Raw genomic sequence first — 288,358 nt, 5'->3', positions numbered from 1 at the left:
TTAGGCTATCATGGGTCAAGAATCGAGACGTGGTACTGAGTAGCTTGCTAGATATGGACAAACTAGGCCTTCCACGTAATGAGGAGGATTTGGTCTCAGTGTAGAAACAATTTCTACACTCCACTTAACATCAAACTACAGGTATGTGATTTATTGTATGTCATATGATGAAATATTGTATTGCTTAAATACCCAACCTGTGTATGGTGTGTGTATTTATGGATTCCATTGCATATCTCCGATGTGCAAGGGCAGATTTGAGGGGGCAAGCATGGGTTGCAACCCGTGCTAGCCTCAGCCCTCTCCCAAATCTGCCCCTAGATCTAGCCTGCGAATCTAGTCCATTTGGGGGGAGGGCAGCTGGCACGACCTGCGAATCTAGGGGCCAGCCCTCCCCTAGATTCGCCCTTGCTAATGTGCAAAATTTTTAAAATTTACCTATACCGTCATATGTGTATTCCAACATAAATACCCCCTACCCTTCATTTATAGCGGGATGAACAAATCACGACTAAAACACTCGAAACAACTATACTAAACCACTAGAAAAACACACCAACCTCTCATACTTAAGCTTAAGCACATCATTAAGCTGCTTATTTATCTGAAGGAGCAAGCATTTCTTCTCTTGAACTACTTCTAACTTTCTTCTTCATCACTACCATGACCTGTATTGACTTCGGTATCGAAGGCCCGCGCGGGAGGAATCCTTGCATTCCTTCTGATTGTGTTCTTCCTTGTAGTTGCTTGTTTGAGTCCACAGCTACTGCTTCAAGGGACATAAGCTTGTCAAGTTCTCTCCCGGACAATGGTGCGAGTTCTCTCCCGAATAGCAACATTTCCCATTCTCCCACACTAGTGGTCAGCTTGTGCCTTGCTCTACCTTGGTCTAATATTTTTGTACTATAAATTTCAATTGTTGTATTTTTGTCAACACTAGCGTAGCTATCTCCATCCCTACATTTGGGTCAGCATAATCATCATTTCACCCAACATTATTACTTTTACTATGGCCACTACCACTTACCCATTCTATATATTTTTATGATCATTATCACCAATATATTCTACTTAATCGACGTTCTCTTAAATGGAGCAAATTGCATATTTTCAGAATTGAGCAAATTCATAACTTCCGTTGCATAAACAAAGTAATTAAAATTTAATTTAATTAATGGTACTGTAACAATATGTGAAAAAAATGGGCGAAAAAGTGGTGGTTTTACCAGTTCGGGGGAACGGGTGGAGGAGCAGCGGTGGGTGGTGACAGGCGGCCGACGGCGGCGGGCCTCGACGAAGGGGACGGCGACCGTGGACGACGCAGGTGGCGCCAGCAAGAGCAGAAGACGCAGGAGGCGACGGCGAGAAGCGGCACAATAGAGAAGGACGATCGGCGGCGATTCGAATAAGGACGACCAGCGGCGATTTGGAGGACGAAGAACAGCTGGTGGGAGAGAAAATGGGAGGGAAAAGGCCAGGGATTCTAACAAACATGAATTCTTTCCATGTTGTCCTTGTACAGATTGTAGCCTTACCAAACTCACTATTAATTGTTTAGATGTTAATATTAATAAAAATATTAGAAACGTACTTTGTAAAATATATTAATAATAAATATTTTTTATAAATAAAATTAATCGAAAATTATTAATTTATTATACTATATAGTATCATAATTTTAAAATTAACTAATAAATAAAAATATTAATAATATCAAAATTATTATTATCTAAATACAACACTAAAATTTTATTTGCTTAGAATTCATTTTCAAGTCGTTAAGACTGCGTTTTTTTTATTATTTTTAAATTATTTTTAGTTTTTAATTTTTTAAAATAATGAAAACGTGTTCTTTTTACTATTTTTAAAAATATATTTTCAAAAATAAAAAAAATTATAAAGAAAACTCAAAACAATAAAAAATTGTTTTGAGTGTTTTCAACCAAAACAAAATTAAAACTCAAAACACATTTATTTATTTATTTATTCATATTTTATTATTGTAATGAAAAAAATATTATAAAATTCATTAATTTTAAAATATATATATATTTTTAATAATATATTAACATTAAATATTTTTAATTTATTGAATAATCAAATTTATTGAATAAAATATAATTAAAAACTTATTTTCAAAATTTCAAAGAGAACACGGTTTCTAATTTTCTATTTTGAGAAATAGTTTTTTAAAATAACAAAGAGAATGCGTTTTCAATTCTCTAAAAACAGACTACTAAAATAAAAAATTGAAAATGAATTCAAAACTCAAAATTGAAAATTGAAAAACAAAGAGAACGCAGCCTAAGTCTCTACAAAACACAAAACGAGACATAGAATAATATCCTATGTAAATACTTTCATACTTAAATTAGATTTTTGTAATTAAAAAAATTAGTAAAACTTTTTCATAAGTTTCAAAGGTTTCCCCTTTTTAAGGAATGAACAAAATGGATATGTTGCGTGATTATGACTAGCAACAGATTAATTGGGTCCCACCTCATAATTAAGGCCTACACCCCCAATTATTTGTTGTAAAGTCAGCATCAACACATGGGAAACAAATCAAGGCTTGATGAATGAAAGCTCACATATTTATATAAGAGCTTCAAGGAATTTGTGATAATCATAATATTTCAATATTGACTTAGATTTAGCTCATCCTCATTCGTTACATAATTTTCGAATAGAATTTTAGAGTTATTTGTTTGCACTTTTATTATTTTAGGAATATTCCACAAGAAATGTCTCCAAGAGATTGCTAAGTTTCTTGGACTTTTCTTTCATCAAAGTCTGATAAAAGGGTATTATTTTTAATTTTTGGACTTATCCTTTATGAGCTTCGTGATTGGGTCATGCATATTCATTGGATAGATTATTTTGACCCCAAGTCAATTTTTTGTTATCTCTCTATGAGCTTTCCTCATAATTTTCTTTTGAGCTCACATTAGATCCATTTAACAAGGTCTTGGTCCATATTGTAACACTCCATCTCTTCATGGCATTAGATCATACGCTAGGATTTTTTTTCTTTTTTTAACACAAATCACACTAAAATCCTCAACATACCCATATAAGAATAGGATTCCTAAAATATAACTAAGGAACAGTAAACTTAATCATAAACCAAAGCAGAATCAGAGTCTAATGATCTCGTAAATTAATATATAAAAGATTCATATCACTTCATCCAACAAAATATTACAATATCAATTAAAAATCAAATATAAAACCAACTGAAATACTAGTCCTAGCCCTAGCATAGGACACACAAAAACTTCCATCATTCTCGTGCCTCAATCAATCCCTTGCCCTTTCGATCGCTCATCTCTCTTGGAACGTAGAATATTCTAGGAACAAATGTCTTACATTAGAAAATGAATCTTCTAAGAGAGAGTTAAAATAACATAAATGCATAATTCAAAGACATGAATAAACATATACCCTAGTGTAACTTTTTTGGCCATCCAGCCCAGCACGGAACCATAGGCAGTCATCCCAACATGCACACAAGGCATGGGAGACCCTTGTATGTTATTTCGACAATACCCTTAGGGAATTACGATTACACTATCAGGGCAACATTCCATCCCGGCACAAGTATTGATATTATGCCAACAATATCATGCCAAGTGAAAAATCACGATTATCAATACAATAATACGTGTACAGATATGTCAATATGCATATAAATTATATATAATTTAGCAACCCTCGAGAATAACATACATATATAGGGAAAATTCATCATGCATAAGCTTTTAGGGTGAAATCACTCACATTTTACACAAAATTCAGTACACCTCGAAAAATGTACATAACTTCAATTTTCGTGTCAATCTCGAAATTCGCATAATCACTCAATCTTGAGTCCCAAAGCACCCTATCCATCATATTTATTCAAATAAACAGCAACACCCATTTTTCCATATTTTCTTTTGATTTTTCTCTATTTTTTCTTATTTTTATCTTGAAAATTCCAAAATAAATACCTACTCAAATATTTTTTCAAATATTCTTATACCAAAATTCATAAAATAATTTTCTCGAAATTCTAAAATAAAATTCAAAAAATACCTATTGGTCACGCTCCCTCACGCGCTCTATGTGTGGACTGAGAGCAAGAGCTAACACGTGTGTTTCACGCGTCGGTGGTCTTCTCGAGCTCCGATACATAGGCATTGTTGGTTTTTGCTCCTAACTTATCGTGCCTTGAGGTTGAATTGCGTAGTCTTAATGTTTAATATGTTATTTTTGGTGGTTATTAATTAAGTGTTGTGTATATGTTGGAATATTTGAAGAAATTTAATTTGTATTTGAATAGGATCTTGGAATATTCGGATGCAAGAAGTCAAAATTGAAATTGACCAAGTGTTTGTGTGTGTGCTTCGAAGCCTTCATAGTGGATTCAAAAAGCTTGTGGGAATTTAGTGAATTTTGTGAGTGAGATTCGAATAGGATAATAGTGATTCGAATCATTGTGAAATTGGATGAGATTTGGTGAGTGTGATTCGAATTAAGCGTGATTGATTCGAATTGGGGGTGATTGATTTGAATTAGGAAAGATTGATTGGAATTAGGTGTGTGTGATTCGGATTGCCCATATTTCTAGTGTGTGAAATTTTCATTGCAACCTGATTTTGACCTTGATGCAGCCCGAATCTCTCAAAACCTAAAACATAAAAGTTGTATATCTTTCTCTTAGATTTCCATATCATCTTGAATCACTAAAATTGGAGCTCATATGATAGAGTTATGTCCAAATTATTGAGATATGTCAAAGCTGTCCAAAATTTCGTAAATGCTGCATTCCAGCATTCTGTCTCCTCTTTGAAGCCAAATTTTGACTGTGATTAAGCTTGATTATCTCAAAATGTTAAACATAAAAGTTGTATATCTATCTCTTTTCTTTCCATACCATTTTTAATCATCTCAATCGAAGCTCAGACGAGTGAGTTATGCCCAAAATTTGAAAGCGTGTCGAATCTGTCCAGAAACATCAGTTTTTCATTAAACCCTCTCAAATCTGGATTCGGGTCAGGCCATTCGGGTATTTTCTTAGATTTGACAGAATGCATTTCTGGAAGCGAGTTTCAGAGGCCATTATCTTGATTTTGATATGGTGGTAGAGAATTTTGATGTGGTCGGGGCATGCGTCTAGGCCATTAATTAGTGTCTCTTGCCTTGCCTATATACATTTGGAGAGATATAGAGAGAAGAGAGGATTTTTGCAGAACTTGCAAAGGCTCAGCAATGAGCAAAGGTAGAAGAAGAAATAGAAGAAGAAGAAGAAGTTGTTTGGCAGCTAGCTTCTAGGGAGATTTTCTTCTTCCATTAGGCAAGTATCTCTTTCCCTTTGTAAGCTTCTCTTCTCCTTTTCTTTGCAAACTCATTCTCCTTGCAAGCTTCCTGTTCATTTTCCTTTGCTTATGGAAGTTCCTTCCTCTTCTTTTTCACTAAGATTTAATGGTTAGTTTCCTTAATGTTGTGCTTTGTCGAGGCATAGAGATTAAATGGGTGGGCAATAGCTTGGAAATGGAAGAGTTGTGTAATATTTTTGGAGAAAATCTTGCTGGAAATTTGGAGACGACGATGAACAGTACCGAGTGTGAACAGTAACCAAGTTATGAACAATACTGAGTCGATGAACAGTACCAAGTCATGAATAGTAATTGTTATTATTTTGCTTCTTTTAATCCTCAATAAATGCCGATAAATTTTTCTTGTCCTTGTTTAGTTAAAACCACGTTCAGTTGGGATAAGTTTCAATGTGAATAGTAATCGGGTCGTGAATAGTCAATTGGGTTCGTTTGAGATTGTGAGCCTATTCTTGAGAATGGTTTATTTTACTTACTGCGGTGTTGATTTGGAAGTTGTAGTTGGAGTTTTAGATAAGCTTGTATATGAGGATTTATTAAGGATATTTTCACTATAAGTTTGTTATTGATGGATATATTGAGGGTCTCCTCACTGTGAGTCATAGATAATTTTATTTGGAGGATTTAATTGATGACTTATTGAGGACCACTATAAGCTTGTTATTAAGGATGTATGTGAGGATTTACTCATTGCGAGTTATTGATGGTTTTTATTATAAGCTTGTCTATTGCTAGTTTCTCCACTTTTCTTATTGGGAGATTGTAGATGGTATACTTCGAGTATTTTAAGTTTACTATTGGAGGATTACAATTGCCGGTTACTTTCTTTCTGTATGTAGATTTATTGGAAGTTATAGTTAGAATTTTCAGATAATCTTGATATTTGAGGATTTACTCTCTGTTGAGTGCAGATGCTTTCATTCGAGGATTATAGGCTTGTTTCTGCTTAGTTCTCCATCTTTGTTAGATCCTTACCAGATGGTGGGTCTTTTCTTGTGAGCTTTGAAGGGCTCGGTTCTCCTTTCTATTTTGTTGTTGGAATGAAGCTAGGAATCTATGGGTAGGTTCTTGTTAGAGGTTGTTGTGGCCGAGAGTATTTGCATGTGTTTCTTTTATTACCAGTATCTTATTAGTTCATATGCATGCATGGGCTTGGGATATGCATATAGGGGTTTCATGTGATTGGAGTGCTTGGCCATGGGCATATTGTTGCATATTTATCTTCCCTTCGAGGCGAGCAGGGCATGATGCATGGCTTATGGGGACTATGTATCATCGTTTGTGCTCATTATGCCTCTACATTACATGAGCACTGCATTGTATGTGATTTCTTATATGGGCGAGCAAGGCTTGATGCATGGCTTATGGGGGCTTTGTATCATCGTTTATGCTTATTATGTCACTGCATTATATTTGTGTATTACATGGTTACTGGCGTCGTGTGGGTGTGTTGTGATGGGTTTACAGATGCGGATTGATGATTTGGATTACAGGGTTTGCAGTTTTGGCTGGTGTATCGAATTTAAGGACACAGCTTGCATATCATATTTGTACGTGTTAATCTGGGTTCCAGTCGCGCCGGCCTGAGTGAGCTATGGCTTGATATGTTACTTATACATTGGCTTTCAGGGTAATGACAAGTTTGTGATAGGGACTTGGATGCCAAGTGTCTTATGTGGGCCCTAATAACCAGTATGTACATATTTTATTATGCTACCTTTTTGTATATCTGTCATGTGATTCATGAGCATATGATGTATGGTTATAGCACGTGGGGTGCAAATTACTCTTTAGTTCTCATACTCTTATCAGCCTTTCATTTCTTATATGCTTGCTGAGTCTTGTGACTCACTCTTGCTTCTCTTCATTCCAGGTAAAGGCAAGGCTAAGTTTGGGGGCGAGGTGACTGCAATACTCACTCAACAATTAGTACACTATTTATTGAAAATAAGAGTGAGGTATTTATACTCGTGAGTGTACAAGTGAACGTGTAGCGCAAATTTAATTTCTAGATGAGTCCAGGTCGATTCACTGGGAGATTATCTATGGACGGAAATAATTTTACCAGAAATTTCTTTTAAATTTGAACAACAGTGTGTTTAATTAAGGTAAGAGTTACATGAAATAAATGCTAATTAAATGTAGAGACCCTTGAGTCACAGCAAATTCAATACCAATCCCATGATTTCCCAATAGTTAGATAACTGAAACACAAATCTGGGCACGTTTGCAAGGTGATGATAGCCCTAGATTTAATAATTTACATAAATTATATGAAAAAGTCCAAATCAAATAACTACCATAAATTAAGATACATTCAACATGCAGAAAAATAATTCACTTGAATCTAAGAATGACGCCATCTCCAATTTTAGCAACCTCCATACATGATATGGAGACTCTAGGCTAGGCTCATGCTTATAATTTAAATCCAAAAATTCAATGCACACACAACACCTAAGCTAATCAAATTTCTATTTATGCATATGAGGTTTGGTTATTCTAGACAATATATAACACTGAATTACTCAGCCTCAAATTTCTATTATAATATGCAAAGGATTACAAAGTATGGAAGAAAAATAAAATTACAGAATGTAAGCCTTCAATGTGTAATTTGCAGTGTTTAAAGTGTCAAGAACTTAACTCTGAAAATCAAGGGTGCGGATGAACTTGTATAACTGAAAATGTTTAAGATGAAGTTTCTTGAACAAAGACAAGACAAATCTGCTTAATCAAAATTGGAAGAGAAGAACATTGCAAGGAAATAAAGAAAATAAAACAAAATAACCAGGCAAATTGATAATAGTTGAGTCTCTGCTTCAAGGTAACTGGCAAGGAGATTTTGATGATAGTCACGATCTGCAGAACGAACTTTCAAAAAAATCCCAAAAAATATCTCTTTTTTTTTTTTTCTTTTTTGGTTCTGCATTAGCCCTCATTTTTATTTCTTTCCATCTTTTCCCTTTTTTCTTTTCTAATAGAACTCCCCATTTTCAAATCTCTCCACAGCTCTTTTTTTTTTCATTTCTCATTATTCCTCATCATTCCTTTGCCCATGCTCTGTAAAAGACTTTCCACTCATGCTCACTTTTAAGATGTAAAGCATTTATGTACTCAATTTGTTCCCATCGTGCGAAGGTGTGCTTTGTGCAATTATTCCTTATGTATCCGGATATGTAATGTAATATCCAGATATGGTTTGGCTAATATCCGAATACGTTGTGGAGTATCCGGATGTCAATCTTTGCCTCTTCTCTCTGATATCCAGATACGTTGTGGGGTATTCGAATGTGTTGGGCGAGTCTTGTGTCTTGTATCCGGATACTTCATTGACGCATCCGGATGAGACTTCATTAATATTCGGATATGTTGTATGACATCCGGATGTATCTTCTTTGGAATTTTTCTCTTGTATCCGGATGTGCTGAGGGACATCCGAATATATACTCTTCATATCTGGATACGTTGTGAGGTATCCGAATATCTCTCTTGGCAGCTTCTTCATTTTTATCCGGATGTGCTGAGAGACATCCAGATGCAGCATCTTCATATCCGGATGGCCTTGGATGGTCATCTGGATGTGCGGGGTAACATCCGGATGGTCTCTCTCCACACACCCAGATATGACTTTGATCATTTGCGTAATTTACATAGCTTAGTCAAAATTTCGAGAAGCCCCTGCAAAAATAAATAAACATGCCAAATTATCATTTTTATTAGATAGAAAATGGAAGGAAATATGATAATCTTTGACATATTTAACCTCTAATCACACCCTCCAACTTGAATATTGCTAGACCCTTAGCAATTTAAATTCTTTCCTGGGCTATGCTTAACCACAAACTCAACTTGGGTGATGAATTTTCCACTGTGGGGCACAAAAGTGATATGATAAGTAATTTCACCCACACAACAAAACTTACTCATTGGGCAGTTGCTATGTAATTTAAAAATTCTATTGGTTCAATCATTTTTTTTTTTTTTTGAATGGAGACAACCATACATGAGCTAATGATGTAATTAACACACAAAAGTGAGCACAAAAATTCCTGCTGTAATGAACAAAAATGCGTCAAAGTTGTAAACAAGTCAGACTTAATCCATTACAAAATAGGATTAAATGATCCAAAAGAATTAACAGCCCAGAATCATGAGGTACTGGGCACTGGAGCTAGGAAAATGAGAGAGAAAACGGCTAGTTCTTGCAATAGAATGACACGAAGTTGTCGGATTAATCATTGGCCCAGCTGTTAACCAATTCACGTAGTCTCTTTTGTTCTTCTTTGACTTCTTGCAGCTCTGAAACTATCCTGTCCTACCCCTGTAGTAGATGCAAATACATTTCTTCTTGCGTGCTCTGCATTTCTTGCATTAGTTTGCATAACCCCTCAATAGACTGTCAATTTCTCTTACTCGTGGCTGCCTGAGGATCAGTTTCTAATCCTTCTGATGGGTTACCCTCTTTTTGCATTGGATTTTCACTCCTTTTTAACTGTCCCACACTCCTATGTGCTGAGGCTAAACAGATCCGTGCCATCGGATTAATTATTTCAACCCCTCTCTTTTCCTTAACTCTGTTCTTTACTAAGAACCATGTGATAAGCCCACCGAAGGGTGACCCACCGCTCCCAGCTGGGGTTCGACCAGCTGAATCAATGATATCAAAAATATGTTCGGCCAAATCCACATGCACTCCCTTCAAAAGCTTCCCAATAAACATAGCATGATCAACAAATACTGATGACACATATGCCTGAGGTAAAAAATGAGAGCAGACTAGCCTATGCAAAACATTACATTTAGGAGACAAGCGAGCCTTAGGGAATCTTGGTCCTAGCCACACTACACCCTCCTTATCAGCCAATAAGTTTGCTAGATCTGTTTTTTCTAACTTAGGATCTTGTTCTTCAGGCATCCGAATAGGCACTTCTCTAGGCAACTCAAACATCTCAGCAATACCATGGGGTGTTAACTGCAACTCAATCTTCCTAACCAGAGTCTTTATACATTTTTGCCCCGAGTCATCATTGTTTGCTATAATGTTGGAATAAAACTCCTTTACTAATGGCACTATAGCCTTATATTCGTAGTCTACCCAAGTCTGCCATCCTCTACTTGTTATCAACGACTGTAACTCATAAGAGGGTTCAGCATAATCAGATAATTTTATCCCTCTTTCACAAAACTGGCCTTTTAGCAAATCCCTCAGTGTATTTCTATTGGGCTTCAAGACTAATGAATCTGGGGTTCGAGTATAGGGGATTGGCATCATCTAAAGGGGTTTCTTCTTCGGGTCTTGGTCTCTTAGAACTTTCCCTTAGATGCTATGAAAAATTGGTCCTAGGTGCCATAGCCGAGAAGCTACAATTTATGGGACTTTTATGTTTGGAAATCAGGCTCGGCTTTTCGTCGAACAGGTAGTGTGCACAGTCCTTCTTCTTCCTAAGCTCATCTGAAACTATCCATTCCACAATATCTCAACAACACTCCTCCATCCTTTAATCAATCTATTCTCCCTTCTCAATCACCAAACCCGAACTTAAAAGAAAGCGAGAGTTTCGGATTACCTCTTTGTGATATCCGAATACTCCCAAGCCCTAATGCTTCGATTAATCGGTGATGCTCGGCTTTCTTGAGTTGGCTTGCTCCTTCGAATGATGCAACGATGCCCCTAGATTGAACACCGATGCTTAATGGTGATTTGGCAATGGATTTGGTGAGATTCTTGAAGGGTTTTGGTTCGGCCAAGAACAAAAATGAGCGCGTTCAAATGAGGTGTTGACTGTTTGGATGGGTTTAAATAGGACTATATGTATCCGAATATGCATAATAGCATCCGGATAGATTCTCGTTGCATCCGAACAAGAGATATTGATATCCGGATATAGGCGTTTCATTCGAATATGCGAGCTTGGCATCCGGATATCCAAATTAAAATAAATAAATTATTATTATATATATATATATTTATTTATTTTTTATTATTATGCACTTAGCAATATCAATAACCATATGACCACTTAAAAATAAAAAACTAACTACAACGCATAAACAGTTTGCATGTTTACACATGAATTATTATTATTATTATATATTTTTTTAAACCATCATTCTTAATTAAAACTCACCCCCCCCAACAGAATTGTGTACTGTTCGCAAACATAATAAATTGTAGATACAAGGTATACTTGAAAACGGCACTGGCTTGATACACAATAAAAAGAGTTGAGATTAGGCGTACCTAGTGATCAACAATGCAGGAAGAAGGCAGGTTTTTCTTTTTCTTTTTTGTAAACTGAATTAGAAGAAAGCATAATCGTGAAATACATAAAGTCATAATAAACAGATATCCAAGGTTACAAAACATGTAAGAAAGCAGTCATAAAATACACACAAGAAATGCACACTTAGTAATCTAATTTTCCAAATGCTCATTGATAATTTCGGCCGAAAACAACAGCTCCCAATTCATCTACAACTTCAAGTTCTCCATCTAGCCAGGGATTGTTGCTGGCATTAACAGGGTCTGGATTATCCATGAAAAACGCTTCATGTCCACCATTTGGAAGATGTCCAAAACTGGTTTCTAGGAGATTCCAATTTGGAACAACTTGCGCGATTGGACACGAGCTAGCAAGCAAAGATTCCTGCATCAACGCAAGCTGGGCTTGCAAATAGATGATCTGTTGTTGGAGGGTAAGTATGTGGGAAACACAGCCATATATGGGGTCATGAATCCTGGCTTGGTCTTCGTACCAGAGTGAAAATACAACCTAAGCACAGTCATCTTCTGGAAGTTGGGCCAAGAGCTTTGAAGCATTACTAGCACCAAACACCTTGTGAATGGCGACAAAATCATCATGTCCTTGATTATATGAGAAGTAAGGGGCAAAGATGCACCCTTGGATACATTGTTTTCTCAAAAACTTGCAAGCACCACATGGGGAGCCGGTTCCTGGCATGTTTTATTATTATTATTATTATTATTATTATTATTATTATTATTATTATTTTGGTATATTTATATTTATATATTTGTCAGGGGCTCGAAGCGGCTGAGGTTGAAGAGGATTGGGAGTTGGGAGTTGGGATTTGGGGTTTGAGGTTTGGAGTTGGTGATGATGATGTTGGTGAGACACACATACAGATGTAAAGTCCAGGTGAAGGAGAGAGAGGTATTAGATTTATGAGAGAAAATGAGAAATAAATAAACAACTACATAAAAATAAAAATGCTAATGATTTAGGGCTCACTGTGAAGTCGACTGAGGGGGATATCAAAGACGTGGACTGACAGATGTGGATCCGATCGGTGAGACAACGAAGAGACAAGATAGCGGCGAGGCAGAGGCGATGCAGAGATTTGAGGGTGAGGGTTTGGTGAAAATCGTGCCAAGAGGGAAGGAGAATAATTGACCCTATCTAGGTCGGCCCCTTTTTTTTTATTTATCGATGTATTATTATTATTATTATTATTATTATTATTATTATTATTATTATTATTATTATTATTATATATCTATATCTATTTGTTGAATTATTCCCCTTTTCTAGATCAATGAGATCCATATCTTCTTCTCCAAATGACATCTCAAGATAAGGTTTTAACCGATGCCCATTGATTTTAAGAATTTGCCCTGACTCGAGATTTTCTATCTCACATACCCCATGGCTTGAGATGGAACGAATTTTGAATGGACCAATCCATCTAGACTTTAATTTTCCTGGAAATATATGGAGCTTAGAATCATAAAGAAGCACACGTTGTTCGATTTGAAGAATTTTTCGATTGATATGCTTGTCATATAGCTCTTTCATGTGGATCTTGGATAGCTTGGCGTTTTCAAATGCTTCATTTCTAATTTCCTCAAGCTCATTTATTTGAAGCCTTCTATTGAGACCTACTTCATTCATATTTTCATCGATTCGACGAATGGCCCAATAAGCTTTATGTTCTGCTTCCACTAGTAGGTGACAAGGCTTCCCAAAGACAATCCAATAGGGAGAAATGCCTAAAATGGTTTTATATGTAGTTCGATACGCCCAAAGAGCATCAATTAACCTGAGGGACCAATCCTTTCGGTTTGAGCTGGCGGTCTTTTCAAGGATCCTCTTAATTTCCCTATTGGCGAGTTCGGCTTGACCATTTGTTTGAGGATGGTATGGGGATGACACCTTATGAATTACCCCATATTTTTTTATTAATGCTGCCATAGGTTTGTTACAAAAATGAGATCCTCCATCACTTATAATTGCTCGCGGCATCCCAAAATGGCTAAAAATATTTTCTTTCAAAAATTTCATTACAATCTTATGATCATTGGTTCTAGTTGGTATGGCCTCCACCCATTTGGACACATAATCAACGGCTAGCAAAATATATTCGTACCCAAAGGAGTTCACAAAAGGTCCCATAAAATCTATACACCAACAATCAAAGATTTCGAGCACACAAATGGGATGCAATGGCATCATGTGTTTTTTTGTAAGGCTTCCTAGCTTTTGACATCTATCACAAGAGGAGCAAACTTGATGCACATCCTTAAACAACGTTGGCTAATAAAGTCCACTTTGTAAATTTTTGCAATTGTTTTCTTGGTGGAAAAAATGCCCTCCACAAGCAAGTGTATGACAAAAGTTTATAATGCTATATTGTTCACAAGCAAGTGTGTGATCAAGAGTTCAGAATCTGGGGGTCTTGGAAAAAAACCTAGAGTTTGTCTTGCTTGTTAACGTAGTGGAAAGTATAGACCATCAAAAAGGAAAGAAGAAATAATAAGAGAATTAAAACGCAAGTACATAGGTTCAAAAAAGTGTGATTGTCCATTTGAATTACTTGGTATGAAATTTGAGCGGTGGGAGTTGAAAGTTGTATGTGGACTGCACAACCATGCACTAGTAGTTCAACTGGAGGGTTATTCATATGCAGGGAGGCTTACAGAAAAAGAGAGAGTAATTTTAAAAACAATGTCTGAGAATCTCGTGAAACCTAGAAATATTTTGATGAGCTTAAAGGCAGAGGATGAGAATAACGTTACTACTATCAAAACTATATATAATACGCGTCAAAGATACAAACTTATTGAGAAAGGTGGTAGATCACAAATGCAACAGTTGATGAAGAAATTAAGAGAATGTAATTATGTGGAGTGGCATAGAAGTGATGGATCAATAAATTGTATTACAGACTTATTTTGGGCTCATCCGATGTCTATAGATTTATTAAAAGTATTTCCACATGTCTTAATAATGGACTGTACATACAAAACTAACAAGTATAGGTATCCACTTCTTGAGGTTGTTGGTGTGACATCCACTGAGTTAACTTTTCTTGTTGCATTTGTATTTATGAACCATGAATACGAGGATAACTACACATGGGCTATGAAGAGATTAAAGAATGTGATGGGATCTAATACATTTCTAGGAGTAGTTGTCACTGATAGAGAATTAGCATTGATGAATGCAATACGATGACCTTATTATGTAGGTGGCATATATAAAAAAAAATGTACTTGCTAAGTGTAAGAAATATTTTTATAGAAATGAGACATGGGAGAAGTTTATGTTACGGTGGAATCTTCTTGTTTTTTCCTTTAATGAGATTGAGTATGAACGTCCTCGTTGTGACTTAATGGTTGAGTATCATGCATATGAAGAAGCACTTGATTATGTGAGAAAGACATGACTGAATGATTATAAAGAAAATTTTATTACAGCGTGGACAAATAAAGTATTACATTTTGGCAATGTTACTACTAACAGGTATTCTTTACTAAACTCAAATGTTGTTGCTATTATTTTTATTATAATATCTCTAATTAATCTCTTATTAATCTAATACTGCTTATGCTTTTATTCAAAGGGCTGAGAGTGCCCATGCGAAGTTGAAGAGATATCTGGGATCATCTCAAGGTGACTTTGAGTCATCATGGAAAATTATCAATTCCCTTATTGAGTTGCAACATACCGAGATCAAGGGGTCTTTTGAGAAGAGTTTAATGTTGGTACAACATAATTTCAAGCCATAAATTTTTAAAGAATTGAGATGTATTATATCAAGAAATGCAATGAATATGGTGTTAAAGCAAACATAGATAGTTCAAAAAATTGGGGTGGATAAGGTTGCATGTGAATGTGTGATAAGAAGCATACATGGTTTACCTTGTGCACATGAAATTGTAGAATTAATGATGGAGGGACAACCAATTCCTTTATCATTTGTGCACCCTTATTGGACAAAATTAGATTTAGTGCAGACTGTTGATGTGTCCTCAGTGTTAACTATTGATCCAGAGTTAGAAAGTATATATAATATATTTTAGTCAGAACCAGTAGGAGGTAAAATCGTATTAAAACAAAAGTTGAGAGAATTAATAGATCCAGCTACGACTTCATTGATCCCACCAAGTGTGAAAGTTCGAACAAAAGGTAAGCCATCATCAAAGAATAAAATTCAGGTTGATACATCCACTCGATGTGATCCATCATATTTTGAAATAGTACAGTCTATTCATGATAGTGCATCTCCAACAACACAGAGCTTAGTTAAAACACTGAATGAAGGTAACTTTATTGTACCAGTGTCAAACACAGATTGTTAGGCTATGATATTTCATTCCCATCAAATATACATCATTTTATACATAATATTGTTAATGTGGAGTCGAATGAACATTGTGGATTTCGTGTTATTGCTGCGTTACTTGGAATGAGTGAGCACAACTTGAGGGATATTCATATAAATTTGATTGGAGAGTTGCATACTTTTCATGATGAGTATATAGAGTTATACGGATCTTCTATGCGTGTAGATGAGTTAATGTACGCACTTTCTTGCTTTGAGTGTGTTGCACCTCCTCAACATTGGATGACTTTACCTGACATGAGTCATTTGATTGCTTCAAAATATAATGTTGTGTTGGTTCATTTATCTTGAATGCAGTGTCTTACCTACCTTCCATTGAGATCATCCGCCCCTTCAGTTATACAACATAGAATTATTTTGGTTTTGTGGATGATTGTCATTTTGTATAGATATTATTATTTAATAATTTATTTATATATTCCTATAATTATGTTAATATAAATTTGGTACTAACAATATTGTCTTATCATTTTGTCAGGTATTTCTTAAATTAGGCTCACCAATTTCTCCCGTTGCACGCAATTAGCATAAATATCGATATGATATTGCACATGAATGGGAAACACCATATATAACTCGAATTCAAGCATTTTTGTCTCTTATTAACAAAAATGTTATTACAAAGGATGTTTTTGATTTAACTGATGAATGATAAATAACCAATGTGTATGTTTTACATTATATATTTTTTATTTAACTGATGAATGACGAATGTGTATGTTTTACATTATATGTTAGTAATATTTCCTTGTTTTGTTAGAAGTGATAAAATTGCACAAAGTTATATTTCTTTGTTTCATTAATTTATTCTTTTAATTTTTGTGTAAATGATATTAAAATTAGATAAATCATAATAAAATTTAACAGTAAATATTAAAATAAAATATTATTACAAGTTATACATAATCCAAAATTATAATTTACGAATTACAACTATAAACAACAACTATAAGCAACTTGGTGCTATAATTAGTCCGAAGTGAACTTGATATTGATTATCTTGGAGGAGATGTAACAGATGTCGACGCTCCAATATTATCAACATTAGGATTGAAGCTATGCTGAGAGCCTAGAATGGTATTCACCCCAAGACATGTCTCTCTCCATGCATCAGCAGATACAGGCTCTGTATTTGATATCGTTTGGTTGAGAGGATATAATGCTAGTCGATTACGCTGAAAAAAAAATAATTATATCAATTTTTTTAATTTAAATAAACTAAATTCAATAATACTTAAATATAATTTAAAAACTTACTGATTCAGCAAGACTGAGCATATCTTCTGCACCTCTATCAAAACTTGATCGATGTATAGGATTTTGTACAATTGGATGTGAAATAGCTCCATACCACGTTAAATATTCAGGTGTAAAATGTCATGAAAATTTAAAATATTTACCACGTCGACGTGGTGGTAATAAATGCATATTCCATCGATTCCAAATATCATCAACAAATGTATAAATTACCTGATATGAAATCGTACCCGGACCCCGCCTAGCTTCAACAGCTGATAATAGGGGTGGAAGAATAGTTTGCACATGCTCAAATTGTCGTAAAACTCTTTCAAGATGATATGGTTTTATAATATTTCCACATTTCAGACAACTTGAGAAAAATGTAATTTCTAGAAATAGGTGGTGCGCCTGAACCCTCCGGTACGGCGTCCAAATCAATTGCAAATATTATTTAGTTTAAAATTTAATTTTATAATATATTAATTAACTTGCAAATCATATATATGATAAATACCTCATCCGATGATAAAGCATCAATCTGCTCCCTAATAGATTATAAAGAATCAGTATCACGAACAGGTATCCAACGGAGAGCTTGTGGCTGATCGTCACTATATAACAAGTTACATCTAATTCTAGTAAAAGGAAAATGCTCGTACACCTATGCCTGTAAATTTAATATAAATAATTATGTTAAATATATATAAATATATGATATAAAATTATGAAATTAAAATAATTACCTCAAGTAAGGTAAGATATCCAACGATACTCTTCACCTCTCGTCTAGTAGCAATGCCGAGCTGTTGATACAAATACGCGAGACAAGCATCTCCCCATACATAATTATCGATCATACTTAAATCATCTAATAATGTTAAATATGCTATTAAAACTAATGTCCCACTCTTATCTACAAATAAAGTATAATCTAATAAAAATAACAGATATGCTCTACTAATATGTTCAATCTCTTCATTCGAAACCTCATTTGGTAGATACAAAAATGTTCTTTTCAACCAATCTAATTTTACAAATGCTCATCGATTCTCTCTAATTTGTTGTGTAGCTACATCTAATGAAACCCCAAGTAACTTACATAATAAATCATTAGCTTCACTAGGTGTCAAATGATGAGGCACAGATACAGATCTTCCGGTTACTGGAATCTTCAAAATAACTGCAACATCATATAATGTTATACTTATCTCTCCAAATGATAAATGAAATGTATTAGTCTCAGGCTACCATCTCTTTGTAAATGCTGAGACTATAGCATGATTTGTATATCGATAAGTACACTCTAGCAATGATGACAAACTAAACCCTATAACAATATCACGAACACGAGGCTGATTATCCAATGGTCATTTAGGAATTTTAAGGCCATGACTTCTACATTTTAATATGTCTCTTTCTTATTAAAAAATTCAAATACCTAATTATTTAAATTATAAAAACTTGCAGTACGTAATTCTTTAAATTACAAAGATAAATATTAAAAAAATTAATATAACTTACCTCTCCTGCCCATATTGCAAATGCAACATAATTTTTAAATTTTTTTAGAATGGATCTATCACTAGGGCCCCCAGGTAGTGGTTCAGAAATATCATCGTGCTAAGAGGAAGATAGTTGATCAGTTGCGTCCCCTTGATTAGGGTTGGGATGCTCCTTAACTGGTATTCCATAATCTGCTATTGGCTCTTCTACTGCCTCTGAAATAGGCGGTTCACTAGAACTCTCGATTCTTCTCCTTCTTCTGGTCGACGCAGTAGGATGCTCTCGAGAAGAAGAAGGCTGGCGAGATGAAGAAGCTTCACCTCTTCTACCACGTACCATACCTACAAAATAACACAAAAATAAAAAATATTAAACAAAACATTGCAATCAAAAAATTATTAAACAAAAATTATTAACATTACAATGACCCATCACGCCTCGAAAACCCAGGGTTCAGGAAAATCCATGTTTCCCGAATCCTAGAGTTCGGGAAATTCCAGCTTCCCCAAACTCTGGAGTTCGGGAAATACCATGGAAATACTAGTATTAAATAAAGTTCGAACAAAATATATATTTATTTTTTAAAAAAATTAAATTATTCGAATCCAATACTTAAATAAAAAATGAAGTATAAAAAAATATGTTAATATAAAATATGTTATATAAAAAATATGTTAATACAATTATATAAAATATAAAATATATGTTTCCCAAACCCATGAGTTAGGGAACTCCATTATTAGATTAAAAAAAATTAAGTAAAAAAATATGTATTTGTTTGTATTAAAAATTAAATTATTCAACTCCAATACTTAAATACAAAATTAAGTATAAAAAAATATTAATTAGCACTATTTAATTAAAAAATTAAGTTTTTTCAAATATTTGTATATAAAATAAAATATAAAATAAATTAAAGGGTTCGGAGGTGGCCCAAGCCTCCGAAACTTGGGTTTCGGAGGCATCCATCGCCTCTGAAACTTGGGTTTTCAGAGGTGTTGGGCATCTCCAAACCCTAGAGTTCGGAGGCGCCACCTCTGACTGCCCGATCAAACCCAAGGTTTGGAGGTGGCCGCCACCACCACCGCCTCCAAACCCAACGGCCATCACCTTGGCCTATCCAATCTCTCCCTTTCTAGCCTCCAAGTTCAAATCTTTCAACCCAAAAAATCAAAACATGTAAGTAAAAATTATCTCACCAAGTGCACAGCAGAAAGATGCGGTTGTAGGGAAGGCGACGGCGGCGAGTATAGCTGTAGGGAAGTGACGGAGACGAGTGGAGGTTGCAGAGAAGCCACAAATGCTGTAGAGAACGACGGCGAGTCGCGGTAGAGATGTATGGATATATGAGGGCAATTTTGGAATATAGCTGGCTGCAACAAGTAATAATTCTAGATGCGAAGCGTAATTATTAAATTTATTTTAATTATAGCTGCAAAAAATAAAAAGCTGGCTGTGAATAGAATTTCCTTGGCATCAATGGAGAAAGTTAGGACTTTTGAATGACTATATAAGGACAAAGGGATAAGTGCAATCTTGTTGTAAAGGTCCAGAGTAATGGAAAAAATAATGTAAAAACACTACTTTATCCCAATTTTTGTCTTTCTATCTTTTCTCTTTCTTTCTTTTCTCCTCTTTTGTATTTGACAAGAATAAAATAACTTTGGTTGGCCATTGTTATGGTTGTCCCAAACATTCATGACCGAACTACTTTGTTGCCACCAATGTTGCGAGAGAAAGTGAATGAAGAGGGTATTTTTTAAAATTCTAAAAAATTTAAGTGCCATTGTTTAATAGGGATAATTACTCATGCAATTTTTAAACCTTAAGTAAGGATGGAAACTAGGTAGCACGAAAATAGATGAAACATTTTCAAAATGAAATGAAAATATTCAAACGACATTTTTCTAAATAGGTAAAAACGAAAACGCGAGATAAACTATAAATTTAAAAAATATATTTTTTTTTGTAAATATAATTTTTAATATAGTACTGTAATATGTACAATTTTGCAAGAACTAGTGTAAATGTAATATGCCCCACTAATTCAAACTTAATAAAATTTGAATCTAGTATGCAATATGCCATATTATTAAAAAACATTAATTAGTTTAAAACAAATTTAGTTTTGATTTAAATAAATTAAAAATAAAATACCAAACAGAAATCAAACAAAGAACATAGAACATAAAGAACACACACACCTCCAAACACAAACAATCTGATGAATAGAGAAAGAGAGAGGTTGATTGACGACGACCAACTAAAGGAATGATTGGCAGCGAAACTTTGGGGTTCGACACCGAGAGAGGTGATTACGGAAAGGGTCTAGAGCACCTTTCCAAGAGGATTATTTTGGCTTTCGGAAAGACGTTGAAGCTTTTTTTAGAAAGGTGTTTGGAAAGACCCGAAGAGGATTAGGATCCTCTCGAGGAGAGGAATAGGCTTTTGAAAAAAGACTGCAATGATGGAACAAAAGGTTAGAGGTTCACGGGTAGGATCACCAGCGAAAATCCTTCGACGCTTAAGTTAGTATCTTAAAGAAAAGTCTCGTGAAGAGAACAAAAAAGGTGTTTCAAAAAGGAAATTAGGGTTAGAGTTACCGATGGTTGAAAAATCCTTCTCTTATCATAGTAGCTTAACTTTTATAGGGGCTCAAATTTCAAGATTTCGCTATAACACGTGTTGAAAGGTCAAGGCAACGACTTCTCTATTGGCTCTCTTGAAATGAATGCCTCCAAAACAATCATTTGGGTGGCATCCCGAAAGAATCCTTTTAGGTGCCCTCTAAAATGTCTCTTTCTAAGAGAAGCAACCCTTAACTTAAGCAAAGTTAAACTTCGATTTAGACGACTTGTTCTTAAGGGATCTCTTTCTGTGACACCTCTCTTTGAGATGGATGGTACAACAAATGGCCACTAAACCAGTGAGATTTCGTCAACCCCAAGAGAGAAAAGGGTAGGTTTGGCCGAGGCCATGGTTTCCGACCAAGAGACAAAAAGGGGAGAGAGAAAAATAAAAAGCCCTTACTATTAAGGATATTTGGGTTATTTTAAAATATTTAACTGAAGATTAATAATAAAGGATAAGTTGTAACATAATGTATATAATTTAAAAATACTCTTTATATGTATATTTTAAAAAAATATGTAAAATACTATCTGTATTTACCTTGGAATGTTTTCTTTTTAAATTTTATTAATGATACCTACAGACTACAAATTTCCACCCGCGGGGGGGGGGGGACGCACACCCTCTCACATAGTTGCCCCCTCGGGAACATAACAATTCTCAGAACTCGGCTTAACGCGTTATAAAGTAAACCACGTGATCAAGTGATCGCCTCTAGATCAGGGAACAAGCTTGACCCTCTCCGCACTGGCACTTGGCGACAATTAGTTAAAATTTACCGAAATGGGGACAAAATAGATCGTTCATCCATACCCAATTCGATACCAAAAAAAAAAAATTGGATTTCAGGCAGTCATTGAACAGGTACAATTGTTCATCGTCTCATTCCCGTATACTCTCCAACACAAGTAATTTGTATATCAATGCAAAAAAAAAAAGAAAAGAAATTGACCCAAAAAATAGGTACAAATCAACGGAAATCATGGAGTTCGTGGAGGAGAGCTTCCTGGAGCAAGGAGGAGGACTGCTCCATCAGCTCGGGGCTCAATCTGAACATCAGAACGCAAAACTCCATCTGGTTGAGGGCGCCGTCGCCGTCGAAGTCGCCTTCTCTCATCATGGTGTGGAGATCGTCGTCCGTCAAGTCGTGCAGGCCCAAGAGGGCGGCGTTTCGCCTGAGGCTGTCGAGGGTGATGAGGCCTTTGTCGGCGTCCATGAGCAGGCGGAAGCCGTTGCAGAGCTCGCCGATGAGGCCGTCCCCTCCTAGCTTCTCGGCCAGGATGGGCAAGAAGTCTTCGAAGGAGGAGGACGCGGCCTGGGGCTTGGAGGCCATGATTGACTCAAAAACAGATTTGAATTTTGAAGATAGAGAAGAGATGGGGGAATGCAATGATGTGGAAGGGAGGGGGAATTGGACGATAAATAGGAGTGGTTTTGGGGGGGGACTTCGAAGAAGGAGAGGGAGACAAGCTCAAGTACAGTTAAGGCCCGGGTCAGGGTGTTTGGTTGCAGTCCAAGCAGTTGCCCCTCGCTTTCGGAGAAGCAGCCAGGGGTATAATCGTCCAATCATGCAGCCTGGGTGCTGCTCCGAGGGGTGTAATCGTCCATTCAAGAGACGGCGCCGGGAGCCTTCGTCACCGCCGCCGCGGATAATTGAGCTGTCTATAGAAAACTTTTTCGTTGTTTACGTAGACGACACAAGATTTCTCTTAGAAATTCTATTCCCAATCACCTTTCTACCCTTCTTAGTCATATTTTAATATATCTAAAATATTTTATTTTAGAAACTTATTTTTATTTTCACATTCACTTTCTCCCTCAATTAATTACCCGTCGTCCATTCCTTTCAAAACGAAGACAATACAACGAAAAAATACCAAAATCGATGTAGTTAAAAATAAAAAAATAAATAAAAATATAATAATAGAATAACACATATACATACACAAATACACATATATATACACACACATACACATATATATATGTATATGTGTGCGTATATATATATATGTTTGTGTGTCTATGTGTATATATATGTATATGTGTCTTTATATATATATATATAGTGTGATTATTTATTTTCATCCATTTTTTTTGTGTTCACCCATTGTGATTTTCTTTTTTTATTTGGACAACTGCGTATGACTGCTGACGAAAGAGAAAGTGGATGAATAGAATATATATATGTATGTCTATATTATATATATATATATGTGTTTGTATATGTATATACAATACAGAAATTGTTGTCTCGTGAAGCTTGTATTTGTGGATCAAAATTATTAAGGTTTGAAGATGCATTATAGAGATGAATGTGTGTGAATGGTTGATTGTGTGGAAGAGGGTATTTTAGAAAAACATTGGCTGCAAAGAGTTATTAAATTGGCTTTAAAAAATAAAAAAATAAAAATAAAATTTTAATAACTGCAAAGAGCAAAAAAAGTGGTTGTGAATAGAAATTTTTCTTTCTCTAATGCAGATAAATTGAGTGTGAGGCCCATGGGAGGTGGGTGGGACCCACACACCCACCTCTTGCAAGTCCCCATCAAGCAATACTACATTGTCCAATGTAAATAATATAACAACTATATATATATATATGTATATAAGCTATGCAAGTAAGGGATTCTATCAAACGTGAACTCTTTCCATGGTGTCCTTGTACAGTTTGTAGCCTTACCAAACTCATTATTTGATGATAGATTTTCTGAAGTGGTAGCCGCACGCTCCCTTCTTGCCTCTTCGAATGTACCTGCAATGGAGACGGGGACTTGCTCCCCCGGTCGATCTCCGATGATTAAGTTAGTCCTTGATCTAGGATTAATTGTCCCTTTTTAAACTATATTCTCAGAAAAGGATAAGAAGAATCTCCCACCTTTTTCTCTTACCTTTTCTCAGGATAGGGATCATGGAGGGATCTTCAGGATCTCCCTTCCGCCTTCTTCGGAACTTTCCCGATAAAGATTTTGCGATAATATCCGTCTCCGAGGAGTTCAGGATAGCTGTTGCCTCCGTGACCTTCGGTGGGTTAGCCTGTTCCTGAGGTCTCGGAGATTTCTTTACTGAGTGCTTATCCGATTGACGTGGCGATGCTTGTCTGCCATGTATCTTTTGACCGCCACTAGGTATCCGTCTTGGCATAATTATGGGACCGAGGGCGTTCTCCTCATCACTTGCCCCCCACTCCTTGAGCTCTTCGGCTTGAAGGGCTCGAGGAGTGGTAAAGCTCCTGAGGCTCTTCCATCTAACTTCTTCTTTTCCTTTCTTTTTTTTTTTTTTTTTTTTTTTTGCGTGTCTGGCGGACGCGAAAATCGATTGGTTTTGATTGCGGTATCCCTTCCCTATGCGTTGTCCGAGGCCTTTTCGTCTTTCGAGCTCTGTCAGTGCGGGGTGATCAATGCTCATTATTGCTTGCCCTTTGGTCTCTTATTCCTGCAGTTTGAACTTTTAAAATGGGAACTCCTCAGTCCCTCTACTTCTCTTTCCGCACGACTTTCCTTCAGTTTTAGCTTTTCTTGTGCCGGCAAGCGTTTTCCACTTCTTCCGCCTCTCTTTCTTCTAGCTCTTTGCCATGCCGATAATTGGTTCTGGGAGGTTTAATCCCGCCGGGGCAGAGCTTATTGAGTGGGAAAAACACCCTGCTGCCTCGATTCCATGCCAATGGATGAGCCAGGCGGAATGCCAACAGTTCAGAGAAAAGTACAACGTCCCCGAAGAGTGGGAGGTAGAGTTCAATAGCCATTTACGAGCATGTCATCCCGTCGCCGGCCGCCTCTGCATTTATAAGTGTGCTTTTGACAGGGGCTTTCGGCTTCCTCCCCGAAGAAGAGTGATGTCCTTACTTCAACATCTCACTATCGCTCCCGCCCAGCTGTCTCCCTTCGGATGGCGATACTTGATGGGGTTCCTCCTTATTTGTCATTCTGGAAAAATTGAGCCAACTGGGGACCTCTTCGACTATTTCTTCATGACCAATCGCGACCCCGGAGGGTGGATCTCCATCTCCCCTCGGATCTTGAAAGATGGCCGTCTCCTCGCCTGCAAGGGATACTCCGAACTTGAGATTTCTGCCTCGACTCTCATGCAATCTGGCGGGTCGAAACATTCTGATGATTGGAAGGAGCGTTTCATCTTCGTCCGCCCCAGGCCATCCGGCTCTTCTCAAGAAATCTGGTCTGTCTGCAACGAGTGGACTCTAGACACTAAGCACAAGCGTCCGAGCATCGAGACCATTGAAGATTTCGCCTGCCGACTTATGAAGAACAGTCAAAACTGGGAAGAATGATGGCTTTCCAATCCCAGCCTTACCCAAGCGGGTTTGGACGGCGAGAACTGTGAGCTCTTCTTCTTTCATCTTTTTCTTTTACCCTCTCTTCTTCCTTTGTATGTACTTGATTTTCGTTGTTATCTCTTTCTTAGTTGAAGAGGTCTGGGAGATATCGTATTCTACTATCACCAGAGGAATGATTTTGGACTTCCCTGGGAGTAAGGGCCCCTCGGCATCTTCCAGCAACCAGAGAGTGTCGGAGAGGGCTGCGCCTCCCAAGCGAGTTCCAAAGAGCAAGAAGAATAATAAGAAAAACTCAATACCGTCCAGGTCGCGAAGAGCGGTGGAGGAAGATCCTGGGACCTTCCAAGAGGCTTCCAAGAGGGGCGTTGCTGGGGGTTCGGGGGACCCGTCTTCCCAGCTCCTCACTTCTCAGACCAGAGACTCTTCGACCGCGCGACGAGAAGCCTCCACCATGCCTGCGCCCTTGCCGATCTCTCACGAAGACGATTCAGCGACCATCGCACAGGTGCTTGCTGTGGCTAGCGCAGAGGCCCATAAAAGGCAAACCTTGGCAGGTACGGAGTCCAGTGCTACGTCTCCCAACATCCCTATCAGTTCGATTTTTAAACGAATTTTAATGCCATTAGCACCAGCGGGGCGTTCGGAGCTGACGGGGGAGGCTTCACTGGAGGAGGCTTTGGCGTTGTCGACGAAGGAGATTTTAGCATGTCGGACGAAGCGTCGTAGGATGGAGGCCACCTCCCCGGTTGTTACTCCCTCCGAGCCTCCGGCTCCTAAAGCCACCAATGTTCCTTCAACAACTTTAGTCCTACCGGGGACCCTACGAACTCCGAACGAAACCGACTATTGCGCCGAGATTCTGAGGGTGCGACTGTACTCCTTTCTCTTTTGACTTTGCCCTTTTTCTATGCGAGTAGGTCTTAATCTATATTCTGTTTTCACTTCCTCAGAACCTTACAGAGTTCCAAGGTCTGGTCTCTCGGCGAGAATCCGAACTTCGAGCCCGGATCATTTCCCTGGAGTCTGAGGTCGAAAGGCTTCGGGGGTTTGAGTCTTTTTCCTCCCAACTGTCGAGTCTCGAGCACCGTGTTCATATTTTAACTAAGTCTGTTGAGCTGGCGCAAGAAGATGCCGGACTTGCCAACGAAGCCGAAGCTCAAGTGCGCGAGGATTTGGAGTTAGTCCAAAAAAACATGCTTGAGGCTAATCAGGCCAATTCCCGACTTGGGGAGGAGCTGGATGCCACTAAGGTTGTTAATCACCAGCTTCAGGAGGATATAAAAAGACTTACTCTAGAGCTGAAGGAAGCCAAGAAGGGACAGGTAGAAGCGTTGGAGTCTTATTCTCGGTGCAAAGAAGACCTTCGCACTGCTCATGTCCAACTCCAATCCGCCCTCAAGGATGCCTAAGTGGCTTTTCAAAATGGTCGCGAGGATTTCCGAAGTTCCGAAGCTTATGCCGCGGAACTAGAAGGAGTTCTTCGGGGCGGGTTCGAGCATATGAGAAAACTCATCAAAGAGCGCTTCCCGAACCTGGATGTAGACTCCATCCCCTTCGACGTTGTCGCCGCCTTGTCCTCTTTAGAGTAGACATTTTTGTATTCAAACCTGTTGTCGTAATAATAAAAGTGTTAGATTTTTCACACAATTTTCTTTCGCTACCGCCTTTTTGTTTTCTTGTTTCCTTTGTTTTTTGTCGAAAACAAGAAAAGGAAGGCCGTTTGGGATCAGGCTTGATCCTTCCTTTTTTACCACCCCTGCTTATCGCAGGACTTGGTCTTCGTCGCTTGCTGTCGCTTGTTCAAAAGGGCTCGGCTCCGGCCCCCCAAGGATCACGCCTGATCCCCGTAATCTTAAGCCTTTCGAGGATCATATCTGATTCCTTGTCTTTGCCGGGGGTTCGGACCCTCTGAGGATCACATCTGATCCTTTGCTTTTGTCAGGGGTTCAGACCCCCCGAGGATCATATCTGATCCTTTGTTTTTGTCGGGGGTTCGGACCCCCCGAGGATCATATCTGATCCTTTGCTTTTGTCGAGGGTTCGGATCCCCCGAGGATCACATCTAATCCTTTGTTATTGTTGAGGGGTCTAGCCCCGTTGAGGGTATGTCAATTCTTTCCCTTTGCTCTGATGTGCCTTCCCAGATCTTTGGAAATGATGAGTTTTTTCGCATAGGAGAAAAAATGAATTTATTCCTGGATAGCATACGCAAAGCAACAAAAAGAAAAAATGCCAAGACATGTAATGGAAAATTATTACTAACAGATCATATGAAGATAATAAAGAGTTATCACTGATAGAACTTCCTCAAGTTCTGCACGTTCCATGCGTTTTTCACCGGTGTACCCTCGAAGGTGTGTAGTTTGTATGCCCCCGGGCTGAGAACTTCTGTTACTTTGTAAGGACCTTCCCAATTTGGTGTTAACTTATCTGTTTCGCGGGCTCCCTGAACATCTGCTCGCCTTAATACCAAATCTCCTGGTAGAAAATTTCGTGCTCTTACTCGTCGATTGTAGTATCTCTCTATGTGCTGATTATAAGCAGCTTGTCGAATCCTCGCTTGATCACGAAATTCATCAAGGAGGTCTAGGTTGTCCCTCAAACTTTGTTCATTGGATTCCGGGTCAAACAGCTCTACTCGTAGCGTAGGTACTCCAATTTCAACTGGGATTAACGCTTCTGAGCCGTAGCATAGACTGAAAGGAGTTTCTCCCGTGGAGACCTTTATTGTGGTTCGGTAGGACCACAGGATGCTCGATAGTTCTTCCACCCAGCTACCCTTCGCCTTATCTACTCGTGTTTTTAAACCGCGCAACAGAGTCCTGTTGGCGAGTTCAATTTGGCCATTAGCCTGTGGATGAGCTACAAAGGTGAATTGTTGCCTGATTCCCAACTCCTGGCACGATTCTCGAACAGACCGATCAGAAAACTGGGTGCCGTTGTCTGAGATCAACACCCGAGGAACTCCGAAGCGACAGACTACATTCTTCCATAGAAATTGTTTCACCCGCCGAGAAGTAATGGAGGCCACTGCTTCAGCTTCGACCCACTTTGTGAAATAATCGATAGCAGCCATGATATATTTGACTTATCCAGCTGCTGGGGGAAAAGGCCCCAGGATGTCTATACCCCATTGAGCGAAGGGGCATGGTGTAGCAAGATGAGTTAGTGCGACTGCCGGCACATGGACCAAATTAGACGTTTTCTGGCATCGATCGCAAGTCCTGACTAGCTGCTCGGAATCTCGTACCATCGTTGGCCAATAATACCCCTACCGCAGGGCCTTTTGACTAAGTGCCCGAGCCCCGATGTGGTTTCCACATATTCCTTCATGAATCTCCCGTAGGATATAATCTGCTTCGCGAGGTCGGATACATTTGAGTAGCGGTTGTGAAAAAGACCTTCTGTATAGTTCCCCACTAACTAATACGAAATTTCGGGCTTTTTGTTTGACCTCCCGTGCCTCCGAGTCATCTTCGGGGAGTTTCTCTTCTCTCAAATATAACAACAGGGGGTCCATCCAGCTAGGCTCGTCATCGACACATAACTGGTCCGCGACTTCTTCGATACTCTTTTGTGGAAGAGATTCGATCCGAATTTCCCGAGAGCTCGTAGGGAAAGAGGAAGAAGCGATTCGGGACAGCAAGTCCGCCTCTGTATTCATAGCCCGAGGGACGTACTCCACCTTTACGTGTTGGAAACGTGCCATCAGCTCTTTGACTATGGTCAAGTATCGCGCCATGTGACTTTCTCGGGCTTCATATTCTCCATTCACCTGCTGCACCACTAAGTTAGAATCTGAACTCACCTCGACGTTTTGAGCTCCCAATTGCTCAGCCAATCTCAGCCCAGCCAATAAGGCCTCATATTCTGCTTCATTGTTAGATGCTCGAAATTCAAAATGTAACGCATAAGGCCATATTTGCCCTTCGGGACTTTTTATCATTAATCCTGCTCCACCACCGCCCGAGGTCGAGCTTCCGTCTACCGCTACCAACCATGGTCTCTGATTTTCTTCGGGGCCTTCGGGAGCTCCTATCCCTTCGGCGATGAAGTCTGCTAACGACTGCGCCTTAATGGCCGGTCGCGACCTATACTCAATGTCGAAGGCGGTGAGCTTCACTGCCCACTTTAACATCCGACCTGAAAGCTCTGGCTTGCTAAGAACCTGCTTCAAAGGTTGATTAGTAAGCACTATAATCGCATGAGCTTGAAAGTAGGGTCGGAGTTTCCTCGCCGATGTTATTAAGGCGAAAGCCAGTTTTTCCATAGGAAGATACTGAATCTCGGCTCCCGATAATCGTTTACTCGCATAATAAACAGGCCTCTGGATCTTATTTTCTTCTCGTATCAATACCGAGCTTACGGCCTCATTGGCCACCGCCAGATATATGTATAATGGTTCTCCGGGCTTCGGCTTGCTAAGAACCGGGGGCGTGGCTAGGTGCTTCAGCTTTTCGAAAGCTCGCTGGCATTCAGAATTCCATTCGAAGTTGTTTGCTTTCGATAAGACCTTGTAGAAAGGAAGGCCTTTTTTTGCCAAACGAGAAAGGAATCTGCCAAGGGCTGTCATCCTGCCCGTAAGGCTCTGTACCTCTTTCACATTCCTCGGGGCCGGCATATCCATGATAGCTTTGACCTTCGCAGGGTTTACCTCGATCCCTCGGTGGTGTACTATGTAGCCTAGGAACTTTCCTGCAGAAACGCCGAAAGCACATTTGACAGAATTAAGTTTCATATGGAACTTACGAAGGGTTTTGAAGCATTCCTCCAGATCCTCCGGATGACATTCGGCTACCAGGCTTTTTACCAGCATGTCGTCGACGTATGCCTCCATATTTCTCCCGAGTTGTTGGTGAAAAAGCTTATTTACCAAGCGTTGGTAAGTGGCTCCTGCGTTCTTTAAACCGAAAGGCATTACGGTGTAGCAGTAGGTTGCTTTGTTGGTGATGAATGCCATCTTCTTCTGGTCCTCCGGGTGCAATGGAATCTAGTGATATCCCTGAAAAGCATCTAGGAAACTCATGAGCGAACATCCAGCAGTTCCATCAATTAGGGCATCAATCCTCGGGAGTGGGTAACTATCATTTGGGCAGGCTTTGTTAAGATTGGTGAAATCGATACAAAGTCTCCACTTGCTCTGCCCTTTGGGAACCAGCACGACATTTGCTAACCAATCTGGATAATCCACCTCCCGAATGTGGCGCGCATCTGCTAACTTTGCGATCTCCTCCTCGATTGCCCGAGCCTTTTCTGGGGCGAAGCTTCGTTTCTTCTGCCTGACAGGCTGAAAACCTGATCGGACCCCTAGCCTGTGTGTCATTACTTCTGGATTTACTCCAGGCATGTCTCGGGCTGTCCATGCGAAGATATTCGCATACTGTCTAAGGAGTGATATTATTTGACTCCTTAGCGGGTCCTTTAACTCCATACTCACTCTTACGCATCGGCTTGGGCAATCCTCTTCCAGAGGTACTTCTTCCAATTCATCCACCGGCTCTGCTGTTTTGGGATCTTCGGGTCCTTCTAGTAGAAAACTGACCTCCTTCGGGGGGTCAGCGTCCTTCTGCGACCCTGCTTCTTTACCCTTCGCAATGCCTATAGAGACCATGTAACATTCACGGGCTAAGCGCAAATCTCCCCGCACTTCGCCCGTCCCCCTATCTGTGGGAAACTTTATCATCATATGATATGTGCTTGGGATGGCTCGAAGGACATTGAGACCAGATCTTCCTAGAATCATGTTGTAAGCCGAAGGCCCGTCTGCTACCAGGATGTCTAGCATAACTCGAGAAGTCCGGGAACCTCTCCCTACCGTCAATAGGAGCTGAATGATCCCTTCTAAGTATACGGCTTCACCATCAAATCCTACCAAAGGGACCCTCGCTGCCCTCAACTGTGTCATTTCATACCCCATGCCTAAGAAGGCTTGCCGATACAAGATTTCTGAAGAGCTTCCTGGATCCACAAGGATCCGCCGAAGGTCCCACTTCCCGAGTTCAGCTGTTATCACCAGTGGGTCATTTCGAGTCGGGTATCCCGGGAGGTCACTATCTAAAAAAGAGATTGGATCCACATTCCTCGATCTTTTCAACCGGACCGCATTACTTTTTTCATCCTTCATGACTGGGACCTCCCCTGCTGCGAGTGTGTGGAATATCGGAGGCTGAGGATGATCATCTTCTCTTCGATGTGATCTCTCCCACTGGGCCCGATTTCGATCCTCCGTGAGGTCCCTCTTGGGGGGGCTTCTCGATCGCGACCGTCAATCCTTTCTCTCCCGAGAATCACCTGTTTTAGCCACGTAGCTCCTCAGGAAACCCCGATTGATAAGTTCCTGAATCTCCTCCTTTAATTGGTGACACTCCTCAGTGTCATGACCATGATCTCGATGAAATCGGCAATATTTACTTCTGTTCCTTTTGTCGGATGGTGCCTTCATCGGCCAAGGCTTTTTTAAATAGTCTTTTCCCTCAATAGTAGCCAGGATTTCTGCCCTCGGGGCATTCAGAGGAGTGAAGCCCCCCGAATCCCACCAAGGGCGATGTTTTTCCCTTCGGTCGTCACTCCTCCTTTCCTCGGGATGCTTCTTTTTATCCTTCTTTTCCACATGCTCCGCCCTCTTAGCCTGCATGACCTCCTCGGCATTTATGTACTTCGTGGCCCGGCCCAATATGTCCGTGAACGTACTCGGAGGCGTTTTGGCTAATGATTGGGCGAAAGGGCCGGGCCTCAGGGCGTTCTGGAATGCCACCATAGCTACGTTGTGGTCAAAGTTCTCAATGCTCAAGGCTTCCATATTAAATCGTGAAACGAAATCCTTCAAGGGCTCTCCTTGGTTCTGCTTCATACTTACCAAGGCCATGGTGGACCTTCGGTGTCTTCTGAGAGGTGCAAAATGCGCCAGAAAGCTGCCTCGGAGTTGCGCAAAATTTACGATTGAATGATGAGCCAGATTTGAATACCAAGCTCGTGCATGCCCCTCCAAGGTGGCCAAGAAAACCCTACACCACATCGCGTCTGAGGCGTCCTGTACCATCATATGTGAGGTAAAGAGATCAAGGTGATCCATCAGAGGTCCCTGCGTAAGGCTTAATGGCTGGGATACGGAGACGCTCCGGTGGTATGGCCGCCATGATCTCTGGGCTAAGGGGCTGATTTATCCTTGGTCCCTGAGTTTCTCCGGTCTTCGGCTTTAGGGCGGCCATCTCCTCCTCTAACTGCTGCAATCTTCTTTCCTGCCGCTGCTGCACAAACGACAAGTCAAGAGACTCGGCCGCCTCGCCATGACCATCATCTTGTCCCGGCCTCTGCGGATTCTCATCCCGTCGATAGGACTCCTCTTCTCTTGGGGGCTCGCGCCTTTCTTCCGCTCGAGAATGCTGGGCTTGCTGATGCTGGCGATCTAGAAAACCCATGAGTAACTCCGTCAATTGCTGTACTTGACCCTCCAGGAGTGCTATCCGATCGGGGGGAGGCGGAGGGCCCTCCGGACTCCGAGCTCTCCCCGGCGGGCTTCGGGGAGGATTCTGCTGACTCGGCTCTAGAACGGGGTTGCTCCCCACGGCCCTAGACGGCTGTCTTCTGGTTGCCATTCAAGGTAGAGAAAAAAGGCAAGGTTATTTACTGCACTGGAGAGATAGAAGAGAAGAATGTCGGCCCCACGGTGGGCGCCAATTGATGATAGATTTTCTGAAGTGGTAGCCGCACGCTCCCTTCTTGCCTCTCCGAAGGTACCTGCAATGGAGACGGGGACTTGCTCCCCCGGTCGATCTCCGATGATTAAGTTAGTCCTTGATCTAGGATTAATTGTCCCTTTTTAAACTATATCTCTCAGAAAAGGATAAGAAGAATCTCCCACCTTTTTCTCTTACCTTTTCTCAGGATAGGGATCATGGAGGGATCTTCGGGATCTCCCTTCCGCCTTCTTCGGAACTTTCCCGATAAAGATTTCGCGATAATATCCGTCTCCGAGGAGTTCGGGATAGCTGTTGCCTCCGTGACCTTCGGTGGGTTAGCCTGTTCCTGAGGTCTCGGAGAATTCTTTACTGAGTGCTTATCTGATTGACGTGGCGATGCTTGTCTGCCATGTATCTTTTAACCGCCACTAGGTATCCGTCTTGGCGTAATTATGGGACCGAGGGCGTTCTCCTCATCACTATTCATTGATTAGATGTTAATATTAAGAAAAATATTTGAAACATACTTTGTAAAATATATTAATAATAAATAATATTATAAATAAAATATAAAGAAAATTAATTAAAAATAAGTAATTTATTATACTATATAGTATCATAATTTTAGAATTAACTAATAAATAAAAATATTAATAGTATCAAAATTATTATTTTTTAAATACAACATTGAAATTTTGTTTACTTAGGATTCATCTTTGAGCCGGTAGGTCTCTACAAGACACAAAATGATAAGGCATAGGGCATTCACCACTTAAATTAGATTATGGATTAAGCTACTTGTACATAAGGGTTCACTTATTTTATTTTTAATTTATTTTTTTAAATTTTATATGCCTGCCCATTTTCTCTTTTTGGCCCATTTTCACTCTCTCTCTTTCCGTCTTTCACTGTCTCTCCTTCAAGCCCACGCATTCTCTCCTTCAAAACCACACCCATAAAGAGAACTGGCCACCGCTGCCCTATTTGCCCGGTCACTACTACGAACACCGTCGTTGTGCCCCCCATTACAGTGAGCACTTTCCGCCATCGCCCCCCACCGCAGCAAGCACCTTTCGCCATCGCCCCCCTGGCCACGGGCACCATCCACCATTACTGTAACTACCCCTTAGGGGGTCTAAACGTTTTCGGGTATTTTATTTTGAATTAAAATTTTTTTGCTTTAATTAATTGAGGGTTGAAAATATTTTTCTTTGCTTATGGAATGAAGAGTAAGTGGAAATGAGAATTGGGTAACCCATCTAAATGGAATCCAAAAATGTGGGGAAAGTCCAAGTAGATTGGGTCATTGAGATGTGTTTTGAATTTTAATTATAATATGAATGGGCTTGGATTATGATAATTTATTTGGGTTAGTGAGTTGGGCCATGGAATAACTCACGGCGTGGGCTGAGCCCAATTGAGAAATGTGATTTGAAATTCTTAAAAGAAAATAATAATAAAATAAATTGGCCATCAAATATCAATAGTGCCCTTGGTCTTCCTTTTGACCATTGTAAAGATGAAGGGCAATTAGGTCATTTCAACCAAGTGGCAGGTGCAGACTGGTAATTTTCCTTCTTCGTGCTACACTTGCACTGGCGACCTTTCTCCTGAGTGTATCCACATTTCCTATTTATGGCTTATTCTTCTTATTTCTTCTCTTCCCTCTTAGCTGCTTGTATTTTTCGTCTGGGATGATAGCAGCTTCAGGAATAGAGGATTCTTCTACGTAGCGAAGTCATCAAGTAAGTTCTCTTGCCCATTTTTATTCTAGTGCAAGTTTCTTTCAGCCATTCCTTCTTCATTTCTGCAAGTTCTTCTTGCATTCCCCTTTGATATCATTGCAAGTTCTCTTATACATCCTCTTATATGCTTATGCAAGCTAGCTGATTCGATTTCCATATTCATTTTGTCTTACTGTGGTGTCTGTGAATGTATATATCTATATATATATATATCTGTTGCTGCGTATAGCTTCTTCTCCTCCAGTTACAACATCATGTTCTTTTGAATCTCCTTACTAAGTATATTAAGGTCCCTTTGATGTTTCAAATGGGGATTGCTGATTAGTGGTTAATTTTATAAAAATTTTGTTATAATTATACCCTTCTTTTGATCTTAAAAATAGTTTAAATTAGATATTAATATATATTTTATGGTTATATGCAAGTTTAAATTGAAAAATGAATGAAATGAAATTTTAAAGTAAAATTTAATAATAATAATAATAATATATAAAATTATATATAATACATATACATCATTATATGCATGCATGTAATATATATATAATATAATATAATATATATATATGTGCCATGTGTAATACATATATATAATATATAATTTATTAATAACATTAAATTATTTTTATTTTTTTAGGCATGAAGAATTCAAGCCCATGAAGACTTAAAGTCCATGAAGAATTCAAGTCCATGAAGAAATCAAACCCATGGAAAAATAAAGCCCATGGAAAAATAAAGTCCATGAAGAAATCAAGCCCATGAAAAATTAAAGTCCATGAAGAATTCAAGCCCATGAAGAATTAAGGCCCAATTTGAGCAACCCATGGAAGATATTATTTGGAGAAGGCCCAAGGATTATTTTTAATCCTAATGAAGGTTAAAAACCAATTTATAGAAATCTATTTTTATTTTTTATGTGAGAGCTTTATTAGGTGTGTTTTTTAGCTAAAATCCACTTAACTATTAGGTGGATATTATAGCTAAAATCCATTTAACTTTATGAATGCTTTATTAGGTATGTATTTTAGCTAAAATCCATTTAATATTAGGTGTGTATTATAGCTAAAATCCATTTAACTTTAAGTGTGTGAGTACCTATTAGATATAATTATGTCTAGTTGAATAATTGAAATTGTGTGGTTTGTATTGCATCTTGTGGCCTATAAATAGATCACTTGATTGCATTTGTAAGTGTGATTATTATTCTTGAATCAAAGTTTAGTTGTTTCCTTATAATTCTCTCTTTGAGAATTGTTCTTGTTCTTTCCCCTTTTCTTTAGTATTCTCTCTTGTGATCTTACTTCCTTCCTTTCTTCTTTTAAATTCTTATGTTATTTATTATTACTTTATTATTCACCGCCTAAATGGCCGGTTAATTTGTGCCTTTAAATTTCTGCAATTTTAATTCTTGTTATTTAATTATTCACCGCCTAAATGGCCGGTTAGTTTATGCCTTTAAAATTTCTTGTCATTTAAATTCTGTTATTTAAATTACGTCGTTTAAATTCATGTCAATTAACTTTTAAATGGAAATGAGTAGCTAAATCTAATCTTGGGTTAAGGCAAGGACAGTGTCCAACGCCAATGATTCCCAAAGAAAGCTGCGCTTTAAATAAGAAACATTAATTTAAATTTCAGTATGAGTGTATCTTAATTATTGAGAAATCACTAGGTTTGGATTGGAGCGTAAGCCTAACTTAGAGCTTTCATGCCATGTATGAGAGTTACTAGAACTGGAAACGCTATCATACCCAAACCCGGATGATTAATTTAGTTGTTTTGTGTATTAATTGCAATTGAATTTATGGTGGTTGCTTAAATTAGAATCCCGCATATCATGTATGGGGATTGCTTAACCTAGAGCTATCATTATCTTTAATTGCATTTAATAACAAATCCTCATATCTGAAATTAAATTAATGTTGCTAATCTTTTATGCTAATATTTGGGAATCAACGGGTTGGCACTGAAATTGTCTTAACTCAAGTACTTTCCAATTTCATATTCTCACGTTTAGTATTTATTTCAACTTCTGTCTTGCTTTATTTTCCAGTATTTGTTATCTAAAAAAATCATAAAAAAATCATGTTATCAATCCATCTAAATGCGTGTGCGTGTGCGTGTGTGTGACATTCTTTTTTTTCTTTTGCCATAAATAAATCTCTCAGTGGACGACCTGGACTCATTCAGAAAATATAAATTTAAATTTGGACTACAACTGCACTCGTACACTGACGAGTATAAACCTCTCACCTAAACAAAGAAAAAAATATAAAATTTTTATTGTGTTTTGTTTTGTGTTTTAATTGCAGGGTGGGAGTGCAGCCAATTGCTTTACCCCAGATTTATTTTCTGTGAATGGCATATGTTTGGTTTCAGTTTAGATACAGAGGTTTTGTTCACCTCTGTATTGAGCTGTAGGTTGTATGCATATGTAGAAATAAAGAAGCTCGTTCAAATAACTCTTATTAAAGGCAGGCAAATCGTGGGTATACTCCCTGGTGTTGAATAAACCCTCACATGTATATATTATATATGAAACAAACAGCTTGGTGTAGACACCTTATGTTTTAAATAGCTGACGTATATCTGGCTATGACTCTTTGAAGCGAGCTCATGTCTATGCCCTCTGACCAGAAGCATAATCGCGAGCTCTTTGTTGCGAGCTCATACCTGTATGCTCTCTGACCATAAGCTTAATCACGAGCTCTTTCCCGCGAGTTAATTTCTCAAGCTTTTATCCGCAAGTTAATTTCTCAAGCTCTTGGCTGCGAGCTCTTGCCACACGCCTGACCTCGAGCTCTTGGCGCGAGCTCTTGCCCAACCCCTTTGACCACGAGCTCGTTCAACGAACTCTTGTGCATCTCCTAACCTCGAGCTCTCTCTCCACAAGCCGTTCATGACCTCAAGCTCGTTCCGAGCTCTTTCCGCAAGCTCTCTCGAGCTCTCTCCGTAAGCGGCGAACTCATGACCTTTAGTTATTCCCGAGCTCGTCCCATAAGCCTTTGAATGGGAGCTATCTGCTCTCACCCTATCTATTTAAATGTTTGTATTTTCTTTAATTTATATTTTACCTTTCATTTACTTTAATACATAAATGTAAATAAGAAAGTACCCCCTATTTGGATTCAATAAAAATATCAAAAAAATCAAAATTCATAACAATAAAAAGATAGAATTTTGGTTTAGTACAAATTCACGAATTTATAATTTTACCACCATCGAAATATATAGTTTACGTTTCTTGAAAAAAATCATTAAAAATCATTTTTACAACAATGAATACTAGTTATCAAAATACCGGGAGTTAGTTTTTCAAAATGAAGACATTTTTAAAATTTGTTCTAATTGGTCCTTCACCTTAGAAAAATTTCAGGTTTATGTTTGGTCAGCAATTTCGCGTGGTATGGTCAGTTGATTGCATGGGAACTAATTATGAATTTGAGCTATGGGCACGAATGCAAGTAAATGCATACTATCATTAGTTAAATGAAATCACAACAATCATATGATGGGAAAAATAGTTATTAAATTTATAATACTTCTCAACTGGTGAATCGAGATTTAATATTAAATAGCATCTCTCAAAAACTATTCATGTGTTATAAATTACATCAAGTATTTTTGTGTCATAAATTACATCTTGAATGTGGTAAACGTTATGAAGTAAGATATGTTGAATTTATTTGATAATGGAAAAATACCCGGTATGGCTAAGTAATGTTGAAAGTATGAATATTGCGGAAACAAAAATTTAAATACATGTGGTTGGTAAATGCATACATGATTCATACATGTACATGTTACATATATATATGTATATATGTTTTGCACACCTATTATTTTGCGCGGAGGGAGAAATGATAGCCTAGAGCACTTGGCACGGGACGAGGTAGCCATAGCCCGGCAGGTTGACTTCATATTTATTGTGAGATTTTATGAACTTATGCACTTTTGCATGCATTGATTTATGGCTTGTGAGCCGAAAAAATTGTTATTGATAATGAAATGATGCACTATTGCATGTATTGATTGATGGCTTGTGAGCCTGTGAGAATTGATAATGATATTGGAATTTTATGCACATTTTCATAGTGATACATGGTGACATGATATATTAAGTTGAATTGATAAGTTCATGAATTATGAATCTTATATATAATTGTGGAGTCCTTGATTACTCTTTTTGGTGTCATCGTATTCTTGGATCCTATATATTGTTTATTGTTTTTTGAACTTGCTGAACCTTGTGGCTCACTTGATCTTCTTTGCCATTCCAGGTAAATGAACGATTGTTATTGAAGGATAAAAAACGAGGATACAAAAGCATGCAACGGAAGCGTTTTAATCAAAAACGATCCTCGTATTGATTAGAATCTAAGAGACTTACTTTTACGGCGGATTACCGGTCGGAATGGGGCGATAGGGGCAGGATGCGCGATAGCTTCTTCGCGAGGTGGAGACGACGGCTGTCCTGCTATCCTTCGGCTCCTTCGCATCAGAACTTCGAGGCTCTCTTTCGATCTTCCGAAATATGACTCGAACTCGTGGCCTTTCTTCGGTGAAGAAGAATGAAAAATCGACTTGGATGAAAAAAAACAAATAATGAGAGAATATATAGGGAGAACCCTAGGGTTAAAACCCTAGTGGGCTAAGATCTTTTAATTAATTTTCTAATTGGGTTAGCCCAATTAATTAATTAAAACCCTAATGAACTATTATTTTATTCTAGCCCAATTAACTATGGACCATTCTGAATAAAATAATTCTCTCTCAATGTAATTCATCCAACAAGCCAAATGTATTAAAAATACATGAGTTACATCGAGCTACCCCGGGGACCAAAAGACAAATTATTCACGGCTACTAAAATGACCAAAATATCCCTGCTACCTAGTAGCTATATTTTGTCATTCTAAGTGTTCCAACTATCACCATATGGTAACACTGACCCCACGAATAATTTTGCATATGCCATGTCTTTGACCTACTAGTGTAATGACGAAAATACCCCTCTGCGTAACACCCATCATTTAGAAAGGAATAATGTACTAACACCTTTCTAAATGATTTCTACCATCCTTAGATCACTAGTCCAATAATCCGTGACTACTCGAATGTACTTGCTTATCACTAGGAGCTACCCAGAAGCACACACTCTTAAGTCACGTTCCCAGGGCCCTGGATTATTCGATTATTCTTGGATAATCACAAGGGGGTGAATCACAGAAACTATCTTGTATTAGTCTGTCTTAGCTAATTAGAAACCATACTCCCAACTCAAAAGGATATTGATCTTTGATAGACCTCACCTACAATGAATCTAAGAATATAGCTCTAGGTTCACTAGACCACCAACTAATACTCAAGTATTAGAGTACTCGTCCACGTAGTAGCAGTGATAGACTAGCTCCATGATAATTAGTACTTTGTCATTAGCTTCTATCACAGGTCCACTCTACGCATTCCAAATGCGCTTGTACAATTAGAGTAAACGGACTGTTTACTGGCTAAGGCAAGCCATCCTCCATTAGGATCTATTGCACAATGATCTTATCATGATAGAATGCCCAGTTCTATCAAAAGATCAAGAGTAATATTTTCCTGCTTATTAAGTACCCATGATTCATGCCTAACTGTGAAGAACGACCCATCACATGAATCACTTACTTAATAGCATGGACACCTTTCCAACAATTAAATGCAAATAATATATGTGTCATAAACTGAATAAAAGAAACATCATTACCATAAATTAAACAAAACGTGTCTTTAGGGCATACATTTCCAACAGTTATTGGGGGCGAGTCCAGTAAGATTGTAGCCAAGGGATAGTAGTGTACGGAGATGCGTTCTAACTTCAAAGATCCTAATTAGTGATTTGGCGAGATTTATAGTGATGAGGAATTGTTATATTTATTGGCATTTGAGCCTCTTATTATTTTGTATGGCCATCGAGCCTAGAGTCATGAGATATTGAAATTGTAATTAAATCTTATTTAAATTTTCGTTGTTAAAAATGAAATGAGTTGTTATTTAGGATCCGTTTGTTCTATATCATCTATGTAATGATATTCTTTCGAGTATCTTATGCTAAACGGGAATATTTGGAAGCGGGCCTTACAGTTGCCCCCTCTTCTGTCACTCGCATCGTCTGGCCACATTCGCCCCTACACCGTCTCTTGGACTACCATCGACCCCCCCAACCTCTAGCATCGTTCGGCCCCACCTACTGTCGCCCCTCCCTCCTTCGCAAGCAACTGTCTTGCCCCTACCCATCGTCGCTGCCCCAGACGTCCCCCCCCCCCCCACTTACCGCCCCCTCTCCCTACCATTCTCACCGCCTACCGTCGCCCCCACCGACCAACCACCTCTGCCCGCAAGTTACCCCCCCTAAGTTGTAAATGATTATGTGTAATGACTTGTGCTTTGAATTATGTTTGTTTTAGGGATATAAAGTTGAAATTTGAGCATTTTTTTTTTAGATGGGTTATGGTTTAATTTGAAATTGGGATAGATTTTAGGTTATGGAGATGGGTGCCTTTAGATAGCACAATCTATAGCCATTAGCGAAGGTCCTCTGTTTACGTTAGAATTTGTTGTTTTACTAATTATGTTACTGACTTTGCTTGAAATGCTATTTGTTTTAGGGGTTTACACTTGAAAGTTAATTTCTTTTTAGTTGGGTTTTGGTTTCCATCTTCAAATTTGGAATGAATTTTATGTTGTGGACACTGTATTTGCCCATCAATATATACTTTGATTAAACTCAGGCTTGCATAGGAATTTGGGTGATTTCATAATTTTTTTTTAATTTTTTGTTACTGATTTGTCAATTGTAAGGAAAGTCTCGACTCACTCATTTATTGGAGAAGAGAAAGGATGGGTAGAGTGATCAAATTTTGTTATTTGGGTATATAAATTTAATACTTAAAAAATTAGAATTCATATAATGTAATTAATTTCATATTGTATAATAAAAATTTTATACGTTGTTTTTGTTATGTGAGTTTATCTGCAGATCCTATACGCTATCGAGTTTGACTATTTGTAACGTTGTTGATAACACCGCAATCACTTACAATATAGATTGTCTCGGTAACCATGGCAGATAAATGTAATAATGTTAGTTTTTTTACATTCCACGCTATTTCTTTTTTCATGGCAAATTAATTTTAACAATAGATTTATTAGATTAACATGTAGATACATTACATAAGAATAAGAACATAAACAAATGTTTAAGATACATTAACAAGAATAGACGGATGAAAGTTAAAAATTTGACTTGGATAAAGCTATTGAATTTGCAATATGTAACAGTTTTACGTAATTAGCAAGATTTCTTCTACTTTGTTTAACAAGTCGCAGAATTGTTTTTAATTTTTTTATATCATCTTATCCAGGAAACGTAGTTCATAGTTCTGAAGACAAATGTTTCGAAATCTGTAACGAATTGCTAGTCACAAAAAATCATGATGTGTGCAATGAAAAAATATTAGTAGAAGATAGTCAGATTGTCTCGAAGATTGGGATGAAGTTTAAAGACACTCATATTGTTTAATCAGCATGTACAATATGTTCAACAGCTATCACCATCACTCTTCAGGCCTATTGTATTTTTCAATATTGTATTTGATTGTTCAGGTATTTCAACACTAATTTCAAAAATATGTTATTTCAATGTTACAGGGAATTGTCTATTATTTTTTTTTTCCTATATGCAGGTAACGCAATACAGTATGTTAATCAATACTTGTAGGGACAATCGGAAGTGTGAGTTTTATAAATCTCACTGTTAAACAAAGTGCAAAGTGAAAGATCTAACATTTTAGACACCTTGGAGATTTTATTATTGTATTATTATTGATTTTTGGAAGTTGTGTACTCAGCAATCAGATTGATTTTCACTAAGAATTTAGTTTTTTAAAACATATTTACTAGACTTTCCAGATTGGTTCAAATTTATTTTAACAATATTTAACTTGCTTGTGCAAAACATTTATTTATGCAAATGATGGTCGGAGCATTTAGGTGTGTGTGGATGTCCATTTTATCTCATTGCATTTTGGAATTGAATTTTGTTCTATTGTCAAGAAATTTCTATCTTTTTTATATGACGGTTGCTCTACTCTAATGCCAAAAATAGGTATTGAGGGAAAACTTCCAAGACATTGAATTGAATAGAGAAAGGAACAAATGCCTCTTAATATCATACGATGGCATAAAGTATTTGCAACTATTTGTGCTTTAATATTTGACTATGATAATTGTCTCTTATTTCTTTTTCTGGGTTATGATTCAAAAAACATTTTAGCTCATTTTGCACTTAACTAATGAAAATAACAGATAATAGATAAAGCACTTGACCAATCAAGCCAGGCTACATGGGAGAAAAAGTTCATACTCGCACAAATCCAGCCATCCTAAACAAACAGTCCCAATAGTTCTAAGAAATTCTCATATGAGAAATAATATAATCAAAAGGAACAAGCAGCAAATGAAGAAAAACAAAGCAAGTCCAATAATTACAATATCTCAATAATAGCTTAAACATCACGAAATCAAGAAAATACAATAATACCTCGACATTTAAAAATTCATAGATTTTGTACAAATACATATGCAACAGCAGCAATACCTAAGTTGCTGTGAAGCAACCTTACTGCTACAAGAGGATCCACCATTAGCTTTCAAACAATACTATCTTACATAACCATCAAAGAAATCACAAGGTCTAAATAATTCTGTCCTCTAGCATCCTTATCGTATTATATTTTGAAATCCCAGGTTGTGAAGCAATGACAGAAGTTGTCACATGTTTTCTTGAATGCTGGCACCCTCTATGCATGTGCCTCTCACAATATTTCCGATTGGAAACAACATCCCTGCTGCATCGCCACTTCTTTCCATTAGTTCTTCTACACCTTCTTGGTTCTGGATCCATCTCACCCTTACAATGAAAGGCTTGAAGATTGAATCCTCTAATTGAAACCAATCAGGGAAAGAAAAAGAAAGAAAGAAAATTTAGGCCAACATTCCCCTTTGAAATTTCTATAGCCAAGTGATAGTTTTGTTGGAGGAGAGTGAGTTGACACAATATAGCCAAGGGTATCAAGGCACAATTCAATGCTAGATTCAGATAATGATGAAACTCAAACCATTGAAGAAGACAAATCTTCTAGATTTCATCAAATAATTCTGTATGGACAAGTAAAATACTCATGATTAAGTTGAACAAACATAAACTCATCTAAAAGGGTCTTCCTATATAAGCCAAGCAATCCAATTAGCATGAAAGCAATTCAAATGTTAAGATTGATAAGCTGAAACAAAAAATGTTCTCAAATAAATCTAGAAACCATAGGAAATTACCTAGAACAACAAAATGTCATCTCAAACAAGATTATGAAAATAAGCCATCTTAAAAACTATAACCTGAACCAGACTTATGAAATATCCAGAAACTAAGAAACACTAACATATTTAATTCACTTGACCGATCTCAAATACTAAAAATAAATTAGTAGATACTTAGTTGTAACGAGTTTCAAGTCTAGTAAACAAGCACCTGTACAAACTAAGATCACAACTTATTAAATGAAATATCTGGAACAGTCAAAAAGCAATAAGTTTAATTCCAATTCATCTACAGTTTCTTAAGCAAATAATGCCATATCTCCAAATGACCTAGTAAATTGTACAAATGAGCGAATACAGTGTCCACAACATAAAATCCATCTCAAATTTCAAGATGGAAACCAAAACCCAACTAAAAAGAAATTAACTTTCAAGTGTGAACCCCTAAAACAAACAGCATTTCAAGCACAAGCAAGCAACATAATTAGTAAAATAACAAATTCCAACGTACAACAGGGGACCTTCGCCAATGGCTATAGATTGTGCTATCTAGAGACACCCATCTCCATAACCTAAAATCTATCCCAATTTCAAGTTAAACCACAACCCATCTAAAAAAAAAAATGCTCAAATTTCAACTCTATACTTCTAAAACAAACATAACTCAAAACACAAGTAATTAACATAACCATTTACAACTTGGGTAACATAAAACCATCTCAACACCGCCTCTCCCCGAGAGCTAAAATTTCAAGTCTACACCTCTAAAACAAGCACAAACAAAGCATAATCACTTGGGGGGGGGGGGGGGGGGGGGGGGCAGTGAAGGGGACAACCTATGGGCGGAGGTGGTTGGTCGGTGGGGGCGATGGCAGACGGTGAGAATGGCGGGGGGCCGGTAGGTGAGGGCAACCGTTTTGGGCGACAACGGCGGGTAGGGACGAGGCGGTTGCTTGTGAAGGAGGGAGGGGTCCTGGCAGGTGGGGCTGAACGATGCGAACTATTGCGGGGGTCGATGGCGGTCCAAGAGACGGTGTGGCGGCGGGCGATGACGGGTGGGGCCGGACGGTGTGAGCGGCAGAGGGAAGGCGACGACGGATGGTGCTCATGGTCGAGGGAGGGGGGTGATAGCAGAAAGTGCCCGCTGCGGTGGGGGGCGATGGAGGAAAATGTCACGGCGGTGGGGGGTGCGACGGCGATGCTCGCGGTAGTGGCCGGGCAAGTAGGGGCGGTGGTGCTCGCGGCAGTGGCTGGTTCTCTTTACCGGTGTGGGTTTGAAGGATAGTGTGTGGGTTTGAGGGAGAGAGAGTGAGAGAGAGAGAGAGAGTGAAAATGGGCTAGAGAGAGAAAATGGGCGGGTATACAAAAGTTTAAAAAATAAATTAAAAATAAAATAAATAGTTTCAATAAGGGTTTCTATAAACCCTTATGTACAAGTAGCTTAATCCTTAAATTATCGTAGTTAAAAAAGTTAGTAAAGCTCTTTCATAAATTTGAATGGTTTTCCTGTTAAGAAATGAAAGCTCATATATTCACATAAGAGTTTGTGGGATTTGTGATAATCATAATATTTTAATATTAACTTAGATTTAGCTCATCCTCATCCGCTATATAATTTTTGAATAGGATTTTAAAGTAATTTGTTTGTGCTTTTATTATTCTAGGAATACTCCACCAGAGATGTCTCCGGGAGATTGTTAGGTGTCCTGGACCTTTCTTTCATCAAAAGTCTGCCGCAAGGATTTCTTAGAGACTTACGTTCGATCTTTAATTTTTGAACTTATCTTTTATGACCCTTATGATTGAGTCAATACATACTCATTGGATAGATCCATTTAACTAGGTCTTTGTCCATATGCACATAAAAAATAATTATAGCATAAATAATAAAATATTAATAAATAAATAATAATATCAATATTAGAAAATGAGTTAAGTTATTGCATGTGAAGCACGAAAACAGCTTAGAGATGTTGTTTCAGTATTCTGAATCGTTTCTCATTTCGGAAACTGAAAAAACAGCCCAAAACCTTTTTCGGGCCATTTATGTAATTTTTAAAAACTTTTGGACCGGTTCAAAATTTAAAAAACTTACTTCAAATGCATTTCCAAGCCCAAAAATGCATTTCAGCGAGTGTTGCCCAACTGGATCCTTCTCCCTTTTTCTTTCTTTTCTTCTTCTTCTTCTTCTAGCCATTTCTTCTCCTTCGATCGCCAATGTCGCGCCATCGTCTGCTTCTAGTCCTTCAATTGCACTCGCCCGCCAGTCCTTCTCAGCCTTCCATCGTTTGCTCTAGTGCTCCGTCGTCTGCTCAGTGTTTTATAGACTATAAGTATCCCCCTCCCCTCTCTCTTTTGATATATATATATACTAGGGATAACTCGTGTTTGAAGACACGGTGCAACTAAAAAAAATCAAACATTGAATTTGAACGCAAAATAATTAAGCACTAAACTCGTCTTATATCACTTGTGTGAAAACAATGTATATAATTTTTAAACACGAAATAATCAAACAAAGAATATAAACATGTATTAAGCTGAAAATTATTTGATCATTTTTAATGTCATGACTTTAGTGAAATAAAAATTGTCAAAATGTGAATACTCTATCCAAAATTTGACAAGGTATCCTCTAAAAATATGATGCAACAAATATATCAACATGTTTACAAAACTTATATATTTCATAATCATAATCAAATCATGTCATATGCACACTGAAATCTAATAATGTACTAATTACCACAACACCATTTTCAATCACAGACTCCTTTAATTACAAACAAAATGACATAAACTATTTATAATTTAATCGCTATCTCAATGAATGAACAAAAACCAAGCAAGAGGTATTGAATTACATTTTGGGTCACTAAAAAATTTGCTTAATTCAAAACCCATGTAATGAGAGAGTATCATTTGAAAATGTAAATTGACATCAATGTAAGAAATTTTTAATTTTTCGACAGAATATCCTTTGAAAATATGATACCACAAATATATCAACCTATCTACAAAACTTATATATTTTATAAACATAACAAAACCACGTCATATGCATGTTGATTACCACAAAACATCATAATATTAACCATCGTCATGCTTAAACATGACTATTTACCAATTGCTTTAGGCATCAAAACAATAATAACCATTGTTATGCCTATTTCGAACTATTTACCATTGCAAAATAAACTCATAATTGTGCCTAAACATAAATAAGATTAAAGAATTATCACAAAACGTAATTATATTAGTACATCTGCAAAATGGGTCATTCTTTAATTTAGTTTATCAAAATAGGTCATTTATCTACACGTTATTGTAAATACTCTCTCTCTATCACAACTTTGAATGTCATTGTATCAATCCAAATCCGCATCTTCCAACGGGGAGAATGTACAACAATCTAGCATTTACAAAAATAGTTAAATTTAGTCATGTCATTGATTTAAGTTTAATCTAGTATCTCATTGATTTCCTTTCCAGACTGAGGCTGAAACATTTTTAAACTAACAAAACAATCTTAACATATACTAAAAAAAAATTGAATATTAAATTTGAACATGTGCCTAAAGGAACGGAGCAACTAAAAAAAATTGAACATTAGTGTTTTCGTCAACACATGTCACTTTCCTTTCATTTCATATAAAAAGTTATCAAAGACCAAGGTGAATTGAAAAGGCATTTAGAAACAGGGGAACGGTATGTCTTCCTCTTGTCATGTGAGGAAACTATTATGAGCAAAGCGTAATACTGTATGAAATATGTAATTAAATCCCTTAAAAACCCTATAAATTCGCCAAAAATCATCTACTTCAAAAGGGAAACTTAAATGAGGAAAACCTTTGCATTTTACATTATTTGTGATGCAAATTCATTAGTACTCGAGAACCACTTCAACTGACAAAACAATATTCATGTAATTATATAATTGCAGTTGTTAAACTGTGTTGGTTATTTCTTCTTCGTAAAGGAATGCCAACTTGGAGTGATTACGGACTTTGAAACTAACTTAACCATAAATAAAAAGGCAAGGGTTTTTCTTTCCTTTTTAACCAAAGCAATATGGTCATGTCATTACCAGGTGATCAACATATACTTTCCTTATTTTTTCCTAATCAGATGTTCACTATCAATAAACAATATGACTACCGTTATTGAGATGCAAGATTAATGGCCTCACCTGCTACCATCCATGTCAAAATACTGAAATGCTTTATATAAATGGTCATCTCTTTCTAGTTTGTTTGTGCATAGTTGCAGTGATAAATTCAATGTAGTCAATTGTTCCATTTCCATCCACACCAGCCTGCATCATATGATAATGTAGTTACTTTAAAAATGATATTACGATGCAAAAAACAAATAAGACCAAGGGATCTAGTTCTAGTCGATTTTGCAACTTACAACATCCATGAGTTGCTTGACCTCAACCTCAAACAACTTTGACCCAAGCTGAGCCAATCCTGACTTCAGTTCCTCATAGGTAATAGTGCCACTATTGTTTGTGTCCATGTTAGTGAACATTGCTTTAAGACATTTGATTTCTTCTTCAGAGAGATTTTTAGCAATGACCTAATAGGTAATCCACCAAGCCAGTCAGTCCATTAAATATAGAATCTTCATCAAGAACATAAAAATGAAAATTCTTGGCAAATTAAGTGGTTACACCCTCTTTGGGTGAGCCTCCAGTCCACGTCTCAATTTACCCTCAATTTATACACGACAATTTACCCTCAATTTACCCTGATAATAATTTCAACACAGCAAGCATCGGATAGTAGCATGAAGTCACAGATCAGACCCTCAATTTATACATAAATCCAACCATATCATTCGTGACAACTTATTGTTTTTTGAACATGCTGATTTCTTTCTTAGGATGGCAAATTAATATTTCTCATATCTAAAGGGTTTCATGCCCACTCCAGAGCTTCATCAATTCTCCCAGCATCACAAAACCCACGAATAAGATTGTTATAAGAAACCCCATTTCTTCGACAGCCCTTTTGCAGCATAACTTTGAACACCCCAAAAGCCTTATCTACATCCTTTCTCCTACAATGACCTAATATCAGTGATGTATACGAATGTCCATCCAAACTCAACCCACCTTGAAAGATTTTACTTAAAGACAACCCAGCCTAGGCCATATTCCCCAGTTTACAGTAGGCATTGATCATTTAACATCTCTGCATAGATCTCGATAATGACATCAAAAGTATATTATAACATTTAACAGTGAGCTTAAATTTAAATTCACCATCACCGTTGTTGCTACTATTCATATTTCTCAACACATCCCAGACGAATTGGACATCAAAGGGCAGTTCACACGATTTTACCATTGAAATACGAATCTTTTCAGCGACACCCAGGAACCGACATCGGACCAGAATGCCGAGTTAGAAAGTTGGAAGGTAGGCCTTTGGGTTAGAAAGTTGAAGAAAGCAAGAGTTGGGTGTTTGCGCACAGGGGGAAGAAGGGTGGGGGGGAATACCTGGCTATAGCGGTGGCAGTGGCGGTAGCTGGCTGTAGCGGTGGCGGTGGCTCTGGCTGCGGCTGGCCATCGTACCTCCCGGGCCACCACCGCAGCCTCCTTCTTTGCCCAGCATCGCTGCAAAAATGGTCACTGATGCAGCCACCTCTCGCCTTCATTTCAGCCGCAAACGGCCACCATCGCTACTCCCTCCGCCGCCGGAACAGCAAGATCTGGGACGACCGCCACCGGCCTTCGCAGTGTTCGCACAATCAGCCGGCCTCCATCTCCCCTTCTCTCGGCCAAGCTTTCTCTCTTCCTCTTTCTCTCTTTCAATCAAAAAACAAAAGTGGTGGCTGTGAATAGCAAAAGTGGGGAGACATGGGCGGGAACTCAAACTCATCTCAGCCACTGATTTACCTTTAAAACTCATCTCAACCATTCAAAAAATGTCTCCCTCACATTTGTGTTGAGACAATTCAAAAACAGTGCTCCCTTATTATATAGAATATATATAAGTTACCAGTATATAAAAGTTAACAGTTATATATATGCAAAAATATATATGTTAACAGTTAACGGTGCATATTTATGTATATACGCGATAATATATATATATATATACTGTCTATGGTTACTGTCTACATTCATTAGTACCAATGGAGAAGGTATGCATAGAGAATTTAATTCTGAGTATCTGGAACTCCTGGAAGACACCAGTGCCCACAATCTGCAAAGCTTGCAGGATTTGACAATTGCTCTTCAGTTAGGGCCACCCATTGCCTTCTGAAGATAGATGGATGGCCATCTTTCCCGTACTCTCAGAGCTGTGTTATGTTAACACTTTAACAGTATGCATATTTATTATTATTATTATATATATATTTATTTGAATATATTATAAAATTTATGTTTATTATTTATATTTGAGCATTTTTATATTAAAAATTATATTTAAAAAAAATTCTTAAATTTTTTTAAATTTACAGTTTATCCTACATTCCCGTTTTCTACTTTTTAGAAAAATATCATTTTCGCATTTTTGTTTCCTATAAAAAAAAGTCTCTCATTTTCATTTCTGTGCAACATAAAAGTTATTGCCTCAAGTAGACCGTGGTTTTAAAACTCCTTGCCTAAATATGGCATAGCACATTTTATCTTTTTGATCAATTAAATAATAAAAAGTATAAAAAAAAACTCTTTACCTAAAAACTACATTTAAATCACTTACTTTTCATATTTTTTTGGTCATTTCAACAATTTTGACAACTTATAATATTTCACTTTACGGAACATATAATTATATAACTCACAATTAACTACACTTTTTATCTAAAGACTGCCTATTAACACTACAACAAATTTTAGATTAAGAGGCATTTAAAAATACCTTAATAGATAGTTTATTGGGGCATTTTAATTATTAGGACATTAATAATAATGCCTCATGTAACTGTGCCCCAAAAACGTATTGAGACACTTACAAATGCCTCAAAAACAACTATTAATTTAAGTTTGTTGCGACACTTAAAAATGTCTCAAAAATCATTATAAATTTAATTTTCATATCCCCCACAAGGCCATCTCTTAACTCTAACTTACTTCTCTCTCAGCTCGAACCCTGAACCTTTCCTTCTTCTTGCACACGCGTGACCACCTAATCTACACATTATCTTATTAATATATGTGCCTATGTTTATTTTATAGTATATCTAAGTTTCATTAGAATTATTTTATTGGGGCACTTAAGATTTGTCTATTAGGGCACTTTGTTAGAGTGTCTTATTATAATTATTTTAATGGGGCATTTCAAAAATTTTGTCCTATTAGATTTATCTATTAAGACACTTATATTTGTCTATTAGGGCATTTCATTGTCGTGCCTCATTAGAGTTATTTTATTGGGGCACTTCTTTAAATTGTGTCTTAAAATGATATTTTATAGGGCACTTAATTGTTGTGCCTCATTAAAGTTATTGTATTGGGGCACTTTTTTAGATTATACCTTAAAATGGTATTTTAGAGGACACTTTTTAAAAAATACCCTAAAAAAAATGCCTTAACAAATCATTTTTGTTGTAGTGTAATAAACAAGCTCTTTATTTTTTCATGTATTAAAAAAAAAAAAAAACACACACACACATGAGCCCTTACAGCTTATAAGCTAAGCCAAATAGGCTTGAAAGAGAAGAAAAGGACAAGAAATAAAAAATAAAATTAAAAACATATCATGATCATTAAATTAGTATGTTATTTTCTTATTAAGAGTAAATTATAAGGAATATCCCTGAAGTTTCATAAAATTGCGAAAAATAATATTTGGCATTCGAAAAATACAAAACTAGCCCTTCGTTTATCTGCCTTCACATTGGGCATCGAAATAACAAATTCTCCTATAACCAAAAATAGGTTATGAGATTTTGAATGCCGGCTAGAATGAATAAATTGCTCCTCCTTTTAATTCTAATTGTCCTGGCCTTTTTTGTCCTATCAATACATGAAAGTTTCTTAAAATATGCAGGGGTACCCCAATGATTTTACTAGGGAGAACCCTTCGAGTGCATAATTACTCCTATGCAACTAGTAATGGTAAGTACACGTGTTCAACGGGGGGACCAATCCAAGGTCGTCATCCAGCTCGAATTTGGGAAGGACACATAACAGAGGCATCTCAACCAACCAGCTAAACCTATTGTTCAACAAAGATTATCCAAATTCCTCGGCATCAATCATCGCTTCGAGAATCATAGAGATAAGGACTATCTCAAACATCTCAAAAACGATTATCATATCTATATCTTCAAGATCATGGCTCCGCAAAGGAAGGGATCGGAATCCCGACGATTCAAAAAGGGAATCCTTATCTTGATAAGAGGATAAAAAAAAGGCAACCAAAACTAGTAAGAGGATTCCTCTATTTTTCCTAAGTTATCTACTATATACTAAAATACTGGGGATAAACTGGTAAACTAACTTGATCGTCTGAGTGATCACGGGGGTGCAAGTCCCTGACTTTATCTTTTGCAAGTACTTAGACTGAGGCAAGAGAAGGTTGTTAGTGTAGGTGCTCTAGACCCAATTAAATTGGGCATGTTATACACTGACAATTGTAATCATGTTTATTATTTGAATAAGGAGTTGTTCAAATTCACAAGAAGTCATTCTATTAGTTTCTTGTTATTATTGTAATAACCGAATGAAACTAGATAGAAGTCCATATGATGTATACTGTGATTAATCTGTAAAGATGTGAGATGATGCATAACAGTTTCTAGACATCATTAAACGTCCCAAGTCATAGCAATGTCAAGAATGGACATTGACAATTGCGATAAGATTTGTATGTGCTATGTTTTTGCTATGTGATAGCAACGGGGGTCTCACACCCATAGGCATGGGGATGCTTAGACAAGTACATAGGTGACCAATGTTGGAGAACGTGTCACTGGACATGACTCGCCATGAGAATCCATTTTGGTTATATGTTGATGGAATTCTCATATGAGATGGGTGTAACTAATCCTTGGATCTGAGGTTGTCACGGTCATCTCATAAGAAGACTGATATGCTTTGACATCGTTTCGATGGGCCTAGATAAAGGCTGCACGTGGGCGATCGTTGGGCATATCGTGAGGCTTATGGAGATGGGTGCATAACCAAGATGGGACTCGTCTATCCCTTGATAGAGGATGATGTATCTAAGGCGCCTTCGGTGGATATTCACTTTAAATCCATGGCCATGGTGAAAGAGATCACTAAGGAGTTATTGATTTACTTTCTAATTAAGTGAAGATATCCGGAAGATCGAAGAAAACTTATGTGATCGTTATCAAGCAACACATTGCCATACTTGAGATCACAAAAGATACATTGACGAGAGGATCGAATTACATGGTAACCATGCTCGTGAAATGTTATTTGCGGATTATGAATCATTTTGAATAATTGGGTAGGCATGATGCCTTGCTAGAGGCCAATCTTGTCTTATGTGTTCGTACCGACACATTGCCAACATATTCGGAAGCCTAATGAGTTATACGCAATAGGCACGGTCACTGGCTTAAATCGGGAGAGTGGACGTATGGTTAAGTGGGACACTTCGGCAAGAAGTTGTGCCGTTGTAGGTTCTCACGGAAAAAGAACAAATAGACGTAATGACGTCGATATGACGATGAGTCGTCATAATGGAAAGAGTTTCCTAAAATGACAATTAATTAAATTAGAAATGAGTTTCTAATTTAATAATTTTCTATTTGTTGGAGTGGCAAATGGGAAATAAAATATATTTGGATTTAAGTTAATATTTGGACTAAATTGGATTTGGGCCAAATATTAAATTAAAAATTATATTTGGACTAAATTAGATTTTGTCAAATATTAAAATAAATATTATATTTGGACCAAATTAGATTTGGGCTAAATATTAAATATTAGATTTGGGCTTGAATTAGATTTGGGCCAAAATATTTTATTTAAACCTATAAAAGGATTTGGGCCATTTAATTATATTTCTAGTTGGACTAGACTAAGCCCACTTAATATTCTAATTAAATTAGAATTAATGGGTTAGCTCAATCCATTAGGGTTTTAGAAACCCTAGGATATTTCACTATAAATATCCCTTTATGGATTACCCAAAGTGTAGTGATTTTTTGTGTCATTTTTCAAGAGTTGAAAAATGTATTGCCGCTCACTCTTCCCTGTTTCTTTTTGGCATCGATTTGAAACGTGAGCGTTCTTTTACCGTCCATACATAAGCCGCGCAAAGGAGAATGAGCTAGCATTCCTATTCCACTCTCCTTGCCAACAGACGCGTGCCGCGTATCACGAGTTAGAGGTCGGACGCTTGGACGGCTCGAATCCGCGAACGACTTGATAATCTAAAGGTTAGATTTATTTATTTGTTTGTGAATAATTTAATTTCGACCTTGATCCAATCGCCGAGATCGGGGTAAGTTCAAAATTTTTGAACTAAGTTGTTTACCTCGTAGCGATCTTGCTTTACTTTCAAAGGTGATCGGTATCCGCATCTTCATTTGGTACCCACCGTGGGGCTGAGGTATTTTTCTTTCTATCTTTTCAGTATGCTTTACCTCGACGTTCAGGTTCTCTCTTTGTCTTAATGGTAACTAGAAGGCACCAATCTCGGGCTGCCGGTGGTAACCTCTATAATACCCGGGAATGATTTGAGAATATAAACAATATTTAATGAAGGGCATAAATGGAATTTACAAAAAAGTGAGACTATAGGGTATACTAACGCAACTTTGGACGACCAAATTAGTCAGAGGGAGTACCCTGGACCCTAGATAGCCAAGGAAAATGGTATAATATCGATGAGTGATTCGAATTATGATTTTTAGTAATGAAAGAAATTGGATCCGTAACAGTTTTCGGTACAGCGTTGACCGGGCTGAGAAAACCAAATCGACGTTAGAGATATCCGAAAAGTCAAGGGAGCGCGTCAAGGACCAATATTTTATGTATAGAACAACCCCTAATTAATTTCGAGTTGAAACGAATGGATTTAGGGTCAAAACGATCAGTCGGGCCTAAGTGCAATTTTCTAATTTTGCCCGAAGGAGCTCAAAACAGTAATTTTTCAAGAGTTTCGAGGGTGAAATGAGAATTACTAATCTTGTGGGCCTTAGTGATGGTGTTGGAATGATCAGGGGTATCATGGTAGGGGCTAAAATAGAATTGGAAGAAAGTAGGGGTGAAAGTGTAAAAAATGGAAAGTTACAATGTGAACACAGCAATGGATACCATGAACACATCAAGCGATAGGATGGTCGAGGATGGCTTAGGGGAGGTGGTATCTGATGGTGTGAGGCTTGGGGACCAAGCCATAGCCAGCAATTGGTCGAAAAGTGACCGATTTTTAGGTATAAATAGTGGCCGAAACTTCAAGGTTTTTGGCATCAAATTGGCAGCATTTTGGTACGATTTTGGGAGCTTTGATAAAGGGCTTTTGGTCGCAAGGCATCAAGGATCACTTTGGGAGCGTTTTGAGGCATTTTTGAGTGAGTTTGGTGGCCATTCGAAGCTTGGCCGTGAGTGGGAGGTAGACCGCCTAGGGTTGCCTGTAAATCAATTTTTGGAGGGCTTTTTGGTGTTGTTTCGGCCTACAAATTGCACCATCATGATCGATTCTTCAAGGGCTTTAAGGGGGTACCACTTTCGTGGCTATCGGAGCAACCGCCGATGACCGGATTTTTGGAGAAGATGGTGACGCATGTAGCCACGCGCCAGCCTTTACTTGCACCCACGCTCCAAGCCCATCAAGGTGCGTGACAAAGGGCTTTTTGGTAATTTCATTTTCAGAATTTTTATTTAATTATTTGAGGATTTATTGTGTTGAAATATTTTGGAAAATGGTTGAGGAAATAATTATTTTGGAATTACCGAGGTGAAACATGGGAGAAAATAGAGAAAATTAAGGAAAATTTGAGGAAAATGGATTTTAATGCTTCTTTAATTAAATATGGTGTTTAGGAAGTGTTATGGTTCGAGGTTGAACTGTAAGTTCGAGTATTTGTATTTTGGCACGCAAAACGAAGTGGTGCACGAGGATCGAGGCGATCCGAATACGTCGAGGTGAGTGTTCTCCACCAAAACTTGTTTACTGTGAGTTGTTCACTACAAAAACTTGGTACTTGTTCTATCTAAACGTGTTGTGATTTCATGCAAAATGGTTTTGTGCATTGAAACGGTAATTGGTGACGGTTGGTTTTATGAGGGAGGTTCGTCCCTAAACGTTTTGAACTTATGCATTGCATTTTATAAATGTTGTTTATATGATGTATTGAATTGTGAAATGTGGCATTGTCTTGCGTTTTATGCGTACGTATGGAATGTCAGCCTAAGATGTTGTCTGGATAGTGTAGCCATAATTCTCCAAGGGTGTGACGGAATAATAGGGGTATCTGATGCTAGGTGTGCATGTCAGGATAGCCGCCTTGATTTTCGTGCCAGACCGTTTGGTCAGGGAAGTTGTACTAGGATGATTAGGTGGTCCATACTGTGTTGTTCATGTGGGATGTCAGCCTACGATGTTGTCTGGATAGTGTAGCCGTAATTCTTCAAGGGCATGACGGAATAATAGGGACATCTGATGCTGGTGTGCATGTCAGGATAGCCCCTTGGTTTCCGTGCCAGGCTGTTTGGCCAGGGAAGTTGCACTAGGATGACTAGGTGATCCATGTGAAATTTTGGAATTGGGACTGTATGGTGGTTCCTGGATGCTTAAGGTGGAAACGTTTTCTGGTGAGATGCGTTGGCAGCCCCATTTAAGCTAGAATCGCGTCGTGTCGTCGAGTCGGTATGATGGCATAGCTTTTAGAGAGATTGCTATTTTTTCCGTGGTAGGGTTAAGCGCGTGGGATTCTCTTGGGCTAGGGCTTACCGGGTGTATTGGTTTATTTCATGTCTTGCATTCATTTATGAAAAATGTGTTTTGAACTCTCACTTAAATGATTCATCATCTAATTTGGACTATATCCTTGGAATATTCAAATGTTCCAGGTGAAGGCAGCGGTGCGAAAGGAAAAGGAATTGCTGAGGAGTGACGGCGATTAGTTGATAGCTTGTAATATGTCGCTTTCAATAATGTTGTTTATTTTGAGGACGTCTTGTAAGTGTTGGTTTGACTTTATATTATAAATAAAGTGATTTCGGTTATGACCTGTTAAAGTTTTGATCTAGCTTCTACATTTGTGTTGGTGAACCTATCTTAGTTTATTGATGATTCATAGTTGATATATTGAGAAGGTGTAACGGGATCTTCAGGGAACGATTTTTGTGATGGTTTTTATTTGGAAAAAAATTTATATCCCCAAAATCTTACGTTACTTAACGCTCCTGGGAATTGGGGTGTTACAACCCCGCCCCAGAGTCGAGTCAGAACAATCCCCTAAGGAGCCAGCAGAGAAGAGAGCGTAGCCTAGACAATCTTCTTCCCCCGCTTGATAGGATTACGCTTTTGGAGAATTAGATCCAACATCTAATGGAGTTACTCACTGGCTTCTTGGACCACTAGCACTAGCAGACCCATTATTCTTAAGCAGGGGGAAGGTAAGAGCCCCCATTAGAGGAAGGATCTTGCCCGCGTGAGACAAACCCTCGAGGAAGGGGGTAAGAAGATAGACAAGGGAGGCCGAAGAATCTTTCAACATGTCGCATGCACAACAGTAAGAAATGAGGCTGCATCAGCTAGAGAAGGAGATTGCGGCTTTAAAATCGAAGCAGGGAGAGTCCTGTGGGATGGTTGTGAACCAACCCCTCAGTCCGGAGATTATGGTCGTGGTGCTGCCCGAGAGTCTTCGCATTCCGGCTATCAAGCCCTATGCAGGGATTACCGACCCAATGGATCACCTGGATCTTTTTACTTCTCACATGATGGTGCAAGACACGTCCGATGCAATGTGGTGTAGAATCTTCTTGGCTACACTGGAGGGGTATGCGAGCGCCTGGTACTCAAATCTGGCCCACCACTCAATAGCCAACTTCGTGCAGCTTCAGAGTAGTTTTCTAGCTCACTTTGTGCCTCTTCGGAGGCATCAGAGGTCCATTATGGCCCTCGTTAGCCTAAAGCAGAACCAGGGGGAATCCTTGAAGGATTTTGTCTCGAGGTTTAATATAAAGGCCTTGAGCATCGAGAACTTCGACCATAGTGTCGCTATGGTGGCATTCCAGAACGCCTTAAGGCCTTGCCTATTCGCTTAGTCATTGGCCAAAACTCCCCCACTCACGTTCATAGATATCCCTGGCTGGGCAACGAAATATATTAATGTTGAAGAAGTTATGCAGGCAAAGAGAGCCGAATACACTAAAAAGAAAGAGAAAGAGAAACATTCCAAAGAAAATAAGAGTGAATGTAGAAGGGAGGATAGGAAGGAGAAGCACCGTCCTTGGTGGGAATCGAGCAGTTTTGCCCCATTGAATGCTCCAAGAGCGAAGATCCTCTCCACTATCGAAGGCAAGGACTATTTGAAAAAGCCCCTGCCAATGAGGGCACCATCTAATAAGAGGAATTGGAATAAATATTGTCACTTCCATCAAGATCACAGAAACGATACGGAGGAATGCCATCAGTTGAAAGAGGAGACTCAGGAGCTCATTAATCAAGGCTTCCACATGAGTTTTGTTTCCAAGGAAGGGGATCCCTGAAAGTGGTGAGAGTGGCGTTCACAGAGTCCTCCCCCCTGGCAGGATCGACCTGAAGAGCGAGAGCATGTTTGGAATTCGCCTTGAAGGGAGATACCATCGCAAGCAGGAGAGGATCATCCACAGCCCCCAGTTTTCCATACCCTTGTTGCGAGGGAAGTCCAGGGAACGAAGGGTGAGGAGGATTCAGGAGTGAGCCTAACCTTGATGGTGAAGAGGTCGAGGAGAGAGGAGACAATCTCATTTTTAGACAGCAACTTCCTAGGGTATCCGAACCAAAATGATCCATTGGTGATAATAGCCGAGCTTGGAAAGTGGGAGCTTCGACGGATCTTAATAGATCTGGGCAGTTCTTCAGAGATCTTGTACAGGCAAGCCTTCTTGGGCATGGGATACCAAATGTAGTAGCTAAGACCGGTTCGTGTCCTCTTGGGTTAGGTTTGATGGGGAGGCAGTGTATTCTAATGGAGTTATTCAGCTTCCGTTGATCTTGGGAAAGGGTTCTTGAAGCTCTCCGGTCATACTGGATATCTTGGTGGCAGACGTACCTGCAGCTTATAACATGATTCTAGGAAGATCGGGCCTCAACGCTATTTAGGCTATTCATAGCACGTATCACATAATGGTGAAGTTCCCCACGGTTAATGGGGTAGGAGAAATGCGAGGGGATTTGCGTTCGACTCAAGAATGTTACGTGGAATCCATTGGCATGGCAAGGGGTGCAGAGACCCCGCGTGGGAAGATGAAGGAGAATCTGTCACAAGGGGTAATTTCTGGTTATAAACAGGACTTGGAAGGAGAAAGAGCGGACGAACCCTCGCCAGCTGTTAGTTTCTTGCTGGAAGGGTCGGGGGATTTGAAAATGGAAGAACCTGTGGATAAGCCAGAGGAGATACCTTTGAGGGAAGACCACCCTGATTGCTGTATAAAGATAAGTGTTAAGTTGAAAGACACTCTGAGGGGTCGAATTTTAGCTCTCCTTCGACAATACGCAAATGTCTTCGCATGGACAGCTTAAGACATGCCGATGGTTGATATGAAGATTATGGAGCATAGGTTGGGAATACATCCGGGTTTCTGACCTATCAAATAAAAGAAGCGAAGTTTTGCCCCGAAAAGAGCCAGAGTGATTGAAGTGGAAGTGGAGAAGCTGATGGAGGTACAATACATTCGGGAGGTTGATTATCCTAATTGGTTAGCAAATGTGGTGTTGGTGCCCAACAGAGAGGGCAAGTGGAGGCTTTGCATCGCTAAATGCCTTGATCGATGGGACAACTGGGTGTTTATTGATGAGTTTTCTAGACACCTTTCAGGGATACCACCAGATTTCGCTGCACTATGAAAATCAAGAAAATATGGCGTTCATCACTAATAAAGCAACCTATTGTTACACAATAATGTCGTTTGGTCTAAAGAATGCTGGGGCCACCCACTAGTGTCTGGTGAATAAGTTTTTTCAATATCAGCTAGGATGAAATATGGAGGCTTATGTAGACGACATGTTGGTGAAAAGCCTCGTTGCTGAGCATTATCTTGTAGATTTGGAAGAATGTTTCCAAACTCTTCGTAAATTTCATGTAAAACTTAATCCTGTTAAATGTGCTTTTAGAGTTTCTGTAGGAAAGTTCCTGGGTTATATAGTCCATCACCGAGGGATTGAGGTGAATCCAGTGAAGGTTAAATCCATTCTGGACATGCTAGCCCGAGGAACATCAAGGAAGTATAGAGCTTAACAGGAAGAATGACAGCTTTAGGGAGATTCCTTTCTCATTTGGCGGAGAAGGGTCTTCCTTTCTATAAAGCCCTGTTGAAGGCGAAGAATTTTTCTTTGGGATGATGAATGTCAAGAAGCTTTCAGCAAGCTGAAGGAACATCTGGCTTTGCCTCCAGTTCTCACCAAGTCTCAACAAGGGGAACTATTGTATCTTTATTTGGAAGTGACCGAAGAGACTGTAAGTTTAGCGCTGGTTTGAGAAAAAGACAAATGGAAGAGGCCTATTTATTATGCCAGTAAACAGTTGATAGGAGCTGAGGTTCGGTATTCTCCTATGAAAAAGTTAGCCTTTGTCTTGATAATCTCGGCAAGAAAATTTCGACCTTACTTTCAAGCTCATACTATTATCGTGCTCATTAACCAACCTTTGAGGCAGGTACTTAGTAAACCAGAGCTCTCAGGAGAATGTTGAAATGGGCGATGGAGCTCACGGCTTTTGATATTGAGTATAGGCCTCGATTGGTTATCAAGGCCCAGGCATTGGCAAATTTTATCGCTGAAGGGGTTGGATTTCAAGAGGCTTTAGAATAGGATCAAAGGCTATGGATGTTGGCCGTGGATGAAAGCTCGACCTCGGGCAACGACAGAGTAGAGCTGATGATTAGAAGCCTTGATGGGCAGACTTACCCCTATACCTTGCACTTCGAGTTTCGAGCATCCAATAATGAAGCTGAATACGAGACTCTGTTGATGGGATTGAGATTGACTGAGCAATTGGGAGCACTACGAATCGAGGTGAGTTTGGACTCCAATTTGGTGGTGCAGCAAGTGAGCGGAGAATATGAGGCTTGGGAAGGCCACATGGAAAAATATTTGGCCATGGTCAGGGAGCTGATGGCGCGCTTCCAGTCAGTAAAGATAGAATATGTTCCTCGGGCCATGAATATGGAAGCAGATCTTTTGTCCCGGATCGCTTTGTCCTCTTTTCCTACGAGGTCTCGAGAGATCCGAATTGAGTTTTTATCGCAAAAGAGCATTGAGGAGTTAGCTAAACAAATGTGTGTTGATACCGAACCCAATTAGGTAGATCCCTTGCTCCTATACTTGAAGGAGGGCAAGCTTCTCGTAGGCGATACAAAAGCTCGGGAGATCAAGAGGAAGGCTCAAAATTTTGTGGTAATTGACGGGGAGCTTTATAAAAGGTCATTTTTGCAACCCTTACTCAAATGTATCTGACCCCGAGAAATAGACTACATTTTGAGGGAGATCCACGAAGGATATGTGGAAGCCATGCTGGGGCATGAACCCTTAGCCAGAGGCTATTCGGCAAGGGTATTATTGGCCAACGATGACGAAGGATTCAGAGTAGCTGGTCTGAACCTGCGATAGATGCCAGCGAACCTCCAACCTAGTCCATGTATTAGGTGCCACTTTAACTCATTTGGCCACACCTTGCCCTTTTGCTCAGTGGGGCATCGACATCTTGGGTCCTTTTCCTCCAGTGGCTAGCCAAGTTAAATATATTATAGCCGCTATAGAATATTTCACGAAATGGATTGAAGTGGAACCAATGGCCTCCATTACTGCTCGGCAAGTAAAGCAATTTCTGTGGAAGAATGTGGTCTGTCAGTTTGGAATCCCTTGAGTCGTAATTTTGAATAATGACACTCAGTTCACTGACCGGTCGGTGAGGGAATGGTGTTAGGAGTTGGGGATAAGGCAACATTTCACTTTGGTGGCTCATCCGCAAGCCAACGGGCAAATTGAGCTCGCCAACCGAACCTTACTGCATGGCCTAAAGGCCCACGTGTATAAAGTGGATGGAAGTTGCGTGGATGAATTACCTATTATATTATGGTCTTACCGAACCACGGTGAAGGTATCTACGGGCGAGACTCCATTTGGCCTATGTTATGGTTCAGAAGCTTTAATCCCAGTCGAGATAGGAGTGCTAACCCTCATAGTGGAGCTTTTCAATCCAATGTCCAATGAGCAGAATCTAAGAAACAACCTAGATCTCTTGGATCAACTTCGTGATCAGGTGAAGATTCGACAAGTAGCGTACAATTGACGTATTGAAAGGTACTACAATCGAAGAGTTAAAGCTCGAAGCTTCCTTCTTAGAGATTGGGTATTGTGGCGAGCAAATGTTTAAAGTGTCTGAGAGGAAAATAAGTTAACACCTAATTGGGAGGGCCCCTTCAGAGTGGTGGAAGCCCTTAGTCTTGGCGCTTATAAGCTCGAGATCGCAGAAAGGGCACTTGTAAAAAATACTTGGAATGTGCAAAATTTGAGGGAATTTTATCAATAATGTTCCTTATAACAAAAATTGACTCTTGAAATAAATCTATTTTTTTCCTCCTAATAGTTAAAGCTCCTCACAACCAAAATCACAGGGGACCACCCCTGACCAAAAATAAGGCTAACCTCGGGGGATTAAAACCCTGAGTAAAGAGAAGGATCAGATGTGATACTCAGGGGGCCTCGAACCCTCAACCAAAAGAAACAGGATCAAATGTGATCCTCGGGGGGCCCTAAACCCTTGATCAAAAGAGAAAGGATCAGATGTGATCCTTGGGGGGCTCCGAACCTTCGATAGAAAATGAAAGCAAATGATCAGATGTGATCCTCGGGGGGCCCCGAACCTCTGATAAGAAGAAAAGAGGAAAGGATTAGATTTGATCCCCAGGAGATCTTGCCCCTGATAAAGAGCGAGGGATATCCTCTAAGCGTAAAAAGGGTTAAATGTAACCCCCCAATTTTATGAACCACCTCTAAAACAGTCTCCTTCGAAGAGTTATGGTCTCTTTTAAAGAGTAATTAACTAATGCGGGTAATGTCCAATCTTCGAGGGGGAAAATGTGGAAATCCTGTAAGTTTTTGGGAAAACAAGCAAGGAAAAAAAAAATGTTAAATTTTGTTGAAATATTGTGTTCAAATACAAAGACATCTATTCTAAAGAAGATAAAGCTGCCGAGACATTGAAGGCGATGGAGTTCACGTCTAGGTTTAGAAAGCGCTCCATCTTGAGTTTCTTCATATGCTCGAATCCACCCCGAAAGACTCCTTCTAACTTCGCAGCGTAAGCCTCAGAGTTTCAAAAATCCTCGCGACCATTCTAGAAGGCCACGTGAGCATCCTTGAGGGCGGATTGAAGCTTTGCATTAGCTGTTCGAAGATCTTCTTTGCATCGAGAGTAGGACTCCGTTGCTTCGACTTGACCTTTTTAGGCTTCTTTCAATTCTGAGGTGAGCTTCTTCACGTTTTCTCGAAGTAGGTTGTTTGCGCCCTTCACAACATCTAGCTCCTCCCCAAGCCTGGAGTTAGCTTGATAAGCCTTCAACATACTATTTTGTGCTAGCTCCAGATCCTCGCGAGCTTGAGCCTCGGCTTCGTTGGCAAGCTTCGCTTCCTCTTGAGCTAATTCAACTGACTTATTGAGGATATGTACACTGTGCTCGAGACCTACTAGCTTAAAAGAGAGGGCCTCAAGCCCTCGAAGCCTTTGGACCTCAGATTCAAAGGTGGCGATTCGGGCCAAGAGTTCTGATTCCCATCGGGTAACTGAATCTTGAAAGGCTGAGAGAGACTGAAGAAGAAGAAGAAGAAGAAGAAGAAGAAGAAGAAGAAGAAGAAGAAGAAGTAGGGAGATTATAGTCAAAGCCTGGCTGTGCGAAATAAAGAAAACCCGAAGGAAAAAACCAAGCGGTTAACGTTACCCTTAGAATCTCGGTGCAATAATCAAGGTCGCTTGCGGTAGGCGGAGCGCTGAAAATTTCTAGGGTCCTGGAAGAAGCCTCGACTGCTTCAGGAGCTGGGGTGGCCTCAGCAGAAGAAAGATAGGGGGCAGGCTCAACCCTTCGTCGTTTCGCCTTTCGAGCCAGAATCTCCTTCGTGGACAATGCAGAAGCCTCTTCTAACGAAGCTTTCCCTGTTAATCCCGAGCACCCCTTCGATGATAGAGACGTTAATATCCTCTTAAAGACAAAAGGAATAGGGATTGTGGGATGCGTTATGGTTGACTTTGTACCTGTAGGCAGTTGACTTCTCTAAGCTTCTGCCCTAGCCGCCTCGAGCAGTTGGGCGATTGTCTCGTCATTCTCTAAGTGGACCTTGTGGTAAGGCGGCGGGTGTCGTTGATGAGGGGGAAAGTTGGTGGTCCTTCTTATTCTTCGGGGGTTTGGGCCCTAGAGGAAGGGCTCTTCAGGCAAGCCTCCGTGCTGTCCTTTAGGGCCTTCTGGAAGCTCTTGAGGTCCCCTTAAACTGTTCTCTTCGATCTGGAGGGAGCAGAAAGTCCTTTACTTTGAGAGTCCTTCGGAGCCTTCTCGGACGGGGCAGGGAGTCTTTTAGCTTGAGAGGTCTTGGGAGCCTTCTTAGCAGCCTTCTTCGACTTGGCCGGAGCAGAAGGTCATTGGCTCTCGAGAAAATCTAAGATCATCCCCTCAGTGATGGGAGAATAGGTTATCTCCCAGAGATTTTCAACTGTGCAAGAACAATAAGGAAAATCAATGTCTAATAAAGATGAAATGAGAGAGGAAGAAAGAAAGACGAGGGCTAACACTTACAAGTCTCATCATCCAAGCCCGCATTGCTAAGTGTTGGATTGGAAAGCCATTCCTTTTTCCAATCCAGGATGATGCCCATAATCTTACTAGCCGAATCTTTGATGTTCTCGATGCTTGGACGCTTGCGTTTGGTATCCGAGGTCCACCCGTTGCACACAAACTAAATCTCTTGTGCAAAATTGGATATTTTTGGGCAGACAAAGATGAAACGCTCTTTCCATTCATCTGAATCTTTGGACCCCCCCAGAAAACATGAGCGATGTGGCCATGATCTCAGGACGGGGACGCTCTTTGGATGGTAAGAGGCGGCCTTCCTTCACGATCATGGGCGAAATGGAAATCCAACCTCCAGAATCGTGGCTGGTAGTAAAGAAGTAATTAAAAAGCTTTCCCGTAGGCTCTACTCGGCCAAAGTGGTAGATGACGATAAAACCCATTAAGTATCTCCATTCGAAGGGAGATAGTTGGGCTGGAACGATGGTAAGATGTTAGAGAAGGGACATGACCCTCCCTTGGGGGTAGACAAAAGCCCCTGTTGAAAGCGCATTTGTAAACGCAAAGACAACCAGTGATAGGATGTCACAACTGCAGATAGGTGTTAAACTCGACCTCCCATTGTTCGGGAATCTTATATCTTTCCCTAAACTGTTGGCACTCCGACTTGCTCATCCATTGGCAAGGAACAGAAGAGGCAGGGTGGTTTTCCCATTTAACAAGCTCCGTGTCGGCCGAGTTAAGCCTTTCGGACCCGGTGATCACCATGAGAGAAAGTTAGAAAAGAGAATAAGGAAGATATGAAAAGAGAAGGGAATGCACGCTAACACGACAACAGGTTAAACAGAAAAAGGATTGGGAGAAGAAGTAAACATAAGGGCGAGAGCTGCTCATTAAAGCCTTATAGGCGGAGAACAAAGAGGTAAGTAATGATGAGTATTAATTGCCCGGGGATTGCGCGTCTCGAGAGGTGAAGAGTTGGGACAGCGTTAGGAAAAACAGATGTCGACATCGAAAAATATCGGTAGCCACTCCATAAATACATATATACTAGAAAAAGAAAACTCCTTAGCACCCCAGCCCTGGTGGATCTCAACCTTTAGAGGAGAAGAGAGCTCAAACCCTCGGAGATAGTAGACACTTGGTGCTTGAAACCTTCGAAGGCTTTGACACTCCTTGAGCCATTTAAGTTAAAGGGCTTGAGGAGTGGGGGGCAAGTGATGAGGGAGAACCTTTTGGATTCATAATTACTCATATGCAACTAGTAATGGCAAGAACACATGTTCGACGGGGGACCAATCCATGGTCGTCATCCAGCCCGAATTTGGGAAGGACACGTAGTAGAGGCATCTCAACCAACCGGTTAAACCTATTGTTCAACAAAGATTCTCTAAATTCCTTGGCATCAATCATCGCTCTGAGAATCATGGAGACAGGGACTATCCCGAACCTCTCGAAAACGATTACCATATCCATATCTTCAAGATCATGGCTTCGCAAGGGAAGGGATCGGAATTCCAGTGATTCGAAAAGGGAATCCTTATCTTGACAAGAGAATAAAAAGAAGGCAACCAAAACTGGTAAGATGATTCCTCTCTTTTTCCTAAGTTCTCTACTATATACTGAAAAACTAGGGATAAACCAGTGAACTGACTTGATCGTCGAAGTGATCACGGGGGAGCAAGTCTTCGACTTCATCTTTTGCAAGTACTTGGACTGAGGCAGGAGAAGGTGATTGGCATCCGCATCATCATTTATTATTTCAACAAATTGGAAATTTTCCAGCTCCAGTCATTTTTCACCATTTATTCCATGTTTCTTCTACTATATTTTGCCTAGTGTCCATATAAATATATTTAAAATCAGGGACAGATGCAGGCATGAGCTGAACTTTAGCTCAGGGCAGCTCACAATTAAATTTTTTTTTTAATATTAAAAATTATTTTTTATTATTAAAAAATAATTTTTAATATAAAAAATTAATTTTTAATGTAAAAAATAATAAATTTTACTAATAATTCAGCCAAAAAAAATTTTAGCCTACCCCAATATTTGTGATGTATAATTTTATACCTTAAAAAAAAGTTTTAGCCTCCCCTACGTAAATTTTTGGATCCGCCCCTGTTTAAAATACAATTAGATCATATTTCTTACATTTTTATCCCTTATTTTGATCAAAAATAGCTAAGCCTAAGATGCATAAGGAACCTACCCTGAGATAGCTCGATTCAAAGGCCCCTAACTACACCTTAGCTCGTCGCTCCTTCATTGTTGAGGGTTAGATTTCATCAAGAAGTCAGATTTCATCAAGAGATGCATGTTTGAACTTGTTATGTGGTTTATAGAGAACATCAGGTTAACTTGGTCATTTAACAAAAGGGTAAAATAGGCATACAAGGTCATAAGGGCATTTTTGGAGTTTCCACATATTTGTGCTGGCATCAATGGAGAAAGTTAGGTCTTTTGAATGACTACGTCAGGACAAAGGGACAAGTGCAATATTGTTGTAAAGGTCAAGAGTAATGGAAAAAATAATGTAAAAACAGTACTTTACCCCAATTTTTCGTCTTTCTATCTTTTTCTTTTCTTGCTTTTTTTTTTTTTTTTTTTCTCCCTCTCCTTTTGTATTTGACAAGAATAAAATAACTCTAGTTGGCCATTGTCATGGTTGTCCCAAGCATTCATGACCGAACTACTTTGTTGCCACCACTGTTGGGAGAGAAAAGTGAATGAAGAGAGTATTTTTTAAAATTCTAAAAAATTTAAGTGCCATTGTTTAATAGGGATAATTACTTATACAACTTTTAAACCTTAAGGATGCCAATTAGGTAGCACATAAATAAAAAATGAAATATTTCCAAAATGAAATGAAAATGTTGAAACAATATTTTTTTAAAAAGGTAAAAAATGGAAATACGAGATAAATTGTAAATTTAAAAAATATAGAATTTTTTTTATAAATATAATTGTCGACGTTCGAAAATGGTTGATCGTGATTCGTTGGCCTGCACTGGTGTAATGAATCCGAGAGAGAGAATGTATTATCTGGTTCAATTTGTTGACTCGCTAGCCAGTTCCTGCAAGGTACTTTGATGCTCAAGTAAGTGAATAAGTAAGAATACAGAGTATTAGCAAGTTGGCAGGAAAAACATACCCTAGCTCTAGCAAGAGCTGGTTGATACATAGGAGGAGGAGATATTCTCCTGCATGTGTCGTACGCCTACAGGTGATGGGACAGAATATCTGACGCCGGCAAAATAGTCCATGTAGCAGTAAGGTGCTGACGGGTCCCTCATTAATGTGGATGGGATCCGTTATTAATGAGAATGGAATCTAAGGTGAACGCGTGGAAATCCAGACGCGACCGTAATGATGTTGTTGCAAGGGGGCAGGATAGGACTAGCATGGGCCGATCAAACGGGTCGAGAGAACGGGGCCAAATTGGGCCTTTTTAGGCCTAGCTGGGATGGCCCCTAGCTCACTCATATTCTCTGGCGTATCATCTTCTTGGTATGTGAGTTGATTGGCTAGGCTGACGAACTGCAAAAGTCGCTGAGAGCTCGCTCGAAGTGTAGTTACGAGCTCGCTAGTGTAGAGCTCGCTTAGTCCTGCGATCTAAGCTTGGGCTCTAGCGATGTGCGATATCGCTTTGACGAATTTAGCTCGAGGTCTACTGGGCCGTATGCGATTGGGTCGGCCTGCTGTGTTGAGTCCAACCCATAAAGAGTAGAGCGAGAAATGCCAATAATAATAATTTTTAATGCAATATGCCATATTATTGTTATGTATAATTTTGCAAGAATCAGTGTAAATGCAATATGCCCCACTTATTCAAACTTAATGAAATTTGAAACTAATATGCAATATGCCATATTATTGAAAAAATTTAATTAGTTTAAAACTAAATTAATTTTGATATAAATAAATTAAAAACAAAATACCAAACATAAATCAAACAAAGAACATAGAACATAAAGAACACATGCACTTCCAAACACAAACAGTCTGGTGAATAGAGAAAGAGAGAGGTTGACCAGTGGCGACCAACTGAAGAAACGGTTGGCTTCTAAGCTTAAGGGTTCGACACCGAGAAAGGTGAGGCTTTAGAGTTTGATAGGTGGTGAGGTTTCGTGGTTTGACAACAAGATGGGTGATCTTCGACAAGGAACGACGACAAGTGACTAGAATTGAAAGAGTGGGATTAGCGGTCGGCGATAAGGGAGTACCTAGAGTAGCAACTTGAATGTGCGTAAGTGAAAGTGGATTTAGAGAAACAACCAGAAAAAAGAAGAAGAAGAAGAAAGGGAAAATGGGGGGTCCGGCCAGCTTTTCGGCCTTTGGGATGCATGGCCACTGTTGTCATAAATGTGGTTCCATCTAATTTTAGTAAATTGCAAAATGACCCCGTAGGTTTCACAATTTTATAAAAATGGCCTGAAAATCGTTTTGGATTGTCCTTGTCTCCAAAATGAAAAATAATTCGAAAATGTCAAAACATCCCAAATACATTTCCATGTAACTTAGGATGACAATGGGTCAAGTCGAGGATGAAAAGTGCCTTCCTTAACTCCAAACTTGGACTCCCAAATTATTTCCATACTTAACCCAAATCTAGGAAACTAAAAATCACCCCAAACCCTATATTCACCGAGTTTGAGGTTTCTCGCAAATAGCTCATCTTCCAAATCACATTGATTTGGCTTAAATCTATCTCAAATTTGTCCTAAACCTTACTTTACATGCATAAGAAGTTGATATGTACTGTAAAGTGAATAATTGTTACCACCTCATCATCCAATTAATTACATATTAATTAAAAATTATTTTCTCTTCTTTCTTTTGGTCTTTTTCTCTCCTCTGCCTAATTAAAGAAAACTAGGAATAATAACAATCGGCCGCCGGATTCCAATATCCAGCCCGGGCATCACAAATTCGCAAAGTTGTTTTCATCTTCTTGTTGCTCAGTAGTGTTGAGTCAAATAAATAGATCAATCATGAATCAAGGGGAGATGCCAAATTCCTGGAGTTAAAGAGTACCAAATACGTACATACTGTTTTCCAACATCAGAATGGTTGGATTCCCAAAATCCATTATTCCACAACCACATCTACCATTGAAGTATATTGAGATATTGAAATTATTAAGTGAAGCTTATTACCTGTATTACCAAAAAAATCCCAAAGTCCATTCAATTGAACCCAATGGCCAGAGTCTAGTCAATTTCACGGGTGGGGTGGAGGGTGGTATTTATTTATTAAATAAAATTTGTAACTACAAGACACTACGACAACCCAAATCCAAATGGTCCATGGACACCTGGAGACAAACGAGGGTTCACAACGAAAAGGGCAAAAACACCTCACCGGTGCCAGTAGATGATGAGAGCAATTTTGTTCGGCCCCTTTTAACGGGGTGATCGTTACTCTTATTATTTTTGTAAGAATAAAAAGTAATGAAATGACATAAGATAATTTTTAATTATTATTTTATTATTTTTTATCCTCACAAAAATAATGAATAAAAACTGTGAGGTTACCGTCACCCCGTTGAAGGGGCGAACAAAATCGCACTCGTAGATGATTGCCTCGGGGAGATCCATTTGAACACCTCGCCCCAGCAACCATGATAAAAAAAATCTTCAGCTCCACAACGCATAGACCAATAGCAAGAGGACAATTTGACACCCAGAGAGAGAGAGAGAGAGAGAGAGAGAGAGAGAGAGAGAGAGTTGAAATGGAGCGTGAGCAAATGGTTAAAAGAAAAACGGAATGGAACTACTTTCTTCCTCGTAAGGAAAACCCCATCCAATCTACCATGGCAGAAAACCCTTTACGGCAGAAGGCGAGGGAACCCGTACAAATCTGAAACCCTTTCAGAAAACCAAGCATGAATTTGGAATCAAACAACCTCAATTGGTTGAAATCAAATAAACGAAACAACAAATCAATAGCTAGAAAATTGGAATCTCAAGGAAACAAATCAATGGCGTTGAAATCAAGCGCCTCTATTTGCTTGAAATTGGAATCTCCTCAAATCAGTTGTGTAATCTCTCGCAATCTCAATGATTGCGACTTGTTCAACAGAAAACTCAGCTTTCACGGACATTGATCTACGCTTTGTTCAGTGACTATGGTGACCGGGGATGCCGAGCAGCAACGGGCGACTGAATCTTCGTTGCCGACAGCAGGGTTCGATGGTTTGATGGCCACTAAACCAGCGAGATTCCGCCAACTCCATGAGAGAGGGGTGTAGGTTCGGCCGGGGCCATGGCTTCCGGCCAATAGACGGAGAGGGGGTAGAGAAAAATAAAAGGCCCTTATTATTAAGAATATTTGGATTATTTTAAAATATTTAACTGAAGATTAATAATAGAGGATAAGTTGTAACATAATTCATATAATTTAAAAATACTCTTTATATATATATTTTAAAAAATACTATCTGTATTTACTTGGAATGTTTTATTTTTAAATTTTATTAATGATAATTTGTTAGTCTCAGCATTTTTTTGAGAGAAATGCTGATATGTTATCCGCGTCCGACGGACGCGGGGGGGGGGGGGGGGACCCTCGGCTAGGCCCAAGCCATCCTCTCCCCGGGGCAACATAACAATTCTCCTTTTGGAATTCACAGAACTCGACTCGGCTTAACGCGTTATAAAGTAAACCAAGCTTGACGCTCTCCGCACTGGCACTGGGCAACAATTAGTTAAAATTTACCAAGATGGGGGACAAAATAGATCGTTCATCCATACCCAATTCGATACAAAAAAACAAAAAAATTGGTTTTCAGGCAGTCATTCAACAGGTACAATTGTTCATCATCTCATTCCCGTATATTCTCCAACAAAAGTAATTTGTATATCAATTGAAAAAAAAATTGACCCAAAAAATAGGTACAAATCAACGGAAATCATGGAGTTCGTGGAGGAGAGCTTCCTGGAGCAAGGAGGAGGACTGCTCCATCAGCTCGGGGCTCAATCTGAACATCAGAACGCAAAACTCCATCTGGTTGAGGGCACCGTCGCCGTCGAAGTCACCTTCTCTCATCATGGTGTGGAGATCGTCGTCTGTCAAGTCGTGCAGGCCCAAGAGGGCGGCGTTTCGCCTGAGGCTGTCGAGGGTGATGAGGCCTTTGTCGGCGTCCATGAGCAGGCGGAAGCCGTTGCAGAGCTCGCCGATCAGGCCGTCCCCTCCGAGCTTCTCGGCCATGATGGGCAAGAAGTCTTCGAAGGAGGAGGACGCGGCCTGGGGCTTGGAGGCCATGATTGACTCAAAAACAGATTTGAATTTTGAAGATAGAGGAGATGGGGGAATGCAATGAAGTGGAAGGGAGGGGGAATTGGACGATAAATAGGAGTGGGTTTTGGGGGGGATTTCGAAGAAGGAGAGGGAGACAGCTCAAGTACAGTTAAGGCCCAGGCCAGGGTGTTTGGTTGCAGTCCAAGCAATTGCCCCTCGCTTTCGGAGAAGCAGCCAGGGGTATAATCGTCCAATCATGCTGCATGGGTGCTGCTCCGAGGGGTGTAATCGTCCATTCGAAAGAAGGCGGTGGGAGACTTCGTGGCCGGCTTGGAGTGGGAGTCGCCACACGCGAAAACTCCACCTACTTCCCTTGCTAAATTTATTCCTTCCTCGTTGTTACATTAATTTCTTCCCCCCTTGGCCCCTTCTACTGAATCACTACACATTTTCCTTTCATTAATTATGTTAACCAATGATCCCTAGACAGCTTTACCCTTAATTTATTTAAAAATATAATTATTTATTTTAAAAATATTATTAAGGGTGATAATAAAAATTTTAACACATCTAAATGTATTCACATAGAACCTAAGTGACATTATTATTTTATACTCTTTTCCAGTTATTTTTTGCTCACCCTTATATTTAAGAATCTCACAGAATTTTTCTTTAATATGTTTACTTTTTAACACCCTATTAAAGTCAAATATTTAAAATAAAAAAATAATTATCAAAATTCATAAAAATACAAGTTATTTTTTTCAAATACAACATGTCTTATGGAAGTCATTTTTTTTTTTTTTCTGTCATGTTAATATTTTCTTGCACTGACTACATATCTCCAAAGTATACAATGGATGAGATTTTCTCAAGATCAGATGTATTTAGTTTTGGTGTATGGGTGCTAAAGATTGTGAGTGGAAAAAGAAACAAGGGTCTCTCTCATTCAAACCACCTTTACGACCTTCATGGACACGTAGTCTTAGTTCTAATTTACTAATTTCTCTTACACATGAACATGTTTGAACTTGTACGTTAGGATCAAATTAAGACCAACTCAAGGTTGGTGGGGCTAGGGGCGACCCTGAGGATAGGTGATTGCCTGCCTAGGGCCCCAACCATAGTTTTTTAAGTTTGAATTTTGAATATATACTTTATATATATATATATATATAATAAATACATGCTAAAATTGTAGAAGAAAAAGAAACGGTATTCCTTATGATTTTATTGATATGAATAAAAATATTTATACAAGAGGTTTCCTAAGAATTCTCATAAAATTTAGAACTCGATTATATCCCTATTATCTAGATTACATTCCTAATCTCTAGGACTAGATTACAACAATATTTAAATGTACAACAAGGATAAATAACAGATAAGATAAGCACTCTAAATTTTATCTAAACTTTATCTCCAGCCCAGCTATCTCTATCTCTTAGTTCTTTTGATCATCAGTTGTTGTTATCATCTTCTTCGTAGCTTGGAATCCTTATCTTCGTATACTTCAACACTCCCCCTTAAGCTGATGAATGGATGTCTACCATTCCTAGCTTGCCTATTAATTCCTCAAATAGTTTAATGGCCAACCATTTAGCAAGAAGATCTACCACTTGTTGATTGGATGAAACATAAAAGGTTTGTAGCAATTTGGATTCCAATTTTTCTTTAATAAAATGCTTGTCAATTTCAATGTGTTTGGTTCGGTCATGTTGTACCGAGTTATGAGCAATATTTATTATTGATTGATTGTCACATAGTAGCTCAATAGGGTGTTGTATTTGAATCTTCAAATCTTTTATAATGATTTGTAGCCATAGGATTTCACACACACAGAGGGCCATAGCCCTAAATTCAGCCTCAACACTTGAGCTTGCTACCACCCCTTGTTTTTTACTCCTCCAAGACACCAAATTACCCCATAAGAACACATAGTATCAAGTTGTGGACCGTCTATCCACTAGAAAGCCTCCATAATCCACATCTTTGTAACCTTGAACTTTCAAGGTTGCTCCTGGTGCAAAAAGAATGCCTTTGCCTAGTGTAGCCTTTAGATACTGTAGAATTCGATCTTCTTACTATTTGCATATGTTCCTCATTGAGGCTATGCATGAATTGACTTACTAGACTAACTCCAAATGTTAGGTCCAGCCTAATATGTGAGAGGTATATTACCTTACCTACCAATTATTGAAATTGCCTTTTATCTATTGCTTCCCCAAAGTCATTTGTCAGTAGCTTGATGTTTGGATCCACTGGAAACTGTGCTCCTTTACCTCATAGCAGGCCAGTCTCAGCTAATAAATTAAGTGTATGCTTACACTGAGATAGAAAGATCCCCTTTTGTGAATAGGCCACTTCAATTTCTAAGAAGTACTTTAATCTCCCATGGTCCTTAATTTTGAATTCCTTAGCAAGATTTTGTTTTAGGCCTTATTGTTCAGTGTCATCATTACCTATCATAACAATATCATCAATATAAACCAATAAAGTGGTTACCTTATCTCTCGTATGTTTGATGAAGAGGGTGTGGTCCCATCGACTTTGATAGTACCCCATAGTATTCATTATTGTAGAAAATCACCTAAACCAGGCTCATGGGGACTACTTGAGTCCATATAATGCTTTCTTCAACTTGCACACTTCTCTTACTTTGTTATGTACAAAAATTGGGAGGCAATTCCATGAACACCTCTTATTTTAAATCCCCATGTAAAAATGCATTTTTAACATCAAGTTGTTGCAACTTCCACTCCAAATTAGCTGCTAATGAAATGAGTACTCGAACGGTTGTCATCTTTGCTATTGGGGAAAAGGTTTCAAGATAATCAATCACATAGGATTGAGTGTAGCCCTTGGCCACTAACCTTACCTTGTATCTTTCAAGGGTACCATTGGCTTTATACTTTAGATTGAAGATCCACCTACAACCTACAGGTCTAACTCCCTTGGGTTGAGATACTAATTCCCAAGTTTGATTCATGTGCAAAGCTCTCATCTTTTCCAACATGGCTTCTTTCCAATTTGGATCCTTTAATGACTCCTTCACTGATTTTGGAACAACAATGGCATCTAGGGATGTTAGGAAGCTTTTGTGGGTAGGAGAAAGGCGATGATAGGATAGGAAATTGGCTAAAGGGTGTTTGGTGCAATTTCTTACTCCTTTTTGAATTGCAATTAGAAGGTCAAGATCAGTAAATTCTGGTTCTGTTGTAGTTGTTTTTTTCAGGTGTGTGTTCTTTCATACTTGAATCTGATAGGAAAGCAAGATCGCTACGGGGTAAACAGCGTAGTTCAAAATTTTGAACTTACCCCGATCCCGACGATTGGATTAACGTCGAAATCAAATCATTCACAAACAAATAAATAAATCTAACCTTTAGATTATCGAGTCATTCGCGGATTCGAGCCGTCCAAGCGTCCGGCCTCTAACTCGTGATACGCGGCACGCGTCCGTTGGCAAGGAGAGCGGAATAGGAGTGCTAGCTCCTTCTCCTTTGCGCGGCTTGTGTATGGACGGTAAAAGAACACCCACGTTTCAAATCGATGCAAAAGGAAACGGGGAAGAGTGAACGGCAATACGTTTTTCAACTCTTGAAAAACGACACCAAAAATCACCATTATTTTGGGCAACCCATAAAGGGATATTTATAAGGAAATATCCTAGGGTTTCTAAAACCCTAATGGATTGGGCTAGCCTATTAATTCTAATTTAATTAGAATCTTAAGTGGGTTTATTCTAGTTCAACTAAAAATATAATTAAATGACCCAATCCTTTTATAGGTTAAATAAAATATTATGACCCAAATCTAATTCAAGCCCAAATATATTTTATTAAATATTTGGCCCAAATCTAATTTGGTCAAAATATAATATTTAATATTTAGCCCAAATCTAATTTAGTCCAAATATAATATTTATTTTAATATTTGGCCCAAATACAATTTAGTCTAAATATAATATTTAATTTAATATTTGGCCCAAATCCAATTTAGTCCAAATATTAACTTAAGCCCAAATATATTTTATTTCCTATTTGCCACTCCAACAAATAGAAAATTATTAAATTAGAAACTCCTTTCTAATTTAATTAATTGCCATTTTAGGAAACTCTTTCCATTATGACGACTCCTCGTCATATCGACGTCATTACGTTTATTTGTTCTTTTTTCGTGAGAACCTACGACGACAAAACTTCTTGCCGAAGTGTCCCACTTAACCATACGTCCACTCTCCTGGTTTAAGCCAGGGACCGTGCCTATTGCGTATGACTCATTAGGCTTTCGAATATGTTAGCAATGTGTCGGTACGAACACATAAGACAAGATTAGCCTCTAGCAAGACATCATGCCTACCCAATTATTCAGAAGGATTCATAATCCGCAAATAACCTTTCACGAGCATGGTTACCGTGTAATTCGATCCTCTCGTCAATATATCTTATGTGATCTCAAGTATAATGATGTGTTGCTTGATAACGATCACATGAGTTTTCTTCGGTCTTCCGGATATCTTCACTTAATTAGAAAGTAAATCAATAACTCTTTATTGATCTCTTTCACCATGGCCATGGATTTAAAGTGAATATCCACCGAAGGCGCCTTAGATACATCATCCTCTATCAAGGGATAGACGAGTTCCATCTTGGTTATACACCCATCTCCATAAGCCTCACAATATACCCAACGATCGCCCATATGCAGCCTTTGTCTAGGCCCATCGAAACGATGTCAAAGCATACCGGTCTTCTTATGAGATGACCGTGATAACCTCAGGTCCAAGGATTAGTTACACCCATCTCGTATGAGAATACCATCAACATATAACCAAAATGGATTCTCATGGCGAGTCATGTCCAGTGACACGTTCTCCAACATTGGTCACCTATGTACTTGTCTAGGCATCCCCATGCCTATGGGTGTGAGACCCCATTGCTATCACATAGCAAAAACATAGCACATACAAGTCTTACCACAATTGTCAATGTCCATTCTTGACATTGCTACGACTTGGGACGTTTAATGATGTCTAGAAACTGTGATGCATCATCTCACTTCTTTATAGATTTATCACAGTATACATCATATGGACTTCTATCTAGTTTCATTCGGTTATTACAATAATAACAAGAAACTAATAGAATGACTTCTTGTGAATTTGAACAACTCCTTATTCAAATAATAACATGATTAGAATTGTCAGTGTACAACATGCCCAATCTGATTGGGTCTAGAGCACTTACACTAACAGAATCAAGGGCTACAATTGGTATAGGTTGTGGACCATCACTAGGCTGCCTTCTCTTGTACACATAGGGGGATCCTTTGTACCTGTCAGAAGGAATCAATTGCTGGTTTGTTGATTTAGGGCATATTGGATGAATATGAGAAGCTTTTGATGGATTGCACTGGTGAAATGGAGGTTGGGACAACTTAGGAAGATGTTGGACAACATCAGTGGTTGGTTCTGGAAAGGGAAAGTAACTGTCTAAATTGGTTTCAAGTTGAGTGTTCTCCCCCTTAAGCTGAGAGTCAAAGAAGGATTGAGACTCAATGAAGGTGGCATCCTCAGAAACATAGATTTTTTGAGAAATAAGGTTGTAGTACTTATAACCCTTTTGGGTTGAAGAATAACCTATGAACACACATCTTTTTGCTTTAGGGTCTAGCTTGTCTCGATGGATCTTAGGTATGTGAACAAAGCATAAACATCCAAAAACTTTAAGAGGCAAAGGAGAATGCAACTTTAGGTTAGGGAAAAATTTGGTTAGGCATTGGAGAGGACTTTGATTATTAAGAACCTTAGATAGGACCTATTAATTACATAAGTGGCTATCAAAACAACCTCTCCCCAAAGATATTTAGGAACATTGTGATAATGAAGAAGGGCTCGGGTGACATTGAGGAAATGTCTCATCTTCCTTTCAGCTACTCCATTTTGTTGTGGAATGTCTATGCATGAAGATTCATAGACTATCCCTTCATTTTGGAAAAAAATGATGCAAGTAAGCATTAAAATAATCTCTTGCATTATCTGTTCTAAATTTTTGAATATGAGTTCCAAATTGAGTGTGGATCATTTTGCAAAAATAAGGTAGAACAGTCCTAATGCTAGCCTTATCTTTTAGTAGAAAAATCTAACACATTCGGGTGCAATCATCTATAAATGAAATAAATCACTTTACGCTTGAATAGTTAGGAATTTTTGAAGGGACCCAAACATTAGAATGAATTAAAGCATATGGATTAGATGAAAGTTTATTACTAATAGGATAAGAAGATCTATAATGTTTGGCCATAACACACACATCACATTGAAAATTGCCAAGATCACGAGTTCTAAACAAAGTAGGGAACATTTCTTTCAATAGACTAAAAGGAGGATGACCTAGATGAAGATGAAAAATGTAACGGCCAGGGTCCACATAGCAACGTATTGTCTGGTTCAGGTCGCAACCAATCCCCGATTTTATCGCTGTGGGATTTAATCCCAAAACACGCGTCACTATGTAGAACACCCTCCACACTTATATGCCCAGTTCCCCCCCTTTGCATGGCCGATGTGGGATTCGCCTAAGGTGCTTACACGCACTCCCTCTAGGGACTCAGCATCCTCGTTGAGGTTTGCCCCACCACCACGCTCAGAGGCTCGGGGGTCGGCTCTGATACCATTACTGTAACGGTCGGGGTTCACATAACAATGTATTGTCCGGTTCAGGTCGCAACCAATCCCCGATTTTATCGCTCTGGGATTTAATCCCAAAACGCGCATCACTATGTAGAACACTCTCCGCACTTATATGCCCAGTTCCCCCCATTTGCATGGCCAATGTGGGATTCACCTAAGGTGCTTACAACAAAGCCAAATGGAAGATTAATTAGATGCTGAATTTTGGGTTGAATAGGCTGCCTGCAATTAGTTGTCTTTAGGTATGGAACTCCTTCCTTGTAAGATGTATAGCCCGTGTTTCTCTTTAGCCACACCAATCATCCTCCCCGTGTTCATGGCCTAAAATTTACACACATATGGAGAGAAAACAACATTGCAATTGAGGTCTTTTGTGAGTTATTTTATGGAGATAAGGCTTAGGGTTAAATCTAGTACATAGAGTATCTGATTTATTGATAAATTAGGGCCAAGACTTAATTTGCCTTTTCCTTTGATGGGAATAGAGGTCCCATTGGAAATAGTAATTTGTTTGATGGTTTCAAAGGGCTCATAGGTATCAAAAACACAAAAATTGGATGTCATATGGTTAGTAGCCCCTGAATCCAAGATCCATGTGTTATTCCTATCAGTATTAGAGGCCAAAAAAAGAGTAAAAATCACTTGTTTACTTTCATGTGCAATGGAACAAGATGCTCTTCCATCTTGGATGGTCTTTAGGAACTCCTTCAGCCTATTTATTTCCTCTTTATTGAGCTAATTCAAATTTGATCCATAACCGGTTACTTCTTCTTTTTCTACTTCTCCCTTTTGTCCCTTGGTTGATAGGTAGCTTTGAGGGTAGTTTTGTTAATGGTCTTAAGTCCTCATATTTCAGGATCTACCAACTCGGTTGAGAATTGCCTCCTTCCCATGCAGTTTGAAGCATGTCTCTCTGGTGTGCTAAGGTTTGTTACAGAAAGTGCACCACTATCCTTCAAGTCCGAAAACCTTGGTTCGGGCTGTAGATGGTTTCCACGTTTTCCCTCTTGCTCCTTCCTTATTATTGGATAGGAGTGTTGATCCTTCCATGTTAGATCCACTAAGCATAGGCCTTTTCCTATTTTCTTCACTCCTCACAATAGCAAATACCTTATTTAAATTAGGAAACTTATCTTTACCAAGAACTTGTACTCGTACCCGATCAAACTCAGGGTTTAAGCCTACTAGGAACTACAGTATTCAGTCTCTTTTAAGGATTCAGTTGAGGGTGGCAGTATCCTCTTAGCACTCCATCTTAATGGCTTGATATTGGTCAAGCTCTAACCATAGGCCTCTCATTAGATTGTAATACTCTGTGCTGGTCAATTGGCCTTGTTTTGTACCATTGATCTTTGTTTTAACATCAAAGATCATAGATGCATCCTTGGCTTTAGAATAGGTTTACTGAATGGTCTCCCAAACCTATCGGGCAGTGTTGAGGAACATAAAATTCTTGCTGATCTTCGGTTGTATGGTACTCCCAAACCTGTCCGACATAAAATTCTTGCTGTCAGGAGCCTTCCACATCCCATGCATTGAAACCTGGATCATTTTGTACTAGAGGATTCTCAGTTAGGTGGTTACCTTTTCCTCACCCTTTGAGAAGCATCTTGATCAACTAAGACCATTGAAGGAAATTCCTACCATCTAACCGGTAGGATTGGTGAACATTCGGTAATTCACCAGCAAGAGGAGGTTGATCCACTGGAATTAATTTTTTAGTGGTGATGGTCAAAGTTGGGGAAGAGTGTGCAGAAGTTTTTGACATGATGATCAAAGAGGACCAGACACAAGAATGGCTTTAATCAGTTGTTGGACTGGAAACAGGGAACAAGTGTAATGAAGGCACGTTGTAACTGGAGGATGTACGATGAATGCACTAGGGTTGCTAGTAGTAGAGGCTTGAATCAATAGGCTCTTATATCATGTAGAAGAAAAGGAAATGGTATTCCTTATGATTTTATTGATATGAATGAAAATATTTATACAAGAGGTTTCCTAAGAATTCTCCTAAAATTTAGAACTAGATTACATCCTTATTATCTAGATTACATTCCTAATAATTAGGACTAGATTACAACAATATTTAAATGTACAACAAGGGTAAATAACATATAAGATAAACACTCTAAACTTTATCTCTAGTCAAGCTGTCTCTATCTCTTAGTTTTTTTGATCATCGGTTGTTATTATCGTCTTCGTCGTAGTTTGGAATCCTTATCTTCGTATACTTCAACAAAAATACATAATTTATACCAATTCTATTTGAGTTTAGTTGGTAGAGTGGTGAGTTGTAAATCAAAAGTTTTTTAGGTCACTGGTTCAAGTCACTCCACCAGCATGTTTGATTTTTTTTACATTTTAATATTTTTTAAACAATAAATACCAATCCCACAAATTTTGTAAGAAAAATTAATGCTTTAGTAAAGTTTTTTACATTTTAACGTATGCTAAATAATAAATACCAATTCCACAAATTTTGTAAGAAAAAATAATGCCTTAGTGAATTTTTCTATATTTTAATATTTTTAAACAATAAATATCATTCTTGTATCAAAATTTTGTAAAAAAAATTAATACTTTAGTCGTTGGATCTTTGAAAGTTTTCAGTTAAATTTTTTAAACTTGAAAGTTAATTGTGTAAACTGTTAATATCAGATTTGATTTAAAGTCTTGAAAGTCTAAGACCCAAATAAAATTTTGGTTTATGGGTTTTCTTAGAGCCTCCAAAATCTTAGGGCCAGCCCTGGGTGGGGCCCTAGGCCTAGGCAATAAGCCACACTGTTACCAAGGGAGAACGAGACTCATACCTCATTATAATTTAGAAAAGTAGAGCAGAAGTAAACAAAAACAGAAGTTACAGAAAGCAAGTAGAAGCTAGCCAAATTACAGCCTCTGTAATTCCAATTTCATGTCCAAAATTGCAACTACCGCCTCACCCCACCATCCTCCCCAATTGGCTTAAACGTGGATAGCACTATTGCTAGCTAGGCATGGTAGTCGACTCCTCAAGCTGGGTAGTCGACTTTCCTATTCTAGCAAGTCAAGCTTTGACCTGCTACCTTTAACAACACTTAATGACATATTTGAGACAGAATAGGTACATAGTGTTGACACTAGATATAACACTATATGGTGTATGACTTTCTAGGTTCACTACTTGCTAGTAAATAAATAACACCAAAACCCATTTAGTATCTGTTAACAACTTGACCCATTACAAGAATCTCTCCATATCTTGGTGATGATATGAGAGGTCTTGAGAAGTGCTTAGTAGCAATTCAGGACAATATAGAAGATAGTGAAGTCTTACTTTAATGAACTTATTATAGTTGATGATTATCGTGTGCTATAATCCTTCCATCACCTAACATCTAGACTAAGCCAGAGTCATGGAATGATAAACTCACAAACTCAATAATTATTTGTCAGATCTTATTATAGTAACTATATGACACTTTAGGAAACACCTTTCATGATAATCATGATATAATTGTATAGCAATGGCACCAAAACCTAAGAGGAGGGAGAATTGGGTTATTTGAAAATTTGATTGAAATTTAAAAAGTTTTTCTTAAAAATAGGGATTTAATGATTTAGAATATGAAGTGTGATATCTAAATGAAAATACTAGAGAAATGATAAAGCAAGAAATGAAAATGACACAAGGATTTATAGTGGTTCAACTTAAACCAAGCCTAATCCACTCCTTTAGCTTCTCACTAAGGAATTTAAAAACAATCTATCAAAATCCTCCTATCACCTTGGATAAGCTCTCTAGCACCAAGTTAGGAAAATACAACATTTTGCTTTAATAAGTAAGCCCTTTAGCAACAGACTAGGTATTGTAACCCCTTGCTTCAATAAGTAAGTTCTCTAGCAAAACTAGGTTGGAATTATACAAAATGATACAAGATAAGAGAGGATCTAAGAGTTAACACTCTTAGTTACAAATTCTCTAAATATAGAAACAAGGGTTGAAAGTAAATTTACAAAGATAAGAGTAAAGCCTTGGAAAGAAATAAATGCAATAATAAAGCACAAATTGGATGACCACCTGGGAGCTTGCAATGTAATCACTTGGTCACATTGAATCTTCCATTCCTTTTCTATTTATAGAGTGTCTTGAGCTTCATTCAAAAATATGACCGTTTGATAGAATAAGAGCATCTTTGCAAGTTGTCAAACTAGTCGTTAGTGGTGTCAGACGAAAGAAGTTGTCGACAGCCTTAGGCAAAATTTCAAAAACAAGTTGATAGATTATGAAAATCTATCCACATTTGCTTAGGAAAACATTCTATCGGTCGACAGATGATCCCCTATCTATCAATAGATGCAAGGTAAGATACACCAAGCATTCTATCAATTAACAGATCCAAAGAGATTGGTCGACAGATCAAGGCTAATCTTCAAACAAGCATTCTGTCTATCGATAGATTGCTTCAAGATAGTTGACATATAGGTTAAATTTACAATGTAGTTAATAAATTAGTTATTTTTCCTTAGAAAAATGTTGCTCCTATTTTTCCAAAGATTTGAAACCATTTTTGTGAAATATAATTTGTAAATGTCCATATGCATATAGATTGGTTGTATTGAAAGCACTTTGACAATGAAATTGATTTTTGTTTGAAGGCCATATAGGATGTAAAATTATTTGATGTTTTTCATCATCAAAACTTAAACATAAGAGTAAAATATCAAATCAATCTTCCCTTGCCAAGGATTGTTGTAATACCCCATATTGCGTAGTATTAAGTAAGTTCAAGGAACCGAAAATCGGTTTGAGAATTTAGTTAAGTAATTGTTGAATCAATGGAAGGGAGTACTCTGAAATGTAAATATCTAAGAAAAAAGGTATGTCATTGATGAGTGTCTTGAGATGAGATTTATGACACTAAAAGCAATCGGAATAAAGATAGTTTTCGATACATCTAATTTCAAGCCTAAAAAATTGAATGATCATAAAGGATGTAATATCTAAGATTTTTAGATTCAAATATTTGTGGAAATACGACATTTTAGGAATTATGAAAGTCTGGAGATAAAAGTTCAGTTTCCAAGCCAGGGGCAAAATCGTAAATATTGAAGTTCAGGTAAAAGTGTAATTTACCTAAAATTTTAGGGTATTAGTGTAATAAATCATTTCTCTATGGGCATAAGTGCAATTAAAAAATGATCCAAGGACCAAGTTGAAAGGGGTCTAAGTGTAATTACCCAAAAAATTTGGGCAAAAGTGTAATTCTTGAAACCTTTTTCCTAGGGGCATTTGGGAGATTCAGGAAAAACCTCATAATGACTTTAGAGATGAGATGAAGTGTCATGATGGCGTTAGAGATAAGATGAAGTCTCATGATGAAGTTAGAGATAAGATAAAATTTGATAAGATTTGATTGGATATGATTTGATTTGGATAAGATTTGGTAAGATTAGAAATGATTATAGAAATTTTAAAAGATTTACAATGATTGCCGAAGATCTGGAATGATTGGAGAAGATCTTAGAAAATTTGGAATGATTATAGAAAATCTTAGAAGATTTAGAATGATTGCAAAATATCTTAGAAGATTTGGAATGATTGGAGAGGATTTTAGGAGATTTGAAATGATTAAGGAATATTGTATTATAATGTGACTTACTTGGTGGCTGATCAGCATATTTTGCACTCTTATTTAGTTATCCAAGCTTAGCATTTAAGTATTCAATGAACATGATTGCTACTCATTTAGGGCTTAATATTGTCAATATAGGTACACATTACATGCAAAGCGGACATGGAACAGAAAGAAACGATTTCGGTGCATGATAGGAGTGGAAATAAAACTTGAAGGCATGGTTAGTTATCAACTTGAAATGAGGTGGAGAAAGTGAAAGTGGAACAAGAGCAAAAAGTGGAAAGCGAAGAAGAAAGAGGCTAAGGAAGAAATCTAGTGGCCTACAGCGGTATGCATTCCGCTGTAGGACCGCTATAAGAATTAGTTTCTGGAGATCACGGTCTTATAGCGGAATGTATACCGTTGTAAGACCGCTTTAGGAATTCCTATCTGGAGCTTACAGGTCTACAACAACAAGCATACTGTAGTAGGACCGCAATAACATTCCGAACTTTAATTGAAAGCGGCCCGTCTCCGTTCAAATCAATGGGAAACCAGAGTTTTCACTATGCACGACTTTAATAACCTAAAAAACACTGTAAAAAGACTTATTCTTGAGGGATTTGGAGAGTTTTTCGATGGAGAAAGAGCCGACAGAAGATTGAAGACTATACTCTTGGGTTGTATTTTTTTTTGCTTTCTCAAATCTTTGTTATGGATTCCAACTCTTTTATTTTTCTTTTGATTGCAAGAATGCATTGCTATGTTTTTATAGCTAGGGTGAATGATGAAACCTCAACTTCTAATGGTTTGATTTAAAGTTACTCGGTTTGTTATTTCCTTATTCATTCAGGTTGATTGTTTGTTATGTTCATAATGCTGTTTTAATGCATTATCACCATTGAAACATATTTGTGATTTGTATTGCATTCGAGAGATTCAATATGGATTAGACATGGTAGCAAGCAACGTAGGGTCCTATAATAGGTAGAGATACCATTATGCCTTATAAAATCATTTTGTGATGATCTCCGTGATTGAATGCATGTTTATATGTTCGAAGGTTGACTAGAGATAGTTAATCTCATGTATATACATAGAACTGAATGACCATCGAGAGAGGCTTTTGGTTGTAATTGGATCATCGATTTTCAACCTAAGAGAAGGAATAACAAGACTCGAGTAATGAATAATTGAATCATAGAAAGCCGATGGTGGATTCACAAACCCTAGTGCCTTAACTTTGAAAGTTTTTGAATCAAAGAAATTGTTTTGTTTGCATCTTTTATTAGTAAATTAGTTTTCATTACAGTTGAAGTCTTTGTTAATGTGTGTGTTAGGTTAAGGTTAAATCAGTTAGAGTAAACGTCAAAAGTTAGTCCTCGTGGGTATGACACTTTATTCATCATTGTATTACTTGTCACGATCCGTCCACTTGCGGGATAGAAATAGGCGGACAGTGGCCAAGTTTCCAAAGCCTATAAATAGGGTGTTCATGGCTAAGATTTTCTCATTCAAAGTTGTGTGATAAATTCGTACTAGATGAGAGTGCTTTAGGTTTAGTGGATAGAGGGCTTTTAAAGCATACGTAAGACATCACACGCGTAGAGCACTTGGGTAGCACATAAGGGGGTGTAAGGAAGTGGTTTGGTCAAAAGACTTGAGGAGTTGCATGAAAATCGAGGTTGGGCACAAGGTTTGAGGCGTTCTGAATACGTTCAAGGTGAGTGTTTACCCCAAAACTTGATTTATTGTGGGTGTTTCTACCCTAAAAACTTGGAATTTGTGCTACCTAAATGTGTTATGATTTCATGCAAAATGGTTTTGTTGCATGTGAACGATAATTGGTGACAGTTGGTTTCAAGAGGGAGGTTTGTTCCTAAATGTTTTGTACATATGTATTGTATTTTATAAAATATTGTTTATATGATGCATTGAGTTGTGATATGTGGCATTGTTATGCGTTTTGTGTTGTTCATATGGGATGTCAGCTTGGAATGTTGTCTAGATAGTGTAGTCATAATTCCCCAAAGGTGTTGCTGGAATAGCTACCTAGGTTTTCGTGCCGGGTCTTATGGCTAAGAAAGTTGCACTACGACCACTGGTGGTCCATATGGGATATGAGTTGGTAATGTGTCCTGAATGCTTTTGAGTGGGAACATAATCCTTGACGTGATTGTGGTGAGCCGGGTTCCTACGTTGATGTGACCCTCCTGGACCGGGAGTGGTAATGAAGTTCTCGAGATGTTGGGGAGATGCGTTGACTTTGCCCCTCTTAAGCTAGGACTGTGTCTTGTTAATGTGTCGATATGGTGATGTTGCCTTTAGAGAGATTGCACTTCCCTGTGGTTGGGTTAAGCGTTGTGAGGGATTTTCTTAGGCTAGGGTTTGTTGGGTTTTGTCAGTTTGTTCATGTCTTGCATACATTCATGACATGTTTTGAATTCTCATTTAGATGATTCATCATCTAATTTGGATTATATCCCTGAAATATTCAAATGTTCAAAGTGAAAGCAGCGGTGCAAAAGGGAAAGGAATTGTTGAGGAGTGACAATGATTAGTGGATAGTTTATAGTATGTCGTTTTCAGTTATGTTGTATATTTTGATGACGCCATGTAAAATGATGGTTTGACTTTAAAGTTATGAATAAGATGATTTGGTTGTATATCATTTGAGGTTTCGATCTAGCTTCTACATTTGAGATGATTTACCTGTCTTAGTTTATTAATGATTCTGAGTTGATATTCTAAGAGGGTGTAACGGGATTGTCGGGGAACGATTTATGTGTCAAGTTTATGATGGCAAAAAATATATCCCCGAATCTTACGTTATCTAACGCCCTGGGAACAGTGGGCTGTTACAATTATCCTATCACACTAATAGTAAACCACATAAGACGTTCACCCCATCAATAACAACGAGGGTGGTGGATCCTATCCCCAGCACCTGCCTCCATATATACCAACAATTCAGAACCACATCGATGAACCTTTCTACCTTGTAATTGGATGGTTCGGTCAATTGACAAATCCCGCACACCAATGTACAAGACAATCGTGCTAGTTCATTTATAAGGATTAGCTACACTACCGTAACTAGACAACATGACCAGTATTCACAATACCATGTTGTCAGTCATTGACGCCACATTCAGTGCATTGTTCTCCAACAACCACTCAGGAGTTTACTAGAGACATCCCTATGTCATATGACATGTGACTCACCACCTTACCATCAGTAACTCATACTGATCGAGGTAGTAAACTCTGTGCTAGTCCATACTCGACTAATCAAAGTCTCCATCCGATTAATCTAAGGATTAAGAATCATTTAAGAAGTCTTGTCACCATAGAATCCCATCACATATTCTTAACACCTTAAGAATAAGACTCTCAAACAGATGATCTCGGGACTCATTCATATAGCAAACTGGAGAGTTTATGAATAAAGATACAACAGATATATTTCTTACAAGCCCGTTAGACGTCATCTAGATCTAGCATTAGGGCATAGTAAACTAACAACCTTTATGACTCTAAATTGGACTAAAGTTTAAGATGTTGAGTTTATATATTAATGATGTTTTGATGATAAATATTAATGCAAAACTTTAATTAATTATGTATCAAATAATTGAGTGAGCCCTTATGTATAATTTCAAAAGAATTCATTACTACTCGAGTAGGAGCTTTATGAGAATTCGAGTGAATTAATGCATTGTGAAAGATTGTTTTTTCCATCTTTCAAGTCACCACTAGAGTAAACTTGTATTAGGTATCAAGTGTAAAATATCGGGGCTTACTTAAATCGAGTATTCAAAACAAGCTTGGTAATGCTCAATCGAGTATTAGCTTGTTAATCTTAAATAACTTCATAAATTATTCAATTGAGTGTTTAAAAAGCTTTAGAGTATTTGAATAATCAGTCAAGTTACTTACATACACCAACCAATAGAAGACAATGTGCTAAAATATCAAGTCTTAATGCTTATATCTCAAATCGACTTGATAATTATTCAATTCGAGTGTTAGACTACTTGTAAGATATAAAGTCTTTGATTTAAGATAACAGTCAAGTAGGTTAGGTTCCTAGTCGAATACTTTGAAAAATAACAGAGAGCAGGTTTCTACATCTCTTTATTAAATTGACTGTTATAGGACTCATATACATGAGTGATAACATGACCAATTAAATACAATAAATTCTCGATCAAGTGTTTTTTTCCAAAGCAAATCAGAAAATTGATTGAAGGCTATTGGGTGTTCGACTGGTGTTATTCATCCAATTGAGTATTTAGTATTACCCAGTTTAGTGAATTAGGTTAGATAGAGATTTGGTCTCTGTAGTTTAAAAATTAATCGACTAAGTATTCATATAATCGAGTAAAGCTTATGCTCAAAATGATTAGTTATTATGCTAACTTGAGTATTTTCCAAATCAATCGATTATCCTTGTTTTTCACTTGATTATTTACTTGCTGAAATTTAAATTTATAGTCATTACTAGCCATTGTTTGTGCATTTAATGCTCGCATAATTACCTTTTCAGATGATTACTAGTTCGTTAAACGTTATCTAAAGATTGTTTGATAAAAATAAAATAAAAAATTGAATTTATGAAGCATTTATGACCATTCAAATGAGAATGCCTTTGGAAAGAATAGATTTATTCTTTTAACCATTGGACAAGAACTAAAGAGCATTCAAGACAGCAAACTATAAAAGAAGGAGAGGCGGGCGAGAAAAGAAAGAGCACTTACATTTTCTATTTATAATCTTATTGTTGTATCATATTTTTTGATATATGAGAAAATGTGTTTGATGAAAAACCTATCTTAGAATGAAAAATCTTTTATGTGAATCTCATATTTTGAAATAAGCTTTTCATATTTCGAAACATGCATTAATAGCACGAATGTTCAAATGTTTGAAAAATCCAAAGTTCATGCATCATGTTTCGAAACTTAGTCTCTATGTTTCGAAACATCATTCTGCCATGTTTCTATACTTGTTTCAAAATACTTTTTGAAAAGGTTTCAATGTTTGCTAAGTCTGTATGTCATATTTCAAAACCTGTTTGAGATTTAAGCATATGTTTCGAAACTTATATGGTATGTTTCGAAACCTCTGACAATTCTGTTCGTAGAGCATTTAAAATCTGAGTTGCATGCGTTTTGAAATATGTTTTTGAAGTATGTTTCGAAACCTTCATAGCATGTTTCAAAACATCTGACTCTGTCAGCAGAATATTTAAAAACCCGAGATGCTTTTGCTTTTCATTCTCTTTATATTCAAAAGTTTTTCAAAAAGTTTACTTTTTATTTGATCTCCATAATTTCAATTTCAAATTTTGTAAGTGGAGAACAAAACAAAATCATGGTAAGCATTTATCTTTGTATCTTACTCATGCTGTCTCCCAGTGCAAAACTAGCTGTAAAGGTTGGATGTTTCGAAACATGAGGAGATGTTTCGAAACCATTGAGTAAAATTGTGTTGCTTCGAAACCAATAAGTTGCGTTTCGAAACCTACTTTAATATCTTGTCTCTAATGGTTATAATCAGTCAAATTTCTGTTTCTTGGTATATATATCAGTTCTTTGAAGACAAGAAGTAGAACTTACAAGCATATACACAAGAATACACATACAAGAGACACAAGATACATACACAAGCACAAGTGAATGAAATCGTTTTGACAAAGCTCTCAAAGAGGATCCATTCACACAATTCTTGATGTGCATTGTGGTGTGATAAGGAGAAACAAGCTGAGTCTCATCCTTTTAGCTCTCCTTACCTCAATCCAAGAGGTTTGTACATCCATTTGGTAAGGCATTTTATTGCATTCAACCTGTTGGGTTGTAAAAGATAAGGTTTATTTATCTGGTTAAGGTTTGTAAGATTCTAGAAACATTAAATCCAAATAACGACCTTCTAGGACTTCTCGAGATTCAAAGTGGTTGAAATACCTTTCTTGTTGACCATCAGAGTTGAACAACTGGATTTGAGGCCTAGGTTGTGACGATGGATGGCTTGAAGAAGCTGGTTCCTTCCCTTTTCCTTTATCCGTACCAGAGTTCTTCGTTCTAGCCGTAGGGTGTACATCGATTGAAGGAAATGTAATTGAGAATGAGAGAGAGAGAGAGAGAGAGAGAGAGAGAGAGAGAGAGCCGAGAGTATGAGAGAGATAAAAAAAAAATGAATGGTCGATTAAGATATATCGGTGCTTTGAGAACATGAAAAACAAATTTTAGGGCTTGAACGTTTGCGCAAAATGATCGAATGTGAGAATAATATATATATATATTTATATAAGGGTTTTGAGAATACTAACGGTCACCCGTGCTTCGCGTATTTCGATTTGTATCTATGAACTCAAGGTTTATGTCCCCTTTTTGAACATGGTCTCTAATAAAATGATGTTTAACTTCAATGTGCTTAGTTCTTGCGTGAAATACATGATTTTCTGTTAGAGTTATAGCACTTGTTATCACATCTAATTGGGATGTTTTGGAGTCTTATGCCATAGTCTTCTAGTTGATACTTCATCCACAATATTTGAGCACAATAACTACCTGCTACAACATACTCAGCCTCAGTAGATGATAGTGCTACTGTATTTTACTTCCTACTTAACCAAGATACTAAACAATGTCCTAAGAATTGACATGAGCCACTTGTAATTTTTCTATCTATTTAATTTACAACCATCATAATCAGCACCAGTATAAGCTATTAGATCAAAGTTGTTTGATTTAGGGTAAAATCGTTCTATGCTTGTAGTTCCTTTTAGATATCTCAAGATTCTCTTAACTGCTTTTAAGTGAGATTCTTTGGGATTCAATTGAAACCTAGCACACAAGCATACACTAAATATAATATCAGGTCTACTAGTTGTTAAATAGAGCAAAGAGCCAATCATCATACTTCTATACAGCCTGTTATCTACAACCTTGCCTAACTCATCTTTATCTAGGATTAGAGAACCACTCATGGGTGTATCCATAGGTTTGCAATCTTGAACATCAAATCTCTTAAGAAGATCTCTTATATATTTTTGTTGAGAAAGAGTGATACCCTCATCTTTTTTTTTTTTTTTATTTGCAATCCTAGAAAGTATTTTAGTTCGCCCATCATGCTTATTTCAAATTCTCCTTGCGTAAGATTTTCAAATTGATCACATAGAGATTTGTTTGTGGATCCAAAGATGATATTGTAATACCCAGGATTTTCTTAATGCTATAAATGAAAATTAATGAGAGGTATAAATGGAATTTTTAGAAAAATGAGGCTTTAGGGTACACTACCGCAGTCTTAAGCGACTGAATCGATTAGAATGAGTACCCCAGACCTTAGATAGCCAAGGAAAATGTAATGGTATCAACAAGTAATACGAATTATGATTTTAGGTGACGAAAGAAGTTGGATCGGGAATAGTTTTCGGTACAGCTGTCGACTAGGCTGAGAAAATCGAATCGACGAACGGAACATCCAGAAAGTCAACAGAGTGTCTTGAGGATTTAGATTTTATGTATGGAATAACCATTGAGCGATTTCAGGCTTGAAATGAAAGGAATTAGTGTCAAAACGATCAACCAAGCCTAAGTGCAATTTTCTAAATTTGCTCGAGGGAGGTCAAAATGATGGATTTTTGGGAATTTCAAGGGTGAAATGAGAAGTACAAAGCTTATGGACCTTAGTGATATTGTTGGATAGTTCAGGGGTGATTTGGAAAAGGCCAAAAAGAGATTGGAAGAAATCAGGGGGTGAAAGTGTAATTAAAGAAACTTTAAGTGTGAACACAGCAACAAGGAAATGGGTCGCCGCTTTCCTTCACACATGGTCACCGATTTCGGCAATGGGACAGTCGAGGAGGAGCTGGGGAAGGTGGTATACCATCGAGGGATGCTTGGGGGCAAGCTCTAACCGGCAATTGGTCGAAAAAACGGTCGGGTTTTAGCTATAAAAGGAGCCAAAAGTTTAAGATATTTTCGCATCAAATTGGTCGCGTTTTGGTGAGAATCGAAGAGGGTTGATAGAGGGCTTTTGTTCCTGGGTGTGAGAGCTTTGTTTCTGGAGCATTTGGAGGTGTTTTAGGTGCATTTGGTGGCCGTTTGAAGCTCGGCCGGAGATGGGTGGCGAACCATTTCCACCGACCTACAACAGCCCATTTGGGGCACTTTCTGGCATCCTTTCAGCCGGCAACTAGTTCCAACTAGATCGACTCTTCAAGGGCTTGAAGGGGGTGCCCTCAGATCTGCCATCGAATATGTCGTCGGCAGCTAGAAAAATAAGAAAGAAAGTGGCGCGTGGGTGCACGCGCCATACACCACGTACAACCACTCGCTAGGCGCGTGAGGGCGCATGAGAAGGGATATTTCGATAATTTTTCTTTCAATATTTTTCTATATTTATTTTAGGAATTATTGTGTTGAAAAATTTGGAAAAATATTTGAGGAGATAATTATTTTGGAATTATTGAGATGAAAATTTGGTGAAAAATTGAGGAAATTATGGAAAAATTGAGGAAAATGGATTTTGATGCTTCCTTAATTAAATGTGATGTTTAGGACGTATCGTGGCTCAAGGTTGAGTATAAGCACGAGTGATTGTGATTTGGCACACGAATCGAGGTAGTGTACGAGGATCGAGGCAATCCAAATATGTTCAGGTTAGTGGTTTGACCCTAGTCTTACCTTCTTTTGAAAGTGTGTTGAAGTGTGTGTAGTGGGTTCAAGTGAGCGATTTTACCCTCCCGAGCTTAGGATTGCATGTGAATGAACCAGTTCAAGTGAGCGGTTATACCCTTCAGAACTCGAGATGTTATGCATATGCGTTTTACTTATGTACATATGGCTTCATTTGCATATTAAACATATGGTATATTGCATCAACTGTTTTTACTTATAAAATAGTCGATGCATGGCGTGTGATTTTCATATCATCGGGGCATTGGTTTTTGTGTCGTTGTTATGTCCTTGGGGGACGGGATGGGGTCTTCTTGAGAATGGGACAAAGTTAATCCAGGTGCACAAGTGACACGGTAGGGCACTTGAGGATTAAGTATGTCGCGGCAAGGTCAACTCCAACGGTGTGTGGAATGGATTTTCCAAAGGAGGTTGAGTATGTCAGGGAGATTTCTCAAGTTAGACATGTTGCATGTTGTTGTGGTCTGTATATGCCATGCTCGTGTGTCTTTCATGCATTTTGTAAATTGTTTCATGCCATCACTTAGATGTTTTATCATCTAACCTGGGTTATGCCCCTACAACATTCAACGTTCCAACTAGGGACTGTTGCGAGGTCGAGAACATGGCCGGTGAGGCCAATGGTGTTTAGTTGATAGTCGTTGTACCATTTTGGAGGTGTTAGTATTTATATTAGTATATGTATGAATGGTTGTATGATAATGTTGTTATCATTTGGTAGTTTGTAATACGTATTTCGGTGTGGGAACACCTTGTAAGGAATTCGTGGTAGGCCATAGTGTTTTGATGTTAATTATTCCGCTGTGTTATATTATGTCTCGTTTAGTTTTAAGTCTATTGATCTTGTTAGGTAAACGAGCAAGATTGGGGTTCTAGGGATTTTTACTTGTATATGAAGATTGTTTTTGAAATCACCGTGGGCGCTGGCCATTGTGTGTGATGGGTGTTTTATCTGCATGTGAAGATTGTACTCATGGCGCCGCGTGTGATAGACTTGGAAAAAAAAAAAAAGATTCCCAAGAATTCCCTTATAGTGGCGCGCCCGTGTAAGGCGGGGTGTTACATATATCATCCCCATAGATTTGAACTAATAGAATATCTTTGTCTAGACTTCTTATAAATAAGATTGTATCTATTTGTCATCTTTTGAATCCTTTTTCTAAGAGAAATTTACTAAGCCTTTCATACCATTCCCTAGGGGCTTGTTTTAGACCATATAAAGCTTTGGACAATTTGAACACATGGTCTTCATACTTATGATTTTCAAAACCAGGGGGTTGTTCTATATAAACTTCTTCATTGATATATCCATTTAAGAAAGCACTCTTAACATCCATTTGATATAGCTTGAAGTTTTTGTAGCAAGAAAAGGCTAATAACATCCTTATGGCTTCTAGTCTAGTAACAGGGGCATAAGTTTCATCATAGTCAATACCCTCTTCTTGACTATATCCTTGAGCCACTAGCCTAGCTTTGTTTCTAATGACTATACCATTTTCATCAATTTTATTTCTAAATACCCATTTTGTGCCTATAGTTGGATAATCTTTTGGTCTTGACACTAGTTTCCAAACTCCACTTCTTTCAAATTGATTTAATTCTTCTTGCATGGCAATAATCCAATTTTCATCATCTAAAGCTTATTTGACATTTTTAGGTTCAACTTGAGATAAGAAAGCGGCATATTGGCATTCATTTCTAATGGATGATCTAGTTCTAATGCCTTTAGATGGATCTCCTATAATTTCATTTTCTTTGACATATTTCCTTTCTCTTGGAAATGCTGGATCTTTTTCTACTTGATACTCTTGTTCTCTATCGAATGGATCATTATCCAGAGAGTTCGATTCATTTTGATCGAATGAAAGTTTTTCAAAAATTTTTCAAACTTTTACTTAGGTTTTGAGATTTCAATATTTATGTCATCAACTATTACTTGAATTGTTTCTTCTATTACTAAGGAACTTTTGTTGAATACTCTATAGTCTTTGCTTTGAGATGAATAACCTAGAAATATATCTTCATCACTTTTAGCATCGAATTTTCCTAGAGACTCCTTTCCATTGTTGAGAATGTAGCAAGCACTACAAAAAACATGAAAGTAACTTATATTAGGTTTTCTTCCTTTGTACAGCTCATAAGGGGTTTTCTTCAACATGGGTCTTATGGAGACTCTATTTAGTATATGACAAGCAGTGTTTACGGCCTCTGCCCAACAGTATTTAGGTAAATTTTTATCACAAAGCATTGTCCTAGCCATTTTTGAAGAGACCTATTCTTTCTTTCTAGTACACCATTTTGTTGAGAGGTCTTAGCACAAGAAAAACTATGATCTATACCATTTTCTTCACAATATAGTTTGAAAGATTCATTTTCAAATTCTCTTCCATGATCACTTCTAATTTTTGAAATGCAAAAATATTTCTCTCTTTGAACTCTTTTACTAAATACTTCAAATGATTTAAAGGTTTCATTTTTAGAAGCAAGGAAAATTACCCATGTGTATCTAGAATAACCATCTACTATGACCAAAACATATTGTTTTCCTCCTAAACTTAAAGTTCCCATAGGACCAAATGAGTCTAAGTGAAGTAACGTCAAGGGTCTAGATGTTGACACTTCATTTGTAGGTTTGAATGATACACTGATTTGTTTACCTTTCATGCATGTGCCACAAATGTGATCTCTTTCAAACTTTAGCTTTGGCAACCCATTAACAAGATCATGTTTTACTAGTTTGTTAATCAAGTTCATACTAGCATGACCTAATCTATTATGCCATAACCAAGTATTTTGAGAAGTATTAGACACTAAACAATTTTCCATCCTAGATAACCCTAGAAGAGTAAGATAAACATTTCCTACTCTATTTCCTTTTAGTTTCATTTCCTTTGTCTTTGGACATATGACTTTACAAGAACTAGCATCAAAATGAAATTCATAATTCATATCACATAATTGACTTATGCTAATCAAATTATGCTTAAGACCATCAACAAGAAACACATTATCCAACACAAGGTGTTCAAAAGAGATAGAACCCATACCTATGATCTTACCTTGAGAGTTATCACCATAGAATACATTACCTCCTTCCTTGAAGATGATGTTGTTGAGAAGATCTTAGTCCCCCATCATGTGCCTTAAGCACCCACTATCAAGGAACCACTTGCTCCTTGAGTCATTAGAAACCAAAGCAACCTACAAAAGGAATCTTTCAAGTTGTTCCCTTTGGTACCGACATCATCTTGGGTCCATTCTTGTTAGAAGATACTGCATCCTTAGGAACCCAAACTTGTTTAAATTTTTGAGGATAATTTCTTATAAAACATTTATTTATTAAATGACCATTTCTTCCACAGTAGTCACATGAAATGCCTTTCTTTGAGAAATTTGGTTTGAAGAATGGTTTTCTTTGAATAAATTTTTTATTCGAAACTTCTACAAAAGCTGTTTTACTAGAACTTACATGGAATGGATCAAATCCAATTCCTTGCTTATATCTAAAATTTCTTTGAGCCCCAAGAATCATTTCTAGTTTCTTCTTCCCTTCAACAAGTTTTTCTAAGTACTCCTTCATGTCTTTATTTTCTTTTAGAAGATTTTCTTTTTCACTAGACAACCTATTTCTTTCATTTTCTAAGGTTCCTTTTTTAGTTTTCAAATCTTTCACTTCACTCTCTTGTGAACTTAATTTCCTTTTTAAATCAATGTTTTTCACATTCATATGCTCACATTCACTTAATAAATCATTAAACGTATCATGGAGTTCTTCTAATGTAAAATCAGAGATTAAATTAGGAGGTTGAGAAATTACCTAATCTTCAAGATTAGCCATAAAGCAGACATTGGAAACTTCATAATCTTGTGATTAATCACTCGATGATAGCTCCTCCTCACCCCATATAGCTAGAGCCTTCTTCTTTACCTTTCTTTCCTTGCGATCCTTCTTTTTCAACTGAGAACAGTCATTTCTCATATGACCTAACTTTTTGCACTCAAAACATTGATTCTCATTAAGGGGGTTTGCTTCATTTTGATCTTTATCCTTTTTAAAACTCCTTCTTTGATTAAATCTTCCCTTTATCATAAATCTCTTAAATCTCCTAGCTAATAGTGCAAACTCATCATCATCACTATCTTGAGAATCTTTTTCCTCGTTGTCAACTTTAAAAGCTACATTCTTATCTTTCTTTGGTTTTACATTATCATTTATTTTCATCATGATTTCATGGGTCATTAGTGAGCCTAACAGATCATCAAATTCAAGTTTGTCTAGATCTTTAGCCTTTGTGATAGCTGTGACCTTTGGATCCCATGACATAGGCAAACTTCTTAATATTTTTCTAACTTTTTCTCCATTAGTATAAGTTTTTCCTAAAGCTTCTAAAGTGGAAACAATATCATTAAATCTAGTATACATATCTTTTATAGATTCATTTTCTTTTATTGAGAATAATTCACATTCATGAACAAGAATATTAATTTTAGTTTCTTTTACTTGATTTGTACCTTCATGAGTTACCTTAAGCTTATCCCATATCTCTTATGTTGTTTTGCATGTAGAGATGCGATTGAACTCTTCATTGGATAACGCACAGATCAGCGTGTTCATCGCCTTGGCATTGATTTCCATATTTTTCCTTTCTTCATCTGTCCATGTCTCCATTTTCTCCATGTTGTCCAGTGTTATTTTCTTTTGGACAACTTGCATTAAGCTTGAATCCTACATAAGATAAATTTCCATTCTAGTCTTCCAATAATTATAGTTAGTACCATCAAAAAATAGAGGACAAATGGTGCTTTGACCCTCGTTATGTGAAGTACATGCAAAGTGTGCCATTTGAACAAGATCTTTTTCCCTAGGTTGTTAAACCAATGAAAACAGAGGGAACCTTGCTCTGATATCAATTAATATAAATGTATAGCAATGGCACCAAAACCCAAGAGGGGGGTGAATTGGGTTAATTAAAAAAATTGTCTTCACTTGATAAAATCTTGATTGATAAAGATGCTTAAAGAAATGAAAATGATAATCAATGGGTAATGCTTAAGGAAAATACAAAAATCAAAAGCAATCATGAGAGACAATGATTTATAGTGGTTCGACTTTGCAAGTCTAATCCACTACCTTAGATTCTCACCAAAGATTTTGAAATCAATCCACTACAAACCCCCTACTAAAGCCGAGTATGTCCTTTAGTCCACGACTAGGAAGATTACAAGCCTCCCACTTCAAATGGGTCCTCTAGCTTACGCTAGGCAAATACAAGGAAATTAATAAGAGAATATAAGAGTGAAACTTTTAGTTACAATTTCTCTCTACAGAAGAATAAGAGGCTTAAAATGAATAGAACAGTTTAGATGCAAAGCCTCAAAAGGATAATAACAGAGAGAGAATGAAAATTAAAAACTCGATAAAGACTTGAATGATCGGTCGTTGAATAATAAATGATCTAAAGAATCACCTTAAATGCTCTTCAATATCATATATATATTGCTGGTGGATACTTCAAAAAAATCAAATTGTTGGGGTAGTTGGGCGAGCATTAAATGCGCCAAAAACTAGCCATTATAACTTTTTGTGAAACAAACTGTCAACAGACTCAAGAGGTTAGTCGACTAATTTTTGAATAAAATTAAGACACAGTTGACAGAGCCAGAAGCATAATCGAGAAAAAACTAACAAACTTCACAGATAGTCAACAACCACCCTTACATAGTCGACAAATCAAAAATATGAAGAAAACTTTTTCTAAGATACACACTGATAGTCGACAGCTTAAATTATTCTGTAGACAGAACCATGAGAATAGTTGACATATCAAAGCATAGTCGACAGATGTTGAGCATAGCCGACAGATCAAACTCATTTAGTCGACTATTCTCTTAAAAAGACTTAACACTTAGATGACAATCATGAAAATGAATACTTGATTGATATAACTGTGATTCCAAACATAAAATTCTTAATCATTGAACTCTCTTAACTTTATTTCAAATAAGTTGAGATTATCAAAATGATATTGATGTTGAATTCAAACACTTAATTGTACTTCTTTAGATTTCAAGATTGATTTTCATATAATGAAGAAAATTGTGTCATTATCAAAACTCTTTTAACACTCAAGAGTAAAATATCAGTAAATATTTGGGTCTGCAAAGTAAATATTTGGGTTTGCCCCTCATTTTTTGGAGGATGGAGGTGGAATACTTTTCAATGCCCTAAAAGTTATGGTTTGGAAACTCATCATTGCATGGAACAAACATACTTCATTGACAAGTGAAAAGGAAATTTGATAAATGATATAATTAGATAAATAATTGTCTCATCATTCACATTAAGGATTTTGAAAAAATGAAATCTCATTAAGAGACCCTATGGAATACATTTATTTATCTTAAATTGTTAATAATTAATTAATTTTCTTATTTTTATTAATTAAAAACATGAAACTTTGCAATTAGTTTCCTTTTTTTTTTTTCCAACGACAATTAAATGTTATTCTTTCCCTTGAAATGCACCTTTGCATTATCCTGTGAAGAAAAAGTATACCACACTACCAATCAAATATGCAAGTTCTCCCATCCCCTGCCCAATAATCAAGTAGTGTTTTTTGCCTTTGATGGAGACAACCACAAGGTTGGAATCGAACCAAGCCAAGCCAAGATTAGTTGAGCTCAGATTCAACTTGGCCAGCCAAATTCTAGGCTCGAGCTCGCCTCAGGCTCGACTCATCAAAAGGTTGATGAGTCGATCTTAGGCTCCGACTTGACACGAGCTTGAGTGTTTACTATAGCGAGCCTAAGCATAAGCTTAGACTCAAGCTTAAATTTGTCAAAATTATTTTTAAAAAACCAAATAATTCGATATGTGAATAATCAACAAATATAATTTTAAATCAAACTTGATAATAAAAAAATATAACACTAACATGATAATCAACTAATAATAACTTCATATTACAATAAACACAATATCATTTACCATGCAATAATAAAATCAAATTATTTGTCTAGTTACTTTCAAAATAGAACATAATCATAATTACAACAAATATGTTTTCAATTTAGGTTCAAACTAGTTGTTCCAAACATCGACCTGCAATTTCAAATTGCAATATTAATCAATAATCACAATTTTATATTTCAAATCACAAATATCAACCTACAATTAAAATACCAACATATATTTCTGATAAATTTGTTAGCTTAAGATGGGGTGAATTAAGGTTTTTTTTTTTTTTTTTACCCTTTTTAAAAAAATGAACTTAAATAAATGAATTTGAAAAAAGAATACAACACACTGGATTTAAAGTAGTTCAGCTATAAAACTTAGTCCACTACATTGGTTCACAACCAAGGATTTTACAAACATACAAAGTGTATACTATTACCTTGTATCTTTTACATAGGATCAGCTACTTAACCTTTACAGTTGGCTTTATCAAACTAGGTTTAGCTACAACCACTACCTTTCAAGGATTAGGCATAACCTTTATAGAGTTTTACAAATATTGTGAAAGAATTTCTTGAGAGAAAAATATAAAATGAAAAAGTAAGCACTTAAACTTTCTCTTGACAACGAGTTACAAGATATGAATGTAAAACACTCTCTTTAAAAAATCTCACTGAAAGATAATATAGATAGGCATGTGATGAAGAAAGCTTTTGAAAAACTTTTTGAATGATTGCTCAAGCTTTTGCAATCTATTCTTGAGTGTGTGTTCAGTTGTGGTAGTCTTCTTCAGTCAACTTATTCTCCTATTTATAGATTTCTTGCATTAAATGTTAGTTGACATAGCAAATGACAATTGGACTATTTCAATTGAGTCACAAATGCCACTTTTTGTCTCTGTGATCATTAAACAACATATATAAATTCACAAAAGTACACCCATGTTGTCTGAAATGAATTTAATGAACTGAAAGATGAAACTAGAAGCATTCAATGCATCCAATGACTATATTTTTCAAAATTTGATAGAAGATATTCGACTAAGTTTTAAACTTACTAGATTAGATATACAATGTAATTGATTGTGTGAAAGGCTTACTCGAGTATGACCAAGTCATCACTCAACTAATATAGAAGCCTCAAAAACTTGCATTATCCACTCGATTACAAGACTAAGTTTACTCGACTATTTTAGATCTTTACTCGAGTACAAATAGTTAACACTTGATTATTTTTAAGTCTAGAGACTTGGCCAAATTCCAAACTATCTTTACTCGATTAAGAAAAATATTCACTCAAGTATACAAAGACATTAGTCGATTATGAAAGAAACTTTAATTGAGTAAAAAGATGCTTAGAAGATTTAATACTCGATTATCAAAAAGATTTAGTCAAGTACAAATGATTAATACTCAATTTTAAGAAACTCCTTACTCGAATGCTTTCGAAATGATAGAAAATTGCATAACACACTTTGATATAATAGTATAGCAATGAATGGCACCACACACCCAAGAAGGGGGTGAATTGGGTAATGGAGAAATTAAAAAAAAAACTTTTAGGAGGTTTTGAAACAAAGTATGAAAACAATGAAATGCAATCAAAATAAAATGCAAGAGGGTCACAAAGATTTATAGTGATTTGGCTCAACCAAGTCTAATCCACTCCTTTATCTTCCCACTAAGGATTTCTAAATCCACTAATCCTTCTTCCAAACCTAGTAGCCCTCTAGCTTAATTGTTAGAAATTACAAACCTCATTCTTAAACAAGTAGGCCCTCCAACTACACAAGTTAGGAAATACAAAAAATATATAATAGTGATGTAGGGGCATGCACCCCTGAAAACTACAGTTACCAGGGGGAGGGGCACACTGATGTTTTACCCTTATACTTAGTTTTGATGATGAAAAAGAATATTTTGTTTTATTCCTAAGTCATGAGGTCAAGCTTATGGTTTTCAACATAAATCAATTTCAATATAAGTATTATTTTGTTCAAATGAAAACTAAATTAATTTCATTCTTATACATATAAAAATTTGCAAAAACAAGTATTAAGATTTAAATGAATCTCCTAAAGTGATTTTCAAAATTAGTCTTGAAATCGTTGGTTAAGATAAAGCTAAAATTGCTCTAAGGAAAAAGACCAACTAGAACATATTTTTGAAAATGTTTTCTTTTTGAAAAACTATCTTCCGGTATTTTAATATATAGTATTTATTGTTGTTAAAATGATTTTTAAGGATTTTTTCAATAAATAGAATGTATGTATTTTGAGAGAGGTAAACTTGCTAAATCCCGAATTTGTACTAAAACCCAAATTCTACTCTCTTATGGTTATGGATTTTGATTTTTTAGATATTTTTATTGAATCCAAATAGGGAGTACTTTCTTATTTACATTTATGTATTAAAGTAAATGGAAGGTAAAATGTAAATTAAAGAAAATGAAACATATTGACTTGGTCGACTAAGTTATAGGCTCTGTCGACCAACAGTGTGCTTGATTTAGTCTTGGTCGACTAACCTTAAGCCTTGGTCAACTAATAGTGTATATGAGATGGCTTGATCGGCTAACTCTTTGAGTCTATCAATAGATAGGTAACCTTGGTCGACTAAGTGCCATGTTATTTTTATCTTAGTCGACTAAGTGTCCTGTTGTCTTTATGACTTGGTTGACCAACCTATTTTGTCTGTCGACCAAGCTTATTATTTTGCCTGATTCTGTCGACTAAACATTTTTATCTATCGACTAACTCTTTTTGTAGAAAGCTTCCAACGGCTAGTTTTTCTAATCTCAACGGTCACAAACGGCTAGTTTCCTCTTAGATCTTGTGGGATGCCTATATATACAAGTCATGGATGAACTTGAGAAGAAAAATGGATGGGAATGAAGTGAAGTGAGCTTAAGGATTATTTCATACTTCTCGATTAGCATTTGTGCTTTAGTTTTTCTCTCTTCAAGGCTTTAATCTTCACTTGTAATTATTTATTTCAAGCCTTGTTTGTATTTTTGAGAGAACGTGTAACTAAGAGTGTCAACTCTTAGCATCTCGTTTACATTTGTATCACTCTTATTTTCCTAGCTTGTTGTGCTAGAGGACTTGCTCGTTGAAGCAAGGGGTGTAATACCTAGCTCGGTGCTAGAGTGCTTGCTTGTATAAGCAAGAGGTTGTAATTCCTAGTCTTGGACTAAAGGACCTACTTGGTTTAAGTAGGGGTTTAGTGGATTGTTTTGAAAATCCTTAGTGAGGAGCTAAGGTAGTGGATTAGGCTTGGGTTAACCTGAACCACTATATATCTTGGTGTTCTTGTGTTCTTTGATCTATTTATCTTTCCAAGTATTTCATTATTCCTCACTTGGTTTACATATTTATCTTTGTTCATTTGTAATTTTATATGCTTTACGATTTAAATCACTAAAACCTCAATTTGTATCAAAAAGTTTTTCAAGTTCAATTAAGTTTTTAAAATAACCAATTCACCCCCCATCTTAGTGTGTGCCATAACATCTTCTACTCCAACACACACCCACATATAAGGCGCCCGTTCGCAGGCTAAATGACCAATGTGGGACGATTCTCGTCCAACATCAGACATTCGTACCCAAAAATTTGTTGACTTGACAGCGGAATCCTTACACCAATCGATTGAAAAACTCCCCCAACCAGCGAAATCATCATACCAAACCGTTTGGTTGGAGTGCCACGAGGAAAACCTTGCTCTAATACCAAATGATGCAGGGGCATGCACCCCTGAAAACTACAATTAGGGTTGAGCAAAACATCGGTTTAACCGATTAAACCGAACCGAACCGACTAGTTCGGTCGGTTCGATTCGGTTATTAGTGGTGGCGGTTCAGGTTCGGTTATTGTTTGGAAAATAAGTCAGGTAATCGGTTCAGTTCGGTTATTTGGGCAAAAATACCTGAACAACCGAACCGACCCGAGCAACATTTTAGGCTCCAAGAAAAACGACCCGTTCGCGCTGCTACCCCATCCATTTCTATCAATTCCTTTCTTATGCCTTGGCGTTCTTGCGCATCACTCACACCCGATACCACTGATAGCCCACCCGAGTCGAGAGAGACCGCCTCACCCGTAGTCGACCACCTCGCCTTCCCCGTCGGAGCCACCGAACACCTTCATCGTCGGTTTCTCCCCCACCCAACACCCAACCAACCCCCCCTCACTGGTCGTTGAAGCATCAACCCTAGCCCTAGGTCATTGACGGTTAACCCTCAGCTCGCCATCGTCGTTAGACCCAAATGCCGTCAAGGCTTCAAGCCCTTCACCGTCGGCTTCTTCAATCTTTCCTACCCGACACCTTCACCTGATAGTCTGAGACCCAGCCCACCCCCCTATCGAACACGACAACAAACCCTAAGCCCATTTCACCCTCTTCAGTCCTCACCTCATTATCGTCAAGGCATCAACAATCTGGTTGGTTTCGGTAACTTAGGAGTGAACAATCTTGCGGGTTATCATCATCCCATCATCGATTTGAGAAGGTAATACGATTTTGGCAACTTAATCATCGTGTGGTTTTGATTGTAATGTCCTATTTGGTTGGTTTCCCTTGCTATTTGTTTACTCTTTTGATGCTTTGACTTTCTTTGCGAATTCGTTGTTTCTCTTTTGTGATTTGGTTCGTTGTTTTTGTTTTTTGTTTTATGTCTTGATTTCATCATTTTAGATTTGGTTCTGTTTTGTGATTTGTTGTTTGTTTAACCTATAGATACATTCCATGTAATGTACCTATTGGTTTTCTTCTATTTTTTGCAATCAGAACAGAAAAATCCAAAAAACTGAAAAAGGGAAAACATGACCGGTATTGCTATTTTTAAGCATTGTTCTTCAGTTGTGATTACGACGCAACGCTGCAATTTGTTTTTCTAATATTATTGATAGTAATGTAAGAGGACACTATGACTTCATTCAAAATGGCATCAATGTCCTCATCTTGATTGGCAAACTAAAGTTTTTAAAATAAAATTAAAAGCTGAAAGAGAATGTTACTTAATTGTTAAGATCTTACCTAGATTATCATATATGTTTCATTTATGATTGTGTTGTGTTTATTGTTTGGATGTGTTTAAATTAGATTTGGATTGAAGATGAATTTGTTAGGTTTAATGACGACTTAGATGCCCTTTCCAACTATGTTTCATCACTCTTTAAATACAAATTAATTACTTACAATTGTATTAAATTTAGATGGCTAGAGAAGAAGACACCGGTGACACCACAAACATCCCTATGAATGATGATGATAGTTCAAGGCCTACACCAATAGTATCATCAAGCCAACCTGAAGATGATAGAGGTGCAACATCATTAGGAAAATCTAAGAGAAAAGAAATAAGATCTAGGTTAGATGTATGGGATCACTTTACCAAATTTGTAAATGATGAGGGTCAGATTAAAGGAAAATGCAACTATTGTTCTAGGGAGTTCAACTGTGATCCCAAAAAAAATGGGACAACAGCTTTAAGGAATCATATGGGAACTTGTAAGAAACACCTGCATGTTATAGAATCTCGTCAAATGGAATTATATTTGCAATCATCTACAATGGGGGGTGAGAGAGAGGGTGGTGACAGTATTGGGGTAGTGGTGAATTGAAAATTTGATCAAGTGCTCGCAAGAAAGGCTTTAGGTCGTATGCTGATAGTAGATGAGCTGCATTTCAAGTTTGTTGAGTGAGGGGTTTTGACACTTCGTGAATGTTATTTGTCCAAAATTTCGGTTTCCTTCACGTTGGACTATGACTCGTGATTGTTTTGAGTTATTCAATGAAGAGAGGTTGAATATGATAAATGAGTTAAAAAATTATTGTCAAAGAGTTTGCTTAACCACTGACACGTGGACCTCCATTCAAAGGATAAATTATATGTGCTTGACGGCACACTATATTGACAATACTTGGACGTTAAAGAAAAAAATCATAAACTTTTATCCAATATGTAGTCATAAGGGTGATGCAATTGCTATGGCAATTGAGAGATGTCTGATGGGATGGAAACTCGATAGAGTTTTTACTTTGACAATGGATAATGCTAGTTCAAATGATGTTGTTGTGGTTAATTTCAAGAAAAAAAATGGCAAAATGGGATGCTAGCATTATGAATGGATAATATTTGCATATGAGGTGTGTGGCTCACATAATAAATCTAGTTGTACAACATGGGTTGAAAGATCTAAATGATTCAATAACAAGAGTTAGGGATGCAGTGAGATATGTTAGACAATCCCCAACAAGATTGAGAAAATTCAAACAATGTACTGAACTGGAAAAAATTGAATATAAGGGCTTATTATCATTGGATGTTACAACTAGATGGAATTCCACCTACTTGATGTTAGAGACTGCTCAAAAGTTTGAGAGGGCTTTTGAGAGATTTGATGAGGAAGATCCTTGTTTTCAGCTTGATCTTAGTACAAGTAATTGGAATAATGATTTGCATCAAGTTATTACTATAAACGGGAGACCCAAGGAAGAAGATTGGACAAAGGTCAGAATGTTTGTCAAAATGTTGAAACATTTTTATGAGCTAACTTTGCGAGTATCGGGTAATAAATATGTCACCTCCAACATATTTTTCCACGAGCTTAGTAAAATGCATTGTCTCTTACAAGGGTGGCTGGAGAGTGACTATTTTGAAATGGTTGTAAAAATGAAAGAAAAATTAGATAAATATTGGGGGGATCCGCACAAAACAAATCACCTAATTTACATTGCTGTGGTGCTTGATCCTAGGTACAAGTTAGAGTATATGGAATATATACTAAAAGAGATGTATCCAGGTGAGAGAGGCGCAGGTGTAGTTTTGTTGTTAGAGAATGCCCTACAAGGTTTGTACGAGGAATATAAGAAAAAGATAAGACCTCAAGGTGATGTTGGAGAGTCATCTGGAGTGTCCACTCCAATTGTTGTGGCGGATGACGAGGACGACTCAGAAAATCCATTGTTTTCTCGCTTCAAAAAGCACAAGTGTAGCAATGGTAGTGGTTCTATAAATGTGCCTTTAGAATTGGATAAATATTTCAGTGAAGTGTGTGAGCCTCCAAGTAAAGACTTTAACATCTTGAAATGGTGGAAAACAAATTGTCATTGGTTTCCTGTTCTATCTTCTATGGCTCGGGATGTATTGGCAATTCTAGTTTCGACTGTTGCGTTCGAGTTTGCATTCAGTACTGGGGGTCAAGTACTTGATCCATTTAGGAGTTCTCTATCTCCTAAAGTGGTTGAAAGTTTGATTTGTACACAAGATTGGCTTCGATCGTCTACCATGCCAATGAGTGTTGAAGAAGATTTGGATCATGTTGAACAACTTGAAGAAGGTAAACTAAGTTGAGTTTTACTCTTTTTTTAAATTTACTTAAATTTTAGTTCAATACTTTGAAATTAACTAATTCATTTTGCATATTGATTTTAGAATTGACAAAGATTACCTTAGACAACAGCAGTAGCACGACTTCCAAATCCAATATGGAAATATAGATTTTTGAAGATCTCATGCATTGGTAAGTATATATATTTTTTACTATCTAGTTTATGTTTTCAAATATCTAATTGTTTATGTTTTCAATTATTGTTTATGTTATTTTGCATTTTGGTCTGAATTATTGGATTGGATACTTGTTTCAGCAGCACTATATCTTGGCGATGGGCTTCCAGTTTCAGGCTTCAGCACTATATTTTCGCATTGTGGTCGGAATTATTGGTTTGGATTCTTATTTGGCACTATATCTTTTATTTTTGTATTGCTTTAACTATGAGTGAATGCATATTGATATTTCAGCTAAATTGTGCAACTGTGCAGTACTGAATTGTTAATTTGTTTTATTGTACTGGATTATTGTGCAGAATGCATATTGATATATAAGTGAATGCACTGTTATGGTGTTGCTTTCTACTCTTAGCCTTCTTTATTCTGTTATGTTGGATTGTGTTTTGGGATAACTATCTATTGATATATCATATATGTTGCTATCAAAGAGATCATAAACATGGTGATGTTTTTGTTTGTGTTACTGTTATCTTTATTTCCTGGAATTTTTGTTCATGAATTGGTGTTAGCCTTTGTTAGCCTTTGTTAGCCTCATGAATCATTATCAAGTGAATGTTTTTCTGGAGTGTTATAATGTGAAACTATCTATTGAATATCTGGAGTGTCTATTGAAAAAACTATCTATCTATTGAATATTTCTAAAGTGTTATTGTTTTTTCTGGAGTGTTATTGAATATTTCTGGAGTAATAACTATAGTCTATATTGAATATCTTTTATTTCTGGAGTATTTTTTCATATTTTGCATTCTAGTTTTGTTGTTTTTTCATGAATAGAACAGCAGCAAACTTTAGAGAGTTTTGTTGTTTTTTCATGAATCCAATTCTGGTTTTCTCGTCCACTGCTTCCATGTCTAAGCAAAAATTCCGGTATCATCTCCCAATCTATTTTATAAGAGAGTTTGTTGTCATGTCTAAGCAAAAACTCTCTTATCAATTCTGGTTTTCTTGTCCTGTCCTGAAGAATTTTTACTTTTCATATTTTGCATTCTGGTCAGTGATGTCTTTGGTTTTCATGAATCCAATTCTAGTGTCATCTCCCAATCTATTGCCAGGTTAGTGTCACATGGACAATAGAAGTTATCCCCCAATCAAGATGTATTCGGTTTGATTTTTGTATTTTTTATTGGTTTAATCACTGGTTCGGTTAGTTTAAGTCCAAATCAATTATTTTCAGTTTGATTTTTATATGTTTTTTTCGGTTCGATTTTCGGTTCAGTTAGTTCGAAGTCTAAATCGGTTATTTTCGGTTCGGTTATTTTTATATGGGCGGTTCAGTTCGGTTAGGCAAAATGGGGCTGTTCGAATGCACACCCCTAACTACAATTACCAAGAAGAGGGGCATACCCACATATAAGGCGTTTGTTCACAGGCTAAACAGTTGATATAGAACAATTCTTGTCTTACATCAAATAAGAGAGAATCTAAGAGATGAATCTCTTAGTTACAAGATCTCTCAAAATAATCACAAGACTTAAAGAAAAGATACAAAATGATTTACAAAGCCTTTTGAGAGAAAATATGAAAGCATAATCAATATTGAGAAGTATGAATACAATAACAAGATTAAATCATTTCATTCTCATCCATGAGTCTTTTCAAGCTCTTCCTTGAATGGTATTTATAGGCATCCCAAGAGCTTCAAAAGAAACTAACCATTTATAGCCTTCGGACCGCAAAACTAGCCATAGAGACAGAAATAGTCGATAGAATATAAGAAATGATCGACATTTGGGGAAAAATGGTCGACAGTTATTGTTGCAAGGCAAACTACCGAGAGCATTCATTCTACCGGTCGACAAATTATAACAAACAATTGACAGTTTGCCAAGGTGAACTTTTTTTTTTTGCTCAAGCTCTTTCAAAAGATTTTTGATTCAACATTTTCTATCCAAATTCCATCAAAAAATTTATCACCAGATTTTTGGCATCGAATTGCATGATGAAATTAATTTTCATTTTGGCGCTTAATATAACTTATAAAAATAATTTGGAGCACCAAGATAATAACCATTAATAAAATAATTTCATAATCAAAATACAATTATTTTTTATCATTAAAACCATATCAAAGGGAAAACATCACACTTGAGTAGGGATTTATGAGAATCGATTATAAAACATTTTTACTTGATTATATTCAAAACATACTCGATTGGATTTTCACAAAATACTTTCAAAAGCTTTACTCGATTGGCTCTCACATGATTTATGAAATACTTGATTAACATGAACATATACTCGACTATTTTGAAAATATACTTGAGTATAAAATCATCACTCTTGAGAGTACTTCAAAATATTTTGGATATCATCAATGAACCAAATTTACTAAAAAATATATATATTTTCTCATTTAATTTTATCAGAAAATATTTTCTCCATAAATCAAAACACAAATTTCTCAACAATCTCCCCATTTTTTATTTATGAGCCTATTTGATTATGGAAAAACATTTTAATCTAAGGAGCTATGATAAGCACACAAATAGTCATCAAGAGAGATAAAGAGAGGCTCCCCCTAAAACTAAGATACTTTTTCTCCCTCTTTTTGTCATTAATCAAAAGAGGCTCCCTAGAGATTTGAATAAGAGGTTTCATGGAATATGCTCCCCTCGACATATTGATCTATTTGATGTTAAAGATGAAGTCTAGGCAAGAAAACATTTTAAACGTACATCACATAGAAGAACCTTTGAAAATACATTAAACCTTTAAGTAGAATTCGTTAAAAAATATTCATCAAAATTCAACATCAAAGAGTATTTGTGAATTACAACAATCTTATTCAAAACATTCTTTAAAGAAAACAATTCCATTTCACAAGATTGTAAAACATGTTAAAAAAGTCCTATTCTATTGAGTTTAGCCTTAAAACTCATTGTAGTGTAAGGTTTGAGTTGAGTTTCAAATCTCAATGTGTTAAGGTTCGAGTTAAGCCATAAAACTCATCGTGCACAAGGTTTTAGGGTGAACCGTGGTAAAACCCTTGTTGTGGTTGATCATTAGTGAAAGTGATTGTGTTTGAAAATCCTTCAAGTGGGTAAGCTTGAAGGTAGTGGATTAGGTGGGGTGCTGAACCACTATAAATCTCGTGTGCACTTGTTTTACTATTTTACTTGCCTATTCTCATTGTTTAAACTTTCAAAAGAAGCTTTTTTCAAAAAGCCAAAAGTTTCAAAATAAGCAAACCAGAGAGGAAGGGTTCGAAACAAATATAGTAGGTTTCAAAACATACTTAACAGAAAGGTTGATTTCGAAACACACTTCTCTATATTTCGAAATATAGTATTCTGCAAGCAATAAATCTTTAAATTATCGAAGAATTTACCCTAATCTCAATTCACCCCCCTTCTTGGGATATAATTGCCATCATTTGGAACTAACACTTATGTAATCTAAGAAAAGCCTATTTGTGTTCAGAGCTTATTGTTAGCTTCTCTTCTTGCTACAAACTTCCATTGTTTTTAAGGAGTTGCTAGTTTTGCATGAGTCAAGAAAAGGTAGTGGTTCTGATTTAGTCTTGAAAAACCATGTAACAGAAGTTATAGCTAATCCTATCAAAATCTATATAGTAAGTTGTTCGGATAAAATTCTTAGTGAAAAGTCAATGTAGTGGAGTAGGCAGTGGAGCTAAACCACTATATATTATCGTATGCTACAATCTTTTAATTCATTTACATTTCAGTTTTAATTAACTTTTAATTTTTATTTTTGGGCTAACTATGTATATCATAAGATTTTTTCTTAAATTTTTAATTGTTGTCAATATAGTGTCCTGTCAAACACATATAATTAATCTTTTGAATGGAGGATCACCTGTTAGTGGTTGAACAAACTCTTCGACATGAATTTTTCAACTCATTAATCAATTCCAACATTATTTTTACTAAATACCTTAAAACAATCACAAAAAATGGTCCAATGAAAGGAATCCAAAATTTAGGATAAATAATTAATATAAAATGCCTAAATCCTTCACGCTTCACAAATTTGAGAGGAATCTCAACAACCATCACCATATGAGTTAAAATTTTTCTAACAAGCACTTAATCAAATTTTTAATTAATAAGTGCACCTATATTTTCACCGTCTCCCTTACCTCCCCTCCTTTGAAGTTGGTTGCAATTGTATTTGCATTTTTTGGGTTTCAGGAGAATAAGGGTGTTTTTTATAAGATCCCATATGATTCATTAAAGAAGTAGTCCCATTTTTATTTTTTTTTTTGGAATGACAATGGAACTCCCTAGAACAATAATTGCATTTCCCTTTCGTCTCACCCTCAAAATTTATAAATTTAGTAAAATGATCCCAAACATTTGACCTTGCTTTCATTGCTTTTCTCTTTGCCTTTCCAAGTGTTGTAGTATTGCTAGTTGATGTTGCACAAGTACCAGCTTGAGCTTTACTTGATGTTGGTGGATGCCTTGAACTGGGTAAGATTGTTTGTGGTATCTTCTTGTCTTGACATCTAAAATAAATACAATTTTAGTTAATATATATTAAAATAACTTATATCAAATCAAACATAATTAAAAATTTAATGAAATTACTCAAAATTCGAAAACATACTATACTTACATTGCAAGACGATGATGTTAAGGTCATTTTGTATCAACTTAAGTATTAAGTTGTTAGAAGAAGTCAAGAACTGTTATAATCTTTAAAAATCATTATCACTAATTCACTATAATCAAACTAAACAAATTAAAACCCCTAACAAGTAAGTTAGGCTAAAACCCACATCATTTTCCCAAACTAAAAGATTTCAAATAATTAAAAATATCTAGCATTATCAACATTATTTGAACACTCATTGTTGAATTGCATTCTTGTTGTGGGTCATTAGAGTTCGTGAAGCATCCTCTTTGGTTTAAGAATCATATCTAATAATTTTATTAACCAAACATGTCTTATTCTTCTTGCATTTCGATCTTCTTTAGGGTTTTTTTTTTTTAATTAAGTTATTGGGATATTTTTTTTTCCAACTATATTATCATGCATCATCTTTTTCTTAACTTGCTTCATTTCATTTGGACAAGTATATGTTTATGGAACATATATTTCCTCTTGGTCAACATTTAACATTTATGGAACTGCAATCCTCTCATTTGGACACTCATTGTTGATTTAATCATAATATATATATATATCATCAAAAATCCATACTAAAATAATTGAAAACCTTAACTTGAATAATTAAAAATTGAAACTACAAGAATTACTAACTCACCTTTTTTGAAAGCTGAAACTAGACGCAGATGAAGAAAACAATTTCTAGATGAGAGTTCGATAGTGTTGAGTTGCAGAGGTGTGGGTCGAGCTGGTCAACGGTTGCAAGTTGTAGAGGAAAGGGAAGAAGAACCAAAAAAGGCGAAAAAGATGACGGTCGAAGATGGTGATAAGCGTCGTAGATGACAATCGGTGTTACGACGAGTTGTGGGATATTATAAATTCCATATGGATGTGTATGTATTTTTAAAATTTTCACATCAAAGATGCGTAACGAAATTCTACACAAATCATATGCAACTTGGATGTTTAAGCAATGCAATTTTACATCACATGTAAATAAATGAAAGTGTACCTAAAAGCCCGATGTAAAGGTAGGTGTAGAAATAATTTCTACACCGGGACCATATCCTCCACAAGTTGTGGTGGGCCTAATTTGTTCACACCAAATAACCTTTCTAAAACCAACTCGTTGTCCTTGTCTTATGCTAGTAAGAGGACTTCAAGTTACCTACACTTGTTTAGTTATCCTTGGTCTATAAAACCCAACTCAACACTTGAGTTAATTGCAACAAATAGGCAAAAGGAAGAAGAAAAGAAGTGGTCGTGCACAAGCAAGAAACCCGAGAGAATCCATAACCATGCATAAGCCTTTTTTCTTCTAATATCTCATCCTAATTTGATAATTTATAGGTCCAATATAGGGGAAACACTTGCCTATCGCATGCCTCACAGATTGCCATGTGGAAAGCATTAACAAGGCAAAGGCGATTTCACCTAAAGCTCCCATGCACATAATCTCCAGTACAAAATCAATCAATTCTTTCTTTAAGTAACCGATCATTTCCCAACTATAGGAAAAATCGGTTGATAGTCCTAACCGAGCAGTCGACCGTTTGCTAGAAGAGTCAATAGTTTTGACTTGCATGTTGCATGGTCCTTTGTTTAGCTACATCCAGTCCATTAACACTTAATTAATTCTTAATGACATCTCAAGACCCACAATTAACTATTAATGGTGTTAATAACATAATAGTTGCATAAATCTGGTTTCAAATGCCATGCTTTCTTATGTATGACATTTTAGGTTCATCACCTAATAGCAATCAAATAAGAACAAACCCCTTTGATGCTAGTCAAACACTTCAAAGTATCTCAAGAATCTATCCATCTTTTCAAGATGTTTTAATGGTCCTGAGTAATGCCTAGCAACGGCTCAGATCAATCTAAAAGGCAATGAAATGTATTCATATGTAAACCTATTACAGTTGACGATTAACATATAATTCAATCTTTCCATTACCTAATGTCCCAACCGAGAGAGAGCCATGAAATGATAAACTCACTAACCCAATAACTATGTATTTGATCTCATCGGTGTGACTAGATGACATGTTAAGAAACTCTTTTCTTAATCAATCATTCGTCCCTAGCCGAGGAATTTCTTGTCACTCTAATAATAAACCAAATAGAACATTCTCCTGAACCTAATGAGGGTGATGGATCATATCTACAAGCATCAGCCTCTATGCACCTACGATACAAGACCGCATAAGATGAACATCCCCATTTTGCAATTGTATGGTTTGGTGCATTAGCAAAACTTGCACACCAACACATAAGAAAATTGTGTCACTTCAAGTCAAATGATCAATTACACAATCACAGTTTGATGACAAGACCATAATCCACTATGCCATGTGATTTGTCATTGGCGTCACGCTTGGTGCATTATTCTCCAACAACCATTCACAAGTTTACTAAAAGCATCACATGGTTTGTAGTATGTGACTCACCACCTTTTACCATTAGTATCTTATACTAATCAAAGTAGTAAATTTATGTGCTAGTCCATAATTGATTAATCAAAGTCCCCATCTAAAAAATCTAAAGACTAGGAATATTTAAGAAATCTAGTTATTAGAGAATCTCATCTCATATTCTTAACAACTTAAGAATAAAATCTCAAACGAGAAATCTAAGAACTCATTCATACAAATTTGGAGAGTAATGGATGATGAACAACTTGCCTTTTATTATATACAAACATACATCAAATGTTTAATAAGCCCGCTAGATGTCATCTAAATCTAATGTTAAAGCACATCATTAACATAGGATGCTGGCAAGGAGTCAAGGCGGAAGGGACGAAATGAAACAAAAATCAAAGAAGACATCAGTAGAGGAAGATGGAGAGACAGACAATGTCGTCGTTGTCCGTCGGTTGGTTTGAATCGGAAAGTAAAAGACCAGAGGCAAAGGTAAAGAGGGAAGGGAATGGTCGAGGTCAATCACTGGTCGAAGCAAAAAGAAAGGGGAAGGGTCGAGGTCGGTCAGAGTAAAGAGGAAAGGCCTAAGGGGTATGGGTGAAAAGGTAAAGAGGGAAGGGAATGGTCGAGGTCAATCACTGGTCGAAGCAAAAAGAAAGGGGAAGGGTCGAGGTCGGTCAGAGTAAAGAGGAAAGGCCTAAGGGGTATGGGTGAAACTATTGAACAACTTTTTCTTTTGTTGTGCCAAATTTGCACTTCTCTTAATCTAATTCTTAATTTGATCAACAACGATATTTTTTGTTTTTTATATTTCAATTGGTTCAGTTATTTCGATTTTTTTAGTAAAGAGACCGAATTGAACTAAAATAACCAAAACACTCAAATTTAAAAATTGAACCCAATCAGTGTATAGATTAAATCGAACTAAACCACCAATTTTGACTGATTCGATTTGATTACTCATTTTGCTCACCCCAGTTCAATAGTTAACTTTTAATATTTAATATTTAAAATTTATTATTAATTAAAATGTGACTTTTAAATTGGCACATGGGTGAATTTAGAAACCCATTATCGCTCTCAATCATTATCCAAAAAGAAACCAGAAAAAAAATAAAATTAGAACTTGTAGTTTCATTCTGATCTTGTTTTCAGACAATTTTTTTAAACTTAAAATGGTTCCATTAGTTTAAGCACTTTTATATTCTTCATTAACAGATATCAGATGGCTAATCATTTAGTAGATCCATTCAAAGTCGATTTTCGTGTAATTTTAATTTTATTTTGAAAACAAACTATTTTTCATTTGAAGCTTCAATCTTCCCGTCACAATAAAATAATCTTAATAATTATTACCATCAAGCCTCACCCTCAACTTGCTGAAATAGAAGAGGAAGTTTTGTTTTCTTCCTTGAAAACTCTTTATGCTAAACATAGCATTAGCATTAGCATTAGCATTAGCATTAGCAGGTTGCATTAATCTGTAACCCAGTAAAAACAATTAAAATGTGTAAATCAGAACACGCAACTTATGTTGCTCTGCCTCAGAAAAAATAGCATCACTACTGATTTACACATTTTATTCTGAACATCGCAATAGCATTAGTACTTCATACAAAGAAAACAGAAGGATTACTATCATTAAAGTAAATCAGCGATGCTCATTTCATCATCAAACCATATACTCCAACTTTCTCACATCTTTTAGTCTAAACATTTATGCATTTACATTTACAGTCGTTTCCCATTTACTAAGAAAAGAAAAAAATAAATTGAGCGACCAGAAAGGCTGACTTTTTCTTTTCTCTTAGTTGTCAAGAGTGCTTCTGCCTCAGAAAAATTGGTCTTTTGACGTTGGTCCCAGGGAAATTGAAAGAGAAACCTGCTCAGTGATATTGAGGCTTCAAGCAATGGCGGTCCTTGGAGGCAATTCCTGAAATAATAATAATAATAATACTAGGGTCTTCCAAAGAATTAGCTGCCCAACAAGACAGTTCCAAAATTCCTTGCCCTCGATAAAAATTTTATATGTCCTGTCGAAATCAGCGTATGGGCAAGTAGATCAGAAGGCCCAAAGGGTAGTAGGTCACTGATAGAGAGGTGTGAAAAGAGTAATAAAAGGTCAAATCTCATGACCTAATGACGAAGAAAATGGAAAATGGGCGTGATTATATCTAACAAAAAACGTGATTTGTCCCCGTTGTCTGCCATATTCATTTCTTTGGAAAGCAGAAAATTTTTAAGCAGCTAGCAGAATGAGGATATCAACTGATAGCTTCTCCATGTTTCTTTCCTTAACCTCTGTTATCGTGATTCTGATAATCTCAGAAGCAGAAGCTACTGACAGGATAACAACAACTCAGTTCCTTAGAGAGAATGAAACAATAGTTTCGTCTGGCGGCAGCTTCGAATTGGGATTCTTCCGACCAGGTAGTTCCCAGAATCTCTACTTGGGAATTTGGTACAAGAAAATAACAGCTCGAACCGTGGTGTGGGTTGCCAACAGAGAAGCTCCCCTTACCAATCAATCAGTCATCTTGAAGATATCCAGCCCTGGAATTCTTAATCTTTATAATGAAACCGGCTTCATCATCTGGTCTTCCAATACCTCTACGCGCGTAGAAGATCCCATCGCGCAGCTTCTGGATTCAGGAAATCTTGTTGTGAGAGAAGCAAATGATGATAACCCAGAGAACTTTCTCTGGCAGAGCTTTGATTATCCAGGCAATACCTTTCTTCCTGGCATGAAGCTTGGGAAGAACTTGATCACCGACCTAGATAGGTACTTGTCATCGTGGAAGAGCAACGATGATCCAGCCCCAGGTGATTATACATACAGGATGGACACTCGTGGATACCCACAATTCGTTTTGAGGAATGGTGCTATTGAGAAGTTCCGGCCTGGACCATGGAACGGCCTTACCTTCTCTGGATCAAGCTTGAAACCGAACATGATTTTCAACTATAGCTTTGTTTTCAGCAAGGAGGAGGTCTATTACACTTATGAGCTTACTAACAGCTCAGTTATTTCAAGAAGGGTGCTGAATCAGAGTGTTGGTGTGATGCAGCGCTGGACATGGGCTGATCATCGCGGTTGGATCCTTTACTCAGAAATACCAATGGATAATTGCGATATCTATGCATCCTGTGGCGAGTATGGAAGCTGCAACATTGGCAACACCCCACAATGTGGGTGTTTGGATAAGTTTGTCCCAAGGCACCAAAACAATTGGGACAGCGGAGATTGGTCTAGTGGGTGCATTAGGAGGGTGCCGTTAGCATGCCGTGGTGGAGAAGGGTTCATGAAATATTCCGGGCTCAAGTTGCCAGACACTCGGAATTCATGGTTTAACACAAGCATGACACTTGAGGAATGTAGGAAAATGTGCTTGGGGAATTGCTCTTGTATGGCCTATGCTAGGTTAGACATCAGGAAAGGAGCAAGCGGTTGCTTGATGTGGTTGGGCAGCCTGGTTGATATCAGAGAGACTGAAGATGGGCAAGATATCTATGTAAAAATGGCATCCTCCGAGTTAGGTATATTTGAATTCACAATTCTCATCACCTCAACTTCCGGCAATTATCTGGCTATCTGACAATAGCAAATTCTGAGCCTTTTCTTTGTTTCCAAAAAAATGATTTCATAGCAGCACTATAATATATAGTACTCAAACAGAGAGAACATAGTATTCAACAAATGAAGAAGTCAAAAAATTATACACTGTATTTGGTGAAACCAAGTTTCCAGCATAGTCTCATTGCTATGTCCTTGGACTGAAGCAGGATCCCAAGGGAAGAGAAGAGAAGCAATTATAGTAAGCCTGACATTGGTCATTGGAGTGTCTCTGCTATGCCTGAGCCTGACGTTGTATTTTTGGAAAAAGAAACACAGGCAACTCGAGAGAACAGGTAACCGATCCATATGAGTAATGAGTCATTCATGATAAACCTGTTCTAGTTTCACCCTGGAAGAAGCATGCTTGCTTATATAAATTTCCAGCAAACACGCAACTTGAAAAAAACATGGTTTCTTTTCCTTTCTTTGCAGGAATAATGAGTCATGGCTCTAGTCACACAGAAACCAGTAAAAGCCACAAGGAAGATTTGCAGTTACCATCATTTGACTTGGCTACAATTGTGGATGCTACTGATAACTTTTCATTGCACAACAAGTTGGGAGAGGGTGGTTTTGGCCCTGTTTACAAGGTAACAATGTATATTTGCTTTGACACGATTCCTCCTATTGTTGCATGCATCATAACACTAGAAGACCATGAATTTTTTTAAGAAAAATAGTCAACAGGCAGCCTAAGCGCAATTGGCCAAAAGAAGCAACATGAATGGAAATTTTACAACCTTTTCAGTAGTCATAACAGAACTTTTTAATGAACATTTTAGAGAGAGAGAGAGAGAGAAACAGCTGTGAAGAGGCTTATATGTTGTTATTTATGGTCAGGGTGTGCTGGAAGGGGGACAAGAAATAGCTGTGAAGAGGCTTTCAAGTAGTTCAAGACAAGGACTAGATGAGTTCAAGAATGAAGTTATATACATTGCCAAGCTCCAGCATCGGAATCTTGTGAAACTTCTAGGATGCTGCATTCAGGGAGAAGAGAAGATGCTTATATATGAATACCTGTCTAATAAAAGCTTGGACTTGTTTATTTTTGGTTTGATTCTCTCAAAACCATTATTTGTTTACATTCAAAAACTGCCTTTAGTTAACAAAGTCAAACTTCTGGACAGATGAGACTCTGAGCAAATTACTAGATTGGCCTAAGCGCTTCCACATTATCGACGGCATATCTCGAGGGCTTCTCTATCTTCATCAAGATTCCAGATTGAGAATAATCCATAGAGATCTCAAAGCTAGCAATATTTTATTGGATATTGACATGACCCCAAAGATATCAGACTTTGGCATGGCCAGGAGTTTTGGAGCCAATGAAACAGAAGCCAATACAAACAGAGTAGTCGGAACATAGTAAAAACCTCTACAACATATCCTATGTAATTCAATTTTTTTTTCTTCTTTTTCTTCTTTTATTGTTTCCTTGCAGTGGCTACATGTCTCCAGAGTATGCAGTGGATGGGATCTTCTCAGTAAAATCAGATGTATTTAGTTTTGGCGTGTTGGTGTTGGAGATTGTCAGTGGAAAGAGAAACAGAGGATTCTCTCATTCAAACCACTTCCACAACCTTCTTGGGCATGTGAGCCCCTCTAGTCTACTAATTTCTCTTACACATGAACGTGTTTGAACTTGTATGTTAGGATCACATCACATCACACACAGAAATCAAGAGAAAGAAAATATGCAAATTTAATTTGGTTGGGTCTCAACAAACCTACGTCATCCATGATCCCACAATAACCCAAAAAATCCACTCAATCAATGAACATTTAGTTTTTGCACAAAGTCGCAATCTTCACAACTCAAGACAATTAATCACTCCCACTGTTAACTTTAGTTACTAAATCTTGACACACACACAAACACACATTTTATCCATTTCTACTGGAGTCTATTTATATAACTACCCCAATGCCCAGTGGCATTAGGCCTTTTGTTGTTACTCGTATTTGATCTGTATTCAAGTAGGATTACTAAGAGACTTCATCTCTATCACACTAAATTTACCGAATGAGTTTGCTCACATCTCTATGTGATTTAAATTTGAGGAGTTATCTAATATTATATGCCCTTTGGGATTATTTCTATTTAGGCATGGAAACTCTACCAAGAGGGTAGGGCACTAGAAGTGGTTGATGCAGCCGTGGTGAACTCGATATATGTATCCGAAATGCTGAGGTCCATCCAAGTGGCTCTATTATGTGTACAACAATCCCCAGAAGATAGGCCAAGCATGTCATCTGTGGTTTTGATGCTGGGCAACGATGGCGCACTACCTCAACCAAAAGAACCTGGCTTTTTCACTGAAAGGACAGTTGTTGAGTTTGAGTACTCGACAAGTAGAGACACACCCAGTTCAGTCAATGAGATCACCATCACGGTTTTAGAAGCTCGATAGAGAGGTACAAAGTTGGCTTTTTGGGTGATAACTGTGCAATTTGGAAATGATCTTGTTTTTAGAATTTTTCATCATTTGAAACGGGCTAATTAATCCATGAACTTTCACCTTTTCCATCGATCAAACTTTTTTTCCTTCACCTTTTCCATCGATCTTACACAGATTTGTAATTTTGACATAGAAGCGGTCACACGCTACAAATGCAACTCCATCTACTTCATTTTGGTTATGTCCACCATTGTTATCTCCATTTAAGGTTAATGTCACAGCTTCCTAAAAGTTCATGTGGATTGTTGAACTCGCCTAACTCTGCTTGCTATTGAGATTGCCAAAAGTCACCTAGCTTTGCTTCGTAGTTGGAAAAGTTGAAGGTTAAGGAATTGCCTCTAGATTAGCATTTTGATACTACCTAAATTACTGCGACTCTAAGTTGCCTTCAAAAGTCTCCTAAATTCCTTTTCAATAATTGCCTTGTTGAATCGTCTAGATCCAATTTAGAAGCCAATGATAGCCTTGCTCTGATACCAAATGTCAGGGTCCTAGGGTTTACCTAGAGGTTTTTTAGGAAAATTCTAAGAATAAGAGAGAAATAGAAGGAGAATTAGATAGAATGAGGGAGATAACAAACAAAATTTGGAAAGGAAATCAAAAGAGCTCGAGAGAGATGACAGAAATTCAGATATCAATTCTATTAAGAAATTTGTATTTTGATTTATGGAGAAAATAATTTTAAAAAAATATATTTTCAATAAATATGGTTTATTGATGATTTCCAAAACATTTTATAAATTCTTTTAATTTGGAGAGCTTCATTCTCATATACTTATATCTTTCAAAATAACCAAGTATGTGTTGTATAAATATAGTATAAAACTTGTGGGAAAAATTATTTGAAAATTAGCTAAGTAAGAAAAAGACTTTTTGATATATTTAATAGAGTATATGTTCATATTAGTCGAGTATTCTATAAAGCTTTTGAAGGCAAGGTAATTGAGTAATCCTTTATGATAATAGAGTAAAGCTTTTTGATAATATTTTCAATCGAAGTAAATTTTGAAATCGAGAATTTGCTCAGTATGCTTTTAAAATAATCGAGTATTGAAGTGATTTCATCAACTGTTGCAAGTTCATACTCGAGTATGTTTTTACAATGCTCTGTTTCTGAAAGCCTAGTCAAGTATGGTACTTTTATAATCGAGTAATGATTCTTCACACTCGAGTAAGCTTTTGAGAAAATCAAGTATTTCTATAGCTATGAAATCTAAACATATTTTCAGTCGAGTAAATGTTTTGTATTCCTTTCAAAATAGTCGATTATGTGCTTTAGAAAAATCATTTTTCAATTGACTATAAATATCCTTACACTCAAGTGCATTCTACAAACTCTCTGTTATCTTATATTTAATCGAGTAAGGGTTCTTTTTAATCGAGTATCAGTATTTTGTACTTGAGTAATTCTTTCTTCTAATTGAGTATTTTTTATATCAAAAGTTTTGAGCATATTTTCAATCAAGTAAAGCTTATTTTCAATCGACTAATGTATTTTGTTAATAGAGTATTTATTTGTGTTAGTCAAGTGAAGAAAGATTGGTCTATGACTAAGTCTCTAATTTTAAATTTAATTGAGTATCAAATGATTGTACTCGAGTAAATGCATCTATTCGTAAACTTAGCCTAGTAATTGAGTGAATTATGCATAGTCTCTGTGGTTTTTGAGTTAATCGAGTAATGACTTAATCATACTCGAGTAAGCTCTATAGATAATCGATTACTTGAAAAGTTCAATCGAGTAAGTGCTATATTAATCGAGTATCCTTAAATGTTAGTCGAGTAACTAGTGTTGGATTTTGAAAAATATAACCATTACTCAAAGAAGTAAAAGATGACAGTTTTGACCGTTTGAGCTTTAATTCATTATTTTTAGAGGTTTAATTATGTTCTCTAATAATGGAATGATTAATGTACTTATATTTGGTATGCAAAATGCTTTATCTTAATAATATGCATATTTCTCTTAACAAATTTGACTATTATCAGTCAAATCAAAAGAAGCTATGAGTATGTGCAGATAGCAAGGCTAAAGTTAAGTCACAAATCCTTTTATAAAAGGCCAAGTGCTATAAGAGATCAAGGTGTTCTTGTGGCTATTGTCCAAGTAATGTCAAACTAACCTAAACCTAAACACAACCAAGTTGAATTCATTTTCAGGCCAATGTTCGTTGCTTGAGTGATAGTCTTTCATGATCATCATTCCTTCACTTCAAGCCATTATCTGGTCAAGCCTCATGTAGATCTTCTTGAACCAGAATTTAGGAACAAGAGAGTGGATTGCTTCATTTTTCATTTTCTTCTCACTTCTTTTGTCTATTCTCTCATGTGCTATACATCTTATTCTTTGACAAAAATTCTTGTTGTGAGCTTAACATTTATTTCATATTCCAACAAGTCTTGTAAGGGTTCTACCTTACCCCATAAAAAGTATGTATTGGTTTATGCTTTATCCATAAAAGCAAAGGTTACGTCTTATCCTATAAAAGCAAAGGTTATAGTTGAGCCTTTTGAAAAAGTTGAGATTACTGCTTAGCCTGCAAAAGTAAATGTTACAACTACTTCTGTAAAAGCTAAGGTTTCTACTTAGCCTATAAAACTAGAGGTTTCAGTTGACTTGTAAAAATTGTGTATTGGTTGTAGTTGAGCCCTTAAAAGCTAAATCCCTTAGTAGATGTTTTCAAAATCTTTAGTGAGGAGCCAAAGTATACTAGGCATGCTAAACGAACCACTCTAAATTACTCTATCTTGTGAATTGTTTCTTATTTTTTTGATGGTATTGTTTTTTACCTACCATGAAATATTTACATATTTGAATTCAACTCATTAGTTTCAAGTGTTAGTTTTCATTGCAAGTATTAAACTTTATTTTAAGATCACTACTTTCATACATACTTCTTTAATGCATATGTTTTCCATGAGATTTGAAGGTTAAAATTTAGAAAAGCAATTAGAATCTTATTGCTACCAACATAACATGTTTTTCATTCTTCTTTTCAAATGCAACCACCTCTCTTTCTCTCTCTCTCTATATATATATTCTATGTCTTAAATATGTTTGGAATAATCTTTATGAAAAATGTATTAATACATATAATCTTGTTTTAAACCGTTGTAACTCATTTTATGTTATAAAAAATATATTTTCAAATCCATCATAATGCACATTTTCATTAATATAGCAAAAATGGTCAAAACACCCATTTCATCCCCTTCTTGGGTGATCTTTCAAATTCACACATAATCCCCTCTTTACATCTTCAGTAACTTTATATATCTTCTTTCATGTAGGTAATTCTATTACAAAGTAAAAAGGAAAATACCAAAACTATCTACTACTACCTACTATATTTATAATTTGATGCAAAAAGGTTAATCTTTATTGTTTAAGGATAATTCTTGTGTTGCTAATCTTGCTAAAAATGATTTTGTAAATGTTTTGATGACAAATATAAGCTTTTCTTTAAATATGAGTTCAATTCCTCATCAAGCATGTAAAAGAAGCAAAGTCATTGAAGATTCTTGGTTGTGGCATAAAAGATTCGGCCATTATAATCTCAAATCTATTCAATATGCTCAAAAGAAAGCATTTATTCTAGATTTACCTCTTGTTAAAGTGTCTTTTGATGCATGTGAGAATTGTTATCTAGAAAAGCAACACAGATTACCATTTCTTAGTTCTAGTGTATGGAGAGTTAAGAAGAAATTAGAGCTTATTCACTCACATGTTTGTGGACTAATGATGACACCCTCATTGAATGGAAACAAGTATTTCATTCTATTCACAGGTGATCTAACTAGAATGACCTAGGTTTATTTTCTAAAATAAAAATCAAAAGTGTTCTCTATCTTCAAGAAATTCAAAGCAACAGTTGAAATTCAAAGTGGTAGTATCTTGAAATCCTTAAGAACTGATAATGAAAAAGAGTACATTTCTAGAAAATTTAATCAATTTTGTGAGGACTTGGGAGTTAATCATCATGTCACGACCCAATTTCTAATAGGTCATGATCAGCACTAATCCCTAGGCCCAGCGGGCCCACCGTAGATTAGTAAGCCTCTCTCTAGTTTGATTTGCTATAAACATTACTACAATTGACAAAATATAGAGATATGAATTAAAATACTATATCAACTTCCCACAAAAATCTCGATATCTCATATATAACAGCTACAAAAAATGAATATCCATCATCCTGTTGTCATAAATACATTTACAGTCCCATATTGCGAGCTTTTGACACACATGAGTACCACAAAAATAAAGTACAAAAGAATAAACTCAACGATAAGTATGCGTCTCCACAGAGCATCCTACATTAAATCAGGAATCAAAAGTGGTCTGACATTATACCAGAAGATCTGCTAGACCAGTATTCAAAAGAAGAATCTCCTGAAAATATTTAAAAAAAAAAAAGGAGTGAGTCTTGTGGACTCGCAAGTATAAGGTATGCCATGCCCACTAGGAAAGTATACAACAAAAATGCTAGGAAGAACATCATAGATACAATAACATAATAGTAAGATGAACAACAAGTATATGTATCATAGATTTACATAATATGAGGTTCAAAAGAAAAATATAGTGCAGGAAAAATAGGTGCCTATAGACAACCCCCATAGGTTGTTCACCTAACCACTTAAGTCTCCTATACTTTTTATATGCGATGCATGCATCGAATCTGAGGACCCACTAGTAGAAACAGGCCTAGCGCCTATACACACATGCACACAAGTATATATACTAGCACATACATCATCATCACACTATAATACCATAATAGCCCACGTGATAGTAGGGCTGAAACATACTATCGTGTCTTCATGGTCTTGGCATGCCAAGCGTCAATACCATGATCTTTTCCTACTGTGAGTCACCAGGGAATCTACCAGTTAGTCCTCTAATAATGCAAATGATACCCTACTTAATGCACAAGTCATAACCATTTATTATTTCATGTGGTGCCTAAAATGTATCATATCATTAAATATTTCTCATACTCAAAGACAAGAAATCAGTTAGGGTATCACTTATAATATTTATGCTTATGTCTCTCTCAGTAGGATGAAAATATTTTATTCATTTTAGAAACATTTAAAAGTATTTTTCTATGATCTGCATATAAAAATCATGTACAAATTATGCATGGAACAATATATACGTGCACAATATAAGGTAAACATAACATATCCAGTCTACTCACCTAGGAAAGAATGACTCAAGTCCGAGCCTGGGGAGAAGATCGACTAAAATCCTGAGAATCCAAGCATACAATGAATAGAACAGGGTGGTCACCTTTGGGTAATAAAAGTAGTAACAGAATAAAAATTATCGAAGATCTTAACCATTGCCTAACACCCCGAATCAGTTATTATATACCTTGACCCGCACAATATCTGAATTTGGCACCATGGAATTCGTCGAGCTTAGCCATCGACTACGTTATCATGCCTCGCCATGCATGCTACACGTAAGTGTATAGTGAGACTACACACCCACTCATAGGCTGCAATAAGAATAATATATATATATCTATATTCACCCATAACTAGATTTCATTTAATTTAGATAATATTTTAAAGTTTTTTTTCAAAAATACATATATATATTTATGATTTAATTGGTAAATTTTTAAAAGCGTAACAATTAATTAATTAGTGATTTAATAGATGGCTTAAAAAAAAAAAGATTTGCAATGTTCTAGCCTCAGAATAAAATGAATCCATCATGAATCAGGATTTGGGGTAAACTCAAGTCATCATCATAGGCTAGCCTAGAACACACTCGGGGTTAGTCTTGCTCGGTCTCGAATCATCTAATAGGGCTTTGTCCTTAGAACTCCGATTAACAAAGTGACTCGCCAGTCACATCACCAATTCCAAGAGACTTAAAAAGAACCCAAATTAGACTGACGTCGATATCTTGAGTAGGACCAACCTAACCAAGTTATTCTAGGTTCAAGGACAAGCGACAAAAAGGGAAAACAAGTCGAGTGGGCCAGTCCAAGGGCTGCCACAACTGGGTCAAACCATGCCCAACACAGTAGGCCATTCTATAACCCAATCGGGCCTCACCATCCTGGGTCAAAAACTTACTCGACCTACCCGAACCCAAAAGCCACTTTTTTTTTTTCTTTCTTTTTTTTTCCCCCACATTCTTCTACTGCCACCGCTGCCCAGCGATGATATGGCCGACCAGCATATTGTTTCGAAGCCCTCACCATGAACATCAATATATCTCAAAATGAGACCCATCAGACCATTAGATATTAGCAAATCTAAAATTAATTTTCGGTTAACATAGGGACGTGTTCTGGTCATCGTAGTTCACCGACCACCAATAACTTTTCCAATGATTGGAGGCTACCATGAGGTGTGCTATACCAAGGGGACCAACATACCCAAAAATGACTAGAATCAGACGGCTAGATTTCGTAGATCTAGGATTTAATTTTCAGCCAAAATGAAGGACTCGCTGCTGGCCATCGCCAACCAAACATGGCCTATAGTTTCCGGCGATCTGAGACCACCATCTGACACCCTCAACTATTTTGACCAACATATCCCAAAACCAACCAAATCCAATGGTTAGATATCCATAGATTTGAGTTTAAATATTCGGCCAAAACCCAAATCGCACCTATATACATACATCTTGTGAAACAATGGAAAAACCATTGAAAATCATACTAAAACACTTACCTCCTTGTAGATCAGGGGCACTTTAATAGTAAAAGTGAAGTCAGATGCAAGATCGGATGGTCAGATTGCGAGAAATCAACAACACCCGAGAGAAAGAGCGAGTGAGTGAGAGAAAGAGAGAGAGAGAGAGAGAGAGAGAGGGAGAGAGAGAGAGAGAACCGATCTGGGGAAGGTGCCTGCTCACCTCCCTCTTTCCCCTTTTATATTTTTATTTTAGTTATTTTGTTTTCTTTTTATTTGTTTATTTTATTATTATTTAATTTTTTTATTATCATTATTTTTTTTTATTTTTTTTATTTTTTTTTCAAATCTTTACACATCACCTCATAATGAGTTATACTCCATAACCAAATCGAGTGGTTGAAATAAAAAAAACAAGATATAGCTTTAAATGGTTAGATGCATGATATTTGAGAAGAAACTACCAAAGTTCTTTTAGGAAAAGCTATGAATACTTTAGTTTATTTGCAAAATAGACCTACAATTAGAACTGCTCATGGAGAGACACCTATTGAAGCTTAGAGTGGGCTTAAGCCAACAACTAAGCATTTGAAAGTGTGTGGATCACTATGCTATACTCATGTACCTAAAGTAAAAAGGAGCAAGTTAGATGAGAAAGTTGAAAAATGTATTTTGGTGAGATACAACTCTCGATCTAAAGGTTACAGAGTATACAATATATAGTCAGGAAAAGTAATCATTAGTAGAGATATTAAGGTGGATGAGTGTTAATGTTAGTGCCCAAATGCTAGATTTACACTACATGAAATATATGTGAGAGGCATTAATGATGCAATCTTGATAATAAATAAAAGGTCATATCTTCATTCATACTCTCCATTTTTCTTTATGAATAAGTCTCTAGATTTCCTAGTAAAGATCTTATTCTTAAGTGTTAAGAATGATGTGACAAACATCTTTAGTTTAAGATTTCTTTAAGGAATTCACAGTCTTTAAATTTATTAGAAGGGAAATATGATCTATCAATTTAGGACCGGCACATGAACTACTTCTATTATTTAGCATGAGATGCTAATGAGTATGGGTGATGAGTCACATGTCACATTGCATGAGATGCAAATAGTAGACAAGTGGGTAGGTGTTAGTTGAACATCTATTGAATGTGATGTTTACAACAGATCACATGGCTTTGAAGATTAATGATCTATTGTTAGTTTTTGATTGTGTATCTAGTCCTTTAACCAGAAGTGACAAAGATGTCTTGTGCACTAGTGTCAGTGATTTTTCGTTGAGTGGAACTATCTAGTGTAAGATCTGGGAATGCTCTCTGTGTGGTCTCTATGCAATGGCATACAAAGGTAGATACTCGTTAATGGGATTCATTGTCCTCCATCAGATGGGGGTGAACATTCTATATGGTCTAAATTGGTTGTGATTGGAAATCTCTTGGCCAGAGTGAGCATGATTGGAAAGAGTTTTCAATGTCGTAAGGGTTCTAAAATGCTATCTAGATCACTCCATACTAGATCTAACATAGTTACCGAGTCCTGTGAATTTAATCAGTCCATGACTCTCACTCGATCGAGATGTTAGTCAGTGGAAGAACTATAGTGAACGGTAATCAAAGAACCTTGGTAGGTTCATCTAAAGTTTAGACTTCATTATTGTTGGAATTGTCCTAAGTCCTAACTAAAGAATACTTAGGATCTTTTAAAGTGATCTAGGGATTTGGAGAGATCCTTTTAATAGGTCGAAGCATTCGACCTACGTCAAGGAGTTGACGTGTCCTAATTGCTACATAGTTGTGAACCTAGAAGGTCATACGCATACCGAGTAATGTGTCGGATTAGTGAACCATTGTTGTTAGTGTGTTCCACATCACTAAGAATTAGTGATGCCGAATGCAGCTAAGAGTTAGCTATGTGGATCTACATGTATGAGAGACTGCTAAGAGTTATTGAGGCACACTATTAAGAGTTAACAGAGGCCTTGGTTCCATTAAGAGTTAATAAAAAAGCTATTAAGAATTAATAGCAAGGCCAAAGTGAAATATGGCAAATGTTGAGTGAGAGTTGGCTATAAAATCAGCTAACTGGTGCATGAGGCAGTTGACCTCTTTAAGCGATCGACCGGGAGTTTCATGTGGTTAACCATTTTATGTTTTTTTACTCCTGCCGCTTTATTACAGTAGAGCATTAAATGCTCTGATACATTATATAATTAAAGAGAGGGATTGGATGAGGTATGCACAGGAAGATTGGCGGATTTGCTTTAGCTGTCTTCTTCTTCTTCCTCTTGATTTGTAGAGAGCTCGCAACTTCTTCTTGCTCCAAGCTGCTTGTTTTGCATTCTCTCGTTCTTTTCTCGTACTTAGATCTGGCTATGAGACAACCTTAAATTTTGAGGGATATCAAACAACTCCAATTCACCTTCATTGAGAAAGTCCTAGCATGGCTTTGGTGAAGGGTTCCGAGGTTGTTCAGGTGTGGACTGACTAGGTCCTCCACATTTGAAGAGGCGGGTTGGTCACTCGAGCTTCACAAGTAAGTAGGAGTAGATTTGGTAGCAAGGAGAAGGAGGTTCATTAGATAATCAGTAGTGGAAAACTTATGTGGATGTATATTGTTAGTCCCCCTATGGATGGTTTTCAGTTTTGATGCATATGGATGACTAAATATCAGGTCTTGCAAGGGTTGTTTTGTTTTCGTTGTGTATGTTTTTGGTTTTTGAAAATGTTTTAAAACCCTATATACCCTTGCATTAATCCACCAAGAGTCGATTTTTGGCTTCTGGCCTCTGTTTCTTTTCAATGAGAATGCATATTGGGATTGGGAGACTTCACAAGTGAAAAAAAAGGTATGCCCAAGTTGTTATTAATTATTCTAAATCAAGTACAACTTTAGATGCAAAAACGGATGAAGATATAACAGTAAGAGGCACGAGACCTCTCCCAAAAATATATTAAAGATGCAACAAATGGAGCTTATCAACTTTAAAGAAGAACATAAGCTAGATGAATGGAAAAAAGAAATGAAGGATGAAATTGTTGATGTTCAAATCAAGTCATTGGATTTATTGAGTAATTAGTTTTGATGATGAAAAAGATGGAACTTGGTTCTTTGTATTCCTTATTGAAAACAATCTATCATTATATGATCAATATATTTATAAAAATTGCTATCATGATCAAATCAATCTTTATACATATAGCTATGAAAATCTTTATTTAAAAGATCTCTTGAATTGTTAGTTAAAATGATTTCATATTGAGCAGAATATTTTTCAAAGAAGTAAGGTCATTTGTCGACTAGTTAAAGTGACCTGTTGACCGTTTTTCAAATTTTGGCCAAACTGTCAACAATTGGTTAGCTTGTCGACTGGCAGAATGTTTGTTTTTGAAACTTGCTTCTTGCTGTCGATAGATTGTCCTTGGGCTATTGACCGATAGTTTGCTTGCTTTTGATTTTTAGTCTATCTATCGACCAGTAGTATGCTCAACCTTATTACCTCTAAAGTTTTTGCAAGCCATCTGTTGACTGATGCTTATGCATCTATCAACCGATAGAATACCTACTCAAGGACTTGTCGATAGATCCATATGAACTGTTGACCCAGGCCTTGCATTTGTCGACCGTTCTTATCATAGGAAACCCAACGACTATTTTTAAAGTGCATTAAATGAGCGTCGAACAACCCCAATGGTCAAATTTTTGAAAGCTAGCACCCGCAACTATAAATGCTCATCCAGAAGATCATTTAAAGCTGTTAGATGATTCAACTACCAATATAGCAAGTGTTTAAGAGAATTTATTATGCTTACATTCTTTTCTCTCATTCATTTTTTATTGTAAAGGCTTGTAATCTATTCATTGTTTAATCTCTTTTAAGCCTTATCTTCCATTAAGAGAACTTGTAACTAAGAGGTTAAACTCTTAAAACTCTCCTTGTACTATTGTATTCATTTTACCAAGCTTGTAGTGCTTGAGGGCCTATCTATTTGATAGGAGGTTGTATTTTCCTAACCTTTGGACTAGAAGATTTACTTGGTTTGTGTAGGTTCTTTAGTAGATTGAGTTTAAAATCCTTAGTGAGGAACTAAGATAGTGGACAAGCTTGGATAAGCCGAACCACTATAAATGTTTGTGTTCTTATATGCTTGAGTTATTTAATTTACTTTTAGCACCTTTACGTTCCTCACTTGTTTCTCATATCAATCTTTCATTGGAAAATATTTTACATTGCTTAAAGTTTTGAAAGTCAATTTTTTTTTTAAATAACCAATTCACCCCTACCTTAGCACTTTATTTCTATCAATTGGTATTAGAGCTTGGTTCCCACTATTTTTCATTAGTCTAACAACCTAGGGATAAAGATTTTTTTCAAATGGTACACTTTGAATCTACATCCCAAACCAAGGGTCAAAGCATCACTCGTCCCCCATATTTTGATGGAACTAAGTACAATTATTGGAAAACAATAATGCAAATCTATCTTATGCAGGATTCAAACTTAATGCAAGCTATCCAAAAACAAATAACATTGGCTGATATGGAGAAAATGGAGAAGTGAACAAATGAAGAAAGGAGAAATATGGAGATAAATGCCAAGGAAATGAACACACTGATATGTGCGTTGTCCCATGAAGAATTCAATTGCATCTCTACATGCAAAACAACAAAAGAGATATGGGATAAGCTTAAGGTAACACATGAAGGCACCAATCAAGTAAAAGAGACCAAAATTAATCTTCTTGTTCATGATCATGAATTATTCTCAATGAAAGAAAATGAATCTATCAAAGATATGTATACTAGATTTAATGATATTGCTTCCACATTAGAGTCTCTAAGAAAAACATATACTAATGGAGAAAAAGTTAGAAAAATCTTAAGAAGTTTACTTAGATCATGAGATCCAAAGGTCACTGCCACAACTGAGGCTAAAGATCTTGAAACTCTTGAATTTGATCATTTCTTAGGCTCATTAATGACCCATGAAATTATAATGAAAAGAAATGATGTAGTTGAATCAAAGAAAGATAAAAATGTGGCATTCAAGGTCGAAAATCAGGATAAAGATTCACAAGATAGTGAAGATGATGAATTTGCTATGTTAGCTAGAATATTTAAGAAGTTCATGAAAAATGGGAGATTCAATCAAAGAATAAACTTTAGGAAAGAAAAAGATCAAAAGGAAGCTAACCCCTTTAATGAGATTCAATGTTTTGAGTGTAAAAAGCTAGGTTATATGAGGAATGAATGTCCTCAATTGAAAAGGAAGGATCGCAAGGAAAAAAAAGGTAAAGAAGAAGGCTCTAGCCATATAGAGTGAATGAGAACTATCATCAAGTGATGAATCACATGATGATGAAGTCGCTAATGTTTGTTTCATGGCTAATCTTGAAGATGAGGTAATTTCTCAACTCTCAAATTCAATTTCAAACTTTACATTTGAAGAACTTCATGATACATTCAATGAATTAAGTGAATGCGAACAAATGAACATGAAAAACAATTACTTGAGAAAAACAATAATCTTAATAGAAAGTGAGATTAACATCTAAAAAACTGAAAAAGAAACTTTAGCAAATGAAAGAAATACTTTGGTCGATGAAAAGGAAAATCTACTTAAGGAAAACAAAGATATGAAAGAATCTTTGGAAAAACTAGTTGAAGGCAAAAAGAAATTAGAAATGATTCTTGGTGCTCGAAGAAAATTTGGTGATAAACAAGGAATTGGATTTGATCCATTCCATGCAAGTTCAAGCAAAACAGTTTCCATAAAGGCTTCAAATCAAAAATTCATTCAAAGAAAGCCATACCACAAACCAAATATTTAAAAAAGAAGCATTTCATGTCATTATTGTGGTAGATTTGGACATTCAATCAACAAGTTCTTCATTAGGAACAATCCTCATAAATTCAAACATATTTGGGTTCCAAAGGATGTAGTGTCTACTAACAAGAATGGCCCCAAGATGATGTGGGTACCAAAGGAAACAACTTGAATTATTTCTTTTGTAGGTGGGTTTGGTTTCAAGTGCTTCAAGGAGCAAGTGGTTCCTTGATAGTGGGTGCTCAAAACACATGATGGGAGATCAAGAGCTTCTCAACAATGTCATCATCAAAGAAGGAGGTAATATATTCTATGGTGATAATTCTCAAGGTAAGATCATAGGTATGTGTTCTATCTCTTTTAAAAATCTTGTACTAGATAATGTGTTTCTTGTTGATGGTCTTAAACACAATTTGATTCGCATTAGCCAATTATGTGATATGAATTATGAAGTTTGTTTTGATGTAAATTCTTGCAAAGTTATATGTTCTAAGACAACAGAAATGAAGCTAAAAGGGAGTAGAGTATGAAACATCTATCTTACATTTTTAGAATCGTCTTGTGATAAAAACCTATCTTAAATAGAGTATGAAACTTATAACTTTGTGATAAAAACCTACCTAAATATATTTGTGATAAAAACCTACCTAAATATATTTGGATAGAAGTCGTAAATACGACTTGTCATGTATTAAATAGAGTCTCTATAATAACCATTTTGAAGAAAACTTCTTATGAAATATACAAAGGAAGAAAACCTAATATAGGCCATTTTCATGTTTTTGGTAGTACTTGTTATATCCTCAAAAATGGAAAAGAATCTCTAGGCAAATTTGAAGACAAAAGTGATGAAAGTATATTTCTAGGATACTCATCCCAAAGTAAGGGCTATAGAGTATTCAATAAAAGGACATTAGATGTAGAAGAAATAATTCAAGTAATAGTTGATGACATAAGTGTTGAGGTTCCAAAACCTAGAGAAGATTGTGAAAATGAAGTAATCCAAAATCTTGACAAACTTTCATTATATCAAAATGAAACAAATACAATATATAATGATCCTTTTGAAGGAGAACATGAACATCAAGAGAAAGAACAATCTTTTCCAAGAGAAAGGAAATATGTCAAAGAAAATGAGATAATAGGAGACCCTACTAAACGCATTAGAACTAGGTCATCTATTAGAAATGAATGTTAATATGCAGCCTTGCTATCTCAAATTGAACCTAAAAACATCAAAGAAGCGTTAGTTGATGAAAATTGGATCATTTCCATGCAAGAAAAGTTGAATCAATTTCAAAGAAGTGGAGTGTGGAATTAGTTCCAAGACCTAAAGAATATCCAACGATTGGAACTAAATGGGTATTTGGAAATAAGATTGATGAAAATGGTGTCGTTGTAAGAAAGAAGGCTAGGCTAGTGGCTCAAGGATATAGATGAGAAGAGGGTATTGATTATGAAGAAACCTATGCTCCAGTTGCTAGACTAGAAGCCATTAGGATGTTATTAATTAGCATTTATATGCTATAAAAATTTTAAATTATATCAAACAGATGTTAAAAGTGCATTCCTAAATGGATATATTAATGAAGAAGTATATGTAGAATAACCTCTAGATTTTGAAAATCCCAAACTTGAAGATCATGTGTTCAAACTCTCCAAAACCTTATATGGTCTAAAACAAGCCCCTAAGGGATGGTATGAAAGGCTTAGCAAATTTCTTCTTGAAAAAGGTTTCAAAAGAGGACAAATAGATACAACCTTATTTATCGAGAATTAGGGCAAGGATATCTTATTACTTCAGATATATGTAGATGATTATCATATTTGGATCTACAAATAAATCCCTATGTGATCAATTTGCAAATTTAATGAAAGAGGAATTTGAAATAAGCATGATGGGAGAACTAAAATACTTCTTAGGATTGCAAATTAGATAAGAAGATGAGGACATTTATATTTCTCAACAAAAATATATAAAAGATTTGCCTAAAAAGTTTAATGTCCAAGATTGCAAACCTATAACTACACCTATGAGTGGCTTATTAAGCCTAGAAAAGGATGAGTTAGGAAAGGCCGTGGACAACAAGCTATATAGAAGTATGATTGGATCATTATTGTTTATAACAGCAAGTAGGCCGAACACAATTATCAGTGTTTGCATATGTGCTAGGTTTCAATCAAATCCTAAAGAGTCCTATCTCAAGGCCTTCAAAAGAATATTTAGGTACCTTAAAGGATCATCAAATTTAGAACTATTCTATCCAAAATCAAATGAGTTTAAGCTCTTAGCATATACTAATGCAGATTATGATGGATATAAAATCGATAGAAAAGGTACTAGTGGTTCATGTCAATTCTTAGGAAATTGTCTTGTATCTTGGTCTAGTAGAAAGCAAAATACTATGGCACTCTCTTCCACTGAAGCTGAATATGTTGCAGCTGGAAGTTGTTGCACTCAAATCTTGATCAACTAGAAGATTATGGCATAAAACTTTGAAGTATTCCAATAAAGTGTGACAACACAAATGCTATTACCTTGACCAAAAATCCTGTGTTTCTTGCGCGAACTAAGCATATTGACGTCAAGCACCATTTCATTGGGGATCGCGTTCAAGGAGAAGACATAAAATTAAAATTTGTTGATACAAACCATCAAGTAGCTGATATATTTACTAAGCCTCTTGATAAAGAAAAATTTGAATATTTTAGAAATGAATTAGGGATGATAATTCATTGAAATAATTTTGTGCGGCAATGTTCATTGCTCTAAATTTTCAGTGCTTTATTTTCATTTTTCTTTTTCCAAAAGCATCAATCTATCGACTAATTCTTCTTAACTGTTGATCGACCATGCAATTTTGTGTAATCTATTGACGGATGGTTTTGCATTTGTTGGTAATTTTAATCAAAGACTTATAAATAATTGTGATGCAAAGGCAAACTGTCGACCAATCCCCCCCCCCCCAAACTGTTGACCGTTTGTGCGGAATTTGCTCATTTGTTGACCGATCAAATGATTTGTTGACCATTCATCTCGGTCTTTAAAAGGAACGAGCGACCACCCAATTTCATTTCATGCCCTAATCCCTCTCAAATTTGCCTCTTTTTCTCTCGATTTCTCTCTTCCAACCGTCTCTCTTTCCAAATCTCTCATTCCTATCATCAATTGAATCCTTAACCATCACTATGATGCACATGAAGAATTCAGAAAAAGGGAAAGAGAAGGCAACATCAAGTCATCCTCCTCGTTCTCACCTCTAGCCTTAACTGTTTGAAAGCAATCGACAAAATGAGAGGTATCTTCAAAGATTCAAGTCTTGAGAGGCACTTCTTGGACGCTATCTAGATTATAGCTTTCCTAAGGCTATTCGCTTTCCCTAAATCTCTACTTTCAAGGATTTTGGGTGATGGGATTTCTTGACGATTCATAGGAATATTCTAGAGGAAGTGATAAGGGCATTTTATTCAAATGCAGATAATTTATTTAATGGTAGAAGATCTGAAGTGCGTTTTAGGACTAACATAGATAGGTAAATCCCATTTTGAAGTAAACCTAGGTCTAGTTCAACATAGATTTGGTATATGTCAAGGAGGAGGAGATTATGTCGCATGGAGACAAAACTTTATTCAAGCTTGTAGAGAGGTGTATGAAGACGATTCCATAACCACTCATATTAATGACACCACAAGAATGAGCCTCACCACTAGGATATTACATCTTATTTGCTATCAAATGTTAATTCCTAAAAGTGGAAACTATTCTAAAGTAACTAAACTTGATCTTTGGTTGATGCAATGTATCATGGCAAGAAGAAGACCAAATTTATCTTTTCTTATTGTAAATCATATGATCGAGTTATTTAGGGGAAACAAGCAATCATTGCCTTATGGAATGTCTTTAAGCAATCTTTCAGAAAAAGAAGTTGGTGGTTTGGAAGGTGCGAAGCGAGTTTATCTAAATCTCGCACAACACATCAATAGTAATACAACCATGAGAATTGGTTTTATTATTCAAGGAAGTCTAGCAAAAAAGGAAAGCCGCTACTATAGCTAAGCCATCTTCTGTTCCTACCTCATCATCTACAATGCTTGAAGATCTGCTTCATGGACTGGTTGAACTTAAGTCTGAATTCTCAAGCTTTAAGGAGGAAGTTTAACACGAGCTTAGAGAACTTCATCATTGTCATGATGAACTCTTCGAGCTTATCTTCTCTCATCTGCCAACAGCTTCATCATCATCTCGTCCTCCTACATCTAGTTCATCATCATGCTCTTCTGAGGATATTTAGTTTATATACTTTCATGTATCACACTTTTTGTGGTTTTAAGTTTTTAGTATTTATATTCCTAAACAATGGTTTCTGCTTTGAATGTTGTCTATGTTCTTAATGGGTTATTCCCTTTGACTCTTATTAATGTGGTTATCTTTTCCTTGGTGCTATCTTAAGGGGGAGTATTTGTGAAATATGGCAAGGTGTCTTGCATGTGTTCTTACATATTTGTCTACTTTTTCCTATTCTTATAATTTTTTTTTTCTTATGACAAAAAAGGGGAGAACTTATGTATGAAAAATTGTTTTTGAAATAAAAACATTAGGTTTTGTCATCATCAAAAAGGGGGAGAATATTAATGATATTCAAATAAAAGCCATCGGATTTATTGAGTAATTAGTTTTGATGATGAAAAAAATGGAACTTGGTTCTCTGTTTTCCTAATCAAAAACAATCTATTGTTATATAATCAATATATTTATAAAAATTGCTATTACGATCAAATCAATCTTTATACATATAGCTATGAAAATCTTTATTTAAAAGATCTCTTGAACTCTTAGTTAAAATGATTTCATATTGAGGCGAATATTTTTCAAAGAAGTAAGGTCATTTGTCGACTGGTCAAAGTGATCCGTCGACCCCTTTCCAAATTTTGGCCAAACTATCTACAGTTGGTTACCCCGTTGATGGATAGTTGGTTAGCTTGTCGAATGACAAAATGTTTGTTTTTGAAACTTTCTTTTTGTTGTTGATAGATTACCCTTGGGCTATCGACCGACAGTTTGCTTGCTTTTGATTTTTAGTCCATTTGTCAACCTACAGTTTGCCCAACCTTATTGCCTCTAAAGTTTTTGCAAGCCATCTGTCGATCGATGCTTATACATATGTTGACCGACAGAATACCCACTCAAGGACCTGTTGACAGTTCCATATGAATTGTTAACCGATATTTGAATTTTAACTAATTTGTCGACCGCTCTTGTAACGCCCCATTTTTCAAGCGCGTTAAAACTTAGGACAATTATGGGATAATAATTTTTTTTTCAATACTACTAAAACTAAATCATATCATTGCTCTTACCCATCCCAAAATTTTCATACATTTATCTCAAAAAAGAATTACATAAACATCAATAGCGGAAGCAAGAATCGAACCTAATATCATAACATTAATCATAAACCAGTTCTTTACATCACGGGAACATAAATTTCTCAGCATCACCTAATACATAACATAAGTTCTCAACTAACATTAACCCTAAATAGGGTTCTATATCATCATTTCTCAAAACATTCAGAATTCGAAGTAGGAGAACTTAAATACATGAGCAACTTAACATACGTTCAACTGATCATACAACTCATCATGCACTTTGCTAAGTGCCATTACATGCCTCATTCATCCTCGTTTCTGCTACAATCTTCATCTAGAATGTTTGAATATTCCAGGGGCAAAGCCCAGGTTAGATGATGAATCATCTAAGTAAGGGTACAAAACATTTAATACTCATGCATGTATGCAATGCACATAACATCATAACTCTCATGTTTGGGTCGACTGCACCTTAAGATTACCTGCCATTTTTCCAGTCTCCCTGCCAGACCGAGGTGTATGGGTGCACCCTTGGCAAAGTAACGGAGCCAGTACCTAATTCCAAACCCATGTAACGTATGACTGTGAATCTCATCATGCTTATATGCATATTTCATAATCAATACATGTAAATGCAATCTACATGACATACTCACATCAAGGCATGACAATATGATAAAATCATTTACATAAAATCAGGTTTTTTGTGGAATCACTTACAAGTCATTTTCATAAACTAAATCCATTTGAATAGTACCACTTACCTTGTAAAAAGATAATTTTGCCCCTAAAGTAATTTTGCCTCAAAAGTCGCATCGGACTTCCAATTGTATTCAATTATGAATCTTGACGTACCTTGGCATCACAATTACTTAAGAAAATCAGATTTCTAATATTTCTCTAATTTTTTTAATTTCTCCAATTTCCTCCTATTATTTCCTCAAGATTATGAAATAAATATTTTCTCATAAAAGTTTCTCAATTTCTCTTCACAATAATTCCTAAAACAATATTCCTAAGCCCCAAAAATTTTCTCATAATTTTTAAAATCCATGTTTTATTTATTTCTCATTTTCTCTTCGATTTTCAAGCATCTATTGCCTCAAAAATCCATAATAAATACTAATCATGCATTTCTCTTCCAATTTCACCATAAAAAATTCTAAAATACCATTCTAATATTTTTGGAATTTTTAAAGAAATTTTTGAAGATAACTTACATTCCCACGGAGTGATTTGGTATTCTTTTATATTGCGATGAAGTCTCAGTTTGCGTATCCAACAATGCCTTTTGTCACAAATTTTCACACGAACTACTAAACCCAACCTATAGAATTTTTCTAGAAATTTTTTGGTATTTTCTCTATATTCTTTCTTTCTCTTTCTCAAATCTCTCTCTTACTCTCGAATCCTCCTTCTTTACAACCTCTCTCTTTCTAATTCAAGTCCTCTAACCTTTCAAGTTTTCTCTATTTATAGATGTTGAATTAAGTTTAGTATAATTGTAGTGATTCACTATCTTTTATTATTTTATCACATTTCTTAATTATTTTCCACTAAATCTCACTTATAATTTTTAATTATTTGTCCACACCCCACTTTGTTTCCCACATTTCTCAATTAATTCACCCATTATCTTTGATTATTTGTCCATACTCTACTTTATCTCCTACATTTCTCCATTAATTTACCCATTATCTTTGATTATTGGGCTACACTCTACTTTGTCTCCCACATTTTTCCATTAATTCATCTATTATCTTTGATTATTTGTCCACACCATATTTTGTCTCCCATATTTCTCCATTAATTCACCCATTATCTTTGATTTTTTATCCACACTCTACTTTGTCTCCACATTTCTCCATTATTTCACCCACTATCTTTAATTATTTTTTTATTTTAATTATTTTCAACTAAATCTTATTTTGAATAGATTATTCTTTCATTTAGTCCATAAATTTAAACCCACTTTCTTAGCGTACTAACTCTAAGCCCATTTACTTAGCCTTTCATTTCTCAACTTAGCCCACTAACTATAAGCCCTTTTACTTAGCCTTTAACTTTTCAATTTAACCCACTAATTCTAAGCCCATTTACTTAATCTTTCGTTTTTCAATTTAAATCATTAATTCTAAGCCCATTTACTTAACATTTCTTTTTAGCCTACTAACTCTAAGCCCATTTACTTAACATTTTATTTTTCAAGTTAACCCACTAACTCTAAGCTCATTAGTTTTTTTTTTTTAATTATAATCTCTAATTGATGTTAAAAATAAAATAAAATAAATAATTATTATTATTCTCAAAATACTAGGATATTACATTCTCCTCTCCTTATAAAAATTTCGTCCTCGAAATTTGTCGTATATTCTAAATCTCAAAATTTCATCCTCAATATTAGTACTGAATTTGTTGAATAATTTGGGAAGAACCTTCCTGATTATCTATCAATGTTGCTCGATGCTTCGAAACATAAGGTGGGGATTATAAATACCCAAAAATCCCGAACTCAACTTTCGCGTGTCCGAATAATTTTTTTTTTCTTCTTACCATCATCTTCGGAATGATAAAACACGTTTTTTTTTTTCATAATATTCCTACATTTTTTTTCTTTTTTTTTCTTCATCTCTTCGTTTCTTGTTTCTTCTTCTTCTTCTTCTTCTTCTGCGACGACCACCGCTGCGCGCACACCCCAGCCACCATTGCAACCACCGCGATCACCTCCAGCCGATTCCACCGGCCCCGCTATAGCCACCGCCAGCTGACGCCTCCGCCACCTTGTTCTCCTGCGCGCACAGTGCCTCACCGTTGCAATCGGCCGAAGCCACCTCCGGCCACCTCTGCCACTGCTCGCACCCGCTAACGTCCGTTGCTGCTCTTTTTCAGGTCTGTCATTTTTCCCTCCAAGCCTTAGTTTTGAAATCTTACAATCTAGATCTCAAATTAGATTTAATTTGACCCGATCCACTTAGATCCATCATATCCATTTAGATCTGACCCATTAGATTTGTCCCCAGATCCGATTAGATCTAACCAGTACCCCAAATCCATGTCAGGACCCGGGCTTCCATGTGGTGCCTACAAAGTCCTAAGGAGGAGATGCACCCCATTGTGCATTTTTGCCCCTTACTTCGGCCATGAGGATGCTCTTTTTCATTTTACTGCCATCCATAAAGTCTTTGGTGCCAGTAATGCTTCCAAAATTCTGACCCAACTTTCAATAGATGATCGGTTTGGGGTAGCCGTTACACTCACTATGGAAGCTCTAGCTCGGCTTCAAGATCCTGTTTACGGCTGTGTATCCCATATTTTTTGCCCCGAACAACAAGTTGTTGATCTCCAGCAACACGTTGTCGACCTGCAAGCCTATGTAGCTTTATTGCAAAATTTATTATTTGCAAATCATTCTGCGAATCTTCAACCGGTTCCAAATTGGTCTCAACCACAACCTCATCCATTCCCTATTCCTGACCTTGACTCGAGATTTACTGAATATCCCAACATACATGAACATGCCACACTCTCTACTTTTCCTGAGACTCTATCTCTCCCTGGCGAGACTAGCGGTATCCAGTGGCCTCTTCATGACGACGTCTATGAGCTTGGACCTAACTTTTTCGGCAGTCATCATCAACATTGGCGACATTTTGGGGTTTAGCGCTTTTTGTGTGTGTGTGTGTGTGTGTGTGTGTAATTGTATGGCTTGATCTCTTGTAACTGTATTGAACATATGTAATGAATGATATATGTTTGGGTACTCTAATGTCTTATTCCTTGATCGCATATCAATCATAAATATTAAGCCTCTTGTAGTTGTTTAATAATTCATCAAATAAAATATTGGCTCTTAATTATCATCTCTTTGAAAACCTGATGATTTACATCCTTAACCAAGTCACACTTAGTTGATCATCAGATAACCTCAAGTTATCAATTTTGTCAAGAAAAAAATTTAATACATCTTCCAAGAACATACCCTGGTATTTTCCTTATTACCTTAAATTTCTTACGATTTTTCACCGACCGCAAGTACCTATATCACATATTAACAGGCTCTTTATTTTCATAATTGATTGTCCTAAAGATTTCTCACAGCTATCGGAACAGAATTTCATAGTCAAATTACTAACTAGTGGCACATCTTGCAATCTAGTTCATTGGAACTTGGACCCCACCCCATCATCTTAGTTAATGCCATTTTCCAATTCTTAGAATAGAAATATCTAAGTCTGATATCATATCTATTTGATTTGACCCCAAATCATAGGGTTCTCGATCCACATCTTATTTCCAAGACACTAAATGATCCTCGAAAACACTTATCATTCGATCCTAACTCAACAGCTAGGCTATGACACCAGACTAATCATCCATGACTTGATCAATCTTGATAACTACCAATTACCTCATCACTCAGTGTGAAGATATCGACTAGCAACTTCAAATAGATTAACCTCAAATCAACAGTCTCTTATTCTATCGAATCCATAATCACGGTTACTGAGTCAACCTTACACCTGAATCATCATATCCTAACTTCAATAGCTAAGTCAACCTGACTAGTTGTTCTATCGCTTAACGAGGTTAGAATCCTCAGAATAACCTCTAAGACTTCTATCGTCATTCCCCAAATCACTAAGTAGGGATCAAACTCAGTTTCTCTCCCCCTTAAGTCTCCACTTAGCATTCTCACTAACTGGCTATAACCGTATCACGTCACCTTAAGTCTCTGAGTTGCTATTCCCTAAATCTCCAAATAAGGCCAAGTTATGTGAGTCCTTAACTGAAATAACACTTAATCTCCAAGTCAAACTTTTCTAAGTCTTCAATTATCAATTCGCATTGATACCAATTGTAACGCCTCATTTTTCAAGCGCGTTAAAACTTAGGACAATTCTGGGATAATAATTTTTTTTTCAATACTATTAAAACTAAATCATATCACTACTCTTATCCATCCCAAAATTTTCATACATTTATCTCAAAAAAGAATTACATAAACATCAATAGCGGAAGCAAGAATCGAACCTAATATCATAACATTAATCATAAATTAGTTCTTTACATCACGGCATCACGAAAACATAAATTTCTCAGCATCACCTAATACATAACATAAGTTCTCAACTAACATTAACCCTAAATAGGGTTCTATATCATCATTTCTCAAAACATTTAGAATTCGAAGTAGTAGAACTTAAATACATGAGCAATATAACATACGTTCAACTGATCATACAACTCATCATGCACTTTGCTAAGTGCCATTACGTGCCTCATTCATCCTCGTTTCTGCTACAATTTTCATCTAGAATGTTTGAATATTCTAGGGGCAAAGCCCAAGTTAGATGATGAATCATCTAAGTAAAGGTACAAAACATTTAATGCTCGTGTATGTGTGCAATGCACATAACATCATAACTCTCATGTTTGGGTCAACTACACCTTAAGATTACCCGTCATTTTTCTAGTCTCCCTGCCAGACCAAGGTGTATGGGTGCACCCTTGGCAAAGTAACGGAGCTAGTACCTAATCTCAAACCCATGCAACGTATGACCGTGAATCTCATCATGCTTATATGCATATTTCATAAATCAATACATGTAAATGCAATCTACATGACATACTCACATCAAGTCATGACAACATGATAAAATCATTTACATAAAATCAGGTTTTTGGTGGAACCATTTACAAGCCATTTTCATAAACTAAATCCAGTTGAATAGTACAACTTACCTTATAAAAAGATAATTTTACCCCTAACGTAATTTTGCCTCAAAATTCGCGTCGGTCTTTCAATTGTACTCAATTATGAATCTTGACGTACCTTGGCATCATAATTACTTAAGAAAATCAGATTTCTAATGTTTCTCTAATTTTTTTAATTTCTCCAATTTCCTCCTATTATTTCCTCAAGATTATGAAATAAATATTTTCTCATAAAAGTTTCTCAATTTCTCTTCACAATAATTCCTAAAACAATATTCCTAAGCCCCAAAAATTTCCTCATAATTTTTAAAATCCATGTTTTATTTATTTCTCATTTTCTCTTCGATTTTCAAGCATCTATTGCCTAAAAAATCCATAATAAATACTAATCATGCATTTCTCTTCCAATTTCACCATAAAAAATTCTAAAATACCATTCTAATATTTCTAGAAATTTTAAAGAAATTTTTGAAGATAACTTACCTTCCCGCGGAGTGATTCGGTATTCTTCTATACTGCAATGAAGTCTCGGTTTGCGTATCCAATAACGCCTTTTATCACAAATTTTCACACGAACTACTAAACCCAACCTATAGGATTTTTCTAGAAATTTTTTGATATTTTTCTCTATATTCTTTCTTTCTCTTTCTCAAATCTCTCTCTTACTCTCAAATCCTCATTTTTTACAACCTCTCTCTTTCTAATTCAAGTCCTCCAACCTTTCAAATTTTCTCTATTTATAGATGTTGAATTAAGTTTAGTATAATTGTAGTGATCTACTATCTTTTATTATTTTATCACCTTTCTTAATTATTTTCCACTAAATCTCACTTATAATTTTTAATTATTTGTCTACACCCTACTTTGTTTCCCACATTTCTCAATTAATTCACCCATTATCTTTGATTATTTGTCCATACTCTACTTTATCTTTCACATTTCTCCATTAATTCACCCATTATCTTTGATTATTTAGCCACACTCTACTTTGTCTCCCATATTTCTCCATTAATTCATCCATTATCTTTGATTATTTGTCCACACCATATTTTGTCTCCCACATTTCTCCATTAATTCACCCATTATCTTTGATTTTTTATCCACACTCTACTTTGTCTTCACATTTCTTCATTATTTCACCCACTATCTTTAATTATTTTGTTATTTTAATTATTTTCAACTAAATCTTATTTTGAATAAATTATTCTTTTATTTAGTCCATAAATTTATGCCCACTTTCTTAGCCTACTAACTCTAAGCCAATTTACTTATCCTTTCATTTCTCAACTTAGCCCACTAACTATAAGCCCTTTTACTTAGCCTTTCTTTTTTCAATTTAGCCCACTAATTCTAAACCCATTTATTTAATCTTTCCTTTTTCAACTTAGACCACTAATTATAAGCTCATTTACTTAACATTTCTTTTTAGCCTACTAACTCTAAGCCCATTTACTTAACATTTTATTTTTCAAGTTAAACCACTAACTTTAAGCCCATTAGTTTTTTTTTTTTAATTATAATCTCTAATTGATGTTAAAAATAAAATAAAAAAATTAATTATTATTATTCTCAAAATACTAGAATATTACAGCTCTTATTGTAGGAAATGCAACTGCTATTTATGAAGTGCATTAAATGAGCGCCTAACAACCCCAACAGTAAGATTTTTGGAAGCTAGCACCCACAACTATAAATGCTCGTCCAGAAGATTATTTAAAGCTGTTAGATGATTCAACTATCAAGCTAGCAAGTGTTTAAGAGAATTTACTGTGCTTACATTATTTTCTCTTATTCATTTTTTATTGTAAAGACTTGTAATCTATTCATTGTTTAATCTCTTTTAAGCCTTGTCTTCCAATGAGAGAACTTATAACTAAGAGGTTAAACTCTTAGAACTCTTCTTGTATTATTGTATTCATTTTTCCAAGCTTGTAGTGCTTGAGGGCCTATCTATTTGATAGGAGGTTGTATTTTCCTAGCCTTTGGACTAGAAGACTTACTTGGTTTGAGTAGGTGCTTTAGTGGATTGAGTTTAAAATCTTTAGTAAGGAACTAAGGTAGTGGACTAGACTTGGATAAGCCGAACCACTATAAATCTTTGTGCTCTTGTATGCTTGTGTTATTTAATTTACTTTTTAGCACCTTTCCATTCCTCACTTGTTTCTCATACAATCCTTCATTGGAAAATATTTTACATTGTTTAAAGTTTTGAAAGTCAATTTTTTTTTAAATAACCAATTCACCCCCCTCTTGGTGTGTGCCGTAGCACTTTATTTCTATCAATTGCAATGATAAAAAAGAATCATACATGGAAACTTGTTGATAAACCAAAAGGCAAGCAGATAATTAAAGTTAAATGGGTGTATAGGTTAAAGTTTAATCCAGATGGTTCAATTAACAAATACAAAGCATGACTTATAGTGAAAGGGCACTCTCAATGGCAAGGAATAAACTATTTTGAGACATTTGCTCCTATGGTGAGCTTGGATGCTATCAAAATTCTTATTGCATTAGTCGTATAGATAAAGTGGAAAATATGACATTTAGATGTAAAATCAACTTTTTTTTAATGGTTATGTTGATGAGGACATTTTGTTGTGGAATAAGCTTTGAGAGAATATGTTTTTCTCTTGAAAAATGCACATGATGCCTAGTTCCCCTAGAGAAAAAAACTCTCCGCTTTGGAGGAAGTATCATCCTCCCAAAGAAGCATTCTGTCGATAGAATCATTCTCCCAAAAAACTCCAAGGTAACAAATAGTAGATGTCCTCTCAAACAACTAGCACATAGTAACACTAAGTTCTTCTAAACAACTCACACGTAGTAAATAACATGTTGTTACGTTTAGCAATGAAAACTCACCTTAAGGAACTCATCTTCTTAGAAGACTTACTAGGTTTATACTATTCTGAAGGGGTTCCTGAAGGGAAATGCCAACTCTTGGTGTATCATGCAAGGGTTTTTATCGATTTTTAAAATATTTTTGAAAACACATGATAAACGCAGCGAAAATAAAAGAAGATCACCTTGAAAGACTAGGTATCGACAACCATGTGTAATACAAAATGAAACCATCCATTGGGGGTTAGAAAGGTATTCCTTAATGGAGAGTTTCGAGTCTGATGTAGAGGCGAAAATTCCTCTCGAGGTAGCTCCTGTGCTTGTTGGACAGCTCCTGAACAATGTCTTGAATAGTCAAACTATTCCAAATAGCCAACCGCACAACCAATTCGACACCTGAAAATGCAAGGGCCCTAGTTAGTCCACACTCCGAAAAGAGATGAAACCTACAACTATCCAAGTATCTTATAGATGATTAAGCTGCAATGGGTTTAGGAAAAAGGATTTCCAAATTCAAATAGTCACACTATTGGACTGGTGTTGCTACTCTAGCAATAGGAAATCAAGGAGCTAATTGGAGATAAGGAGAAAAGGGTTTCTAAGGTTCTAGAATGAAGAAGAACTCACTAGTTGAGAGAGAGAATTGCAACTGTGAGAAATATTAGACATCTAAGAGGGGGGTGAATTGGGTTTTTGCCTGCCTATTCTATCTCACAAGTGGACGAATTGTGATAAATAATATAGTGATGAATAGAGTATCGTTCCCACGAGGATTGGCTAATGATTCCTACTTTAACTACTCTCAACTTCAACGAAACACACACAATTAATAATGTTATTAACAATTGGTGTTTATATAACTAGAACTAAAAAACTAATTGGAAAAATACAAAAACAAATCTTTTGGTTTTGGAACTCAGAAATCGAAGTCGTTGGGGTCATGAATCTACCATCATTCTTTATATGATTTAATCTTTCATTACTCGAATTTGCTAACTTTTGTGTTGGGTTGAAAATCAATGATCATATGACAACCAAAAGTCTCTCTCGATGGTCATTCAATTCTATGCTTATATATGAGATTAATTATCTCTAATTAACTTGCGAATATATAAGCATGTGTTCATCCTCATTGATCATCTCATATCTATATAATATAGCGAGAAGTTTTTTGAAAATGTGTATAGACAATCTATGTTTGTGTGGCTGAGATCAATTCTCAAATTAATTCAACAGTTGAGATCCACGTCCCCCCCCTCCCCCGCGACCGCCCGCCCAAAACCATCCCATCACACCGCACACCCAATTGTGTTTCACTCTCTGCCTTTCTCTCTCCCTCTCTGTTTCCCACCTGCCTGCCCAAAACTTACCCTCTTTCCCACACTGCCTCTCTCTCTCCCTCTCTCTTTCTCTCTCTCACCGGCGGTCGACCCACCCACCCCATCGTCGCCACCCCTCGCCCACCCCCTTCTCTGTCTCTCTCCCTCTCTCGCCGCCGCGTAACCCACCCACGCCATCATCACCGCTTTTGCATCGCCCGCCGCATCCTTGCATCCCGCCCCTACTGCGCACTGCCGTCGCCCCCGCCACGCCGCCGCCACCCACTTCCAGAAGGTCCTCTCTCTCTATATATATATATATATATATATATTTGGTGTTCACTTTCAGGTATTTGGTGTTCTGCAACTGTTGCGCTACTTCAAGACGTGTATTAATTTACAATAGTTGCGCAACGTGTATTTGGTCTTCATTTAATTTAGTTTAGTGTTAGTTTAGTGTAAATTAATTTAGTGTTAATTTAATTTAGTTTAGTTTATGTATACAGATATGTGTGTATTTGATTATGTGTATGTGTGTATCTAATTGTTTATGTGTATCCTATTATTTTCTGTATTTTTTATACTGTTTTATGTTTTATGTGTGTTATTTGATTATGTATATAGATATGTGTGTTAATTTAGTTTAGTGTAAATTCATTTAGTGTTAATTTAATTTAATTTAGTGTTAGTTTATTGTAAATTAATTTAGTGTTAATTTAATTTAATTTAGTGTTAGTTTATTGTAAATTAATTTAGTGTTAATTTAATTTAGTTTACTGTATACAAATATGTGTGTTTTTTTATAGTGTTTTATGTTTTGTGTACATTTGATATTTTAAAATTATTAATTTAGTGTATTATATAGATATACACGTGTGTGTGTGTGTGCGCGCGCGCGCTAATTTAGTGTGTTAATTTAGTTTAGTGTAAATTCATTTAGTGTTAATTTAATTTAATTTAGTGTTAGTTTACTGTAAATTAATTTAGTGTTAATTTAATTTAGTTTACTGTATACAAATATGTGTGTTAATTTATGTACATTTGATTATTTGTATCCTATTATTTTGTGTATTTTTTATAGTGTTTTATGTTTTGTGTACATTTGATATTTTAAAATTATTAATTTAGTGTACATTTGATTAATTAATATACACGTGTGTGTGTTAAATTAATTTAGTGTTAATTTAATTTAGTTTAGTTTATGTATACAAATATGTGTGTTAATTTAGTGTATTTGATTATGTGTATGTGTGTATCTAATTGTGTATTTGATTATTCATTATGTACATTTGATTATGTGTATCCTATTATTTTGTGTACATTTGATATTTGATATTTTTAAATTATTAATTATATAGATATACACTTGTGCCATCGCCCCTGTTGCCCTTGCAGCCACTCACACCTGTCGTCGCCGCCACCCGGCCACAGTGCAGCTCGCCTCGCCGTCCCCGTCGCCCCTGCCAACGCCACATATATGTGTATGTATTTATGTGAATGTACGCCAGAAATGATGGTGTTCGTTGTTTACATACATATAAATATATTTTGTGTGTTTGTTGCTCACTATTAGATTGTGAAGGAAGTAGTCAAATGTTTAATGTTTAATGTTTTCAGTTTGGAATCTAATGTTTGCAAATCTATGTATACATTTCTGTTTGTTATTCTTTGTTTAATGTTTATGTATGCACAGAAGCAATATAATATTTCCTGTTTAATGTTTGCTGCTCATTCGAGTTACGTTTGAAATCTAATGTTTAATCCATTTGACAGAAACGCTCCCATCTCAAATGAACTCCGTTTGTATTAATGTTTAATGCAAGATTTCTTTCCTACTGATTCCCACTCCACTTCCCATCTCACTTCATTTTAACTGTTTCCCTCTTTTCACGCAAAGATTTCTTTCACATAATTCTTAATGCAAGATCTTAATGTTTAATCCATTTGCGGATAATGTTTAATCCATATGGATTAACAGAAATGCATATATATAGCATTTCTGTCAAATTTTTAATTAACGAGCGTTTCTCTCTTTATTTGAGTGCTTCTGTCAAATGAAGTGAAATGGGAGCGTTTCTATCAAATGGAGTTCGTTTCTGTGTATTTATGTGTATGTACTTCTATCAAATGGTTTCTGTCAAAATCTTACTGTCACTTGAATGAGCAAATATATGTCTGAGTTATGAGCATTTTTATCAAAAGATGCTCTATTGTTAATTAAAAATTTAATTTATGTATGTGTATGTAGCAAAAGATGCTGTGTATGTATATAGGCGTCAAAAGATGCTCCATGGGTCGCAATTTTTAAATTTTTTTAATTAAGATTAATTGATTCTGTGCATACATAAACATTAAACAGTTTATAACAAACTAATGTGTATGTGTATGCACAGAAGCAAACTTATGTGTATATACATAATGTTTAGAAGCAATTAAAACATTATGGACTACACTACATGTTTATGTATGCACAAATGCTCACGTTTAAAATGTTTTTTAATTTTCAGTTTGGAATCTAATATTAAGTATTCTAAATATCAATTTTTAAAAAAATTATGGACTACAACATTTGAAATTTTTTAAATAAAAAAAAAGTCATAAATGATTTAATTTCAAAAGAAATAAAAACTTCTTTCTTTAATGATGATGAAAGGTGATTTTAAATCGAAATTGGTTACTCAAAAAGAATTCATTTATTTGTGTTATTTTTTTATTTTATTGATTCTATTTTTTATTTTATTATAATCAATTTTTTTAATTAAAATAACATAAAAAAAACGTATTCCCCGACCAAGAGTTTCTAACCCATGGGGGTCGGGGAACACAAGGGTTCCCAACCACTCACGGTCAAGAACCCAAATTTCTTCGACCTCGAATCAGGGTTCTTTCCATTGATGGCCGTAGCCATGGCAGCCAGCAACGGGCGACGATTGCCATGGACTTTCCAAGTGATAATTATTCATACCAAGTTTTGATTTTGGTTTTAATTTCATTAATATAAAAGTGAAGTCAGTTAGGAAAGATAAGAGTTCAAATTTGAACAATTGTTGTGCTCTAATTTTAATTTTATCATTTTAATGTGATTGTTAAAATACATCTTGATTATAACCCGTTAAGTATTTTTTATGCATGACAGTTATTTATTTAAATAAAATATTAAATTTTATTATTTAATTTAGTAGCAACTGATTTGGAAATAACATGACATTGCCAAATAAATCCATGTTAACTATTTAGTATTCCTAATTTTTTATTTTTTTGTGTCTAAAATTATATAACCAAATATTTTTAGATTGAAGTACAACAGTTATGGACAATATCACTATTTTTGGTCAAGTAAGTTTTTTTTTCTTCATATAATTTTAAGTACCTCTCTTATAATGTAAGGCCTATTTTTTTAAAAAAAAAACTTATCATATCTAATTTTCTTCTAATAGAATGTTTTTTTCCTCATACTTTATAGGTGGATGGAGACTTACACCGAACCGTAATATCAATTTTGTTTATTAATTTTTTTATTTATGTGTATAAAATTTTATTTATCACTCTAATGTGTTTGTATGTATAGGTTCGATTTCTTTAAAAAAGAAATGTTAATGTTGTTATTCGCGATGTGCGTGACCTTAATACTATTTGCATTCGTGAGGTAAGGATATACATTTTCTTATCATTTTAAAAATAATTTATAAATATATTCTACTTATTTTTTATTATAGGCAAAGGCAAAGGAAAAAGAAAAGGCTATCCCTTCTGGCAAAGGAAAGAAAAATGCACATCATGTGGTATGGTTTCTCAACTAGTTTTAAAAGTTTCTTTTTTGAATATTGTCATATTAATTTTTTTAGGAATTACATAGTAGTGTCATGTACTCTTTTCTATGTACATTTTTAAAAAGTTTCTTTTCAAATATTTATTCAAAATTCTTTTTATTGAATGTGGAATGTTTTTCTAAAACATGTTAAAGTAAGCATTAATCTGAATTTTTAATATGTTTATCTATTAAAAAGAGAAGAAAACGAATAAGAGAAGAAAATTTATAAGAGAAAAACATAAAAAAAAATAGAAAACTACATAATATAGTTTTTTTTATTTTTTATTTTTCTTATAAGAAATTTTTAGGGAAAGAACATGAAGAATAAAAAGGAAAGTAGAAAACATTACACACTAAAGAGATGGGTAGTGTCTTTAAACCAACAAGTGCATACTCCTAAAATATTCTCATTATAGGCACACAATGATAATGTGTTATCAAAAGCTACATTGGCCCAACGTGCACGACGAGAACGTGAAAAAAATCAAAAGTCATGTTCTGCATACCAATTGGGACAACGCCTATGACGAGAACGAGAAAGATCAAAGGAATGTATTAACCCAAAACAATCTTCTTTAACACCAATTCGTCGCGATCGCACTGGGCTGGAGTGGGAAACAATAACTGAAGATTCTTATTCGGCACAAAAACGAATAATGGTTACCCATCATTCTACATGTTCGTTTTCTATGCCAATCACATCTTTAACTCCGTAAAGAAATCGGTAAACTACTGTGTATAATCTTGAAATACATACTTTTACTCATATCGTTTTATTTTACAAATTTTTATTTATACACAAATATTCATAGGTCTACTCCTATGAATCAATTTCTTCAAGAAGATTTATGTACTGATGATGAATTAGAAGACATGCCTATGAGTACATCAATTGACGTTCGGGTACACAAGGATTCTTGCCGCCATTATCTTGGCAAGATGGATGTATTATGTCCTTATTGTTCAACCTTACATTGGATGGATGAAAAATTGACAAAATCATCTATGAAACGTCCCTTATTCGGAACTTGCTGTTTGGAAGGAAAGGTTAGGTTACCTTTACTTATTACACCCCCTCCACCACTTCAGGCATTGTATGATGGGAATAATGATCAATCAAAATCCTTTCGAAGTTATACTCGAGTGTACAACGCAGCCAATGCTTTTACGAGTCTTGGTGCTACATTAGATCCTAGAGTACTCAGTGGAAGGGGCCCTACATCATTCACAATTCATGGGGAATTGCGACATCGAACAGGATCACTACAACCACAACCAGGGCAGGATGCGAGTTATGCTCAACTGTATATCTATGACCCTGATTCAGCTTTAGAAATTCGTAATCGTAGAAATCCTATCTTGAGAAGGGATGTTCTCAAAACTATTCAGGATAGTTTTTTGCAAGTCAATGCATTTGTAGATAAATTTCGCCAAGCTCATGTCATTTTACATCAATTAGACTCGGCAGGACACAATCTACCTGCTCATCTTCATTACAATTCAAGAACTGATCGACGTCGGTATAACCTACCAACTGCAGATGAGATTGTGATTGTAATACTGGGTGATGGAATAGAGACAAGTGGAATGAGAGATATTATCTTACATTTTCGAGGAAATAATGAGTTGATGCAAATTAATGAATGTCACCCAGCATATTTTCCATTACATTATGTTCTATTATTTCCATATGGTGAGCTTGGATGGGAACCTAAATTGAAATTGTGGAATGTTCAGTATGATCGACCTTCAACTGATTGACTTACTCAAATGGATTTTTATAGTTATCGTTTGTTTGAACGACCCACAGAGTATTCAACAATTTTGAGAGGTGGAAAACTATTTCAAGAGTTTTTGGTAGATGCTTGGGCTGCAACTGAGCAAAATCGATTGACATACTACAAGCCTAATCAAGTGAAACTTCGGGCTGAGCTTTACCAAGAGTTGTCAGATATGGATCTAGATTATATGCGACCTGGTCAAATTGGTCAAAGGTTTATTTTTCCATCTTCATTTACTGGTAGTCCAAGACATATGTTTGAAATTTTTCAAGATTCAATGGCTATCACGCGATACAATCAACACCCAGATATTTTTCTGACCATGACTGCAAATCCCAATTGGCCAGAAATTACTTCACCATTATTACCACATCAAAAACCTATTGATCGTCCTGATTTAATTGCCTATGTTTTTGAGTTGAAGAGAAAATGTTTGATGAAGGTGATAGAAACAAATAAGGTGTTTGGAAATAAAGTTGCACATGTTTTTACAATTGAATTTCAAAAATGAGGCCTCCCTCATATGCATGCACTTTTATTTCTTAAGGGTCTAGACAAAATTCAGACATGTGCGCAAGTAGACAAATTAGTCTGTGTAAAATTTCTAGACCCAAAAGATGATCCTGTGCTTTTTGAAACTATCAAATGTTGTATGGTACATGGACCGTGTGGTGCTCGAAATCCGCAAGCACCATGTATGGAAAATGGTAGATGCACTAAGAGATACCCTCGAGTTTTTACAGAAACAACAACTATGGATCAAGATGGATACCCTATCTATCGTCATCGCAATAATGGTCAAGTACATACTGTGAGGGGGCAAGAAGTTGATAACAGGGATGTCGTGCCATACAATGCATATCTTTCTAAACTTTTCAACTATCATATAAATGTGGAAGTTTGTGTCGGGATGAGATGTGTCAAGTATATACATAAGTACATTTATAAGGGTTATGATCGTACAACGATGGTGTTAGGAATGATAAATGAGATTCAACAATATCTCGATGCAAGGTATATTGGACCTCCAAAAGCTGCTTGGCGAATATTTGGTCATCCTTTGCATGCAGAGATGCCAACAGTTGTACGATTGGCACTTCATTTACCTGAAATGCATCGCGTTGTTTTTAACCCAGAAGAGTCATTAGAAACGATTCAATCTAGAGTTGGTCAACAAATGTCAACTCTTACTGGCTTCTTTGCATATTGTGCTAGCAGTGAAGATGAATGTCCATTCACTTATCAAGAATTTCCACAACATTATGTTTGGCTCAAGTCGGAAAAGAGATGGAAATCAAGAGAAAGGGGATTTGCAATTGGTAGAATGTATTTTGCTAGCCCTAATTGTGGTGAAAGATTTTATCTGCCTTTGTTACTAACCGTTGTCAAAGGACCAAAGTCGTTTCGGTCTTTACGCATGGTCGATAATGTTGTGCATGATACATTTAAATTAGCATGTGTTGCAAGGGGGCTTTTAGAAGATGATGAAGAATGGATACAATGCTTGAAAGAGGCGGCAGTTATGAAAATTGGATATCAATTGAGGAGATTATTTAGTATTATTCTCACCCAGTGCTCTCCACTAAATCCATGTGCATTATGGAATCAATTCTCAACGCATATATGTGATGATCTTGCACATAAGATTCGTACATTGTTTGCCATTTCTAACCCAACTGAGGCTCAAATTAAAGATTATGGTCTCCATCTTTTGAATCAAATGCTTCATGAATCAGGCAAAAGTTTAATTGACTTCCCACCCATGCCACAACCTACTACAAATTGGAGTGCAGTAGTTGGTAATCAATTGATATTCGAACATCAACAATTGTAGAGTGAGGCACAACAGACAGATCCACAAATTTCTATTGATTGTCTCAACAATGGACAGCGGAATGCTTATAACACAATCACTTCTTCAGTTTTTCAACATAAAGGAGTTGTTTTCTTTCTGAATGGGGGTGCTAGAACAGGGAAAACATTTTTGTACAATACTATAGCATTAAAATGTCGCAACCTTGGGCATATTGTTATTATTGTGGCTTCATCTGGAATTGCGTCATTGTTACTGGTCGGAGGTCGCACTGCACATTTAACATTTTCTATCCCATTAGATGTGTTGGAAAATTCAAATTGTGGGCTTAGTAAACAATCATTACAAGCTGAGTTATTTAGAGAAACAAAACTCATAATTTGGGATGAAGTTCCGATGCAACATAGACATTGTGTTGAGGCGGTTGATCGTACATTGAGGGATATTTGTGATAGTGACAAGCCGTTTGGGGGTATTATTGTTGTTCTTAGTGGAGACTTTTGACAAATCTTACCAGTTATACCCAAAGGAATTCGTGAGCAAATTGTGAATGCATCATTAAGACACTCTGTTCTATGGAAGCATATACATATCTTAACTTTGGATTTGAATATGCGCTTGAATCATGAAGACCGTGAAAATGCTAATTTTGCAAATTTTTTGATGGAGGTAACACTACTATAACCTTTGTGTCATATTATATAGATTATTTTAAATTAATAAATTGTGTTTTCATTCTTATTTTTTTTATTGATTTCACTTTTTTTAGATTGGGACCAATCCTCAAGAAATCGTTACCCTTCCATCAACAATACACAAATGTCAAGATTTGAATGAATTACTCTCTACAGTTTACCCACCGTTGAACATAATAGAGACGTCAACCCCAACATTTTTAACTGAACACACAATTTTGTCTGCGCGTAACGATGATGTCAGTGACATCAATACTACTGCATTGAATATCTTTCCAGGGAGATTACATACTTATCTTGCAGCAGATAAAATGTATGAAGATAATGAAGTCGATCCTACTATTACAAATAGATATCCTAATGAATATTTAAATTCATTGGATCCTTCTGGATTGCCAACTTTTAAGTTAGAGTTGAAGGTGGGTTGTCCTATAATATTGTTGAGAAACATTGCACCGAAAGATGGACTATGTAATGGTACAAGATTGATGGTTACTAGGTGCGACACTCACATAATTGAAGCTCAAATTTTAACTAGAGAAAAGTTTGGCAATTTGGCATTCATACCAAGGATATCTTTGGCACCATCTTCTTCAGAAATGCCTTTTCAAATGACAAAACGTCAATTTCCAGTCCGATTGGCATATGCCTTGACTATTAATAAATCTCAAGGACAATCTGTGAAATTTGTTGGGGTTGATTTGCGCATACCAATGTTTAGCCATGGGCAATTACATGTGGCATTGTCCAGATGTACATCATTTGATCGTATAAGTATCATGCTCCCTAAAGACTGTTTGGATTCTACTACAAATATTGTTTATCCTGAAGTGTTGTTATAGTGTTCAGAAGGTAACCATGTAGATTTATTTCTATTGATTATATAACTTTTTTTTAAAATTTAAATTTGATAATAATTTGAAATATGGACTTCTGTAGGATTGGATGGAAAAATATATGGAGCTTAGAAAGAGAAATACAACTATCTTGCTTCGATGGGGATGTAATAAGGTAATTTCAATCTCAAAGTATATTTTGATGTGTATATTTCCAACAAATGTACTAATCAATATTTTTTTTATTTCACAAATTACCAGATTATTGTGCATGTTCATCATTGGGGATACATACAAGTTGATACGAAGACTTTTTGGAAAGTAATGAGGAGGAAGTTCGGGCAAACACATGTTATTGACACATTTTTTGTAAAGCATACATATTTTGTAAAGGTTTAACCTATTTTTTGTAAAAGTTTAACCCACTCTTTTGGTGAATGACAATATAATGTTTATTTTTTTTATGTAATTATAATTTGATTGGCAGCAGTAGCACTAATTGGTGTGTATTTTAATTTTAATTTCTATTTGCAGCAATAGCACTAATTAGTATTTGATATTTTATTTTTTTTATATTTGATTGGCAGCAATAACATTAACTGGTATGTATTGTTTGATATTTAACTTTTAATTTAATTTATTCAAATTGTAAAGTATTTTTTTAATTTAATTTTTAATTTTTATTATTTTTTTAATCTTAATATTATTTACGCCGTGCCTTTAGGCCTGGGCATTCCTTAGTGATATCACAAGGCATAACGGTATCTCTACCTATTATTGGACCTAATGTTTTTTATTACCATGTGCTAATTCATATTTAATCTCCCAAAAATAATATAAATCACAAACACAATTTGATGGTGGCCAAGCATCAAAATGGAATAAAAGTATAATATACAATCAACCCAAACAACAAAAAAATATAGTAAAAACCAAATAACTTTGAATTAAACCAACAACGAATAAGGTTTCATCATTCACCCTAACTATAAAACACCTAACCCAACATGCTCTCAATCAATGGAGGAACCATAAAAACAGAAGTCATGATGTAGGATAGAAGAAAGAACAAAAAAATAAAACAAAAACTTGAGTTCCCCAAAAATCTTCTTTTTCCTCCTTCAAGCTTCACTTCGTCTCTGGCCAAAAACATCCCCAAATTCTCCAAGAATCAGTTTTTAAATTGTCCTTTTTAGGTTTTCAAAGTCATGCCCCTTGAAAGAGTCCATTCCCATTCAATTTGGAAGGAAACAAGCTCGAAATAGCCTTTTCGAGAAGCTTCGAGCTTGAACAAAGATGTCCTTTCACAGTCCTACCGCAGAATGCATATTGTGATAGGACCGTGAGCTCCAGTAAGTTCCTTCCACAGTGGTCCTACCGCGAAATGCATACTACATTAGGATCGTGACCTCCAGTAACTTGGCCTCTCAACTCTTCAACTTCTATATTTTCATCTCGTCGCTTTGTAACTTCCTTAACATCGACACCAAATAGATGTCCATCCATGCTGAATTCAGCTCTAAATATGTGCTAACATCATCATTTTTGCTCCAAGTGTCTTCAACACGCGATCCGTGCCTACATGGCCAAATATTGACCCAAATTAAGTAGAATCATGCTCATTAATTGAATAAATGCTAAGTTTATTGGCCTATCTAAGTGTATAAATGACACTTATTAGTTTTCAAAGACTTTTCTTTATTTTAAAGAATCTTTGAATAAAATAGTTTAAGCCCTTTCAAACTAATATTTTAAATATATCCTTAATTGAAAATAATAAGTATAAACTAAATTTAACACAAAAAGATTTATCAGTTTAGAGTTTTAGAAATCTATTGTTGGGTGTATTAAAATAGATAACAATTTTGAAAACACTTACTGAAAGAAGAATGAAAGTGCTAAAATGAAATAAAGAAATAAACAATGCAGCGACAAAGATTTTTATAGTCATTTGACTCAACTAGCTTACTCCACTCCCCTGGCTCCTCACCAAAGATTTGACACACCATTATAGCTTTTACAAGCTCAACTAGAACCTCAACTTTTCATAGGTGCAGTTGTAACATTTGTTTTTCATAGGCTCAACAGTAACCAAATACAATGGTTTTTCAAGGCTCAACTGAAACAAACTTTTCAAAGGATAAGGCGTAACCTCTTGACTTTTAGGGATCAAGCCTAACTATAACAAAATCAGAAAGGATTAATAGTTAAAACTCTTTTGAGAAGTGCTCTTACAATGATTGAGATCAAATACAAAAGTTGTTTCTCACAAATAAAAGAGAGATTTGAAGAATAAAGCAAATAAACACTCTTTCTATCTTTTTTAGATGGAGGATGAAGACTTGAAGTATCCCTTTTGGATGAGGGGCCTAGGCCATTCCTTGGCCAACAAACCGGCTGTGTCGACGAAAAACATGGCTAAAAATTCGGTCGAAAAGTGCCTGGAATTTCAGGCCACTATAATCGAATTTTGGGGACTTGGATTGAGGTTTTTGGATCGATCTAAGGTAAGAGGAGGCATTTATGGCCTTGGGTTAAACGAGATTGGATGTGTGGGGGCTCAATTTCGAGTAAAAATGGAGGTTATGGGGTGGCCAAAATTCTTTAAAAATTAATGTCATGAATCCACATGTTTGAGGAAAAATTGAGGGAGAAGGATAAGGGATTTTTGTTCCTCGTGTCTTGGGGAGCAATTCTATAAAGTTTGGAGAGATTTCGTGTTCATTTGAGTGGATTTTAAGAGTTCGCGAGAAAATTGGGCCGTCACCAGACTGTAATTGGCCTATTTAAGGCACTTTCGATTGGTTTTTCGAGCATTCAAGGGCACTATTGTGATCAGTTTGAAAAGATGTTCTAAGAGGTGACGTCGGATTGAGCATTAGAGCAAGTTGTAGATCGTTGTTACCAGAGAAGATGACTAGAGAAGGTGAGAAAAATAAAAAATAAAAAAAATAGAGAAAAAAGGAGAAAATTTTGAAAAATTCTCATAAAATTTCAAAAATCCAAAAAAATATTTTGGGAATTATTGTGGAGAAAAGTTTGGGAAATTTTTAATAAATATTTATTTTGTAATTTTTGAAAAAAATGAAGTATGGAAATTAAAAAAATAGGACCAAAATCTGAAAAATTCCCAAAAAATTTCAAAAAATTGGGAATATTGTTTTATGAATTATTTTGGAGAAAAAATTGAATAAAGACTAGAGTAAATAATTTTTGTGTAATTTCGAAGAAAATAAGGTTTATGAAAAATAGAAAAAATAGGAAAAATTAGAGAAAATTGTGAAAAAAATCAGAATATTGATTTTCCTTAGAAAATATTGGCCAGGAGGTGATTCGGCTAAGAAGTTTGAGGTTTTGCACGACTTTTTGAGGTTGACATGTATTTCGAGGCATGAATCAAATTTCTGTTCAAGGTGAGTGGTTTTATCCTGAAGGCTTATATGTGATGAGATTTCCCTTTACTATGCATGTTATTCCTGAAAATTACTAAGTATTATGAAATTTGCGAACATATTGTCATATTCGTACATATATTGTTGCATCGATAAATATGACTCATCTCATGGCATGACATTGTTGACATATTGATACTTGTGCATGGAAAGAGATATTACCCTGATAGTGTAGCCGTAATTTTTCAAGGGTATATGCTGGAACAACATTAGGAGTACCCCGTAAGCAGGTCAAGACTATTTCCTAGGGTTCCATGCTAGTATGGTTTGCCAAGGAAGTTACACTAGGGTATCTATTATGTGAGTCCATGCACCATGCGTACATGTTATTTTAACCCTCTCTTAGAAGATTCATCTTCTAATGTTGGACATCTGTCCCTAGAATATTCCATGTTCTAAGAGTGACGAGCAGCTGGAATGGTAAGGGAGTGATCAAGGCATGAGTATGATGGAAGTTTTTGTGGGTCCTATGCCAAGGCTAAGGCCAGTATTTCAATTAGTTTTAATTGTTATTGTAATATTATGTTGGACGAAGTGATGTGAATGTATGAATCTTTTATGTATTAATTTGTGTGATCTTTAGGTTCTGTCGACGTTTGATTTCGGCGGACCGTGATTCGTTTTGGGCTGCGGTGAGTCAATCCAAAAATACCGAGAAAGAAGGAAGAACCCCTCCCTCCCCCCAAATTTCCAAGCGTGTACACCAGAATCTTTTACGTGGTTCGGCCAGAACGATGCCTAGTCCACGGCCGCCATCTGATTATTCCCCCAGAGTGGCGGTATCTCATTATTCTTTTTTTGTCCTTCTTGCCCCTCATGGTCTCTTTCATTCTCATTTATATTGAGGGGCTTTTACAATTTAGATAATATATAAAAATACAGTGATTGTATAATAGGGGACAAACAGTTCTTATCGCCTTCACAAGACCGGGAGTGGGATCCTCATTACGAGGGGCATGGGCTGTTACAGATAAAGTGATTGGACCCTAACTCTGACTTCTCAACAGCTTTGCCACTCATGCGAGCTGGAGGTTTTAGGCCAGCGACCTGGATGGGCCAGCGATCTGGAGGATATTTCAGGAGCTCGTTAGTCGATTGCTCCGAGCTCGTTGGGGGATTACCGGGAGCTCGCCATATGCTCGCTTTCCGGATCTTTGGTGGAGGCTGGACCTTCCTTGACGAGGTCGCCCGGGCCTTCTTGGCCTTGGGTGATTGGGCCGGTCTATCGGACCGAGTCTGGCCCATGCGGGGTGATGCGGGAAATGCACATAACATAAGCCCCCCAGTTCGCGGCACGATCTTCGTGCTGGGAACTGACGCGTGCCAGCTGTTCTTCCATCCCTCCGACTTCTGCCCAATCACCTTAAGTCTCATCGTTCCACGCAGCACGCTTTGTCGGCAGCGCATTTAATGCGCGCCCCCTCCCCATTTCTGCGCATGATTACGCTCGTGGGACCCACAAGCTGTTGTGCGGCCGCTGGATGCGGAGCATGTGATAAGTCGTCATTTGATCCAACGGTTGGGATGGACCAGGCCGTCAGTATAAATAGTGGGGAGTGTCCACCCACTTCTTCTTTCACGCTATTTTGAAACTCCCTCAAACCTTTGCCTCCCTGCTTTCTCTTTCCTCTCTCGAGGCCTCCATTATCGCCGTGCTTTCAGACGTCTGCCGTTCTCGTCCGGTGCTTGGTACGAGTCCCCATTCAGACGTCAGGCGCAACTTTTAGGTAAGTTTGTCATGACTTTCTTCTTCTTCTTGTGAGGCCATCCACCGTTGGTTAGCCGTCGGTGGTTCCTCTGGCTTCATCGATCGATGTCGTTCTCATTTTTGGAGAAACGGCACGATTCGGTTTTGCGTTTGCTGGGCCTTTGGGTCCAATGACCTTAGGATTAGCTTTTCATGGAACACCGGGCTTGCGGTTGCAGCCCCTCCGCCCTAGGCGGTACCCCTTTTGCGAAGCGCTCGGCCTGGAAGACCTAGGGGACGTTTTAGGGTTTTTCTTCTAGTTTCTTGAGGTCTGGTTCGCGACTTGCGACCTGACTGTTCTCTCTTTTCCTTTGTAGATGTCCGACCAACACCGTGGAAATTCAGGTCAAAAGCGCTGCAATTATATCGTAGGAGAAAACGACACTTCGAGCTCCGAAGATTGTCTCATTATGGAGGGCCAAAATCTTTGGGGTGCGAGCTCAGGGTGCAGGGAGGTCGCCGTCCCGACCTCTCGGGAAACCGAGCTGAAGGTTCAAGATCAGATCGCTGGTGGGAGTGCTGATCTTGCGGTCTTCAAGAGATTCTCGTCCAAGGCCAAGCTTCACGAGGTGATGACTTGTGCTCAGGAGTTTCGTCTCCCCAGGACCTGCCGAATATACATCCCTGCTTCGAGCTCCCATGCAGCCTACCCGCCAGCCAATTTCATAGCTATTAGCCCCCAACACCTCGAGTCTGGCTTTAGGTTCCCAGTAGCCCCGTACCTTATCACCCTCTTGAACGACGTCAAGCTCGCCCCCTTCCAACTAACACCGAATTCGTATGCCCAACTCACTTCTTTGGCCGTTTTATTCCTTATAAACAAACTTCCTCTCCCTTCGCCAAAACTGATAAGATTTTTATTTTCTTTCAAAAATGCCAAGGACAGGCTGTATTACCTGGCGGCTCGTCCTTCTCCGTACAAGGCCGCCCTTCCTCAGGGTAAAGCAAAGGGGAAGTCCAACGTGGGCGATTACAAGTCCAGTTGGTTCTTCGTGTCTTGCCCTTCCCTTTCTCTACTTAGGAATTGTAGCTTCGCACTGACCCCTGGTAAGAGAATATGAGCTCTCATAAATCTTTCCTTTGTTCCGAGAGTGCTTGTTTTAACTTGCTCATGCTTTGATGCAGATTTTGGGGGGAAGAAACCGATTTTATCGGCCGAGGAGACTGATATCCTTGGCAAACTTGTGGTTGCGGAGTCGAGCTCGGAAATTCTTGAACTTTCGGACGAGCTACTTCGCGAATACGAGCTCGCCCCTCCTCTTGGCATCGAGACTATCGAGGGGGATCATTTCAGGGACTTGGGTGCGGAGATTCTCCCTTCCGACTTGCAGCTCGCTGAGACGAACAGTTTAAGAGGGGAAGCCGACCAAGACGATAATATGGTTGATCTCGAGCTCCTCCAACCGAAGCGTCATAGGGCGAGGTCAAGCACTACGTCCTCCATGACCCCGAGCTATAGCTCACGGGATGGCAGGTCGGAGCAACCGCAGCCGCAATCACGCCCTCAGCAGCAGCAAACCCAACAGTCGCGGGGGGGGGGGCAGCAGGAGCAGCGGCAAAGAACACTGCCCCGTCAACCCCAACAGCCAAAGCAAGCTCATCTGTAGCTGGGGCATTGGCCCCCTGCCTCCCGAGACCATGGTTCGAGTGGAGCCCGTGGGAAGGAGGTCGCAGTGGAGGTTCGAGATGCTCCTGCCGCCAGCTCGAAACGGAGATCGGACCAGCTGCAATAGGGGGAGGATATCAGGGCCAAACGGGTCAGGGTCCGTGAGAAGGAGCTGGCCGTGGAGGCCCTGCCAGGAGGGGTCTTTGTTGGTCCCCTCCTGGATTCCGTGCCCGACTTCCTGGGTCCGAACTCGAAGCCCCTCGATGACCCGAAGTTAAAGGGAATCCCCCTTTGTGATTTTGTCGCCCGTCACGGCCTGGTGGTAAGTAGGAATTCTTCGTACCTTGGTTTCTTAGCCTCCTTTTTTAATGAGCTAACATTTCTTCTTTTACAGACTTCTCTTGCTGCCGTGAAGCTCCGAGCTCAGTACAAAGATTTTGAGGAGCAGCTTCAGTCGGTGAGCATGTCCCGTCAGGCCGAAATAGTGAAGCTTGAGGACGAGAAGAACGCCCAAAAGGCCGAAATAACGAAGCTCTCGGACGAGAAGAAAGATCTCCAGGTCGAGCTCCTTGCCACTCAAAAGGAGGTGGAGGGTTGCTTGACGCGTCTGAGGATGGAGATCCAGAAGAATAAAGATCTCGACGAGGAGCTTCGCAGGTCGAAGAATATGTGGGAGCAAGCCAACTCCGGGCTCACCGGCGAGCTAAATGGAGCGAAGGCGGAGTTGCGGAGGGCTGAGGAGCGACTCAAATCAACCGAGGCAGAGCTTAGGGCGGCGAAGGAGGAGCGGACACGGGCGGATGATCGTGTCGTCCGATGCGAGGAGCTTGCCAAGAGGACCATTGACGATATAAGGGTGGAGGTCGGAGAGCGGATGGACGCGGCGCGTAGGGAGACCAGATCCGACACCTGCTCGGCATTTCTGTACACCCTTTGGGTGAACCATCCTGAGATGGATTTCTCCTTCTTTGGTGCGCAGGCTATCGAGGAGGTGGCTCGGTATGCTGCCGAGGCCGCGGAGGATGCTGATGATGCCAGTCCCCTTGACTCGTTTTTGGTCGCAACGCAAGCTCCTCAGGTCGGGGCCGAGCTATCCGGGGTCGCCGCGGCTCAGCCTGGTGAGACTGCCAAGGAGCCTCCTGTGGAGGTTGCCGAGGTTTGCCCAGCCGGGGCTGTCGAGGTCGATCTCCAGCCGACCCTATCTACTGAAGCTCGCCCTGTCGAGGTTGATCCTGTAGAATCGAACGCCCCTCTTAGCTAGGATTCCCACATTTTTTTTTTTTTTTTTTGTAACGTGAGTTTCATCTAATAATAAAAATTGGCATTTTGTGCACGTTGCCTCAGATTTCTTCGCGAATTCAAGTTAACTCTGACGAGGTTTTGGCATGACGATTCTTGAATCAATTTCGATGAGGTGACTTGAAAGTAACTTCTTCATGGTATAACTTGAAAATCATTTCAACAAAGCTCCCGTATTTTTGAAAGATTCACTGATAAGAAACTTTTGAGTATGTAACTTGATAACGAACTGTTCGAACATAGGTCCAAGTAGATCCGGAGTTTTATCAGCTCATAGACTAACGCTCTTTAACTAGCTCGTTGATGATAGTTGTAATAATCAGCGCGAACACTCATACTTAGGCAATTTCCAGGAAACCCCGTTTAGCATATTTTGACGAAATAACGAGAGCCTTCCCGAGATATATGTAAAGTCGGATGGCCTTGTGATCTTGTCTAACATATAGTGGCTGAGAAGCTCGTTATAGGGCGTGTGCCTGGTAGGTCGCGAATGCTCTATTTTTAGCCAAGTTAAGACGGACCTCAGCTGATAGGGTCCAATACGTAAAGTTTGCTAGGATATGAGATTATGCCATGGCCTCGGCCGGCATGTTGAGGCTTTAATAAGTTTTCAATAAATTGGGAGCGAACACTCAGGTAGGTCGTAGACCATGGCTTTAAGCCAAGATAGGAGGACCCCAGCTAGTGAAAGCGCAGCCTGTACCACCAAGTTATATGTTCAGACGGGTCATAGAGTGACCCCAGCTAACACACCATGGCTTGTTATCTCGTTTGACTTGTACGGCCGGGATATGTGTCCAGGTAGGTCGCGTTACGGCCTCAGCTAACACCCAGTGGCTTCTACAAGTTTTATTTGAACTGAGAGGGAACACCCAGGTAGGTTGCAGACCATGGCTTTAAGCCAAGATAAAAGGACCTTGGCTAGCGAACCCAAGCTCGGGGTTACTTGTGGAAGCGGTTGCTCAGTAGGTTCCAAACCATGACATAAAGTCAAGATGATTGGTTCTTAGCTTACAAACCATGACCTGAGGGAGGGACCAAGGTGAATGCTCGGTTAAACCGTTGACCGTAGGGCCGCGGCTAGGTTATTTAGGCCTCAGCTCGCAAACCATGGCTTCTCGACCCCTCGTTACGGGGGCATTCAATCGAATACCAATAAGAATAAAGTGCAATGAAAGTTCATAAATTCTGACCAGAATCATGAAAGTCATTCGTAATGAAAAAGACGGAGCATAGGCAAGAACGATTACATTTATCTGAAGTAAGGACGAAGGTGTTCTGCGTTCCAAGCTCGTGGGAGAGGGAGACCGTCCATGTTTGCCAGATGATATGCTCCGTTATTCAAATTTTCTTTGATGATAAATGGACCTTCCCAATTAGGACCTAAGGTGCCATCTCTTGCCGCCCGTGCTCCTGGCAGTACTAGGCGTAGTACCGGATCTCCGACGTTGTAACATCGGATTCGGACCTTCCTGTTATAGTATCGTGCCACCCTTTGTTGATAAATGGCGATCCTCACGCGAGCTACATCTCTTGATTCCTCGAGCAGGTCCAGATTAGCCGCCAGTAGCTCGTTATTGCGATCTAAGCTGAAGGTGGCCCTTCGGTGGCTGGCCACTTTATTCTCAGCGGGGATCATAGCCTCCGACCCATACGCCATTGAGAATGAGGTTTCTCCAGTGCTGCTTCGGGCTGTTGTCCGATAGGTCCATAGCACTATTTGTAGTTCATCCACCCAGGCCCCCTTTCTAGCCTCAAGCTTTGTCTTCAGGGTCTGCTTGATTATTTTGTTGACTGCTTCGACCTGCCCATTGGCCTGGGGGTGATCAACGGTGGTGAAACTCTTTTGAATCCCCATTGACTCGCAGAATTGGATGAATTGCTCGCTGGTGAATTGGGTTCCGTTGTCCGTTACTATTTACTGTGGCACTCCGAATCTGCAGATTATGTTATCCCATGTAAAAGCTTGTGTCTTTGCACTGGTGATCTGTGCGAGCTCTTTGGCCTCTGCCCATTTGGTGAAGTAGTCAACTGCCACTATGGCATGTTTGCATCCTCCGCGAGCCGTGGGCAGCGGCCCGATTAGATCCATGCCCCAAATGGCAAAGGGCCAAGGGCTGCTCATCTGCTGCAGGTAAGCCGGCGGGGCTCGCGGAACCTTGGCGAACCTTTGGCACTTCTCGCATTTCTTGACCGTCTCTATGGCATCTTGCTTCACGGTGGGCCAATAAAACCCTTGTCGGAGGGCCTTTTGTGCCAGAGAGAGTGCCCCTGCATGATTACCGCAGTGGCCTGCATGAATTTCTTCTAGCACAGCCTGGCAATCGGTGCCGTCAATGCACCTCAGGAGCGGGGCTGAGAATCCCCTCTTGTACAGTCTTTCATCATAGATGCAATATCGGGCGGCTTGAGCTCGCAGGCGACGTGCTTCCAGCTTGTCTTCCGGTAGTTTCCCGTCTTGCAGATACTCCAAGATGGGGGTCATCCATGAGTTTTGGGGCGCCGTGATCAGTAGCGTTTCATCTCGTTGTTCCATGCTCGGGGTGGCCAAAAAATCGACAGGTATGTCCCCCAAGAATTCTGCGTCCCGGGCAGTTGCTAGGCGAGCCAAAGCGTCCGCATGAGAGTTCTGGGAGCGGGGGATTTGATGCATTTCATATTTTTCGAAAGTGGCTAAAAGTTCGCGTACCTTCTGTAAGTATGCTGCCATCTTCGTGTCTCTGGCCTGGTATTCTCCCCGCACCTGGTTGACAACTAATTGAGAGTCGCTGAAGATCTCCAAGAATTCAGCTCGTATTTCCTTTGCCAGGCGGAGTCCTGCTAATAAGGCTTCATACTCGGATTCATTATTGGTGGCCAAAAAACGGAACCTCAGGGCGCAGAGGATTTTGTGACCTTCGGGGCTTATTAGCATAACCCCGGCTCCCACTCCTTGTTCGTTCGATGATCCGTCAACGTATAGTTCCCAGGACGATCCTTTCAGGTTTTCCGGCTCCTCGTCAATTGGCCCAGTAAACTCGGCAATGAAGTCTGCCAACGCTTGACCCTTTATCGCCGTCCTTGGTTTGTACTTTATGTCGAACTGAGCGAGCTCAATAGACCATTTTAGTAAGCGGCCTGAGGTATCTGGTTTTTGGAGAATTTGTTTCAATGGGTATTTGGTCAGGACTTCGATCTCATGAGCTTGAAAATAGGGTCGCAGCTTCCTTGATGCCACTATTAGACAGTAAGCCAATTTTTAGATTGGTGCGTACCTTGTTTCTGCATCGATTAGGCTTTTGGAGACGTAATAAATGGGGTGCTGCACCCTTTCTTCCCCCCGAACGAAGGCCGCGCTGAGAGCCTGTTGGGATACTCCTAAGTACAAGGTCAACCTCTCTCCCTCCTTAGGTTTGGCGAGCAATGGGGCCCGTCCCATGTACTCCTTTAGTTGTTGGAATGCGAACTCGCATTCTTTTGTCCATCTGAAGTCTTTCTCCTTCCTTAGAAGCTCGAAGAACGGGGCACACTTGTCAATTGCCTTTGAAATGAAATGGCTCAGAGCCGCGACCTGACCATTGAGGCTTTGCACCTCCTTCTTTCTTATGGGCGACCTCATGTCGAGCAGAGCCTTAATTTTTTCTGGGTTGGCTTCAATGCCTCTGTTGTTTACCATAAACCCAAGGAATTTTCCAGAGGCTACACCGAAGGCGCACTTGAGCGGGTTGAGCTTCATCTGATATTTCCTGAGGACTCCAAACGTTTCTCTTAGATCGGAAACGTGGTCCGTCACTTGCTCGGATTTTACCAGCATGTCGTCAACGTATACTTCCATGGTTTTTCCGATCAGTGTTTCGAACATCGTATTGACCAGCCTCTGGTAGGTCGCGCTAGCATTCTTCAATCCAAAGGGCATGACCTTGTAACAATAGAGCCCCCGGTCGGTTATGAACGAGGTGTGCTCTTGGTCCGTGGGGTTCATGGGGATCTGGTTGTAGCCTGAATAGGCATCCATGAAACTGAGGAGGCGGTGACCAGCCGTTGCATCCACGAGCTAATCGATTCTGGGAGAGGAAAGCTGTCTTTAGGACAGGCCTTGTTCAGGTCGGTGAAGTCGATGCAGGTCCTCCACTTCCCATTTTTCTTCTTTACTAGGACCGGGTTGGCCACCTAGACCGGATAGTGGGCTTCCTTGATGAAATTATTTGCCAAGAGTTTGTCCACTTCTTCTTTAAGGGCGGCATAACGCTCCGGAGTCATTGGCCTCCTCTTCTGGCGCACTGGCCTGTAGCTTGGATCTACGTTGAGCCTGTGTGACATGACTTCTGGGGCGATTCCCACCATATCTTCGTGGTTCCATGCGAATACATCAAGGTTAGCTTTAAGGAAATCTGTAAGTTGGGATTTTACCTCGGGGGCTAGACTCTTGCCTAGCTTGAGGCGCCTTTCCTCGTCTGCCTCGCCGACTGAGATATCTTTGAGCTCTTCCATGGGACCGGTGGGTTTTTCGCAGTCGACCTCGCGTGGATCCAGGTCCTCCCATTGGCCGATTGATCGCGGGCCGACTTTTGCGATGATATTTACCTTCTTTCCCTTTGCTCCCATTTTCAGGGCGTCCTCATAGCAACGTCTTGCGAGGTGCTGCTCGCCTCGTACACACCCTACACCGTCGGGGGTCGGGAATTTCACCATAAGCGACCTGGTTGAAGTGACTAGATCCAGGTCATTCATCGCCGGCCTTCCGAGTACGACGTTGTATGCTGAGGGGCAGTCAATTATTAGGAATTCTGCCAAAGTAGTGGCCTGGCGGTTCGCATCCCCGATGGTGAGGGGAAGGCTGATCCGACCGACGGGAATCACCGCGTCTCCTGTGAACCCATAGAGTGGCTCTGGGGACGAGCTCAACTGTTCCGATCCCAAACCCATCTGATCGAAGCATGCTCTGTACATTACGTTTACCGAGCTGCCCGTGTCTACCATTATCCTTCGCACTTCGGAGTTGCCGACCTGGGCTCGTATAACGAGTGCGTTGTTGTGCGGCCAATGGACGTCTCTGGCATCTTCTTCCGAGAAAAACATCTTCTCTGGGATTGGGTTACCCCTAGGCCGCTTCGCGGGAACCGGCTGTTCGCCTGATCTTGCTAGCAAGACATGGTTGGCCTCTCGTATGTATTTGTCGCGGGATTTGTGGGAGGATCCAGCGAGGTGGGGCCCGCCATGGATCGTGTAGATGGTTCGTACAGCCGGTGATTGGTCATCATCGGTTGGGGGCTGCTGCTGTACCGGCGGCTGGCTTGGTTGATTAGTCGGCCGCACCACGTAATCTTTTAAGCGACCTCTTCTTATCAAATCTTCGATGGCGTCCCTTAGGGCCCAGCATTCCGAGGTGTTGTGACCCGCCTCGTTGTGGTATGCGCAAAATTTTTCTTTGTTTCGGAATTTGTTTGGGGTTCTCAACGGGTTGGGCTTCCCAAATTCCTCTTTGTTCCTTTCGATGGCGAAGATCCTTTCTTGGGGGTCTGACAGGGCACAGTAGCTGTCAAAGCGCTGTGATCTACGAGGTCGCTCATCTCCCTCTGCCTTCCGAGCTCACTTGAACACTTCATTGCTCGAGCGCTCCCCCCGAGCTTCTCTTCCGGCGTCTTCGTTGTGCCTTCTCTTATTCTGGCTGGAGCCCCCAGCTTCTTCCCTCGACCCGACGGGTTTCTTCGTCCCGAAGGCGTCTTCCCATCGGATTTCCTTGGAAGCTCGTTCATAGAATTCCCCCAGGTCTTTGACCGGGGTTCGGTAGATGCTCTCGTAGAGCTTTCCGTCTTTTCGGAGGCCGGCGGAGATCGCCGTTAGGATACTTTCATCCGAGGGATCCTCGACGTTGCTCACCTCGCGCCTGAACCTGGCGATGTAATCCCTTAGTGGCTCGTTTGATTTCTGGAATACGGTGGCGAGGTGGCGCGAGCTGCCTCCTTAGAGCCCTGTATTGGTTAAGGAATCTCTGTTGGCACTCTTCCCAACTGTTGATGCTACGAGGCGGAAGGCTCCTGAACCAAGCTCGGGGGATGTCTCCTAAGATTGCTGGGAAGGCGCGACATTTAGCCAGCGAGCTGGTTGTCTGTAGATCCATTTGCACGTTGTACGCATCCAGGTAATCATAGGGGTCGCTGTCCCCATTATATTGTGGCATGCTCGGGACCTTAAACCTCCGCGGCAGGGGTTCGAGCTCAATCTCTCTGGTGAACGGCGTCCTATCCCCACGGCCATTATTCTGGCTGCGGACTCCTTGTCGTTCTTCCAGCTGTCGCACCCTTTGATACAGCTCTTCCATAGTTGAGTCCGGTCCTACTGATTGCTGGGCTTGCGATTGCCTGCTTCTTTCTCGGACTGGGGAGCGGTGAACTGGGGACGGATAGTTATCCCCGATATCCTCTTCCGCGGGTGGGTGTCTCTCCTCCCACGGTTGGCGGACCCTGCGAGGCGACGCCGGTGGGTCGTGGACAGCTCGTGCTTGAGCTTGGGCCAGAATTCTGACCGCGTCAGCGAGTTGCATTACCGTATTCTCCAATGCTTCCTGGCGCTGCTGCCAGTCCCGGATCATCCCTGTCCCAGTGATTTGGATAGTAGGCTGGACAGGGACCCGTGGTGGTATGCCGGGAGCGTCTTCGGCGGGCGACGGGAAAGGAGTATCGGCTGCCGGGGCAACGGGTCCTCCATTTGGTGGTAAGTCTCGTGGTCGGTCGTGGTGATTTTCAGGTGGGTCGACCGCCGCCTCGGAACTTCGAGTATTCCTTCCCCTAGCCATGGCTATTGATCAGAGCGGCCCTTTCCTCTAGCGCCAAAATGTCGACGTTTGATTTCGGCCGATCGTGATTCGTTTTGGGCCGCGGTGAGTCAATCCAAAAATACCGAGAAAGAAGGAAGAACCCCTCCCCCCCCCCCCCCCAAAGTTCCAAGCGTGTACACCAGAATCTTTTACGTGGTTCGGCCAGAACGATGCCTAGTCCACGGCCGCCATCTGATTATTCCCCCAGAGTGGCGGTATCTCATTATTCTTTTTTTGTCCTTCTTGCCCTTCATGGTCTCTTTGATTCTCATTTATATTGAGGGGCTTTTACAATTTAGATAATATATAAAAATACAGTGATTGTATAATGGGGGACAAACAGTTCTTATCGCCTTCACAAGACCGGGAGTGGGATCCTCATTACGAGGGGCATGGGCTGTTACAGATAAAGTGATCGGACCCTACCTCTGACTTCTCAGCAGCTTTGCCACTCATGCGAGCTGGAGGTTTTAGGCCAGCGACCTGGATGGGCCAGCGATCTGGAGGATATTTCAGGAGCTCGTTAGTCGATTGCTCCGAGCTCATTGGGGGATTACCGGGAGCTCGCCATATGCTCGCTTTCTGGATCTTTGGTGGAGGCTGGACCTTCCTTGACGAGGTCGCCCGGGCCTTCTTGGCCTTGGGTGATTGGGCCGGTCTATCGGACGGAGTCTGGCCCATGCGGGGTGATGCGGGAAATGCACATAACAGGTTCTGATTCTTCTTCCATTTATGATTAAGTTTACTATTCCCTAATTCCATTTTGGGAATATTACTCTTATATGATTATGTTGGGAATTTTAGTATGATTCGAGTATGTATGGAAAAAAAAAATCCTTACCTAAAATACAATGCCCTGAAGAGGTGAGGCGTTACACTTAGTAGATTAAAAAAAGGTACAACACTTGACAATGACCTTAATCACTCGATTACTTTTGATATAACCAAAACTAGCAATAAATACTCGATTACTAAGATAATTTACTCAAGTGATATTCAAACATACTCGATTTATTCTATACCTTACTTAACTATTATTCAATCAACATATATTGTTTTGAATATCATCATCAAAACAATTTCTCCTCAATAACATCTAAATAAGAAACATAGACAATAAGCTTAAATGTATAAAACACAAGTGTTGTTTGTGAAAGTTGGTTAAAACTAACTTTCCAATCACATTCATTTGGTTACATAGAAAGCTTTGGAAGATAAATGAGACATATTTAAACCACATGGCTTTGACAACAAGTTGAGAACAATATATGATTCTCCCTTTTCTAGATTCAAAATAAGAATCATTATAGCAAAAAACATGAAGATGCAAAACACATAGAAACAATATTTGTTATTCATATTTACTTAATGAAATATATTCTCATGAAATATCCAAAAGTCAAATAACTCACCATTACTTGACTAAAATGAAATACACAGAACATTACAAATATGTTGAGCACAAAATATGTTACTCAACAACAAAGCCTTACAAACAACACAAAGATGCACTAGCCTGAGCATCATGATTTTTCAATCATTCTTATTAAAACAATAACACATATAAGCTAAATAAAACATATATGATTTCTATAATACTACTTGATATGCTAATATTTCTATACCATTCTTACTTGATTTTATGCTTAATTATTATGCTTGTATATGTTTTCTATATTAATTTTAGGTAATTATCATGTTGATAGGATTTGAAGGAAAAGTGAGAAAGAAGAGCAAAAGTTATGGATTTTCGCTACTCAAAGGTCTGATTAAAAATAAAATCTGTACCAATTGGAATGTCAAAAAATTCTGGAAATAATATATGTGAGAGCTCTATATGTCTAATTTTCTATGCTTCAAACGGTGCGTAAATCTGATTTTTTTACAGAAAGTTATGACTGTTAGAGTGACAGAAGATCAAAGCCGTCAAAAATTCAGCACTACCTACGAATTTTGAATTCCATTTTCTCCAAGTTGGGCTGATTTGTAGATGGATTAAGAGGCCTTTTAAGGGTTATTTGGACTTCCTATTTCATGAAGAATTAGGCCCAATTGGACCTAAGAAGCCTAGCCCAAAAGTTTAATTAAATTAAGCCCATATCTTACAAAAATCCCTAAATTGTAATTCTTTGATATTTTAAGGGATTATTTTGTATTGAGTATGAGACCTAAACTTTTGAGTGGACATGGGTGGCATGAAACATGGAGAGGAAAATATGGAAGAGAAAAACATGGAGGTAGGATATCCCATATTTTAAGGAGAAAATTAAGGAAAAGAATAAATAAATGAGTATAAATAGAGAAGGAATGTTGAAAAATTGAAGAATTGAAGAATTGGAGCACTCTTGGTGGAAGATTTCTTCAAGAATTGGTGACAACATTTTTGAAGAATGAAATCCTACACATCAAAAGAGTTTTATTCTCTTTTTCCATTTTCTTTAAATTCTATATTTATGTTCATTTGTTTTGTTATGGATTACATCATTTGTAATATGAACTAAACTCTATAACTAGGGTGTTTTGATGTAGTCTAATTATGATAATTTGATTTTTTGATTTTCTTTATTCATGCAAGTGTTTATTATTATGCTTAATGCTATAAATACTAATGCATATTTTAAGTAATTCTTGAAAGATGACAACTTTAGAATTCTATTACTCAAATGCATTGAACCTAAACATGAGCAACACTAGGAAGTATTGCTTTGAAAACATACAGCGTTTAAATTTTTTCAAGAAAAATTGTTACCATATCTAGATGTTTCAAAATAATACCACTTGATTACATTTTCATTCTTATTCGAGTAATTAATCATTACTCGACTATAAGTTTGAGAAGATGAATTTTTAGCAGTTTAATCAAATGCTGCTTGAAATCAACAATCCTAAAAATACTTGAATCTAAGCAACAAACATTCAACTGATAAACTCTTAAATGTTCTTTCATTAAATTTCAGAACATTGAGAGCTTTAAGATTATGATATTAAATATCAAAGAGATAGCTTAGGCTATATGAAATAGGGCTTAGAATTACTTACCTAAGCATATATAAATTTACACAAGAGCAAAGATGATTCAAATCAAATAAAACATATTGCTCCTAGACTTGAGAGATGCTTCCACATATTTTGAGTACTTAAGATATTTCCTAACTTTAATTATATTCTAAGTGTCATGAGGATATATGACATTTATTCATGACACTAATATGTTAGGATACTTAGGATATCCCTTGAGATCCTAGAGAAACTTATTAACATATAAACAAGAACAAGATTAACTACAAACAAAACACAGTGAGATTATTAGCATAACCTTAACATGAAGGATAAAACAACTTAATTTCTACAAATCAAATCTCAATTACCATCACTTGAGTATATGATCATTTACATAAAAATCTTGATGTTTAACACTTAAACATCTGATAAGAAATATAGAACACATTACTCTTAAACATTGAGTAATGCTGCCACATAAAACACTAAGCGTATCATGAGTTTTACAAAGCACATATGCATCATCTTTAGGATAACTCTAAAGAGAAACATATTAAAAGACATATCAATAAAACACATGGTTAAATTTTTTTAACATATATGAGAATATTAATAAATAAATCATACTAAAGGATAAACCTATCAAGGTTCCTTGACCTTAAATATTCTCAAGGCAATCTCAACATATATTTTATCAAGATAAACTTAAGATAAGCTTAACATATCCTTAGGTAATATGCTAAAGAGGGATAAAAAATTTCCACATATATCAAAATATATAAACAAACTTATGAGGTCAAAACATATGAGAACATTAAAGTTTTTGGCAACATGAAGTCATCATCAAAACATACATAATAGAAAACTCAACAACAATAACCAAAGAAGCAAAAAGCTCTCACGTTCTTCTTTTCCACCCCTTATATATCAACACCTAAAACCTTAAAACACCCTAAAATGCCCTAAATTGGACAAACGACTAGGAGAGAGATAGGGGACAAGGGAGAGAAAAGGTTGGGCTGTGTTGGATGCATGTTGTCCTTCCATCGTCTTTTCCAGCCACGCGTCATCCAAATTCTTTGCAGAAATGACAAAGAAATCATGTCAAATGTGACCTATTTGCAATAAAATGATCTATTGAATTCGAGGAACCAGTTAGCAAGGTCTAGTTGACCATTTCTCAACCTGTTGACTGGTTTAGCCTCGAGTCGATCGACCACCTCTAAGGTCAGTCAACCGATTTTGTCCCATTGTTTTCAATTTTTGCAAATTACATCTAGCCCCGCCATTAAAATTATTAGCCATTTCATTATCTCATAATAAAACCGAGGCACTCGTTAACTCTTAACAATTGCTTGGATTAATTTAAACCCAATCCGTTAACTCTTAATGACGACCATTAATTACATCCTTTCATAACAAGTCAACCACTACATTTGGATATGCATATGACCTTCTAGGTTCACCACTAAGTAGCAATTAGGACACATCAAACACTTTGATGTTGAAAAAACAATTTGGTCTAGAAAGAAAATCCTTCCATCTCCTCAATGTACCCCAAAAGATCCTCAATGACAACTAGTATTATGTCAAGGCGATCCTACCAGTAATGAAGTTATACTTCAAAAGAACCTATTTGGGCTTTCAATTACCATGTACTATAATCCCTCTATTGACTAACATCCCAATTAAGTGAGAGTTATGGACAGATTAAACTCACTAACTCGATAGCTATGCCAAGATCTAGCGTGGTGTGATTGAAATGACACATCGAAACTTTTTGGACAATGGAAACACATTTCCAATCAAGTTTACCCTAGCTAGGGGTTTATACAACCATAACCACCACTGATCGTATAGGATGTTCAGCTCACACCAAAGGTCAATGGATCCCATTAACAATCACCTACCTCCATATGTTACTACACAGAGACCACACAGTGCCTTTCCCACTGCGATAACCAAGTGGTTCTTAGCAAAGACAAATCTCTAACACCAACATACAAGACAATTGTGTTGCCTCCTATTTAAGGACTAGTAACACAATCGAAACCAATAATAGATTATAGATTATCTTAGCTATGTGATTCATCACTTGCGTCACATTCAATAGATGTTCAACTAACATCTACCCACATGTCTATTATATCCATCTCATGGATTTTGGCATGTGACTCACCATCCTTTATCATTAGTTTCTCATACTAATCAAAGGTAGTAACCCATGTGCCAGTCCATAATAGATTAATCATAACCCTTTTCTAAGAAATCTAAGGACTATTAATCACTTTAATAAATTCTTAATCCAAAAGTCTTTGTCACATATTCTTAACACTTAAGAATTAGACTTTCATTAGGAAATCTAAGAGCTCATTTATATATGTAAATTGGAGAGGCATGAATGAAGATACAACCTTAAAATATGAAAAAATATTTTATTATATTTGTAACATTTATATTATTAGTCCCATAATACAACTGTTAGATGTCATCTAAATCCAACATTAAGGGCACTAACACTAACAGTTCCTTCTCTAGAGCCTAATACATGCTTAACCCGAGGCAACTCTATGCACACCCTATGCTTGTGTGCCATGTCTCCCACTACCAACATCTTAAGGGGTATAAACACCCCATTCCCTTCATTTATAAGAGGAAGATCTTCATTTACAAAAGAGACAATGATAGCTAAAACCACTAGAAAAGCACGCCAACTTCTTACACTTAAGCTTAAGCACGTCACTAAGCTACTTACTTATCTAGATGAGTAGTTGTTCCTTCTCCCGAACTACTTTTGACTTGCTTTTACATGACTACCATGACTTATATTAACTTAAGCATTGGAAGGCCTATATGAGAGGAATCCCCGCGTGACTTCTGACTTTGTTCTACTTTACAGCTACCCACTCTTGGACAACAGAGCTCTCTCTTAAGTAGCCATCCATCTCTTTCCTACTTTCACACACTATTGTTTGTTTGAGTCCACATCTTCTTCTTTAAGGGACATAAGCCTATCGAGCTTTCTCCTAGACAGTGGTGTGAGTTCTCTCCTGAATAGCAGCACTCCCATATTTCTTGGACTATTGGTCAATGTTGCGTTCTGTGCCTTGCTCAACCTCAACCTAATCTTCCCATACTGTAAAGTTGAATTATTGTATTTTTGGAAACAACAGGTTTATTTTTCTCAACTTGAAGAGTTCATAGTGAGTGGGAGTGAAGACAAAGTTTACAAGCTTCAAAAGGCCTTATATAGGCTAAAACAACCACCTAGGGTCTGGTATAGCAAAATATATTTCTATTTGTAGCGTAAAGACTTCAAAAGAAGTGTTGCTTTATATGTCAAGAATTTTTATGATGGTAAAATTCTGATTACATTCTTATATGTTGATGATCTACTAGTAACAGGAAGTTGTGTGAATAAAATTTCAAGTTTTAAAGAATAAATGTACACTCAATTTAAGATGTAAGTGTAACACCCTGATAGTATGTTATGTCTACTTAGACGGTATTATTCTAAGGAATTTCCTATCATGTGAGAAATGACTTGGTGAATTATTTGATAGGTGTAAAGTGAGACTTAAAGGATTAAAGGAAGATTAAAGAAGTCAAAGTATAAATGTTGACAAGCCAAAAGAGGAGCAAGCAAGGAGGTTGAATATTCAAAGTCAAATGGTGAAGGCAACAAGTCAAAATTATGGGCTGAGGTGAAAATGCTGAAAAGCAAGGTAAATGATCTCCAATTTAGGCGAAATTAAGGGTTCAATAAAGGTAATTAAGATATTTAGAAGGGGTTGGAAAATAGGGATTAAAATAAACCAAAAATGGTAAGAATATATATATATATATATAAAGAGAAAAGCTAGAGAAAGGAGCAAAGAAAGGCGGTGGAGCATCGGGAGAGACTTCTCCAGTTGCTAGGGCTCATTTCTCTTCTTCTTGTGGTTGTTAAGGATCTTAAATAAGGGATTACAAGGTAGGAAACTCATCTTCTAGCCTTCCTTAGTTTAGAATTATGTTTTTCCTCTGTTTTGTAGCTAGAAAGAGATGTAAATCTCTATGTATGGCAGCCTATAAGTTGTGTTGAAGGTAAAGATGGGCTAGGAATTGATAAAAAATGAAGGAAAGGCAAGTTATCTTCCTTTCTATTAACTAGAAACCTTGAAATTGCAGACTTTAAAATGGTTTTTACAAAACTCTCTATTTTGAGAGCAAAGTTGCTACATAGTTGTAATTTACTTCCTTCCTTTTGTTTACTCTCCTTGTAAAGGCTTCCAAAGGGACTTGTTCTCCCTATTTTGCTTAGGAATGATGCTTCTTTTGATAAGGTGAAGATTTGACAAGAGTTTGATCTATTTTGCCATGGTTCGGGTGTGAGAAGTAAAGGATCGGGGTGATTTTTGCCTCTATTAGTCGATAGATTGAGGGTAATCTATCGATAAATTTCCTTCTAGAGAGTAATCTGTCGACAGGTGCTAATGCATCTGTCAATCAATTTCCTCTGTTTTGGCCCAAATGCTTCATTCAAGCTTGAAAACCTTTTTTCTCCCTCTTGAATCTTGTTTCCCTATTCTTGAGTGTGTCTCATGCATTTCAAACATGGTTTTATGATTACGCTTGATATTAGGCATGTTGTTATAAGAGGTCTTATGCATGGGTTTTGCAAAGCATAATGTTTATAGTTATGCATGGATGGCTTTGGGAAAGCATATGATACTTGATGCGTGTTGCGAACGAGATTCGCTGGGATATATCCTTTACGACGACAAGCCGAAAGCTCGGGATGGGCTATAATGCCAGACTCGTGTCAAGCTCAAGTGGGCTACAATGTCGAACTCATGTGGGACTTAGATCCCTTGATATGTTTATGCTATAGCAGTGCTGTGGGAGCATGCACATTTTTCTCTATACATGTTCACTTGTGGCTTGATGCTAGCATAATGTGGGTGCATGTTGTTACATGTTTTTGGTGCTTATGGCTCGGTTCCACTCTTTCATATGTGCATGAGCGAGGATATTTGTTACCATCTATGTTTCAAACCTTGATACTCTTACTGTCTTTTATTCTATATTATTTGTTGGGCTTTATAGCTCACTTGTGCTTACATCATTCCAGGTAGAGGCAAGTTTAAAGAAGATGGGGAGTCTAATAATGTGGAGTCTAGTGTCTAGACGTGTACAAAACTGTTTCAACTAGAAGGTCTTGGGGGAGGTGCCTGTCTGTAGACATTTAGCTATTTTGAGGGCCTTGTATTTCTTTCTTTTGAGATGCTATGGGAATATGGCCCCGTTGTATAAGTCAGTACTTAGTGTTTGATTTTGTATATATATATATATATATATGTGTGTGTGTGTATTACTTTGTTGTTGGTTATAAAATGTGTGTGGTGTTCTTCTTTATGCCTCCGGCAGGTACCATTCATTTTTTTGACACTTCCCCCTTGGTTCTCTCGGTCGGGATTTCTAAGGGTTGGGTCGTCATAGTAAGACCTTAGTGACATGAGGTACTTCCTAGGACTTGAAGTTCATCAATCCATGGATGGTATTTTTCTCAGCCAATAGAAGTACGATTATGAATTTTTAAAGAAATTCAAGATGTAAAATAGCAAACCAATAGCAACTCCACTAGTTTTTAATGTCAAGCTATCAAAAGAAGATGGAGATGAAGAAGCTGATGCAAGTAATTACAGAAGTTTAATTGGAAGCATATTGTATCTTACTACTACAAAACCTGCTCTAATGTTTTGGTCGCACCTTTTGTCAAGGTTCATGTAGAAGCCTTCTCAAAAGAGTTTTGAGGTATTCAAAAGGCATAGCTCAATTTGGAATACGGTTTAGATCAAAAGATAATGGAAGTCTGAATGGATACGTGGATAGTGATTGGATTGAAAGTGTTGACGATATGAAGAACATAAGAAGTTATGTATTTTCTCTTGGATCAAGCTCATTTTCTTGGATTTCAAAGAAATAGGAAGTTGTGGCACATTTAACTGCCAAAGCTGAATATGTAACAGCAGCAGCAGTAGCTAAACAAGCCATTTGGTTGAGGAAAATACTTTGTGATCTTGGGATGGAGCAACAGGAAGCTACAAGTGTGATAATAAATCTGCAATTGCCATTGCAGAAAATCCACTTCATTATGGAAAAACAAGGCACGTATATGCAAAGTATCATTCAATCAGAGAAGTTGAAATAAATAAAGATATCAAGTTAGTTCATTGTTGTTTAAAGATCCAGATTGCTAATTTTTTGACAAAGATTCTTCCCAAAGCAAGATTTCAAAAGCTAAGATTGATGCTAGTTGTTTCAAGCAAAAATCTCAAGGAGGAGAGTTGATGCAAGCGTGAAACTTTTGCTCTGTATTTTGACAGTAGTGTTTAGATGCTAAAATATTGATGTTCTTTACTACTGTAAATCAATTTCTAAGATTAACAAGTCAGGTTAGGTAAAAAGGAATGGTAATCCTTATTTCCAGCAAATCTAATTAAAAAATAATTACAATAACGGTAGACTTGTACTGTTCATTATGTATTTGTCTCTTATATAAGGAGATCTTCTCTGTAACTGGACTTGAAAGAACAAACCCTTGTGAAGCATGATCGTGAAACTAGCTATCCCGACCAGAATTAGAAGGTATCCCAAGAGCTGAAGGGACAACAAACAGCCCCCCTTGCATCCAAACCAGAACTCATCAACTTAAGAGACGATAGAGCAATTAAGCAAGAGATTCAAGAATACAGCAACGGGTACAGCAATCTCTAGCACCATACTAGTAGGAATAATCAGAAGCATATCGAATGGCATCCGTATAAAAGGGTATGGCTTCTTAGCAGAGATGGATGTGGGGGGGGGGGGAGAATGCGTGAGCGAGACTTGCAGGCGTCGGATGATGTTCAGCGGCCCACGTGACGACGAAGGTTAGGGCTAGCGTAGCCGAGTACAAACAAAAATGAAGAGAGATTGGAGATTCTGAATCCATTGAAAGCCGGGAATTAACGTAAATGAGAAGAAGGGTCCATAAAACTGGAAGGAGAAATTAGGGGTGAGGAAAAAAATTATATTTATTTGGTTTAGAAGCTACAATAATGTTATTAAATGGTTGGCAAAAATACTATAGTCTCTAATAATTTTGCCTTTAAAAATAATTTTATTGTTTTAGAAGCTAAAATATTATTTGTCCCTAATAATTTGGCTCTAAAAATTAATTTCGTTAGTTTTAGAGGAAAACACTATTTACCACCAATAGTATACATTTAAAAGTTAATTTTGTTATTTTTAAAGGAAAATGTACTATTTATCCTTAATAATTTGTCTCTAAAACTTAACTTTATTGTTTTGTCATTTTTAAGGATAAATTAAATATAGATCATGCTAATCATTGTCCCATAGTGATTAAATTTCAATTAATTCACCTTTTTTTTAGACAAGATGGATTATTTTGATTTCTAAAATAATTTTATTAATTGATAATAAATGTATTGTATTTTGCAACATTATATCAACCAATACAATTATTTTGAATCTTGTCTAAAAATAAGGTGCATTTATTAAAATATATTTATTATTATCTAAATTTTGATAGTCAAAATGCTTACATTTAAATGTATTTATTTGTCTTTATTTTTAATAATTAATTATTTGTACCATTCTATCTTTATCAAAATGAAGGCATATCAAACAAAAACTATTTCTGTTGATTCCAAGCATAAGTATACATTTTCCTTCCTTTTTATTTAGAATTATTTTATTTTACCAAACATGACCAAAATATACTATTATCCAGAGTCTATCCTAATTTGTTGGAAACATTTATTAAGAGACTATTTGGAGTATTATTCTAGGATTATAATCATTAAAGCAAATCAGCTATCAAGAGTTCAGAGAATCCTTACTCAAGATTTCTCTGGTTGAGAGAATTGTTGCTTTTGACGGGTGAGTGCGTGGGATTGATTGGTCCGAAGGAAATTGAAAAAGAAATTGCATGCGCTTGTTGGGGCCTCAAACAATGGCGGTCATTCGTGGCAATTCCTGGAATTATAGTTGGGTCGTTATGTAATTCACTAACAGACCATCAAGACAACGATTGTGTATCCCGATTCCCACGGCACCAGGGGTTGACCATTTCCACACTACTTTTCCCCCAGAAAATTAAATCCCGCTAGCCAAAAATCGGAGTCCAGAAGGACACCACTGATTGAAAGACAAGTCTTAAAAGGGTTATGCTAAGAGGCCAAATATCATGACCTAATGACGAAGAAAATGTAAAATGAAACTTTTTATGTGGTCTATTATTAATTTGATAGGATAGTTTTGGGCAAGCTAGATTAATTATTAGGAAAGACATTTTCTGATATGTCATCTAGTTATACTGATAAGATCTAACACATAATTACTGATTTTATGAGTTTATCATTCTATGACTCTCGATCAGTCGAGACATTAGATGATGAAAGGATTCAATTGTCAACTATAATGATTCATTAAAGTAAGACTTCATTGTCTTCTATATTGTCCTAAATCGCTATTAGGCACTTCTCAAGACCTCTCGAATCATCAACGAGATATGAAAAAATTTTTGTGATGGGTCAATGGGTTGACTGGTGCCAAATGCGTTTTGGTGCTATCTATTTCCTAACGAATAGTGAACTTAGAAAGTCACAGATTATGTAGTGTTGCGTGTGATATTGACACTATGTATCCATTGTGTCTCAATTATGTTATTAAGTGTTAGTGATAGTAGTGTGTTAATTGTTAGTGTGCTAGAGCTCTAAGAGTGGACTACCTTATGTTGCCTTTGGTAGTAGAAAGGAATTGACTCCTAGTGCTGCCTCAGCCTGCATTAGTGCGCTCCACGTGGTGCAAAATTAAAGGGTGAGGATAAGGCAATCGGCTAAAGCAATTTGGACATGGAGAAGGTTTTGACATTGTAAAATTCATACCTTAGCTTCTGTTTTCTACTTCCTCTATTTCTTCTATCCTTTTCTACTTTTATCTCAAAAAATTACATGTGCATGATTGTCACATGTAAAAGACATATGGGGTGCTGGTAGTATGAAATCCTCAAGCTAGCATAAGAAAATATGCACGAAGTGATACCAGACAGCATGCTAGGTGTGAACAAACTAGGATCACCACGACTTGAACTGGATTCAGTCTCGATATAGAAATGGTGTTTGTATCCAACCTGATATTGGACATTAGGTATTTATTTATTGTATTTCATATGATGAAATAACATGTTACTTAAATATCTAAACTGTGTATAGTGTGTGTATTTATTGCTTTCGCTGTGTATGTCTGATGCACATAAAATTTTTAATTTTGCTCGTACCACTATACATGAATTCCTTTAGTGGTATTAGAGTCTCATCTTGGCATTTAATGGTTGCAGGGTTATTAATTTTAGACTGTGCATATGCGAGGAGTCGACTCCCAGAAGCACATAGTCGACCTCTGCATGCAGTTAGCGACAGTCGACTCCCCTTAAGATGTAGTCACCTCCCACTAATTGTAACACCTAGACAGCATGCTCTACATGCTTAGATGTTGTTAGTTGTGTGGTTATTCACATTAAATAACGACACGGGGTGTTAAGTATGCATGTAGAATGCTCGGTTATATTATTTGACATATGCAAGTTAAAAGTTTTTCAAAACCGTTTTGAAGCAGCGAAATGAATGTATGTTCAGGGTGAACATGGGCTTGATGTGAATGAATGAATGTTACAAAAGCTTCATATTGATTTAATCAATATATAATAATTTATTCATTCGATTATGTATTGAGGCATAAGTCTTGAGTAGGTTCTTTTAGTCTTTGTTTTACAAAGGTTGTAAATTAAGATAGTATCAAGATGTTGATAATGAAGACCTCAAGGAGTTGATGGTTCCTCAAGAAAGAAGCGATGAAACCAAGCAGTTTGTCATATCAAGTTGGATGTGATGTGTGGCATGGTTTAAACCTTGTAGCCTTGGGTTTATTTTGTGCACAAGCCCATGGTCATTCTGGTTATTTATTTCTTATTTTATATTGTTCATTTTATTATGCATGTGATGATATTGTTCATTTTCTTATGCATGTGATGTATGATGAGATGAATGTTTAACGATGAGACCATTAGGATATAAGCTTCGAAAATCTTCCCATGTGCAAAACCAATATTAGATTTAAACGGTGAATCTGATTCATTATTTATGGAATATTTAGAGCCTTTTTGGAGCCTAAACTACCCAATCTGTGTCTTAAAAGCACGTGTAACAGCTAGTCTAATGGCTATAAAATTTGAGTTCGACAGCCATTCACTCAACTAACTCAGGCTCTTACTCGACTAATGAAAGTCTATACTCGATTTTATAAGCTCCATACTTGAGTATATTTTGATTGCACTCTATAATACTTCAGATACTTGACTGAACTCATCAGATACTTGAGTAAGTTTTTTAATAACTTGATTAAACTTGAAATACAAAGAGCTTGCATATCATACTCAACTATCACACACTAATAGTCAATTATTCATCAAAATACACTCGATTGCTCATAAAATACTCAATTAAAACCTTATAAACAATCATACTCAACTAATGAACCAACATACTCGACTAGTGCAAGGATATGCTCAATTATGCACAACTCTTCGTCGATTACAAAGGCATAACACCCAATTATCACATAGGTTACTTGATTAAATTTGATATAGCAGAAACCTTGCAATAAACCCTTAATTACCAAGAGCATTCACTCAAGTGACATTCAAATATACTCGATTAAGCTTATTGCCTTACTTGATTATCATTCACATGACATTATTTTTAGAAAACATCAAAAACATTTTTTCCTTAAAATCAATATCTAAATAAGAAAAAAAAAATCATCAATATATGAAGCACAAGTTTCTCATAAGCACCATGACATTATAGACATTAAGCTGAAAATATAGAACACATTTTTTTTATAGCTCAAACAAACACAAGTGTTGTTTGTAAAAGTTGGATAAATCTAACTTTTCAAATACATCCACTTGGTTACATAAAAAATCCTTAAAGGAGTCTAGATAATGAGATATTTTAAAGCACATGACTTTTGATAACAAGTTGAGAACAATACATGTTACTCAACTAAATGACTTTTTTTATATATAGATTCAAATAAGAATTACTCTACTAGGCTCATTAAATCATAGCATACATAAAGATACAACATGAATAAACACATTTACTTTGTGAATCATGCTTGCATGAAATATACATAAGTCAAGTATTACTTGACTGAAATATAACACATAAAATATTGTAAGAATGTTCCTCAACAAAGCACCTCATTATCTCAAAGATACTCTAGCTTGATCATTATGATAACTCATTTAAATATCAAGACAAGAGCACACATAAAACACAACATATCAAGATGCTCTAACTCTAGCATTATGATTTTTCAACGCAAGAGCACACATGAGCTTAGCAAATCATATATGAAAATTATTCTATAAGCTCTAAGCCATTATTCACATATACTACGAATGTATAAATTGATCGTAATTCTTAAAAGATAGAAACTTCAGAGTTCTATTACTCAAATGCATTAAACCTAAACAAAAGCAACACTTAGGAAGTATTGCTTTGGAAAACATTCAACGTTACAAGAAAAATATTGATTGTAACTAGATGTTTTAACATACAACCACTTAATGGCATCTTCATTCTCATTCAAATGATTAATTATCACTCGATTATCATCCTAAGAAGATGAACTTTCAGCAACTTTACCAAATGCTGCATGAAATCAACAATCTTATAGATACTTGAATGATTTGTTTATCAAGCAACATGCACTTAATATGAAAAGTTCTTTAAGAGATCTTTCTAAGATTTTGAGAACTTTAGGAAATTATGATCTATGAATTAGAGTTTAGAATCACTTCCCTAAGCATATATATATAACTTTACTCTAGAGCAAGAAGGATAGATATTAAAGCATCATTTTAAAGCACACTGCTTTTAGATTTGAGAAAAGCTTCCACATGATTTGAGTGCTTAAGATATTCCTTAATCTTAAGCTTATTCTAAGTGTCTTTTAGAATATATGACATTTATCCATGACCCTAATGCATTAGCATACTTAAGATATCTCATGAAATCCTAGAACAAGAAACTTAATAACATATTAAGCACATAAGCAAGAGCAAGATTAATCAAAAATATATTAAGATTGTTAACACGACCTTATTATAAAAAATAAGACAATATAAATTCTATGAATCAAAATGCGAGTACCCTTACTTGAGTATATGATCTTTTACTAAAAAGACATAATGTTGACTTGATGTTTAACGCTTAATCATCAAACAACACATAAAGAATACATTACTCTAAAGCTTGAGTAATGCTACCACATACATCACTTAGCATATAAAAAATCATGAGCCTCCACAAAGCACTCACGTAATATCTTTAATTAGGATAACCCCAAATAGAGACATATGCAAACATATCAATAAAGCATATGGCTAGAGCAATTATAGCACATATAGATAAATCATACTACCAAGGCTCCTTGACTAAGGCAACCTTTTAACAAGATAAACATACTTAAAAGATAAACCTATCAAGGTTCCTTGACTTTATACATATTCAAGGCAACCTCCATATATCTTATCAAGATAAAGTTTAATATATTCTTAAACAATATTCTAATGCAAAGCATATTAACCTATGATAACATAACATAGGAAGACATTAAAGTTTTGGCATAAATGCAGTCATCATCAAAACACTCAAGAACATAAACTCAACAATCTCCCCATTTTTAATGATGACAAAACTTTAATTTTTAAGAGAACATTTACCACAAATGTTCCACTAATCCTTCTCCCCCTTTTTGTTAACAAAAAAAAGGGTAAGAAATTTCATACTGCATGAAACATATGATACCAATAGAATAACCTTCTCCTCTTTTTGAAATTATGCATTCCTTTGAGGAATAGGTTATCAAGAAATAAAACTCCCCTTGAGTTTATTGCCTAATGCTCAATGAATCTTTAAGATGAAAATCTCATTAGCATACTTTTATATTAGAGAGGCTCCCCCTGAATTATTGAAAAGCTCCCCCTGAAAATATTAACCTTTTCTCTTCCTAAAGAGATTTAACTTTCTTCTCAAGAGATGAAACCTTAGATGGGAATTAAAATAAAGGACACGCTCCCCCTACAAATAAGCCACAAATTCTTTTGACACTTAAGAATTAATAAAACTTTCTTATGATTAATTAGAAATTTGCAAATAGCAAGTACTTTGCAATAATTTAGCACTTACATAAAAAGGAATCAAAAATTGCTAAACAGATTTGCATACAAGCATTCAATCATGTCATCAAAACATTAATCACACAAAAATAATTTTAATTCAAGAAACTTACTGCTTATATCATAAATCAAAGAACATTTGCATTTGGATATACTAACTACTAAAGTGCTTTGAAGCACTAAGATTCTAGTCCTATGATACTTGAGTGATAAGCTCGAGCTTCAAATTCCATCCTATCTTAGCAATTTGAGTAATATTCCCCATTACTCATAATTTCCTATAGACTTATATTTCTATGCACACTTACTCGATTAACTTCACAAGTTAGTCAAGTATTGATGTTCTTGTTGAAAACTTACAACTTACTATAGATGAACTTGAAGATCACATTTCAAGGCTTCATTCCACGATCAAATCATTCTATCCTAGAATCATATAATCAAGACATAAGAATAGTATCAATATCAATTAAGGTTGCAATTTGCAGCTTTGAGCACAAAATATCACAAAGACTAATCACACTACCTTCAAATAGCAAAAACATAATGAACTAGAATCTAAGCATTTTTTACATTCTCAAAATGCTATCCAACAAATTCCAAAAGAATTCATCTATTTTCACATACTTCAAATTCATCATCTAGATCATCATGAAAGAATTAAAGAAACTTACATATAAACAACACACAAATTTGTAAGACATACGTATTTTAATGCAGAAAGTAAATAATCCTAAGAATGATTAATCACTTGACTAATCCTTTCATTACAAGAGAGCATAAGCAAACCATCACTTCAAGCCTTTACAATCTTAAGCACATAAGACATATAGAGTTGTGCCACTCATGAGCACCTCAAACACAATCACTCACAAAGCTGATCAAAACAGTGAGCAATATCACTCTTATCCTATTTCAATCATCAGCAAACAAAACATTTCACACTGGAAAATTTCAAACAGATTTTTCAATCAAAATCAAAATATCAAACATATCATCAAAACATCAAGATTTTTCCACTCAGTCATCAAAATTAATTCAATCAAAAATGAATACACTTAGGTATAGAAATACCTGTAATCATCACACAACTATTTTCATCACGAAGTCACATCCTCAATATATAGAATAATCTAACAAAATTTCCAACATACACATCATCTTAACAAACATCAATTAAGAAGACATAGACATTTAAGAATCAATCATATACATAATTAAAAGCAATCATTTCAGATAATCAATAATTAAGCAATCACAACATAACACTTTATCAACAAGAACATTTGAATTGAAAGAGTTTTGAGATAAGGATACATTACCTGGGGAGATACATCATTTTCTCCCAAAGCTGAAATGTTTTAAGTCCCATGGACTACATATACAACTTACCTAAAGGAAAGTACCTAATCATTTGGGTTCTTGATTTTTCTAACCTATTTTTCTACCATTTACTTATTCTTAACTACCCAAACCATTTTTGGAGTTGGTTTATGCTCATCCTTAGCCACCCATACCTTTTTTACTCTAAAGGGAATATTCATCTTCTTTGGACAAAATAATTCCCAATGACCATAGAAATCACAGAATTTACATTTAGAATCAAGTTTTAGCTTAGATTTTGATTTTACTAATTTTCCAAATTTCTTATGGCCTTTTTCAATATAGCCTAATTCCTTTTTATCATAATATCCTTTTTGAGATTCTAAAATTTTATCTAAGATTTTGCAACTTGTAGAAAATTTTGATAGAAATAACTTAGAATCTTTTAATTCATCTTCAAGGTTCTTATTTTGATAAATAAGGATTGCATTTTGAGATTGAAGATTTTTATTTTGATCAATTAGAGTTGTATTTTCAAATTCTAGAATATTTGTTTGATCTTTAAGAGAAGATTTCTTGGGGCTAGGAAGGATGGAGGACATACAAAGTCTAAGGGCAATGAGGTCATGAGCAAGGGTACTTGTTACTTTTACGGGAAGAAGGGACACTAGAAGAGGAACTTCCCTGACTACCTGAAAAGCTTAAAGGTTAAGCGTCCGGATGGTCAAGATACTTTTCCTTCCTTATGTGTTATCAAGACTAATCTTACAATTGGTCAGTACCCTTCTTCTTGGATTGTTGATTCTAGTGCTACATCTCATATTTGTCTGTTTGTGTAGGATCTTAATCGAAGTAGAATGCTTGGGAAGCATGAGGTGGTTCTGAAAGTGGGTAACGAGGCAATAGTTGTTGCATCAGCCATGTGAACTACTTCTGTGCAGTTACCTTCTGGACATGTGTTTTTTTTTTTTATGACTGTTTACATATTCCTAATTCTATAAGGAATGTTTAATGAATTTCTAAGCTTGTACAACAGAATTATGAATTCTCTTTTGTCAACAATTATTGTTACATACATTATGGTAATGTGTGTGTGGGCAAAGTTGTAATGGTAAATGGTCTATATTTTCTAGAAACACATGAATGTGAACATAGTTAGTAAATAGTTGCTAATACTAGTACCATATTAAAAGAGAAATGTTCTCGAGATAATCACATTAATACTATGTAATTGTGGCTTCTTAGGCTAGCTCATATCAGCGAGAGTCAACTTACGAAAGTTAGCTTAATGAGGGTTTATTTCCAATTTAGGTTTTGAACTCGAGCCAACTTGTGAGTCATGCATTCTCAGAAAAATGACCAAGTCTCCTTTTGTTGGACAAGGGGAAAGGGCTACTGAATTGTTAGGGTTGGTATATTTAGATGTGTGTGGGCCTATAAATGTTATAGCTTAGGGTGGTTATGTCTAATATTTTACTCTTAAGATTTAAGAGAGTTTTAATAATGACACAAAGTTATGGAAATCAATCTTAAAATCTAAAGGAATAAGTTTCAGTGTTTAAATTCAAAATTAATATCATTTTGATAATCTCAACTTGCTTTCAAAAGAAACAAAGTGTTCTTCTATCAATCAAGTGTTCTTCTACATGTTATCATTTAAGTGTTCAGTTTTCTAAGTAAATAGTCAACTAAGTATTTGTGATCTGTCGACTATGCCTGGCATCTATCGACTATGTGTCGTCCATCTGTCCACTATATATAGCCATTTGTCGACTATGTTTTGGTCTATCGACTATCTTGTTGGTTCTGTTGACAGCTAAAATTGCTCTGTTGACTATCCATGTGTATGATGGTAGAAATTTTCTTCGTATTTTGGGTGTGTTGACTATGTGAAGGTGTTTATCGACTATCAGTAGATTTGATTGGTTCTCTGTCGACTATGCTTACATGTCTGTCGACTATGCCTTAATTTTATTCAAAAATATAATCGACTAACCACTTTAGTCTGTCAACAATTTGTTTCACAAAAAGTTGTAATGTCTAGTTTTTGGCACATTAAATGCTTGCTCAACTATCACAACGGTCGGATTTTTGTATTTATCTACCATCAACTATAAATAGGTGGTTGAAGGATCATTGAAGGCTGCTAAACACATTTATTATTTTCAACTAATGAGCATTCAAGTTTACATCGAGCTTTAAATTTTGTTCTCTCTATAATTATCTTTTCAAGGCTTTGTTTCTACACTGTTACATTCATTTTAAGCCTCTATTTTCCTGTGGAGAGATCTTGTAACTAAGAATCTTACTCTTAGATTCACTTATTTACTTTTCTTGTATCTTACCTAGCGTAAGCTAGAGGGCTCATTTGAGTGGGAGGTTTTGTAATTTTCCTAGTCGCGGACTAGAGGACTTACTCAACTTGAGTAGGGGGTTTGTAGTGGATTGTTTTCAAATCCTTAGTGGGAAACTAAGGTAGTGGACTAGGCTTGGAAAACCGAATCACTATAAATCCTTGTATTCTCTTATTCTTTGTTTATTTATCTTTTTAAGCATTTCTATATTCCTCATTTGATTCATATATTTAACCTTTCATTGAAAAAGATTTCATATTTTTCAATCTTGTGTTCTCCATTGTCAAGACGAGATTGTCTTTATATGGTTGTTACCTCATCGTGCCATTTCAAGGTCTAGAGGTTTACTGAAGTCGTGGTCTTCATAGACGACATCTCCTTTCTATCAAAAGAATTTTTGAGGAAAATGGATTTTTATATACCAATTCTTCTCCCTCTTGGTATGTGCCATAGCATTTCAAACCTATCAATGTCTAGTTCGTGACTTTTACTAATGATTTATCACGGTATGGTTACGAGTACTTAATAAAGTACAAGTCTAAAGTCTTTAAATGGTTTAAAGAATTCAAGGTGGAAGTAGAAAATCAAACAAGAAAGAGTATTAAGATTCTTCGATCAAATCGAGGAGGTGAATACTTGAGTACTTAATTTATTTATTATCTTAAAGGTTGTGGTATTGTTTCACAGTTGGCACCTCTGTATACACTATAGTTGAATGGTGTGGCTAAACGTAGGAATTGGATTTTATTAGATATGATTCATTCTATGCTTAGCTAAATGAATTTACCTATTTCATTGTGGGGTTATGCCATTTCCACCAAGATTTATTTATTAAATTGGGTACCAACTAAATCTATTCTAACTACGCCATATGAGATATGGGTTGGAAAACCATCAACTCTTAAGCATATTAGGATTTGGGGTGTTCTAGTTTATGTTAAAAGGTTGAAAATAGAGAAGTTGGAATCTAGATCTGAGAATAATCATTTTGTGGTATATCCTAGAGATAGTTTAGGATATCATGTTTATTTTTCAACTGACCCAAGAATTGTGGTTGCTAGATATATTATCTTCTTGGAAGAAGCATTCATCCAAGAGGGTGGCATGGAAAAAAAAAATAGATTTATTAGAAGAGGGGTCTTCTGTTCCACAAATACCTGAACAGATCATTGAGCAAGGTAAACCTAGTTATGTTAATGATCCACAGATTCCCTATAGGTCTGGTAGAGTATCCTATCCTCTAGATCAATGGTATGATTTTTTGATGGAGAAGATGCAATAATTATTCTTGTATGGGGATCATGACAAATTGATTGATTGATCCTACCACCTATGAGGAGGCAATATGTGATATCGATTCCTAGAAGTAGCAGATAGCTATGGAATCAGAAATGAAATCTATGTACTCTAACCTACACTACAAAAAAATCACCATTTAACGACAGTTTTTTTTGCATTTTGTGGTGGTTTTTTGGCATTTTGAGGCAGTTCACGTAATTTAGCGGTAGTTTTTAAAACCGCCGCTAAATCAAACGTCGTGAAGCATTTAGCAGCAATTTTCAGCAACTACTGGAATAACCGTCGCTAAGTAACATTTTTTGCGGCAGTTTAAAAATCGCCGCTAAATATGTGATTTAGTGGCGGTTTTTAAAATATTTAACGGAGGTCTCAAACCGCCGCTAAAATTAAAAAAAAATTAATTTTAATTTTTTAATTTTAGCGAAAAAATAAAAAATAATAATTTTTTAATTTTAGTGGCGGTTTCAAAACCGTCGCAAAAATAAAAAAAAATATATTTTTTTAATTTTAGCAACAGTTTCAAAACCGCCGCTAAAATAAAAAAACTAATTTTTAAATTTTAGCGACCTCGGCAGCGCTGGCCCCAGCCCTCCGCGCGCCACGTGGTGTTGTTGCCGAAAATTAATTCCAGCTCTTCCCCTCCACAAGTTTCGATCCCCAGACCTCCCCTGTGCGCATGCATGCGTGAACTGCTTGATTTGCGAAGCACCCTTGTATTATGTGCGTACATATAATTTATATACTAATACAATCATTATTTTATAGAATTATATTTTATATATTTTAATATAAATTAAAAACATTAATTAATTCATTATTTTTTAAAATAATAAAGGAATAAATTAAAAATAAATTAATTTAGTTAAATTAAACAAATTAATTCATTAAAAAATAAAAAGAAGATTTTATATATTTTTTAAAAATTATTAAAATTTTGCTAAATTTCTTTTTATTTTTTAAATTAAATTTTTTAATGAATTTTGTGATTAATTTAAATTAAATTTTAAATTTATTTTTAATATTTTATATTTTTATTAATTTAATTTTTAATTATTTTCTTAAGGAATTTTTAATTTTTTAATGAATTTACAACAAATGTTAATTTAATTTTAATATTAAATTATTTAATTATTCTTTGAATTTAGCGACGGTTCTTAAAAATCGCCACAATTATTAATTAATTTTAATTTTTAATTTTATTCTTTAATTTTAATTATTTTTTAATTTAATGGCGGTTTCAAAAATCACCACGAATATTGATTTAATTTTAATTTTTTAATTTTATTCTTTTAATTTTAATTATTTTATTATTTAATTATTTTTTAATTTAGCTGCGATTTTTGAAAATCGCCTCGAATATTGATTTAATTTTAATTTTTAATTATTTAATTATTTTGTTAATTTAGTGGCAGTTTTAAAAAACCGTCGCAAAATTAAATGTCTTAGTGAATTTTGCGACGGTTTTTGGAAACCGCTGCAAAATGTAAAAAAAATCGCTGCAAAATACAATGTTTTGCGGCGGTTTTCTAAACCGCCACAAAAAATCATTTTTTTTGTAGTGCTAGTCCAAGTCATGGTAGATCCACCTGAGGGAATACTTTCTATCAGGTGTAAATGGATTTTCCAGTGAAAGATCAGTGCTGATGAACAGGTTTTCACTTATAAAGCTTGGTTGGTAGCTAAAAGATATCGTCAACGTCAAGGCATTAACTATAACCAGACCTTATCGCCGATCTTGATGCTTAAGTCCATCAGGATGATGTTAGCTATTGTCGCGTACTATGACTATGAGATCTGGCATATGGATGTTAAGACGACGTTCCTTAATGGTTTTCTTGAGGAAGAAATCTATATGGAACAACCGTGAGGTTTTGAGTCCACCAATCCACTTCAGGTATATTTGCCTAAAAGATTAATTTATGGTCTAAAGCAAGATTTAAGGAGCTGGAACGTCTATTTAAATCATGAGATCAAAGAGTTTGGTTATATAAGAAATCCGGATAAACCATGTGTATATAAGAAGGCTAATGGGATCACTATTGTGTTCCTAGTCTTATATGTGGATGATATTCTTATTATGGGTAACAGTGTGGACACGATTATGTCTACCAAAGCCTGGTTATCTAGAGTGTTCTCCATGAAGGATATAAGAGATGCTACCTATATTTTGGGGATTAGACTTTATAGAAATAGATTCAATAAATTAAGAGGACTTTCCAAGAGCTTGTACATAGAGAAAATGATAAAGAGGTTTAGCATGTTGAATTCTAAGAAAGGTCAATTACCTATCTGGACTGGAATCCATCTCTCTAAGGACTTGTCCCTGAATACTCTTAAAGAGAGAAAGATCATATCAATAATGTCTTATGCTTTAGCAGTTGGAAGCCTTATGTATACGATAATATGTACAAGGCCTGATATTGCATATGTTGTTAGCATTGTTATTCGATATCAATTCAATCCCGGTGAGAGTCACTGGATCACAACAAAACATATTTTGAAGTACTTGAGAAGAACTAAGGATATACTCCTGGTTATATTCCTCTTTTATTTCTCTTTTACTTTATGTTTACTCTCATGCATTAGTTGCATACTCACATCTTGAGTGGATTGTGGATACAAGAGCGATGCGACACATAAGTATTGAGAGAGAAGGGTTTGTGAATTACCATCGGGTGCCAGTAGGGACACAATATGTTACGCTTGGGAATGGCACATAAGAAGAAGTTATTGGATTGGTTCGTACCAGCTTAAGATGAAAAATGGCAAAAGCCCACTCCTAAAGGAAGTTATGTATGGTCCTGGACTCTGGTGTAATCTTTTATCAATAGTATGTTTATTAGGACAATGATATTCTTTTCTTTTTCGTGGTATTGGTGTGAACATCTATTTAGATAGTACGTTTTTTTGTTGTGGTTTCTTAGTTTATGATTTTTTTTTCAAACTAAATTTGGATCATCTTTATGATAATCATTCCATTGCTTTAGTTTATCTTACTTCTTCTATCATGAATTTTGATTGTGATTTATTGCACAAAAGACTTGGCCATATAGAATGGTGAGGCTAGTGTGAAAAGGTCTATTGGGATCTCTCAGTAAAGTGAGACTCATTGTGTGTGAGCCTTGCTTAGCCAGAAAGGCCAAGAAGAAACCTTTTATTAAGGCTTCTTGTGTATCTTACTCTTTGGAGTTAGTACACTCCAACATATGCGATCTTATGAATGTGAGGGCATGCCATGGTGCATCATACTTCATTACCTTCATAGATTATTTTTCACATCTTGGTTACATGTACCTGATTTCTCACAAGTCAGAAGCTTTAGATTGCTTTAGATGTTTTGTGCATGAAGTTGAGAATCAGACGGAAAAGAGCTTAAAAACTCTACAAACCTATAAAGGCCGTGAATATCTTTATAATCAGTTCAAAAGTCTATGTAAGGAAAAAGGTATAGTTTGACACCTAACAATTCCTGGCACTCTGCAACAAAATGGGTTACAGAATGCTAGAATAGGACCTTATTGGAAATGGTTAGATTATTGTTGGCGTAGACGAATCTCCCTATTAGTTTTTGGGGAGATGCATTATTGACTGCAACCTACATTCTTAATTGTGTTCCAAGAAAGTATGTACCCTCTACCCCTTATGAGTTATAGACTAGTAGAAGTCCAAACTTGGAACACTTGCTACCTTAGGGATCAACTGGATATGTTCATAGTATGTCCCACAAGTATGGTAAACTTGGACTAAGAGCCAGCACGAAGATGTTCATTAAGTATCCTATAGGCTCAAAATGATATGTCATATATGGTGAACATCCTGATAGGGGTTTGACTAAGGTAGAATCTTAGGATGTAGAATTTCTTGAGGATGAGCTCCCAAGAATTGGAGAGGTTGATAAGGACTCCCAATTATATGAGTTATAGGAGAAAGTGCCTTTAATCAGTGGGAGGATTCCTATAGTTAATGGGAGTGAACCCATAGATAGTACTTTGGAGACTTAATTAATCCGACGTAGCCAACGTGGGCTTATCCCTCGTCGTCATTTTGATGATGTTGAGGGAAGGGCGCTTATGTGTGCCATGTCGAATGACACTGGGCTAACTTCCTATAAAGAAGTCTTAACCTCCCCAAATCGAGATCAATGGTTGATCGCTATGAGAAAAGAGATGGACTCAATGGATAAGAACATGGTATGGGAACTTTTTGATCTTTCACCAAATTAAACAGTAATTGGTAACAAGTGGGTCTTGAAAGTCAAACACCGAGCTGATGGATCAATTAACAAATATAAGGCTTATTTGATTGTGAAGGGCTACACCAAAATGGAGGGTGTGGATTTGTTAAATACATTTTCTCATGTGGTGAGATTTGACTCTATTCACTTGATTCTAGCCATTGTCACTCATTTAGATCTTAAGCTACATCAAATGGATGTCAAGATAGCATTTCTCAATGGAGAACTAGACGAGGAGATATACATGGATCAACCCATTAATTTTGTTATTGAAGGGCAAGAAGGAAAAGTATGTCATCTCAAATTATCCATATATGGTCTAAAGCAGTCGTCTAGACAATGGTAGAAGGATCAAAAGAGATCACTAACCTTTCAATGGAGGTTACAACCATGTATGTGTAATGTTATCCCTGCATCGATTTAAAGTGTCTCAACCAAACAAAGGATTAGATTAGGTGTCACCTCTTCTAAGTTTGGTCTTGTTATTTTTTATATATCAAAAGGATAACTTTAAGAGTATTTGATTTAAATCTAATCTCAAATCAAAATCCCACTGTGCATAGATTTAACAATTACCTTTTCATTAAAGGGGCCCAAGAGACATTCTCTCATTAAGGGCCGATGAATCCTCTCTAGATCACTCACAACATTCATATGCTTCATGACATACCCAATCACTGTTGAGTTCACACCATTCGCCAAATGCTTTCATAAAAGAGTCAAAGTACGCGAATCCACACACAAGATACTATGGTGACCACAAGTCAAAAGATGACTTTACTCTGCCGCCACCACTTGAAAACCTTATGGTATCCTATGTCAGGTCATGTCCAGTGAACTTGTTCTCCAACAAGCACCCATACACTTGCCTTGGATCCACACCACCAACCTTGTAAGATTGGCTACTATCTTCCTTAAGATAAGGGCAACATGTATACTAATGTCGCATGCATCATTGATATCCCTTCTTAATGATACCTTGACCAGGGACTATATTTTAAGGTACCAATCATTTGGTGTATGTGTTGAGTGCTCTTACAATTAAAGTCATCCTTTAACCACTCTCCACATAGGTTAGTCCTCAGGACTTCATCCTTAAGCATTTATATACAATTAAGTACAAAGGATGAATTATGCCTAATCTATTTTATCATTGCAACAATCATTGTGCATCTTTCACCAAACCACCACACTTGGTTTGTGAAGCCTACAGTGACTTACATCTTAGGAGGCGTTTATTAACTAAGATAAGGGGTGGAAAAACCAAGATATGGGAAGCGTCTCGGGCTTCTACTCTTTCCAACGTGTTTGTTAAAATTATTTAACCATTATTGGGATAGCTATCACGTGACCCCTTATCTTAACTTTTACAGATAATTTTATCTGGCCTCACCCTTTAGATAATTTTATCTGACATCTTATAGATAAACCTAAATTACAATCCTAACCTTGCATAAAACCTCGACGTCCTTCACGTTATCTTCTTTTATTTTATTTTATGTTCACTATTTATTTTCACCCTTCCACAGAAGTTGCAGAGGAAAACTGTCCATCTTCCTTTCATATTCATCCCTCCACAGAAAGAGCACAAGAAGGTAGATCTTCTTCATTTTCCATTTTTATCTTTTCTTTTCTTTGTTGTTAATCATCACCTCCACCACAATCTTCTTTTATTTTCTTTTAATCTTCATCTCTATTCATTGTATTATGTTACTGTAAATCTTATTCTCTACTTCTGGATGAAAAAAAGCAATTAAGAAATTGCCTATAAACTAGTTAACAGAAACATGAAATAGTAGCAATAATGCCTAATTTAACTTGATTAAACCACATACCATAAGCTTAGATGCAAAGCCACCATCATAATTCCTTGAAGAAAGAACATCTTCCATAACTCCAAGCACTGGATTATAACTGTCACTGTCATGTTGCAATAGAAATTAACAATAAAGAAATCTTATTTTTGTACTGCAACTACTATGCATCACTACTCCCAGATCAATGAACAAGAAAAAGGAAAGAAAATGATGATAAAATCTAGGGGAGAAATTTATGCACTGTCTTAGAACTTAGAAACATTTGCTAACACGAAGATGTACAAAAGCCATGCCATCAACGTATATCATGCTTAAAAGAACAGGTAATATAATTGCAAAGGCATTACAAAAATTTGATATTTTTGCTCCATCCTAATCAATGATGCACTCATCAACAAAATTAAGGACAACCCACATAATAAATTTTGAAAAATCCATTTCTGGCCAGTAATTGAATGGAATTTGAGTTAACTTTGTAAGCGTAGGTCATTTGGTTAATGAGTAAGAATTCTAGAAGTCTGCATAACACTTTAACACATTGCTAGCAGTCTCTTCTTTTGAAGATCAAACAGAGATCATTGGAACAAAAGACTCATCATTGGGAGCCATTTAAAACTAATGAGGGGAGATATACTAGGATGTATAAAAAGTCAAAACTAATAAAAAAAATAGTAATCCTTATTGAATAGCATGTGCCAAATAGATAAAAGCATGATTGGGCATTTAGATGTGCCTCTAAAAAAGTTTGGTTTCATGTGGTTTAGAAAATAAAAGCCCATATTAAGAAAGCATTTTTTCCACTTAGTTTCATTTTTCCTTTTCTTCTTCCTATATGTTTCCACCTACTAAGCATGAATAGATTATACACTCTGTACAAGAAAAAATAAGTCAGAAACAGTTCAACAAAGGGTTCAGAATGCTTCAAGTGCACACGTCCTATACTTTGTTCCTTTTAATAAATGAAAAGGTTTACATTTAGAATCTCATTTATTTATTTTCTTTCATTTTTTAACACTGCCGGTTGTGTTTGTCGCAAGAAGTCACAAAATGATGAGCTTCAGGTGGCTGTTGAGGTTGATGCCAAAAGGTCGATGACATTTTGCAAAAACAAACAATAGAGCATTTAATTTTTATATAACATTTCCAATCCACAATGTGACCTCTTATTATCTATTTGATTGTTCAACAATAATTATTTATGTGTTGAAAAATAATGTTCTTTGGCCAAAAGTTCTCATTTACTCTTTTTTTGCATATTTGTAGTCATAATGGATAATATGGATCTTGAGGAGATTGACATTGAATGGGACGAGGACTCTTGGGGCATTGATGATGATCCTGAGGGATTGATATGGCTGATAATTGTAATATGTTGGTTGTTTAGATCTATTGCAAGTGTTGTTATAGCTATTGCAAAAATATCAAAACTTAATTTCGATGAACCTACCTCCAGCAAGGTAGGAAATCCTAGTAGAGATCTAATTTACATCAAAATGAGGTCACAGATGGAACAACTTAACAAGTTGCTCCATAATGACATAACTGCAATATGCACTATAAGAATGGATATGAGAACTTTTGGCATGTTATGTAATTTGTTGAGGTATGCTGGTTTAAAAGAAACTAAGTTTGTCACAATAGAAGAGGCGGTGGCTATTTTTCTCAATATTTGTGCGCATTGTATGAAAAATAGATACCAAAACACTGATTGAACTAGATCATGGCAAACCATTAGTAAGGTTTTCCATAAAGTTTTGTCTGCCATTTTAAAACTTTACCCAATGATGATTGTGGATCCTGAACCAGTATCAACAAACTGCTTGGAAATGCCTTGGAAGTTTTTTGAGGTAATCCTTTATAGTAATTTTGAATTAGCTTTGAAGTTACACATTAATCATATATTAATGTTAAAATATTTTCATTTTGTATAGGGTTGTTTAGGTGCACTAGATGGCACCTATATTAAAGTAACAGTGTTTGAAGATAAAAAGACTTGTTATAGAAATGGAAAAGGGGAAATTTCTACCAATGTGCTTGGAGTAATTGATAGATTTGGCAAGTTTGTGTACGTTTACCCAGGATGGGAAGGTTCAGCAGCTGACAGTAGAGTTTTGAGAGATGCAATAACAAATTCTAATGGCTTCAAAGTTTCAAATAGCAAATTTCGTAAAAACTTATCTTTAAATTTTGTGAGTTATAGATATTTAAGTAATTAATTAATTTTTTAACATTTACAGGAAAATATTATTTAGTTTACTCTGGCTACACAAATGGACCTGGTTTTTTGTCACCATTTAAGGGCTACCGATATCACTTAGGAACCTTCGAAAGTGGACATCCTCCTCCTTAAAATCATGAGGAGTACTTCAATTGGAGACACTCCCAAGCACGCAATGTAGTTGAAAGAGCTTTCGGTAGTTTAAAGACTCGTTGGAAAATTTTAGGCTATGGCTCTTACTACTCTACTGAAATAGTTAACAAAATTATTATTGCTTGTTGTATTTTACAAAATTTCATTTAAAAATAGATGGGAACATTAGTTGATGAATATATAAAGGATAACTATAATGAATGGAATGCTGATATTGATGATAGTGTAAATGTTGTTGAACCAACCGTAGAGTGGACAACATGGCGGTTGCATAAAGCCCAGCAAATGTGGAATGAGTACACAACTAGGTAGAATTGATTAATTTTTTTGTTGTTTGATGAATTATGTATTATGTGACATGTAGAATTGAACAATTTTTTTTATGTGTACTGTGCAAATGTGGAGTGTTTGTAATGAACTATAGAATTGAATTTTTTTTGTAAGTTTTGTTATTTGTGAATTGTAGAATTAAATTATGCATGTACTAAAAAAACTCATTGTTCTTCTTATAATTTTATGTTTGTCACATCTGAATTTTTGATTTGTTTGTAATATAATTTATTTGTTTATATCTTTCTGGATTTTTAACCATAAAATTTATAAACATTTCTTTAATCATTATTTTAAATAGAGATGGAAAGTATAGATAACTCAAAAAATTCTAAAGGAAAAAATATAAGAAAGTCTAGAGGTACTTCTCATACTATTGATGGTGGAGAAGGCAGTAGGTCTAGAAGGTTGTGAAGGGTAAATGAAGAATGAGCTCTGTTGAATTTGTTAAAGGAGTTAAGTCAGGATCCTAAGTTCAAGCAGGATAACCAGTGGAAAGGTGTTACTTGGCTAAACTACAAGTTAGGCTGAAGGCCTTTTTCCTCGATATAGACTTGAAAGCTGTACCACATATCACTTCAAAGATGGATACATGGAAGAGGTTCTACAATTGTCTTCAAACTTTGATGAATAACACTAGATTTGACTGGAATGACAAACTTAAGATGATTGAGTGTGATAGTGAAGAGGTATGGGCTGAGTTTGAAAAGGTAATGATTAATTTATTAAATTTTATTTTACTAATTTTGTTATTATTTATTTGATTTAGAAAAAAAAATCATATTGGTGACAAATATTTAATTTTAAATTTGCAGAAAGACAAATATGTGAAGTATGTGAAAGGTAAATCCATGTCATACTATGATAACTAGGTGGAAATTTGGGGAAAGGATAGAGACACCAGGGAGTATACCCAGTCACCTAGTGAAATACTCCAAGACTTGAACAATCGTCAAGAACAACAACCAAGGGAGGAGGGAGGTTAACAATCTGGAAGAGCAAGGAAAGGAAGCTGCATCAACTAAGACTATCCCTAATTCCAGCAAGAGTGGGAGTAAGAAAAAGAGGAGGATGGGAGCAGATAACTCTTCAAATAAGCTTTTAATTGTTAGTGATTCTATTAACAAGATGTCAGAGAGAATGGAGAAAAGTTTGTGCTCAATTGATGATAAATTAGGAAAGAGATCGCAACAGAGGGAAGAATTAACCAAATTTTTGGATGCTGTCCCATTTGCAAACATAAATGAGAGGTTCATGGTTGCTAGTGAAATTGGAAGAAAGCCAGAGTTACTTGATCATTTCTGCATTATTGCTCCTACTGCGAGGATTGATATAATTAACTATGTCCTTAGTTATTCGCAATAGGATTGGGATGGAAACTATTTGGTAAAGGCACGTAATGACTATTTTGGTTTATTGTCAAAAATTGAATTGGGATATTAACTATTTGGTAAAGGCAATATTTTGGTTTATTGTTAAACATTGAATTTTTAATACAGAAATTTATTTTATATTTCTATTTTATTTGCCTATTGCTGATTTTATTACATTATTATAATAAAGTATGATATTTATTCTTGAAATAACTTATTGTTGATGTTAATAAATAATTTTGAATGAATTTTATAATAGGGATATTTTGGTAAAAGAACCCGTACCTTGGTGCTTATCATATGCATTAACAAACACATGGAAAGAAAAAATATAGTTATTAGTGGATTCCAAAAAATTTAACAAACAATCTGATAGAAATCTTGGAATGCTTCCCATCCTTATCTTAACCATTTCATATCTTGGTCCTAAAAGCATTCCAAGCTTATCTTGATACTATCTTATCTTGCTCATTTTAACAAACGCCCCCTTAATGTATCATTTATGAGCTCATCACACTTGGCTCATAGGGCATACACTAACACATGTGATATGAGAATGTCTCTAGTAAACTCGTGAGTGATTGTTATAGAACACCACGTTGAATGTGACACAAATGACTGATCACATGGCATTGTGGATAATGATCATATCGTCTAGTTATGATTGTGTATTGATCCTTAGACTTGAACTGACATGGTTGTCTTGTGTTTTGGTATGCAGGATTTACTAATTCGTTGAACCATCCAATTGCGAGGTAGGGACGTTTATCTATTTGGATATGTATTGTTAGTATATGGAGACAGGTGTTCAGGGATACAATTTGTCACCCCCATCATCACAAATGAGGTGAATGCCCTATGTGGTCAACTGTTAGTGTGACAGAAAGTCTTTAACCAAGGCAGTATAATTAATCAAGAAATTGTTTCCTAAGGTGTTATCTAGTCACGCTAACAAGATCGGACACATAGTTACTAAGTTTGTGAGTTTATCATTTCATGACTCTCTCTCAGTCGGGACGTTAGGTGACGAAAGGATTATAGTACGTGATAATCATCAACTGTAATAGGCTCACTTGAAGTTAGACTTTATTGCCTTCTATATTATGTTGGACCGTTGCTAGGCATTTCACAGGACCTTATAGATCGTCATCGCAATATGGAGTGATGATTGGTCAAGGTGTTTCGGTCGGTGCCAAAAGGGTTTTGGTGTTATCTGTTTACTAGCAAGCAGTGAAGGTAGAAAGTCACATACCATATAGTGTAGCATCTGAGATCGGCATTATGCACCTATTGTGTCTTGGATGTCATTTAAGTGTTAATAACTTGATTTGTGAAAAGTTAGTGAATTAGATAGCAGTTTCTTCAGAAATTGCAGTTGGAGTCGACAACTTCATCACAACCGGTCAACAGCCTGAAGGGTTCAGGGGGTCGACAGGTTAGAGGAGGCTGGTCGATCAGATTTCGACCTGGTGGAAATCGATCGACTGATCCTAAGGAGCCAGTCGATTATTTTTGTCGCCTCTACTGATCTTAGCGATGTCCATGTGGCACAAAATTAAAAGGGGCAGTAGAGGTTAAAATTTACAGAGATAGGAGAAATTGAAAAGGTTTCACGGCTTAGCTTCTACTTCTTCATTTCTTCGTTTCTTTTTCTGTTGATTTATAGGTACATAAGAGTTACACACGGTGAGACACACGATTCCTTGTGAATCAACATCCTTTCGCTAACACGAGACAAAGACTGGATGTGGTACTGGGTAGCTTGCTGGATGTAGACAGACTAGACCCACCACAGCTTGAGGCGGAATCAGTCTTAGTATAGAAACAGTTTCTATACACCAGCTGATATTGGGTTACATGTATGTCATTTATTGTATTTCATATGATGAAATAGCGTGTTGCTTAAATACCCAAGCTATGTATGGTGTGTGTAAGTATGTATTTTGCTGCGTATCTTTGATGAGCAAAATTTTTAAATTTACCTACACCACCGTACGTGTATTCCAACAGTAAGCACACGACCCTAAATTTTATGATAGAGGAAAGCATGTAAGAAGGAGATATCACTACATTAGAGGACTAGTCAAGGACAAGGAAGTGATCTTGAATTATATTCCTAGTGCTGAAATGTTGGCTGACCCATTGACAAAGCTATTTAATAGGAATGTTTTTGAATCCCATGTAAAGCATATGAAATTACATAGAATTTGAACTCCACGTTTGATCACTATTTATGACATTCATATTGTTTTGTACTAATGGATATTTGTTATCTTCCTTCTATTTTCATGATGACATTATGTTGTTGAGATGAAAAATATTGAAATAGTTGCACATGTTCGTGAATGTCACCAGGCTTGGATAGGTCTTCCCATGCAGATGATTGCCTTGATACTTGTGTGGTATGCAAGATGAGACAGCTTACTCTTGGACTAATGTGGTCAGTGTAAGTGCCTTAATACGTGAGGGGTATTCAACTTCGTTATTATTGCCTTAACTTGGCTAAAATGAGGCTTACTTTAAGGAGTCGAATATGGATCTATCTCAAATTCCATATTAAGCCTGATAATAGTTGGATGTGATGACTAAAGAGTTGAGTGACTTAGGCTAGTGTCTATCTGGTGATTGGGCCAACATCTGTACGCTGTTTCAAAGGTGACATCCTTGATTAATGGGAGCTCCACCGTAGCATACACGTCATACAACATGCACTTGTATATACGACTGTCATTGTATGGGACCCTATTTATATATGCCTTCTGACCTAAACTTATTTCATGAAGTTGAGGTTCAATTACACTACTTTAGTATGTCACCCAATTGGATGAAAAATAAACAACTAGGCAGGCTATGACTGGGAAAATGGTTGAACCAAGAGATGGATTTATTCGAATTTTATGAAAAATAATTTATACCACATCATATAATTAGTTTTACATCTCATAGTCTGGACGATCATTTGTGTGATGATCATGAGTGGAGGAACTTTGAATGATGATCAAATGATGTTCAAAGTTACTCTCGAGAGATTGGAAGTATTTGATTAATGTGATATATATTATTTAAGGCATAGATGACATTACCCTCATTTAATTTTTCTTTTATATGCAGGGAAGTACTATGTTGGTATTAGTGATTGTTTGATATAATATATTTATCATTGTTATCGAGGTCACACCCCTTGACGTCGTGTATAAAGAGATGAGTTGAGCATTATCCCATGTACCTAAATAAGAGATTGTTAGACTTTGCAATTACTATGGGATAAGTTCCTTAGCAAACAAAGTGACGAGATAAGTGGTTAGAATTTGAATTTCAAATTTCTCCACATTTGAATTTTAAAGAAATATGTCTGTACATATCTATATTTGTGTGATATCTATATATAGACATAGAACATAGAAAAAAATACACAGTACTTAAATTCAGTTTTCTGACCACTCATACATCATTTTCAGCATCACCATTCCAAGTCTTGGATAGACAGGGTGGACAAAAAAAGTTTTTATAGTTTTCTTCTATATAGGTTGTTAGACAAATCAGTTGGTCGATTATTCTAGTACGATCCAGGTATATTTTCAAATTATATGCTTATATTTTTTTACTTAAGTTCTTTAACACATAAATTGAGAGGGATGCCTTGGTAGATTTACATAATATTTGTGTCTCAATAAATTTGGGGGGTATAATTGCACGATATATTTTTGTTAGCGCCTAATAGTTTAAATGTTTTAATAAACTATATATTAGCCCATTTTTAAATACCTCTTAATTGTAAATTATTGTAGCGTGCCTCCGAAAAATTGGTCTTTTGATGTGAGTGTGCGATTGGTCCCCGGAAATTTGAAAGAGAAACCTGCTCAGTGATATTGGAGCTTCAAGCAATGGCGATCGTTGGCGGCAATTCCTGAAATAATAATAATAATACTAGCGTCTTCCAAAGAATTAGCTGCCCAACAAGACAGTTCCAAAATTCCTTGCCCTCGATAAAATTTGTATATGTCCGGTCGAAATCAATGTATGGGCAAGTAGACCAGAAGGTCCAAAGGGTAGTAGGTCACTGATAGAAAGAGAGGTGCGAAAAGAGTTATAAAAGGTCAAAGCTCATGACCTAATGACGAAGAAAATGGAAAATGGGCGTGATTATATGTAATAAGAAACTTGACTTGTCCCCGTTGTCTCCCATAGTCGATTCTTTGGAAAGCAGAAAATTTTTCGACAGCTAGCACAATGAGGATATCAACTGATAGCTTCTCCATGTTTCTTTCCTTAACCTCTGTTATCGTGATTCTGATAATCTCAGAAGCAGAAGCTACTGACAGGATAACAACAACTCAGTTCCTTAGAGAGAATGAAACAATAGTTTCGTCTGGCGGCAGCTTCGAATTGGGATTTTTCCGACCAGGTAGTTCCCAGAATCTCTACTTGGGAATTTGGTACAAGAAAATAACAACCCGAACTGTGGTGTGGGTTGCCAACAGAGAAGCTCCCCTTACCAATCAATCAGTCATCTTGAAGATATCCAGCCCTGGAATTCTTAATCTTTATAATGAAACCGGCTTCATCATCTGGTCTTCCAATACCTCTAGGAGCGTAGAAGATCCAATCGCGCAGCTGCTGGATTCAGGAAATCTTGTTGTGAGAGAAGCAAATGATGATAACCCAGAGAACTTTCTCTGGCAGAGCTTTGATTATCCAGGCAACACCTTTCTACCTGGCATGAAGCTTGGGAAGAACTTGATCACCGACCTCGATAGGTACTTGTCATCGTGGAAGAGCAACGATGATCCAGCCCCAGGTAATACATACAGGATTGACACTCGCGGATACCCACAATTCTTTTTGAGGAATGGTGCTATTGAGAAATATCGGCCTGGACCATGGAATGGCCTTACCTTCTCTGGAACAAGCTTGAAACCGAACAAGATTTTCAACTATAGCTTTGTTTTCAGCAAGGAGGAGGTCTATTACACTTATGAGCTTATTAACAGCTCAGTTGTTTCAATAAGCGTGCTGAATCAGAGTGTTGGTGTGATGCAGCGCTGGACATGGACTGATAATCGCGGTTGGATCCTTTTCTCAGAAATACCAAAGGATAATTGCGATATCTATGCATCCTGTGGCGAGTATGGAAGCTGCAACATTGGCAACAGCCCACAATGTGGGTGTTTGGATAAGTTTGTCCCAAGGCACCAAAACAATTGGGACAGCGGAGATTGGTCTAGTGGGTGCATTAGGAGGGTGCCGTTGGCATGCCGTGGTGGAGAAGGAGAAGGGTTCATGAAATATTCCGGGCTCAAGTTGCCAGACACTCGGAATTCATGGTTTAACACAAGCATGACACTTGAGGAATGTAGGAAAATGTGCTTGGGGAATTGCTCTTGTATGGCCTATGCTAGGTTAGACATAAGGAAAGGAGCAAGTGGTTGCTTGATGTGGTTGGGCAGCCTGGTTGATATCAGAGAGACTGATGATGGGCAAGATATCTATGTAAAAATGGCATCCTCCGAGTTAGGTATATTTGAATTCACACTTCTCATCGCCTCAACTTCCGGCTATTATCTGGCTATCTGACAATAGCAAATTCTGAGCCTTTTCTTTTTTTCCAAACAAAATGATTTCATAACAGCACTATAATATATAGTACTCAACGGAGAGAACATAGTATTCAAAAAATGAAGAAGTCAAAAAACTATACACTCTATTTGGGGAAACCAAGTTTTCAGCATAGTCTCATGGCTATGTCCTTGGACTGGAGCAGGATCCCAAGGGAAGAGAAGAGAAGCAATTATAGTAAGTCTGACATTGGTCATTGGAGTGTCTCTGCTATGCCTGAGCCTGAGTTTGTATTTTTGGAAAAAGAAACACAGGCAACTCGAGAGAACAGGTAACTGATCCATATGAGTAATGAGTCACTCATGATAAACCAGTTCTAGTTTCACCTTGGAAGAAGCATGCTTGCTTATATAAATTTCCAGCAAACAAGCAACTTGAAAAAAGCATGGTTTCTTTTCCTTTCTTTGCAGGAATTATGAGTCATGGCTCTAGTCACACAGAAACCAGTAAAAGCCACAAGGAAGATTTGCAGTTACCATCATTTGACTTGACTACAATTGTGGATGCTACTGATAACTTTTCATTGCACAACAAGTTGGGAGAGGGTGGTTTTGGCCCTGTTTACAAGGTAACAATGTATATTTCTTTGACACGATTCCTCCTATTGTTGGATGCATCATAACACTAGAAGACCATGAAATTATTTAAGAAAAATAGTCAACAGGCAGCTTTAGCGCAGTTGGCCAAAAGAAGCTACATGAATGGAAATTTTACAACCTTTTCAGTAGTCATAACATGTGAATTCCTGTCGACTTGTTGATGATTTTGCTTTCGACTGATAACTCAAGAACACAAACAAAATACAAGAATGCAAAGGAAAAACCCAGAACAATCACAAGTACACACACGCGCAATGAACACACAAGATTAGGTGTTCAAATTCAGAACAGAATTCTACTCATAGCAGCGGAGATCCCTAGTCAATCCACTGCAGAAACAAGAACACTTTATTACTGTATATAACACACAAGAAACCACTCCAAGAACTTTACAGAAAATTACAAGCTCTTCCCGTGCATTCACAATCTCTCAATCTTTCTCTCAATTACAGTGGTATACACTCAGAGAAACAAGAGACTTAGTAGCTTCTTTCCGTGATTTCCTTATTATGCTCTGTACCTATTTATAAAGTCTTCGATGTCATCAAGGAAAAGATAAAAGCAGTTAGTAACAGATTAAGGTTTGGCTGTTGGAGCTGCAGTCTCTAACGGCCAAGCTTATGATAACGGTCAACAGATGTATTCTACTTGTCAACCGATCCTACCCGACTGTTGACAACCATCTCAATCAATTTTGAAACACATTCTAACATAACAGAACTTTTTAATGAACATTTTAGACACTGGGAGAGAGAGAGAGAGAAACATGGCTTCAGAAAGGTAGAATATTGAAGATGGAATAACTTATATGTTGTTATTTATGGTCAGGGTGTGCTGGAAGGGGGGCAAGAAATAGCTGTGAAGAGGCTTTCAAGTAGTTCAAGACAAGGACCAGATGAGTTCAAGAATGAAGTTATATATATTGCCAAGCTCCAACATCGGAATCTTGTGAAACTTCTAGGATGCTGCATTCAGGGAGAAGAGAAGATGCTTATCTATGAATACCTGTCTAATAAAAGCTTGAACTTGTTTATTTTTGGTTTGATTCTCTCAAAACCATTATTTCTTTACATTCAAAAACTGCCTTTAGTTAACAAATTCAAACTTCTGGACAGATGAGACTCTAAGCAAATTACTGGATTGGCCTAAGCGCTTCCACATTATCAACGGCATAGCTCGAGGGCTTGTCTATCTTCATCAAGATTCCAGATTGAGAATAATCCATAGAGATCTCAAAGCTAGCAATATTTTGTTGGATATTGACATGACTCCAAAGATATCAGACTTTGGCATGGCCAGGAGTTTTGGTGCCAATGAAACAGAAGCCAATACGAACAGAGTAGTCGGCACATAGTAAAAACCTATACAACATATCCTATGTAATTCAATTTTTTTTTCTTCTTTTTCTTCTTTTATTGTTTTCTTGCAGCGGCTACATGTCTCCAGAGTATGCAGTGGATGGGATTTTCTCAGTAAAATCAGATGTATTTAGCTTTGGCGTGTTGGTGTTGGAGATTGTTAGTGGAAAGAGAAACAGAGGGTTCTCTCATTCAAACCACCTCCACAACCTTCTTGGGCATGTGAGTCCTCTTGTCTACTAATTTCTCTTGCACATGAACGTGTTTGTACTTGTATGTTAGGATCAGATCACATAACACACATAAATCAAGAGAAACAGAATATAGAAATTTAATTTGGTTCGGTCTCAATAAACCTATGTCATCCACGATCCCACAATAACCCAAAAAGTCCACTAAATCAATGAACATTTAGTTTTTGCACAAAGTCGCAATCTTCACAACTCAAGACAGTTAATCACTCACACTCCAGTTAACTTTAGTTACTAAATCATGACGCGCGCACAAATACACATGTTATCCATTTCTACTAGAGTCTATTTATATAACTACCCCAATGCCCAATGGGATTAGGCCTTTTGTTGTTACTCCTATTTGATCTCTATTCAAGTAGGATTACTAAGAGACTTCATCTCTATCACACTAAATTTACCAAATGAGTTTGCTCACATTTCTATGTGATTTAAATTTGAGGAGTTATCTAATATTATATGCCCTTTGGGATTATTTCTAAGTAGGCATGGAAACTCTACCAAGAGGGTAGGGCACTAGAAGTGGTTGATGCAGCCATAGTGAACTCAATATATGTATCTGAAATGCTGAGGTCCATCCAAGTGGCTCTATTATGTGTACAACAATCCCCAGAAGATAGGCCAAGCATGTCATCTGTGGTTTTGATGCTGGGCAACGATGGCGCACTACCTCAACCAAAACAACCTGGCTTTTTCACTGAAAGGAAAGTTGTTGAGTCTGAGTACTCAACAAGTAGAGACACACCCAGTTCAGTCAACGAGATCACCATCACACTTCTAGAAGCTCGATAGAGAGGTACAAAGTTGGCTTTTTGGGTGATAACTGTGTGCAATTTGGAAATGATCTTGTTTTTAGAATTTTTCATCATTTGAAACGGGCTAGTTAGTCCATGAACTTTCATGTTCTTCCTTAAGTCATTAGACCACTGATCATTTAGTAGACTCAGAGCTGCAATCTTTTACTAGATCATCCATTTGTAATTACAAGATGAAAACAAATAGAATTTAGCTTTTAAAGCTTTCTCTAAGGTATTGTATGGAATTAGAATTTGTTATTAGAATATAGGAAAGTTTAACGAGAATTTGAGAATGTTCATTTTTTTCCATAGTCTTATTCTTTCTTTACAAGAGTCTATTTTACCAACTTGGGTTCATGGCCTTCAAGCCACAAAAGAATAAATTTATCATTTACTGAGACTCGTCCTCAATTCAGTGAAAGAGAAGGGGAGAAGTAAACAGAAACTTTCAGTTTCCTTTTTATCTTGTTTTTCCACATTTTGTCACTTGAAATGAGTCCTTAATTTAAGCACTTACATGTTTTTCATTTAGATATCAGAGGGTTTATCATTTCGTAGACTCATCAAAGCTTCAATCTTTTACTATATCACTCATTATGATTGAAAGATGAAAACAAATATAATTTAGTTTTTAAAGCTTCCTCCGTTCTACATTTAGGAACTAAAATTTGTTATTGAAACAATGGGGTGTCTTTGGTACACAAAACTCTTAATTTTGCTAAGATCAAGAAAAAAAAATCATTTTTGTATGCAGTCGTACTCTTACTTCTGTTTAAGTCGTATTGCATCTTATTTGAGCTCCAACTACAGCATTCAAAATGAAGGATTTCTCGTAATTTTTTTAATTTTCTCAATTAATCTTGTACTTAATTTCCTACACAAACTCATTAAGGATCTTCTTATTCTCTCTCATGATGAGTGTGCTGACAGGTGAACAAAGTGGGTGGAGAAATCAATGTGGCAAAGAATGGACAATGCAATTGTACCTGCTTCTCACTACACTAGAAGAAACTACAGGACAGCATTCTCAAATTCTCAACTAAAGTGTACTGAACATAACTTGATGGTTGGTAAATTGTATAATAATAAGACCCTTAAAATATGAAGTGGTCTTAAACACTCTTTTTTGAAAGGAAATGCATGCTTAACAAATGATTTAAATCATAAAAAGACTTTAAACAAAAACTAATACATAATCACTTGTCAAGATTATTATAGAAAGACAAACAGACTGCAAAAGAAAAGTAAAAACAAACAGAATCAACACAAAGTTACAGTAACTAAATTCAAATTATATGTCAAAACAAACAGATTGTTAATGCAAGCGTGATATTTTTGCTTTGTATTTTAATAACAATGTTTAGTTGCAAAAAATCTATTTTTTGATATTTTTTGTTGCTGCAAATCAATTTCTAAGATTAACAAGTCAAGTTATTTAAAATGGAATGGTAATCCTTATTTCCAGCAAATCTAGATAAAAATTGTAGTAGTTGTAGACTTGTATTGTTCATGATGTATTTGTCTCCCATATAAGGAGATCTTCTTTGTAATGCATATACAAGAGTTTTATCACCAACAATTGGTATCAAAGCTCTTTTAGATCCTAAGGGATCTATCAAGTTGTGATCAAAATTAGAAATTTCAAAATAGCAACCAGCAATTCTGTAGTTTCTGCACCACCAGTTTTGTCATGTGAGAATTATCAGTCATGGGCTGTGAAGATAAAAGCTTATCTTTAAGCTCTTGATTTGTGGGAAGGTGTGGAAACAGGGAATGGTCCAGCACCTCTTCCGAACAATCCTACAGTGGCACAGATCAAGCATCACAGGGAAGAGTACACAAAGAAGTTCGAGGCACTTACCTATCTTCACTCAGCACTTGCAGATGAAATTTTCACAAGAGTTATGGCTTGTGAAATAGCAAAGCAGATTTGGGAAAGGGTAAATGTTGAATTCTAAGGAAGTGAAAAACAAAGCAGATGAAGATACTCACCCTAAAAAGGGAGTTTGAAATCTTGAGGATGAAAGATACAGAAACAATCAAGGAATACACCTCGAAATTGTTGGAAGTAGTGAATATGAGATTGCTGAGGGAGGACATTTCAGATCAAAGGATTTCTTGAAAAAGTGTTAGTCTACCTAAAAAATTTGAAGCCAAGAATTCCTCACTTGAGGATTCAAAAGATGTGAGTTAGATCTCCTTATCAGCGATAATTGGAGCTCTTGAAGCTCAAAAACAAAGAAGAAACATAAGAAGTGAAGGAAGTGTGAAGACTTCTTTTCAGGCAAAGATGAAGATCAAGTCAACAAATTCAAAAGACAAGAAACCTATTGGAGAATCATCAGGGAAAGGCAAACAACAAGAAACAGGGAAGCTTTCTAAGAAAAAAGGGAAGTTTCCACCATGTCCAACTTGCAAAAGAACCAATCATGCTGAAAATGACTGTTGGTGGAAAGGCAAGTCTCAGTGCAGATTTTGCAAGAAATTTGGAAATATTGAGAAGTTCTGCAGACAGAAGCAGCAGCAAGGTCAATAGGCATAGCAAGCTCAACAAGCTAATTATTTAGAGAATGTAGTCCAACAGGAGCAAGTCTTCACGGCTTTGATGGTAAATGTTTCTTGCAATCAAGAATCATGGTTTTGGACAATGGTTGCACCCAACATACGAAAAACAATGTAGCTTTGTTCACCAAGCTGGAAACAATCATAGGATCAGTAAAGATGAGAAATGGAGAGAAAATTTCAGTCGCTGACTTAGATACAAAACTAGCACATGACCAGAAGGTAAATATACAGAAGTAGTTCCTATACCTAATGCAACAATTGTTGTCCCATTGCCCACCCTCAGAACCACCTCACGCTTCCCAAGCTTCTTACTTCGATTAAAATCCTATGCAGACAAACAAATATGAGATATAATACTAGAATCAACAATCCAAGAAAAATAGTACTAACCAATCATAAGATCAGTCTCAATAACACACAAAGAAGAAAAAATACCATGATCTTGCTGATGCTTAATCTTTAAACTTTTGAGGTAGTAAGGACAGTTTTTCTTCCAGTGTCCCTTCTTCTAACAAAAGTAACATGTACCCTTACCCATGACATCCTTGTACTTAGACTTTGTTTTTCCTCCATCATTTCTTGCCCCAAGAACATTTCTTTTCTTCTTTCTAGACTTAGGCTTCCTCTGGGAAGAAGATGAGGCAACGACAAGAATTTCATTTTTGCCTTTACCCTTCATTTGTGATTGGGCAGTTGTTAACATGTTTAATAACTCTGGGAAGCAACACTCGACTTTATTTATTTAAAAATAAGTGATAAAGGAAGAAAATGACTCTGGAAACGATTGCAGGATTAGATCAATACGAAAATGAGGATCCATAAGAAATTCTAATACATCCAACTAACCAATCCAGTTGATCATGTTGATAGCATGGTCTCCCGCATTAGATCCCTCAATCATCTGAGCTCAAAATAACTTTTTTGATATCTCATATTGAGCTGTCCAACTATGCTCGTCATAGAGGTCCCTCAAATTTTAAATCATGCTTGCAGCACTAGTAAAATGCTTGTGTTGACACTGCAAGTCATTGGACATAGAGACAAGTATATAATTACAAACTCTCATATCGTGATCCCTTAAAGTCTCCCAATTAACCATCTCCTTTTCAGTCACGCCTTCAGGGATTTCCATAAGAAGAGTATAGACCAAGACATCGACTATCCTTTTCATATTGAGCAATATCTTAAGGTTACAAAACCAGTCAGAAAAATTTGGGCCAATAAGCCTATTGGTGTCCAAAATACGAGATAGCGAATTTAAATTGTCTTTTATTTTATCTGCAGAAAATAAATAGATATATTAGTATTGTATCTTTATAAAACACTATTTAATTAAGGACTTTTAACGAAATGGGTACTCCCACTAAATTTTTTGAATCATGCACTTACCAAGCAGAAAACTTGATTCTTCTACAAGACCCAATAACAGGTGATCGAATTCTCTTTTACATGAATGCCCCTCACATTTTAATTTTTGGAATACTCACATAATTAACTAGGCAACACTTGCCACCACATCATATGTGGAGCTCGACCATTGGCTTCTAACCCACTATAAATGTAATACCCAATAAATTGGGATTATTGGAGAATAAGCATTTTATTAGAAAAACAAAATTTCGAGGAAGATTGGTATCTAAACAACCCAAAAAATTGACTGAATCACCTACAGTGAGTGCCCTAAAGCCGAGATATCCAAGGAAAATGATAAAGCATTGACGAGCATCGAGAGAAATAATTTTTAGCATCGAGAGAAATTGAATTATGAACGATTTTTGATACAGTTAAAATGCAGCTACGATTTAGGCTACAAAATCGAATTATCATAGGGGGCTTCCGTGAAGTCAACGGAACCTTGAGGGGGCTCATATTCGGTATGTAGGACAACCATTCAAGAGTTTTAGGAAGAAATGAAAGAGTTTATGGCCAAAACAAATGATTACGTGTGGATTACACCAAGGCACAGAGAGAACTACACGATATATGACTTGGAGCTGGCAGTTGGGGTATGTGCTCTTGAGGTTATAGAGACACTACCGAAATGGTGGGACATTTGATGTGCTCACAAATCACGAGGAGTCTCATGTATGGGTTCTCGTAGAAAGAGTTAAACGAGAGGTAGTAACGGTGGATGGAGTTCCTTGAGAACTACAATTGTACTACTTCATATCACTCAGAGTGTGGCAGTGAGGTACCCGGCACATGACCTGGGTGGATAGTTGTGAATGTCAGATGTTGGAGGCTTGTTGGCCTGCTGACTATGAGTGTAGTGCCGAAGGGATCGTCTGTTTTTATCCCTAGCCTGGTTGTTTAGATGGATCTGGTGAACAAGATACAAAAAGAATGTGTGATTGACAAATGAATTTGTTTATAGATTGGTGATCATGGTCAGACCAAGGGTTCTGATTGTTAAGATGCGAGTTGGCATTCTCAAGTGTCGGGTAGGACGTGTGTGCCTGAAAGACGTGCGATTGTCTGTAGTACCACAATAGAAAATGCTATGAAAGACACGGCATGCTCGTAGGCATAGGATATGTAATAAAAACAAACTCAGGGTGTTTGTTAAGGATCTAATCGATATGCGATCGAGGTATTCAGGTAATAAATTGAGTTTTATCTTAATTACTTGATTAGTTAGATGAAAATTTTGAGGATGAAATTTCTTTAAGGATGGGTGAATGCAATACCCAAGAAATTGGGATTATTGAAGAATAAGCGTTTTATTAGAAAAATGAAATTTCAGGGAAGATTGGTATCTAAATAGCCCGAAAAATTGATCGAATCGATTGCAGGGAGTGCCTTGGAGCCGAGATATCCAAGGAAAATGATACAACATTGACGAGCACCTCGAGAAATGATTTTTAGCATCGAGAGAAATCGAATCAGGAATAATTTTTGATACAGCTAAAATGCAGCTACGATTTAGGCTGCAAAATCGAATTATCGTAGAGGGCTTCGGGAAGTCAACCGAATCTTGATAGGGCTCATATTCGGTATGTAGGACAACCCTTCTGTGGTTTCAGGAAGAAACGAAAGAGTTTACGGCCAAAACAAATATTCGAGCCTAAGTGCAGTTTTCAAAAATTACCAAAGGGAGGTCAAAACGATATTTTTTCAGAATCTTCAAGGGTCAAATAAAAGTTTTAGGACTTGAGGAACTTAATGGCAATTATGTAAAGTTTAGGGGCTATGTGAAAATGGGCCAAAGTGAGAAAGTCAAAGTGTGAGGGGCCAAAGTGCAATTTCAGGAAAACCTCCAAACAGCCATAGCCGACCAGCCCATCCAGTCGTCGAATTCAGCCACAGGAGACCCAAGAAAGTGGTTGGGGGGCCTCGGGGCAAGGCTAAGACAAGTTTCATGGCTGACAAACGGCCTAAAACTCGTTGGAATCTGGCCAACTTTTGGTTAAAAGTGGCTGAAAGTTTGGGCACTCAGATAGCGAAATTGGAGCCCTTTCGGTGGGTTTTTGGACCGACTTGGGGAAGGTAGAGGCTCTAGGGGACTTGGGTTGATCGATATCCGGCGTTTAAAGGCCCGAAAATGCCTATAAATACTCATTCGTGGTGGCCGATTCTGGAGGGGTTTTAATCTTCAAATCGAGGTCGTTTTCGAATAAATTGAGAGTCAAAATTAATGGGCTTTTGTTGCCCATAGCTTGAGGAACAAATCTAGAAACTTTGGTGCATTTTGGTGGCCATTTGATCTTGATTCAAAGTCTTGCCAAAAACGGGAGGCGGATGCCTAGGCCAAGGCTTTAAGCCTTCGGTTGAGCCACTTTAAGTGGTCCTTTCAAGCCAAGACCAGTGCCATCGTGATCGATTCATCAAGGAAAGCAAGATGGTGGAGAAAACTGGATTTTTCGGTGTGCCATCGCCAGGGAAGAAGACTGCCATGTCGGCCCCACGCGTTGGTCTTCACGCTTGGCCACTCACCCTAACACGTGTAGGCGCGTGCGAGCGCCTCATGTACTATTCACATACATGCACTATTCTAGTATATGGTTACTATTGAATAGTGGAAGCCTGATGGAAGCTAGTACAAGTGGAATGATCTAGCTATTGAAGTTAGGATTCAATGGTATGATTTGGGTATAAAGTTAACGGTAACCATGATTATGGATCCGAGAGATTTAGAGACTGTTGATTTAAGGTCATTAGTCAAAAGTTTTACAATGAAAGATAGGATAATTGTGGTTATCGAGAATAATTGAATCATGGATAATTAATCTGATGTGACAGGGCCTAGCTGATGAGTTAGGAGCTAATGATATGAATTTTCAAGGATCATTTAGTGTCTCAGAAATAAGATGAGTAGATCAGGGATCCAATGGATTGGATTAAATGAGGGATCAAAGATGGCTAAGTGATGGCATATGAGTTGCGTCAATTGATGAGGCGACAGTAATGCAACCAATATGACTCGCAGAGATGGGATAAGGAACCCTAGCAGCATAATGGCACTACTGGTTTGGTGTTCGCAATAACAGATCTGGATCTAGGGACCCACAAGCAAAGGGCTGAGGGATGGTTTGTGGTAAGGTACGGGAGACCCGTCAACCAAAGCATTATAGCGGACTGCCAGGGAGACAATCAGATGCTGAAGATCTGGGATAACCCAGTAGAGTTTGTACCTTGTATGGGGTCCAAGTTCCAATGGTCTCGGATGCGAGATGTGCCACTAGCTGAGGTTGAAAGAGGCCGGAAGTCTAGGGAATCAACTTGAGATAAGATGGATTGAATATAGACTGAGTGTCCTATTTAAAGAATTGCATCGAGGATTCATGGTCATCTTGGGAGTTGGTGACACGACGAATAGTGCGAGGCACGAGGAGTAGAATACCTCGGTGTCTAATATGGCAATGGGATTATGAGATGGCCATGTTTGTAATTGACTCAAAGAAAGAGTTGTGTTGCAAAGGAAAATCTACCCGACGTATGAAATGGACAGGAAAGATACATTCTCGTGAGTCGTTTAGGCGTTACCTATGAGGTGAGGAAATCACCGGCCATGATAAGGGCCTAAGAAGAATATTCTTGTAGAAGCAGTTAAACTCGTGGCAGCGACAACGAATGATAATTCTTAGAGGAATACGATGAGGCCATGCGATTTTCAGCCAGGGCATACTCGTTTGAGGGCAACGCTTAGTGTAAGGGTAAGCCTACCATGTGATCGGGGTGATGGTGACAGCTTGTGTGCTGGCTGATGGTAAGTGTATTGTATAGGAATAACTAATTTGATGGTCGTGTGCTGATAGTCAGCTGGATCCAAAGAACGAAGTACAATAAGTAGTAGATTCTCAGTAAATGAGATTTCAGGTAATAGAGCATGGCTAGTCCAAGACCTTGATGATGAGTTGTGAGATGGCAACCTAGGTTCAAGGTAGAGTTCGGGTACAGAAAATGAAAGAGTTGTTTGATAAGTCGTATCGACCCTAAAGGAATGATGAGGAAACCTAGTCAATAGAGGTTATGACTACGTTTCAGTGTGCCACATAGACCTGCAGAATCAAGTAAAGTTGTTGGTGGTCGTCCCGACAAAGAGAACTCCGAAGCACCATGATAAATGGTGGGTTGAGAGCCATAATTGCAAGGAAATTGAGTTCACAGAAGATGATTGGAACCAGGTATCGTAATCTAATTTAGGATTTTCAAAGATAAATCAGTTTGAGATTCTTGAGGAATTTCTTGAAAGAACTAATTGAGGATCTAAGGATTCGTGATGAAACTTCAAAGTTTTCAGGAAGAAATCAAGCGAGGTTTGGAGTATCGTAGGTGACGTAAGTACCTACGAGCTCTAGCTGGTAATATAGTTATGGATTGTCATCTTGAAGATTATGAAAATCTTTGGCGTAATTGAGATAATCAAGTGATGGAAGATATGCCAGGATGACAGGTCGCAGTAGGGGAAGCTACAGACCTAAATCGATTAAGAGATCCGAGATTTTCGATTTCAAAGAATGAAACTCTTGTATGGCTAAACGGTAAGTCTAGGTAGCCTGGTAGGAAAATTGGAAGATGTATAGCTGGACAATCATTAAAATGATATCAGCAAGTTATGAAAATAAGGAGCTTATTAATATGAGGTATAGGCACTTACGGTCAGGGAAAAGCCGTAAGAAAAAAATGGAAAATACCAGGATATATTCTCGAAAAATTTAACGGGATTATTTCTTAATGATGAAATTGCTAATAATAGCTTGGATGCTTAGCTATGTGTGACTTGATTGAGGACGTAAATTATCAGGTGATAATTAAAAGCTGATATTTTTATCTCGATTTGATGAATTATTAAAACAGCTGCAAGAGGCTGAGATATTTTATGATCAATATACAATCGAGGGTAAGACAAGGGAATGAAACGTTAAACTATCCAAAAACATAATATTCATTCCATATGTTCAATATAGTTACTGGAGATCAAGCCATACAATTCATCAAAAGAAAAAGTCAAACCATATAACTGATAATGATGCCGATGCTCAGTGACGATAATGGTTGCCAATCACGATGGGTCATAGCTCATCGATGTCGTTTGGGACTGGACACTGGCTATTGCTAGTTTCACCAAGGTGAGGTAGAAGAATAACCTCTAGAAAACTAGGATGAGGGACTTCATCTGGGATGATGGGAAGTTCGGAATTCCAGTTTGGGTTTTAATCAGATTGTAGGAGAGACCAATCTGGGACAGGTTGGAAATGTGCAGGATAGGTTTCAAGGAGTAAATCCTCCAATAGAGCTCGATAAGCTTGCAAATCACTAACCTGCTGTTGAAGGGCAAGAATGTCGGATACACAACCATAGACAAAGTCCTGAAGCCAGACTTTAGCTCCAAAGAAGAATGTATCTGCAGCCCTAAACCGGTCACCTAACGAAAGCTGGGCTAGGAGATTGGAAACATTTCTAGCACCAAAAACATAATGGATGACAACAAAATAAATATCACCTTGCGCATGACTAAAGTAAGAAGCAAAGATGCACTGTGGATTGCATCCTCTATTTAAGACTATGCAGGCCCCACATCGAGACCAGATTCTCGGCATGATAGATCTGGGTCTGGCTAAATCTAAGCAAATCGGATATGGGTTAGATCTAATCAGATGGGTCAAATTAGGTATGGGTCGAACTTGAGTTGGGTCGGGTCGGGTCAACCCAAATCTAGCTTTAGATCCGGCAACAGTGGGCAATGGCGTTGATGTCTGGCAGAGGTGGTGATGGTCGTGGTGGCGGACGGGAGAAGCCATGTGGTGGCCGGTGCCTGCACGAGGGAGATCAGGAGGCGGCAGTGGTCTACAATTACACGGTAGCTGGAAGAGAAAGCGATCGGTGATGACGGCTGGTTGCAATGAGGGTGTTGTGCGCGCAGGAGGTCGTGGCTGAGGCCGCGGAGGCGTCGGCTGTAGCGATCGCAAGGCCAATTGAGTCGGCCGGAGGCAAACGTGACAACTGCCGAGGCCGGGGGTGGTAAGGCTGTGTATGGGCGATGGACGTTCGCGGAAGAGAAGACCAAAGGAAGAAGGAAGTAAGAAGAAGAAGAAGAAAGAAGAAGAAAAAGGGAAGAAAAGAAAAAGAGAAAAAGAAAAAAAAAAAGGGTAGAATTTTATGGAAAAATGTGTTTTATTATTCCAGAGATTTTGGCAAGAAGAAAAAAATTATCCAGAAACGTGAAAATTGAGTTCGAGGCTTTTTGGGTATTTATAGTCCCTACTCTATGTTTTGAAACATGGAGAACGTAAAGTTCGAAATAAAATTCTGGGAATCGGGTTTTGAAATAGGATGCTAGGATGTTTCGAAATAAGATATTTTGGCAAACTGTTGTCAAAGGGTCATGATAGGACACTTTGAAATAGTTGTGCCTATAATAAAACGCGTGAGAAGAGTTTAATGAGAATGATCTACCAGATGCAATGAGAGCTTGTGATAGCTCAAAGAATTGGGTTGCGTGTTAGTGCAACATCAACGAATGATTACATGTGGAATACACCAAGGCAAAAAGAGAACTACCCGATGTATGACTTGGAGCTGACATCTGGGGTATGTGCTCTTGAGGTTATAGAGACACTACCGAAATGGTGGGACATTTAATGTGCTCACAAATCACGAGGAGCCTGAGGTATGGGTTCTCGCAAAAGGAGTTAACCAAGAGGTAGCAACGGTGGATGGAGTTCCTTGAGAACTACAACTGCACTACTTCGTATCACTCAGAGTGTGGCAGTGAGGTGACCAACACATGACCTGGGTGGATAGCTGTGAGTGTTAGATGTTGGAGGCCTGTTGGCCTGCTGACTATGAGTGTAGTGCCGAAGGGATCGTTTATTTTTATCCCTACCCTAGTTATTTAGCTAGATCTGGTGAACAAGATACGAACGGCATGTGTGATTAACAAATGAATTTGTCTATAGATTGATGATCTTTGTCAAACTAAGGGTTCTGATTGTTAAGATGCGAGTTGGCATTCTCAAGTGTCGGGTAGGACGTGTGTGCCTGAAAGATGTGCGATTGTCTGTAGAACCACAATAGAAAATGCTATGAAAGACATGGCATGCTCATAGGCATAGGATGTGTAATGAATACAAACTCAGGGTGTTTGTTAAGGATCCAATCAATATGCGATCGAGGTATTCAGGTAATAAGCTAAGTTTTGTCTTAATTACTTGATCGGCCAGATGAAAATTCCAAGGATGAAATTTCTTTAAGAAATGGTGAATGTAATACCCAAGAAATTGGGATTATTGGAGATAAGCATTTTATTAAAAAATTAAAATTTCAGGGAAGATTGGTATCTAAATAGCCCAAAAAATTGACCTAATCAACTGCAGGGGGTGCCTTGGAGCTGAGATATCCAAGGAAAATGATACAGCATTGACGAGCACCTCGAGAAATGATTTTTAGCATCGAGAGAAATCGAATCAGGAATAATTTTTGATACAGCTAAAATGCAGCTGCGATTTAGGCTACAAAATCGAATTATCGTAGAGGGCTTCCGGGAAGTCAACCGAATCTTGATAGGGCTCATATTCGGTATGTAGGACAACCCTTCTGTGGTTTCAGGAAGAAACGAAAGAGTTTACGGCCAAAACAAATATTCGAGCCTAAGTGCAGTTTTCAAAAATTACCAAAGGGAGGTCGAAACGATATTTTTTCAGAATCTTCAAGGGTCAAATGAAAGTTTTAGGACTTGAGGAACTTAATGGCAATTATGTAAAGTTTAGGGGCTATGTGAAAATGGGCCAAAGTGAGAAAGCCAAAGTGTGAAGGGCCAAAGTGTAATTTCAGAAAAACCTCCAAACAGCCATAGCCGACCAGCCTATCCAGTCGTCGAATTCAGCCACAGGAGACTCAAGAAAGTGGCTAGAGGGCCTCGGGGCAAGGCTAAGACAAGTTTCATGGCCGACAAACGGCCTAAAACTCGTTGAAATCTAGCCAACTTTCGGCTAAAAGTGGCCAAAATTTTGGCCACTTAGATAGCGAAAATTGAGCCCTTTCGATGGGTTTTTTGACCGACTTGGGAAAGGTAGAGGCTCTAGGGGACTTGGGTTGATCAATATCTAGTGTTTGAAGGCCCGAAAATGCCTATAAATACTATTTCATGGTGGCCGATTCTGGAGGGGTTTTAATCTTCAAATCGAGGTCGTTTTCGAATAAATTGAGAGTCGAAATTAAGGGGCTTTTGTTGCCCATAGCTTGAGGAACAAATCTGGAAACTTTGGTGCATTTTGGTGGCCATTTGATGCGATTTCGAAGCCTTGCCGGAAACGAGAGGCCCGCCTAAGCCGAGGCTTTAAGCCTTCGGTTGAGCCACTATGGGTGGTCCTTTCAAGCCAAGACCAGTGCCATCGTGATCGATTCATCGAGGAGAGCAAGCTAGTGGAGAGAACCTAATTTTTCGATGTGCCATTACCGAGGAAGACGATCTGGGCATGAGCCACATGCGCTGGTCTTCAAGCGCAGCCACTCGCCCTAGTGCGTGCGGGCGTGTGGAAGTTGGGAAAAATAGGCAAAAATCATTAAAAAAAATAGAGAAAAATAAGTTATGGGGGTTTATGCAAAAAGTTTTGATGTTGGCCATCCCGATGTCTCGATTTTCGCACCAACCAGCCTCATTTTGTGTGCAAACAAGGGTTTGAGGTAAGTTCATTAATTTTCCTTTGATGTTCTTAAACTTTAATGAATTGTTGTGGAAAAATATTGGAGAAAATAGTCCTAAAGGTATTTATTTGAATTTTTAGAAGGAAAAATAGAAGAAAATAAGGAAATTGATGTTTTGAGATTATTAGTGATTAAATATGATTTATAGGATTGTTGTGCTCAAGATAAAGTGATTGATGCAACTTTTGAGAGTTGACACGAAAATCAAGGCCGAACACGCATATTGAGGCAATGTGCATTTTTCGAGTTATTCCGAACTTCATGCCAAGATGAGTGGTTTTATCCCGAGAACCTATATATGACATGTTTGCCTCATTATACATGATATTTATCGAAGTTATGATCATGTTGTCATATTACATGGAAAGACATGATTTTTGCATGGCACGATATATTGGCATGTTAGTACTCGTGTATGGGATTGGGATGTTGCCTTGATAGTGTAGCCATAATTCCCCAAGGGCAATTGATGGAACAACATTAGGATTATCTTGCTGAAGGTTTCAGGATTCTGCCTAGGGTTCCGTGCTGAGCTGGTAGGCTAGGAAAGTTACACTAGAGCATATGATTGTTCATGTTATTGCACAATGCATTCATGTATCATGTTTCTAAACCCTCACTAGAAGATTCATCTTCTAATTAGGTTATACCCGTGGAACATTCAAACGTTCTAGTTAGGATTTGCAACTATGGCAAAAGGATGATTGATGACATAGTCGATGGGTTCGGCGAGTTGTTTGGGTATATGCTCCTTTGTGAGGATTGAGGACATGTTCTTAGTCATGATTAGAAGATTGTACTATATTGATGATCATGTATAATCATTACGGTTTGATGTATTTTTTAGGCATCATTAGTTTGTATCTGAGGTGCTTAGCTGTTATTTCGAGAAATGAGTCTCCATGTATTTAAGTAATTGACAGATTTTTATGTTATGGATCAGATATGTACCATATCAGGTTTCGATTTTTAGCTTCCGCATTTATAATAATTACCTGTCTTAGCTTATTGATTCTTATCTTGGTATGCTGGGAAGGTAGAATGGAATTGTCGAGAAATTATTTATATTAAAAAAAAAATATTCTCAAAATTCCTAAATTATTTAATGCTCGAAAAAACGGAGCGTTACAATAAACCTCACATTTTAGTTGTTGGTCTGATGGACTAGTTAAATCTCACCCTTTCTCTGGCTAAGTGCAATGAGTTAAACATCACCCTCCCTCACATTTTAGTTTTTGGTTATGTGAAACCTATTGAACACCGCCCCATCATATGATTAAATAGGAGAATCAAACATTTTTTCATGAAATGCACCCTCACATGTTAGTTATTGGATACACCCAATCAAACTGATGAACCCCTGCGATAATGGAAAGCCACGATGAATCAAATTCATCGTTTAAATCTAATATTCTTTTGCACGTGGGAAGATTTTTGGAGCTTCTATCCTAATGGTCTCATCGTTAAACATTCATTTCATCATACATCCCATGCATAATAAAATGAACAACATGCATAAAATATAAGCAATAAGTAAACCAGATGAGTATAAGCCTGAGCACAGAATAAACCCAAGCCTTTGAGGTTTAATCTATGCCACACATCACATCAAACTTGATATGACGAATTGCTTGGCTTCACCCGCTTCTTGCTTGAGAATTCATCAACACCTTGATGTCTTCACCATCTACTCCTTGATATCGTCTTCATTTACAACATTTGTAAAACAAAGACTAAAAGAAACTACTCGAGACTTATGCATCAATACATTATCGAATGAATAAATTATTACATATTAACTAAATCAATATGAAGCTCATGTTACATTCATTCATTCACATCAAGCCCATGTTCATCTTGAACATACATTCATTTCACTGCTTCAAAATAATTTTGAAAAACATTTAACTTGCATATATCTAATAATACAACCAGGCTTCATAAACACATACTTAACACCCTTGTGTCGTCGTCTAATGTGGAAACCCATACAACCAACAACATCTAGGCATGTAAAGCATGTTATCTAGACTTTACAGTTAGTGGGAGTTGATTGCAGCTTTAGATGAGTTGACTAGCACTAACACTACAAAAAATCACAGTTTTAGTGACGAAAATTTTCATCGCTAAAGCTTTTAGCGACGGATTCAGTGACGGGGGTATACCCGTCACTAAATATGGCGAGAAATAGTAACGAGCTCCATTTTGAGACGGAATCAGCGACGGGCCTATCTCCCGTCGCTGATCAGAGACGAGTGTGACGCCCGTCGCTGATGAGCGACAAATGCGAGTCTGTCACTAATTTAGATAAAATAAATAAATAAAAATTTTAAACGTAAATTTTTTTTATTGTTAAAAAATTACAGTGACAAGAGACAGACCCGTCACTGATCAGCAATAGGTAAGAGTCCCGTCGCTAATTTTAACAAAATAAAAAAAAAATTAAACGTAAATAAAAAATAAAATTATAAATTTTTAAAAAAAATTAACAAAATAAACAAAATTATTTTCTAAATAAATAAATTTGTGTTAAATCAAAAATAAAATTATAAAAAATTTACATAAATAAAAATTTAAATATAAAAAATTTATATTTAATTATTATTCAAATTTTGTTTATTTTATATATATTTAAATAAAATTTATATATAAATAAAATGGATTATAATTAACAATTTTCTTTAATTAATTAAATAGAAATTAAACTTTACATTTATATAATCATTAATTTAAAAAAATTAAAATTCATATAAATTTATAAAATAACAAAACTAAATTTGTAATTCAAACTGATTAATTCATAAATATTCAGTTACAATCATCATCATTACAATCATCGCTTTGTTCCTCATTATCAGAAAATTGATTACTCGGTCCTGATTGAATCGACGATCTAGGTTGTTGATAAGATGTGCTAGGTTGTTATAACGTCATCATCTGTTGCAACCACTAACGCAGCTGCACATTCTCATTTCTCACCTCTGTCACCTCGGACCAAGCGGAATACAGCTCCTCATCCATCTGAGTTCAAGCGGAATGCAACTCCTTATCCATCCGAGTCCGGGTGGAATGCAGCTTATTTTGCATCTCGACCACCTGGGTTCAAGCGGAATGCAACTCCTCGTTCATCTGGGTGACCCTTAATCTCATTTGTTCTAATTCCGACGACAACCCATATGAACCACTAGAGCTACTACAGGATCCAACCAGGAATGACTGCCTACCTTGAAAGCTAAGACCGTAGACACGACCCTTTTTGTTCCTACCAGAGACAGCCTGATAAAAAATCTGACGTTCATCGACTGTAGGTGGAGAGGACGACTCGCTACCACCGGCTGATGCCGAAGATACTTTTGCACTTAATCTCTCAAACGCCTCATATATATATAAATTAAAATTTTAACGTTGTCAATTAATAAAAAAATTATTAAATTATAATATTAATTAAATTGTACAAAATACAATTACTACGACGGCTTTTGATCTATTATCAACCCATACTTCTTGTCCTTAATCATCCTTTTGAGTGTGGGTTCTCTTGAAAATCTCAAATTCATTGGGCTCACGTTCTAATTCTCTTGCATGCATGACAAATATATGAAGTAAATAAAAAATAATATAAACAATTATATAAATTTATAAAATTTACATTTAAGTAGAAAAACTAATTATTACCATCATTCTTCGGCTCTATGTGAAAGGAATGGATCCGTCTTTGTAGACTGACCCACCAGTCTCTGAGGCGCGATTCTTCTTGTTTTGTTCTACTTGTTTCTTGTATTCGTCTTCATCCCATTTGGCCTACAATGCTCGCCGCACCATCGGATTCATCCACTCGCCCTTATCTGCACCTCCTTTAATTTTATTCAAATTATTTCTGAATTCTCCAACCAGATTTATTCCAAGTTATCCATATACGATCACTCTCATCGAATTGCCACTTAAACTCCTCTTACAAGATATTAAAAATGAATAAATATGTATACACATTTTTTTTGAAACTTTCTATAATTAATAATTGCAATTATACTTACGCTAAATTCGTCCAGCCACATTCGTCATGTTAATTCAGGCACATCATCCCAATGAAGCCAAGTTTCAGTGTACCGTCTCTTTCAAATCTTTGATTGTACACCTGGTGGGCCAACTTTAGAGAAAAAACTGTAAAACCAATATTTATCAAGTAAAAAATTATATTTTTGTGTATAACAATCACAAACAATTAATTAAAAATAATATATATAAGATACTCATTGATCACAATTCTGATTACATGATAAGTTTACTCGATGATCAGCTTTGTTAGTATTAACTGGCTCAGATGGAGTGGGGTCAATATTCTGTGCAAGAAAAGATGTCGAAGGATATGCGTGGTGTAGGCATAAATAAGTATGGGTTACCTCCTAGGGGATGAAAAGTAGACCCATGATAGGGGACCAAATGTGGTGCAGTCCCAAATGGGTGGGATATGGATGGAACTGTAGTATAACCCATATAATATGGCATAAAGGGAAATGGTTGTTGGAACTTAGGCATGGGAACGAAAGCATGTGGGTGCGATGACTAAGGATATAAAAGAGTAAACGGAACAGCATGTGTGGAGACAAAAGAAGAAAAGTGTGAACCAACACTACTAAGATCTGGGGAAGGTGTGTCCCTATAGGATCGACGTCTTCCTCTACTCCTACCCTTGCTTGGTTCAAGCGATGAATGTCTTGACATCTGCTTTTGATAATTACATGAAATATAAAAACACGGTAAAACATACAAGGTCACAGACATTCAAAAATATAAAATATATTATATCATAACATATATAAGTAAATTCACATATTCATAAATAAATCAATATGCTTCTACAAATTCATCACTATCTATGTCATCAGATAATAACTCTTCTTCGTCGTCTTCTAATATATATTCTTCCTCTGCATCATCATCTTCTTTTTGTTGAATAATATTTGAAATATCTACTTCCTCGACCACCCCATTGTGATTATTATTAATTTAATTTAAATTATATATTATTATAAAATTTATTTTAAATAAATTTCTAAATCAAAAAATCTCATTTGTGCAAATAAATTTTATTTTGACCTATAAAAATTATTTAATAACCATATGAGAAACTTATATTTAATACTAAATAACAAATTAAAACGGCCCCTAAACCCCACTTTTTATTATTTAATTCTATTTTTTAATAATTAAAATTTAACATTAATTACCCCACCCACGCACTGCGAACACCCCCCCCCCCCCAACGGTGGAGTCACAATTCAAAATTTTATATTTAACATTATTTAATTCTAATTTTTAATTTTTAATAATTAAAATTAAAATTTAACATTAATTACCTCACCCACCCACTGTGAACACGAGTAATGCTATTTGACCGTCCTCAATGCCATCCTTCACTAAATTACCAATATACCCATTGTTTGGAATTACTAAAATGGCCTTCAGCCAGATTTCCTCTCTCTCTCTCTCACACCAAAGGCCGAGTCCTCCTTCCACAGTTCCACTCAATGGCCCCATTTGTTGCAGCTTAATTAAAGAAATTATAGTTTCTAACTTCTTAGATTATAGTTCTAAAACTTAGAATAAGTTGTAAACTTGTTTGTTGCAACTTCTTAGAAGTTGTAGTTAAGTAGTTGTGGTGTTTGATATCATAAACTGTAAAATAACTTATTTTTGTATAATTATCCATAATACCCTTAGTAGTTATAGAATGATAATTTAAAAATTAATTAGTGTATATGTATAAGTTTCAAGTGTTATAAAAAAATTAATTAGAGTATCGAGAGAGAGGAAGATGGCGAGAGAGAGAAAGATATCTGAAAATGGAGATGGCGATGGAGAAGAAAAACCCATGATTTCGTAGACAATAAGGTAATTCTTTGTTAAAAATAAGGCTAAAATTATTGCAAAAATGTAATCATTTAAGCAGAAGTTGTAAAAGCTGGGGTACCCCAGTTTTGGAAAAAACCAGCTTCTAAGTTAGTAGAAGGTATAAGTTAGAATTCTATAAGTTAAAACAAACACTACATCCCAATATTTTTTAAGCTAGAAGCTAAAAGTTACAGCTTTTAAGCTGCAACAAACAAGCCCAATCTCTCACTCTCCTCTCTCTCTCTCTCTCTCACTTGCTCTCTCTCTCATGCGACCTACAAAAAGATTTGACAGTCCATCGCACGTCCGATCTACAAGGAGGTAAGTCTCTCCCACAATGATTTTCAGCACACATCCATCATATATACCTATATACGCGTTATTTGGGTTTGGCTGAAACATTAAGCTTAGATCTATGGATTTTCGTCTGTTGGATCTTCCTAGTTTTTGGGTATGTTGGTCGATGGGCGTTTGGGTGTCGGATGGTTGCCTTTGATCGCCGGAAACCACTGGCCACGGTGGCTGGTGGCAACTGGCAATACATTTTAAGTTGTGGCCAGTGGCGACTAGCAGTGCATTTTAAGTTGTGGCCAAAAATTAAAAATTAAATCTACAAAAATCTAATATTTAAATCTGACCCATTTTTGTATATGTTAACCCCCTTGACTTTGTGTTTCTAATGTTAGGCTCTGATCGTGGGAATCTCCGGCTTACGATGGTCACCGACAGCTGTTGGTGGTGGCGAGCTGGTTGGGTAGTTTTTGTATATTTGTATACAAATATATATTTGTATATTCCTATTTTTGTGCTTTAGTTTTTATTTTTATTTTTTTGTTGTTTTTTTTTATGGTAATGATGAAGATAATTTTGTTCTTGAAATGAAAATTAAATAAGGTGATTTGTTTTGAGTTGTAACTTGGTGATGATGAGAAGCTAATGTTGAACTTCAAAACAAAGCCTAGTATATTGTAGAACAGTTATTTCGGCTTCACATCCTTGCACATTTCCATTTGGAAATAATAATGTCTATATTTTTTGGAAAAGAATTTTATTTCCCTCGGCACAGGTGGCCATCTCGTTGGCAGCTTTTGCATATACTTCCTGAATGACAAGTCAAAGAACTTAATTAGCTAGGGCTTCCATTATCGGGTATGGTTCTATTTGTGTTTGCATTCTTTAACCTTACCATCAATGTGAGGCTTGTGATTATTGTTACTGTTATCACTAAATCTTCTAATTTCCCTCAGCCATGGTATTGTTTATTTTTGTTTTCACATACTTGAATGATCCCAATTGCCTCGGGTTTAGGCTTTAATTTAATTTTGTGGTGTTGCTTAGAAGAGGTTTTGCTACTTTGTTGCAGATTGGGATCTCTTGTGGTTGGGTGGATTTGTGGTTCTTTCTTGGTTCCTACGATCCCATCGGTACGCTTGAACTTCTAACATCACTAGCAGCGAGATCATACCAGCCCCAGCTTCTCTTCCTCTTTTCAGTAGGGGCTTAAAGTTTTGCAGCAGAGAGGGTTTATTTAGCAAGATTCTTCTTCGTCTTCTTCTTGGTCATTAATTTTGGCATTTTAAGTATAGATGTGTGTAGGAAGCTGCAGCAGCCCATTTGTTATATTAAATTTACATAATTCATGTAGCTTATTAATAACACCAGTGGGGTAATATCAATGATATATGTGACTGGTTATAAGTATTTCTCTCATTCTCTCTGTAAGTGCATGCATGTTGCTGTTTCTACCCCATTTTTCTGGTTTTCATAAGGTTAGACCATTGTTTATTCTAAATTTTCATTTGAATTAGTGTGAAAGAAACAATGTATTAAGCTTTAATCGTTACAACATTTAAAGACTTTTAAGGGCCACCACTATATGATTTAAATTTGTATATTCATATCCATTACCGAACAAAGCAAGCATTATTACTTAAAATTATATGATTACGTACATTTAAATTTGTATATTGGGCGAGTAATCACATTTTGATTTAAAATTATGCAATTATTTTGATAAAAATAATTTGATACGCTTTTATAACTCTTTTTTAGCATTATATTTAAATTTTTACCGTAGAAAAGATGAAAAGAATACATAGTGAATAACTAAATATTATAAATTTCTTAAATTACACCAAAATGTTAATAAGAAAACAAAAAAAGGCAAGACCAATTATACATTTATGCCAAGAATCATATACAACTCCACGAACAGATGAAATGTGATTTAAATGAACAATTTATAATCGAGTCCGTCAAGCAATGCTTATTCGGACAATGCAGAAATTAAAAGGAAAAAAATAAATTAAAATTATATAAATTCAATCACGTCCATCATTGAAACCATCTTCAACCTTTTCCTTGCTGTATCGGCCAGTGGTGAATTTTGTTCGTCAGTCAAAATCTGAATGCACAACACAATAAAGAAAACAAATAATGTTCTTTAATTTTCATTTTAACAACCCAAATGATCACCATATCACCATAAAAAAAAAAAAAAAAAACAGAAACAAACGGAAGAACTGAAACAGAAAGGGCAATATATAAATATATATAAATGTATGTATATATGTATGTAACAGCCTAACCAGCTACAACCGCAGCCGCCGGTCGGAGATTCCCATGATTAGATCCTACCATTAGAAATACCAAGTCAAGAGGGTTCACATGCAAAAAAATGGACCAAATTTAATGGTTAAATTTTAGTAGATCTGATTTTTAATTTTTCGCCACAACTTAAAAATGCAGTGCTAGCTGCCACCGGCCACCGTCACTGGTGTTTTTCGGTGATCAGAGGCAACCGCCTGACACCCAAGGGCCCATCAACTAACATACTCAAAACCAGCAAGATCCAACAGCCGAAACTTCGTAGATCTAAGCTTAAAATTTCGGCCAAACCAAAAAAATGTGTATATACGTATATATGATGGATGTGCTGAAAATCTTTGTGGGAGAGACTTACCTCCTTGTAGATTGGAGCAATGGAGACGACGGGTTTCTCTCTCAAGGTCGAGCTCGGCTGGGTATGGGCAACGAGAGTGCAAGCAGAGTTGGCGACGACGGCGCATTCCTCCTTCAAGGTTGAGGGCGAGTGAGATCGATAGATAGATAGATACAGAGATAGAGCCGGCCACCGCCCCGCCACCTATGTTGTACGGAAACACCTCATAGGTGTCGTTTTCCCCATTTCTGAAACGTTTCAGAAACGTTTCTTATTCCCATTTCGGACCCTATTTATGCCTATATTTTTAGAAAAACGTTCGTTTCTACGTTTCTATTTCCTATCAGAAACATTTCCCGTTTCCGTGCAACATAGCCCGCGAGCACCGTCCGGAACGACCTAAGGGCTGCCAGAAGGGAAAGATAGCGACGATAGGAATGAGAGAGAGAGAGAGACAAAGAGAGGGAAAGGTCGCCCGAGAGAAAGAGAGAAGAGTAAGAGAGTGAGAGAGAGGAGGTAAAATCTGGGTCTTGGGAGAAAAGTAAGTGAGAGATGAGGTAAAATATGGGTCTTGGGCCACTCAAAATATCGCGATATGTCATGATATTTTGGAATCAATAAATCGCGATATATCATAATATATCGAGGATGGCATTGAGGGTGACTTAAAGGATGGCCAAATAGCATTACTCCTCTTGTGAACACCCCTCGGTGGAGTTACAATTCAAAATTTTATATTTAACATTATTTAATTCTAATTTTTAATATTTAACATTAATTACCCCACCCACCCACTGTGAACACCCCCCAACAGTGGTGTTACAATTCAAAATTTTATATTTAACATTATTTAATTTAAATTTTTAATAATTAAAATTTAAATTTAACATTAATTACCCCACCAACCCACTGTGAACACCCCCGCCCCCACAGTGAACACCCCCGGCGGGTGGAGTTTAAATTCAAAATGTTATATTTAATATTATTTAATTCTAATTTTTAATAATTAAAATTTAAATTTAACATTAATTATCCCACCAACCACTGTGAACACCCTCCCACTGTGGAGTACAATTTTGTTCATCCCCTTTAACGGGGTGAACATGACCCCCAATCCTTTCAAGGTCAAATTTAACAAGGGATAGCTAAATAGTGATTTGCTGTCTCTCTCTATTAAATTTGACCCCCAAAGAACTGGGGTCATGTTCAGGGGTGAACAAAATTGCACTCCCCACTGTGTGAACGCTCCCAAGCGGGTGGAGTTTAAATTCAAAATTTTATATTTAATATTATTTTATTTTAATTTTTAATAATTAAAATTAAAATTTAACATTAATTACCCCACCCACCCTGTGAACACCCCCCCCCCCAACAGTGGAGTTACAATTCAAAATTTTATGTTTAACATTATTTAATTTAAATTTTTAATAATTAAAATTTAACATTAATTACCCCCACCAACCCACTGTGAACACCCCCCCCCCCCCCCCCTCGCCCCCACAGTGAACACCCCCAACGGGTGGACTTTAAATTCAAAATTTTATATTTAATATTATTTAATTCTATTTTTTAATAATTAAAATTTAACATTAATTACCCCACCCACCCACTGCGAACACCCCCGCCCCCAACAGTGGAGTTACAATTCAAAATTTTATATTTAATTTAAATTTTTAATAATTAAAATTTAACATTAATTACCCCCACCAACGCACAGTGAACACCCCCCAACGGGTGGAGTTTAAATTCAAAATTTTATATTTAATATTATTTAATTCTAATTTTTAATAATTAAAATTAAAATTTAACATTAATAACCCCACCAACCCACTGTGAACACACCCCCCCCCCCCCCCCAACGGTGGTGTTTAAATTCAAAATTTTATATTTAATATTATTTTATTTTATTTTTTTATAATTTAAAATAAATAAAAAAATTAATTTAGACTCCCCTGAACCTCCCCCTCCCCCACGGCCGCCCCCCTTCTTTATATTTAGTTTTTATTTTTTATAATTTAAATTAAATAAAATTTTTAATATGAATTGCCCCCACTCTAAAACCCCCACCGCCCCTCCCCTTTGTATTTAGTTTTTATTTTTTATAATTTAAATTACAAAAAAAAACCCTTACATGTGAACTGCCACCACCCACTAAACACACTTTTTTAATTCTTTTAACTACTTATTGTTTTGAATTTAAAATTTTTATTTAAATCACATAATACATAATAATAATTTATACAGAATATTTAATAATAATATATAACAATATAAATATGAAATAAACATGTAATAAATATAAATGACATAACTATTAAGATTAACAATTAATAATTAAATAAATATATTAATCAAGCAATAAACAACAATATACTACTTAACAATAAATCAAATAATATCTATTATGTAAGAAACATTCAATACTGTAATTTAAAATTTAAATAATTAACAATTAAAAATAAAAAATACCTTTAATTCTTAATGAGATTGGTATCTTCGTAGTCAAGATTAAATCACACCAAAATAAAATCACGAATCGTGATTTCAATGAGAGTGAGACAGAAGCAAAATAGCGTGAAAAATAATGAACTTAACAGCAAAACAGTGAGGAAAAAATCAAAGAAGAACAAAGATGGAGACGAATGTGGGGGGAGGGGAGTCTTTAAAGAGGAAGGAAGGGAGGGCAAGTGTCATGAGGGAGGGAGACCCCTCGCCACAAGCCAAAACCAGCGACAGGCATGCTCGTCGTTAGTTCGGGGGCACTAGCGCCCCCAAAACCAGCGACGAGCACGTACCTATCGCTGGTTCAGAGGCACTACCGCCCCCTAGAAAGGGCGGCACCCCAGAACCAGCGAAGGGCACGTGCCCGTCGTTGAATAATAATAATATAATATTTAAATATAGATTAAAATAAAATATTATTTTAATTTTACAACATTAAACTGAATTGAATTAATTAATTTAAATTAATATATTATTTTAAAATAAATATATATTTTTAACTGTTTTAAAATATAATTGATTTATAAATATTTAATTTTACAACTTTAAAGTAAACAGGAAAAAAAAATTTACAATCAAGAGAGAAGAAAAATTATAAAAATATATAAAGAACAATAACTGAAAAATAAATAAAATATTTTTTAATAATTTGTAAATTTATTATTAATTCTAGAAGAAGAGATAAAAATGTATTTTATATTTTTAAATAACTAATAATGTTTATATTATAAATAATAATAATTTTATAAAATATTTTACTAATTAATTTATAATTTTAAATTACATATATTTTGTAGACTAAAAATGATAAGTCTTTTATAGAGGAAACTAAAAATGATAATAAAATTAATATAGTTCTTTTATAGATATTTGATTTTTCGACTTTACATTAATTAAAAGAATAAGTATAAGAGATAAATAAATAAGGAAAAAACAGTAATAAAAATAAAACATTAAAGAGTACGTGAAGTACAATGATTGAATAAGGAAACAAATTATTTTTAAATTAAAATATTTTTCAATAGTATGCAAGTTTATTCTTAATTTTAAAATAGGAGGTGAAGGAAAATCTTTTATTTTTTAAATGTTCAATAGTTTTATGTTATAAATAATAATAATTATATAAATTATTTGACTAATTAATTTTTAGTTTTAAATTATATATATTATTTAAACTAAAAATTATTTTGAACAAGTGCATTTAATGCAGCTCAATCGTTAACTATAAATATTTGGATGGTGTAGCATTAATTATGAGCTCAAAGAACATTCATTACAAGTGTTCAAGTGTTCTAAATTGCAAGTTTTTATATTTTATCTCTCATGCTTTAAATTGACACAATTTTTCTCATGCTATTGTTGCATTCATTATTATTATTTATTTTCTAAATCTTGTATCAATTGAGAAATATTCTTACTGAGAAGTTGAATTCTCATATTATCTCTTTTGAATGAAGCAATATTTTTTGTATTACTTAACAATAACAAGTGCTATATATATGTCATATGAGGTTGTATCACATCTAGCATTATTGCTAGAAAACCTATCTTCTGGATAGGATAAGTCTCTTAAGAGAAAAATAAAATAAATAATAATTTGTTTAAAAGTGTTCTCTTTGAAATAAAGTTGAATATCATTTCATTGATTAAAGAATAAAATTTTATATTATTATTCAAATAAGTAAAACGATATAGATATAATATAGTAACAACAAAGACTTTGTAGTCTTGCTTTTATATTTTTCACTAAAAATACTTAAAATATTATCAAAAATTATTATTTATCTCAATTATACAATTAATTGGAGTGTAGCATAGTCAAAAATATAGTTACCTAATTAAATATAAATTTTTAATATATATGATATTACAATTAAAATTATGTATCTCTTAATGCGCACGCCTTACTCCACTATTAATAAAAATATATACCTACTCTTGGGAATTATTATTTTCCTACTGAGTGAGTCATTCGTGCCTTTTCCAGGAATTAAACCCTGTACCTCCTACTCTCCAAAAACTTACACGTGCATGAGCTAATATGAATGTCTTATTTATTCATGTTCAAATCAAAATTTAAATTTAATTTAAATATTTTATGAATTTCACATTAAATTTTGATTAATGTTTTGTTAAAGGTTAATTTTAGCAACATTACTAAGTTCATGAATTATATAGCGTGACATTATATGGTTAATGATAAAATTTAAAACAAATAAAACGTAATCATCTGAATATCGTGGATATTATTTTTACTCTATCTGTATATTATTGATTTAAAAAGATGTGTATCCACTAAAGGATAACATATTACTCAATAATGAAAATCAATATCTTTAATAAATGTATGCATATATGGGGCACATATACTATTTTTATTTATGCACTATTAAGTTTTTTTTGTAGTCATGTGAATTTGTTGTTTTTTAATTACACCTATTTATTTATATTTTTAAGTTAAATTTCTTTTTATGTCTGTATTTTTAATTTAATTTAACCATTTTACTTTAAAGTGTAAAAAAAAACATAAATACAAGTACATAGATGTAATCAAAATAATGAAAATTTTGAGTTATTACAATTAAAATATATATATTTAATTAAATTAAATAAAAAATATAAATTTAATTACTAATTTTTTTTATATTCTTTTTTTTCTGTTTTTTAACGACGAATTATATCACTAAATTTAGTGCATGCCCCAAAATTGAACATGCGCCATCCCCGCTCTCCTCTCATGCACTCGTCGAGTGGTAGCGCTGGAATATTAATCTCAACAATAATTTCAAGTGCTGCACTTTGGAATTGAACCGCCAACTTCCAAGCACTAAGACTCTTTATATGAGCGTGCAAATCAACTGATCTGAAAAACCTCTTTAGTTATTAAAGTACATAAATTATATTTATAATATTTTCTTCCAAATTTTCAAAAATTATATTTACACTTCAAAATTTTCAAAAATTATATTTACACTTCAAATTTTTCAAAAATTATTTAATCAATATTAATGTTAGTCAAGGGAAATACATTTTAATTTTAATTTTAATAATAAAATTTTATTAATTTTATTTCATTACTAATTTAAATAAAAATTTAAAATTTTATATTTGCAACGAAAAATTTTGTTCTTATTTTAAAATTAATTCTTAATGTCATATTTTAATAATTTTTGTGAATTAATGAATAATAATTTTAACTTTACATTAATTTTTAATTTAATTTTTTGTCTTTAGCAATAGGCTTATCCCCTCGCTAAATTTAAATAATTTAATTTTTTTCCTAAACTTTTAATTTTAAAATTATTTTTTTATTTTTTAAAGTGAATTTTATATTTTAATTTTTTTTTTCTTTTACGATGGATGCACCCATCACTGAATTTAAATTTAATTTCTTTTAGCGATGAGCATTTCCCGTCGCTACATTTTGTATTTTAATTTTTTTCTTTTTTTGCGATGGCCCTCTCGTCACTAAACTTTTAATTTTAAGATTATTTTTTTTTTCATTTCTTAATTTTATATATTTTATTTCTTTTTTTAGCGGCTTTTGTATTTTACATTTATTTTTTTTGTTATTTTTTAATGTTAATTTAGCGATGGGACTTTGCCATAACTAAATATTTTATTTTAATTTATTTTTTTCCCTTTTCACAACAGGTGTTTCCCGTCGCTAAAATTTTAATTTTAAAATTATTTGTTTCCCATTTTTTAGCGATCGCTAAATTTTTATTTTTATATTATTTTTTACTTATGTTTTAACGATAGGATAAACTCGTCAGCTAGGGGTGTTTGACGTTTTGGAGTATCTGGCAAGCTGAGTTCTCGTTATGTGGGATCGTTCGAGATACTAGAGTGAGTCGGATCATTGGCTTACCGATTGGCTTTACGCCCTTAGCTAGCTCACGTACACGATATCTTTCATGTCTCTATGCTTCGCATGTACGTGGCAGATCCCAAGCATGTTATTGATTATCACCTGCTCATGGTGCAAGAGGACGCGTCATACACCGAGTTGCCTGCTAGTATTGTGAATCGGAAAGAGAAAGTGTTCTGCAATCGTACGATTCCCTATGTAAAGATCTAGTGGCAGCAACATACCCTTGATAAGGCTACTTGAGAGCTAGAGGAGGACATGAGGCGACTCCACCCTCAATTATTTGCCTAGCCAGGTACGAATTTCAGGGGAGAAATTCTTTTAAGAGGGGAGGATTTGTAATGACCCGTACATCGTAATTTAATTGAATTACTAGTTTATTGTGTTAATTTAATTTAAAGAGAATATTAAAATATGTTGTTAATAACTATAATGATAATAAGTATAAGAATAATAATATTTAACTATACTTAATATATAAATTATGGAGTGTTTAAGGATTGAGAGGTTAAATGTATAGGTTTTGGGAAAAATTGATGGTAACGTGAGGTGCTGGGGGCTGTTTGGCTGGCTGCTAGTTAGCTGGAAATTATTTCCAGCCAATTGAGAGCCAAACGACGCCGCATAAAGAAGGGGTGGCAGCAGTTTTTGCTGGCCACGTGGCGCGCCCACAGCCTTGTAATGTTTTGCTGGCTTTTAAGCCACTAATTAGCATATTTAAACAGTCCAATTGAGCAGCAATCGGCAGCCACAGCAGAATTAAAGTAGAGCAGCAGAACACGCGCAAGGGCAATGAAAAACAGAGGAAATTAGGATTTTTTTAAAAAAATCTCACTTTTAATCGCAGTCTAAGGATACCAGGTAATTCTAGAAGGTGAGTAATAAATTCTATACGGTTGGAATTTCGTTTAGAGCATAATTTTATTAATTTTGGTAAATTATACAATGTTGCAGTTTGTATAATTTTTATTGCTTTGGGACAGAATGAATCCAAGGATATCTCCCTCGAGGCAAGTTCTTTATTTCCTTTGTGACGTTTCGTTCGTTGTCAATTTATTTAACCTCATTTCGTTTGTTTCGGTCGTTTATTAATTATGGAATTATGAGTTGTTTGATTTAAATTTAATTTAATAAGCTGGTTTCGAGGATTTTATTTATTGATTGCCTAAGGGGGTTTGTGTCACCCCCATGCTTGTGGGAATGATGTCGTACTCACCCGGAGATTAGGTTCTTAGATTATGGACTCATGGCTGCTAGTAGGCTAGAGCTGTTAGGTAGTGGGGGTAGGGGTCGACTGTTTAGTGACATTGGAGTAGCTACGGTACGGTCTTTCTTAGGCCGTCGGCCGAGCACTCCTAGCCACTGACCATTAACCGATGCCAGGCACTGCTGACTAGCTTTGCCGTTATGTGATTATAGCATAACTGGTTATATTTTATTTATGTTGCATGGTTTGATATGCACATGGGTATGGGCTGTATGTTGGGGTTTTCATGATCTGGTTATGCTTGGCCACGAACATCTTAGTATTGTTAGTTGCATCTGGCATGGGCATATGCATCATGTGTGGTTTACTATGTGGGCGAAGCATCTGCCTGATGCCTGGATGTATGGGCATCAGTGTATCTAGTTGATGCTTACTACGCCTTGCATTTTATATGCGCAGTGCATGGTTACTATATGTACAGTGGTCTCAAACAAGAGTACCGTTCCGAGGGAGCCTAAGACTCGGTTATTCAGAAGCTCAGGTGTCAGGAGTACCGACCCGAGGAGTGCGCACAGATTTGTTGAAAACTTATGTTGCCTTCAGGGCAGCAACAGGTTGGTATGAGACTTGGGTGCCGGATGTCTTGTGTGGGCCCCAAGGACCGGTATGTGTTTTCCTTATCCTATGCTGTTGTGTTGTAGTGTCTCATGGATTGTGTGTATATGTGGAACTGTGTTTGATCTTATCTTTTCTTTTCTATTTAATTTATAGCTTTCCTTTTCTTATAACTTGCTGAGTCTTGCGACTCACCTTGTTTTCCATCATTCCAAGTAAAGGTGAAGCAAAAGTCGAGAGTGAAGAGCGCGGTACCTAGCAGCCAGCTGTGTCAGTACGGTGTACAGTCAGTCTCTCCCCATTATCTCTAATGTTTTGATGGGATGTTGGTCCCTTTATTTTTTACTATGCCAGGTCGTTCTTTTTATTTTCTAATTGTTGGCACATGTGTCTGTATGTATTTATATGCTGTGAGACCGTTGTTCCAGCGGGGTACTCGTATGCGTGCATGTATATAGTTTTGCTTCCGCTGTTTTATTTCTTATGTATGCATGCCAGGGTAATTTCTCGTTTGGTGTTCCATTCTTGTCTCTATCGTAAGCGCTCTCGTTCGGTTAGTTCGAGTGGTTGGGATATCCGGACATGAGTGCTTACAATAGTTATACAAGTCCACTAAACGTCATCTAAATCTAGTATTAGGACACACATTACTAATATTGTCCCTAATAATTTGGCTCTAAAACTTAATTTAGTTAGTTTTAGAAGAAAACACTTTTTACCACTAATAGTATACATTTAAAAGTTAATTTTGTTTTTTTAAAGGTAAAGATACTATTTCTCCTTAATAATTTGTCTCTAAAAATTAACTTTATTGTTTTGTCATTGTTAAAGATAAATTAAATTTAGGCACAGGCCGGCCCAAGGCTTAATGGGGCCTAGGCCATAATAAATTTTGTGGCCCTTCAAAAAATAATAAAAATTATTAAAAATTTATTTTTCTTGCTTTTTGAGATGCAAAGTCATTAATTAAATCTTTGTATTCTAATTTAGAAAGTAAATCTTTTTCAATTGATAATATTGCTAAATTATTTAATCTTTCTTGTGATATAGTTGAAAGTAAATAAGATTTTATTAAATTTAATTTTGAAAAACTTCTTTTTCTAAAGCTACAATAACAGGAATGGTTAATAATATTTTATAAGCTATCCATGCATTTGAAAAAGAATTTATCTTTTTTATAAAATTTAATATCGCAAGTGGTGTTTTAATTTCTATAGTTATAATTTCTTTTAAATTTTTTAATTCTGAAAATAAACCTAAACTATCAATATCAAATAGCATATCATGTTTTAGAAAATTTTCAAGATTTAAATATTTTTTTTTCAAATTATCATCATCAAGTAATTTTAACTTTTCTATATTATAAAGGAAACCAAAATTATTTTCATAAATTTTAAATTGTTTAAATCTATTTTGAATGGAGAAAATAGCATGATCAAATAAATATGTAAAATAATTAATTCTAAAATATTCTTCCTTAGATAATTTCATCTCCTCATTTTCATTCTCATCAAATTGTTTTTTTCTTCTTATTGTGTGATTTTCACGAAACTTGAGTTCTATATTCATTTGTTGGGCAATTTCTTTAGCAGCAATCATAGGAGATTTAAAACCATATTCTCTATAGTTTTTAAAAAAAGAAATAAGACCTTTCAAGTGATCTATTGCAATAGCAATGTCCATATCTTTACATTGTAAATATTTACTAACTGTATTAACAGCAAATAACATATCATACCAAATAATCATACCTAACAAAAATTTAAAACTTTCAATATCATATGTTGCTAAAGAAATAGCTTCACTTCTTGTTTTAGGATCCTCATTAATTTTTGCTAATTGATATAAAGCATCTCTTATTTGTGAAGCTTGATATCTTATTGGTTTAACACTTTTAATACGGCTTTCCCAACGTGTTTGTGATAATGGTTTAAGTGTTAAATTTAAAACATGATCTTGTAAAAATTTTCATCTTTTTGTAGAAGAAGAAAACAATGTGTATATACGTTGTGTGACTCCAAAAAATGTTATAGCATTAGCACATGAATTAGCCATATCACAAAAAACTAAATTAAGATTGTGACAACCACAAGGTGTATAAAATGCTTTAGAATAATCTTTTTTGCACATCTTGGTGTTTACCTGTAACTTCCTAGAATTTGGAGATAAATAATAATTAATAATTATGGCATTTGAGATTATTATTGAATATTTGGAGAATTTAGAAAAAAATATTAATTTATCTTGTTTTGAGGAAATAGGCAATTAAGACAATTAATTATTTTATTTGGGAATATTTATGGAAATAAGATAAGATTAGATTAAATTAATTGGGGAGAATTTATGAAAATTTGGGGTGCAAGTGAAATTAGCAAAAACTTGTAGTTTGGGGTGTACGTGGGATTTTCAAAAATTTTGGGGGTACTGGTGCAAATCTCAAACATTGGCTGGGAGTCACCTTAAATTTAATGAAGGGCGTTTATATGTTGGAGGTAAGAGGCAGCCGGGTGGTCGTGCGCGAGGAAGGCTACGAGGCGCGGGTTCGATTTCGTAGGAGGGCACGCGCTGGAGGAAAAAATTGATTTTAATCAGCAAAGCCAGCCCGAAACGACGTCATTTCGGGCTGGGGCGGTGGCAGCCTTGCGTGGCTGTAAGCGCACCACGTGGTGTGCGCTGAGAGCTTCTCCTGTCTTGGCCGCCAAGTCTCCTATATTTTTGCTATAAAAGGCCAATTTTGGCCCTTTTAAGTGCCAAACAAAGGGGGAAAAATGAGGGATTGAGGAAGAAAAAGCTAACTCAGCGCCAGTGGCTCAAAGAGAAAAGAAGAAGGAAAAAGCAAGGGATTTTAGAGTTTTTCGGTGTTTAAAATTTTCAGGTAAGTGGGTAAAAATTAATATAAGTGCTATATGTTCAAATTATAACTTTTATACGGTTAAACTATGAATTTTATGCGATTAGATTTAATTAAATTGAGCTACAATTTTATTGCTTCCTATAGAACGTTTCATTTCGCATCGAGAGCGTAGAAAAGTCAAGAATCAACCATTTACAGGCAAGCTCCTAACCATCTTCTCATGCTCTTTAATTCCCGTAAAAGTTTCCGTGGTTTCTCGTATTTTATTCCCTCCCTCAGCGTGACTCAGTTCTATGCATTAATAATAATAATTTGCGTGGTAACCACCCTATGACTTGTAGTTTATTAATGAGTTTACTATTAATGGAATGAGTTAAGCAATAATGTCTTGGTGTTTTTCATTTAGACCGTTATGGAGCTTCGTATCGCTCCGCTTCCATTGGGAATGATGCCGAACTCGTTGGGGCTAGGTTCTTAGAAAGTGGCTATGGTTAAGATTATAGGGTTATGTTAATAATTTGTTATGAATGTGGAGATGATTTTCTGGGTATGAGAAGAGATGAGAATGTGAATGACATAATGGTGCCTATGTTGTCATGAATAAATGGTGCGAAATGATAAGTATAAAGTATAAAAGTTTAGTGTTGTCTATATGGGTGTCTAAGGGTATGGGGTACAAAGCCACTGATTGTCGACCCTGGGTCATGGCAGTTGATGGCTAGATGTATGGGTGCCAGTCATCGGCTATTACGATAAGCGCTAGACAAGCCAAAAGAGCTAGTACTGCCAGATTTCTACCTTGGCTTGTGTATATCATGATGTGTGTGCTGCATAGGGACTGGGTTGCATTCACTGATCGGACATGCTCTTTGTGTGATGGGATGTGTGAGCATTTGCACGACCCGATTGGTCTAAGAGCCGAATTGGGTTCTCTAGGTGAGTTGATGCATTTAGAGCATATTGTATGTGTGAATTCCTATGTGAGTGTAGCATGGCCTGATGCTTGATTTATGGGGGCCTTGTTATCACATTTATGTTACAAAAGCCATTACATTTCTTATTTGTTGCACTGCATGGTGAGAATGTGCGATTTTAAGTGATGAGTAAGGGTGGTGGGCGTGACCCACGGAAAGACCTTGGGAGTGAGACCCACGGTGGCAGAAAGACCTTGGGAGTAAAACCCACGGTAATAAGAAGACCTTAGGAGTGAGACCCACGGCAGCAGATTATGTTATGAGTGACAGGAAGGGATGTGTTAGGGAAATGGTGTAGTAGCCTATAATAGGCTGTTAAAAGGTTTGTATGTGGACTTGGGCGCCAGTGTGTTTGTAATGTGGGCCCCAATGACTGTTTATGTGTGGTCTACTTTACGGTTATACATTTGAAACAAGACAAGCATTGGACATGGCATGGTATGACGTTGTATTGGCATAAATTGCATGGGGTGTTATCGAAAGAGTTTTATCTTTAACCGATAGCCTTTCTTTCATGAGCTTGCTGAGTCTTGTGACTCACGTTTGTTTTCCATAGTTCCAGATAAGAGAATTGTCCGCGATACTAGGTTTGTTCGACAGAGTTGGGTCCAAATCGTCGAGTCATGATAACAGGTGCAGAGCTCTCCCGAACCTAGGTCCTGAGTGTCATGGTGTAACGTTTTATAATTTCGAGTTAGATATATATTATGTAAGCCAGGTGGGCTCTCGGTATGAATGTTTATTTAAGAATTACTATGAGATGTTATGTAACTAAAAAGGTATGGTTTTAATAAGGTGATGTTTGAGTTTTTAGCTTGTATTATTGTTCTATATCACTCAAGTAATGACCCTCTCACGGATCCTCTATGCTAGTAGGGGCTTCGGGATTCGGGTCGTAACATTACCTTTCATATTAGATCCATTATCATATCCTTGTCCTCTCACATTATTTATATCAAGTTCAAGATTTTTTATTTTACTTATGACTACATTAAAAATACATTGACCAGAGGTATCATCCACTTTTAAAAAATCTATAACATATTCTTTTATTTTTATCGGTGTTGTGCCATAGAAAAAATAAAAAGAAAATCAAAAAGAAAAATAAAAGAAAAAAGCTGGCTGCAAATTGCCGCCAGCCTCGCGGCTTAGGCCAGCCGCAAGACCAGCCTTGCGGCAGCCTGCCGCGAGGATGGGCCTCGCGGCATGGGCTAGCTGCGAGGCCAGCCTTGCGGCTGCTCACGAGTGGCAGCCTTGTGGCTGCATGCTGCGAGGGCCGCGACCCCAGTAGTGATTGGCCGCAAGGCTTCAGCCTTGCAGCCACTTGATTGGCTGGCCGCGAGGGCCAACCTCGGGGCACCCTGCCGCAAGTTGCCTCGCGACAGGTTCGTGGTGATCCCCCTTCTTCGTTGAAGTTGTCCCCATTGAGCAAATGCCACGTGTCAACACCAACCACCCTTGAAAATCGTGCCCTATAAATACCCAGCTACAGGATATTAATGAGGATCTCCAACTTTGGTAAATCTTATCACTTTGAATATACTTTGACTATTTTTTCATGAATATTCATCGGGATTCGGGACTGACTTTGGCATCGGAGGGCCTTCGCAGGGAAGATTCCCGCGAGCCTTCTAACCTATTTTCTCAGCATTGACAGGGCCGAATCCTTGTGGCGAACCTAGCGGCAAAGCTTGTGGCGAAGCTAACGGCGAAGCTTGCGGCAAAGCTTGTGGCGAAGCTAGCGGCGAAACCTTGTGGCGAAGCTTAGTGGCAAAGCTAGTGGCAAGACCTTGTGGCGAAGCTAGTGGCAAAGCTAGTGGTAAGACCTTGTGGCAAACCTCGTGGCAAAGCTAGCGGCAAAGCTTGTGGCGAAGCTAGCGGCGAAGCTTGCGGCAAAGCTTGTGGCGAAGCTAGCGGCGAACCCTTGTGGTGAACATTGTGGCGAAGCCTAGTGGCAAAGCTAGTGGCAAGACCTTGTGGCGAAGCTAGCGGCAAGACCTTGTGGCAAAGCTAGTGGCAAGACCTTGTGGCGAAGCTAGTGGCAAAGCTAACGGTAAGACCTTGTGGCGAACCTTGTGGCAAAGCTCGTGGGGAAACTTGTGGCGAACCTCGTGGCGAAGCTAGCGGCAAAGCTTGTGGCGAAGCTAGCGGCGAAACTTTGTGGCGAAGCCTCGTGGTGAAGCTAGCGACAAAGCTTGTGGCGAAGTTTGTGGCGAAGCCTTGTGACGAACCTTGTGGCGAGACCTCGTGGCGAAAGCTAGTGACGAGAGCTAGTGGCGAAAGCTAGTGGCGAGAACTAGCGGCAAATCCTTGTGGCGAGCATCCTAACGACAACCTCTCTTGAAGCAACATCTCTTACGGCAACCTAACTTCACCCGACACCGAGCTCGAGTGGACCCCACATCACAAAATTTTAATTGTTGTATTTTGGCAACAACAATCAGACTTGTTGAAAAATCTACACATCTTAATATAAGAGATATTTGTTTCTCGTGACTTGTATCTGGGGTACAATCAAGTATAATTGAAAAATATTTTGATTCTTTAATTTTTTTAATAATGATATTTCTTATTTCTAATGCTAAAATATTTATCAATTCATTTTGTATTCTATGACCAAGGTAATGGCTATGAATTTCTCCATTTTGAATGCGTCTTAGGTGTTCTTGTATTATTTGATCAAACTCAACAATTGATTCAATTAATTTTAAAAAATTTCCATTATTTTCTTGATAAATCTTTTCATTTGTAACACGAAATGCCAAATTATTTTTTCAAAGATTTTTTACAATAACAATAATTCTTATTAATACATTATTCCAATGCTCTTTCTCTTTATTTATTTTATCTTGTAATTGTTGATCAATTATTTTATTTTTAAATAATCTTATTTCAGTATCAACCAAAATATTCATATTTATAGCATGTTCATTAGTTGTTTCATGACTTTTAAGTTTGACACTAATATTTTTTCAATCTCTACACCCTTCATTTGCTAGTTGACTTGTATTTGATTTCAAATTAAATAACTTACAATAATAACAAAATACTTTATCTAATTCTTTTGAATATACTAGTCATTTTTTATCATGTTTTTCTCCATTTGGTAAATTTCGAATGTAATGAATTGTAGAAAAATGTCTAGAATTTTTATCTCTCGAAAAATCTAAAACATATCTAATTGGGCCTTTCTCAACTAATAAATCAATCATTCTTGCGTCTAAATTTTTCCATTGTGCCAGATCATAAATATTTTTAATAGGTATTTCATCTTCATTATTAACATTTTTATTCTTGTCGATTATTACATCTTCTTCTAAATTTTTATCATATTTTTCACTATTTTTTTGGTGAATTTGAACTATTATCCTAAAAAATTTCTTCACAATTTTCAACTAATTTTTCATTTAAATCTTCATTTGATTTTTCTAGTATTTGGGGTTTAATATTAATAACAAATCTCTCAAGTGCACCTTTTCGGGATTGAATTAGTTCTTCTACCTTTCTTTTTTTCTTATGTTTTTCAAATCCAAATTCATACGTTCTAGTAGACATTTTTATTTAAACAATAATTAATTCTATGCCCTTAATATTATTTTGTTAAAATAAAAATAATTATAAAAAATACAAGAAAATAGGAATGATAGCACCTGATTATACTATTTTAGTTGCACTTTCTGGTGAAATAGTAATAAAATTTGATATTATTACTTGCAAAAAAAAATAATCAAAATATATGACGTTAAAAACTAACCAATGATATTGAGATAAAATAACAATAAAATAATGTATCAGTCATCGATATTGATCGAACTGGTACGATAAATAAATTAACCAAAAAAAGAGTTCCTGTTGCTGATAGAACTAGTGTATTGATGCGGTGCGACAAGTGACAATAGGGTCAAATGAGAATCTAATTGAAGTAATAGAAATTATGTATGAGAGTGAGTCTAACCTAATTTGTTGGAAACATTTATTAAGATAGAGAGAAATGAGAAAGTAGTTAGTAGAAAGAGAGAAATGGGCATGGCCGGTGTTTGATCATTTTATATATATTTTTCTTCTTCCACTCTATTTCAAATCCAAATTAACGGTCTAATTAATTTCTTCCCGTTATTTTTGAATTTTGCTTCTGCTGTGTTTTGCCTTCTTAAGTTAAATTGTTATAATATTAAAATAGGGATTAGAGACTGTGCACAAGCAGAGGCTCTGGCTCAATGTTTCATTATTTGTTTCTTTTTTAATTTTTATTCTACCTCTCTCTCTTATGCCTCACAATGTGCGGCACTGTAGCAGCACGCTGTCCGCTGTCCATCTTGATAAGAGTGGCTGCCGTACCTATATTTTTTGGGGGCCCCGCCTGGGCTGGCCCTGTTTAGGCAATGCTAACCATTGTCCCACAGTGATTAAATTTCTATGAACTCAACTTGTTTTTAGACAAGATGGATTATTTTTAATTCTAAAATAATTTTATTAATTAATAATAAATGTATTGCATTTGCAACATTATATCAACCAATAAAATTATTTTGAATATTGTCTAAAAATAAGGTGTATTTATTGAAATATATTTATTATTATCTAAATTTTTTTATAGTCAAAATGATTACATTTATAATTATTTATTTGTCTTTATTTTTAATAATTATGTTTAATAAAAAAAATAATATTTGTATCTAAAACTTGATTTTGTTGTAACAATATGTAAAAATGTAAAAGGCATATCAAACATAAATTATTTCTGTTGATTCCAAGCATAAGGATAAATTTTCCCTTTTTATTTAGAATTATTTTATTTAACCAAACGTGACCAAAATATAATATTATCCAGAGTCTATCCTAATTTGTTGGAAACATTTATTAAGAAACTATTTTGGAGTATTATTCTAGGAATAGTACGTCATACAACATTGTGGCAGCCAGGCAAAACACAATTAAGATGTGCAGATCAGAACTTCGAGAAGGGTTTATCATCATTGAACCAAATCAGCTATCAAGAGTTCACAGAATCCTTACTCAAGATTTCTCTGGTTGAGAGAATTGTTGCTTTTGATGGGTGAGTGTGTGGGATTGATTGGTCCGAAGGAAATTGAAAAAGAAAATTGCATGCGCTTGCTGGGGCCTCAAACAATGGCGGTCATTCGTGGCAATTCCTGAAATTATAGTTGGGTCGTGGATGAGATGCCTTAGCATTTTATAAGTGTGATTTAGATGATTTTAAAGGCTAATTTTAAGGAAATCAGATTAATGATTTCGAGTCACTAGTTTTGCTGATAAGGTCTATGGTCTTTCCGACAAATTCCTTCGTTTAGGTCTTGAAATTAATAATTTTTTTATTTTAAAAAATAATTGATTCCTAATAACTTTTATTAGAAATTAAATTTTAACAGATTTTTCATATTTCATGTTGATTTTAATTCTATAATAAAATTTCAATTTTTTTTTTTTTTTGGTAAGATTCGAGATTTAGGACTTTTGGATGTCTTCCAAATGATAACCTATAAATTCTATGTTTATAGGAGATTTTAAGGGATTGATAAATTTTTAATAAAATTTATGTTGAAATTTTTTCTTAATTCTCTTCAATTTTTTCGGTATTCTTTAGAATCAACAATTTATTGTTTGAATCCTATAATCCAGTATTCATATTCTTTAGAATTAATGATTTATTGATTGAGTTTTATAATCTGACATTTGTGAGCGAATCAACGAATTATTAGAAGACTTTAACTGCGTCGTTCCTTGGGTAATTGACTAACAGACAACGATTTTGTATCCCGATTCCCACGGCACCAGGGGTTCACCATTTCCACACTACTCCCCCCCGCCCGAAAATTAAATCCCACAAGCCAAAAATCGGAGTCCAGAAGGACACCACTGACTGAAAGACAAGTCTCTAAAAGGGTTATGCTAAAAGGCCAAATCTCATGTCCTAATGACTAAGAAAATGGAAAATGGGCGTTGGTTTTTACAAGCACCTGACTTGTGTGCCATTTCTGTTTCTAACTGGGATAGAAGAAATTTGTCACAGCCACAAGCATGAGGATGTCAGTATGTCTAGTCTTAACCTCTGTTGCTGCGATGCTGATAATGATCTCTGAAGCTGAAGCTGCGGATTCCATAACAACAACTCGGTTCCTTAGTGCAAATGAAACGATAGTTTCATCCGGCGGCAGCTTCGAATTGGGATTCTTCCGACCAGGTAGTTCCCAGAATCTCTACATGGGGATTTGGTACAAAAAAATAACAACCAGAACCGTGGTTTGGGTTGCCAACAGAGAAGCTCCCCTCTCCAATCAGTCAGCGATATTGAAGGTTTCAAGCCCCGGAATTCTCAATCTCTACAATGGAACCAGCAGCAGCATCTGGTCTTCCAATACCTCTAGACATGCAGAGAACCCAATTGCCCAGCTTTTGGATTCTGGGAATCTGGTTGTTAAAGATGCAAATGATGATAATCCAGAGAATTTTCTGTGGCAGAGTTTTGATTATCCAACTGATACCCTTTTGCCCGGAATGAAGCTTGGGAAGAACTTGGAAACTGGGAGAGACTGGTACTTATCATCCTGGAAAAGCAGTGATGATCCTGGTCAGGGCCTTTTCACATATTGGCTGGATATTCATGGATATCCCCAATTTTGGGGGAGTAATGGTTCGGTCTTTTGGTATAGGTCTGGACCCTGGAATGGCCTAAGGTTCAGTGGTGATCCCAGTTTGAAAAAGAACAGCATTTACAGATTCAATTTTGTTGTTGATAAGAGGGAGATTTACTACAGCTATGACCTACTTAACAGTTCTGTGATTTCAAGGTTTTTGATTAGGGAAAACGGTTTGGTGCAACGTTGGACTTGGGTGGATGGGAGAGGATGGGTGCTTTACCTCAGTGGACCGACAGATGCCTGCGATTACTACGCGGTTTGTGGGGCGTATGGCCGGTGTATTGTTAACCAATCTCCAATTTGTGGGTGTTTGGAGAGATTTGTGCCCAGGTTCCCAAATGAATGGGCCATGGGAGTTGCTTCAAATGGGTGTGTTAGAAGGACTCCTTTAGATTGCGCAAGTGGAGATGGATTCCTTAAGTATACCGGTGTTAAGCTGCCGGACACCCAGCATTCGTCGTTTAACGAAAGTATGAACCTTAAGGAATGCCACACAGTTTGCTTGAGGAATTGCACTTGTATGGCTTATGCAACTCTGAACATTACTGGGGAGGGAAGTGGCTGCCTGCTTTGGTTCGGCGACCTGATTGACATCAGACAATTTACTGAAAATAGACAAATTATCTACATAAGGGTGGCTTCTTCTGAGCTAGGTATGAGTTTCTCCATTTTGCTGCAATAATTTATGAAGTTACTGGAAAGGATAGCAAATTAATTTTCATTCTTTTCAGTCTGCCATTAGGAATAGAAAGTTGTACCGTGAATAATTTGTATATGAATTTACCACTGGTATGTGGCAGTGCTCATTGAATGAGTTATCTCTTTCTGGAGGTTGATTCGTGAAGTTCATAGTTTAGCAGAGATTGTAGCTCCTCAAGTTACCGATTGCTTGGCCACATCACAGTTGTTACGATTCTTAAGGCCTAGTATATTATCTCACTGGTTTCTTCTTGGCCATAATCCTATTTTGTCTTGCATCATAGCATTTTCTATGTAGCAAGTTGTTGTCATCATCAAAAACCTTAAATCCCATTAGGTGGTGTAGGCTACAAGAATTCTACCTTTTTAATCATCTTTTTTAATAGCTATATCTTTTATATGGTCATTACATCTTATATCATTTGTAAGAGTTTTCAACTTGTTTTCTATTCACTCACCTAGCAGGTACATCCCCTGGTTCTCTTCTCACGTGTGACATGTCCAAATCATTTTAATCTTGTCTCTTATGCACCATTGTTTCTAATTATGTCTTTTCTTATACGGATATACATTGATAGTAACACTTCTATCTCAGTTCTACTCACTTCTAACACTTCTAACACATTATGAGTTAGATAACACAGATGGCTTTATAGTTGTGATATAGAAAAATCCCAGCACCTTACACGTGTTAGTTCTAAGAGAAGCTTTCTCACAAGGAATGATTTTAGATATCTGATTAGCATGCCTAACATGTAAAATATAGGTCCAGAAGTTTGAGTTCAATGAAGTTTAATATTAAAAATGAGAGCTGAAATGAAGTTCAAGGCTCTGAAACCTATATGATCCGTAGCAAAAGCAATCTTTTAAATTGCACTTTTGATGATTGGACTTTGAGATAACCTGAAGGCTGAGTTGTCCCCACAGATGGATCTAAGAGGAAGAAAGGAAAGACAATTGGAATCAGCTTGGCATTATCAATGGGGACACTTACTCTAATCCTTTGCCTCATGTTCTATATTTGGAAAAGGAAGATGAAGCGGCAGCAAAAAAGAAATATTGGCAATTCAGGTAAGTTGTTTTGTCTGAACTCTGCTTTATGTGCATGGTAAAAAGAAAAAGATAAACGCAAATAACTGTTACTAGAACCTTCTAGTCAATAAGTTTTTCATTTATGGGTTCTATCTGCTGTTGTGCAGGAATAACGAGTGATATCTCTCGACGAGGTTACAGAGGCGAGAGGCAGCAGAAAGATTTAGAGCTTCCATTGTTTGACTTATTTACAGTAACAAGTGCTACCGATAACTTCTCACCTAGCAATAAGCTTGGAGAGGGTGGATTTGGCAGTGTTTACAAGGTATCACAATAAACAAACTCAACTCAGTTTCATGTAAAGTTTAGTAGATGCTCAATCCACATGGATAATATGCAACTGTGAGCAGGAAAAAAGGAAATACAAAAAACAAAAAAAATCATTACTTTACTATGGAATGTTTAAAAGAGTGACCTTGATTGTACTCTATTGGAGAAAAGGGAAGAAGAATAATTGCAATCTTTTTACTTTGAAAGAGTTCATCTGTAACTAATGGGAATCTTCAGGGTATCCTGGAAGAGGGACAAGAAATAGCTGTGAAGAGGCTTTCAAGTAGTTCCACACAAGGACTAGACGAATTCAAGAACGAAGTTATATGTATCGCCAAACTCCAGCACCGGAATCTTGTAAAGCTTCTGGGATGTTGCATTCAAGGCGAAGAGAAGATGCTAATCTATGAATACATGCCAAACAGAAGCCTCGATTCCTTTATTTTTGGTTCGTGACTTTTGGAACTGTAACAATATTTCTTCATGTCAATCTTTCTATCACTAGAAATGGAAGTGTAGAAGCAGTTCCAATTTTAACAATACTAAAAATTCCTGGCATGGCTAGCTTTGCCACAAATTTGTTCCGCAGACAAAAGCCGAAGTGCCATACTGGATTGGCCAAAGCGCTTCCACATTATAAATGGAATTGCCCGGGGGCTTCTTTATCTCCATCAGGATTCAAGATTGAGAATCATCCATAGGGACCTCAAAGCTAGCAACATTTTGTTGGACTCTTCCATGAACCCAAAGATATCTGATTTCGGCATGGCTAGGAGCTTTGGAGGAGACGAGACAGAAGCAAACACGAAAAGAGTGGTTGGAACTTAGTAAGATTCATCACAATAGCTCCAATTATATGAATCCAACATTTTCCCAGTCCTTGAGTTTGCCTGTTTGTTCAATGTCTTTGCTGCAGCGGCTACATGTCTCCAGAGTATGCAGTTGATGGATTTTTCTCAGTGAAATCGGACGTATTCAGCTTCGGCGTGTTGGTGTTGGAGATTGTGAGTGGGAAGAGAAACAGGGGCTTTTTCCATGCAGATCACAGCCTCAACCTTCTTGGACATGTGAGAACTGAGGCTGCAAAAACTCAATTTGGAACCATGTTTAATCAACTAGAAACACTAATGTGTCTGTTGATTGTTTAGGCTTGGATGCTCTATAAAGAAGGCAGGTTTCTAGACCTGCTAGATGAAGCTGTGAGTAGGGATTCATGCCATTTATCCGAAGTGTTGAGATCGCTCCATGTTGGTTTGTTGTGTGTTCAGCAGCATCCAGAAGACAGGCCAACCATGGCATCAGTGGTTCTGATGCTGGGAAGTGGGGGGCCTCTGCCTGATCCGAAGCAGCCTGGCTTCTTCACTGCAAGGAATATGGCAGAAGCCGATTGCTCGTCAGGGAATCAAGCAAGTAGTTCAACCAATGATTTCACTATCACAGTTGTACAGCCAAGATAATTGGTTTGTATATGTGAATGTATTTGAATGTGATATGGACTCTGTTATGTGCTGCGGCCGTGCAGACCCTGTATTAGTGAACATCTTCTGTGTATACATTATTCTTTCTTACAAAACATCATTTTTAGGTTCAATCATGCATGGGAGGATCATACTTATAACTGGGCCCAATTAGCATTATTATTCTTATGCAGAGTTAGCTTATCTATGTATCTTGATTATTTATTATATCATTGAAAAATCCTAAAACGGGAAATGAATAATTCTGTTGTATGACATATGTTAGAAATTTAATTAATATTGCTTCGTGGGATAGATTTTAATATCCAAATTGAACCCAAAGCTAGATCATGATCAACACTACCCCTTAATGGGACCATGGGCCCCACAAAAAGGGTAGCAAGGCTGGGCTCATACAATCTATTATTATATTGATCTTGACACAATCTATTCATTAAGTCAATCATATGATATGAATAATGAAAATTAAATGTTATTGATTAATCAAAATATTTCACATCACATTAAAAAGTTCAATATTAGTTGCCACTAAATCTATACCAATCATCACTTAATAAGTGATCAACATCATCATATCATATAGTCAATGCACTGCCTAAAACCCATGTGTTAAAGAAACATATCAAGAGCATGCCTATGGTATGGTTAAAAAGCCCCATAACATTGTTTTTGTACTATCAATTGTCCAAGTCTACTTGCCTCTAAAATATTAGAAACTAAAATGCAAATAAACATAAAGTAAAACTGGGGTAAGTCTCAACTGACCTAGTAAGGGATAAAAGGTATTATTATAATGAGAAAAAATAAAAATATATGTAACAAATAAATAATAAAAATATCGTAACGATAAGCATAACAAGATAGAAATAAACAATCAAGAATGTAAGATACATAACATGCATAATGAGGGCGTGGAGCGGAGCCAACAAGAACAACAATCAACGAATATTTTATTTTTATTAATTCAATATCTCTATTAATACAATAATAGACATCAATCTCATAATAATTAATACTCAAATGTGTTGACCTATACACTAGGTTACTAATTGGGATAATATGCATTGCATCAACGGCTAACACTTATCGTTATTATCGTATAAGTTTTAGTATAAATATTCTCATGACATAAATAAAAATAAATATCATATTGTATTATTAAAATAAATATCAAAATGCATGCTACAGTGTTCTCAATTCAATATCTGTAAACATTCTTAACATGAATCAATTAGAATAGTTATCCTTAGATGCATAACCCCCAATAATAACATACCTGAAGTCATCAATACTAAAATTAAATGCAACAACAGCAACATGACCCTGTCACAGACACTGTTACAGTCAAACAATTCAACCCCATACCCGAGTGTGTATATATATCCAAGTCACAATGACTGATTTCTGTCATGCTGTAAAGAAGACTCTTAGAATTGCAATTAAATAAGTTCTTAAATGATAAGATAAATATTTAAAATTTAAAATTATTTCAAATTTATAATCATTTGAATTTTAAAGAAATATACATATATATTTCTATACGTGTGATACCTATAAATAGACATAAAATTTAATAAAAATAATAGAACAATTAAAATTAATTTCTGACCTCTCATATATTATCTTCGACATCATCACTCGATTATTGAATGGACAAAAGGTAGACATATAAGAAAGTTTTTATAATTTTCTTTTATAGAGATCGTTAAATAAATTAATTTTAATTATTCTACTGCGATCTAGATATTTCACATACCATTTGTAATTTTATTAAAAATTTATCAAAACTTTATTTATTTGTCTACACCTTTTGATTGATCATTTAGTCACGTATTTTTTTTTTTTTTTGGGTAACTCGTGATTGTTTTTATGTTTTTTGTCTGCCCGCTACGATACAGACATGACTAAGGCAGTCGCCGGCAGTCGTGTTTGTCATGGTTGCTGGGCTTGCTTCTCGTTGATCGTCTCACGATGGCGGAGGCGCTGTCACTGGCGGCCGTGTTCATCATGCCTGGAGGCTGAGGTTGTCCCCAGCGACCCCGTTTGTCACGGCCAGTGGGAGGTTCGTTCGAGTTACTAGCGAGCATAGGGTCGTGTTTGTCATGACGTCGTTCGTTAACCACGGCGTCTTCCTTCCTTCGTCTTCCTTTCATGAACAACAGCCTCTATGGCTGCCGTAAATGGATGTAAACTGGCGACCAGAGCCGCCGGCCATGAGGGATGGAGAAGAAGAGGGAAGGGCAGCTGGCGATGGAGGGAGAAAGTGGTGGCACTAGGATGCCCAGAAACCCTAAAGTGATGTTCGGGGAAGATGATGGATCTGGACCTATTACGTGTTGGGTCGACCCACTAGATCGAATCTAGATTCGGTTGACCCGATCCATTGAAGATCCAAATACAAATATAGAGCAAAAGATCTAGCCAATGGATTTGTTCCAATTGAACTGGCTTGGGCTTGGACTTGGCCAATTTGTTTTGTTAACAAATTGGACTAATTTTAATTTAAAATTATTTGGGCCTCAATTTTGTTTTGGACCATATTGTGGATTTTTATTTAATTATTTGGATTATGATTTGGGATCATGAATTAATTAGTTTAATTTTGAACTTAAAATTATAAATTAAATAATAAATCCATTTTGAGATATAAAAAAAATCTAGAATTATTTTTAGAATATTCAATTCTGGAATACTAATTTTTGTAATTAGTAATATTGTTTTCATGACATTTATTATGTGTTTTAATTTTGTTACGATAATTGTTTGAATTATTCTTTTAGATCATAAATTAATAAGTTTATTTTTTAGTCTAAAATAATTGCTTGGATTATCTTTTAGATCATAAATTAATAAGTTTAATTTTGAGTCTAAAATTATAAATAGATGTGATGTGGCATATTTTTGTTCAATAAAAATTAAGTTAATTAATTATCTGTTATCTGCAAATATTTAGTTTTATTTGCTTATTGATGATAAATTTCAATTTTGTATCGATCTTAGACCTTGTGTAGGTACTAATGTATTGTTGGATTTTGTGGATTAGTTCCACATAAACAATTGACTCATAGCATTTTAGTTGTGCATCAAGGGTGATGACTTTGAAGCTTAGTGATCTGTAAATTCCGAAGTGCATAGCTAAATATTTGATTTAATTATTTGCCTTAAACATATGCATTTAATGTCTTTTATATTGTCCCTAATTCAGTGATCAATGGCCACCAGTTCAGTTGCTAGAAGTATTACCAAGATAGAAAAGTTGGATGAATCCAACTACTCCATATGGGAGAAGCAAATTCAGTATTTGTTACAGATGGAGAAAGTATGGGACGTTTTGGAAACATCACAACCCATTCGCAAGGGAAAATATTTCCTTAGCGACACAACAAACCTATGATAAATGGCTTGAGAGGAACCGTTATGCTTGCCTTGCAATGTTTGTTAGCATGTAGGCTGACGTCATAGACCAGTTTGAGCTTTGCCAGGCTGTCATGAAAATGTGGCAAAAGTTGAAGATCACTTTTAGTTAGACATCTGCAACAAAGTTTCATGCTTTACAGTTAAAATTTCAATAGTATGTCAAGGACCCAAGGCACAACATGGCTAAGCATATGAGAGTGATGGGTGATAGAATTGGAATGATATGGCACACACATCACGAGAGAGGTGAATTGGTAAATTAAAAATTTCTTTGAGAAACAGAGACACTCTCGTTTGGTGAAAAATAAATATGAGATCTTATGAATGATTAAGCGAAATAAGTAAGAATAAAAATGCTAACAGGACAAATGAAAACAGAGAGCACAAGAGACCAAGATTTATAGTGGTTCGACTTTTCAAGCCTAGTTCACTATCTTAGCTACCAACTAAGGATTTTTAAGCAACTTCACTATCAACCCCCTACTCAATATGAGCAGGTCCTCTAGTCCTTGATTAGGAGATGTACAACCCTCCCAATTTAATGGGGCCTATAGCTTATGCTAGGAAATTTTATAGAAAATTGTGAAATTGAGAGTCTAAGAGTACAACTCTTAGTTACAAGCTCTCTCTTTTAAATAAATAATTGAGGCTTAAAATGAATGGAACAGTGAGATATCAAAGCCTCAAAAATGAAAATATAGAGAGAAAAATTAAACACTTGATGTAGAAGTGAAAGCTTGGTAGTTCAAAATATTCAATGTGTTCAGTAGCCTTCAATGCGTCTTCAACCACTTATTTATAGTTGATGGTGGATAAATTTAAATTTTGGACCGTTGTGGGTGGTTGGGCGAGTATTAAATGCGCCAAAAACTAGCCGTTAAAAGTTTTTGAGAAACAAACAATCGACAGATAAAATAGGTTAGTCGACTATTTCTTCAAATAAAACTAGGCATAGTCGACAGACAAAAAAGTATAGTTGACTATCTTCTAATACAAATTACCCATAGTCGACAAACACATTCACATAGTCGACAGATACAAAAATATGAAGAAGATTTTGAAAATCATATACAAACATAAGGAAAACCATAGTCGACTATCCTTATATGATAGTCGACAGAATGAAAAATAGTCGACAGAAGCCATATATAATCGACAGATTATACAAGTATAATCGACTATCCTTAGGCATAGTCGACAGCACTAAACCACATAGTCAACTATCCATTAAAGAAAATGAAAACTTAACATATCCTCATTTTGATTCTTTTGAAAGCAAGTTGAGATTATCAAAAATATTTATTTTGAATTTAACCACTCAACCATACTCAAAATTTCATCTATAGATTTTCATATTACACAACCATTTATTAAATATTGATCTTCTCATTCATATAATCCATATGGTAGAGATTGATTTTCATATAGTCATTATCAAAATCATTTTATTATTACCAAGAGTAAAATATCAATGGGTTCACTCATTAGAGATCTTCAGAGTGTGAGAGTAGCACTTACTAATAAGCAGCAACTCCTAGGAGTGATTAGATTCTTGCCTGACCCTACGTTGTCTCAGATGAAGTTCCTTATGACACACAGTGAAAATATCAAAATTTTTTATAATATTTCACATCATTTGGAGCTTGAGGCGGAATGTATCGAAACAAATCATGTAGTTGCTTTTGTAGCCAAGGTTGACAAACGTAAGGGCTTCGGGTCCAAATGCAAGAGACAAGGATCGAGGGTATCGGGCACTACACCTAAGATTGGAAAGGGCAAGAAGGTTAAGAGAGGGGCACTTGGAAAGAAAGACTTGTCTAAACTAAAATGCTACAATTGTAAGAAGAAAGGTCACTTTGCTCGAGATTGTTTAGAGCAAAAAAATGTACATTCCTCTATTTATTCCCTTTTGGTTCATGTTTGCTCGCATGCATTAGTTACATACTCACGTCCTGAGTGCATTGTGGATATAGGAGAAACATGACATATAAGTGTTGAGAAAGAAAGGTTTGTGGATTACCACCAGGTGCCAATAGGGACTCAGTACGTCACACTTGGGAATGACACACAAGAAGAAGTTTTTAAAATTGGTTCGTTCCAATTCAAGATGAAGAATGGAAAGAGTCTACTCTTGAAGGATGTTTATGTATGCTCTTAGAGTCCGATGTAATCTATTATCAGTAGCATGTTTATTAGGACAAGGTTTGTAACATCTGAGAAATTTTAAAAGACTTGGGTGTAATTTATCTTAGGTTGTAAGTGAAATTTTTAGAAGATTTGGTGACTATAGTGTAATTTTTACAGTTTGGGATGACTGAATCAATTGTAGGGAGTGCCCTGAAACTTAGATATCAAAGGAAAATGATATAGTATTAACGAGCATCTCAAGGCATGATTTTTAGCGCTAAAAGAAATCGGATTAAAAATAGTTTTCAGTACAACTATGGTTTAGGTTGAAAAACTGAATTGTCGCAACGGACTTCCAAAAAGTCAACAGAACCCTTAAAGGAGTCAAATTTTTGCGTAAAGAATAACCCTTAAGTGGTTTCGAGTTAAAACAAAAGTATTTACGGCCAAATCATTCATTCGGGCTTAAGTGTAATTTCTTAAAGTTGATCGAGGGAGGTCGAAATGACGTTATTTCTGAATTCTTGGGGATGAAATAAAAAGCTTAGAACTTGTGGACCGTAATGGAATTTTTTGAAAAATCAAGGGGCTTCTTGGAAAGGGCCAAAAAGTAATTTCAAAAATTGAGAGGGCCAAACTGCAATTTTGGAAAGACTGGCAGTGTGAACACTGCCAGTCGCCGGTCGCCTCTCCCATCACTGATTGCGGCTGGTGAGGTCTTCAAGGGAGGCTTCAGAGGGGTCAAGGCTAGGGCTAGCTGCTTTGGGAGTCGTCCACGGCCGAGATTCGGCCATGATCATGGTCGATTTAAGAAAAAATCTAGTAGTGTCTTGGTCGAAACATCGAGGCCTTGAGGGGACAGTTTCAGCGCTTTAAATGAGGGTTTTGGGTTAATTTAAAGGAGGCAAGGCATTAATGACCTTGGATTAGACGTAAATGGACATTTGGAGGCTCGATTTTAGCTATAATAGAGGCCAAAAAGGCCGAGGGTTTTTAGAATTTCAAGCTCGAATTGTTCTAATTTTGGGTTGAATTGAAGGCAATGGATAAGGGGCTTTTGATCCTTGTGAATTGTAGAGTGTTTTTGAAAAGTTTGATGAGCAATGATATGGGTTTGAGTGGGTTTTGAAGGATCGTCGAAAAAATGAGGCGAAAGCATCGGCCGAGAGTTTAAATGACCAGTTGGACCACTTCTGGTGCTTGTTTCAAGACAAAGTAGGTACCATTGTGATCGACTAAGAGAATAGATCAAGCCAAGAGCAAAAACCAGCATCGTTGGTGCACTAGAGTCAGAGAAGACAATTGATGCATGAAGCACACACGTCAGCCTTACTCTCAGTTCACGCACTAGCACGTGAAGGCATGTGGCCAATGGGTATTTTTCAATTTTTTTTAATATTTTTCTATAATTATTTTGGGATTTATGGTGTTGAAAAATTTGAAAAAATATTTGAAGTGGTATTTATTTTAGAATTTTTGTGGAAAAAATAATAAGAAAATAGGTGGAAAGTAAGAAAAAATTGGGAAAAATAGGTGTTGATATTTATTTGAATAAATATGATGGATAAATTTATTTTAAGCCTTGGGGTTCAAGATTGAATGATTTTCGAGGTTCAGCACAAAAATTTAGGCTATACACGCTTTTCGAGGTGTACTAAGTTTTTATTCGAAGTGAGTGGTTCTACCCTAAATACTTGGTTTTGATTATATTCTAAACTTGTTTAGTTCCATGAAATGATTTTGTTGTATATGAATGGTTTAACCTATGATGATTGGTTTCATGTGGGACTTTCGTCCCAAAATGTTTATTGCATGTGGATCGAATTTTTGTGTATTAAATTATGTACATGGAAATGTTGTTTTGCATTGAATCATGGCATGTGGCATTGACATGTTTTTTTATTGTCTATGTGGGATGTCAACTTGGGATGTTGCCTTGATAGTGTAGCCGTAATTCCCCAAGGGTATTTGTCGGAGCAATGTATAGGGATATTCTGTGTCGTGTGTGTGCCGGGATGACTACCTAGGGTTCCGTACCAGATTGGGTGACCAAGGAAGTTACACTAGGGTGACTGGTTGTACATGTGGGATTGGAATGTCAACTTATGATGTGGTACTTAAGCGATAACACTAGGGAAGCGTGCCAAGGGAAAATGCCCACTTGTGACGGGGGCTAAGAGTGGACACTACCCCAACAGTTGACAAGTGGTGGGGCTGAGAGTGGACATCATCCCGGATCAGCTTAAATGATGAGATTGTGAGTGGACACCACCTCATGTGCTTTTGAGCGATAACATTATTCCCAGAGATAGTGTTGATCATCTTGTGGCCAAGATTTGTATTGACGTGATCTGATATGCTTTTGAGTAGAAACGTAATCCCTGACATGATTGTGGGGTGATTCCCCAGGTTTCTGAATTGATGTTGACCACTCCGCGTTGGAAGTGGTAATGATGGTTTTCTGTTGTATCAGGGAGAGGCATTGATGTTGCTCTTAAGTTAGGATTATGTTATACCAATGTGTCAATATGGTTGTGTTACCTTTAGAGAGATTACATTTTCTCCAGTTAAGGTTAAATGCTATGTGGGATTCTCTTGGGTGGGGGCATATCAGGGATATGTCAGTTTTGTTTCATGTCTTGTATACATTTATGATATTGTTTTGAACTCTCACTTAGATGATTCAACATCTTATTTTGGATTTTGTCCCTGAATATTCAACGTTCCAGGTAAAAACATTGGTGCTAAAGGGAAATGAATTGTTGATGAGTGACAGCGATTTGTAGGTGGTTTGTAGTTTAACTTTTTGATTATGATGTATTTTATTTAAATGATGTCATGTTAAACGATAGTGCGATCTTTTGAATAAAGTGGTTTCGGTTATGTATCATTTGAGGTTTCAATCTAGCTTTCGCATTTATGATGATATTACCTATCTTAGCTTATTGATTTTAAGTTTGATATGCTGAGAAGGTACAACGGGATTGTTTGAGAATGATTTATGTTATGTATTCATGAAAAAATATATATATATATCCCATAAATCCTAAGTTATTTAATGCCTAGGAAAGGTGGGGGCGTTACAAGGTTATTCTTTTCTTTTTCGTAATACTGGCGTGAACACCTATTTGGATAATTCATTCTTTGATAGTGGTTTCCTAGTGGATGGTTTTTTTCAAACTTAATTTGGATCATGTTTATGATAGCTATTTTATTGCTTTAGTTTCTTCTGCTTCTTCTATCATAAATGTCGATTGTGATTTATTGCACAAAAGACTTGGTCATGTGGGCCAAGAAAGGATGGCAAGGGTAGCACAAGAAGGTTTATTAGGATCTCTTAGTAAAGTGAGATTCACTGTGTGTGACAAAATTATTCTCTCTCTGTCACTACGTGGGACCCTATTCACATATCCCTTTTGACCTAAAATTATTTTATAAAGTTAGATTCAATTACACTACTTTAGCATGTCACTCAATTGGCTAGCAAGAAAGCAGCTATGCAAGCCATGACTGAGCAAGTGGTTGAACCAATAGATAGATTGATTCGATGGCCTAGTAAGTTAAATAAAGTCTTCTCAAATTCTTTAGACTTAATATCGAAGTGATGTCATTTCAGTCGAGTACCAGAGCAGTCATATTCTTGTTTTATTTACACAAATACCTTCCATCCAGGTCATCTTGGCCGGTGGTCAAAGTCATTCATCGAAGTGGTTGTCCTAATTCATGCATGAGGCCACCTTTATGTTGTGATATTTGACTAGTCAGGCTCTCCCTGCAGTCACACACAAGCTTCCTCCCTCATACAAGGTGGGGTAAAATGAACCAAATTTGGGTCTCCCAGGAAAATGAAAGCCCAGACGAGACGACAATGATAAAGATGTTTCTTGTTTTGTTTAGAATTGTATTTGGTTTGTTTGATAGTAAATTTTGATTGGTGTTATGATTCAATTCTTCTTTTAATTTTTTTTTGTCAAATTGTCTGGACAAAAATTTAAGTGAAATAGATTAATATAAAATTCAAAATAATTGATGTTAAAATTAATGTAAATTCTAAAACTAAGTAATTTTAGAGTTTTATATTAATGTTGTTTGTTACGTCAACTTTTGTTAATAAAATTTGATAAAAAAATTTAAAAAAAATAAATTTAAATCTTAATCAAAATTTAATGAATTTTTAATTAAATTTTAAAATACAATAATTTAAATTACCCTATAAACTATGGATGTTAGACTATCTTTCCCTCAATGAGGCTTAATTACTGCACCCTAGTTGGGGCCCAATCCCATTAAGGAGCAAGCCATGTGGTCACAATTGCTTAGGTTAATTTAAATTTTTGATTATTAGCAATGCCTAGGCTTATCGATCCTTAGTGGGTAAGGGTTTGTGTTGGTCACAACCCTTAAATTGGGTTGTGAGATTACGATTTAAAATAGCACCTAAAGATTAAAATAGGCGTATTTAAATTAGCACTTAAATTAGGTGTATTTAAAGATTAAATACACCTAATGATTAAAAAAGTACCAATTCTTTGTCATCTAAATGAATTATATATATATATATATATTTATGTAATCATCAACGGAAATAGATTTAGAGAGTAGGTGGATAATAAATTAGATGGGGTGGTCAATGTAATATTTAAGAAGATTGGCAGAGACTAAAATTTAGTCTAGTCTTCCTTGAATCCGCCCCAAGTCATCAAGTTTTATATATATATTTGATTTGACCATTTCATAAAATTAAAATTAAAATACATTCTGCAAGCTTTCTCTTCTATTCCTTCATTGCATCAGAAGTCAAAATTTCCTTGTATTCTTGCTTTGCTGTCTCTAAAAGTATAATATAATAAAATATAATAAAGTGCATATGAAGAAGATTGTTACATTTTTTTATTTTTATATATTTTTTTATTTGCGTAACGCGTATCTGCTGCCACAGTTAATTTATTTTTAAACTAATATTACTAAAGTCTGACGTCTGGGATTCAAGTCTCAAAAGCGTGAGTGAATCTTTTTTCCTAGATTCCAGGCTTCCAGTGATTATATAGTAGTTCCAAAGCACAAGGTTGAAATTCGAATTTGGAAACATGCGGATGAAATGAAAGCATCCATTAGAGGAGACCACGACGCGACGGGACGGGACGGCTGCTACAATCTCAATCTTCATACCAAATCAAAACTATTATTATTATTATTATTATTATTATTATTATTATTATTTGTATTTGCTTTGCTTCATAATCAAAAACATTTTTATTTATTATTATTGCACTCTCCATTCATCTTTACAATTCCCACCTCTCTGCTTCCCCTAAACTCACTGATTTCAAAATTTCCCAATCACGTTGTCCACAAATAATATAATATAATCATTCATTTGAAATTGATTACACACCATAATTCAAACCATTAATTAGGAAAAAGTAAAAGTTCGATGTACTCAAAATAATCAAATCAATTCTGTTTTTTTCTTGTACCAGTCCGATTTGATTAGGTTATTTTTTTTACAAAAGTTCAAGTATTCAATTTCGATCTGATTTCTTTAATTCGAATAACTGAACTAATCGAACTAATTAATTTTAAAATGACACCGTTTTTATAATTATATGTTCTTGTATTTGATTTTATCTATTTAGTTTTTTGGTTTAGGGTTTAGAGTTATTTTGTGATTTTCGGTTGTCAGTTTCTTCAATTTTGTCAATTGTTTGTTTTTTTCAACTTGTTTGGTTGTCAGTTAGTTTTGTTTTTTTGTATTTGTTTTGTTTATTCAGTCAATTTGATATTTTTTTTTCAATTTTTTTAGTTTTTAATTTGTTCAATTTTTTGGTTAATTGAATTAGTTCAGTTCGATTTTTTCAATTTTTGAACTTTACTCGATTCGGTAACCAAACAATGAATATTTTCCCTTGCCACATAGGGATGTTGTAACACCTTGTTATTTTCACTAATTTTTTTTCTTAATAACCAAAATACTCCACATTATAAATAAAACCCAATTCCATATTTAAATATCTCCAACCAAAACTACAACCACTCTTAATAACCAAAAGGATTGTTGGTTGAAGGAGGTATATTGTGAGAGAGAAGGAATAAGGTCGATTGGTTGAAGGAGGTGTCTTGTGAGAGAGAAGGCTATAAAGAAAATTCTGAAGGTATGTAGAAGGTCTAACCACCTTAGTAGATCTGCGAATAGGAATGATAGGAGTAGGATTAGGCAAAGAAGTGAGACTAGCAACAGGAGAAAGATGATCAATTGTAGGGAAATATGAAGAAACAATGGGCAATGGAGCATGAGAAGAAGACAAATCAATAACTGGAATTGGGAGCATCGAATCAGGAAAGAGGTCAACCACTTCATCATGAGGAGTGACAGAATGAAAAGAGAAAATGTGGTTTTGAAATTGCACATCCCGGGAAATTAAGGTGGATTTGGTGTGAAGATCATAAAGTTTGTAGCCTTTAATATTTGGAGGATAACCAAGAAAAATGCAAGCAATGGCCCTAGGATGAAATTTTGACCTATGAGAATGCAATGTGAATGCAAAACAAAGACTACCAAATACTCGAAGAGAGGCATAATCAACTGGAGATTGATATAACAGTTGATAAGGTGTTTTGGAATGCAAGAGAGGAGAAGGGGTTCTATTTATCAAGAAATTGACAGTGAGAATACAATCACCCTAGAACTAAATGGGAACCCTAGATTAGAAAAAAAAGTGCTCGTGCCACATTTAAAAGATGTTGCTGTTTCCTTTCAATCATTGAGTTTTGTTCAGGTCTCTCAACACATGAAAATTGGTATATAACTCCTTTAGAGGTAAAATAATTAGCAAATTTAAGTTTAAGGGCATTGTTTGACCTAAACCTTTTAATGACCGTATTGAATTGAGTCTAAACCAAAGAAAAAAAACTTAAGGATAATGTCCTTAACTTTTGATTTATGTCTCATAAAGAAAACCCAAGCGTATCTCGTGCAGTCATCAGCCAAAGTCAAGAAATACTTATATCCAGCATATATCCAGCATAGGTAGGCACATGATAGGGACCCCAAGTGTCACAATGAATCAAATCAAAAGTATTTTGTGATAGATGATTATGAGATATAAAAGACAATCTTCTTTGTTTAGCCAAGGGACAAATAGAACAAAAATCCTTATCAGTATTATTGAATTGAAGTTGAGGTTTTATTGAATCCAATCTTTTGAAAGAAATATGCCCTAGCCTCTTATGCCAAGTACTCTTACTAACATGAGCTACTATGGGTACAAAAATCCCAAAATCTACTATACTAGAAATGACATCCAAGACATATAATCCATCAATCAACTCAGTCTTGCCAATTATCTTCAAAGTGTGTGTATCCTGTATTGTACATGCATGAGAGGTAAAATTGAGACTCATGGAATTTTTCCTTATTAATGCACTCACTGAAATGAGGTTAAACTTAAAATGAGGCACATATAAGACATTGTCCAACACTATATGGGAGGCAAGCTTAAAACGACCCATATATTGAACTAAAATCTGTGTGTGGTCAAAGTAACATAAGCATCTCGAATAGGCTTTAACTCAACAAAAGATGCATGATTAGAGCACACATTAATGTTTTACTCTTGTGTTTAGTTTTGATGATGAAAAATATCAAATGGTTTTATACGCTAAATTAAAGTATATGATTTGGAAACAAAAATCAATTTCAAGTACCTTTGTGAAAATGAAAACCAAATGATTTATAATTTTCTATAGATGGAGATTTTCACAAACAAGTATTAAGATTTAAAAGAATCTCCTAAATGTTTTTTCAAATGGTAAATGAAGAAAAATGTTTCAAAGGCAAAACACTATGTTGTTGAGCCAAATTGCTCAAATCATCCTGTAGCGACCTGTAAATCATAATTTAATTTAATTATTCGTTATTAGGTTAATTTAATGTAAAGGGAATATTAATATATCTTCTTATTAATAATAATAATAATTTATGTTGTTTTAAGGAAATAGGGAATTAGGGTAATTAATTATTTTATTCTGCAATATTTAAGTAAATAGGGAAAAATTGAAATAAATTAAATTGGGAGATTTTTTGGAAGTTTTGGGTGTTAGTGTAAATATTAAAGGGGGTGTGTGTGAGTATTTTGGAAGTTTGAGGGTGGGGGCTGGTGTGATTTCGGAAAAGGAACCAAGAGTCCTCTTAAATTTAATGTAGCACGTTATATGTGTGAGGGAGCAGCTGGGTCAGGTGGTTCGCGCGCGAGACGGGCGTGGGCGAGGTCACGAGTTCGAGACGCGGGCATGTGTGCGAGGCTGGAAATTGGCTGATTTTTAATCAGCCTATAGGCGTCCAAAGTGACGTCGTTTCACTAAGAGGCGGTGGCCTCCCAGCGGCTACCACGTGGCTTCCTCCCAGCCGCTCATTTTTGCTCCAATTTAAGCCCAATTCGGGCGTCTCCAAGCAGTGAATTTCGCAGGGTCGAAAATTGGAAGATTTTGGGGGGTGGAAATCAGGATTAAATCAGGTTTAAACGAAGATTTAATTAGCCAGGTAAGTAGAGAAGCTAGTAATAATTATTCTGTACGATTAGAATTTCGTTTAGAGGCTAATTTTATTAATTTTGGCAAATTATTCGATATTGCAGTTTGTATAATTTTTTCCACTTTGGGTCAGAACGAGCCCAGGGATATCTTCTTCGAGGCAAGTTCTTTATTCCCTATGCGACGTTCCTTTCGTTGTCAATTTATTTAACCTCCCTTCATTTATTTCGGCTTGTTATTATGAAATTATGAGTGGTCTGATTTAAATTTAATTTAATAAGCTAGCTTCGAGGATTTTATTGGTTGGTTGCCTACGGGGGTTTGTGCCACCCCCATACCTGTGGGAATGATGCCGTACTCACTCGGGGAGTAGGTTCGTAGATGTTGGGTGTAATTATAGTTTCTTGGTTGTTAATAGGCTAGAGTTGTTGGGCAGTAGGGGCAGGGGTCGGTTGTTCGGTGTCATTGGAGTGACTACTGTATGGTCTTTCATAGGTTGTTGGCCGGTCACCCCTAGTCATTGATCGTTGACCGATGCCAGACACTGTTGACTAGCTCCACTATTATGTGGTTACTACATAACTGGATATATTTTATTTTTGTTGCATGGTTTGGTATGTACATGGGTACGGGCTACATGTTGGGGTTTTCATGTTCTGTTTATGCTTGGACACGGGCATCCTAGTATTGTTAGTTGCATCTAGCACGGGCATATGCATCGCGTGTGGTTTACTATGTGGGCGAAGCATCTGCCTGATGCCTGGATGTATGGGCGCCAGTGTATCTAGTTGATGCTTATTACGCCTTGCATTTTATATGCGCATTGCATGGTTATTATCTGTTTAGAGGTCTCGGACGGGAGTACCGTTCCGAGGGAGCCTAGGGCTCGATTATCTAGAGGCTCGGGTGTCGGGAGTATCGACCCGAGGAGTGCGCATAGGTTTGTTGAAGATATATGTTGCCTATCAAGGCAGCAACAGGTTGGTATGGGGACTTGGGTGTCGGGTGTCTTGTGTGGGCCCCAAGAACCAATATGTGTTTTTCCTTATGTTATGCTATTGTGTTGTTGAGTCTCATGGTTTGTGTGTACGTGTAGGGACTATGTGTGGGGAGCTCTCTTCTTCTATTTAATTTATAACCTTTATTTTCTTATAAACTTGCTGAGTCTTGCAACTCATCTTGCTTTCCATCATTCCAGATAAGGGTAAAGCGAAGATAGAGGGCAAGGATCGCACCACCTAGCAGCTAGCCATATTGGTAAGGTGTACAATTACCTTGCCCCCGTTGTCCCTAATATTTTGTTAGGATTTTGGTCCCTCTATTTTTTACTGTGCCAAGTTGTCCCTTGTATCCTCTATTTGTTGGCACAGGTGTCTGTATATACTTTTATACCTGTGCCCGTTGTTCCAGCGAGGTACTTGTGTGCATGCCTGTATATAGTTTGCTTTCGCTGTTCTATTTCTTATGTATGCATGCCAGGGTAATTTTTGTCTTGTGTTTCATTCTTTTCCCTTCCGTAAGCGCTCCCGTTCGGGTAGTCCGGGTGGTTGGGATATCCGGGTGGGGGTGCTTACACATCCTATTGTGTATTTTGATATTTAACTTCTAAGTCTGGAAGATTAGAGTATTATAAGAAGACATAAGAAAATATTTTCATTTTGAAAAACTATCTCCCAATATTTTGATAGCTAATATTCATTGTTGTTAAAATGATTTTTTAATAATTTTTTCAATAAATTGAAGGTATGTATTTTGAGAGTGGTAAATTTGTTAAATTCTGAGTTTGTACTAAAACCAAAATTATATTTTCTTATTGTTATAGATTTTGATTTTTTAGATATTTTTATTGAATCCAAATGGGGGATACTTTCTTATTTATATTTATGTATTAAAGTAAATAGAAGGTAAAATATAAATTAAAAAAAATAGAAGGTAAATTATAAATTAAAGAAAATGAGGACATTTACTTAAACTAAATAAATGTAAATATGTTGTAATGTGGACTGTTGACTACGTGCTTGCAATCTGTCGACTAACCCTTCAAACTGTCAACTATATGCTTTTAATCTGTCGACTAACCCTTCAATCTGTCGACTAAGTCATTGCATTTGTCAACTAAATCCTTGTATATGTCGACTAAGTCTTTATTTTAATTAGCAACTGTTGACTAACCCACCTCATCTGTGGACAAATTTATTCGCAGAAAGCATATAACAATTAGTTTTTCAAATCCCAATTGTCACAAACGGCTAATTTTCTCTTAGATCTTTTGGGATGCCTATAAATGCAAGTTATGGATGAACTTGAGAAAGCTAATGGATGGGAATGAAGTGAAGTGAGCTAACAAAATTTATTCATCTTCTCAAATTGTATCTGTACTTTAATTTTTCTCTCTCAAAGGCTTTGATTACCATTTGTATTATCTTTTTCAAGCCTTATACTTTATTTTTGAGAAATCATTGTAACTAAGAGATTCATCTCTTAGATTCTCTCTTATTATTCAACTCCTGTATTTCCTATCTTGTGTAGCTAGAGGGTCTACTTGTGTAAGTAGGAAGTTGTAATTCCTGATATTGGACTAAAGGGCCTACTTGGGGTCAAGTAGGAGGTTATAGTGGATTGGTTTGCAAAATCTTTAATGAGGAGGTAAGGTAGTGAATTAGGCTTGACTTAGGCCGAACCATTATAAATTCTTTGTGTTCTCTTGTGCTTGTGTTCTTTGTTTATTTATCTTTTCAAACATCTCTATATTCCTCATTTGATTTATATATTTAACCTTTCATTGAAAAAGATTTCATATTTTTCAATCTTATGTTCTCCATTGTTAAGACAAGATTGTTTTTATACGGTTGATACCTCATTGTGCCATTTCAAGGTCTTGAGGTTTAACAAAGTTGTGGTCTTCATAGACGACATCTCCTTTTTATCAAAAGAATTTTTAAGGAAAAAGAATTTTTATATACCAATTCACCCCCTCTTAGTGTGTGCCATAGCATTTCAAACCTAACACAAATGACTTGCGGCTCCCGAGTCCAACACCCAATGATTAGGATTACTAAGCAATGAACTGATATTAATAGAAAGATAAATGCATTATGCCTGACCAGAAGAAAAAGGCGCATCAGGAGGAGTGGATTTAGCATTGGCCTACTTGGTAACCAAGAGGTGACAACTCAACATGCTTAAAAGACTTTAATATTGCAGTAGACTCAGGGACCCACGTAGATATTTCTATTTCCTGAATCTGAGAGGAGCTAGAGATAAATCCTAACACCTAACTCAGAACAAGATTTTTAGTATGATTATTAATAGCTATTCGTCCAAAATTATTTCCATTTTGTCTAGGCTTATACCCAGGAGGATATCCATGGAGTTTGTAGCATTTATCTATATTTTCCACTAAACTCGCAATGAGTATAGAAAGACCTCTTCCTTTTCTAATTTTACCCTACCTAGGCCTATGTATGTCATTCTTGACCAATAGTATAACAAGCTCAGAATTAAAAAATGCATTATGTATGTTCCTTTGGTTCTCCTCTTGTGTAATTAGGATAAAATCCTTATTGATAGGTGGGATAGGATCCATCAATAATAATTGTCCTCTTACTTGAGAATAGGTATCATTTAAACCCATGAGAAAAGACATGACATACTCAGTGTGATAGTTTTCAGTTAGAGACTTTAAACCACCACACATACATTTTCCACATGAACAAGTAGGCCTATAGCATCCCAAATGTCCTTTAACTTGGTAAAATAGCTATTTTATCGATAACTGTTCTTGTTATAAGTTCATCAATTCTCTTCTAAGTTGGAAGATTTGAGGACTATTAGCTTGTTGATATCTTTCTTTTAAGTCATTCCATATGCTACAAGCAGAATCAGAAAAAATAACACTTGCCGAGATTTCTTTAAAGACATAATTCAATATCCATGAAATCAAGATATTATTGTTCCGAATCCAAGAATTGAAAAGCGGATCATCACTTGATGGCCGACAAATCAAGCTATTTACAAACCCTAGTTTGTTTTATACCGAGAGTGCGATGAGCATGACACAACTTCAAGACGAGTAGTTGTCTCCCGTCAAAGGTTGCGACACCAGCAATAGTCCAGGATTGTCAGAGTGGTGCAAATAGTAGGAGCTCGATACATCGTCAATGGTAGAGTTGCTTATTGACGAAGAAAATATTTCTGGAAACATAGTCGCCATAGAACAAGTACGGATGATCAAGGAAGGAAAAAGGAAAAAGAGATTGTTGGAGAGAGAGATTGATTTGTAGATCTCCGATCAAAAGATATCGCGGTCATAGAAAAGAAGGAACTCCAAACAACAAAGATTCGCAACACTAAAACGATGATACACGACATCAATTTAAAAGAGGAAGCGTACCTAAGGCTCATCGGAGATCAATGGAGAAGAAATCGTGATCGACAGAGACATAATCGCAAGCCTAAGGTTTCGAACGCTTTGATACCATAACAAAATAGAGAAGAAGAACAAAGGATAATAGTCTCACAGATCTATCCATTATTGAGATTTCGGCATTTAAATAGTAGTCTTAAAACTAATATATCAATATTATAAAAATACCATTATTCAACAATAACAACTGGAAAATGAATAACAAAAAATAAAATACAAACTACCAACAACTAAAATTCTAATATACAAAACTTGGAAGTAAAATAGGATGAATTAAAAACCAAACTACTCTCTTAAAAGCATTCCACCCCCAATGCCAGCATCAATGGATCCCTTGAACCTCCTTTGTCTCTTTTCTTCCTTGTTTTCCATCTTTGTCTTCGCGTTCACAGCCGATACCATTAACAAGACGCACTCTCTTGCCGACGGCCAGACCTTGGTTTCATCCGGGGGAAACTTCGAATTGGGATTCTTCACTCCGGGGGTTTCCAAATACCGGTACGTCGGAGTATGGTACCGGAAGATACCGGTGAAGACTGTTATCTGGGTTGCCAACAGAGACGCGCCACTTCCTGATAATTCCGGTTCCTTGAATCTCACCGAACAAGGAATCCTCTTACTTCTCGATGGCAGCAACGAGGTTGTGTGGTCGACCAACACCTCGACTTCCCCAAAGAATCCGGTCGCCCAGCTGCTGGATACCGGCAATCTGGTCGTCAGAGAAGCCGACGACGAAAACTCAGATCACTGTTTCTGGCAGGGCTTCGATTATCCGACGGATACTCTTCTTCCCGAGATGAAGATGGGGCTGAGCCTCACCACCGGCTGGGAGCGCCACCTCACGGCGTGGCGAAGCCAGGATGATCCGGGAAAGAGTGACTTCACTTTCCGGTGCGATATTCAAGGTTACCCACAATTGATCCTGAGCGATGGCTATAGGGAGCTGTTCCGAGCCGGGATGTGGAACGGCCTCCGATTCACCGGAACGCCGCCCCTCAAACCAAATTCGATTTATTCCCACGAATTGGTTATAAAGAAGGACGAGATTTACTACCGCTATCACCTCCTTAGTTCGGTGGTTTCGAGGTTTACGCTGACCCAGAACGGCGTCATGCAGCGGTACACGTGGGTTGACCGGAGCCAGCAATGGATGCCGTACTTGACGGCGCCGGCCGACGACTGCGACAACTCCAAGCTCTGTGGCCCGTACGGAAGCTGCAACATCAATAACATGCCGGTTTGCAGGTGTCTGGTAAAATTCGTGCCCAGAAGCCAGGTGATTTGGGACTCTGGAGATTGGTCCAACGGCTGTGACCGGAAAGTGCCGATCACAGATTGCCGGAGTAAGGTCGGATTTCTCAAGTACTCCGGCTATAAATTGCCGGATACGAGGAATTCCTGGTACGACAGGACCATGACTTTGAACCAATGCAGAGACAAGTGCTTGAACAATTGTTCCTGTACGGCTTATTCGAATCTGGATGTGAGAAATGGAGGGACTGGATGCTTGCTTTGGTTCGACGAACTGGTTGATATGAGAGAGGTGAATGAAAATGGGCAAGATATCTACATAAGAATGGCTTCCTCTGAGTTGGGTAAGTATCCATTACCACTACTGGTTTTTATTTTGTAATTGAAAAGTTCGTTGTATAGAAACTTGCAATTTGAGTGATTGAGAGAATAAAGAAACAGACAACTTTGGTTGTGACTAGTGGCTGTTTTGATTGTTTGGTTTATGGGTTGATTCAACAGATGGAGATGGGGGGTTCAGTGGCACGAAAAGGAACATAGTAATTGTTATATTGGCTTTGTTCATTGGACTTCTGCTGGCGGGTCTGAGCCTAAAGTTGCATCTCAGGAAGAAGAAGAAGAAGAAATCACAGATGAGGATAGAAGGTATTGGAATGATCGTTTCCTAGGTTCCTTTTTCGATTTCAAAGGAACAAAAACGAACAAATTCGCAGTTACGACTTTTCACATCCTGCAGGAAGTATAATACCCAACACTGGACAAGGCTATACTGAAAAGAGCGAGAAGGACGATCTAGAGCTGCCATCATTCGACTTGGCTACAATAGCTAGCGCCACAAATAGCTTCTCGATTAACAATAAGCTCGGGGAGGGGGGATATGGGCCGGTCTATAAGGTAAAAATGCAATGCTAGCTCTGAGCTCTGCATCAAGAAGAGGAATTATATCTGCTGACAGTTGAAATGGTAATTCGCAGGGTATGTTGGAGGGAGGACAAGAAATAGCTGTGAAGCGGCTCTCAAAGCATTCTAGCCAGGGACTCGACGAGTTCAAGAACGAAGTCATCTGCATTGCCAAGCTGCAGCACCGGAATCTTGTCAAGCTTCTGGGATGCTGCATTGAAGGAGGAGAAAAGATGTTGATCTATGAATACCTGCCCAACAAGAGCCTGGACTATTTCATTTTCGGTAACCAAAACAAGTCCAGTCTTGAACCTACATCCAGCAATCCTTATTTCTTTTCCTTCTGTTGATTTGAAAATGGAACAAGATATATGGTGGTGCTCTTCCATATGAACTTGCAAAAACTGATCTTGGACTAACTCGGGCAAAAATTTGGCCAGATCAACTGCAAAGCAGACAACTGGATTGGCCAAAGCGGTTCAACATTATCAATGGGATTGCCCGTGGGGTTCTCTATCTTCATCAAGACTCCAGACTAAGAATTATTCACAGAGATCTCAAAGCGAGCAACATTTTACTAGACAGTGAAATGAACCCAAAAATTTCAGACTTTGGAATGGCTAGAAGTTTCAGAGGAAATGAGACCCAAGCTAACACAAGCAGAGTTGTGGGGACACAGTAAGAATCTCTATAGCGTTTCTAATCTAATTCACTTACATTTTTTTTTTTTTAAAAATTGTCTCTTCATCAAGTCCCTTTGCTACAGTGGTTACATGGCTCCAGAATATGTCGTCGATGGTCTATTTTCGATAAAGTCAGATGTTTTCAGTTTTGGTGTTTTGGTGTTGGAGATCATAAGTGGGAAGAAGAATAGAGGATTCTTTCATCCAGATCACTACCTCAACCTCCTTGGACATGTGAGTGTTAATTAAAGAGCATTGTTAGCTTTGGTATAAGAAATTAACATCATGGTATTTTAATTTTAGGATTGAATCATACACAAAAATCGGAAATAAGATCACACAGATACATAAACATAGCTTGGTCTCAAAAAACCTACTTCCATGATCCTAACATAATAGAATAAACGCACTGGATCAATCATTAATCAAAATTTTTGAATGAAAAAACTATAAAACCCTCCCAACACATGGTTTGAATTGAATAACAAAATTATAATTATGCAGGCATGGAGACTCTTCCAAGAAGACAGATCAATGGAAATGATTGAAGAGCCGTTGAGGGAATCGAGCTACTTATCGGAAGTGATGCGGTCAATCCACGTGGGCCTTCTGTGCGTGCAGCGAAGCCCGGACGACAGGCCGAGCATGGCGGCGGTGGTGCTGATGCTCGGCAGCGACGGCGCGTTGCCGGAGCCAAAGCAACCTGGCTTTTTCACGGAGAGGAATCCGTTGGACGTTATTTCCTCGTCGACTCAGGATGGATCGGCTTCAGCCAATGAAATCACCATTACTCTGTTAAGTGCTCGATAGAATTAATTAGAAACACGCACGCCTTGTTGCGCTCTCTCTCTCTCCCTCTCTCTCGATATATATATATATATATCTCCAATTCAAGCATTTTTGTTGACGCCAAAAGGCCTTCTCTTTTCTTGAATTGAGTTTTATAAACCAGTTTTATGCTGGGAGAAGATACTACATATTATTAGATCATCAGACAAGTCAACAAATAAAATCCATCCACGGTGTATGCTTGTGGTATTAGACGAACCAAGCAATATAAAACAGTAGAAGAGTACAAGATTTTACTTTGCAAAGTGTTAACTTTGCGGTTATCATGGGATAAGTTTCTTAGTAGGCAAAGTGATAAGGGATTGAAATTTGAATTTGAATCAAATTTCTCCACGTTTTGATTTTTAAAGGGGTATATATTTGTGTGATATTTATATATAGACAGAATAAAAAAAAAAGGTAGCCAACTATGATTCAATTTTTTGGTCTCATACACCATCTTTGATATCATTATTTCGAGTCTTGGATGGACAAGAGGTGGACAGAAGAAAGAAAACTTTTATAGTTTTCTTCAGCAAAGGTTGTTACACAAATCATGGTTCAATTCTTTCGCTCTGATTTAGGTGTATATATATACCGTATGTTATTTTAACAATGTTTTTTAGTGGTATCAGAGTTTTGTTATTTGTCTACGCTGTTGTGATTGACCATTCGAGCAATGGTTTTAGTAATTTGTGATTTTTTTTTTTTTTGCATAAAATTGTTTATTTTCTATTTGTTTGCTAACCAGCCATGGCCAAGGCTCTATCATTGGCGACCGTGTGCATCGCAACCAATGGGATTGCTCATGGGTCTTCCTTGCTGTGGCTGAGGCTGTAATACCCCGAAAGTCCAAAGTCCGGTATAAGAAAGAACTTTAGAGAAGTTAATATATATATCGAAGATAGTAAGGAAGGAAATGACACCAGCTGAATACCTTTTGGGTTGAATGTGGATAAAGAACTCCCAGGTTAAGCGTGCTTGAGTTAGCGTAGCTCAAGAATGGGTAACCCTTGAGAAGTTCACGTAGGCCCATGAAGGGTAAGTTGATACGGTCCTTTCTATCATTCGATGCAGGATGTTACATGTGGTATTAGTGCCGACCCTTGGTGAAAGCGTTCCAATGAGGGCGGGGAGTGGTGCCGGGGCATGAGGGCCTAAACAAGGAACGGTTCTTGACAGCCTTCTAGGATAGCGCCCCCAAAGGGGAGAAGATATGAGACCAGTAGTAAGATCACATAACGAAGATGTCATGTGCTCAAGGGGGGAGAATGTAATACCTCAAGAACCCAAGATCAGATCTAAGAAGGGACTCTAGAGAAGCTAGTATATATATCGAGGACAGACAGTAAGCAAGGAAACAACACCAGTTGGATACCTTTTGGGCTAATTGTGGATAAAGAACTCTCGGGTTAAGCATGCTTGAACTAGGGTAGTTCAAGAATGGGTGACCCTTGGGAAGTTCGCGTAGGTCTATCAGGGTAAATTGATCCTGTAATACCCGAGAGCTTCGGGTTAATTGAGGAATAAATATTTTATTAGAAAAATAGATTTGAGGGAAAATAGATATCAGAATAGCTCGAGAAATTAACCAAATTGACTGCAAGGAGTGCCTTGGAGCCGAGATGTCTAAAGAAAATGATATGGAAGTGTCGAGTAATTTGAGATATGATTTATGGCATCGAAAGAAATAGGATCAGGAACAATTTTCGGTACAGCAAAAATATAGCTATGAAATAGGCTATAAAATCGAATAATTGTAGGAGACTCCCGAAATGGAAACGGAAGCCTAAGGAAGCTTTGATTCATCGAGTAGAACAACCCTTCAATGATTTTTGGAAGAAACGAATGGCTTGCGACCGAAACAAGGATTCGGGCCTAAGTGTAATTTTTCAAAGTTGCCCGAGAGGGGTCAAAATGACTTTTTTTGAAAGTTTCAAGGGAGAAATAATAGGATCAAGACTTAAGGGACTTATAGGCAATTATCAAAAGTTAAGGGGCTTGGTGAAAGAGGGCTAAAATGAGAAAACCTAAATAGTGGGGCAAAAGTGAAAAATTTGAAAATGGCAACAATGGGAAACTAACCAGCCACTGGCCATCGTCGACCGGCGATTTGGGCCACAGGGATGGCACAAGGGATTGGTCGACAAAAACCACGATAGTGGCCGAAAAATCGAGAAAACTGACCAAAAGTTTTGTCGGAATGTAGCGACACCTGCAAGTGATGATGGTAGTCGGATGAGGCTCGTTCCAGGTCAATCTTGGGGAGGTGAAGACGCCTATGAGGGTGTATTAAGCGGCCAAGGGCATTTGGAAGCTTGATTTGTTCATAAATAGCCGAGGGTTTCAAGAAATTTAAGCTTCAAATCGACCTCTTTTTCGAACGAATTGAGAGACCAAAGTATAGGGCTTTTGTTGCCTATGGCCAGAAGATCGTTTCTGGATAGTTTCAAGCGTTTTGGTCGAAGTTTGAAGGCTGTTTGAGACTTCGCCAAAGTTGGGAGGTAGACCTAGTCGAGACTTCAAGCTTCAAGTTGACTAGCTTCCCGACCTCCTTTTGAGCCTATTCAGGTACCATCATGATTGATTCAACCTTAAGTTTAACGAGATGCAAAAATCTCGATTTGCCGGTGTACCGGCGTTAAAGAAGATGATCGGCACGTGAAGCTTACGCGCCAGTCTCACTTTCTCTCCCATTTGCGGCTCGTGGGGGCGTGTGACAGGCTGCAAAATTCTGGAAAAATTTCCTAAAATCCTAGAAAATCATGTTCTAGGATCCTATGCAAAAAGTTTTGAAGTTAGACTTTCTATTATCTCGTTTTTAGCATCAAAAAGCCTCGTTTTGTATGAAAACGCAACATCCAGGTAAGTTTAGTAATTTTCTCTTGAAGTTCATAGGTTATTATGATTTGTTGTGAAGAAACATTGGAGAAAATAGTTTGATAGCTATTTATTTGGAATTTTTAGAGAGACAATGGGAGAAAATGGAGAAAATAAAGAAATTGGGAGAAAAATAAGATTTTTTATGTTTAAATAATAATTAGGGTGCTTTGAGGCCTAGGGTTGAGTGTTGGTGAGACTTTTGAGGTTGGCATGAAAATCGAGATCGGGCACACAAATTGAGGCAGTGCGCGCTTTTTGAGGTACCTTGATTTTTGTCAAAGATGAGCAGTTCTTACCCCAAAATTTGTTTATTCAAAAGTTGTTCTCCTCTTATAAACTTGATTTGATCCATGCAAATGTTTTGCTGCATGTGAATGGTTTTAACCTGTGATGGTTGTTTTCATACGGGTTTGTCTTGAAATGTTTTTGCATGTGCATTGAATTTTGTGATAAATTGTGTACATGAAATGTTGTTATGTTTTGTGGCATTGGCGTGTTTTTATGGGATGTCAATCTGCAGATGTTGCTCCGATAGTGTAGCCGTAATTCCCCGAGCGTGTTTATCGGACAGGGGTATCTCGGGCTGTGTGCTGGGATGACTGCCTCGGTTTCCATGCTGGGCTGGTGGAGGGAAGTTACACTAGGGTGACAGGTTGTACATATGGGATGGGATGTCAACTTATGATGTGGCACTTGAAGTGATAGTACTAGGGAAGCATGCCAAGGGAAAATGCCCACTTGTGACGGGGGTAAGAGTGGACACCACCCTTATGAGTCGACAAGTGGCGGGGCTAAGAGTGTACACCACCCTGGACCCGCAAGATATGGGCTGCGAGTGGACACCACCCCAGATGCCTTGCGCGATAGTATTGTTTTCGATGTGGATGTGGATTCCTAGGATGGTGTTGATCATCATTTGGCCAGGATTGATGTTAAAGTGCTCCGTAAGCTTCTGAGTGGGAACATAATGATGACAGGGTGGTTCTTGGGTTCATGCATTAACGTTGCTCCCTCTTAAGCTAGGACTGTGTTGTGCCAATGTGTCGATGTGGTTGTGTTGCCTTTAGAGAGATTGCATTTTTCCCGGTTAGGGTTAAGTGCTGTGTGGGATTCTCTTAGGCCAGGTTTTGTCATGATTTTCTATTGTTTCATGTCTTGTATACATTTATGAAAATGTTTTTGAACTCTCACTTAGATGATTCATCATCTTATGTTGGACTTTGTCCCTGGAATATTCTAACGTTCCAGGTGGAAGCAGCTGTTCCAAAGGGAAAGGAATTGCTGAGGACTGACGGCAACTTGTAGGTGGATAGTAGCATATATTTTAGATTATATGTATTTCCTTTTGATGATGTCATGTTAGACGATGATACGGTTTTGATGTTATGTATAAGATGATTTCGGTTATGTATCATATTAGGTTTCGATCTAGCTTCTGCAATTGTTTTATGATGATATTACCTGTTTTACCTTGATATTTTTAAGTTTAATATGCTGATAAGGTAATCGGGATTGTCAGGGAGGTTATGGATTTAAGTGTTGTGTAGTGGGAGTGCATGTCTAGGAAAGTTCTGTCTAAGGAAAGACTTGGTATTTAAGTGTGTCCATTTGTGACCCATCTCTCTTTCCTAGGAACTTACCTGGTGTACTATTCACGTACAGACGCTTATATTATATATTTGTGGAAAAAAATATATCCCCGAAATCCATGATGATGTTTTTCGCATTTATAACGCCCCTCGGTTGGAGCGGGGTGTTACAGATCCAGTATTTCCTATCGCTCGATGTGGAAAGTTACAGAGGCTGTGTCACCAGTAGCTGCGTACGTTACGGCTAGTGGGAGGTTTATTCGAATTACATGCGATCGAAGGGCGGAATGGTTGTGATCGATTGGTGGTTATCTTCTTCGTTTTAGTCGACCGATAGATCAAGCCACTGCCATGGCCGATAGTTCTAGCTCATTCTTTCTCATCACATGTTGTCACCGATCACCACCATAACCTCAACTTCTCTGGTCAATGATGGATCCATCTCAGCTCACAGTGGATGACTCTTCGTGGATTCGCAGTGGCCGTGGTTATGGGTTCTCCGTGACTACTTTCACCTCGTTGATTCGTCGTGGCTATGGTCATGGCAGATGATTGCCATTGTTAATGGTTTTTGTTTTGGCCATGGTCTCTTCTTGCCGTCAATCAGCTATCTTTATGGCTGTCATTAAAGACAACAAATTGGCGATCAAAGCCGACGACGATGAAAGATGTGAAAGATAGAGGCAGTTAAGGACAATTATCGAGGGAAAAAAAAGGTGACCGTGGTAGCGCAAGGTTAGAGGCAAAAACTCTAAGGGTGTGTTTGATTGCACACTTTTTCCATGAAAAATGGCCAATTTCTACCCAAATTCTAGCTTTTGTAGTATTTGATTAGCCAATTTTTCCATGAAAAACATTTTCTCACTTTGGCTCACGTGACCCTCGTTTCCCACTTTTACTGGAATTCATTTTCCCATAGGGGGGCTGGAATAGATTTTCCAGGCCGAGAAGAGATGGAGCGATTTAGCAGATGAGAGGAAGAGTGGTCAGTGGTCTGAGCGAGAAAGAGGGCGATCAAACGAGAGGGAGAGCGAGAGCGAGAGGCAGTGGCCGAGGGGACAACGGTGATGGCGACAGGGGAAGCTTGGCAACGACGGGCAGTGACAGCCGGAATGGTAGCGGCGACGAAGGACTGAGCGAGACAGAAAGCGAGCAAGAGCTGCGATAGTGGTGACTAGTGACGGCCAGTGACGGCGGTGATGGGGATAGCGGCGGCGGCAATGGCATCCTCAAGCTGTATGTATATATATATATGTATATATATTTGATTTTTTAAATATTTTGTGTAATATATTTGATTTATTTTTAGACAATTCATTGGAATTCAATTAAGCCAATCAAACACCTTCAATTAATATTTTACCTGAATTTAATTCTAGGTAATTCAATTATCTAGAATTCATTTTCTTTCCACTCAAATTCTACCATTGCAATCAAACGCACCCTAAGTGATGAAGGGGGAAGAAGATGGGTTAACCCACTCAGAATTGAGTCGACCTACTGGGTTGGATCTATATTAGGTTGACACGATCCATTAAGAGATCCATACGAAGTGTATCTAGATCAAAGTCAATCTGACCCATTATCAGCAAATTTGTGACCCATTACGCGTGTAGATCTGGACCCATTAATCCTATCTAGATCCACGACCCAATAAAGGATTTCCCAAAAAAAAATAAAGATAATTTTTTTTTTAGAATTATTCTTTTAGCATATCCACTTTTGAAAAACTAAGTGAGTCATCTTCATAACATTTATTATGTGCTTTAATTTTGTCATGATAATTGCTTCAGTTGCAAATATTTATATTTAAATTGAAAAATGTATATGAGATAAATTTGATGTGGCATATTTTGCATAATAGAAAATTACTTCGTTAATTATTTGTTTTCTATAAATACGCAATTTTATTTGCTCATTAATAATTACTTTATTAATCAACGCAATTGATACAAATGTTAGATTGAGAGGGGATTGAATTAAACTTTTTCATCATTTTTTAAATATAAACTTGAATAAAAAAAATGAATTAAGAATATTGTAAAGGAAATAATAAGTAAAGAACACAAGATGTAAAGTGGTTTAGTCTCAAATGCTTAGTCCACTACCTTGGTTCACAATCAAAGATTTTGCAAATACTCTCAAAGTGTATTACATTACTTTGTAGTTTTTACATATTCAACTATAAACCTATATAGTTGGATTTTTTATAGATAAGGTCAGCTACAACCACTGCCTTTTCACATGATTAGACGTAACCTTATAGTTTTGTTTTTTTCACAAATAGGATTATTCATAACCATTGTCTTTTCAAAGGATCAGACATAAACTTTTACAAGTTTCACAATAATTTTGAAAAGATTTCTCAAAAAAAAAAAAAATGAAATACAGATTACAAGTATTCTCTCAAGCAAAAGAAAGTTGCAAGATAATGAATATAAAGCATTCCCTATAGAGAATCTCATGAAGATATTATAAGTAAGCTCGTGAGAAGCAAGAACTGATTGAAGGAAGATCGTTGAAGCTCTAGAAGATCGCTTATGTATGCGTGAGTAGTTCTTTTAACCTTCTTCAGGTAGATTCATCTCCTATTTATAGATTTCATGCATTAGATGTTAGCTAGCATGGCATAATACAATTGGAATGTTCTAATTGTCTCACAACTATCACTTTTTGTCTTTATAAACATTAAATAACAGCTATTAATTCAAACAACAAAGCCTATATTGTTTGAAATGCATTAAATGAACTGAAAATTTGAAACTGATGAGCATTTAATGAGTCCAACGGTTATATTTTTCAAAATCAGACAATAGTTATTGTCACTAAAATATGAGCTCACTCGACTAATATAGCGCTTTACTCGATTGGACTTTTCAAAGAATTGATTATCTAGATGGCTTACTCAAGGGTGACCAAATTATTACTCAACTAACTCAAAAGCCACAAAAACCTTGCATTACTTACTCAATTACTAGACTAAGATTACTCGACTAATATGATATTTTACTCAAGTACCAACATTGGTTACTCGATTTCTTTTATGACCAGAGACTTAACCAGAGACCAATCAATCTTTACTCGACTAACACAATTATTTACTCAATTTATAAAATATATTAGTCAATTCAAATAAGCTTCACCCAAGTAAAGAGATGCTAAGATTACATAGCTTTAGAGATACTCAATTATTTAGAAAATTAACTCGAGTGATAAAAGATCCTTACTCGATTTTAGAAGCACCATACTCGATTTAGCTTTTAAGATAATAAAGTTTTTGCATAACATACTCGAGTAGGAACTTATGATAGTCAATTGAATCAATTCAAATACTCGATTGTTTTTTAAAGCATATTGAGTAATACTCGATTGATTAAATCAAAAAGTTTAGTCGATTTTTCATAAAGGTTTTTTCACAAACTTTATAGCATACTCGACTAATATAAAATATACTCGACTATTTTGAAGAGATCTATGAGTATGAAATTTTTAAATATCAGAGATAATTAAAATATTTTAAAAATTATCAATAAATTAAATTTATTAAAAATATATTTTTCAAAACTATTTTTTTTCAATAAATCAAAATATAAATTTCTCAATAATAATATATGATATTTGGCATGCTACTTTCACCTCTTAGGTTATGCATTCCCATTAAAATAGTCACTAAGTTTTTTAATTATAAATACATATGTATATAAAAGTAATGATAAGAACTCATAATCATATTTTTTAGCATGCACTAAAAATATGCATTATTTAATGGGCAAATTTCATAAAATTTCATTAGATTTATCTAAAATGCATCGACTACTTCTATGATTTAAAAAATTGAATCACCTTTCTTATAGTTAACACAATACTAAAATCAACTATTTTACTCTTACATATAAACAAATTCCTCCTTTCCATCCCTTTCTCTCTTCTCATCCTTGTCTCTCACACACTCTCTTTTTATCTTTTTCGTAATACAGGTCTCACCTCTCATTTCTTTCCTTGTCTCTGACAATTAGCTACCAACAAAACTCAATAGACCCAAGTATATATATATATATATATATCTCCACCTGTAATATTTTGGTATTTTGAAAATAATAATAATAATAATTAATTTTTTTATTTGAAATGATTTATTTTTGATTTATTGGAGATTGTGGATTGAGAAATTTAATGGAGGAAATTAATGTTATTGTTTTTGTGAATAAAGTTAGTGGAAGAATAATTAGTGGGATAGAGTTAGTGGGAGAATAATTAAGAGAAAAGAAGAGTTAGTGGGAGAATGATTAAAAGAAAAGAATAATTAGTGGGATAGAGTTAGTGGGAGAATAATTAAGAGAAAATAAGAGTTAGTGGAAAAATAATTAAGAGAAAAGAAGAGTTAGTGGGTAGGGATTAGATTATTATAATACTTAAATCAATCCCTTATAAATAGAGATTGGGAGACTGGAATTGGCATGAGAGATCGAAACTGGGAGAAAGGATTGAGCTTGAGAGAGAGAGAGAGAAAAAGATTGGAAGAAGGAATAAGCAACACCATCAGAGAAAGAGATTGGAGGAAAGGAATAGTTAGTATGAGTTTAAGTAGTAAGGTAAGTGCAAAATATCTGAAATCAGATGAAAGTTAATTTTAATAATATTTTTTTCTTATTATATTTAATTTTTTATTAGAGCAATTTTGAGGAATAATATCAGCGATCTCAACGCTGTGAAGAAATATTTCAAAAATGGGCTATCAAGGCATAAAAAACTAATACTATAAGAGTTTAATATATCTTCTATGCAAATTATTCTGTCATAACTTGCTTACGATGATAGAGGAGAGCCTAGGTATAAGGCTAGGATTTGGGACTAATAGAGCTCGTGTTACGGGCAGAAAGTTGTATAGGGTCACCAAGAGTCCGAGATGGATGAGGTGGACGGGCCTCCGTGCATGATTCATTCCATATTTTTTTATGTTTATCATGAATTTATGATTTACTATTTTACATATTGTATTTACTAAGTTTTAGCATTCACTCCTTATTACTAACCATACAGATGGCTCAGGTTCTAGAAAAGGAAAAACAGTAATGAGGGAAAGGTCATTAGTGGACGCGACTAATAAGTTGTGAAATGACTT

At 36.6% G+C, this 288,358-nt stretch overlaps 9 protein-coding genes across 18 annotated transcripts; 3 read left to right on the top strand and 6 right to left on the bottom strand.

The window, feature by feature from the left end:
* Positions 1-22,257: 22,257 nt before the first annotated feature.
* LOC127811842 (calcium-binding protein KRP1-like) lies at positions 22,258-22,849 on the bottom strand. Its single transcript, XM_052352030.1, has one exon. The coding sequence runs from the start codon at positions 22,732-22,734 to the stop codon at positions 22,372-22,374; it is 363 nt and encodes a 120-aa protein (XP_052207990.1). The 5' UTR covers positions 22,735-22,849; the 3' UTR covers positions 22,258-22,371.
* A 6,117-nt stretch (positions 22,850-28,966) lies between these two features.
* On the bottom strand, positions 28,967-30,322 carry LOC127811175 (uncharacterized). Its single transcript, XM_052350881.1, has 2 exons — positions 29,504-30,322; positions 28,967-29,380 (listed from the first exon to the last, which is right to left on the bottom strand). The coding sequence occupies exons 1-2, from the start codon at positions 30,320-30,322 to the stop codon at positions 28,967-28,969; spliced, it is 1,233 nt and encodes a 410-aa protein (XP_052206841.1).
* Positions 30,323-30,685: 363 nt separating this feature from the next.
* LOC127811174 (uncharacterized) lies at positions 30,686-31,819 on the bottom strand. The gene has a single exon (XM_052350880.1). The coding sequence runs from the start codon at positions 31,817-31,819 to the stop codon at positions 30,686-30,688; it is 1,134 nt and encodes a 377-aa protein (XP_052206840.1).
* Positions 31,820-43,636: 11,817 nt separating this feature from the next.
* On the bottom strand, positions 43,637-50,272 carry LOC127811037 (uncharacterized). 5 transcript variants are annotated; one of them, XR_008025621.1, is made up of 5 exons: positions 49,986-50,272; positions 48,893-49,060; positions 48,669-48,794; positions 46,575-46,787; positions 43,637-44,103 (listed from the first exon to the last, which is right to left on the bottom strand). XR_008025621.1 is itself a non-coding variant. In XM_052350719.1 (3 exons), exons 1-3 carry the CDS (start codon positions 50,141-50,143, stop codon positions 43,857-43,859), a joined length of 531 nt encoding a protein of 176 aa, XP_052206679.1. In that variant the 5' UTR covers positions 50,144-50,272; the 3' UTR covers positions 43,637-43,856. The 5 variants fall into 5 exon arrangements, 3 of the variants coding, with proteins under 3 accessions (XP_052206679.1, XP_052206680.1, XP_052206681.1); XR_008025622.1 differs by lacking the exons at positions 43,637-44,103; positions 46,575-46,787 and adding an exon at positions 46,845-46,884; XM_052350719.1 differs by lacking the exons at positions 46,575-46,787; positions 48,893-49,060.
* A 21,930-nt stretch (positions 50,273-72,202) lies between these two features.
* On the bottom strand, positions 72,203-72,774 carry LOC127811038 (calcium-binding protein KRP1-like). Its single transcript, XM_052350722.1, has one exon. The coding sequence runs from the start codon at positions 72,666-72,668 to the stop codon at positions 72,306-72,308; it is 363 nt and encodes a 120-aa protein (XP_052206682.1). The 5' UTR covers positions 72,669-72,774; the 3' UTR covers positions 72,203-72,305.
* A 44,569-nt stretch (positions 72,775-117,343) lies between these two features.
* Positions 117,344-214,629, top strand: LOC127810840 (G-type lectin S-receptor-like serine/threonine-protein kinase At4g27290). 6 transcript variants are annotated; one of them, XM_052350408.1, is made up of 8 exons: positions 117,344-118,702; positions 118,949-119,074; positions 210,244-210,401; positions 211,261-211,471; positions 211,548-211,785; positions 211,862-212,012; positions 212,528-212,837; positions 213,769-214,010. In XM_052350408.1, the coding sequence occupies exons 1-7, from the start codon at positions 117,421-117,423 to the stop codon at positions 212,831-212,833; spliced, it is 2,472 nt and encodes an 823-aa protein (XP_052206368.1). In that variant the 5' UTR covers positions 117,344-117,420; the 3' UTR covers positions 212,834-212,837; positions 213,769-214,010. The 6 variants fall into 6 exon arrangements, with proteins under 6 accessions (XP_052206368.1, XP_052206367.1, XP_052206366.1 ...); XM_052350407.1 differs by lacking the exon at positions 210,244-210,401 and adding an exon at positions 119,214-119,371; XM_052350406.1 differs by lacking the exons at positions 210,244-210,401; positions 211,261-211,471; positions 211,548-211,785; ... (1 more) ...; positions 212,528-212,837; positions 213,769-214,010 and adding exons at positions 119,214-119,371; positions 119,622-119,832; positions 119,909-120,146; ... (1 more) ...; positions 120,887-121,196; positions 214,609-214,629 and having other exon boundaries at positions 117,345-118,702.
* An 834-nt stretch (positions 214,630-215,463) lies between these two features.
* LOC127811173 (LOB domain-containing protein 29-like) lies at positions 215,464-222,443 on the bottom strand. Its single transcript, XM_052350879.1, has 3 exons — positions 222,165-222,443; positions 215,633-215,728; positions 215,464-215,532 (listed from the first exon to the last, which is right to left on the bottom strand). The coding sequence occupies exons 1-3, from the start codon at positions 222,441-222,443 to the stop codon at positions 215,464-215,466; spliced, it is 444 nt and encodes a 147-aa protein (XP_052206839.1).
* A 29,798-nt stretch (positions 222,444-252,241) lies between these two features.
* On the top strand, positions 252,242-256,716 carry LOC127810839 (G-type lectin S-receptor-like serine/threonine-protein kinase At4g27290). Its single transcript, XM_052350401.1, has 7 exons — positions 252,242-253,717; positions 254,691-254,834; positions 254,963-255,120; positions 255,363-255,573; positions 255,715-255,952; positions 256,042-256,192; positions 256,274-256,716. Exons 1-7 carry the CDS (start codon positions 252,445-252,447, stop codon positions 256,580-256,582), a joined length of 2,484 nt encoding a protein of 827 aa, XP_052206361.1. The 5' UTR covers positions 252,242-252,444; the 3' UTR covers positions 256,583-256,716.
* An 18,689-nt stretch (positions 256,717-275,405) lies between these two features.
* On the top strand, positions 275,406-278,857 carry LOC127810838 (G-type lectin S-receptor-like serine/threonine-protein kinase At4g27290). Its single transcript, XM_052350400.1, has 7 exons — positions 275,406-276,697; positions 276,855-276,998; positions 277,090-277,247; positions 277,328-277,538; positions 277,694-277,931; positions 278,020-278,170; positions 278,441-278,857. The coding sequence occupies exons 1-7, from the start codon at positions 275,416-275,418 to the stop codon at positions 278,744-278,746; spliced, it is 2,490 nt and encodes an 829-aa protein (XP_052206360.1). The 5' UTR covers positions 275,406-275,415; the 3' UTR covers positions 278,747-278,857.
* The last annotated feature ends 9,501 nt before the right edge of the window (positions 278,858-288,358 follow it).

The sequence above is a fragment of the Diospyros lotus genome, chromosome 10 (assembly GCF_014633365.1).
Source record: "Diospyros lotus cultivar Yz01 chromosome 10, ASM1463336v1, whole genome shotgun sequence".
Lineage (NCBI taxonomy): Eukaryota > Viridiplantae > Streptophyta > Magnoliopsida > Ericales > Ebenaceae > Diospyros > Diospyros lotus.
This window is presented reverse-complemented; position numbering and strand designations above follow the sequence as displayed.

What these genes read in the sequence shown, in the direction of transcription:
- LOC127810839 (XM_052350401.1), top strand. Translation starts at nt 252,445, where the DNA reads ATGAGGATGTCAGTATGTCTAGTCTTAACCTCTGTTGCTGCGATGCTG. An exon ending in GGTGGCTTCTTCTGAGCTAG is followed by an intron (nt 253,718 to 254,690) that starts GTATGAGTTTCT and finishes TTGTCCCCACAG; the next exon opens with ATGGATCTAAGAGGAAGAAA. An exon ending in GATTTGGCAGTGTTTACAAG is followed by an intron (nt 255,121 to 255,362) that starts GTATCACAATAA and finishes GGGAATCTTCAG; the next exon opens with GGTATCCTGGAAGAGGGACA.
- LOC127810840 (XM_052350402.1), top strand. Translation starts at nt 208,448, where the DNA reads ATGAGGATATCAACTGATAGCTTCTCCATGTTTCTTTCCTTAACCTCT. An exon ending in AATGGCATCCTCCGAGTTAG is followed by an intron (nt 209,733 to 209,978) that starts GTATATTTGAAT and finishes GGACTGGAGCAG; the next exon opens with GATCCCAAGGGAAGAGAAGA. An exon ending in CTTGAACTTGTTTATTTTTG is followed by an intron (nt 211,472 to 211,547) that starts GTTTGATTCTCT and finishes ACTTCTGGACAG; the next exon opens with ATGAGACTCTAAGCAAATTA.
- LOC127811173 (XM_052350879.1), bottom strand. Translation starts at nt 222,443, where the DNA reads ATGCCGAGAATCTGGTCTCGATGTGGGGCCTGCATAGTCTTAAATAGA. An exon ending in TTCTTGCCCTTCAACAGCAG is followed by an intron (nt 215,729 to 222,164) that starts GTTAGTGATTTG and finishes TTGTCTGCATAG; the next exon opens with GATTTTAATCGAAGTAAGAA. An exon ending in TAGGTATAGGAACTACTTCT is followed by an intron (nt 215,533 to 215,632) that starts GTATATTTACCT and finishes GATTGTTTCCAG; the next exon opens with CTTGGTGAACAAAGCTACAT.
- LOC127811038 (XM_052350722.1), bottom strand. Translation starts at nt 72,668, where the DNA reads ATGGCCTCCAAGCCCCAGGCCGCGTCCTCCTCCTTCGAAGACTTCTTG.
- LOC127811037 (XM_052350719.1), bottom strand. Translation starts at nt 50,143, where the DNA reads ATGAAGGCGAGAGGTGGCTGCATCAGTGACCATTTTTGCAGCGATGCT. An exon ending in ACTGCCACCGCTATAGCCAG is followed by an intron (nt 48,795 to 49,985) that starts GTATTCCCCCCC and finishes CATATGATGCAG; the next exon opens with GCTGGTGTGGATGGAAATGG. An exon ending in TTTGACATGGATGGTAGCAG is followed by an intron (nt 44,104 to 48,668) that starts GTGAGGCCATTA and finishes GGTTTCAATTAG; the next exon opens with AGGATTCAATCTTCAAGCCT.
- LOC127810838 (XM_052350400.1), top strand. Translation starts at nt 275,416, where the DNA reads ATGCCAGCATCAATGGATCCCTTGAACCTCCTTTGTCTCTTTTCTTCC. An exon ending in AATGGCTTCCTCTGAGTTGG is followed by an intron (nt 276,698 to 276,854) that starts GTAAGTATCCAT and finishes TTGATTCAACAG; the next exon opens with ATGGAGATGGGGGGTTCAGT. An exon ending in CCTGGACTATTTCATTTTCG is followed by an intron (nt 277,539 to 277,693) that starts GTAACCAAAACA and finishes AAATTTGGCCAG; the next exon opens with ATCAACTGCAAAGCAGACAA.
- LOC127811174 (XM_052350880.1), bottom strand. Translation starts at nt 31,819, where the DNA reads ATGAAGGATGAAAAAAGTAATGCGGTCCGGTTGAAAAGATCGAGGAAT.
- LOC127811175 (XM_052350881.1), bottom strand. Translation starts at nt 30,322, where the DNA reads ATGGATATGCCGGCCCCGAGGAATGTGAAAGAGGTACAGAGCCTTACG. An exon ending in TGGGAGCTCAAAACGTCGAG is followed by an intron (nt 29,381 to 29,503) that starts GTGAGTTCAGAT and finishes CAACACGTAAAG; the next exon opens with GTGGAGTACGTCCCTCGGGC.
- LOC127811842 (XM_052352030.1), bottom strand. Translation starts at nt 22,734, where the DNA reads ATGGCCTCCAAGCCCCAGGCCGCGTCCTCCTCCTTCGAAGACTTCTTG.